The sequence below is a fragment of the Salvelinus namaycush genome, chromosome 8 (assembly GCF_016432855.1).
Source record: "Salvelinus namaycush isolate Seneca chromosome 8, SaNama_1.0, whole genome shotgun sequence".
NCBI classification, from domain to species: Eukaryota; Metazoa; Chordata; class Actinopteri; order Salmoniformes; family Salmonidae; genus Salvelinus; species Salvelinus namaycush.
Window position 1 is genome coordinate 7740271 of NC_052314.1, and position 264096 is coordinate 8004366.

At 43.1% G+C, this 264096-nt stretch overlaps 5 protein-coding genes across 6 annotated transcripts in view; 3 read left to right on the plus strand and 2 right to left on the minus strand.

The window, feature by feature from the left end:
- Positions 1 to 10704, minus strand: part of LOC120052349 (transcription factor SOX-6-like) — a 183676-nt gene extending 172972 nt beyond the window's left edge. The window contains exon 1 of the mRNA XM_038999204.1: positions 10383 to 10704. The gene's annotated coding sequence lies outside the window, so the exon portion shown is untranslated. The remainder of the gene's footprint in view (positions 1 to 10382) is intronic.
- An 11663-nt stretch (positions 10705 to 22367) lies between these two features.
- Positions 22368 to 26343, plus strand: LOC120052350. Its single transcript, XM_038999205.1, has 2 exons — positions 22368 to 23434; positions 23555 to 26343. Exons 1-2 carry the CDS (start codon positions 22451 to 22453, stop codon positions 24740 to 24742), a joined length of 2172 nt encoding a protein of 723 aa, XP_038855133.1. The 5' UTR covers positions 22368 to 22450; the 3' UTR covers positions 24743 to 26343.
- A 7077-nt stretch (positions 26344 to 33420) lies between these two features.
- On the plus strand, positions 33421 to 37434 carry LOC120052351 (oocyte zinc finger protein XlCOF6-like). The gene is made up of 4 exons (XM_038999206.1): positions 33421 to 35545; positions 35795 to 35848; positions 36019 to 36829; positions 37106 to 37434. Exon 1 carries the CDS (start codon positions 33504 to 33506, stop codon positions 34662 to 34664), a length of 1161 nt encoding a protein of 386 aa, XP_038855134.1. The 5' UTR covers positions 33421 to 33503; the 3' UTR covers positions 34665 to 35545; positions 35795 to 35848; positions 36019 to 36829; positions 37106 to 37434.
- A 2736-nt stretch (positions 37435 to 40170) lies between these two features.
- Positions 40171 to 43172, plus strand: LOC120052354 (small acidic protein-like). The gene is made up of 5 exons (XM_038999209.1): positions 40171 to 40359; positions 40903 to 40986; positions 41333 to 41393; positions 41602 to 41711; positions 42633 to 43172. The coding sequence occupies exons 1-5, from the start codon at positions 40306 to 40308 to the stop codon at positions 42819 to 42821; spliced, it is 498 nt and encodes a 165-aa protein (XP_038855137.1). The 5' UTR covers positions 40171 to 40305; the 3' UTR covers positions 42822 to 43172.
- Positions 43173 to 45231: 2059 nt separating this feature from the next.
- Positions 45232 to 220195, minus strand: LOC120052352 (pleckstrin homology domain-containing family A member 7-like). 2 transcript variants are annotated; one of them, XM_038999207.1, is made up of 27 exons: positions 220072 to 220195; positions 219890 to 219966; positions 219654 to 219711; positions 115903 to 115986; positions 106445 to 106541; positions 95916 to 96020; positions 94800 to 94872; positions 92226 to 92326; positions 81725 to 81906; positions 78197 to 78748; positions 77182 to 77764; positions 76986 to 77069; positions 74740 to 74793; positions 69899 to 69964; positions 66968 to 67048; positions 66549 to 66698; positions 65937 to 66038; positions 65662 to 65773; positions 65180 to 65307; positions 63422 to 63616; positions 57668 to 57764; positions 57425 to 57516; positions 54099 to 54332; positions 50795 to 51007; positions 48822 to 48955; positions 48151 to 48296; positions 45232 to 45830 (listed from the first exon to the last, which is right to left on the minus strand). In XM_038999207.1, exons 1-27 carry the CDS (start codon positions 220152 to 220154, stop codon positions 45805 to 45807), a joined length of 3909 nt encoding a protein of 1302 aa, XP_038855135.1. In that variant the 5' UTR covers positions 220155 to 220195; the 3' UTR covers positions 45232 to 45804. The 2 variants fall into 2 exon arrangements, with proteins under 2 accessions (XP_038855135.1, XP_038855136.1); XM_038999208.1 differs by lacking the exon at positions 74740 to 74793.
- Between the last annotated feature and the right edge of the window lie 43901 nt (positions 220196 to 264096).

Genomic DNA, 264096 nt, shown 5'->3' on the forward strand with positions numbered 1-264096 from the left:
TCCAAACAGAACCAGTCTTATTGTGGGCCCCATCCCTTTCCCCCTGGCCACTCCCCCTCCCAGGCCTCCAAACAGAGCCAGTCTTATTGTGGGCCCCATCCCTTTCCCCCTGGCCACTCCCCCTCTCAGGCCTCCAAACAGAGCCAGTCTTATTGTGGGCCCCATCCCTTTCCCCCTGGCCACTCCCCCTCCCAGGCCTCCAAACAGAGCCAGTCTTATTGTGGGCCCCATCCCTTTCCCCCTGGCCACTCCCCCTCTCAGGCCTCCAAACAGAGCCAGTCTTATTGTGGGCCCCATCCCTTTCCCCTGGCCACTCCCCCTCCCAGGCCTCCAAACAGAGCCAGTCTTACTGTGGGCCGCATCCCTTTCCCTCTGGCCACTCCCCCTCTCAGGCCTCCAAACAGAGCCACTGTTAATATGGGCCCCTCCCAGGCCTCCAAACAGAACCAGTCTTTCTGTGGGCCCCTCCCAGGCCTCCAAACAGAGCCATTCATACTGTGGGCCCCTCCCAGGCCTCCAAACAGAACCAGTCTTATTGTGGGCCCCATCCCTTTCCCCCTGGCCACTCCCCCTCTCAGGCCTCCAAACAGAGCCACTGTTAATATGGGCCCCTCCCAGGCCTCCAAACAGAACCAGTCTTTCTGTGGGCCCCTCCCAGGCCTCCAAACAGAGCCAGTCTTACTGTGGGCCCCTCCCAGGCCTCCAAACAGAGCCAGTCTTACTGTGGGCCCCTCACAGGCCTCCAAACAGAGCCCTTCTTACTGTGGGCCCCTCCCAGGCCTCCAAACAGAGCCCTTCTTACTGTGGGCCCCTCCCAGGCCTCCAAACATAGCAAGTCTTACTGTGGGCCCAGCTCTCACCACCACCTCATAATGACCACAGTTTGATTAAAGGCCTCTCTCCAAGCTGTAAACCACGGGAACAGCCTGCATTGACAGCTGGCCACCGACCAATCAGCGTCGGCTATAGGGGCATGCTGGGTGGAACCAGCATCCTTCCCCAGCCGTTCTGACCACATACCCGTTTGAGGCCTCACACCCTGAGCGGTGCCGCCACGCCCCATTAGTAGTGGCCACTGTGCGAGTGGTGAAGTGTGGGCTGGTAAAGCTGAAGGCTGGAGCTTTTCATTCAGGCACCAAAATATGTTGCACAACATCTTGACATGACCACACATACTATGGCACATATCAATACATATTCCATCTTTGTGGCGAGACCCCACCCACACAAGGCCCTGTCTCTACAAGACCTTGGAATACTTTTGTGTGTGTGTGTGCGCGTGTGCGCGTGTGCGCGTGTGCGTGTGTGCGCGTGTGCGCGTGTGCGCGTGTGCGCGTGTGCGCGTGTGCGCGTGTGTGGGTGTGCGTGTGTGTGTGTGTGTGTGTGTGTGTGTGTGTTTTATGCCAGTGTATCCGTCTGTGTGTATTATTCTCTGTGTGGTGTGTCCCAGCTTCAGCAGCCCTTTCAGATGGTCAGAGAGGCTCATGGTAACTGCATGGGAGGCCAAACCACAAACCCTCGCTACAACATTTCAGCACATTTCCCTTTTTCAACCACATCCAGAATAAGACTAACTCAAAATGTACAGTATGTTAATACCACAGAGAACAAATCACAGGATCTTGTAAAAGAGCCATTTGTCAATGGTGCACTGCTCAGGCTGGAGGTTCAAATCCAGCTCTGCCAATAGGATTCATGGAACACATTCATTTAAAAAAGCTCTTAACTCAACATCTAATTCTTGCAAACCATTGTTAACAGTATGTTCTTGAACACAAACTGTATTAACACTGGTAATAACATGATAATAAATAGGAATACCACTTAGACAGCCTTACGAGTGGTAACCACTGTGGTGTGCAATGATCGAGCCAAAAGCAGCGTTGCACCCAGCGACTCAAGAGAACTCTCGAGGTGACACACACATATCCACCCGGAGACGATGTGGCGCAGACAGACAAATATCAACACCTTCTCACCCTTTGTTAGCCACGTCTGGCGTCAGCCTTTTGACCATGTGTAGAGCACACAATGAAATGCGAGGGAGTGGAGCCTTACAAAAGCTAGTCTATGTTTTGTTATTTGATATGGTAACTTGTTCACAGCTTTCTTCTACAGCGCCTCTTTTGTTCCAGAAGGAAGTCCATTTTTCTTCGCCTGACACATGGGAAAGAAAGCCAGGCTTAGTTTCGTTATGATTTGTTTTCCATTTTGATCCAAGTCAAGTGTTCATATTTTCCTAGTTATCCCTTTCTGCATTCTGTCGGGCTGGTGTGCTCGTGGAAGACGGCGTCGGGGAATGTAAGCCTCCTGGTCTGGAGACCATTCATAGCCTGTTTATAGCCTGTTTACAACCTGTTCATAGCCGGTTCATGCTGCATATCTCATCATTCCTGGAGACCATTCATAGCCTGTTCATACCCTACTTATAACCTGTTCATAGCCATTTCCGGTTGCAGGTCTCATCATTTAGGATTGTTTTGACTGGAAGTTGAAGACGCAAAGCAACGTTCTCTGAACTAAATCTGCTGCCACCTTCTGTCTTCCAAACAGCTAATGAGGTATTATGACAATATACTAATTAAGACTTTTATGCTGCAGTGCAATAAGAGGGCTTTACGTTTGACTGATGGCCAGTCACTATTCAGTCACTACTCAGTCACTACTCGGCCATCTCACTCTGTCAACAATCCAAAAGTCAGCACGCCATTGGCTAAAACCAAGGAGACAAATTCAGCAGTTTTCTTCCAGAGGAATTTTTTTCCCAGAGCTCCTTGACAGATGCCTTTGTCTGTACCTCGCAAGTTAAGACGTCAGTGCCTTTGTCTGTACCTCGCAAGTTAAGACGTCAGTGCCTTTGTCTGTACCTCGCAAGTTAAGACGTCAGTGCCTTTGTCTGTACCTCGCAAGTTAAGACGTCAGTGCCTTTGTCTGTACCTCGCAAGTTAAGACGTCAGTGCCTTTGTCTGTACCTCGCAAGTTAAGACGTCAGTGCCTTTGTCTGTACCTCGCAAGTTAAGACGTCAGTGCCTTTGTCTGTACCTCGCAAGTTAAGATGTCAGTGCCTTTGTCTGTACCTCGCAAGTTAAGACGTCAGTGCCTTTGTCTGTACCTCGCAAGTTAAGACGTCAGTACCTTTGTCTGTACCTCGCAAGTTAAGACGTCAGTGCCTTTGTCTGTACCTCGCAAGTTAAGACGTCAGTGCCTTTGTCTGTACCTCGCAAGTTAAGACGTCAGTGCCTTTGTCTGTACCTCGCAAGTTAAGACGTCAGTGCCTTTGTCTGTACCTCGCAAGTTAAGACGTCAGTGCCTTTGTCTGTACCTCGCAAGTTAAGACGTCAGTGCTTTTGGCTTTACCTCGCAAGTTTAGACATCAGTCAATGACTGACTGAGAAAAAATTATGTATTTTCTCTTTTACAATGATTCCGTCTTTGAAAAATGCACTAATAAAAATGTACGATGACGGGAGTTCCAGGGGCCTCATTTATAAACTGTGCATACGTACAAAATATACCCCAAAATGTGTGTGAGACAGTTTTCCTGCAAATGTTGACGTGAGCATGTCCTTTCCTCCACACAGACTTTTAAACCATGCGTACGCACGCCTTCTAATCTAGTGGATGAAGTATTGTATTGTAAGTATTACACTACATACCAATGGGGGCTATGATGACACGCGTATTCATGAAATACATAATGCAGCCATTTGCCATTAGTGAGAAGAACGAAAATAAATCGAGGGTGTTATATTTTTTTATTTAAACTAATTAGACATTAGAATTTATTCTATTTTCATAACCATTGCAGAATATATTCCTCACATTTTCTGGTCGTGATAGGTTCATATTCCTGAAGTAGCCATATAACAAATCCCCATCGCGTCTCTTGTTTAATTGGGCCTATGTAAATAAATAGGCTATACATTGGCTGTATGTGATCTCATAGGCAGTGTGGTTTATGGCCTACAGACACATTTAACAGGTGAACATCAAGACAGTTGATATTCTACTTTGAAGTATGTATGCTACTACTGTGTCTAGCCTACTGAAAATTCAATTTGTTTAGAATAGCCTTAGACAATGTTTCAGAATTCGTGGGCAGTCCAGCCTATTTAGGTTGGGGGAAAAGTCAATGCAAAACATTGTTGAATTCAAAAGTTCTGCTGACAGGTCCACACCAATTTTGCCATCCTTTGTTTTCTCTTTCAGACACTGTCACGGTCCTTTGTCAGATACAGCATAAATTACTGCTTATATAAAATATTTGACAGTATGGGTAGGCTACAACACTGCTGTGCGATAGGAGTGTGACATCATAGCCTATTTCATCTCAGAGCCTATACCAGGAAACACAATAATCTATTGATAAACCAAATATTGAACAACATGTCATCCTTTGTATAGAAGTGTGAGCTGTAGCCAGGCGTTCTGGTCTCCAATATACAGTCGTGGCCAAAAGTTTTGAGAATGACACAAATATGAATTTTCACAAAGTCTGCTGCCTCAGTTTGTATGATGGCAATTTGCATATACTCCAGAATGTTATGAAGAGTGATCAGATTAATTGCAATTAATTGCAAAGACCCTCTTTGCCATGCAAATGAACTGAATCCCAAAAAACATTTCCACTGCATTTCAGCCCTGCCACAAAAGGACCAGCTGACATCCTGTAAGTGATTATCTCGTTAACACAGGTGTGAGTGTTGACGAGGACAAGGCTGGAGATCACTCTGTCATGCTGATTGTGTTCGAATAACAGACTGAAAGCTTCAAAAGGAGGGTGGTGCTTGGAATCATTGTTCTTCCTCTGTCAACCATGGTTACCTGCAAGGAAACACGTGCCGTCATCATTGCTTTGCACAAAAAGGTCTTCACAGGCAAGGATATTGCTACCAGTAAGATTGCACCTAAATCAACCATTTATCGGATCATCAAGAACTTCAAGGAGAGCGGTTCAATTGTTGTGAAGAAGGCTTCAGGGCGCCCAAGAAAGTCCAGCAAGCGCCAGGACCGTCTCCTAAAGTTGTTCAGCTGCGGGATCGGGGCACCACCAGTGCAGAGCTTGCTCAGGAATGGCAGCAGGCAGGTGTGAGTGCATCTGCATGCACAGTGAGGCAAATACTTTTGGAGGATGGCCTGGTGTCAAGAAGGGCAGCAAAGAAGCCACTTCTCTCCAGGAAAAACATCAGGGACAGACTAATATTCTGCAAAAGGTACAGGGATTGGACTGCTGAGGACTGGGGTAAAGTAATTTTCTCTGATGAATACCCTTTCCGATTGTTTTGGGTATCCGGAAAAAGCTTGTCCGGAGAAGACAAGGTAAGCGCTCCCATCAGTCCTGTGTCATGCCAACAGTAAAGCATCCTGAGACCATTCATGTGTGGGCTTGCTTCTCAGCCAAGGGAGTGGGCTCACTCACAATTTTGCCTAAGAACACAGCTATGAATAAAGAATGGAACCAACACATCCTCCGAGAGCAACTTCTCCCAACCATCCAGGAACAGTTTGGTGACGAACAATGCCTTTTCCAGCATGATGGAGCACCTTGCCATAAGGCAAAAGTGATAACTAAGTGGCTCAGGGGAACAAAACATCAATATTTTGGGTCCATGGCCAGGAAACTCCCCAGACCTTAATCCCATTGAGAACTTGTGGTCAATCCTCACAAACAAACAAAAACCCACAAATTCTGACAAACTCCAAGCATTGATTATGCAAGAATGGGCTGCCATCAGTCAGGATCTGGCCCAGAAGTTAATTGACAGCATGCCAGGGCGGATTGCAGAGGTCTAGAAAAAGAAGGGTCAACACTACAAATATTGATTGACTCTTTGCATCAACTTAATGTAATTGTCAATAAAAGCCTTTGACACTTATGAAATACTTGTAATTATACTTCAGTATTCCATAGTAACATCTGACAAAAATATCTAAAGACACTGAAGCAGCAAACTTTGTGGAAATTAATATTTGTGTCATTCTCAAAACTTTTGGCCACTACTGTACAATCAATCTTGCAGAATGCACAGACAGGCATTCGATATTGACAGCATGCATGTTTGTTTTAAAAAGTCACTGCAAATCATTTTTCCCACACCCTTCAGGAATGTGTTCAAATATGTAATTTCCCTTTCTTTTACAAACTGCCGTGGCCTAATTCCAAGAGTGCCAAAGTATACACCATAAAAGGTGAATGGAGGGAGTTATTGTCACCATAAAAGGTAAATGGAGGGAGTTATTGTCACCATAAAAGGTAAATGGAGGGAGTTATTGTCACCATAAAAGGTAAATGGAGGGCGTTATTGTCACCATAAAAGGTGAATGGAGGGAGTTATTGTCACCATAAAAGGTAAATGGAGGGCGTTATTGTCACCATAAAAGGTGAATGGAGGAGTTATTGTCACCATAAAAGGTGAATGGAGGGCGTTATTGTCACCATAAAAGGTAAATGGAGGGCGTTATTGTCACCATAAAAGGTGAATGGAGGGCGTTATTGTCACCATAAAAGGTGAATGGAGGGAGTTATTGTCACCATAAAAGGTGAATGGAGGGCGTTATTGTCACCATAAAAGGTAAATGGAGGGCGTTATTGTCACCATAAAAGGTGAATGGAGGGCATTATTGTCACCATAAAAGGTAAATGGAGGGCGTTATTGTCACCATAAAAGGTGAATGGAGGGCGTTATTGTCACCATAAAAGGTAAATGGAGGGCGTTATTGTCACCATAAAAGGTGAATGGAGGGCGTTATTGTCATCATAAAAGGTGAATGGAGGGCGTTATTGTCATCATAAAAGGTGATAGCTGGTTGTGATACAGCCTGGATTCAACGAACTTCTGGCTGTCTTTGAGTGGGTGAACAAAGGTTACAATCTCCAAGTTCAACGTCTCAACTAAATATGCCCCACATTTCCACGTTGAAATGACCTGGTGTGCCCAGTGGGAAGTAGCTCTTGCAGGACGAAGCCCAAGCACAGTTTGGGTTGTCATTATTGCTGGTTTGTCAGGTACGATCCCATTCAGGCTTATAATTGGATGGTTTTGGGAGCAGGTGTTACAGCAGCCTCCAAAAGGATAGGTCATCATCAGAACCATTGAGAGTATGCAGGAGAAAGAAAACTGGCAAAATGGGAAATCGGGCTCCAAGGTTATATGGTGGAGGGAAAATAGAAAGCAATACAATCCCCCCCCCCCCCCCCCCCCCGTAACTGGCATTGTGGTTGAAAACCTTACAGGCTGTATTTCAAGTGCTCATTCACTAGAGCTTCGACCTTTATTTTTCCGGAGCAAGACTGCAATTTGGGTGTGTCGTAGAGCCGCAGATAAGTATAGGCTGGCGAATATGTAGCCTACTTACGACATGAAGACAAATACTTACGGCTAAATGTTTAATGTCTGTTTGTACAACATGTCCAATTTAGGTGTCTTTTGAAGGAGCTCGACAAATAATTGTGACTTTCTGACTTTGACATCCTAGAATAAAGCTGTTTGTTTATTTCCAATTTCAAGGTGACTGACATACTTTATCTAAAAACAACATGCAGAAAAAATGTACTTGATTTATGTCATAGAAATAGAATACATGCATAGTGTTTCAAAGCAGCATGAGATTAATCTAATAAGGACAAGCCAAACAAAATGACAACAAAAGAACAGGGTCCGAATAATGAGGAAAAACAAGCAACATTAATAAATATGAATTCTTTAACAAATGTATATTAGTCATTATGAAGACTATTACGTGTCTCAGTGAAACATACTTGGTGTCCATTGCTATGTTATTACCATGGTAATAACCATCAAAGGCTGCAGGCAAGCTGCTAATGAGAGCAGCCAATTGTGCCAATCTAAGTCCATAACTTACATTCTCTCTCTCACAGCTGTTAAACACCCTCACCTGTAAATCGCCTGCAACTGTTTGCCCCTTTTCGTGTTGCTAAGAGAATGTCACTCGAGATGAAAGAGAAAGCCAACAGGTCCTTTCACTACATCTACTCTTTCACTCTGCTGCAAATGGAAACTCATTTGACGTCAGCGTTTATTTTCATTTTGTATTTCATTTTATTTTTATTTCACCTTTATTTAACTAGGCGAGACAGTTAAAGAACAAATTCGTATTTACAATGACGGGCCTTATCAGAGATTTCTGAAAAGAACTCTTCATCCTCATTCAAGTCACAGCAACTGTTTGAATGATTTTGAAGTTCTGATATCATCTGAGGAAAACAAGTTAAAAAAACAAAGTGTCTTGAAGGCCAACTGCAGTGAACCTAGAGAAAAAGACCAGAACCCTAGTTTTATAGCCTATTACATGTTCTACACAATCACAATGCAAAGCGCATCTTTCAGTTAGATTGGGGAAAACATTTTCTAACGCCACATTATTAAATAGAAGACTTATATAGGATCGCTGACTAAAACAACATGATTCTATCATTTTTATAATAGGAAAAATAAAATGGAAGTCAGAATCATAAGTAAAAATGACAGCTATTGGGTACAATATAGCTTAAAGGACAACATCTCTCTGGAATGTTCATGTGACAAGGGTCTATAGGAGAAGATCCTCTGGTGTTTCTCAAAATTGGTAAGGACCTGAACTCCTGTTATGCATATTGAACTACTGTGTATGTAATGTTAATACTTTATAAATGTTCAGTATCGACACAGTAGGCCTATCTTCAAATGAACTTCCAGATTGAATGCATCAAAATATCCCCAGTGAGCAGACAGCATTACACTGCTAGCGGTACATTTTAATTTGTTCACCAGCATAAAAACTCTGCACAACTCGAAAAGTATAAGTTTAACCAAAGATATCCAGAAATGGCTTTTGATATACATTTATCCACACAAAAAAAACACAATTGCTAATCATAGCCTAATTATGAGACAATGAGTCACAGTTCTCAATGCAAGGTGTATAGTGCCTTTTTAAATTACTTTAAAGTATGTATCATATTAGGTAGGCCTATGTGTGTTTTTTTATATAGACATAAATAGTTGGAGATAGCCTAATTTGGGGAAAGTTACAAGCGCTAAACCTATAAGCACTTGTATAATGGGACCAATTCAATAAAATACATTACATTTTAGGTTAATAGGCTACTGTAAAAGTTCAGTGCGAAAGGATGACGAATGCTTAATTTGTGGCAGATTATATTAGAATCGACTGCTGAATGAACGACAAATGAACGGTCAATATAATGCAACAGTAGGGTTGTTGCAAGTGCGCAGTGACTCTAAGGTTTCTCAGACAGTGGATAGCACAGCCCTTGTATAAATGCCGTCCCGGGACAATGTGCTGAATTGGCAGCCTATTTATAAATCTGCCATTTGGACGTGGACGGCACTCTAATGCCACTTTACCTTATGAGGGAACTTCAACCCACAGCACCTGCTCAAAACAAAATGCCATACGAGATCAACTTCAGCCCCGCGGTCCGTGGACGGTCCCGTCGTCAGATTGTTTTTCAAACAGACACTCTTTTACAACGGGAATGTGCTTCTCAATTGGTCAACCATGCATAAGTACAGACAATTAACCTTCGCCGAAGAGTATTGGCACCGTTTAAATCAGGATAAACGATCGAAATGTGTTGAAATGGCAATAAGGCTACTGCATTTCAATTGTAGGTTATTTAGAATAAAAATTGAGTGGAACGTTGTGCCCTTTATAGCCTAACTGGGTGTCACTCCCAGTGTCAACAAGTTTAAGGGACCAAAAAAATAAATCTTTATGGCAATTATCCGGATATTGCCACAATCAACTACATTTCCTTTTTAGTGGTTTTAAACATCACTTGCACGCGTCGTGCATTCATTTGGCGTCAGTGCATACGAGGGCTCTCTATAAAAACGTTATCACTGCGTGTGCAGCACTCTAGACGCGTTATCTGAGAACTTGAGTGCGTCTAAATTTGTGGAACACCCTAAAGTGATGACCTATCTCCCTTTTCCAGAAAGGCTACGGTGGTTATGTGCGCCTTGTCCTCCTATACCCTGACATGTATCATTTAGTTCACCCCATGAATCCTCACCGTGACTTTCACTCTCACCAATTAGGCTATTGTCAAGTGCAAGGCAAGATGTACACTTCTGACTTTTTGGGAAATTATGTATGGAGCGTGACTAAATTAACGCTGCTCTTTATAACATGCATAAGCTATGACATTAATGAATTACATTACATTTCGTAATTTGCTACTGTAGGCTTAATAGGTGTTGTATTGCTAGTAGGCTAGCCTAAGTCAAAAGCAAATTTAGAGAGAAAATGAATCTAGTCTATATGCTCCAGGCTGTTTTCAACTAAAACACGAAAAATACATTTACATGTAGGATATATAGCCTAGAGGCAATCAATTCCAATTGAAAACAACTTACTTAAATAAGTTCTCTTTTCGTCGCACGGTGTTCTCCGCTGGGACCAATGTCTTGTTTCTTCAGTATTGTCTCCCACTGGATCCGTTTTAGAACGAAGGGTTACGTCTATTTTAATTTATGACTCACAACGCATTATTTTAGGGTCCGTTTCTGTGACCCGAAAGAGTAAACTTGTGAGAGAGTAATGGTTTACTCCGCAGACAGCGTCAACAGTATTCCCATTTTCCAATTGATTAGAACTGTATCAAATTCATTCTGATTTGGACATGCCGCCGAAGCAAACCGGACTCGCGAGCGCACTGCGAATCAACTCTGAAAGGCATTTACACTTAAGGTGGTGGCAAGAAAAGCGCACGTCGTTTCCAATGAATAGTACCACTATGTGGCCGAACAGGAAACTACCTCCTACTAAAGTAGACGACAATAACTTACCAGCCATCTGCAAGCCACAGGGCTCGCTCGCAAAGCCGGAATGTCGAAAAAACTACTTTTATTAAACTGATTGTGGGCCTATTACACTAACGGGTTGACATAAACCCGACTGCAAGGAATTATATACGTTTACAGCCTAGTTCTTTAAACACTCAAGTTTAGCCAAGTAGTTCAGACTAAAACACTCAACTAACGTAGCTATATTCACAATATTGACAAAATATCGCTATATTTTGTCAATTCCATTCGCAATGAAAAAATCTATCTTGCAAAGATAAAAGCTGAACCTCTTAATAACCTATGATGCAGGGGCTTTCGACTGGGGGGGGGGGGGGGGGGGGGCGGGGGGGGGACAGACAGCCAGTCAAAGCATCATATTAATATAATTGTTGAGATATCACAACGACCAACAACATAGCCTATTGTTACCTTGGCTTGATGTAGGGCCCCATCCAGTCTGTGGGTATCCCGTTGTGTTATCAAAGGACAATCATATCACTGTTGTCTGTATCGGAGGAGAATGCAATAAAGTTAACTTGTGTGGCCATGGGCCACTGAATTAAATCTCCGGTGCGCAAAGTGAGTTTCGCTTGTCAGAATTGAGGCGCGTTGATAACTTAATTTATCCGTCTTCAGCTAGTCAATCTTGGCTATCAACTTGAGCGGCCATGTCATATACAGTAAACGCATTTCCCGTCGTGCAACAATCTCTCAAAGTGAGGCGAAGTGAGTGAGTGTTCAGTGTTGTCGGAACGGACAGGACTCCCTCTCCCCTATGGATGCAAAGAAATGAGAGAGAGAGAGAGAGAGAGAGAGAGAGAGAGAGAGAGAGAGAGAGAGAGAGAGAGAGAGAGAGAGAGAGAGAGAGAGAGAGAGAGAGAGAGAGAGAGAGAGGGAGAGAGAGAGAAAAAAAAAACGTTTTATAAATAGGTCCATTGGAATTTATATAATGATTAATTTGTGCTTCAACATACAATAACCACAGTGCATAACTGCGTTGGCTCTTTTGCTTTATCAGTAAAACAAGTTCTCCTTTTGGTTATTTATAATAGGCGAATTGTAAAATCTGGCTCTTATAATACACGATTTGATAAGGAAATCGAACTACCGCTAATTTAGCAATGCCAAAGCAACCAGACTTGCGTTGGTTGTTAAATGTCAATGTCATTCATGGCACACATTTGACAAAGTGGCCATCTAAAACAAATATTGTTTTGGCGGGTGACTTGTTTAATTCATTCGTTTGTATAAACACTTTTGGATACATTTCACTAAGAAGAATATCCTGATATGTTGACATTTTTGCATAAAATATTTGTCGAATAATTATATTTTAATATAATGACAGCGCTAATACGTAGTGAAATGATGTTTGGCTACTTTCTAAATGTTGGCTAGATAAACAGCCTACTCCAATATAATAGAAACGTTTCACAAAGGGTTTTAAGTCAGCCCATAGCCTATGAGCAATTCAAGAATTTTAATACATTTGTTATTCATCGACATTTTTTAAATTAATTGTAGTTTATTAAAACGGAAATGTAGGCTATTTGGTTGTCAACCCGTTGAATCAGCTGTTAAAATACGAGACGCTTCTGGAAAAGGTAAATCACGCCTATTTACACCCCTATTTACACCCCGCTGTTTCACCCCACTGGTTGAAACAGCTTTGTTCCAATGTCATTTCAATAAAATTACATTGAACCAATGTGGAATAGACGTTGCATTGATGTCTGTGCCCAGTGGGACTGTTCTGCAATTTCGACCCAATCACGGACGTTTTCGTTGATAGGCCTACTACTAAACTTGTATAAAAGTTACTGTTATCAGATGTTCACATGTTGTAAACATCACCTTCTCTAACTGATAGTCTATAGGTGGATCCATATGCAATGATAAAAATGTATTGAAAGAATAAAAATACAAAATCGGTTAGTCAAGACATGCCATTGTTTTCTAATGACTTCAAATTATGGTTATTACTAGTAGGCGTTCTTTATTGCCTTCAAAGATTATGAATTACTAGACTATTATAGCGCATATGGAGTTGAAACTTGAAATATGAGTTCCGTTTGAAGATATGCCTGGTAAAATTGTGGAACAATTCAGTTACTCTTACGCCACCATGTGGTAAAATTAGACAGCTCAGCTCAAATTTACCAGGGTGTCTATGAAATTAGGGCCCTGCGTTTTGGTTAATCATGTCACATGACCTGGATTTTGACGTTTATTTCAAGCTTTTTCATCGGCCTGTCCGCTTTTCTTTTTATGTCAGATGGTCCAGCAACATCCTCAGGCAATTGCTTGAATTTTTGGCCTAAAATAATGGTTAATGGTTCAAATCCAGGTCATGTGACACGATTAGCCAAAACACAGGGCCCTATGACCACTGCCCAGTAGCAAGCAAACTTTTGACCGATATATCAAAATGAGAATATGTAGTATGGAGAGCATTTTCCTTGGGCTGTAGGATAGTAGGCCTATAAGCATAGCCTCAATGGGTCAAATTCAAACAGTCCCATTACAAGTCAGAATGTTGAATAAACTTCATTCGAACTTACTCTACCTGGGCTGTAATCATTAGTCCAAACAGTACACAAGAGTTTCTATTGGACACATTCAGGTAGGACCCTCCGTTTTACTCCGTTTAAGAAAATGTTTTGCTACCGAATCTGTGTAAAAAATATGACCCTATTGTCCACTGATTGTCCTTATGTCATTGGACATTTTCGAAGAAAAAAACATATCCACAGGAAAGTATTATTAAACCGACTTCAAATCGCAGGTCTGTGTGTGGCTCTCACAATTTGTTTCTTCATCACCTGAGGCACGCGCACAAGACGTAACTACACGATGCATGCATACTAACCGAAGTCTTGAAGGTGTTAACATGATTTTGTGCATGTGCCAGGTGATGACAATCTCAACAGCAGTAGCAGAGTTTTGAAATTGGCTTTAATAGTACTTACCTGTGGATACACAAAGACCAACCATGCAGACAACCGGTAGAGTAAGTGAAAATGTAATTTTATTCAACATTCTGGCTTGTAAAGAAGCTTTCCAAATTTGTGCAGTGATTTGTTTCACACTGTGTAACCAGAAAGGTGTCACAGTCTGATGTATTAGGACATAGGATGGAGTGCTTCACAGTGGAGTGTCTAAGGACACCAAGACCTTTTTCAGTTCTCAGTTGACCTTTTATTTAGGTCATGGTTAAAATGACATTGGATGGCATCTGCAAATAAACAACATAGGAAAGAACTAGTATCAATATCAAGACTGTATATACTAGTATCAACATTAAGACTGTACTAACTAGTATCAACATTAAGACTGTACTAACTAGTATCAACATTAAGACTATAAACTAGTATCAACATTAAGACTATAAATTAGTATCAACATTAAGACTGTACTAACTAGTATCAACATTAAGACTGTACTAACTAGTATCAACATTAAGACTATAAACTAGTATCAACATTAAGACTATAAATTAGTATCAACATTAAGACTGTACTAACTAGTATCAACATTAAGACTGTACTAACTAGTATCAACATTAAGACTGTACTAACTAGTATCAACATTAAGACTATAAACTAGTATCAACATTAAGACTATAAATTAGTATCAACATTAAGACTGTACTAACTAGTATCAACATTAAGACTATAAACTAGTATCAACATTAAGACTATAAATTAGTATCAACATTAAGACTGTACTAACTAGTATCAACATTAAGACTATAAACTAGTATCAACATTAAGACTGTACTAACTAGTATCAACATTAAGACTATAAACTAGTATCAACATTAAGACTATAAATTAGTATCAACATTAAGACTGTACTAACTAGTATCAACATTAAGACTGTACTAACTAGTATCAACATTAAGACTATAAACTAGTATCAACATTAAGACTGTACTAACTAGTATCAACATTAAGACTGTACTAACTAGTATCAACATTAAGACTGTACTAACTAGTATCAACATTAAGACAGTACTAACTAGTATCAACATTAAAACTGTACTAACTAGTATCAACATTAAGACAATAAACTAGTATCAACATTAAGACAATAAACTAGTATCAACATTAAGACTGTACTAACTAGTATCAACATTAAGACTGTACTAACTAGTATCAACATTAAGACTGTACTAACTAGTATCAACATTAAGACCGTACTAACTAGTATCAACATTAAGACTGTACTAACTAGTATCAACATTAAGACTGTACTAACTAGTATCAACATTAAGACTGTACTAACTAGTATCAACATTAAGACAATAAACTAGTATCAACATTAAGACTGTACTAACTACTATCAACATTAAGACTGTACTAACTAGTATCAACATTAAGACTGTACTAACTAGTATAAACATTAAGACAATAAACTAGTATCAACATTAAGACTGTACTAACTAGTATCAACATTAAGACCGTACTAACTAGTATCAACATTAAGACTGTACTAACTAGTATCAACATTAAGACTGTACTAACCAGTATCAACATTAAGACCGTACTAACTAGTATCAACATTAAGACTGTACTAACTAGTATCAACATTAAGACTGTACTAACTAGTATCAACATTAAGACAATAAACTAGTATCAACATTAAGACTGTACTGTCACACCCTGGCCTTAGTTATCTTTGTTTTCATTATTATTTTAGTTAGGTCAGGGTGTGACATGGTGAAGTATGTGTTTTGGTTTGTCTAGGGGTTTGTAGGTTTAATGGGGCAATGTCTTGTCTAGGTGTTTGTATGTCGATGGCTGCCTAGATTGGGTCTCAATTAGAGACAGCTGTGGTTTATTGTCTCTAATTGGGAGCCATATTTAAGGCAGCCATGGGCATCATGTGTTTGTGGGTAATTGTCTATGTCTAGTCTATGTTGCATGTTTGCACTTAGTCATTTATAGCTTCACGTTGTTTGTTCTTCTTCAAAATAAAGAGAAGATGTATTTTGCACACGCTGCGCCTTGGTCCAATCTCTCTCAAGAAGACGATCGTGACATGTACTAACTAGTATCAACATTAAGACTGTACTAACTAGTATCAACATTAAGACTGTACTAACTAGTATCAACATTAAGACAGTACTAACTAGTATCAACATTAAAACTGTACTAACTAGTATCAACATGAAGACTGTATAAATTAGTATCAACATGAAGACTGTTTAAAATAGTATCAAAATGAAGACTGTATAAATTAGTATCAACATGAAGACTGTTTAAAATAGTATAAAAATGAAGACTGTATAAAATAGTATCTACATAAACTAGTATCAACATGAAGACAGTATAAAGTATGAATGAGATTACCTCAAATCAAACAAGGTTATTGAAGCAAATGGCAAACCATCATAAACAAAGGATAAATTAAGTCCAGCTGGGAAAGCACATGGAATGAACAAACATAGGAACATATATTGATAAACACAAGGAAATCTTCAACACCAAATGCATACGTATAAAGGAAAGAACAAATGGACTTAAATCAATAACTTCAAGGTCATAGGTCTAAACACATTCTTCAAAAATGACAAATTAATTTGTAAAAGCTTCCAGCCAATTAGGTAACCACCTTGATTAGGAGCAGGTGAGGCTACTTAAGGCTGTTGGAGAAGGAAGTCCCACCCCTGCAGGAAACTGGTAGGGATGACTGGTGATTGGTGGAAATCAGTATGTGAAGGGAAAATTCATTTTTTTCCTGTGTTTTGTATCATATTGTACAACAGCTGATTAAACTAACACTGTAAAAAAAACTAAAACATTTAATCAGTGTTATTTCCTGATAGTTGCTGGATGAAAATACAATCTACACAGGACCTTCTAATCAGCAGGTTTCGCATCGGTGGAGTTTAGCGTGCCTGGTGACATCACCAGGCGGTATAAGTTAATACAGATCAATGAGGGAGTTCTATTAACCTGAGCCGCGGTGCCCCGGTCAACATCATCCAGAAAAATACATATCTTTTCCATAAAATATGTTTGAATTTTCAAACTAGTTTTATTGGGAAGGCAAATAAAGCATTTTATAAGAGCAATCACTTTGCATGTGAAAACACAGACTCCTACTCATTACTCTACATTCTTAATCTAGCCTAGGCTACGTCACTTTTGTTTTGAGTCGACTTCGCCGTGGGCGTAGAATGGGGCACCTGTCTCACGCCCGGGAGGCAGCCCGGTTCCAAAACGAACGCAATCCCTTTTAACCTGGTGATCTCCTCACACCGGGGTAACCAACCCCAGATAATCGATTCCCCTCACTTACAAAGAGAGTTCCAAACCTCTCTGCCAATAACAGCTCGTTTTGAGATGACATATCCCTTCCACTCAGACCACTCCCAGACAGTCCTAGCAAAGAAACGGCTGCATACGGCCTTTTAAGAGCTAGAGCTTTAAAAAATAAAAAATAAACACGGGTTAGTGCAGCAGTGTTCTTGCTGAAGCAAGCACATTAATTAACAGAACAAAAGTAATTATCACAACACATTAAAAAAATATATATTTCACTCAATGGGTCGTTCCATGCACAACTAGAGTGCCTTTTATGTCCCTCAGACATTATATGTGTACATTTTGATAAAACATTCAACTTAACAGTTGGATCACATACATTTGAAGTTGGAAATTTACATACACCTTAGCCAAATTCATTTAAACTCAGTTTTTCACAATTCCTGACATTTCATCCTAGTAAAAAATCCCTGTCTTAGGTCATTTAGGATCACCACTTTATTTTAAGAATGTGAAATGTCAGAATAATAGTAGAGAGAATGATTTATTTCAGCTTTTATTTCTTTCATCACATTCTCAGTGGGTCAGAAGTTTACATACACTCAATTAGTATTTGGTAGCATTGCCTTTAAATTGTTTAACTTGGGTCAAATGTTTCGGGTAGCCTTCCACAAGCTTCCCACAATAAGTTGGGTTAATTTTGTCCCATTCCTCCTGACAGAGCTGGTGTAACTGAGTCAGGTCAGTAGGCCTCCTTGCTCACACACTTTTTCAGTTCTGCCCACAAATTCTCAATAGGATTGAAGTCAGGGCTTTGTGATGGCCACTCCAATACCTTAACTTTGTTATCCTTAAGCCATTTTGCCACAACTTTGGAAGTATGCTTGGGGTCATTGTCCATTTGGAAGACCCATTTGCGACCAAGCTTTAACTTCCTGACTGATGTCTTGAGATGTTGCTTCAATATAGCCACATAATTTTCCATCCTCATGAAGCCATCTATTTGTGAAGTGCACCAGTCCCTCCTGCAGCAAAGCACCCCCACAACATGATGCTGCCACCCCCATGCTTCACGGTTGGGATGGTGTTCTTTGGCTTGCAAGCCTCCCCCTTTTTCCTCCAAACATAACGATGTTCATTATGGCCAAACAGTTCTATTTTTGTTTCATCAGACCACAGGACATTTCTCCAAAAAGTACAATCTTTGTCCCCATGTGCAGTTGTAAACCGTAGTCTGGCTTTTTTTATGGCGGTTTTGGAGCAGTGGCTTCTTCCTTGCTGACCGGCCTTTCAGGTTATGTCAATATAGGACTCGTTTTACTGTGGATATAGATACTTTTATACCTGTTTCCTCCAGCATCTTCACAAGGTCCTTTGCTGTTGTTCTGTGATTGATTTGCACTTTTCGCACCAAAGTACGTTCATCTCTAGGAGACAGAACGCGTGTTTATACCTGCGTACTATTGTTTGTACAGATGAACATGGTACCGTCAGGTGTTTGGAAATTGCTCCCAAGGATGAACCAGACTTGTGGAGGTCTACAATTTTTTTTCTGAGGTCTTGGCTGATTTCTTTTGATTTTCCCATGATTTCAAGCAAAGAGGCACTGAGTTTGAAGGTAGGCCTTGAAATATATCCACAGGTACACTTCCAATTGATTCAGTGACGTCAATTAGCCTATCTGAAGCTTCTGAAGCCATGACATCATTTTCTGGAATTTTCCAAGCTGTTTAAAGGCACAGTCAACTTAGTATATGTAAACTTCTGACCCACTGGAATTGTGATACAGTGAATTATAATCTGTGAAATAATCTGTCTGTATACAATTGTTGGAAAAATTACTTGTCATGCACAAAGTAGATGTCCTTACCGACTTGCCAAAACTATAGTTTGTTAACAAGAAATTTGTTGAGTGGTTGAAAAACAAGTTTTAATGACTCCAACCTAAGTGTATGTAAACTTCTGACTTCAACTGTACATATTACCTCAAGTACCTTGACTAACCGGTGCCCCCGTACATTGACTCTGTACCGGTACCCCCCTGTATATAGTCTCACTATTGTTATTTTACTGCTGCTCTTCAATTACTTGTTACTTTTATTTCTAATTCATTTTTTTTCCTATACTGCATTGTTGGTTAGGGGCTAGTAGGTAAGCATTTCACTGTAAGGTCTACAGCTGTTGTATTCGGCGCATGTGACTAATACAACTTTATTTTATTTTTTTATTTTTATTTAGTAGTGTCGAGGTTAGACAGTTGTCACGTCCTGACCTTAGTTCCTTTTTTATGTCTCTATTTTGATTTGGTCAGGGCGTGAGTTGGGGTGGGCATTCTATGTTTTCTAGTTCTATGTGTTTGGCCTGGTATGGTTCCCAATCAGAGGCAGCTGTCTATCGTTGTCTCTGATTGAGAACCATACTTAGGTAGCCTGTTCCCACCTGTGTTTGTGGGTAGTTATTTTCTGTTTAGTGTTTGTATCACCTGTCAGAACTGTTTAGATTTTCGTTGTTTCACTTTTGTTATTTTGTTATTGCAGTGTTCAGTTTGTTTATTAAAATTAACATGGACACTTACCACGCTGCGTTTTGGTCCGATCCTTCCTATTCCTCATCTGAAGAAAACGACGATCGTTACAACAGTATATGAATGGCAGCAGCTGTAGTAGAAACATGCAGAGGTAAAAGGCTACAGTGCAACCGGCACATCAGATGTAACCTTGGCTTACCACAGCAGCCCTGCGTGCTTTCTTGTACACGCGTCCATAACAGGAGCGGACGATGATGACTGAAAGAGTCGAGATGAGGCTGGGAGGGCCCGAAGAACAGTACATTTTGCTCTGGAATAAAACAAATAGACCCTTCCACAATTCGAGGTTCAAGAACAGTCCTGCAGTGGCTTTGTTAACAGAACCTTGCCCCAGGTTGATCACTACCAACACTGACACTCAAAACCCAGCTTAGCCCCAAGGCAAACTGCAGATGCCTGGAAATTATTATGCTCAGGTAGTAGATGCTGTGGCAAATAAACACATATCTTTCTATTGCCATGAGGCCCAGAGTCATCTGAGAGCTCAGGAAGACAGCTGTCACACCACTGAAATGTGTTGTGCACCAACCCCCCAAAACTCACTGTGGGGGGAACAGAAAATAGTATGACACAGGGAATAAAGCTCTAATAAAGCTATGCAAAATATTACAGATCAATAAATGACTTAACAAGGTATAGGACGGCTGTCAGAAGCGTTCTCTAAGTCTCAACAGCCCAATGGGTAGTGTGAAAGGTCTAAGTGAACTTAACAGGTAGTCTAATGCAACCTTTGTTCCTGGGGTTAGGAATGAAAGTTTCATGATGACACTACAAAGAGCTGTTCATTGCCAGAGAAAATAGAAAAAGAATGACATGAGTCCAAAAAATGTATGTTTCCCCAGCTGTATGTCTCCCCGGCAACGATGTGCCAGAAAAAAACAGGCAGACGGATCAAACATGCCTTGCTCCTCTTTGACCATTTTCATGTTGAGAAGGAGTGAGATGGAGAGAGAACATGCGCTTCTGTTGAGTTTTGTGGAAACCGCGATGTAGACTGACTGAACAGTAATAGTATTAGAAGTAGTAGCATTAGTCGGTCCTAGGATCTTAGAGGGATAGTTCAGAGGGTCTGCTCTTTTGCACGGACTCATCAGATCTGATACATTGCTTCTGTCTTCTACTCAATGTGCAGCGATGTGTCTCAATCTTGTACTCAATGTATCATGTGAGGATACTCATCAACGGCTGAACTAAAACACAGTAAACAATTACCAAAATTCTTAGCCTCCTCAGAGGAATGTTGGAAACCCCAGTGAATGGCAATTCTGAAAAAGGGTAGAGGGCTGCGCTCTCAGGAAGACATTTGAAAATGCTAACGCTTTTACTGGAATTAACATGTGAATGGTGGCTGGTCTGTTGAAAATGCATGAACTGTATACTGAATGTACTTTCAAACTGTCTGAAGAAGTCCTTTAGAAGCTTTAAAGCAAGTGGTTGTTTTCCTGTAAGGATACCTTATCCTGGAGAGGAAAACAGCCACTATCTGCAATTAATAACACACAGGGAGGAGCCATTTATCCCAAAAATGTATAGGTAAGATAATGACTTATACCCACAGGGAAATGTTGTTTGCAAACACATAATCAAGCATAAGCAATGATATTTACAGAAAATAATATAGATATAACGTTCAGGTCATGAGAGATTCAATTGTACACTATATACAGTACACTATTCATATCAGTCAGGGCCACAACCAGTGTTTGTTCCGGAACTCAATAAAACTCATAGTCGCTTCCTCCTGCATGCATTGAAGCCTGCCTCAGTCTCACCACTGAGCGCCACATCACTGTCTTTCTCAGTAGCCTACTCTCTGTAAAGCAAAGCTATTATAGTAGCGTATTTTTTTATCCTGTTGAGGTAGGCACCTTTTCACATTAGGTTCATCCTTCTAGCTGGCTATGTAATACTAGCCAGAGCCCTTTGACATTACTGCAATAGAAGCTATAACCACCTGACTGACAGACATATCTATAAGGGACTATTTACCAGTTGTGCACTCATTCTCCGAGAGTCAGTTTTTGTTTGTTTGGGGGAAGTCTATAGACAAGGCAGTGGTCGCGAGATGGTTTAAAAATTGCCTTTTGCATCGGGCAAACACATTCATCAGAGCCGACCATGCTGGGGTAGTTCATTGTATGTCTCAGGCCCTTGGCCTGTGCTGCGAGAGGGCGGAGTTAGCCGTTTGACAGAGTGGTGAATGTGCTGCTAAAAAGATCAGGAGGCAAATCCCAAACAAACCATTGCCTGCTAGGGTCAGCTGGGCTGTACGGGTAGGCTAGTCTACATGATGAGATTATTATAGATTTTTATTTGTCAAACAGCAGTCAAGCATCGATCATCATGTCACCAGAATAAGACCCTCAATATTTATTGGAAAGGAGTAGGCTATCAAGATCACCGTACACTCACTACCCTGTGACGTTCATCATAACTTATATTATCTGTAGCCTAATCAACTGCATGGCTTCCCAAATTGTAGTGGGAGGACCACACACCATATCATTTTGGAATATTCGCATGAGCATCTGGATGGAAATTCAGCTACTGCCACTCGCCATGTCACACTATAAAAAAATAATTTTGTTATTCTATTCCAGTTTAGAACTCTATCAAGTTTGCGGCGCTGTTGTCCGTTTCGGGGCTTGACACCCGCTGATATACATAAAAGAAGAAGACAACACGGAAGTCGAATTGGAGGGAGGTTTGTTTTTATTTTGCAATATGCACATTCCCTGTGTGTATTTTAGACGCAGCTAACTTTCAGTCCACTAAAAATGGCTAAATTACAGTCTTTGGGTGTGTTTGTTAATAAGCGTTTAACATTGGCTGCCGTAGAGATTATGGGGGCAGTAGAGAAAGTCGTAGCGGAGTACCAGGAGGAGATTTCCCGATCGAAAGAGGAGAATGACCGGCTACGGAGACTGCTGCGGATCAGACCGGAGATAAAACTATATAGATTACACTCTCTCCCCTTGTGTCTTACTGTCTCCGAGGAGGAGGTTACCCCTGTGCAGCAGCAATGTGACCAGGAGAAATGGAACTCCAGTCTGGGGACAAAAGACCCAGAGCCCATGCAGATTAAAGAGGAGGAAGTCGGGACCACTCAGGAGGCAGGGCAGCTTCAAGGGCTGGAGGCTGACATCATAGAGTTCATATTCACTCCTCCCTGTGTGAAAAGTGATTGCGGTAAGGAGGACTCACTTTTAAGTCTTCCCCAAACTGAGACTATGGAGAAGAGAGAGCGTGACTCTAAACAATTGGATCTCAAACCTTTTGGCACTGTGACCCACCTTGACATTACCAGTGACTCTCCAGATAATCAAGACAATGTCTCCAGTTACAGCTCAGCCGTAATTAACGATCCAGTAGGATTTGACATAAGCCCACCATTGGATCCCAACTCACCATTAAGGAAACCCGGTACTAAAGCCAGCACCACGTATAAAAAACCTCATATACTCCCCATGCCCAGAGTTAGGGTCAGAACCACAGACAGAGGTCTGTTTCATCCAGAGACATTTGAGAGAGCCTCCCAAGATGTGCTGGTAGGGGGCCAGTCAGTCAGGAGTGCAGCGAAAGCACATGGCGTATGCCATGTTACTCTGTTTAGGTACTGTCGGAGGAAAAAGGATAGCGCCAATGCCCGACTGCCAGCATACAGAGCCCACAACAGAGTGTTTAGTCAGGAGCAGGAGAATCATCTGAAAGAGTATCTGTTGAGGGCTGCAGAAATATACTTTCGATTGAGTCCTAAAGAGGTAAGCTTACAATAGTGCTGGTGGTTGATTAGCATTAAAAAAAATGACTAACTATAAGATTTAAAAAGGTCATATAGAGATTCATGACAGTTCATAATTAATATTGCCTTTACTTTTCAGGTACGTAGACTTGCATACCAGCTTGCCCAACACTACCACTGCAAGTACCCTGAGACCTGGGTTACCAAGGAGATGGCAGGGAAAGACTGGTTCACCTCCTTCCTCAAAAGGCACCCCGGCCTCTCCATCCGCCAGCCTCAAGCCACCAGTCTGTTGAGGGCGACAAGTTTCAATGCAACGAACGTGTCTCAGTTCTTCAACAACCTTTCTACTATTCTGGGCCGCCACAACTTTGAGGCCAAAGATGTGTGGAACATGGATGAGACCAGCACCACAACAGTCCAAGTGCCGAACAAAATCATTGCCAACAGAGGGAGGAAGCAGGTCAGACCAACAACATCTGTAGAGAGAGGAACAATGGTTACTATGGCACTAGCGGTCAATGCTCAAGGAAACAGCATTCCACCTCACTTCATCTTTCCCCACAATAAGTACCTTGATCACTTCCTACGTGATGGGCCTACAGGATGCATGGGCACTGCTAGTGGTTCTGGTTGGATGCAGGAGAATGACTTCCTGGCCTTCTTGCAACATTTTGTGAAGTACACCAGGGCGTCCCCAGAGTCTCCACAGCTGCTGCTTCTGGATAATCAAGCCTCTCACCTCTCACTCCAGGGCATGGACTACTGCAAAGCCAATGGCGTCGTGCTGCTCTCCTTCCCTCCTCACTGCTCCCACAAGCTGCAGCCCCTGGATAGAAGTGTGTACGGCCCCCTGAGGAGATACATCAACAGTGCCATTGATTGCTGGATAAAGACGTACCCTGGCAAAACGGTCTCCATATATGACCTACCAGGAATTGTGGCAACAGCCCTACCATCTGCTGTGACACCAGCCAACATCATGGCTGGATTTCACTGTACCGGCATATGGCCATTAAACCCTACTGTCTTTACAGAAGCCGACTTCTCACCTGCTTTTGTAACAGGTCGTCCTGCCCCCACCACCACAGAGGAGGACAGAGGAGGACACCACAGAGGAGCACCAGGGGGCCGTGGTGGCTCTCCACAGGCCCAGCCTAGGGTGGAGGTCAACGTAAGTCCTGTGGGGCGGTCTGTCTCTCCTGGACAGGGGGAGGTCCAAGCCTATTCCACCTCTGGGGATCCCCTCCACACTGTCTCAGATCCATCTACACCTGAAGATCTCTTCTGTGATTCTGCACTGAGTCAATCCCATCCCCACAGATGACGTCAGCCTTGTCTAAACATCAGACTGTTTCTATGGTTACGCCATGGATCTCAGTCTGAAAGAAGTCACTGTAAAAAAGACGCAATAGTCTACAAGACAGAATGTTGAATACATTGATATTTAAATGTACTTTACCGGTTTTCCGTGCTGTTGGTCCTTTTGGTTGGTAGGAAGTGGAAATGGGGTATCCACGGGAAAGGGTTGTTTACCTGACTTATTACGGCGCCGGTAGGTTCTGTTGCTTGTATATTCCATCTCCTGATGCATTCCACGTGATGCACAATTTGTTAATAATAGCCCAATGTAACTGAATGTTGTTGACCAAAGCCCGTTCCCTCGCAGTCACGGTGCTTGGGAAATTTGCCAGCTGATTGCGTGGGACAACGTTGGGTCTGTTCTTCAGTTAAACTCTGCCATTGTTTACATATTGTGCATGCCGTGTGCAAATTGCGTCAGCATTGAAAATACAAACACTACACTGAATATTTCTTCTAAGATTACCTCCTATATAAGGACAAAATCAGCAGACAACGGGTAAAGTACGTTCAAATTAAGTTAATTCAACAGTCTGACTTGTGATGCGACTGTTCACAAAAAATGAGCCTACATGTTGGAGATGAGAGGAGTCTTCCACTCTCAGATTCGGAGAGGCTAACTTCAGCCCTGTAGCTGTCCGACCTTTTCCCGAAGGAGAAGAACGACCACCATTCTAACCGATACCCCTGTCAAGGTGCCCTGGAGGATGAGAAAACAGGTGATACCAAAAGCCAAGCGCAGCTTGCAGAAACAGTGTGGCAAGAGCGCTCAGAAGAGAGCAACTAATTAGAATGAACATGAAGTTGTACGGAAGATTTTGGCTCATCCATGCCAGGGCAGATCTGGGTGCAGTGCTTGTTCAGTCAAGGGTGGGCACACAAGGCCTACACTGAAGGAGAGGAGATCTACATCTGTCACTGATAGACAGAGTAAACAAATTACAGGTTTATGCACTTTTGTTTTGCACTATTTCATTTTAATTTCCTCAAACAATTGACTAGTTTACAACAAGTGTTTGTTTCACACTTGTGTTAACATTTTGTTTGTCTGAAGGTGTTACTTTTTGCACTCTTAGTTCAGAAAAACAGTTCTATATTTTTAAATGTTAAATGTTATACCTCTTCTATTGCCTGATTTATTTGTTTTACTTTAGGGGGGGGAAGGTGTCATTTAGAAGACGTTCTTATCCTGAGCGACTTACAGGAGCAGTTAGGGTTAAGGGCATGTCGACAGATGTTTCACCTAGTTGACTCGGATTCGAACCAGCAACCTTTCGGCTCTTAACCGCTAGGCTACCTGGGTGCTGTTTTAGACGACATTGTCTTTTGTGGATCTATTTCATTCTCTTCATTTAAGTCTTAAAGCTGCAATATGTAACTTTTTGGGCAACCCAACAAAATTCACATAGAAATGTTAGTTATAGATCTGTCATTCTCGTTGAAAGCAAGTATAAGACGTGGTAGATCTTTTCTAAGTGCGCTATTTCTATGCTTGCCATTCTTAAGTTTTGTTTTTGCGTCTTGTTTTTGGTTTTGTACACCAACTTCAAACTGCTGAAAATATAATATTTTTGGTAATTGAAAATATATACTGAACAAAAATATAAACGCAACAGGGATAGGCCCACCCTCTTGGGAGCCAGGCCCACCCACTAGGGAGCAAGGGCCAGCCAATTAGAATGAGTTTTTCACCATAAAAGGGCTTTATTACAGACAGAAATACTCCTTAGTTTCATCAGTTGTCCGAGTGGCTGGTCTCAGTCGATCCCGCAGGTGAAGAAGCCGGATGTGGATGTCCTGGGCTGGTGTGGTCTGCAGTTGTGAGGCCGGTTGGAGTTACTGCCAAATTCTCTAACACGACATTATGGTAGAGAAATTAACATAAAATTCTTTGGCAACAGCACTGGTGGACATTCCTGCAGTCAGCATGCCAATTGCACTCTCCCTCAACACTTGAGACATCTGTGGCATTGTGTTGTGTAACAAAACTGCACGTTTTAGTGGCCTTTAACTGTCCCCAGCACAAGGTGCACTTGTGTAATGATCATGCTGTTTAATCAGTTTTTTGATATGCCACACCTGTCAGGTGCATGTATTATTTTGGCAAAGGAGAAATGCTCACTAACAGGTATCTAAACAAATTCGTGCCCAAAATTTGAGAGAAATAAACTTTTTGTGCGTATGGAACATTTATGTGATCTTTTATATCAGCTCATGAAACATGGGACCAACATTTTACATGCTGCGTTCATATTTTTGTTCAGTATATTTCACAGTGGTTTAGATGGTACAATGATTCTCTACACTATACTTGCTTGTTTTTTCACAAATTTAAATCAGGCGAACGATTAGAATTTTAGCAACCAGGAAATGGCTAAGCGATTTCTGCATAGTGCACCTTTAACTGATGACCTGGAATAAAATTAAAAACATTTAAGCACAGCCCATTGTCTCCTCTAGTTCATATTCCTTTAATCAACAAGTGACTGAATGTTTGAAAAATACATTAGAATTATGCATTAATCAATTGACTTGATTGATTAGCTTTGAGTCCTCACAATAGGCTTTATTTTTGCATAAAACTGTATACTGAATGTACTTTCAAACTGCCGAAAGAAGTTCTGTAGAACCTTTAAAGTAACTGTCCAATGAAAATCTCCCTTTTAAAAGTGAATATTATTTTAACTCATACCCAAATAATGTTGTTGACTCATCCTATACAAAGCATAAATTAGAGAAGAATCACTTCAAAACCCCACCTCAATCAGTGGAGGCTGTTGAGGGGAGGACGGCTCATAATAATGGCTGGAATGGTGTGATTGGAACGGCAAACAAATGGAAACCATGTGTTTGATGGATTAGATACCATTCCAGCTATTCTGCTCGAGCCATTACCATGAGCCCGTTCTCCCCAATTAACATATATAATTACCATATTTTGAAAGGAAAACTATTTCACTCATATTGTAAATAATTATACAGTGCCTTTCGAAAGTATTCACATCCCTTGACTTTTTCCACATTTAGTTGTGATACAAAGTGGGATTAAAATTGATTTAATTGTCAGTTTTGGTCAACAATCTATACAAAATACTTGTAGTTTCTTTGGCATCTGTAATATTTATTACGTGATTAAACTAATCATGTAAATGTAATTAACTAGGTAGTCGGGGCACTAAGGAAAATCTTCAGTTTACATAGTTATAATTTTCCTAAAATAACTATTCAGATATTTTAATATCTGATCAGTTAGTCTTCTTATTAATGAATTATTATTTACCTCACGTCAGTCTCATTCCAAACATCGTACATTGTTGGTTATCTGCACTAACCCAGCCTTTACTATGAATCATCCATTCACCAATTGCCTTAATCATTTATTTATTTACTAACTAAATAATCACAGAAATGCATAAACAAACAACAGTAGTTATTAGTTACTAACACAGGATAGGAAAGATTCCCTAGTGGGCTAAGCCAATATGACGGCTTGGTGAACAAAGGGAAGTGGGTGTGGACTGAGCGAGAGCGGGAAAGACAAAAGGGATAGCTACACACACAGTTGATAATTATATTAATTGAAATGCTAATCCTTTGCACATCCAATCCTCACTCATTCGGGAATAATTGCAATCAATATACACTGCTCAAAAAAATAAAGGGAACACTTAAACAACACAATGTAACTCCAAGTCAATCACACTTCTGTGAAATCAAACTGTCTACTTAGGAAGCAACACTGATTGACAATAAATTTCACATGCTGTTGTGCAAATGGAATAGACAAAAGGTGGAAATTATAGGCAATTAGCAAGACACCCCCAAAAAAGGAGTGATTCTGCAGGTGGTGACCACAGACCACTTCTCAGTTCCTATGCTTCCTGGCTGATGTTTTGGTCACTTTTGAATGCTGGCGGTGCTCTCACTCTAGTGGTAGCATGAGACGGAGTCTACAACCCACACAAGTGGCTCAGGTAGTGCAGTTCATCCAGGATGGCACATCAATGCGAGCTGTGGCAAAAAGGTTTGCTGTGTCTGTCAGCGTAGTGTCCAGAGCATGGAGGCGCTACCAGGAGACAGGCCAGTACATCAGGAGACTGGAGGTCATTTTGCAGGGCGCTGGCAGTGCACCTCCTTGCACAAAGGCGGAGGTAGCGGTCCTGCTGCTGGGTTGTTGCCCTCCTACGGCCTCCTCCACGTCTCCTGATGTACTGGCCTGTCTCCTGGTAGGGCCTCCATGCTCTGGACACTACGCTGACAGACACAGCAAACCTTTTTGCCACAGCTCGCATTGATGTGCCATCCTGGATGAACTGCACTACCTGAGCCACTTGTGTGGGTTGTAGACTCCGTCTCATGCTACCACTAGAGTGAAAGCACCGCCAGCATTCAAAAGTGACCAAAACATCAGCCAGGAAGCATAGGAACTGAGAAGTGGTCTGTGGTCACCACCTGCAGAACCATTCCTTTTTTGGGGGTGTCTTACTAATTGCCTATAATTTCCACCTTTTGTCTATTCCATTTGCACAACAGCATGTGAAATTTATTGTCAATCAGTGTTGCTTCCTAAGTGGACAGTTTGATTTCACAGAAGTGTGATTGACTTGGAGTTACATTGTGTTGTTTAAGTGTTCCCTTTATTTTTTTGAGCAGTGTATATTTACGCCCAGGTGTCGTCGTGATCTCTATTGGCATCGTCAGTCCGTCTGCTGGAGAGTCAGTTCATCCGCGTTTCTCTCTCTCTGAAGATCAAAGTCTTTTGTGGTTAGAATGGTTACTTCAGAGTACCATTCAGAAATTTTTCATAGAATAGATGTTTCGGCGGTTGTCGGTAATCACATCCCAGGTTTGCATAATTTCTAGCTGCAGACTAGTAATTAGTATCTAAGATTTGCTCGTATTCTGTAGCGATCGATAGTCTCAGAGTTGAACCATTTCCAGCCGTGTAGCCAATGCTTCACGTGGTATGGTTAGGAATTCAATAACTATTCGCAATCACAGCTAACGCTGTGCGTTTGCTCAGTCTTGGTACTCAAACCTGTGCCACCTCAGCTGACACCGAGGTATGCGTGGTCTGAAGAGGATTTCCTCAGGAGGGGGCTTTATTCGTAACAGTAGAAAAGGCGGTTCTATGATGCCTGATCATGTCTGTGCTCACCGGGGCGGGCCAATGACTTAGTTAAACTTTAAAGGGAATACAATTCTCTCACATTAAAGGTTTGACATCACATTACATCATTTCACAAATAGTTTAATCTTTACTCATTCAGTTTATACAAGAATTAGATGCAAACTCCGTAATTGAGAAATATACACATTCAGAGATATAGTTATGTGTGTTTTCTGTCCTCTCTGAGGTCACCAAATGAAAGACACTCGTCATACCCGTCCCTTAAGTGTCCACTGACCATTCCCACCTTCTCACAAGTGGACCTTTTGTTTCAAATTCCCATTTTGGGGATTTAGGAGTTCGCGATGTGAAATCATTTGTTATTTCTGTGTCTCTCCTTCTGCATTGCCAGGGGGAGAGTCTCCGCCAGGAATTGATGGCCTGAGATAACAGAACCTGTGTGTAGGAGAGGGTGAGAGAGAGGGCGACGCCATGATCTATACCCAGAAAGGGCCACGTCATGACATACTCAAAGTGGAAGATGCATTCTAACGTTTAAAAAAAATGTATGAAAAATAAAACACTAACTTCACCATCTACCAATCAGTGCTATTCTTTGCGAGGTATTGAATAACCTCCCTGGTCTTTGTGGTTGAATCTGTGCTTGAAAATCATTACTCGATTGAAGACCTTACAGATAATTGTATGTGTGGGGTACAGAGATGGGGCAGTCATTCAAAAATCATGTTAACCACTATTATTAAACATAGAATGAGTCCGTGTAACTTATGTGACTTGTTAAGCAAATTTTTACTCTTGAATGTATTTAGGTTTGCCATAACAAATGGGGTTGAATTATTTATTTTTTATCCCCCCAAAAATGTCACTGACATTGTGGAGTATTGTGTGTAGATCAGTGACACGCAATCTCAATGTAATCAATTTTAAATGAAGCTGCTGTAACACAGCAAAACGTGGAAAGAGTCAAGGGGTGTGAATACTTTCTGAAAGCACTGTAGATGCCATGTCACAATACATTGGAAAATTACGTTGAAACAACCTTAATTGAACCACTTTGTGCCCTGTGGGTTTTGTGTGTTTGCGCCTCTCTCCCTAAATGTACTTCGCTATTAGACATCGTACACAAACATGCCCCTTAAATACTTTCTGAAGGCACTGTAAGTCATATTTAATAGAAATCGGGAAACACTGGACAGTTACCTTAAGGCAAGTGGTTGTTTTCCTGTAAGGATACCTTATCCTGGAGAGGTAAACAGCAACTATCAGCAATTAGTAACACACAAAGCATGACAAAGCATAAACAGGCTTTTAAAAACTGTAATATCACATTTACATAAGTATTCAGACCCTTTTACTCAGTACTTTGTTGAAGCACATTTGGCAGCGATTACAGCTTCGAGTCTTCTTGGGTATGACGCTACAAGCTTGGCACACCTGTATTTGGGGAGTTTCTCCCACTCTTCTCTGCAGATCCTCTCAAGCATTGTCAGATTGGATAGGGAGCATCGCTGCAGAGCTATTTTCAGGTCTTTCCAGGAATGTTCGATTGGGTTAAAGTTCGGTCTCTGGCTGGGCCACTCAAGAACAATAAGAGACTTGTCCCGAAGCCACTCCTGTGCTGTCCTGTTGGAAGGTGAACCTTCGCCCCAGTCTGAGGTCCGGAGCACTCTGGAGCAGGTTTTCATCAAGGATCTCTTGATGTACTTTGCTCCGTTCATCTTCCCTTAATCCTGACTTGTCAACCAGTCCCTGCTGCTGAAAAACATCCCCACCTCATGATGCTCACACCATCGTGCTTCACCGTAAGGATGGTGCCAGGTTTCCTCCAGACGTGACACTTGGCATTCAGGCCAAAGAGTTCAATATTGGTTTCTTTAGACCAGAGAATCTTGTTTATCATGGTCTGAGAGTCCGTTAGGTGCCTTTTGGCAAACTCCAAGCGAGCTGTCGTGCCTTTTACTGAGAAGTGGCTTTCGTCTGGCCACTCTACCTTAAAGGCCTGATTGGTGGAGTGCTGCAGAGATGGTTGTTCTTCTGGAAGATTCTCCCATCTCCACAGAGGAACTCTGGAGCTCTGTCAGAGAAACAATCGGGTTCTCGGTCACTTCCCTGACCAAGGCCCTTCTCCCCCCATTGCTCAGTTTGGCTGGACGATCAGCTCTAGGAAGAGTCTTGGTGGTTCTAAACTTCTTCAATTTAAGAATGATGAAGGCCACTGTGTTCTTGGGGACCTTCAATGCTGCAGAAACGTTTTGGTACCATTCCCCAGATCTGTGCCTTGACACAATCCCGTCTCTGCGCTCTACGGACAATTCCTTTGACTTCATGGCTTGGTTTTTGCTCTGACATTCACTGTCAACTGTGGGACCTTATATAGACAGGTGTGTGCCTTTCAAAAACATGTCGAATCAATTGAATTTACAGGTGGACTCCAATCAAGCTGTAAAAATATCTCAAGGATGATCAATGGAAACAGGACACACCTGAGCTCAATTTCCAGTTTCAGAGCAAAGGGTCTGAATACTTATGTAAACAAGGTATCTGTTTTTTTATTTTTAATAAATGTGCAAACAGTTTGAAAAACCTGATTTCGCTTTGTCATTATGGGTTATTGTATGTAGACTGATGCTGAAAATGTTTTATTTAATCCATTTTAGAATAAGGCTGTAACGTAACAAAATGTGGAAAAAGTCAAGGGGTCTGAATACTTTCCGAATGCACTGTATATGTAACAGCATAGCTTCCGTCCCTTTCCTCGCCCCTACCTGGGCTCGAACCAGGGACCCTCTGCACACATAGACAACAGCCACCCTCGAAGCATCGTTACCCATCGCTCCACAAAAGCCGCGGCCCTTGCAGAGCAAGGGGAACAACTATTTCAAGGTCTCAGAGCGAGTGACGTCACCGATTGAAACGCTATTAGCGCGCACCCCGCTAACTAGCTAGCCGTTTCACATCGGTTACATATGCATACATGACATTCTAGACGATTGTGTACTTCCAACTTTATTGCAACAGTTTGGGGAAGGCCCTTTCCTGTTTCTTCATGACAATGCCCCTGTGCACAAAGCGACGTCCATAACAGAAATCGAGATCGTTGTCTAAGAACTTGACTGGCCTGCACAGAGCCCTGACCTCAACCCTATCGAATACCTTTGGGATAAATTGGAACACTGACTGCGAGCCAGGCCTAATCACTCAACAACAGTGCCCGACCTCACTAATGCTCTTGTGGCTGAATGGAAGGAAGTCCCCACAGCAATGTTCCAACATCTGGTGGAAAGTCTTCCCAGAAGAGTGGAGGCTGTTATAGCAGCAAAGGGGGACCAACTCCATATTAATGCCCATGATTTTGGAATGAGATGTACGACGAGCGTTGTTCATATACTTTTGGACATGTAGTGTATCTATCACATATCAGAACTCTATCCAGCTAGCGGCGCTGTTGTCCGTTTCATGCTAGCTACCCGCTGACAAACACTAAAGAACAAGACAACAAGGAAGTAGAATGTTTGTTTTGAATTTGCAACGGGCACATTCCTTACGTGGATTTTAGACGCAGTTAACGGAATACCTAAATCTCAGTCCACTGAAAATGGCAATATTACAGTCTTTGAGTGTATTTGTTAATAAGCGTTTAACAGTGGCTACCGTAGAGATTATGGGGGCAGTAGAGAAAGTGGTAGCGGAGTACCAGGAGGAGATTTCCCGATCTAAAGTGGAGAATGACCGGCTACGCAGACTGCTGCGGATCAGACCGGAGATGAAACGATGTAGAACAGACTCCCTCCAGTTCTCGCTTACCGTCTCTGAGGAGGAGGTTAACCCAGTGCAGCAGCAATGTGACCAGGAGGAATGGAACTCCAGTCTGGAGACGGATGACCCAGAGCCCATGCAGATTAAAGAGGAAGATGAGGAAGTCGGGACCACTCAGGCGGCAGGGCAGCTTCAAGGGCTGGAGCCTGACATTGTAGAGTTTATGTTCACTCCTTCCTGTGTGAAAAGTGATTGTGATCAGGACGACCTACTTCAGTCCTTGACTCTTTCCCAAACCAAGACTGTGGAGAACAGAGAGAGTGACTCCAAAGAATTGGATCTCAAACCTTTTGGCACAGTGACCCACCTCGGCAATCCTTATGACCCTCGAGATAATCAAGACAATGTCTCCAGCCACAGCTCAGCTGCAAGCAGTGATCTAGTAGGATTTGACATAAGCCCACCATTGGATCCCAACCCATCATTGAGGAAACCCAGCACCACGCCTAAAAAACATGACTGCGGGAAAATATTAAATTGCAAGGGGACCCTGAACAGGCATATACAGACCTCCACAGGAGAAAAATCATTTAGCTGTGACAACTGCAGGAAAAGCTTCAGTCGCAAGGATACCCTTAACATGCATATACGGACTCACACAGGAGAGAAACCATTTGTCTGTGGTGACTGCGGGAAAAGCTTCAGACAGAAGGCTACCCTTAACAGGCATATACGGACTCACACAGGAGAAAAACCATTTAGCTGTGGTGCCTGCGGGAAAAGCTTCAACCATAAGGGAAACCTAACTGTTCATTTACTGACTCACACAGGAGAGACACCTTTTACCTGTGGGGACTGCGGGAAAAGCTTCAGACAGAAATATAGCCTTAAAAAGCATATATCGACTCACATAGGAGAGACATTTAACTGTGCTCACTGCGGGATAAGCTTCAGACACAAAGTGAACCTGGATAGTCATATACTTGCCTTCCACAAATAAACAAAACAGAATGAAAACAAAAAGAAGAAAATGTAACAAACATCTTCTGTCAGGAGTTGGTAATAAAAATGCAGGATATGGACTTCACTGTTAGGAAAGCAAAATTCTAGATCACTCATGTTGTAGGTTTAAGGTATTTACTTTTGTAAAATGTTCTATGTAAATAAAATGTTATTTGAATTACAATATTATGATCAAACAGTTAAAAAGGGCAATGGAAACACTTTAGGAAGTAAATCTCAGCAAAGAGATGTAATCAGTCAACTAATACCCTACAATACTTTAACATAAAAACATCTCTGTATTAAGTATTTTGATCGTCGACAAGGTTAATTTGAGCTATGGTCGGCGCCATTTTTAATTGCCATAGTAACGACTGACGCCAGTGCGTCACTGCCAGGAATCAGTAAATTGTCTGGTATTGAATTTTCGCGCGGAGAGTGAATCGAAGAGTACAAGGACATGATGTCAACAACAATTAGTAATTCAGACATGAACTGTATAGCGCCAGGCTGTACGAATTGGCTCCAAAAAATATATATCGGGTAGGTACCATCGGCTGTCCAAGGACCCACAACTTTTGAAGAAGTGTCTCCATGTCCTAAAGAAAGGAAGGACGTGTCAGCTCAAGCTAGCAAGATCTGTAGGCAGCACTTCGCGGAGAAATACTTTGCGATGAAGGGCACGTTCGATGCGGCAACCGGGAGTTTCAGAATGTAAAGGAGTCCTAAACCTACGTTGAAGCCCTCTGCTTGCCCCTCCATCTTCAATGTCGAGGGTTATGGTGTACAGTAGGGGTTACCGACCGACCATCATCAACATCGCTGACTTCCGAGTCAAGCTTAACGTCGGATTGAGGCGACGCGAGTCAATGGAGCCTGGTAACGTTAACCGATCATGAGTCATGATTGTTGTTGACTAGGCTACGGTTAGACCCTGGATAACTTTGTTGTAACTGAGTGGCGCAACTGAAGTTGACATAGCTAATGTTCGCTGAAAAATACATTTTCCTGTATTTGCTTTGCTGTGTGTGTGTGTTGACAGCATACATGACTGGTAGCTTGTTAACGCCAACTGATATATTTGGGTTCAGTTGTCTTAATCTTAATAAAACATTTGTTTGTTTTCAGGATGATATTTTCATCCCTGAAAAGGTTTTCATCCTGGAGATTGTGCAAGAGGAGGTACATGCAAATCCATGTTATTTCTAAGGCTATTGTTTGTTTATTTCAAGACACAATCTGTCATCACTGATGCCATTTTCAATATTTAAAATTGACAATATACAGTATATGCAGTGACTCTTGAACATAACTAAAGCTTAATAGATGCCTTAATATTTTTACACCAACAGGAAAGAACGGTTAGTACAGCATGCCAAACAAACCCCTGGTTGCCAGATTGTTGCTGTGCTGCGGTGGAAAAGAGCTACACCAGGACCATCACTAAAGAGCTCGAGGCCCAGCTAGATTGCTCTCACCACCATCAGTATACAACCGAGTCCTGCCCCTATTGGCCACAGAGCTGACAGAGAGTGAGATGAGTGAAGACCAGGAGTCGCTGTATGAACCTGAGAGCTCAGACACACAATCATCACAGTGTGAACCAAGAGATACAATCGAAGAGTGTGTGCAAGATCAGAAATACATAGTCTTTGATAGCAAGCTGAAGGAGTTGTTCAATGTCTGCCATGAGCCAGGATGTCGAGCTGGTGTCATCATCCCTGAAAATAAATGGTTTTGCCATCACCATGGAGACAGTGTTGTGGGCCACAGGAGGAAGTGGGAGTCCCAGACCAGAGTGGGAAAGGTGTTTGCAGGTAGTGCCATCAGCAGTCTGTCTTCCTTACTGGTGGCTCCCACTCCACATTTGTGGAAACATGTCACCTCCTCAGCCTGGTGCCCATGTCGCTGCGTCAGTTTGCAATCCAACAGCGCATCTACATTGTGCGAGAGGTTAAACCACATGTGGACCCACCACAAGTATGCCATTCTGGCTACAATTGGTGACAGTCCACTGATCGTATCTGGAGACGCATGGTGTGATTTCTCCAGGCCACTCTGCTTCCCACCTGTTCCTCCTCCAGGAGACTGCATGTTATCAAGGTGAAGAATAGTTACTGTTTGGAGACGGAGGGATTAGAGAGATGCCTGCAACACATTGAGGTAAGGTATAGCCTAACCTATCTTTTTTTAGCTGTAAGTGTGTATTTGGTGGATGTATGAAGAGGACGTAGGTACCTTTTTTAGGATAATAATAATAAAATCATTATTACTAACAGGCCCATGGATGCAGTATTGAAACTTTGGCCACTGATAGGCATCCAAGTGTGAGGGTGCACTTGAGAGGCTCATATCTGGCATGAGTATGACCTGTGGCACATTGCCAAAGGTATGTTCAAGTCAGTAACTCAGGGGTCTCATTTACTCCCTGTGTCTCAGGTACTGCCATGGGTGAGGGCAGTAACTCACCACTTGTGGTATTGTGCCACCACTGCTGGTTGGAGTGTCCAGGTGCTAAAAGAAAAGTGGATCACCGCAGTTCACCTCATCACCAATGAACACCAGTGGGTCACTGGAGGCACACTGAACTGCTGTGAGCACCCCCCTACACACCTGAAGAAGGAACAGGATGAACACATTGTCAGCAGCTTTTGAGGCAGTGAGGAAAAAAGTCCTTGAATCAAATGTTATTGGTCATACACACATATTTAACAGATGTTATTGCGGGTGTGGCTAAATGCTTGTGTTCCTAGCTCCAACAGTGCTGTAATATCTAACAATTCACAACAATACACACATCTAAAAGTAAAATAATGGAATTAAGAAATATATAAATATTAGGACAAGCAATGTAGGCGTGGCATTGACTAGAATACAGTAGAATACTATATTTATATATCACAGCTCTGGAAAAAATTAAGAGACCACTGCAAAATGATCAGTTTCTCTGGTTTTACTATTTATAGGTATGAGATTGGGTAAAATTTCATTTTTTGTTTCATTCTATAAACTACTGACAACATTTCTCCCAAATTCCAAATAGAAATATTGTCATTTAGAGCATTTATTTGCAGAAAATGACAACTGGCCAAAATAACAAAAAAGATGCAGTGTTGTCAGACCTTGAATAATGCAAAGAAAATAAGTTCATATTCATTTTTAAACAACACAATACTAATGTTTTAACTTAGGAAGAGTTCAGAAATCAATATTTGGTGGAATAACCCTGATTTTTCAATCACATCTTTCATGCGTCTTGGCATGCTCTCCACCAGTCTTTCACATTGATGTTGGGTGACTTTATGCCACTCCTGGCGCAACAATTCAAGCAGCTCGGCTTTGTTTGATGGCTTGTGACCATCCATCTTCCTCTTGATCACATTCCAGAGGTTTTCAATGGGGTTCAGGTCTGGAGATTCGGCTGGCCATGACGGTCTTGATCTGGTGGTCCTCCATCCACACCTTGATTGACCTGGCTGTGTGGCATGGAGCATTGTCCTGCTGGAAAAACCAATCCTCAGAGTTGGGGAACATTGTCCGAGTAGAAGGAAGCAGGTTTTCTTCCAGAACAACCTTGTACGTGGCTTGATTCATGCATCCTTCACAAAGACAAATCTGCCCGATTCCAGCCTTGCTGAAGCACCCCCAGATCATCATGTACATAGGGCATCAGCCTCTAAGGTGCAGGATAGAGTAACCGTAGCCAGCTAGTGACAGTGACTAAGTTTAGGGCAGGGTACTGGGTGGAGGCTGGCTAGTGATGGCTATTTAACAGTCTGATGGCCTTGAGATAGAAGCTGTTTTTCAGTCTCTCAGTCCCAGCTTTGATGCACCTGTACTGACCTCACCTTCTGGATGATAGCAGGGTTAACAGGCCGTGGCTCAGGTGGTTGATGTCCTTGATATTTTTGGCCTTCCTGTGACAATGGGTGCTGTAGGTATCCTGGAGGTTGTTGAAGGATCTCAAGAAGTTTTTTTAAAAAGTATCAACCATTTCTGTACATATGCTGCAACGTTCTGAGTAAATTAATGAGCACATTTTAACCCCTTTTTTTTTGCCTTCCTATGTGAATAACTACTACCAATTGATTTAATAAAATCAGTAATATAATAATTCTAGTAGCCTATTTATTAATCTCTAGTTAAATGAATTAGATATTTTATTTTCTAGGTGAGGAAGTGTGACTGGTGAACTCAAGTGTACATGCCCTGTACATTAAAATACATGCCCAATAGGAACATGTTCGGCCAGCAGGGGATGGTCGCAAAACTCCAAGTGCCTGCCTTGGACCTCAGTTATTTAGTGGACAGACAGCAGGTTACAATAAAGGAGGGAGTGCTCTGTTTAAAGCAAGAGTTATCCAAGGCTGCCAGGGCGTTAGTGGTGAAACCCATCAAGGAGGAGAAGACATGGTGTTTCCGGTCTGAGCTCCTTCCTAAACGGCATCGTTGACTGCTGTACCAATGGTAAGTTTACTATATTATGTCAGATGTAGACAGAGATAGAGAAATTACCTACAATTATTTGTGTAACTTATATCTGACTCTAGGACCATCCCAGCGGACTCTCCTGAGTGCCCAAAGATAGAGAGTGGCGGTCACTTTAGGGGAGCGGACTGGTGTTCCGAAAATTGAGAAGGAACAGGCCATTCGACAGCAAATTCAAAGATACACCCATCCATGGAGGGAATCGAAGTGGAATTGTTTTTCCAGATTTTTTTTTTTACCAGTTTCAACAGACATGCTACCTTGTCCCGGACCTGCGGTTTCGATTCTGGTTTTCAGTCTCTCGGTCCCAGCTTTGATGCAACTGTACTGACCTCGCCTTCTGGATGGTAGTGGGGTGAACAGGCCGTGGCTGTGTCAAGTATATGTAGACGGGAGGAGTATTATGTGCCAGCTGAGCCTAAATACTGCAATTGTGGTGGTGAACATGCACCCGAATTTCTGAAGTGTCCTGTTAGGGTGATGGAGGTGGTAAGAATAAGGGCTGTCCAGAATGCCACCTATCTGAAGTTGTTGAGCAGTGAAAGAAAAGAGTGAAGTTGAAGAAGTAATGGTAGTAGGAGTAGAGACACAAGATGATGTTCCTTGTCAACAGAGGGATCCTGACATGTTGTATGTTAAGAAGGTGGACGTTGTAGCGTTTATTAGTTTGGTTATCAACTGCACAGCACAAACGGAGAGGACATCTAAGAAAATAGGCATTGTGAGTGTGGCTGAGTGTTTTTGGGGACTCTGGAACTTTTCTACAGAAGCATTATAAGGAATCCTGTTGCTGAATGCTCCATCCTCACAGGCACCTGAGCCTGTGTAGGAATGCGATTTGAATGTAACTGAAGGAGTGGGATGGTTGTATGATATTTTTTATTTTTTATTATCCCTCTTCCTGCATTTGAATATATTATTTTTGTTTTGTTTCAAGACCCCGTACAGTAGGTGGCGGCAATATACCCATAGGTGTAGTCTACCATAACATTTTAAAGAAGAAGAAATCAACGCAACCGGAAGTTGGAATCGCTAGTTTCCGTTTGAGTTCACAACTGCAACTGTTTGTTGATGGTGGCATAGCTAGCCAGTCTACTGCTATGTCAATATTTTTGATTTAGCTAGCTAAAACAAACATTTTTACGAAGAAAATGAGTTCTGAAGGGAATCGACACGGGACGAAAAGACCTGGTTCTCCGAATGAAGTAGGTAAACTATAGCTAAATGCATTGAACGGGACAGGCCTTGCAGTTCAGCTAACCTTCGTTAGCGAACTGGCTAGCAAGGCCCGTATCTGGTTTGCTTTAGCAAAGAAGTATGCAGTCTATTTGCATCCTAACTAGCTATGCAGCCTGTAACATAATGCGTCCGAGCTCAACAAAGCCATAGAGTAAAACAGTTAACGTTAACTGTTTAATTAGCGTTAGCTAAAAATAACACTTGTGATTTGTTGACCAACTTATTCACCTTAAGGTGGCCAGTTTGACACATCATGATGAAGCTTGCCAGCAAGATAGTCAGCCAGTCAATTTAATAAACATTTATTTTGATATAAATGAACTCAAGGCTGTTACTACTAGGCATATGACGTGGCTAGTTAGTGTTATATTAAGATGTGTGACTTGAGCTAATCCAATTGGGAAGTTGTTTGTGAGCTTCGAGCCAAAGGTGCAATAATAGGCCTAGGCTACGTTTTGGTGGGATCCCATTCCTTGTGTACTGTAGGCAATTCTGTGTTGTTCTTGCAGGATGGACCTACTCCATGGGCAGCTGCAGATCTGGGGGACAACGAGAGGAAGCAGAAGTTTTTGAGGTTGATGGGCGCAGGGAAGGTTTGTTTGGTCATTCTATGTAGACTATTTTTCCCAACCCTCTCATCAGGGACCACTAGACGTTTCACATATTTATTGTGGCCCTTACTGGAACACCTGATTTCAAATGTAGCTAAGTCAACTAATCACCAAGCCCTTGACTAGTTGAATCAAGTGTGCCAGTCTGGTACTGGACTATTATTACTGTAACTCAGTTATTATTTAGTTATTGCAGTTACCTCTATTCCACTATTAGATTGAGCCACCATTTTATCGTAGGCTACAATTTATTATCCATATAGCATTGTCAAAGGAGGAACAGAACTGGTATTACAGAATGATATGTCTACTGTATTTGGTCCTGCAGAAAGAACACACTGGACGTCTAGTCATTGGAGATCACAAATCAACATCCCATGTCCGCAGCGGTGAGTAACCCTCTTTTGAATTATAGAAAAAGGGTTGTCAAGGTACTGGTATCTTGACAACCCTATTCTACACCCCTTTCAAATGCTTTACTCACAGATGTATCTATCTCATCTAATCTAACCTTTTCCCATATCAATACAGTACTATCTGGGACCAGATAGCACTGTATTTGGTATGATTGGTGTTTCACTAGTTTGTCCTCTGCAGGGGCGGAGGACCAGAGGATGAACTCTGAGCTGGAGTTGCAGTACCAGCAGGGGCTGGATGGGAAGCTGTCAGGCAGGAACAGGAGACACGTCGGACTGGGCTTTAGCGAGGTGAGAGATCAGACACAAGTTTTTTTATTTCACCTTTATTTAACCAGGTAGGCTAGTTGAGAACAAGTTCTCATTTACAACTGCGACCTGGCCAAGATAAAGCAAAGCAGTGCGACACAACAACACAGAGTTACACATGGAATAAACAAGCGTACAGTCAATAACACAATAGAAAAAAAGAAAGTCTATATAAAGTGTGTGTAAATGGCGTGAGGAGGTAAGGCAATAAATAGGCCATAGTAGCGAAGTAATTACAATTTAGCAGATTAACACTGGGGTGATAAATGAGCAGATGATGATGTGCAAGTAGAGATACTGGTGTGCAAAAGAGCAGAAAAGTAAATAAAAACAATATGGGGATGAGGTAGGTAGATTGGGTGGGCTAAGTTGAACATCGATCCTAGCAAAGATGGCTGACAAATTGTTCCATTCTGATGAATAGGGGTTCTATGACATCAGACAATCTGCTGTACTATTATCTATGGGGTTGAATGGCTGAAGCAATTTTGGGTACGCTTTCATTCTATTTAGCTGGGTTGTGTTCGTTAGGAACCAAACAGAAGAAAAATCTCCAAAGCCTGGAAGGTACTATCTGAATTTGTCTAATAAAAACTTGTTTTCTGTTGCAATGAACACAATCCTGGCCTGTTACATGACATGATTAGACCGTGATGTAATACTGATTGATTGATATAATCTTATTTTAAGATTCGAGTTACTGATGGTGCTTCTCATTAGACTTGTATGTTTGCATGGCTATGTAAGATAGCACAGCACATGGAAGCGCCACAACGTCTCTTTACTAAGACTGTTTGTGATTGGCTCAAGTCAGAGGCATAATTTATACAGCCAAAATGTCATGTACGTACTCGCATGTTTCTCCAGATCTTCATTTTGTGACTCTTCCATTCCACTCCACAGCCTGACCCAGCCCCACCTCCACCACCCGTAGAGGGCCAAAGCAAGGCAGAGCAACCAGCCAGTCCCAATGCCCCAGACAGCCCCTCAGAACCCCAGGGCTCACCAGACAAACCCCCCTCACCAAGCCCAGAGGACAGCACGAAAGACAAGAAACACACCTTCAAAATGGCCTTTGTGAAGTCATCCTAAGACTGGGTGAAAAACAGTCACACCACAGATTTGTACATAAGTCGTTCTTTTGTGTCTCTGCAGTACTCCCAAGCTGATACATGGTAACTTCGTGGTTTAAGATGTCTTTTATGTTTCAATGCTGAGCAGCAAACCAGTAGTGCACTACTGAAGGAGGTAACAATCATTGAGACAGATTTCCCCTGTTGTTTCCTAGTCAATTTTTGTTAGGAATTCCTAACTGAAAGAGGGACTGTACCGACGTGATGTAATGGTTCTGAGACGAAGCAAAAGCTTTAATTAAATTGTGTTGAATGTCTCATCATGTGTTATAAAATGTACTTAAACATCAATAAACTGAAGTACCACACAGTAGGGATGAATATTTTCTCAAATCTACCAAGGTGGCCATTTTAAAGCGTTTAAAATATGATCACTATAGCAGGGTTCTCCCTGAGCTACGTTGCCGGCTCGTCTGGGCCACTATGTGAAACTGATAGAGTAACTTTGATCAGCAATTACATTTTTGTGAATTGTGAAACAGGCCGTTCATAAATTCCGAGCTTTATCATGTTCCTCAATTAGTTCAGTGCATTTCAGTAGTCGGATATCTCAACACAGAGCAGGCTGTAGCATCATACAAACGACCAAAGATACTAAGCTTGCTAGAAAACCTCCAACGAATGACAAAATATCCTATTTGGCAATATTTGAGTTGATGATTAGCCTATACAGATAGCAGATCAGTGCATGAATAACGGAGAGATGAGAGGATATTGTTAAAATCCATATCTACTCTCATACAATTTGTTGATCACATTCTCTACTGAAGCTCTCAGATGGGCAGCAATACGAGACAGCGCAGAGTTATAGTGATATTTAGACATGCATAATGTAGAAGAGCTTTTAAAGACAGGACTGTCCAGCCAGCAATCCCAGTTAATTTGTGTCTATCAGAATAAACCCAAGGAAGCACATTAGATGGGCAGGACAACAGTATGTTGATGGCTGTAGATTTGTGTGTTAGCCCCATGCTAATGTGACCATTACAATTACATGGGGAGTCAGGATGTTGGGTTTCAGTGGGATTGGGATGATAGGAAAATAGCCTAGGCTCTATATAAGGCTACTACGTGAGTCAATAGATAAATAATACACTTGGTTTAGGCTACATTGCATGCTAGATGTTTCTGATCAGTGATAGATGAGCAAACGAATACATGAGCTACCACTTCCACCTGTCCGGCCAGAGATCAATTAACCAAATATACAGATGGAGATTCAGTGAAAAATCGCATTGATTATCAAACAAGTCACAGGCTTTTGTTCAGGAGTAGGACAGACTACTCACGCGAGTGAAGATCAAAATCCACTTATATACATGCTAGACACATTTTCTGATCAGCTAATATATGAGCAAACTAGAATAAAGATGATCAATATACCTAACATTTCCCTTAGCTTAAATAGTTACCAAATATCCAAACTGATTCTGTGAAAACAAAAATCTGACATTGATTGATATATCTAAACGAGTCCCACATGCTTGTCTCAAAGCAGCGCAAAGGCTCTGTCCCAATCAAAAAGGTGCTGAAATGATAATGTAGGTGACCACACAGGACTATTGCTTTAAATGTGTATAACGGTTGCATATGATTTAGGGATATACAGGATAAGCAAGAATTTGATACATGCCTTCAATTGCATTAGCCTATATTTTCATCATTCAGTTGATCATAACTAAGGTGAGTTTTTCTCTCTACGTTTTTTCTAGGCCCAATGGCTATTTCCTCGTCTCCTCACTGCTGCCACCCGCCTCGTTCTCAAAACCAATTTAAATCATTATACTTATTTTTCTAGACATCTGGCATTTTTTTTCTCGGGTTTGTGCTCATTTAATTTCTGTGATGTCAGACCAGGCCTGGGCTCGGGCTTCAAGCTTTACGGGCTTGGGTCGGGATCTAATTTTCAGTTCTGATGAGAACTCAAACTGCATTCGGGTCTGGTGTGCAGTCGAGCAGTGTCAGTTATGTGTGTTTTGAATTGATGGCCACTTTGTGTGAAGTAAATATGCTCAGCTAAAATGATTCCATGCTACAACCTGTATGCATAATGTGCTTTTTTGTTGTTGCCAAATCTGCTGCTGCGTATGTTGTGTATTTTGTAGAAATGCATTAGTGAGACAATGTTGTAATTTTCCATGTCTTGTCATAACATTTTTGGGGGAAATGTTAAGAGTGATCCCTTTAATTGTCAATCGCGCTATAAAGCCGATCTTCAGCACTATGGCTAGAATTGTGCCCAAAATAAACATGCTCGTGATTGAATCGTCTTGCATTTACTGTTTGAAGTGAGTTGATTTATGACACATTGACCGTATAAGAGTGTGTTCATGATTAAATAGTGAGAGAGAACTGGACATGAGGCAACATGTTTTGTTAAAACCTTTATTTCCATAAAACATCATTATGGTTTATTTCCCTTTTAAATGACACATAATACAATACAGTTGATTGGCAAAAGCGTTACATGGCAGTGCTGAGCTACAAAGGGTGCAATTTGGTGCAAGATTGTCTTTCATTAGTCAAAATAAAATAAATATATGATTCATGTCATAATTACGTTTCCATCTCAACGACCTATAAAACATTGCTTAGAACTTATTTATTTAGAAATATAGACCACACTTCAAAAACACAGCTAATGATTCTGTTGCAAAAACTAGTAGTGTTAACAATTACACACAACATTAAAGTGCAAAACACAACTCCAATTCAAACTTAACATTAAGTACACGCACAGTTTCAATGCTCTTGTTGAGATTCCAATAACTCCTTTTGGTTTTTAAAAGAAAACATTATTATCGTGTTTTAACTCCAATAAAAAGTATTATAAAACAACACTCTGGCATTAATTGCTGAAAATGATTAGTATTAGATCCTTTGCCCATCAACTATTTTCATTCACGGATGTCCTGTCGGTGCCTTGGCGTCCGTGTCAATGGTCAGTCAGCGTTCAGCTGAGCTTTGGCTAAAAGGGGGGGGGGAAACATGCTCATGACATTGAAAATACAGACTGTGATGTCTTCAATCTATAGTTCCACCCTCTTTCCAAAATGCCTAAGTAAGCAGTGCTTGTTTGTGTGGAAACAATAAGCCACAACCTTTTTACATTCTAATCATGACCCAACAACATCACCTGACCCAACAACATCACCTGACCCAACAACATCACCTGACCCAACAACATCACCATCACATGACCCAACAACATCACCATCACATGACCCAACACCATCACATGACCCAACACCATCACATGACCCAACACCATCACATGACCCAACACCATCACATGACCCAACAACACCATCACATGACCCAACAACATCACATGACCCAACAACATTACCATCACATGACCCAACAACATCACCATCACATGACCCAACAACATCACCTGACCCAACAACATCACCTGACCCAACAACATCACCATCACCTGACCCAACAACATCACCATCACATGACCCAACAACATTTGGACACCAAAAGCCACCATGCTTCAGAAAAGAAACCACCAAAGCACTCCAAGTTGTGAGAGCAGAAATTACACTTAAAGACTACAACTATCCCACTGGGCACAGACGTCAGTTCAACGTCTAGTTTTGATTTACATTTGGTTGAGTTGTCGTCTAACGTGAATTCAACAAAACATTGCACTATGTCATTGGATTTAGGTTAAAACTTGGTTGAAAAAAAAGATGAAATCGTCTTATGTTGTTTCAATGTCATCACATCGATTTGTTGGGGGGTTGAAATGAGGTGAAAACAAGGCTGATTCAACCTTGTGCCCCAGTGGGATGCCAACACAAACACACCACAGAGGCACCTTAAGGCCACGACACTCAAGAGAATATGCAGTGTACCTTCACTAGATCTGTTTATCAGAATCTCGCTGTCTGCACAACCAGGGGCAATGAAAGAGGGTCACATTACTGTGTTGTACAGTGAAGATGCCCCTACACGCTGATCTTGGGTCAGTTTTGGGCCAATTTTCTACACTAATGGTTAAGGTTATGATGAGGGAAAACTGATCCTTCACCCCGGAGTGTGCTGCATTTGTCTCCCTTTCTCTGTTCCGATTCTCTTCTTCCAGGAGTGTGCACTGGCATACTCCCCATCATAGATTTGATTCAAGCATTGGCTGGAGGAAGTTTCCACTATTGATAAATCCATACTTCTCACTTTGGGAGAAGGGTTGAGAATCAGGATACTAACTGGGTTGGCTTCTCTGAAGGGAGCACAGTGAAAGAATCAATGTCCTACTAGATACTCCATCTATAGCTATATTAAAGGAGTGTTTTATGAAGGAATGAATTAATGGTTATAAAGGGATCAAAGATACTGTAGGCAGTTCAGTGGGAAAAGGGTGTGTTTGTGTGTGTACAGCATGCATAGAGTAGCCTGTGTGTATAGACTGTGTGTGTACACTGTGTAGTATATATACTCAGTGTATTAGGTACACCCATCTAGTACTGGGTCGGACAACCCTTTGCCTCCAGAACAGCCTGAATTATTTGGGGTATGTAAACGTTGCTCAATTGGTATCTAGGGACCTAACGTGTGCCAGGAAATAATTCCCCACACCATTACACCACTGCCACCAGCCTGTACAGTTGACACCAGGCAGGATGGGGCCATGGACTCATGCTGCTTACGCCAAATCCTGACTCTGCCACGATCCCGTGTAGCTCAGTTGGTAGAGCATGGCGCTTGCAACGCCAGGGTTGTGGGTTCGATTCCCACGGGGGACCAGTACAAAAAAGTATGAATGTATGTACTTGTAAGTCGCTCTGGATAAGAGCGTCTGCTAAATGACTTAAATGTAAATGTAAAACATGATGCAACAGAAACCGGGATTTGTCGGACCATGCAATGTTTTACCACTCCTCATTTGTCCGGTGTTGGTGACCTCATTTGCCCACTAGAGCCGTTTCTTCTTGCTTTTAGCAGTGGAACCCGGTATGGTCGCCTGCTGCAATAGCCCATCCGTGACAAGGATCGATGAGTTGTGCGTTCCAAGATGCCGTTCTGCACACCACTGTTGTACTGTGACGTTATTTGCCTCAAAGTCGCTTAGGTCACTCGTTTTGCCCATTCTAACGTTCCATCGAACAGTAACTGAATGCCTTGATGCCTGTCTGCCTGCTTTATATAGGAAGCCACGGCCACATCTGTATGAGCGAACCATTTTCGTGAACGGGGTGGTGTACATATTAAACTGGCCACTGAGTGTATATGTGTTTACGTGTGTTTTTACACGCGTCCATGTGTGTGTATGAGCTGACCTGTGAACTGCTTGCTCTTGATGGAGGCTTCAGAGGCCAAGGCGTGAGACACATTCATAATCCTCTTCTGCTGCTGCATGGCTAGGTCCAGATCAGTGAAGTCCAGTGGGACAGCCACACCAGACGACGGATGTGTGTTCTGAACACTGACACACAGGTGGGAAGGGAATACAAACATGAGGAAAAAGAGAGGCCAAAACCCAAAGGAAATACAGTCTGTGTCCCAAATGGAACCTTTTTCCCTACCAATTCGGCCCTGGTCAAAAGTAGTGCACTATGTAGGGAATAGGCTCTGGTCAAAAGTAGTGCACTATGTAGGGAATATGGTGCCATTTGGGACGAAGACAATGTTCGCGATCACTTTTTTGTGTTATGATCTAAAGTTTTTAGCTAGGACCCAGTTTTAAGTCACAACTGGGATTGAATCAGCCACAACCCAACAGTGGATCCAGTGGACCCAGGATTAGGGACATTACGATGCTTATGATATGTTTTCTTCTCCCAATAAGAAGTACCCAGATTTCTCACAAAAAACGACTATTTCTTATCAAGAATCTGCCAGATCACTCTAAATTTGCCGTATTTTTTTTAAAAACTACTTTGAATTTCTTTTTGTAATAAAAAGTTCTATATAAAATAAATAGATTTTTATGAAACTAAGTCAGGAGTACTTGGATTTGGCCAGGATGTTTATGATGCGTTCTGCTCTGCGTTGACGCTCCTCCATCTGCTCCTGGCTCAGAGGCTCCCCGGGGTCTGACTCCACATAGCGCTCTGAGATAGGCACCTTCTGGGGCTTGGACAGCTACATACACCAATCATAGTGAAGACATCCAGTCAACCAACAAATCCATATTAAAGTGCAATTCCAACACTTTTCAACCTCATTTTCATAATCTCCAGCACAATACCAGTGTCTACATATGTGAAAACGGCGCATTCTACGTTTTTAGAAGAAGAAAAATTGAGTAAAATAATTCTACCCGATGACATCGTCAAAAGTTTAAACATTTTAAGAAACGTGATTTTCAAAACACAGATTCGTGGTGAAGTGGGGAGCAAGACAATACCCTGCCTCTGAATAGAAACTTTCAATCCTACCCTGTGATGTCATAGAGAAGCATTTTTTAGGGCTTTTCTTCTTCTCTTTTTAACCACAGATCATAGAAACGTACTTCTTTCAGTTAAGTAGACACTGGTTTGGTGCTGTAGATAACGAATATGAGGTTGAAAAGTGGCGGAATTGCAATTTAAGGCTTAGAACAATATTCAGAAATCATCTGTTTACAGTGCCTTCAGAAAGTATTCATACCCCTCGACTTATTCCACATTTTGTTGTTACAGCCTGAATTCAAAATGGATTACATGTATTTTTTTCCTCACCCATGTACACATAATATCCCATAATGACAAAGTGAAAACATATTTTTTGAAATGCTGGCAAATGTATAGAAAATGAACATTTAGGTTAGTATTGTGGAGTAACTACAATGTTATTGATCCATCCTCAGCTCTCTCCTATAACAGCCATTAAACTATGTAAATGTTTTTAAGTCACCATTGGCCTCATGGTGAAATCCCTGAGCAGTTTCCTTCCTCTCCAGCAACTGAGTTAGGAAGGACGCCTTTATCTTTGTAGTGACTGGATGGTGTGTCAATACACCCAAAGTGTAATTAATAACTTCACCATCCTCAAAGGGATATTCAATGTCAGTTATTTTCTTCTTCTACCAATAGTTGCCTTTCTTTGTGAGGCACTGGAAAACCTCCCTGGTCTTTGTGGTTGAATCTGTGTTTGAAAATCATTGCTCGACTGAGGGACATTACAGATAATAGCACGTGTGAGGTACAGTGATGAGGTAATCATTCAACAATCATGTTAAAGACTATTATTGCACACAGAGTGAGTCCATGCAACTTATTAACTCAAGACATTTCAGCTTTTCATTTTAAATTCATTTGTAAAGATTTCTACAAACATAATTCCACTTTGACATTATGGGGTATTGAATGTAGGCCAGTGACAACATCTACATTTGATCATGTTTTTATTCAGGCTTGTAACACAACAAAATGTAGAAAGAGTCAAGGGGTGTGAATACTTTCAGAAGGCGCTGCGATGCAGTGCCCTAGACCACTGCGCCACCCGGGAGGCCCCTGAACTTCCCCTTTTTAACCACTTATGTGTACAGGCATAATATTCATCAATAAGGGTGTTGATAGGAGAGAATTGATTGGCCATGGTCATATTGTTGGGGTCAGATAAATTCATACTTTGCGGTTCAGCATAGTTATAAGGTTCTACAAAAACAAGGTTATGTGATTGTAGTTGAAAGCATTAGTTCACTCTGCATTTTGTATGCTAATTGTGTATGTGTTGAATGGTAAGTAGTATGAGCTACAGGCTAGCCTCTAATTCAAAACCATCCACAACTGCATAGTAGTAAAGGGGATGTTCGGTATTATACAGTTTGTAGTGGCTGTTTAAAGAAGGATGGATTACAGTTTCTCCAGGCCCATAGACTACTTTCAAGGTGAGGTAAAATACTGAACTTACCCTTTTTAACCACTTATGTGTACAGGCATAATATTCATCAATAAGGGTGTTGATAGGAGAGAATTGATTGGCCATTCATGAACGTACCTCACGACTGAGGTCCAGGTCGTAGTCGAGGGGCTCCATGTCAGTCCCCCTCATGGGCGTGGCCATCACCGTGAGCCACTCATCTGATTGGATCCTCTCCCTTTCCTTCAGCTCTCTACGCCCCTCGTCGCTCTGGCCCTCGGCACCCTGTCGCTCCACCACCTGAGCTTTCTGCTCCTGCTGCAAATCAAAGTCCTGCTGCTCACGCCTCCACTAGGGGGAGACAAACAACAGTTACTTTATCTGACCACTAGAGAAGGGGTTCTGAAACGGTTTGGGGCCGGGGACCCCTTTTGTGATAGCAAATTCATCAGGGACCCCCTTCATAACGCACATCTCGAGTGAGATAAAATAAAAAATAATAGCATACAAGGAGTTTTACTATGACTTCCGCAGTGCATGGCCAGAAAAATCAAGTTTCGGGGCCCTAGGAAGGAACGTTTTAAAGGCACATTGTATCTGACCACTAAACCAGGGCAAAAAAATACCATGAATAACATTATTTTAGGGATTTTCTCAAACTTTAATCCTTAGAATGGTCCTTTGGAGGAAGGACTGTTGACATATACACTACCGTTCAAAGGTTTGGGGTCACTTAGAAATGTCCTTGTTTTTGAAAGAAAAGCACACTTTTTGTCCATTTAAAATGACATCAAATTGATCAGAAATACAGTGTAGACGTTGTTAATTTTGTAAATGACTGTTGTAGCTGGAAAGATTTATTTATGGAATATCTACATAGGCGTACAGAGGCCCATTATCAGCAACCATCACTCCTGTGTTCCAATGGCACGTTGTGTAAGCTAATCCAAGTTTAGCATTTTAAAAGGCTAACTGATCATTAGAAAACCCTTTTGCAATTATGTTAGCACAGCTGAAAAACTGTTGTGCGGATTAAAGAAGCAATAAAACTGGCCTTATTTGGACTTGTTGAGTATCTGGAGCATCAGCATTTGTGGGTTCGATTACAGGCTCAAAATGGCCAGAAACAAAGACCTTCTTCTTTTGAACGGTAGTGTATATCTAAAAGAAAAAATGGCTTTCCTGAAAATAAAAACTATCATTGTATTTTTTTTGTCCTGGTTTCATGAGGAAATTAGATGAATTACAGCATCATCAGAACCAACCACCAAACGATACTGATTAACCTGTGACCACAAACCCACACACTCTCCTTTGCTTTTCCAAACCCATAAACACATTTGTGTTTGGAGTAAATATCTGTTTGTATGACAGTGTGTGTACTGTATGAGTGTATTTGTTTGTGTGTCCAAGCTCTTAAACCCACGCGTGCATAATTCCCACTGCAGTGTGTGTAGGCCTCATCAGCATGTATTCCCATTCTGTGAGGAGAAAGTGCATCACATGTGCTATTGTGCTCGGAGGAAAATCACATCACAGGGAAAATGCATGCATACATATTCATCAAACCCCCGCCAAATGGAAAAACACAGCCAGAAAGATTTTTTAGAAGCAACGTTACTTTATTCTCGAGTGCAGATCTCTACATTAGAAAATAACAGGCGTGAAGGAGTTGTGATTCTTCGTTTTACAGATTCATTTAACATTAGCTGTCCATTATTTCCCTTCTTTTGTGCTATTTTCTCATCCTTGCTGATTTAAAACAAATTGGGATGGGTGAAAGAAATATGGTGGAATTTACACCTGCCTTGATGGTAGGCTTTCGGCAGCCATTTTGCTTATCCCTTTCCTGTCCTTTCATCGGCAGTAAATAAGATAAAATAGGCCAATTAAAGGTACTCAGACTGGAGTACTCTCTCACTATGACCTTGACCATGGAAGTGGACCGTTGTAGCGGTCAACCACAGCCAAGTAGAAACGTCTTAGTTGTGGTCTTAAAAAGGCTCTGCTAATGTTGATGTAGCAACAACTAAATGGTGTGAATAAGCGACTGTTTGGTGTGGCATGGTGTGGTATAAGATGAGCAGATTCAAATTACCTAAAATAGAGTCTAAAACGAGAAGTAGTGTAAGCTCTGGCTATTATGGTGAAGAACTACAAAATGAAACTCCGTAACCAGCAGAAGCTGATGAAGTAAGTATTGCCAACTGTAAGTAGAAGCTGGGAACACAAAGGCTGATCAGTAATGCTGTTAGGAGTTTGAAGCTATTATTTGTGAGCTCACAGCAATCTGGTTAAGATTGTGTGTTAGATAATATATTAGACTTTGTAATGTGATGTCCCTCGTCTTTTGACGATCATAGGCTCAATTAATCTGATTATGTGGTAGCCATAGCATGCCATAAAGACAACCAGGGTGGAAAAAGTGAGGTTGATGGGCAATTTTGTGAGAAGAAAATTATGATTCATCAGCAAAAAAAGGCACTTTCATTAGATTCATTCGTGTAATGCTAAAGATAGAGGGAGCAGGGATGTTTGGTAATGATTGAGGGAGCAGGGATGTTTGGTAATGATTGAGGGAGCAGGGATGTTTGGTAATGATTGAGGGAGCAGGGATGTTTGGTAATGATTGAGGGAGCAGGGATGTTTGGTAAAGATAGAGGGAGCAGGGATGTTTGGTAAAGATAGAGGGAGCAGGGATGTTTGGTAAAGATAGAGGGAGCAGGGATGTTTGGTAATGATTGAGGGAGCAGGGATGTTTGGTAATGATTGAGGGAGCAGGGATGTTTGGTAATGATTTGTACCACTTCCTCATTGATTTGTTCAAACATGGTACACATTTCCCCATCCCCATTTCATCAAATCTCTATAAAATATAATTTTACAAATGTATAGGCTACTGAAAATATCCTTCAGTAAATTAATAAAATGTATATGTACAGAAATGTAATTGTACATAGAATGGGCTTTTCTTCTCTTGTGACAGAGAGGGAGGGAAGGCAGAGATGCCCACCTCTTCTCCTTGATATACATTCAGTGTGTCAGTGAGGTACCACACGGGGGCACTAGTGATCGGGTATACTCAACCCCTACACCTTAATATGGGGAACAGCGCTGTCTTTCAGTCCATCTCTGACAGATATCCCCTCCCCTACTCCGCAAAGCACCCTCCACCACACACAGTCTGACTGCTCTGCAGCCCAGCCCAGCCTAGCTGGCCCCGGCTTAGCACCAGCCCCACCGGCCCTTAGCGTGATGCTAACTTTACTAATGTTACTGCCATTGGTTACACATGGGGAGAGCGTGGGAGAATGGTGTTAGCGTAAGCCGTTTAGCATGTAAGTGCTTGTGGCGGTGGCTCCTATGTGAGGGGTTCAGCAGGGGCATGACAGTGGCAGTGGTCCCTGCTTCTGCTGCGGGGTTTGGGAGGGGGGGAACGTACTGAGCCCAGGTCAGTGGAGGAGAGAGGCCTGGTAGAGGAGGAGGAACGATGGGTGGTGGAGTGACGTTCTCCCTGGCTGAGGTTCCTCTTGCGCTCGCGGACCAGGGCCCTCTGGTGTCTCTTCATACGCTCCAGCTGCTCCTCAGCACTCATGCGGCCCCGGGGGGCCTGGGCCAGAGACTGGGGCTGCTGGTCAGAAGAGTACAGCTGCTCCAAGGCACTCTTAGGTCTCTCCTGGGACAGATCGTGAGAGAGAGAGAGAGCGAGAGAATGATGTGAGGAGAGAGAGAAACATAGTGAAAGAGATATGAGATGGGTAGTGCCATAGAAATGTGATATGAAGAGGGGGAAAGGAAAGGAGAGGAGAAAGACAGGTAAGGAGAGGAGGAAGACAGGAAAAACAAAGGAAAAAACAGACATCTTCAACACTAATTCAGTATTTAGTCTTAGGACAAGATAGCCGAGTTTCTCAACTTCACAATGTACAAGTACAATGAAGTTGACTGGCGACGAGTGTGGGCAGACTGCACCTTAAACTATATTGAGATGCTGTCAATCGATACTTGTAAAAATGTCCTCGTACTTACACTAAATATAGAAAAGTATGTGGACACCACTTCAAATGAGTGGATTCTGCAATTTTTGCCACACCCGTTGCTGACAGGTGTATAAAATCGAGCACACAGCCATGCAATCTCCATAGACAAACATTGGCAGACGAATGGCCTTACAGAAGAGCTCAGTGACTTTCAACGTGGCACCGTCACAGGATGGCACCTTTCCAACAAGTCAGTTCGTCAAATTTCTGCCCTGCTAGAGCTGACCCCGTTCAACTGTAAGTGCTGTTATTGTGAAGTGGGAACGTCTATGAGCAACAACAGCTCAGTTGCAAAGTGGTAGGCCACACAAGCTTACAGAACGGGACTGCCGAGTGCTGAAGCACGTAGAAATTGTCTGTCCTCGGTTGCAACACTCACTACTGAGTTCCAATTATTTTTATGATTACTTCATTGACAAAGTAGACAAACTTGAAGGAAATGCCAACAGCGAACATGCATAAAAAAATAATAATGAAAGAAAAGCAGTGCAAGTTAGAATTTTGTAAAGTTAGTGTGGGAGAGGTGGGGAAATGATTATTATCAATCAATAATGACAAAACTCCTGGCATTGACAACTTAGATAGAAAGCTACTGAGGATGGTAGCTGACTCTATAGCCACTCCTATCTGTCATATCTTTAATGTGAGCCTAGAGGAAAGTTTGCAACAGCTAATGGAGATCCTAATAAAATACCAAAATACCAAACTGCCTCTGGAAGCAACGTCAGCATAAGAACGGTTCGTTGGGAGCTTCATCAAATGGGTTTCCATGGCCGAGCAGTCCACATGCACAAATCGAGGTCCATACATAAATGGTTTGTCGAGATCGGTGTGGAAGAACTTGACTGGTCTGCACAGAGCCCTGACCTCAACCCCATCGGACACCTTCTACATCTGCATTGCTTTGTGTTTGTGGTTTTAGGCTGGGTTTCTGTATAGCACTTTGTGACATCTGCTGCTGTAAAAAGGCCTTTATAAATACATTTGATTGATTGGAACACAGAGCGAGCCAGGCCTAATCGCTCAACATTAGTGCCCGACCTCACTAATGCGCTTGTGGCTGAATGGAAGCAACTGCCCGCAGAAATGTTCCAACATCTATTGGAAAGCCTCCCAGAAGAGTGGAAGCTGTTATAGCAGCAAAGGGGAGACTAACTAGATATTAATGCCCATGATTTTTGAATGAGATGTTCGACGAACAGGTGTCCACATACTTTTGGTCATGTAGTGTATGTTTGTCCTGTGTAAATGTGAGCTTTTTTTTCTTGCTGAAATTAACAACGGCTCCCTTAGCAGAGGTCGCATAAAATGCTACATTTATCAAAAACTACAGATTTCAGCACCAAAAGAAAAGCTTGCATTTACACAGGATAAATATGGTTACAAGGAAACATTAAAGCAGGGGTGTCAAACTGATTCCATTTTTTCCTTTCAATTAAGACCTAGAGAACCAGGTGAGGGGAGTTCCTTACTAATTAGCGACCTTAATTCATCAATCAAGTACAAGGGTGGAGTGAAAACCTGCAGACACTCGGCCCTCCGTGGAATGAGTTTGACACGTGCATTAAAGAATGGACATTTGGACGACAGAAAGTTGTGTCAAAAGTTGTGCACTATATAGAGAATATGTTGCCATTTGGAATGTAACTCATATCTCGTTCCATCCCCTGTGTGGTGCACTACTTTTGACCAGAACCTATTCCCTACATAGTGCACTACTAATGATATGTCATAATTATGTACAATTCTGGCAAATTAATTACGGCCTTTGTTAGGAATAAATGGACTTCACACAGTTCGCAATGAGCCAGGCGGCCCAAACTGCTGCATATACCCTGACTGCTTGCACGGAACGCAAGAGAAGTGACAATTTCCCTAGTTATAACAAATTCATGTTAGCAGGCAATATTAACTAAATATGCAGCTTTAAAAATATATACTTGTGTATTGATTTTAAAGAAAGGCATTGATGTTTATGGTTAGGTACATTGGTGCAACGACAATGCGCTTGTTAAATCATCACCCGTTTGGCGAAGTAGGCTGTGATTCGATGAGAAATTAACAGGCACCGCATCGATTATATGCAACGCAGGACACGCTAGATAAACTAGTAATATCATCAACCATGTGTAGTTAACTAGTGATTCTGTTAAGATTGATTGTTTTTTATAAGATAAGTTTAATGCTAGCTAGCAACTTACCTTGGCTTCTTGCTGCCCTCGCGTAACAGGTAGTCAGCCTGCCATGCAGGCTCCTCGTGGAGTGCAATGTAAGGCAGGTGGTTAGAGCGTTGGACTAGTAACCGAAAGGTTGCAAAAACGAATCCCCGAGCTGACAAGGTAAAAATCTGTCGTTCTGCCCCTGAACAAGGCAGTTAACCCACTGTTCCTAGGCCGTCATTGAAAATAAGAATGTGTTCTTAACTGACTTGCCTAGTTAAATAAAGGTGTAAAAAAATATATATATTTTTTTTAGCAAATCGATGTCCAAAAATACAGATTACCGATTGTTATGAAAACTTGAAATCGGCCCTAATTAATTGGCCATTGCGATTAATCGGTCGACCTCTACTACATAGTGCACTACTTTTGACCAGAGCCCTATTCCCAACACAGTGCACTACTTTTGACCAGAGCCCTATTCCCAACACAGTGCACTACTTTTGACCAGAGCCTATTCCCTAAATAGTGCACTACTTTTGGAACGCAGCCTTTGTGTGGTGACTCACCCTCCCTGCTGAGCCGGCCACTCCTCTCCTTAGGGTCACATAGGAGGAGATATTACTGGACTGATTCAGCCGCGACGATGAGCCTGACAGACCTGGGACGGACAGGAAACAGGAAACACTGTCAGAGTATGCTTGGGAGGAAACCCATTCTGACACAGCACCACTGCCCTGTAAAGACACAAAGTGGCAAGGAGTGGAACGTAAGCCTTAACCAGGTCTGGATTCCAGGCTAGCTGATGATACCTTTGTTTGGGAGGGTCTGGTAGCCCCCCTCAGACCCTGTGCTGCTCTGGCCCATCCCTGGCAGCTCTGGTTCACTGAGGTACGACCGCAGCTCCACCTGAAACGACAACAGAGATTAAAGCAACAATCACACTGCAGACGTCACACTAGATCAGTGAGGTTTGAGTCAACTTAATACTCAATACAATACATATTGTTCTTAATTAGGGCTGTGGTGGTCAAGACATTTTGTCAGCTGGTAACTGTCCTTCAAATAACTGCCGGTCTTACTGTAATTGACCGTTAATGAACATAAACACATTTAGCATCTCTGGGGTTCCACAAATAACCTACAAGCCACTGATCCTGACCTTTGGAACATCTACATTTTAATAAGTGTAATAAATCCGTTTAATATAGCCTAAACCAGGGGCAAACCTTTTCACTCGGGGCCCCGTTTCCAGCATTGGGGAACATCCCGCAGCCCCCATGTGCGCGGCACACGCGCCACATCTATTTCTATGGGCACAAGCAGTGTTCGTGACACAAACTGTTCACACCCCTCTTGTTGGTGGAGAGAATATGTTGCAGGTTTAAAGTTTATTTCCTGCAATTCTACACATTTTGCCATGTCTAATGTGTATTCATGTGATATTTGCGTGACAAAATTTACAACAATATCTATGGGCAAAAAAAACGAAAGAAAACGTGACATGGGCTAGTTGATCTGGACATTTCTGACCAGTTGTAAATAGCTCTCTAAGGTATGTAATGACTGACATGACAAGAGGAACTGATGATGCACTACCCACCTGGTGCATTTTACTATTACAACTTTCAAGAGTAAGTTTAAACCCTTAAACAACAAAAAAAACTTGCGCCCCCACAGTTTGGAAATGGAAACCCCTGGCCTACGATTTTTATATATAAGCAGGTCAAAAGAAACATTGTGATATGAAGAAAATGTAGTCAATTTCAGAAGAACATAATATCATATTCTGAGTCGTCCTTATGTTAGGCCCTGATGTGGCTATGCCAAATGGCTGTGGACTACACTAGTTCATTTAGCAGATAAGATTTGCTTATAATTCCTGTGGCATTATTTTATATTAATTTATAGTAAGAAGAATACAATTGAACATAGCTGTATGTAGAAAGGATATTTTTTTGTGACACAAACCTTAGGCTACATGTTTTGATTTCTAATACATTGTAAGGCTGCATGATGCAACTAATGATGTCCCATGAAAGGCATGCGTTCGGCTCTGTTTCTTTTGCCTGCTACACACCTCATCCGTCTCTCATTCACACCTCATCCGTCTCTCATTCACACCTCATCCGTCTCTCATTCACACCTCATCCGTCTCTCATTCACACCTCATCCGTCTCTCATTCACACGTCATCCGTCTCTCATTCACACGTCATCCGTCTCTCATTCACACGTCATCCGTCTCTCATTCACACGTCATCCGTCTCTCATTCACACGTCATCCGTCTCTCATTCACACGTCATCCGTCTCTCATTCACACGTCATCCGTCTCTCATTCACACGTCATCCGTCTCTCATTCACACGTCATCCGTCTCTCAAGCACACGTCATCCGTCTCTCATTCACACGTCATCCGTCTCTCATTCACACGTCATCCGTCTCTCATTCACACGTCATCCGTCTCTCATTCACACGTCATCCGTCTCTCATTCACACGTCATCCGTCTCTCATTCACACGTCAACCGTCTCTCATTCACACGTCATCCGTCTCTCATTCACACTTCATCCGTCTCTCATTCACACTTCATCCGTCTCTCATTCACACGTCATCCGTCTCTCATTCACACGTCACACTTCATCCGTCTCTCATTCACACGTCATCCGTCTCTCATTCACACGTCACACTTCATCCGTCTCTCATTCACACGTCATCCGTCTCTCATTCACACGTCAACCGTCTCTCATTCACACGTCATCCGTCTCTCATTCACACGTCATCCGTCTCTCATTCACACTTCATCCGTCTCTCATTCACACGTCATCCGTCTCTCATTCACACCTCATCCGTCTCTCATTCACACCTCATCCGTCTCTCATTCACACCTCATCCGTCTCTCATTCACACCTCATCCGTCTCTCATTCACACGTCAACCGTCTCTCATTCACACGTCATCCGTCTCTCATTCACACGTCAACCGTTTCTCATTCACACGTCATCCGTCTCTCATTCACACCTCATCCGTCTCTCATTCACACCTCATCCGTCTCTCATTCACACCTCATCCGTCTCTCATTCACACCTCATCCGTCTCTCATTCACACGTCAACCGTCTCTCATTCACACGTCATCCGTCTCTCATTCACACGTCATCCGTCTCTCATTCACACGTCAACCGTCTCTCATTCACACGTCAACCGTCTCTCATTCACACGTCAACCGTCTCTCATTCACACTTCATCCGTCTCTCATTCACACTTCATCCGTCTCTCATTCACACGTCATCCGTCTCTCATTCACACGTCATCCGTCTCTCATTCACACGTCATCCGTCTCTCATTCACACGTCATCCGTCTCTCAAGCACACGTCATCCGTCTCTCATTCACACGTCATCCGTCTCTCATTCACACGTCATCCGTCTCTCATTCACACGTCATCCGTCTCTCATTCACACGTCATCCGTCTCTCATTCACACGTCATCCGTCTCTCATTCACACGTCAACCGTCTCTCATTCACACGTCATCCGTCTCTCATTCACACTTCATCCGTCTCTCATTCACACGTCATCCGTCTCTCATTCACACGTCATCCGTCTCTCATTCACACGTCACACTTCATCCGTCTCTCATTCACACGTCATCCGTCTCTCATTCACACGTCACACTTCATCCGTCTCTCATTCACACGTCATCCGTCTCTCATTCACACGTCATCCGTCTCTCATTCACACGTCAACCGTCTCTCATTCACACGTCATCCGTCTCTCATTCACACGTCATCCGTCTCTCATTCACACGTCACACTTCATCCGTCTCTCATTCACACGTCATCCGTCTCTCATTCACACCTCATCCGTCTCTCATTCACACCTCATCCGTCTCTCATTCACACCTCATCCGTCTCTCATTCACACCTCATCCGTCTCTCATTCACACCTCATCCGTCTCTCATTCACACTTCATCCGTCTCTCATTCACACTTCATCCGTCTCTCATTCACACGTCATCCGTCTCTCATTCACACGTCACACTTCATCCGTCTCTCATTCACACGTCATCCGTCTCTCATTCACACGTCACACTTCATCCGTCTCTCATTCACACGTCATCCGTCTCTCATTCACACGTCATCCGTCTCTCATTCACACGTCAACCGTCTCTCATTCACACGTCATCCGTCTCTCATTCACACCTCATCCGTCTCTCATTCACACGTCAACCGTCTCTCATTCACACGTCATCCGTCTCTCATTCACACGTCATCCGTCTCTCATTCACACGTCATCCGTCTCTCATTCACACTTCATCCGTCTCTCATTCACACTTCATCCGTCTCTCATTCACACTTCATCCGTCTCTCATTCACACGTCATCCGTCTCTCATTCACACGTCATCCGTCTCTCATTCACACGTCACACTTCATCCGTCTCTCATTCACAGTTTGACAAGCACTTGATAACATTCTCACCCATCAGACTATTCTCAATTGTATCTGGTCTTTTGATTTATAATGGCCCACCCCCCAAAACATGTAACAGGTTTTTAATATGCCAGGTAGGCTACACCGGTTGTAAAGCGGATTAATGTGCTTAATGTTAAGAATAAATATAGCAGCATGAGAAAGCTGGGATCCTCTTTTAAATAGTGGCCAGTCAAAACTCTGTTTTCACAGGAGATTGAGCAATGACTGGTTTATAAGAACATATGTTTCACTAGGCTCTGTAGGCTATGGGCTCTCCAACCCTGTTCCAGGAGTCTTGTTTCACTAGGCTCTGTAGGCTATGGGCTCTCCAACCCTGTTCCAGGAGTCTTGTTTCACGAGGCTCTGTAGGCTATGGGCTCTCCAACCCTGTTCCAGGGGTCTTGGGCCTATAGGCTAGGCTTAGAGTTATTTGGCCACTTTAGTTGTGATACAAACCTTATCAAAACATATAGGCCCATGGGCTAGGCTACATGATGCTGGCGACTATGATATGAAAAAGTCACAAAAATGCATGCACTGTATCTTGCCTTACGCCTCGATCACACAGATAGTGTGTTGTGCAAAAGTAGTACGCATTATCATTTAGATATGTGTGCAACAAAAGTTCAACATTCACCTTCTGCTACCGTTTCTGTCAAGCCGTCTACACATACAGTTTGATGCATACGTTCGATAAATCCAACGTATGCACCACACAGAACGCACTGCAACTACTTCTGCAAGGCAAACGCAGCGTTCCATTGGAAACTAATGTACTTCTGGTGTACCACAATGCAATGACACTATCGGTGTGATCGAGGCATTAGACTGCACACGCTGGGCATCATTCACAAGTCATAATATTCTCACCCATCAGACTATAATCAATTTAATGTTGTCTTTACATATACTAAATAATATATCTGTGTCATTAGTTTTGATGTAGAATGGGACATTATCATGCAACTGTTGGAACAGGGGCAGGGGAAAAGACGGCATCCATATGCACTTGCATAGCGACTGGAGGACGTTTTTCCTGCGGCTCATTTTAATGCCAGCCAGGTAGGCTACTCCGGTTGCGAAGCAATGTGCTTAATATTAGGAAAGTTGAGAAATAAATATAGTAGGCCCATTCTATAGAAAGCTAATGGGATCCTCCTCTTTTTAATAGAGGCCATCAAAACTCTGTTTTCTCACGCAATTGCATAGCCTATAGCAATACATAGAAATATAGAAATACATGGGCATATAAGAACACTTATTTCATTCCATGCATCAACCAGCTACGAGGAGCTGGCTCTCGGTGGGCAACAGGTGATCCTATTCCGCTCAAACTCAATGCCAGGGCTCTCATGAAGTGTTTGATTTGATTTTTCAAATGCATTTTTGGAGAAGCCTAGTTACCATGACTCAACGGTCACGTGGTTTTTAACTGTGGTCATGACTTGTGACTGCTGGTGTAGCAGTAATATGGTCACCATAACAGACATACTCTCATTTTTACATTTTAGTCATTTAGCAGATGCTCTTATCCAGAGTGACATACAGGAGCAATTATGATTAAGTGCCTTGCTCAAGGGCACATCAACAGATTTTTCACCTAGTCTGCTGAGGGATTTGAACCGGCAAACTTTCGATTACTGGCACAACCCTCTTAAATTAACCGCTACCTCTCAGTGAGGTAAAGGATGCATTTCATTTCAAAACATTGTCGCCTTTTCCTCAACCCTCTCCTTCAGGAAAGGTGTGTTGGCAACTCATTTCCACCATATTGCCTATTCAGTTCTCTCAGATGCATAGAGATTAGTGCATGATAGAAGAGGAAAGATGACAGCTGTTTGGAATAGAATGGCTGTGTGACAGTATGATAGTCACTTAGCCATGACAATATTATTGTCCCGTGAAACTGGCTTCAATGGTGACAGCTGAAAACAGCAGTGATTTGATACAGTGCCGCAATTGACTGTTCCACTTCAGAAACGGCACCCGCTGAAGAACTGTTTTTACGTGCAGCATACACCTTAGAAGTACAAAAAAAGTCTAGTCTCAAAAAATAAATGACTTAATTAAATACATTTAAATAATGGCTTGTCCTGACCTTACAGTCTCCGTTGACACACCCTCCGACCTCACGGTCTCTCTTCCTCTCGTCTGACTGGCGTTTGAGCCCTCGAACCGACGTGTGTCTTACGACCGCTGCTGCCTCTTTGGGGAGGGGTGGGATGGTGGGGGGCGGGTCTTCATAGTCGTAGAGGCGGGGCAGGGGCGGCCTGGGAGGAGCCTCATCTTCTGCCTGTACCAGAGCCACACCCAGTCACAATTAGTACTTAGCGAGAATTTCAATTGCATTTCCTTGATTCCTCGCATCCTTTCTCCTCAAAACCGTTAGATGAGATGGTCAGAGGGGAGGGACCTCTGACTTTCTCATCCAATGGGTTTTGAGAAGGAGGCGAGAGGATGTGAGAAATCAAGGAAATACAATTGAGATTCTACCTTATTGGAAAGTACCACAAAGTTCATTGGAGGTAGAGGCCTGCGGGCAGGAACCTTGGAGCCTCTGCTCCAATGAGCATTGAGAGGGAGGGGAGAAACTGAAGAATCAAGGAAGGGAGGAATTAAAGATTTGTCAGCTAGTAATGCTTTCAGACACCACCACTGATTAGGAGTCATTCTACTAACTCAGGTCTATCTAGTTTCATATTCAGATTACTGTTTAATATACAGTGCCTTCAGAAAGTATTCACACCCCTTGACTTTTTCCACAATTTGTTGTGTTACAGCCTGAATAGAAAATGGGTTAAATTGAGATTTTTTTGTCACTGGCCTACACACAATACCCCATAACGGGGAGCTATGTTTTACAAACTAATAAAAAATGAAAAGCTGAAATGTCTTGAGTCAATAAGTATTCAACCCCTTTGTTATGGCGAGCCTAAATAAGTTCAGGAGTAAACATTTGCTTAACAAGTCACAATAAGTTGCATGGACTCACTGCGTGCAATAATATTGTTTAACATTATTTTTTAATGACTAACTTCTCTGTACGCCACACATACAATTATCTGTAATGTCCCTCAGTCGAGTTGTGAATTTCAAACACAGATTCAACCAATAAGGCAAGGGAGGTTTTCCAATGCCTCGCAAAGGGCACCTAAAAAAAAACAGACATTGAATATTCCTTTGAGGATGGTGAAGTTATTAATTACACATTAGATGGTGTGTCAATAAACCCAGTCACTACAAAAGATACAGGCGTCCTTCTTAACTCAGTTGCTTGAGAGGAAAGAAACCCATGGTGACTTAAAAAATACAGAGTTTAATGGCTGTGATAGGAGAAAACATACACATAACATGATGCAGCCACCACTATGCTTGAAAATATGGAGTGTGGTACTCAGTAATGTGTTCTATTGGATTTACGCCAAACATAACACTTTATATTCAGAACAAAAAGTGAATTACTTTGCCACATTTTTTGCAGTATTACTTAGTGTCTTGTTGCATGTTTTGGAATATTTGTATTCTTTACAGGCTTCCTTCTTTCTACTCTATTAATGAGGTTAGTATTGTGGAGTAGCTACAATACTAACAATATGATCAACAATACTAACATAATGTACAAGTATACCCCCTGGACAGGACGCTAGTATATCGCAGGGTCTTACCCCCAATCTATCTCCTTAATGCTGAGTGCCAAGCGGAGACGCATCAGGTCCCATTGTTTCAGTCTCGGCCAGGGATTGAACTCAAAACCTTCCAATCTCAGGGCGGACACTCTAACCACAACAGAGTTTGGTCCATGTACAGGTTCTAATCCCCCAGTAAACCCAGATTTACAAACTGAACTTCCACTCACCCACTTTGGCACAGGGTTGTGAGGCAGTATGTAGGAGCTGAGAGGAGGGGGCCTAACCTCCCCTAGTGGGGGTGTAGGGCACTGGGAAGGCACTGCAGGGTCCAACACCGAAGGCACTAGCTTCCTCTCTGGGGAAAGAAAATGCACAAGCAAATGAATAAGCGGGCATCCGTATCCGCATTCATATCCACACACAGGCCAAGAACGAACTTATGACTGACCTCTGTGCTTTTCTGTCTGTCATGGTAAGTGTTAGAATATGAAGGTATCGCTGTTTTTGTAACAGAAGCACATGGTACATGGAGACTAGATTTAGCTATTTGGTATGGAAAACTACTATGGTTGTTTGTCTCCCATGTAGTGTATTGTAGTTAGGAATTCCCCCAAGGGGACGAACAAAGTTGTTATATTTGAATTCAACTGAGTAAAATATGGTAAAACATAGTTGGCGGAAGTCTCTGGGCAGTTGATAATTCTCCCACCTGGGTTCTGCACTGAGTTGATGGTGATCCTGTAGTTGGCTTTGTTGGCGCTCAGCCCTGCCATCACGTCCTCCATTCTCCACAGCTCCCGCTTTATCTCCGATTTCTCCCGCTAGAATTTCGAACACATGCTTTAGCTGGTTGCTACTGTGCTATAAAACACAACAGTATTTTCACAGTAGATACACCCATCTACCGAACACTCTTCAAGACAGTGAATAACAACACTGTGTGCGCACTGAGCTGTGATGTTGAGGTGCAGTACCCATTCTGACCTGAGAGGTGGTGCTGTAGTTCATGGTGGTCTGTAGCGCGGTCCTCAGCTGTTCCACTGAGCTCTCTAGCCTGCTGTACTCCTCCCAGGCCCGGGACATCTCCTACACAAAACATAAGGCAGCGAGGTAAGAGTTTTCATGAACACATACCTCGGAATGTGTCAGTCAGAACGACACAGAAGACCATACACTAGGATCTGCATGTAACTAACACACACACACAAAGATGCCCGATTCACCATGTAGGGCTGATCCGAACCGTACGGTGCTGGCTCGGGTAGTTTCTTTTCATATTGTCATTTCCAGCACGGTGCTAGTAACTATGGTGGATACGTAACCAGGCCAGTACTTATAGCGTGAATCAGGGTACACACCCATGCACACAAGAGGAGGCTGGTGGGAGGAGCTATAGGAGGACGGCTCATTGTAATGGCTGAAAGGGAATATATGGAATAGTATCAAACACAAACACATGAAACCCCGTTTGACTCCGTTCTATTAACTCCATTCCAGCCATTACAATGAGCCGGCCCTCCTATAGCTCCTCCCACCAGCCTCCTCTGAGTGTCCCACACACACACACACACACTCACAGGTGTTTGATAATCTTACCGTGGACACTCTGGAGATCTGGGCCCTGATGTGCACCACGTCCTCCTGTAGGAGTCTCTGCTGGTAGGCTATCTTCTCCAGGTGGGCCGGCCGGTCTCTGTACTGCTCCATCTGTTGGCGGGACAGGTCCAGAACCGACTCCAGCTTGTCCTGATGGGTCAGAGGTTAGAGGTCAATATCAGAGACAGCAGGGTCGAGGTAAATTCCATTTCAACTCAGTACGGGAAACTCACACAATGTGGGTATTTCTGTCAAAGTGGAAGGAAAACCATACAAAATAATATCCTTTAACCTCAAATACTTTCCATGAGGATATTTTTTTAACAACTCATACATTGAATGGACATAGACTTCCTATAATTAAAATGGACCCCAATGCTGTGAGACTGTATGTGAGTATAGAGATGAAGATCCAGTACCTTATCGTCCTTCAGAGAGCTGATCCGGACCTCCAGTTCCTTCAGGTTCTTGTCCTGCTCACATAACCCACTGAGTTTCACCTGTAGGCCAGGGAGAGACAGAAAGGGCCGTTACTGTCCACAGTGGCTCTCAATCTTTCCTACAACCCCTATCACATCACCCAGTGAAGAGTGTGTGTCATTATCCTCTGTGTACTCATCTCACCGCCACTCTCACATTTAACCTGCTTGCATATGAATGTGTGTCTGTGTGTGTGTGTGTGTGTGTGTGTGTGTGTGTGTGTGTGTGTGTGTGTGTGTGTGTGTGTGTGTGTGTGTGTGCGCGCGTGCGTGTACGTACGTACATCCCTCTCTACTATCTCATTAGCTGATAATTATGCAGAGTGAATCCATTACGCAAATACGCCACATCCCACGTGGCCCTTCTGTCAACATTTCTAAGAACCTCTGAGCCCTCTTAATTAATCCCTGATTAAGACTGTGGCCCCAAATCGCACCCTAATCCTTATATAGTGCGCTACCATAGGGCCATGGTCAAAAGTAGTGCACTATATAGGGAATAGAGTACCATGTGGGATTCACACTAAGAAACCCAAACGTCATGACGAAGGTTCAACTCATCTTCCTCTCTCAATGTACCAAACGACTGTCATCTCACGAGGGCAGTAAGATCAAACACAGCTCTCCATCTGAACTACTCGTATTCAATCTTATTAAAGTCCTTGCATAAAGATGTTGCATAATAATTATTTGTAGTTTGAAAACGAGAGAAAATTGCTATATTAAGATGCATGGATTCTTTCGCAGACCCAAACATATGTTATAATGTTTCATCTTAATTTTCCATTCTGTTGAATACATCATTTATTTGTTGTTGTGTCTCGGTTCGCAGTAAGATTGCTGTATTGATGCCATGGAATATTCATTGTGGACAGAAGAATAACAGCATCCTTATAAATGGTTAAAGTGCAACCATGACAAGCTACAAAACCACAACTAACTCCTGTTGTGGTAGTTACACTCTGATAGGAGAAAAACTTTTTTTTAACTCATGCATCTTCCTCCTAAAGTTGAGGTAAATATCCCCCCCAAAAATAGGACATCTTAGTCGACTCTTATTTTCTTATTAGACTGCTCTCTCTAAGGGTCTATGGTAGTCCCTCCTCATCTTATCTACAGTAGACTGCTCTCTCTAAGGGTCTATGGTAGTCCCTCCTCATCTTATCTACAGTAGACTGCTCTCTCTAAGGGTCTATGGTAGTCCCTCCTCATCTTATCTACAGTAGACTGCTCTCTCTAAGGGTCTATGGTAGTCCCTCCTCATCTTATCTACAGTAGACTGTTCTCTCTAAGGGTCTATGGTAGTCCCTCCTCATCTTATCTACAGTAGACCGCTCTCTCTAAGGGTCTATGGTAGTCCCTCCTCATCTTATCTACAGTAGACCGCTCTCTCTAAGGGTCTATGGTAGTCCCTCCTCATCTTATCTACAGTAGACCGCTCTCTCTAAGGGTCTATGGTAGTCCCTCCTCATCTTATCTACAGTAGACCGCTCTCTCTAAGGGTCTATGGTAGTCCCTCCTCATCTTATCTACAGTAGACCGCTCTCTCTACGGGTCTATGGTAGTCTCTCCTCATCTTATCTAGACTGCTCTGTCTAAGGGTCTATGGTAGTCCCTCCTCATCTTATCTCGACTGCTCTCTCTACGGGTCTATGGTAGTCCCTCCTCATCTTATCTAGACTGCTCTCTCTACGGGTCTATGGTAGTCCCTCCTCATCTTATCTACAGTAGACCGCTCTCTCTAAGGGTCTATGGTAGTCCCTCCTCATCTTATCCAGACTGCTCTCTCTACGGGTCTATGGTAGTCCCTCCTCATCTTATCTAGACTGCTCTCTCTACGGGTCTATGGTAGTCCCTCCTCATCTTATCTAGACTGCTCTCTCTAAGGGTCTATGGTGTCTCTCCTCATGTTATCTAGACTGCTCTCTCTACGGGTCTATGGTAGTCCCTCATCTCATCTACTGTAGACTGTTCTCTCTAAGGGTCTATGGTAGTCCCGCCTCATCTTATCTAGACTGCTCTCTCTACGGGTCTATGGTAGTCCCTCCTCATGTTATCTAGACTGCTCTCTCTACGGGTCTATGGTGTCTCTCCTCATGTTATCTAGACTGCTCTCTCTAAGGGTCTATGGTAGTCCCGCCTCATCTTATCTAGACTGCTCTCTCTACGGATCTATGGTAGTCCCTCCTCATCTCATCTACAGTAGACCGCTCTCTCTAAGGATCTATGGTGTCTCTCCTCAAGGTTTCTTGGCTGCTCTCTCTACGGGTTTATGGTAGTCCCTCCTCATCTCGTCTACAGTAGACTGCTCTCTCTAAGGGTCTCTCCTCATCTTATCTAGACTGCTCTGTCTAAGGGTCTATGGTAGTCCCTCCTCATCTTATCTCGACTGCTCTCTCTACGGGTCTATGGTAGTCCCTCCTCATCTTATCTAGACCGCTCTCTCTACGGGTCTATGGTAGTCCCTTCTCATCTACTGTAGACTGAGCTCTCTAAGGGTCTATGGTAGTCCCTTCTCTTCTCATCTATTGTAGACTGAGCTCTCTAAGGGTCTATGGTAGTCCCTTCTCTTCTCATCTATTGTAGACTGAGCTCTCTAAGGGTCTATGGTAGTCCCTTCTCATCTCATCTACTGTAGACTGAGCTCTCTAAGGGTCTATGGTAGTCCCTTCTCATCTCATCTACTGTAGACTGAGCTCTCTAAGGGTCTATGGTAGTCAGTGTCTCCTCATCTCAGCTAAAGCTAAAACTCAATGTCCTTTTGCGAGAACAGTGGAAAATATTATTGAGGGTTGCGGGTGGGAGAGAGAGAGAGAGAAAGAGAGTGTGTGAGTGTGTGTGAGTGTAATGCGGAAAACTGCTCATACTTACATCGACGTCACTCTCAGCTATTTTGACAGGTTTTGTCGCTTCTTTCAACGACTGACTTCCAACCACCTTGGAACCAGAAAACAAAGACATTTTCAAATAGTGTTGCTCTGTGTTTATTGGCTGTTGAGGACACTGAACGGTTCCCCTGAAAGCACAACGAGGAGACCGTCAGAGTGAATGTGCCATGATGACTTAGAGTAGGAAAAGAGCCATTGACAGGTGTACAATATGACAGAGAGATAAAGAAGCTCTTTCCATGAACACTAATCATGATGACCATGACCATGCGTTTCCTTTCATTTAAGAAAATATATCATCACAGCTTTTCATGGCCCTGTATAGCAATAAGATGGACAACAAACCAATCATTTAAAAAAAAGAATGAGACACAGCTTATTCCTTAGAAAACTCTGAGCACTGGAAATACATGGATTTGTACAACCATTTAAATTGAATTCCTAGAGTATATTCTGACCCAACTGGGATGTTGGTAACCATGCTGTGTTTTGCTGTAGTGGGAATACATGAAGGAGACCAACACGATGGTGCAAGCTGCTAGCTTTTCAACCACCGAACCAACCACAGCAACCACAGCACATGCACTGCAGAGCCATCCCAGAACCACCAATCACGTTGCTGAGGAGTCACGGGTCAGGGGTTACAGAGGGGTCAATGCCAAGCCAGTGCCCACACACAGCGATGGACATAGGCACACAGTGTTAAGCGATGTGATGGTCTCTCTCATAAAAATGTATACACACACGCTCATACACTCAATCACACAAACTTGCGCTCGATCGCACACACATTTACACATTGCTATACACACACAGACGCCACACACAAACACAGACGCACGCACACACACAGACACACACAGAACACACAGATGCACATACAGTGTGTCCACAGTAGAGGTCGACCGATTAATCGGAATGGCCGAGTAATTAGGGCCGATTTCAAGTTTTCATAAAAATCGGAAATCGGTAATTTTGGACGCCGATTTTGCCATTTTTTTTTTACACCTTTATTTAACTAGGCAAGTCAGTTAAGAACACATTCTTATATTCAATGACGGCCTAGGAACGGTGGGTTAACTGCCTTGTTCAGGGGCAGAACGACAGATTTTTACCTTGTCAGCTCAGGGATTCAACTAGTCCAACGCTCTAACCACCTGCCTCACGAGGAGCCCGCCTGTTACGCGAATGCAGTAAGAAGCCAAGGTAAGTTGCTAGCTAGCATTAAACTTATCTTAGAAAAAACAATCAATCATAATCACTAGTTATAACTACACATGGTTGATGATATTACTAGTTTATCTAGCGTGTCCCGCGTTGCATATAATCGATGCAGTGCGCATTCGCGAAAAAGGACTGTCGTTGCTCCAACGTGTACCTAACCATAAACATCAATGCCTTTCTTAAAATCAAAACACAGAAGTATATTTTTTAAACCTGCATATTTAGCTAAAAGATATCCAGGTTAGCAGGCAATATTAACCAGGTGAAATTGTGTCACTTCTCTTGCATTCATTGCACGCAGAGTCAGGGTATATGCAACCGTTTGGGCCGCCTGGCTCATTGCGAACTAATTTGCCAGAATTTTACGTAATTATGACATAACATTGAAGGTTGTGCAATGTAACAGGAATATTTAGACTTAGGGATGCCACCCGTAAGATAAAATACGGAACGGTTCCGTATTTCACTGAAAGAATAAACGTTTTGTTTTCGAGATGATAGTTTCCGGATTCGACAATATTAATGACCTAAGGCTCGTATTTCTGTGTGTTATTATGTTATAATTAAGTCTATGATTTGATAGAGCAGTCTGACTGAGCGATGGTAGGCACCAGCAGGCTCGTAAGCATTCATTCAAACAGCACTTTCGTGCGTTTTGCCAGCAGCTCTTCGCAATGCTTCAAGCACTGCGCTGTTTATGACTTCAAGCCTATCAACTCCCGAGATTAGGCCGGTGTAACCGATGTGAAATGGCTAGCTAGTTAGCAGGGTGCGCGCTAATAGCGTTTCAAACGTCACTCGCTCTGAGACTTGGAGTAGTTGTTCCCCTTGCTCTGCATGGGTAACGCTGCTTCGAGGGTGGCTGTTGTCGATGTGTTCCTGGTTCGAGCCCAGGTAGCGGCGAGGAGAGGGACGGAAGCTATACTGTTACACTGGCAATACTAAAGTGCCTATAAGAACGTCAAAGGTATATGAAATACAAATCGTATAGGGAGAAATATTCCTATAATTCCTATAATAACTACAACCTAAAACTTCTTACCTGGGAATATTGAAGACTCGTGTTAAAAGGAACCACCAGCTTTCATATGTTCTCATGTTCTGAGCAAGGAACTTAAACGTTAGCTTTCTTACATGGCACATATTGCACTTTAACTTTCTTCTCCAACACTTTGTTTTTGCATTATTTAAACCAAATTGAACATGTTTCATTATTTATTTGAGGCTAAATTGATTTTATTGATGTATTATATAAAGTAAAAATAAGTGTTCATTCAGTATTGTTGTAATTGTCATTATTACAAATAAAAATAAAATAAAAATCGTCCGATTAATAGGTATCAGCTTATTTTGGTCCTCCAATAATCGGTATCGGTGTTGAAAAATCATAATCGGTCGACCTCTTGTCCACAGTGCTTACGTTCCATAGTGGCCCGAGAGGCCCGGCAGTGCAGTGCAGTAGCACACTGTGAGCCATGAGGATCAACGGCTCTAAACTTTTGATCTGCGTCAAATAGGAGATAGAGAGCCACTGTTACAAAATGGCTGCCGTTCACTATGAGCAAGATATCAATTTGACCATTCAATAGAATACATCAGTTTATATACCAACTGTTACGTCATATTTACAACAGTATGGAGTCAGCATTATGGTCGTCTAGTGGTTGTGAAACCCACCCGTAGCATGTTGGCTGGACGACATTAGTGACCTTCACCTTCTCTGTGATTTAAAGCCAACTGTAGTTCACAGATTGACAGACTCTATTGGTTAAGATGGTTGTATTTGAATGGTGTGTTGTTGTGCAGAAATTGGTGCTCTGGGCAGGGAAGAATGTATGTACTCTCTGGTACAATGGTGCTGTGACCCGGGTCACATAGTAAGGCTTGGTTGGTAACACCACCAGCGTTTTTCACACATCCAGCAACTCAACCATTTGTCCTTTGGTTGATAGAAAGGTTGTACTATCGCCACCCACGACACCAGGGCCGTGTTCATTAGGCTCTAAACCGAAGAAAACTTACTGAAAGAGGGACATTTTTGTTTTGCGTTGCAATTATTACAAAGGAGTAGAAAGAGAAGTAGTATTAGTAGTAGTAGTAGTAACAGTAGTAGTAGCAGTAGTGATAGTAGCGTAGTAGTAGTAACAGTCTTAATACAGGCAGCAGTATTATTATTATAGCAGTAATAACATTAGTAGTAGTAACAGTAGTTATGTGGTTGAAACCGGAGTTGAAACTGGCGAGCCAGAGCAGTTTGTCGAGCTTGTGACGAAGTCACACTCCTTAATTTGTGAAGACTCGGCCACCGACAACAATGTTAACAATGCATCCCATGACATGTTCCTATGCAGTTAAAACTTGATATATATGATACATCTGTAGTTCATAAGTAATGACTTAGTGGCGGCCAGCATGCAGGCTCCTTCAACATAATGGCAAATTCAGCACTCTGATTGGTGTGTGCCCACACCCATACAAGATGCTTCTTTCCATCAGAGGCATGTGCGCAGAGAAATGAAACACAAAAAAATGGAAAGTGTTAAAAATGTTTCTATTCTGAGAGATAAGGAAACAAAGGTTTAATAAAAAGGCAGAGCTAGATTACTAAAATATAAAGCAGCTGTATCTTCTGATTGCTGATTTGTAAAACCGAGAATTAGACTACGACTTCATACACTTTAAGATTGTCTAATTTAAGTGGTCAAACTTCCAGAGTTGAGAGAAAATGTTGGAAGTCTGGGAGTTTTAATAAATGGCACATTTGTTGAAGATACCCCATTAAAGTGGACAAGGTTTTTCAAGAGGACAAAAAGCTTAATAGGTAAAATAGTTATCAAACAGTTATAAATAAGCACACTGGTCATGATTAATCTACACGTTTTAAAGTTTGAATGTTGTTTCTAGCTTAATCGGTGTATGAAAAATAGCGTTCCAAAGAATAAGAAAAAGTCTGAAATAATTGATACAATATTTAAGATGGGACTTCTTTTTCATATTTTTTTTTCTTTCTGTAGGTGTGCCCTAATGAACACGACCCGGTTCATCCACATTTATGCCGTGTCATTCCCAGCTTCAGGGTGTTCGTCATCCACTCCGGGATGAAGTTTCCCCTAGATAAAGATCTAGGATCAGCATCCCCTACCCCAATCCTAAAATTAGCCATTTAATGGGGAAAATGCTAAACTGACGCAAGATTAGCGTCTCGGGGCAACTTCATCCTACACCGTGAGAAAGCAAGGTGAGTGTGTCAGAGAACTTTGGCCAGGTGTTAGGCCTAAGCAAGCCTACAGGGAAGGGGGAACACACAGAAGAGGAGAAAGAGACGGAAGGAGGAGAAAAAAGAGGGAAGAGGAGGAGAAAAAGAGGGAAGAGAAAGAGAGGGAAGAGAAAGAGGGAAGAGGAGGAGAGGGAAAAGAAGGAGAGAAGAAGAGGACAGGGAAAAGGTTGAGAAAAAGATGGAAACGGTTGAGAAAGAGATGGAAACGGTTGAGAAAGAAGGAAGAGGAGGAGAAAGAGATGGAAAAGTAGGAGAAAGAGGGAAGATAAGGAGTAAAAAAGGGAACAACAGGAGGAGAGCGACTCTCCATCGCCAGTTCCCACCTTCAAGTCTAGATACTCCAGGTCCTTCTTCAGTTGCATGTAAGTATCGTCAACCTTCAAGGTGGAGTGAAGAGAAAGAAGTGTCAAGTTTCCCGTATGTATCAAGAATGGTCCACCACCCAAAGGACATCCAGCCAACGTGACACAACTGTAGGAAGCATTGGAATCAACAGGGGCAGCATCCCTGTGAAATGCTTGAGACACCTTGTAGAGTCCATGCCCTATCGAATTGAGTCTGTTCTGAGGGCAAAAGGGGAAGATGTTCCTAATGTTTTTGTACACTCAGTGTATATAGCGCTACTCATTAACATCAAATCTACCATAATGGGTTATAGAATGCATAATAATGATTTGTACGTTCTTCTATAATCATTCATAATGGATTATGAATTAAGGGGGAGATGATTGTAAGCCTTGCTATAAGATGAGTAAAACATTCAATTGCGAAAAAGTCAAACAAAACCCTTATGTCATCCAAAGCACGCACACGCAAGCACGCACACACACAAGTCATCCATGAGCTTCTCTATGTTATGCCACCTGAGATGCAAGACGTGCAAATAAGAAATGGAAGCACGCTACAAGCAGCAGCTCCAACATCACAAGCCCAAATACGTCTCCTAGCAAAATCTCAGCCACACACTTCAAAAACACAATGTTTTTTTGCGAGAGACATCAAAGCCCAGGCAGATAAAAAATGTTTTAACTGCACCTAAAGCCAACCATACCGGGATGACAGTATGGAAGCTAACTAGCACAACATGCTAACACACAGTACACGACAGCCTAGCTGGGAGTACAAAAACCACAACATGTTGCCATGGCCTTCTAGAAAGACACTATGGGTGGCTAGGGGGTGGCAGCCAGCCAGGCCACACAAACAGCCATGCGCCCAGGTTGAGCTCACATCAGTGGGGTAAAGAAGGCCAGGTGTACTGGGGGCCCCCACCTGGCTGCTGCTGCCGCGGCCCATGGGGCCTGGGGGGCCTAGTAAGGACCCCAGAGAAGAAGGGCCGGAGGAGAAGAGGGGGTTGTTGTTGGCGGTGCGGAGGTGGGGGCCAGAGGGGCTGTAGTTGAAGTGCTGCATCTGGGTTACCGTGTGGTGGCGCGCGGAGGCCATCTTTGCCTGATGCCTCCGGAGCTGAATGAGCAGGAGGGTGAGTTCCTCCGGCTGCGTGTGTAATAGCGGTGTGTCCCACGGGGGTCAGAGGGAGGGAATGGGGGAGTTAATATCCCAACGCAGATAGACTGCCAAGATACTCAGAGCTGTATAGAATACAGTTAGGTTCAATTGCTCGGTCCTGTTAGCACCAAACGTTCCATGATAATTACATTTAGGGTTGGCACAATTTCCGAATAATAGTGTAATCGACAATTAGCGACAGTAACCGTGAACCCCCCCAAAAAAGAATAGCTTTCATACATTCAGTGTAGGAGGGGTGGGAATTCAACTTCCTTTTCAAGTAGATCTAGTTTACCCAATAGCAGTTTCACATTTTTACATGAAGAGGGTAAAGCTGTGTTGCATTCATTAGCTATTTTGTATGCATTATAATAAATTATAAACTCAAAATATTTGTTGGCTAAAATGACAATAACTGTGGTCATTTGCATGGAAATTAATTACTACAACAAATTCCATAATCGCCACAGCCCTAATTACATTCCAACTTTGCAATCTTACTGGAGACCTCACAAAAGTAAAAAAAATTGTAGGGGAGACACCTTACCAGTTTTGCAGGCAGTGTTATGTTTGATAGCAAAGAGATATAGCTAACTAATTAGCTAAGTTGTTTCACCCCACAGTTAGCCAAGTTAGCTAGCTAAAGTTATTAACAGTAAGTTAGCCACCGCTCCTACACTCTTTTGCTAGCTACAGTAACAATTTTGTGTCGATAACACGTCTTAAAAAATAACAAAGTGTCTCCGACTGTGTTTAAATTTTACCGATAAGGACGCAGTCCACTTTCCAAGTGTATTGCCTTGGAACTATTGATACAGCCATTCAAATATTTGAATGATGGCAGATTGATGGCAGCCATTCAAATATCTGTATCTACATCTGAAATCTGTATGAACCAGAATGTTGCTGGTTCACGTCCCATAGCTGTCCTTGTAAAGAAGTACTGTAAGTAAGTTAACCCGATGGTAAGGTGTCCACGTTATTCAAGAAACACTCGATCCCTGACTTCATGTTATTATCTAACACAACATGTTGGCTTGTGACTGGGTGTGTGAGGCCGTACCGTCTTCCCGTGAAGGCTGGGCGCGCTGACCGTGTGTGTGATGTAGCCGGAGGTAGGGATGGACCGTCTGTCGATGGTGGCAGCCTGGTGAACACACACACACACACTGCAGTTATACAGTCTATTAAGCTGCCGTTATTACACCTGCATAATACTGTCAGAAAAATGACAAACCTGTCATTATACAAATTCTTACGTTGAGCAGCTGAGACTTGGCTCTCCGGGGGGACCCAGCCACATGCACATCCAGCGCGGGCCTCTCTCCCAGGGGCATTACCACCACCCGGTCAGCAGGCGTATGGGGCCTCCGTGGTGGGGACAGGGCCCTGGAGCCCCGTGGGGGTCCCAGTGGGGGGATGTCAGAGGGATCAGGGGGAACCGACACACAGCGGGGCACCTCGGAGCTGGGCCGTGGGGCTGAGGGGGGGACCGTGGAGGGTGGCCGGTGCCCAAAGGGGTAGTCCGGGGCAGGTGTGTAGAGGGGGGTGGTGGGGCTGCCGTGGCGGTACTGGTGGCGCTGTTGCCACTCATACAGCTGCCACACGGTGCCAGGCCCACCGATGCCACTCCCGTCCCTGGCACCGGTACCCTGGGAGTTCGGGGGTCCGAGGCGGAAGTGGCTAAGGCGGTCCTGGGCGTATTTGTACTCCCCGTGGCGTGCAGCCGTGGGGGGGCTGTGGTTTGGGGTCTTTGGTAGTGTCTGGTAGGCCTCCAGGCCGATGAACGTGGGCTGGGTCGGAGGGGTGTGGCGGGGCAGGGTGCTCCCTCTAGAGGAAGGACTAAATGAGGGAGAACAGGTCAGACAAAGGCAAGATGGTGAACTTTGTGTCATCATGTTGCTGATCTACATTTTACTGGCTTAGCAGAGTCTGAGTACAGTAGTGAAACTAAGTGTTATGACGCCTTGACTGACACATGCTTGCATTATTGTCAGAGCCCCACTAGAGGGAGATGTTGGCTCTGGCTGTATACACTCCATGACGTACATAAATCAACCAAACCTAAACACTGAACACTTATCTAGTAGAATGATTTTGCGTACGTGCGTGCCTGCGTGTGTGCGTGTGTGTGTCCTGCGTGTGTGTGTGTGTGCGTGTGTGTATGAAAGTATTTGCTTGAATGCACCACAACATTTGTGAGTGTGCTGTGTAGGGTAGGCCAATGATAAACACTCATACGAGTGGTGGTGTGACGTGAACCGTGACCTTTACCCTTGGTGCTCGACCCTCTGCACCTTGACCCAGTGTTCCACCTGCTCCAGGGCACTCCTCCTCTGCACCTGCCTGTGAGTATCCACCACCTGGGGGGGCAGGGTGGCCCTCTGGTACGTCCCCGTCCCCATCCCGTTGGGCTCCAGGGTGGGTGTCCCATTCCTCAGACAGGCCCCGGGGGGTAGGGTTGAGGCGGTGTACGACGGGGCGCACATTTGAGCACTGGAGGGGGGCGCAGATGTAGTTGAGGAGGCTGAGTATGGCGGAAGGGGAGAGAGACTGCTAGGAGGGACGGCGTCCATTTCAATTTCCACATTCCCACCACCAAGGACAATTTCTGAAGCAATGGGGTTGGGAGTGTCGTTCCAGAAGCTACAGTGCTGCTCGGTTTCTCGGTGGATGTCAGCCGGTTGGAGGACCACCCCATCGCTATGGAGATGGACTAGGGGATGGGGGGCGGTCTCGGTGTAGTTGTTGACGTGGTTGGTTTGGGGTACTGCCTGGCGCTCCGACACGCTGGGCATTTCCGATATCTCCGATGTTTCCGAAGGTCTAGGAAGAGAACGAGAGAGCGAAGTTTTGGTTTGGCTCTCGACTCATAGCAACAACACAATTATTGACATTGCCATTGTATCAGGACAGTGTAACTGGGGTTGCACAATTCCAGTAACTTTCCCAAAACTCCTGTTTGGAGGGGAATTGTGCAACCCTAGTAAGAACACTGATTCTATCTCCACATGTTTCATACCTCTAACCTCTCACAGGAGTTCTGTTCAGAGCCAGACTGATATATTGGTTCACCAATATTGGCCTTTTACTGCGGACGATAATTCCACCAATAACCAATATTCAATAAATAAGATGAAAAAAGGCAATCTCATGCTGATCTGAACACTTGCTGCCATTCTCATGATGTGTCATTATTGTCACAATGTATGAAATCAACAATTGAAGCATAGTTATTGGACAATTGCTCTTTTGGATGGCAAATCATGATTACACTTTTTAATTTCCCTGCCGTAAAACAGTATATCGGCAGATATATCGGTATTGGTAAGTTTTGTCCCTCAAAAAACGAAATTGGTATCGGACCCAAAAAAACAATACGGTCAGCCTCAAGTTATTTATGTTAGATCTAACTTTCAGTAGTTTACTAGAGAATCATTCTTTGATCACTTCATATCTCCAATGACAACCAAGTGCAGTGTTAACATTAGCATAGCATTTAGCCCTGATTGACACTAGAATGAATGAAGGGCCCATCAAAGTAGGATATAGGGGCTCTAGCCTCCCAGCTACAGGGAAAACTGGGCTACTTAGCATTAGCATATTAGAGTTGCCTAGCCTGGGTCTCTCACGCTAGTTAAACTGACAGCCACTTGTGCTAAGGCAAACAGCTCAGCGTGGCTAAAGGACTGGCAGGGAATGAGCAGTCATATTTGCGCTGATAGACACAATCATTTCCCTCCACTGACACATGAATAATAGATATGAGCCTCTCATTAATCAAATACAGCGCTCCAGGATGGCTCATCAAATACAGCGCTCCAGCATGGCTCATCAAATACAGCGCTCCAGGATGGCTCATCAAATACAGCGCTCCAGCATGGCTCATCAAATACAGCGCTCCAGGATGGCTCATCAAATACAGCGCTCCAGGATGGCTCATCAAATACAGCGCTCCAGGATGGCTCATCAAATACAGCGCTCCAGGATGGCTCATCAAATACAGCGCTCCAGGATGGCTCATCAAATACAGCGCTCCAGGATGGCTCATCAAATACAGCGCTCCAGGATGGCTCATCAAATACAGCGCTCCAGGATGGCTCATCAAATACAGCGCTCCAGGATGGCTCATCAAATACAGCGCTCCAGGATGGCTCATCAAATACAGCGCTCCAGGATGGCTCATCAAATACAGCGCTCCAGGATGGCTCATCAAATACAGCGCTCCAGGATGGCTCATCAAATACAGCGCTCCAGGATGGCTCATCAAATACAGCGCTCCAGGATGCCTCATCAAATACAGCGCTCCAGGATGCCTCATCAAATACAGCGCTCCAGGATGCCTCATCAAATACAGCGCTCCAGGATGCCTCATCAAATACAGCGCTCCAGGATGCCTCATCAAATACAGCGCTCCAGGATGGCTCATCAAATACAGCGCTCCAGGATGGCTCATCAAAGATATATGTGTGTACACTGTGTACAACAACCGGACCGTTTCACCACTATAAATCAGGTTAAATACAAAATATAATAAAATACAACGACAGCCTGATGTTAACAATATACACAATGTTCATTACAAATACTATAGTATATAGCTACTTCACACGCTTACAAACATACCATCAGTATGTACAGTACTGCAAAATGTAATATAATGTATTTGCATTAATTATGTGTGAGCCCACATCCAGTTAACATGATACCCTAGACTAGACAGAGATACACTAGCCTAGACTAGACAGAGATACCCTAGCCTAGATGGAGATACCTAGACTATACAGAGATACCTAGACTAGACAGAGATACACTAGCCTAGACTAGACAGAGATACCCTAGCCTAGACAGAGATACCCTAGACTAGACAGAGATACCTAGACAGAAATACCTAGACAGAGATACCTAGACTAGACAGAGATACCCTAGACTAAACAGATACCCTAGACTAGACAGAGATACCCTAATCTAGACAGAGATACCCTAGACTAGACAGATACCCTAGACTAGACAGAGATACCCTAGACTAGAATTCTTTCCAATGTGTCAAGTAATTATATTTTTGTTTTCATGATTTGGTTGGGTCTAATTGCTGTCCTGGGGCTCTGTTTGTGGACCAGCTTGCTTAGGGGACTCTTCTCCAGGTGCATCTCTTTGTGATGGCTTTGTTATGGAAGGTTTGGAAATCGCTTCCTTTTAGGTGGTTGTAGAATTTAACGTCTCTTTTCTGGATTTTGAAAATTAGCGGGTCTCTGCCTAATTCTGCTCTGAATGCATTATTTGGTGTTTTACGTTGTACACAGAGGATATTTTTGCAGAATTCAACATGCAGAGTCTCAATTTACAGGCTGGCTGTCTGTCTGGCTCTCTCTCTCTCCAGCAGAGAGACAGAGCTGCAATCTCTTGGGCTCTGTGTGGGTGTTTGTTTGTGTACCAATGCAATCTGTGAGCATGGTGAATGCACTCTCTGCTGCAAAGGCATACACACACAGACACTCACAATCAATGAGACTGACAGACTGGCAAATAAATGTGTCTCTCTTTCCCCAGACAGACATATTCAGAGACACACGGAGTTAAGAATTGCCACGCACGCACCAGTCTCTCACTCACTCACTCAAAAAAAAGTGCAAATTCCCAGGCTGCGTACCTCTTGGCTCCATGGTGAACTTTCCCCTAGGTACAGATCTTAACCAGCTTCTTAATCAGCTTCCCCTCCCCAGATCTTAACCTTAACCATTGGTGGGGGAAAATGCTAAACTGACCCAGGATCTAAGCCAGGGCAACTTTAACTACAACTACCTCTTGAGGCTGGCGGTGTGGTTCTGCATCAGCGCCGCCTGGTTCATGGCCTTCACCCAGCCGTTCATGTCTTCTTGTGTGTCGGCGCTGAAGAAGTAGGTCCGCATGCCACTGTGCTCCGCCTGCGAGCCAATCACAGAGCTCCGGTTGTAAATGTATGAGCGCATGCCCGTGTGGCTGGCCTATGGGAGAGGAGAGAGGGTCAGAGTAAGGAAGAGTGATGGATGTGGGATCAGGCCAAAGGGGTAGATAGCAGGGTTGGGGTCAGATGAGTTTTGCCTACTATTTTTTCAATTCATGAACTGAATTGAGAACTGAATTGACCCCAACCCTGGTAGAGATGGATAAAGAAGTGTTGAACAATTAAAAGATACAGGGACATTAACCAATGTCTGCCCATGGAGACACAAATGCGTTCAAGTTAGCCAATAGAGAGAAAGAGAGACGTCAGCATCAGCCAATACAAACACAGACATATTAGACATATCCGTGTTGGCCAATACAGAAACTGAGATACTATAAGGACCAGCCAATAGACACAGAGACAAGAGGCCAGCCAATTGAGAATGGAGAAAGAGAGAGACATCCAGACTGACCAATGGACACAGAGCAGCATGAGTGACATAACAAAATAATATCAAGGTCCAATCCAACCCACAACAGAGGACACTGTAAGCCAATCAACAAGAAGTAAGCCTAGAAAGAGCCATTGTGACATGACCATTCCAACATGCTGCTGAATTGTTTGTACTTCTGTTTATACATACATGTCTTATGCTGGTCTTTATGGCTTGTTCTGATTCTCCACACGTTTCCTAAAGTGTGCACTTGAAGACTTCCCATTATGGATTTAACAATGGTGGGGAAACCACATACAGTCAACGCTGCCACCAATCCAATGTGTTTAAAATCCATGACAGGGAGTATGCAAGTGCACACTTTAGGAGAAGGATGACAAATCAGGACTCCAATCAGTTCACATCCCTATGGCTGAGTTCCAATTCTCTAAGCCTTCACCCAGAAGTGTGCACTCCCCCTCATGTCTTTACAAGCATTGGATTGGTGCAAGCATAGTTGGGAGGGAGTTTCTACCATATTACTTACACCAGTCCGTTCCTTTTAAATACATGAGGGGAAGTAGACCAATGTAGTGAGGGGGGAGTAAACCAGTCTAGTGAGGGTGAAGTAGACCGGTCTTAGTGAGGGGGGAGTAAACCAGTCTAGTGAGGGTGAAGTAGACCGGTCTTAGTGAGGGGGGAGTAGACCAGTCTAGTGAGGGGGGAGTAGAGCTGTCTAGTGAGGGTGAAGTAGACCGGTCTTAGTGAGGGGGGAGTAGACCAGTCTAGTGAGGGTGAAGTAGACCGGTCTTAGTGAGGGGGGAGTAGACCGGTCTTAGTGAGGGGGGAGTAGACCAGTCTAGTGAGGGTGAAGTAGACCGGTCTTAGTGAAGGGGGAGTAGACCAGTCTAGTGAGGGGGGAGTAGACCAGTCTAGTGAGGGTGAAGTAGACCGGTCTTAGTGAGGGGGGAGTAGACCTCTCTAGTGAGGGTGAAGTAGACCGATCTTAGTGAGGGGGGAGTAGACCAGTCTAGTGAGGGTGAAGTAGACCGGTCTTAGTGAGGGGGGAGTAGACCTCTCTAGTGAGGGTGAAGTAGACCGATCTTAGTGAGGGGGGAGTAAACCAGTCTAGTGAGGGTGAAGTAGACCGGTCTTAGTGAGGGGGGAGTAGACCATTCTAGTGAGGGGGGAGTAAACCAGTCTAGTGAGGGTGAAGTAGACCGATCTTAGTGAGGGGGGAGTAGACCAGTCTAGTGAGGGTGAAGTAGACCGGTCTTAGTGAGGGGGGAGTAGACCTCTCTAGTGAGGGTGAAGTAGACCGATCTTAGTGAGGGGGGAGTAAACCAGTCTAGTGAGGGTGAAGTAGACCGGTCTTAGTGAGGGGGGAGTAGACCAGTCTAGTGAGGGTGAAGTAGACCGGTCTAGTGAGGGGGGAGTAGACCAGTCTAGTGAGGGGGGAGTAGACCAGTCTAGTGAGGGGGGAGTAGACCAGTCTAGTGAGGGTGAAGTAGACCGTTCTAGTGAGGGGGGAGTAAACCAGTCTAGTGAGGGTGAAGTAGACCGGTCTAGTGAGGGGGGAGTAGACCAGTCTAGTGAGGGGGGAGTAAACCAGTCTAGTGAGGGTGAAGTAGACCGGTCTAGTGAGGGGGGAGTAAACCAGTCTAGTGAGGGTGAAGTAGACCGGTCTTAGTGAGGGGGGAGTAGACCAGTCTAGTGAGGGGGGAGTAGACCGGTCTAGTGAGGGTGAAGTAGACCGGTCTTAGTGAGGGGGGAGTAGACCAGTCTAGTGAGGGTGAAGTAGACCGGTCTAGTGAGGGGGGAGTAGACCAGTCTAGTGAGGGGGGAGTAGACCAGTCTAGTGAGGGGGGAGTAAACCAGTCTAGTGAGGGTGAAGTAGACCGGTCTAGTGAGGGGGGAGTAAACCAGTCTAGTGAGGGTGAAGTAGACCGGTCTAGTGAGGGGGGAGTAGACCAGTCTAGTGAGGGGGGAGTAAACCAGTCTAGTGAGGGTGAAGTAGACCGGTCTAGTGAGGGGGGAGTAAACCAGTCTAGTGAGGGTGAAGTAGACCGGTCTTAGTGAGGGGGGAGTAGACCAGTCTAGTGAGGGGGGAGTAGACCGGTCTAGTGAGGGTGAAGTAGACCAGTCTAGTGAGGGGGGAGTAGACCAGTCTAGTGAGGGGGGAGTAGACCAGTCTAGTGAGGGGGGAGTAGACCAGTCTAGTGAGGGGGGAGTAGACCAGTCTAGTGAGGGGGGAGTAGACCTGTCTAGTGAGGGTGAAGTAGACCAGTCTAGTGAGGGGGGAGTAGACCAGTCTAGTGAGGGGGAGTAGACCAGTCTAGTGAGGGGGGAGTAGACCAGTCTAGTGAGGGGGGAGTAGACCCGTCTAGTGAGGGGGAGTAGACCAGTCTAGTGAGGGGGGAGTAGACCCGTCTAGTGAGGGGGGAGTAGATCCGTCTAGTGAGGGGGGAGTAGACCCGTCTAGTGAGGGGGGAGTAGACCAGTCTCAGTGAGGGGGGAGTAGACCAGTCTAGTGAGGGTGGAGTAGACCCGTCTCAGTGAGGGGGAGTAGACCAGTCTAGTGAGGGTGAAGTAGACCAGTCTTAGTGAGGGGGGAGTAGACCAGTCTCAGTGAGGAAGGAGTAGACCAGTCTAGTGAGGGGGAGTAGACCCGTCTAGTGAGGGGGGAGTAGACCAGTCTTAGTGAGGGGGGAGTAGGCGAGTCCGCACTTTGGAAGATAAAGCCCTTTGGTGGTCAACTCTGTCTTGTTGTCTACGGAGAAGCAAATCTTCTGAGATGGTTTTAGTTAGAAGATGGCCATCACTGCAAAAGGCAATTAGTGAGGCAATCACTCATGTCCTCACCATTATGTAACAAATAAGAGCCAATCTATATGGGGTGTATTCACTAGGATTCAATTGGAGGCTAATGGGCTGATATGGGGAGGGACCAACCTAAATTTGTCCAATAAGTAACACTTGTTTTTTAGTTAATCAGTTGCAAAACATTTTGCTACGGATCCAACATTCGTCCTTTAGTCCAGGGCTCTTCAACTCTGACCCTATGAGGGCCGGAGCCTGTTGGGTTTCTGTTCTCCCTGATAATTAACCCTACGAGGGCCGGAGCCTGTTGGGTTTCTGTTCTACCTGATAATTAACCCTACGAGGGCCGGAGCCTGTTGGGTTTCTGTTCTACCTGATAATTAACCCTACGAGGGCCGGAGCCTGTTGGGTTTCTGTTCTACCTGATAATTAACCCTACGAGGGCCGGAGCCTATTGGGTTTCTGTTCTACCTGATAATTAACCCTACGAGGGCCGGAGCCTGTTGGGTTTCTGTTCTACCTGATAATTAACCCTACGAGGGCCGGAGCCTGTTGGGTTTCTGTTTTACCTGATAATTAACCCTACGAGGGCCGGAGCCTATTGGGTTTCTGTTCTACCTGATAATTAACCCTACGAGGGCCGGAGCCTGTTGGGTTTCTGTTCTACCTGATAATTAACCCTACGAGGGCCGGAGCCTGTTGGGTTTCTGTTCTACCTGATAATTAACCCTACGAGGGCCGGAGCCTGTTGGGTTTCTGTTCTACCTGATAATTAACCCTACGAGGGCCGGAGCCTATTGGGTTTCTGTTCTACCTGATAATTAACCCTACGAGGGCCGGAGCCTGTTGGGTTTCTGTTTTACCTGATAATTAACCCTACGAGGGCCGGAGCCTGTTGTGTTTCTGTTCTACCTGATAATTAACCCTACGAGGGCCGGAGCCTGTTGGGTTTCTGTTCTACCTGATAATTAACCCTACGAGGGCCGGAGCCTGTTGGGTTTCTGTTCTACCTGATAATTAACCCTACGAGGGCCGGAGCCTGTTGGGTTTCTGTTCTACCTGATAATTAACCCTATGAGGACCGGAGCCGGTTGGGTTTCTGTTCTACCTGATAATTAATTGAACACACCTGGTGTCCCAGGTCTAAGTCAGCCTCTGATTAGAGGGGAACAATGAAACTGTCTTGGAGGTCCAGAGTTGAGTTTGAGGGTCTATACAAGGGCTGCGTCTTAAATGGCACCCTATTCTCAATTACTGCACTTCTTTTGATAAGGGCCCTGGTGTGATTTGGAACTAGACAAAGCAAGGAAAAAGATGGCCAGACGGCAGCCCATGCAAATGCTTTGTAATGAACAGTAATTGCACACAAATGTCTTTCCCTCTTTGATTCATTCATTAAAAATGTATGCAGTTTAATTAACTTTGTGGAGAGGAAGTGGGAAGTGTCTCCGTAAAAGGAAGCAGAGGTGTAATGTAATTTGGGTGCCATTTCTTCATTTCAGTGTTAGAATCTTATTAATGTGGATTTTGCCTGACTCGATGTTTGATACAAACAGGGCTTTTTGAGTTGAGGGTGTTGTTAGTGACATGACAACACAAACAACAGCATACACACATATATTCACACTCACACACACTCCTGCAGATTGACAGTGTAATACTAAGGCTCTTAGCCCCAGGCAGTGGTTCTGGAAGGTCAGGCCAGAAGGCTGCCTCTACCCCCTGGGGAGGTCTTAAATCTGCTCCCTGGCTTGGCCCGGCCTAGTCTGGGTTAAGCCTATAGTGTACACTTCCCCTCTCCTAACCATTTGTGGGGGAAATGCAAAACTGACCTGAGATCAGCGTCTAGAGGCAACGTGCCCCTACTCCGTACAGTATAGCAGCAGAAGAGCTAACGTAGCTACTGGCCAGGCCACACAGTGTTAACCAGCTGTCTAATCCCCCCCTCACTCACCATCAGCATATTGCTAGCTTAAGGTAGCCTCTTCAGTTCTCTGGACAAGCTGCTAGCTGTTACTTAACTAGTTCAATAGCTAAGCTGCTAGTTGTTACTTAACTAGTTCAATAGCTGGACAAGCTGCTAGCTGTTAATTAACTAGTTCAATAGCTGGACAAGCAGCTAGTTGTTAATTAACTAGTTCAATAGCTAAGCTGCTAGTTGTTACTTAACTAGTTCAATAGCTAAGCTGCTAGTTGTTACTTAACTAGTTCAATAGCTAAGCTGCTAGTTGTTAATTAACTAGTTCAATAGCTGGACAAGCTGCTAGTTGTTAATTAACTAGTTCAATAGCTGGACAAGCTGCTAGCTGTTAATTAACTGGTTCAATAGCTGGACAAGCTGCTAGTTGTTAATTAACTAGTTCAATAGCTGGACAAGCAGCTAGTTGTTAATTAACTAGTTCAATAGCTGGACAAGCAGCTAGCTGTTAATTAACTGGTTCAATAGCTGGACAAGCTGCTAGTTGTTAATTAACTAGTTCAATAGCTGGACAAGCTGCTGGCTGTTAATTAACTAGTTCAATAGCTGGACAAGCTGCTAGCTGTTAATTAACTGGTTCAATAGCTGGACAAGCTGCTAGTTGTTAATTAACTAGTTCAATAGCTGGACAAGCTGCTGGCTGTTAATTAACTAGTTCAATAGCTGGACAAGCTGCTGGCTGTTAATTAACTAGTTCAATAGCTGGACAAGCTGCTAGTTGTTAATTAACTAGTTCAATAGCTGGACAAGCTGCTAGTTGTTAATTAACTAGTTCAATAGCTGGACAAGCTGCTGGCTGTTAATTAACTAGTTCAATAGCTGGACAAGCTGCTGGCTGTTAATTAACTAGTTCAATAGCTGGACAAGCTGCTAGCTGTTAATTAACTAGTTCAATAGCTGGACAAGCAGCTAGTTGTTAATTAACTAGTTCAATAGCTGGACAAGCTGCTAGTTGTTAATTAACTGGTTCAATAGCTGGACAAGCAGCTAGTTGTTAATTAACTGGTTCAATAGCTGGACAAGCTGCTAGTTGTTAATTAACTGGTTCAATAGCTGGACAAGCAGCTAGTTGTTACTTAACTAGTTCAATAGCTGGACAAGCTGCTGGCTGTTAATTAACTAGTTCAATAGCTGGACAAGCAGCTAGTTGTTAATTAACTAGTTCAATAGCTGGACAAGCAGCTAGTTGTTAATTAACTAGTTCAATAGCTGGACAAGCAGCTAGTTGTTAATTAACTGGTTCAATAGCTGGACAAGCAGCTAGCTGTTAATTAACTGGTTCAATAGCTGGACAAGCAGCTAGTTGTTAATTAACTAGTTCAATAGCTGCCCTGTTGTTCATAGGTGGATGAACAGCACATGCTCGCCTACACCCTCACACACACACACTGTCTTGTACAGATAACCTTCTGGGGACACAGAATTCAGTCCCATTCAAAATCGTATTTTCCCTAAACCTAACCCATACTCTTACTTTAACCCTAAAACTAACACTAGCTCCCAACCCTAACCCTTAACGTAATTCTAAACCTAACACTAATTCTAACCTTAACCATAAACCCCTTAGAAATAGCATTTGACCTCATGGGGACCAACAAAACGTCCCCAGTTGATCACATTTTTGTTTGTTTATTATTCTTGTGGGGGCTTCTGGTCCCCACAAGAATATTTAAATACTGACACACACACAATCTTTCTATACCATCTGCTACCCTGTAACTTTCCAATAACTGCTCTGTCTTTTCAGACCAATATAAGAATGTGCAGACACGGAAATACACAGAGCCTGGTCTCCAATAACAGCCCTAACCACAGCCTCTTCACTGTAGCAAGAATGCTGAGCTGGACATTCAGTGCACCGTGTGACCGTCACACCTCCACTGCTCACCCTGGGCAAGTCTCTCTCCCTCTCTCCTTCCTCCTCCTCCTCAAAAATAGCCTGTAGTCCCAGACAGGAAGGCTAACAATAGCAGCAGTCCTCTTCTTCCTCTCCCCAGCCCCTCTCAGACAAGCAGGCCTTTTTTTTGTCCCTTCTATTTAAATCCATTATATTCCAGATCAGCATGGGGCCTGGGTCACGTCCCAAATGGGAGCCTATTCCCTACATAGTGCACTACTTTTGACCAGAGCACTATCAAAAGTAGTGGACTATGTAGAGACTAAGGTGCCATTGGTACATAGCCCTGGTCTCTAAACTGAGAACAAAAACTCAAACTCTCACATAGAAATACGTTTACCTCCAATAAACACTGAGAATGAATACATGACTCGTTCAAATATGTTCCGGAATCCACCATGTTGAATGGTTTCTACTCGTCTGCATAATGGAAATGAAGATTGGAACTGTATAGGATGTGAATATTGTGTTTAATAAATGTTGCCTGGTCCCAATTCGGTTTGTGTTGCCTTGACACAAACATGGGATTCCAGAACAGCAGGCAGTTGAGGAGAACAAAAAGTTTATTCCACTGAAATAAAAATGTATCAAATAGTCAGTCAATCCTCCTCCATGAGTGGCATGTTGGATATGAGAGCAAACAGAGGAAATATGAAGGTTTAGCCAACACACATAACGAGGTATGAGCAATGAGATCATACAAGAAGGAGAGAACAGACTAAATGGAGTAACCAAGACACATCAGTCTCCAAACAAGCATGCTCCAAACAATAAGAGCCATATACACACTGTCGTGGTATATATTTCCTATTGTCTGGCAAATGACATGGCAAAAGCAGTAACTGTAGTACAAGTGGTTGAGAGGCCAGTACCTATTTATGAGTGGACGGTGCACTTGTGTTTCATTGGACGACCTCGCACACTCACAGGGGTCCCAGCGAGGCAGCCCACCAATAGGAACAAGAGAGGGAACAGTGTTCAGCAAATAGGGAACAGGGGGTCACCAGCCTCCTAGCTAGGTTGGTTGGCTCCACAGTGGAGGGGAGGGGTGGGAAAGGAAGGTTCTAACCATGGGGAAATATTTTTGGGATGAAATAGTAAAACTAACTCACTGTAGTGTTGAATGGTTGCAGCACAAACAAACTGACAAGAGAACAGAAAACAAACATACAGGCCTGTTCTACCTATAGGGTGGTCTCTAGCAGGGTAACTAGGGTAACAGGTATTGACGGGGGGAGGGGGCACTACTCCTGACATTCTCCCAACTCTTCTATGGCACCAACAGAATCTTGGAACAGAGAGTAGAAAACACAAGCAAGCCATTCACTATGGGACTCCGGCTATCTCCCTCACACACACACCCACACACACAGCAGTGTGACAGAATACATGAGTTCAGCAGCTCAATATAACCTGTCTTTGATAAGGGCTTGGAGCTAGAGCCATTCCAGGGTCAATTCCAACCCGGCCAGCCCAGATCTCCACTCCACATTCAACTGCATTTAGCCTGTTAGAGTGCAACTGCAAACTGGGTCATAAGAGTCTTTCTCACTGCAGCAGCTTGAGTCAACAGTGGAGTTAACAGTAAACAACAACCATCAGTCTACATCAAACAGCCATCAACAGTAAACAACAACCATAAACAACAACCATCGACAGTAAACAACAACCATCGACAGTAAACAACAACCATAAACAACAACCATCGACAGTAAACAACCATCGACAGTAAACAACAACCATCAGTCTACATCAAACAGCCATCAACAGTAAACAACAACCATCGACAGTAAACAACAACCATAAACAACAACCATAAACAACAACCATTGACAGTAAACAACAACCATAAACAGTAAACAACAACCATAAACAGTAAACAACAACCATCAACAGTAAACAACGACCATCGACAGTAAACAACAACCATAAACAGTAAACAACAACCATAAACAGTAAACAACAACCATAAACAGTAAACAACAACACCGCCAGATGATGAACCAACTATAACAGGACAACCGGATAGCAGTGCTCCTAGGGTCCCAAAATTCCCAGGTTTTCTCGAAATCCTGGTGGGAAGATTCCCAGAATCAGGAGGGAATAAGCAGTAAAATCGGCAAAGTTAGCAGAATTTTCCAACCCTACTGACAACAGTGTTCCTCAACTCTGGACTGTCCTTGGGTAACACCAAGACTGCACAATTGTGTTCCAGCCCAGCACAAGCACACCTCGTTCAAATAATGAAGGGTTAGATGATCAGGAATCAAATAGAATCAGGTGTTCCTGTGATGGGCTAGAGTTGAGGAACACAGCCTTGGGGACTCAACACAGGTTTGACCTGCGGGGGTCTGGGTCGGGAGGAAACATTGACTCAACATTGAATCAATGCCAACAGCCAGAGGGGCAGGAGAGACTGGGGGACATTACTAGGAGACACTGGCCTATATTATACGTGCCGTCTGGCACACAGTCAAGAGACTGAAACCTAAACCCCCACATTGACTCAGCATGACAAAAGAGGCAAGGCTGTATGTAGTGTGGAAAGAAAACGTCACAGAACCACACTGGCTTCCTGTGGGAATGAAACCACTAGCAGAGAATATTAGACAAATGTGCTTAATCTAGAACCAGATATACAGCTAGAAGCTCAGCCTCTGTCACCGATATAACTCTGTGTCATAGCGGGTAGGATGTCCTAAAATGTACACCGTGTTCTAGGTCTGTAGAGAAAACCTATGGTTGGAGTCAAGGCTTTGTGGAGAAAATAGCTTTCTTTTGTGGGAGTATTTTTTAAATAAATGTAGTGTCTTCATTTAATAGACAAGCATATTACAAAGTGATCAATATAGAAAATCATCAATAGCCAATGGGTTGGGAGGATGGATGCAGTTAAATATCTGATTGGAATATTATCCAGGAAACAGGATATTATCAATCCTTGATTGAGAGAATTCTTCTTGTGAGCATAGTGACCTCACGGTGATGCACTGCCTCTAAGCCAGCGGTTGGTCAAATAGCAGTCAATATGAAGCAGAGAACCAATCGTATTCAGTCCATTTGTGTCAGTCCACAAAATGCTAGTGTTAAGTAAATGCAAAAAAGTTGGCTGTATTTTTAACAGTAGGCATAAATATTAACCTGTGAAACATACAACATAAAGCCATAGAACATTTAATTAGATATAAAATAAAGAAAAAAATCATATAAAGATTGCCTAAAAGTGTTGAGGTAAACTCTGGGTCGTACCTTGAAGGCGTACTTGCGGATGATGTGGTCTTCAGGCTCCACGGCTGAGATGACATAGCTGGGCAGAGGAATACTACCCAGGACTGACTCCTCCCTGCTGTCTGTTAGCAGAGAGAGGGAGAGAAAGAGGTGGGCGATAGAGAGAGATGAAGGGCAGAGAAATGTCACTTACGGCCCACTAATAACATTTCCCTCCTCCACCACTATAGTCCCCCCCCCCACATGGCAGAAAACCCAGTCAATCACCCCTGTCCCTTTCATAGCACTCCTCCATACCACCAAACCACTAAATATCTCTCTGCCCATCCAGTTGGCATGGCCGGTTCATACCACAAAATATCTCTCTGCCCATCCAGTTGGCATGGCCGGTTCATACCACTAAATATCTCTCTGCCCATCCAGTTGGCATGGCCGGTTCATACCACTAAATATCTCTCTGCCCATCCAGTTGGCATGGCCGGTTCATACCACTAAATATCTCTCTGCCTATCCAGTTGGCATGGCCGGTTCATACCACTAAATATCTCTCTGCCCATCCAGTTGGCATGGCCGGTTCATACCACTAAATATCTCTCTGCCCATCCAGTTGGCATGGCCGGTTCATACCACTAAATATCTCTCTGCCCATCCAGTTGGCATGGCCGGTTCATACCACTAAATATCTCTCTGACCATCCAGTTGGCATGGCCGGTTCATACCACTAAATATCTCTCTGCCCATCCAGTTGGCATGGCCGGTTCATACCACTAAATATCTCTCTGACCATCCAGTTGGCATGGCCCGTTCATACCACTAAATCTCTCTCTGACCATCCAGTTGGCATGGCCGGTTCATACCACCAAATATCTCTCTGCCCATCCAGTTGGCATGGCCGGTTCATACCACTAAATATCTCTCTGCCCATCCAGTTGGCATGGCCGGTTCATACCACTAAATATCTCTCTGCCCATCCAGTTGGCATGGCCGGTTCATACCACTAAATATCTCTCTGCCCATCCAGTTGGCATGGCCCGTTCATACCACTAAATATCTCTCTGCCCATCCAGTTGGCATGGCCCGTTCATACCACTAAATATCTCTCTGCCCATCCAGTTGGCATGGCCCGTTCATACCACTAAATCTCTCTCTGCCCATCCAGTTGGCATGGCCCGTTCATACCACTAAATATCTCTCTGCCCATCCAGTTGGCATGGCCCGTTCATACCACTAAATATCTCCCTGCCCATCCAGTTGGCATGGCCCGTTCATACCACTAAATATCTCTCTGCCCATCCAGTTGGCATGGCCCGTTCATACCACTAAATATCTCTCTGCCCATCCAGTTGGCATGGCCCGTTCATACCACTAAATCTCTCTCTGACCATTCAGTTGGCATGGCCGGTTCATACCACTAAATCTCTCTCTGACCATCCAGTTGGCATGGCCCGTTCATACCACTAAATATCTCTCTGCCCATCCAGTTGGCATGGCCGGTTCATACCACTAAATATCTCTCTGCCCATCCAGTTGGCATGGCCGGTTCATACCACTAAATATCTCTGCCCATCCAGTTGGCATGGCCCGTTCATACCACTAAATATCTCTCTGCCCATCCAGTTGGCATGGCCCGTTCATACCACTAAATATCTCTCTGCCCATCCAGTTGGCATGGCCCGTTCATACCACTAAATCTCTCTCTGCCCATCCAGTTGGCATGGCCGGTTCATACCACTAAATATCTCTCTGCCCATCCAGTTGGCATGGCCGGTTCATACCACTAAATCTCTCTCTGCCCATCCAGTTGGCATGGCCGGTTCATACCACTAAATATCTCTCTGCCCTTCCAGTTGGCATGGCCGGTTCATACCACTAAATATCTCTCTGCCCATCCAGTTGGCATGGCTGGTTCATACCACTAAATCTCTGTGTGCGCGCGCGTTGCTGGATTAAAGAGTAATTGGTTAAAAATACATTCAAGGAGCTATGGAGGAGACATTCCCCATATGGGGCCTCCGGCCAGCTCTTTTATCTGCCCGTTACACAAATACACTGCAGAGGCTTTGCAGACCAGACCTGTCTGGGACAATGAGGATAGATTACATCCTAGCACGACACCAGGGGAGTGACACAACATCCTCACGTTTAACCCACCACGTGTGTGAGTGAGTGAGTGAGTGAGTGAGTGAGTGAGTGAGTGAGTGAGTGAGTGAGTGAGTGAGTGAGTGAGTGAGTGAGTGAGTGAGTGAGTGAGTGAGTGTGAGTGAGTGAGAGTGAGTGAGAGTGAGTGAGTGAGGGAGAGACAGAGAGAGAGAGACAGAGAGAGAGAGAGAATGGCAGAAGTATGGAGAGCAAGATTAATGAAGAAGGAGAGAGACTGTAAAGAACAGAAATAAACAGATGGAGCTGATGGTGACTGAAAGAGATGAGATGGGAGTGAGAGTGAGATGGGAGTGGGATGAAGATGGAGGGAGAGAGAGGGAGAGTCAAAGTGAGAGAAAGATTGAGACAGACCCCACTGAGCCCCAGGACAGCAACACAATTAGACCCAACCAAATCATGAGAACAGAAACTAGAGCACGCACACAATCATCTCACCTTTGTAGTAGAACAGGCAGTAGTCAGCCAACACAAACCACTTCCTCTTCCAAAGCCTCATCCCAGAGCTGTCCTGAAAAAAGAAAGAGAAAGAGAGTTTATTGGCCTGCTACGTCTGCCATTGCTGTTTTTTTTGTACACTTTTTCAAACTCTCACAGCCAGGGGAATGAGGGAAGCAGATGGAAGAGAAAACCCACTTCAAAACAGCTCTGGTCAAAAGTAGTGCACCACATAGGGAATAGGGCGCTATTTGGGAGGAAGACGGAGTGAGAACAGTCTACAAATAGACTTGTACAATGCGATCCATACACCCAGCTAAGGCTGCACGATATGGGCAAAAAAAAATCTAATTGCAATTTTATCACCAAATATTGCGATATTAATCAAAACACTTGGGTGACTGGAATCATAGAAATAGAATGATTTATATTAAGAAGCGAAGTTGAAAGTAGTTCTTGTTTGTAGCAATCTGTTGACTGCATTTTACCTAACAGAACAGCATGCAAACGTACAACCTTAGTGGCAAACAGAGAAGGAGGAGGAACTGTACTGCTTGAGTGACAGGGGGCAGAGCTTGGTGTGTGTGGGAAGAAGCCATAAGAGGAGAGAGGGAGAATCTCTTGCGATGAAATTTCAATGTGCATTCAATTAATTGTGCAGCCCTACACCCAGATATCAGTTTATCCAATCTCTGTTGTCTTACAAACACCCATCAACTAATGAGCTCTATCTTATATTTCCCACTATCAGCCAATCAGTGTTGTCCTACAAACCAATATCAACCAAAGAGCTCTATCCTGTGAGTCTATGTTTCTCAACAAATGTTTTGCACCACTTTGTGTCAACCAATGAGCTTTGTTACCTGTCTATCACCTTCACTGGCTTGATTACCTTGTATACATGTCCCACTATCAGCCAATCAGAATTGTCCTTCAGACACCTATCAACCAATGAGCTCTATTCTGCTTGTGTCAAGCAATCCAACGCATGCCCATGTGATGTGTCCATGACCCCTGTTGCCATGGCAGCCTATGATAGACAGCAACAAGTAAGTGGGTGTGTGTGTGTATGTACGTGTGTACAGGGGTATATGTGTACATGTGTGTGTTTCTCACCTGTTTGTAGAGCCATCCTCTCACCACCACTGGGACGTTGGGGTTCCTCTTGATGGACTGCTCTCGCTTCCCAAAATGTAGCACCCTCCCACTGGACCTGGAGCCCTACAGGACACACACATCCATAGTGGTTGGTTATCTCACCCTCCCACTGGACCTGGAGCCCTACAGGACACACACATCCATAGTGGTTGGTTATCTCACCCTCCCACTGGACCTGGAGCCCTACAGGACACACACATCCATAGTGGTTGGTTATCTGGACCTGGAGCCCTACAGGACACACACATCCATAGTGGTTGGTTATCTCACCCTCCCACTGGACCTGGAGCCCTACAGGACACACACATCCATAGTGGTTGGTTATCTGGACCAGGAGCACATCCAAGTGATTTTAATTTAGGAAATCTGTTCCCAAGTATTCCCACGCATAATAGAGACATGATAGTATACAAATGTAAGCAAGTTTTGAAATTATGTTTTAGTCAAATATTAGATATGTTTGGGCTTCTTGCGGTCAATTTGAAGTCTACAATTTATTTGCAATTATGTTCCCGCCCCCCGACCATCCGCTAAAGAAAAAAAATAGTCCAGTGGCTAAATCTAGTTGATGATCCCTGGTCTACAGCAATAATGAACATAGTTACAGCTGAACATGTTAGATCTAGCTGTCAATTTGACAGCTTTTGATGGCTGACTGGAGGCTCTCTCGGTATGTGTGTGTGTGTGTGTGCGTGTGTGATTCTGTCCACAGGTGAGGATCGATCTAACAGCCATTAGTGAGACACAGTTGCGAGGTAAGGGCCATGAACCAATCACACGCACGCACAGACACACACCGCATCGCCTGGACACGGTAGACACTACCAACCAACAGACCCAACGTATTCATGGAGACAATACCTGCACGCAGGCCTGTACACACTCACATTCTCCTACACACAAGCTCACACACGCACCAGCCGTAAGTTATACATACAACAACACAGACAGACAGCAAGTCACATAATTAAAGTTCTTACAATTAAGTCCGATACTGTCCAAAGTATTAATATGATGCTCTATTATCTCTCTGGGTCCACATGTATCATCTCTCTGGGTCCACCTGTATCATCTCTCTGGGTCCAACTGTATCATCTCTCTGGGTCCAACTGTATCATCTCTCTGGGACCACCTGTATCATCTCTCTGGGTCCACCTGTATCATTTCTCTGGGTCCACCTGTATCATCTCTCTGGGTCCACCTGTATCATATCTCTGGGTCCACCTGTATCATCTCTCTGGGTCCACATGTATCATCTCTCTGGGTCCAACTGTATCATCTCTCTGGGTCCAACTGTATCATCTCTCTGGGCCCAACTGTATCATCTCTCTGGGTCCAACTGTATCATCTCTCTGGGTCCAACTGTATCATCTCTCTGGTTCACCTGTATCATCTCTCTGGGTCCACCTGTATCATCTCTCTGGGTCCACCTGTATCATCTCTCTGGGTCCACATGTATCATCTCTCTGGGTCCAACTGTATCATCTCTCTGGGTCCAACTGTATCATCTCTCTGGGTCCACCTGTATCATCTCTCTGGGTCCACCTGTATCATCTCTCTGGGTCCACCTGTATCATCTCTCTGGGTCCACCTGTATCATCTCTCTGGGTCCACCTGTATCATCTCTCTGGGTCCACCTGTATCATCTCTCTGGGTCCAACTGTATCATCTCTCTGGGTCAACCTGTATCATCTCTCTGGGTCAACCTGTATCATCTCTCTGGGTCCACATGTATCATCTCTCTGGGTCCAACTGTATCATCTCTCTGGGTCCACCTGTATCATCTCTCTGGGTCCACCTGTATCATCTCTCTGGGTCCACCTGTATCATCTCTCTGGGTCCACCTGTATCATCTCTCTGGGTCAACCTGTATCATCTCTCTGGGTCCACCTGTATCATTTCTCTGGGTCCACCTGTATCATCTCTCTGGGTCCACCTGTATCATCTCTCTGGGTCCAACTGTATTATCTCTCTGGGTCCAACTGTATCATCTCTCTGGGTCCAACTGTATCATCTCTCTGGGTCCAACTGTATCATCTCTCTGGGTCCAACTGTATCATCTCTCTGGGTCCAACTGTATCATCTCTCTGGGTCCACATGTATCATCTCTCTGGGTCCACATGTATCATCTCTCTGGGTCCAACTGTATCATCTCTCTGGGTCCAACTGTATCATCTCTCTGGGTCCAACTGTATCATCTCTCTGGGTCCACCTGTATCATCTCTCTGGGTCCACCTGTATCATCTCTCTGGGTCCACCTGTATCATCTCTCTGGGTCCACCTGTATCATCTCTCTGGGTCCACCTGTATCATCTCTCTGGGTCCACCTGTATCATCTCTCTGGGTCCACCTGTATCATCTCTCTGGGTCCACCTGTATCATCTCTCTGGGTCCACCTGTATCATCTCTCTGGGTCCACCTGTATCATCTCTCTGGGTCCACCTGTATCATCTCTCTGGGTCTACCTGTATCATCTCTCTGGGTCCACCTGTATCATCTCTCTGGGTCAACCTGTATCATCTCTCTGGGTCAACCTGTATCATCTCTAGGGGTCCACCTGTTTATGGGGTGGACATGATTTACCTCTGTGGAGCCTACTGCCCAGTGCTGTAATGAAAGGCAACTAAAGGACTCTCAGACCATGAGAAACAAGATTCTCTGGTCTGATGAAACCGAGATTGAACTCTTTGGCCTGAATGCCAAGCATCACGTCTGGAGAAAACCTGGCACTATCCCTATGATGAAGCATGGTGGTGGCAGCATCATGCTGTGGGGATGTTTTCAGTGGCCGGGACTGGGAGACTAGTCAGGATCGAGGGAAAGATGAACGGAGCAAAGTACAGAGAGATCCTTGATGAAAACCTGCTCCAGAGCGCTCAGGACCTCAGACTGGGGTCAAGGTTCACCGTCCAACAGGACAACGACCCTAAGCACACAGCCAAGACAACGCAGGAGTGGCTTCGGGATAAGTCTCTGAATGTCCGTCCGGCCAAACCCTCCCCTAACCCGGACGACGCTGGGCCAATTGTGCGCCGCCTCATGTGTCTCCTGGTCACGGCTTGGGATCAAACCCGGGTCTGTAGTGACACCTCAAGCACTGCGATGCAGTGCCTTAGACCGCTGCGCCACTTGGGAGGCCGTAAGCAATTAAATGTAACGAGTAATATGTAATGTATGGCTATGAGGTCCCTGATGATTTTCTTGGCCTTCCTGTGACACCGGGTGCTGTAGATGTCCTGGAGGACAGGCAGTGTGCCCCCGGTGATGCTTTGGGAAGACCGCACCAACCTCTGGAGAGCCCTGCGGTTGCAGATGGTGCAGTTGCCTATACAGCGCTGTTGCGCCTTCTTCACCACACTGTGGATGGACCATTTCAGATTGTCAGTGATGTGTACGCTGAGGAACTTGAAGCTTTTCACCGTCACTGCAGCCCCGTCGATGCGGATGGGGGCGTGCTCCCTCGGTCTCCTGAAGTCCACGTTGAGGGAGAGGTTATTTTCCTGGCATCACTCCAACAGAGCCCTCAACTCGTCGTTGTTGGTAATCAGGCCTACCACTGTTGTGTCGTCTGCAAACTTGATGATTGTGTTGGGAGGCCTGCGTGGGCACGCAGTCATGGGTGAACAGGGAGTACAGGAGGGGGCTGAGTACGTACCCTTGTTGGGTCCCGTGTTGAGGATCAGCATAGTGGAGGTGTTGTTGCCTACCTTAAAGTAACTAATCCCAACACTGCCTCCCACACACACACACACACCATCACTCCCATCATCTCTGTTCCAAACCGGAGTGGGGCGTTACAGCAAAGGGGTTTGGTTTAACTGGCGGGGTGTGGCGGCTGCGTGTGCTTTAGCGCCGTTGTCGGTAGCTCAGGGACGCTGGCACTACAGCTCTACAGCTGGTGGGAAGGAAAACAGTGGCTAATTATAAAATGTAAATAACCGTGGCTGACCAAGCATGTTAGGTAGACACTACATGGCAGAAGCGCTGTCACAACAGACTCCCTTGTCTACGTGGTTTGTTGTAGTATATTTTCAGGACGAGTAAAATATGGATTGCTATTAGTGTCAAACATTTTATTTGAATTTGTTGGCACTAACATCACTCCATACAACAGGGTCTCTGATGTAAGATTCTGCTTTTGTCAGTGAAAGGCTATACAGTACACAAGATACATGCTCTACAGTACCCAGGCTACATGCTATACAGTACACAAGCTACATGCTATACAGTACACAAGCTACATGCTATACAGTACCCAAGCTACATGCTATACAGTACACAAAATACATGCTCTACAGTACCCAGGCTACATGCTATACACTACACAAGCTACATGCTATACAGTACACAAGCTACATGCTATACAGTACACAAGCTACGTGCTATACAGTACACAAGCTACGGGCTATACATTACACAAGCTACATGATATACAGTACACAAGCTACATGCTATACAGTACACAAGATACATGCTATACAGTACACAAGATACATGCTCTACAGTACCCAGGCTACATGCTATACAGTACACAAGCTACGTGCTATACACTACACAAGCTACATGATATACAGTACCCAGGCTACATGCTATACAGTACACAAGATACATGCTCTACAGTACCCAGGCTACATGCTATACAGTACACAAGCTACATGCTATACAGTACACAAGCTACATGCTATACAGTACACAAAATAAATGCTCTACAGTACCCAGGCTACATGCTATACAGTACACAAGCTACATGCTATACAGTACACAAGCTACATGCTATACAGTACACAAGCTACATGCTATACAGTACACAAGCTACATGCTATACAGTACACAAGCTACGTGCTATACAGTACACAAGCTACGGGCTATACACTACACAAGCTACATGATATACAGTACACAAGCTACATGCTATACAGTACACAAGATACATGCTCTACAGTACCCAGGCTACATGCTATACAGTACACAAGCTACGTGCTATACACTACACAAGCTACATGATATACAGTACCCAGGCTACATGCTATACAGTACACAAGATACATGCTCTACAGTACCCAGGCTACATGCTATACAGTACACAAGCTACATGCTATACAGTACACAAGCTACATGCTATACAGTACACAAGCTACATGCTATACAGTACACAAGCTACATGCTATACAGTACCCAAACTACGTGCTATACACTACACAAGCTACATGATATACAGTACACAAGCTACATGCTATACAGTACACAAGCTACATGCTATACAGTACACAAGCTACGTGCTATACAGTACCCAGGCTACATGCTATACAGTACACAAGCTACGTGCTATACAGTATACATGCTCTTGATTCTACCTTCCTGTTTCAGTATGTATTTGTCTGCTATTTACTGTGTGGTGACAATACTTTGAAGAGTTTGACAGGAATAGCATGACTCATGCCTCAGTAAACTGACACAGATGTTTAGTGCTGATGTTTGTCAGTAAAGCAAAGGATACTGTTTGATCCCTTATGGGCGCAGGCAGGGAGGGAGGGAATGGGTAGGATCACCTGCGCTGCGTCCCCAAATGGCACCCTATTCCCTACACAATGGGCTCTGGTCAAAAGTAGTGCCCTACATAGGGAATAGGGTGCCATTTAGGACACAACCCTGAGTTTACAGTGGTGAAAGGGTGTGGTGTCCCATGGTTACTGATCAGTTACAGTGAGATGGATTCCCTGTCGTCCGACGGTGTGTCACCTTCAATCACTGTCGGGCCACCTGTTGATGGGGCGGATGTGATTTACCTCTTTGGAGCTGTGCATGTCTGTGTGTGTCTGTGTGTGTGTGTGTGTGTGTGTGTGTGTGTGTGTGTGTGTGTGTGTGTGTGTGTGTGTGTGTGTGCATGTGCATGTGCATGTGAGTGAGTGAGAAAGAAGCACTGTGTGTGAGTGTGTGTGCTCTCCTGTTCTCTGCTAAAGAGAGGGATATATGGAGAGAAGGAAACAGAGTGAGGAATGGAAGAGAGCTCATATCATGCTGATGATACTGCCGTTTCAATAGCACCTGGCTTTAAACAATAGCCTGTTCACTATCACCTGGCTTTGAGCAGTAGCCTGTTCACCATCACCTGGCTTTAAACTGTAGCCTGTTCACTATCACCTGGCTTTAAACAATAGCCTGTTCACTAGCACCTGGCTTTGAGCAGTAGCCTGTTCACTATCACCTGGCTTTAAACAATAGCCTGTTCACTATCACCTGGCTTTAAACAATAGCCTGTTCACTATCACCTGGCTTTAAACAGTAGCCTGTTCACTATCACCTGGCTTTAAACAATAGCCTGTTCACTATCACCTGGCTTTAAACAGTAGCCTGTTCACTATCACCTGGCTTTAAACAGTAGCCTGTTCACTATCACCTGGCTTTGAGCAGTAGCCTGTTCACTATCACCTGGCTTTAAACTGTAGCCTGTTCACTATCACCTGGCTTTAAACAGTAGCCTGTTCACTATCACCTGGCTTTGAGCAGTAGCCTGTTCACTATCACCTGGCTTTGAGCAGTAGCCTGTTCACTATCACCTGGCTTTGAGCAGTAGCCTGTTCACTATCACCTGGCTTTGAGCAGTAGCCTGTTCACTATCACCTGGCTTTGAGCAGTAGCCTGTTCACTATCACCTGGCTTTGAGCAGTAGCCTGTTCACTATCACCTGGCTTTGAGCAGTAGCCTGTTCACCATCACCTGGCTTTGAGCAGTAGCCTGTTCACCATCACCTGGCTTTGAGCAGTAGCCTGTTCACTATCACCTGGCTTTGAGCAGTAGCCTGTTCACTATCACCTGCCTTTGAGCAGTAGCCTGTTCACTATCACATGGCTTTGAGCAGTAGCCTGTTCACCATCACCTGGCTTTGAGCAGTAGCCTGCTCACTATCACCTGGCTTTGAGCAGTAGCCTGTTCACTATCACCTGGCTTTGAGCAGTAGCCTGTTCACTATCACCTGGCTTTGAGCAGTAGCCTGTTCACTATCACCTGGCTTTGAGCAGTAGCCTGTTCACTATCACCTGGCTTTGAGCAGTAGCCTTAAAGGGATATGGAGAAGTCAGAGCAGCCACTTAGAGTAGGGGGGAGGGGGTGTTCTGTCATTGTCACAGTAGAGCCTGGAGAGAAGACCCTGAGCTTGTTATGTTGAGATACAGACGCAAGCACACACACACACACACCATGCACTTGACACACACACACCTTGCCTGTCACACTCAGCCCCACATGCACCATTCCATTAGACATGTGCAGTCCAAGTGTAACTATGTTAGATCCACACATCTGACTTTCCCCCTCCAGAGTCTGCAGCTTTAATTAAATAAGCCCCGTACAGGTAGACAGAAGCCCCCCCCTGCTCTCCACTCCCACCCCCTGTTCTCACCACTGTCTGGTAGCTTTTAATGGGGGCTTGGTGGGTGTGAGAGATCAGCCCCCCCCTAGTCATTCATCATCCCCTAATGTCAGTCAGTGAAAATTACTTTTCCCTCTCTTTTGACCAGAGCTGCTCAAAAGTAGTGCCACACATGCGGGAATCATCCGTTCACCTACTCTGCACCTCACAAAGACAAGGCGGTTGAAACCAAAAATCTCAAATTTGGACTCATCAGACCAAAAGCACAGATTTCTACCGGTCTAATGTTTGTTTGTTTGTGTTTCTTGGCCCAAGCAAGTCTCTTCTTCTTATTGGTGTCCTTTGGTAGTGGTTTCTTTGCAGCAATTCGACCATGAAGGCCTGATTCACGCAGTCTCCTCTGAACTGTTGATGTTGAGAGGAGTCTGTTACTTGAACTCTGTGAAGCATTTATTTGGGCTGCAATTTCTGAGGCTGGTAACTCTAATGTACTTATCCTCTGCAACAGAGGTAACTCTGGGTATTCCTTTCCTGTGGCGGTCCTCATGAGAGCAAGTTTCATCATAGCGCTTGATGGTTGCGACTGCACTTGAAGAAACGTTAAAAGTTTTTTTACATTTTCTGTATTGACTGACCTTCATGTCTTAAAGTAATAATGGACTGTCATTTCTTTTTATTATCTATGCATAGTCACTTTAACTCTACCTACATGTACATATTACCTCAATTACCTCGACTAACAAGTTCCCCCGCACATTGACTCTGTACCGGTACCCCCTGTATATAGCCTCGCTATTGTAATTTTACTGCTGCCGTTTAATTATTTGTTACTTTTATTTTACATTTTTTACTCATCTATTTTTTACTTAACACTTTTTCTTAAAACTTCTTAAAGCATTGTTGGTTAAGGGCTTGTAAGTAAGCATTTCACTGTAAGGTCTACACCTGTTCAGCTGTTTTTTCCATAATATGGACTTGGTCTTTTACCAAATAGGGCTATCTTCTGTACCCCTACCTTGTCACAACACAACTGATTGGCTCAAACTTTTAACAAGGCACACCTGTTATTTGAAACGCATTCCAGGTGACTACCTCATGAAGCTGGTTGAGAGAATGCCAAGAGTGTGCAAAGCTGTCATCAAGGCAAAGGGTGGCTACTTTGAAGAATCTCAAATATAAAATATATTTTGATTTCTTTAACACTTTTTTGGTTACTAAATGATTCCATGTGTGTTATTTCATAGTTTTGATGTCTTCACTATTACTCTATAATGTAGAAAATAGTGAATATAAAGAAAAACTCTTGAATGAGTAGGTGTGTCCAAACTTTTGACTGGTACTGTATAGAAGTACCAGTACTGGTACTGTATAGAAGTAGCCTGTTTCAGGTTTTCTACCCCACCTGTACACTGAACTAAACACTTTACTAACAGGTTTGTAACTTGAGGGGTATATTCCATTTACACTGAACAAAAATATAAACGTATCATGATTTTTTTTTTTCATGATTTTACTGAGTTACAGTTCCTTATAAGGAAATCAGTCAATTGAAATAAATTCATTAGGCCCCAATCTATGGATTTCACAACCAGGAATACAGATATGCATTTTTTGGTCACAGATATATAAAAAATTAAAAAAGAAGGTAGGGCCGTGGATCAGAAAACCAGTCAGTATCTGGTTTGACCACCATTTGCCTCGTGCAGCGCGACACATCTCCTTCACAGAGTTGATCGGGATGTTGATTGTGGCCTGTGGAAAACACTGTCGTACACGTTGATCCTGGAGAGTATGCAGGCCATGGAAGAACTGGGACATTTTCAGCTTCCAGGAATTGTGTACAGATCCTTGCGACATGGGGCCGTGCGTTATCATGCTGAAACATGAGGTGATGGCGGTGGATGAGTGGCACGACAATGGTCCTCAGCATCTCGTCACGGTATCTCTGTGCATTCAAATTGCCATCGATAAAATGCAATTATGTTCGTTTTCCGTAGCTTATGCCTGCCCATACCATAACACCACCGCCACCATGGGGCACTCTTTTCACAACGTTGACATCAGCAAACCGCTCACCCACATGATGCCATACACGCTGTCTGCCATCTGCACGGTACAGTTGAAACCGGGATTCATCTGTTAAGAGCGCACTTCTCCAGCATGCCAGTGGCCATCGAAGGTGAGCATTGCCCACTGAAGTTGGTTACGACGCCGAACTGCAGTCAGGTCAAGACCCTGGTGAAGATGACGAGCACACAGATGAGTATCCCTGAGACGGTTTCTGACAGTTTGTGCAGAAATTAGGTTGTGCAAACCCACAGTTTCATCAGCTGGGTGGCTGGTCTCAGATGATCCCGCAGGTTAAGAAGCCGGATGTGGAGTCCTGGGCTGGCCGGTTGGACGAACTGCCAAATTCTATAAAACAACGTTGGAGTGTGTGTGTCTTCTCTTACAGAAGAGAAATTAAAATTACATTCTCTGGCAACAGATCTGGTGGACATTCAAGCAGTCCGCATGCCAATTGCACACTCCCTCAAAACTTGAGACATCAGTGGCATTGTGTTGTGTGACAAAACTGCACATTTTAGAGTGGCTTTTTATTGTCACCAGCACAAGGTGCACCTGTGTAATGAGCATGCTGCTTAATCAGCTTCTTGATATGCCACACCTGTCAGGTGGCTGGATTATTTTAGCAAAGGAGAATTGCTCACTGACAGGGATGTAAACAAATTTGTGCACAACATTTCAGAGAAATTAGCTTTTTGTGCGTATGGAACATTTCTTGAATCTTTTATTTTAGCTCATGAAACATGGAACCAACACTTTACATGTTGCGTTTATATTTTTGTTCAATGTAGTTTTCACCCAGCACAGAAAGTGAAACAGATATGAGGGCAGGTAGCCTTGTGGTTAAGAATGTTGGGCTAGTAACTGAAAGGTCGCTGGTTCGAATCCCCAAGCCGACTAGGAAAAATCTATCGATGTGTCCTTGAGCAAGGCACAACCTTAATAGCTCTGGATAAGATGTCAAATGTTGTTCAAAAAGATAATGCAATTCACAACGTGTCAAATTGCAGAGGGCTGGGAGAAAATAAATGGATAAAGTTTTGGGACTGACCTTTGACCCCGAAGCGGTGTCCACAGTGGAAGCCTCGCTGATGGTGCTGGAAAGCCGCAAGTCGGCCTGCTGGGGGTTGGACATACGGCCACCTGGCCTGGTGAGAAAGAGACAGAAAGCAGCACAGGGTCACACAGAGTCACACAGAGCGTCATTGAGAGGATGCAACTCTACACACGGCTCTGTAGACCACACCCTGGAGGGCAAGGACAGACTGCTGTTGTTTGGAGATCAGCCCCTTTGTCTGGACTTCCAAAGGAACTTCTCTCTTTCAAGCCTCAGGGATGTATTAATGCTCTGGGATCCTCACACGTACTCTGAGACCCTTTGTGAATACAGGCCCAGGTTAGCAGTGGATAATATGATCCGTAACAAGCATGTGTATGGCACAATCCTTGCATTCAATATCATAACACATACAGGCATGCCTTGTATCATTATTGCTATGGTGTTATATGTTCCATATTGGTTTCATAATACTTGAGTGCAAGGATTGGGGCATACATACATACACATATATATATACAGTGCCTTCTGAAAATATTCACACCCCTTGACTTTTTGTTGTGTTACAAAGTGGGATTAAAATGGATTTAATTGTCATTTTCTGTCAACGATCTACAGAAAATACTCTGTAATGACAAAATGAAAGAAAAATGAGATGTGCATACAAAAAAAATAACAAATAAAAAACAAATATATCTTGATTAGATAAGTGCTCAGCCCCTTGAGTCAATACATTAGAATCACCTGGCAGCGATTACAGCTGTGAGTCTAAGAGCTTTCCACACCTGGATTGTGCAACATTTGCCCATTATTCTTCAAGCTCTGTCAAATTTGTTGTTGATCATTGCTAGACAACCATTTTCCAGTCTTGCCATAGATTTTCAAGCACATTTAAGTCAAAACTGTAACTTGAACATTCACTGACTTCTTTGTAAGCAACTCCATTGTAGATTTGGTCTTGTGTTTTAGGTTATTGTCCTGCTGAAAGGTGAATTCATCTTCCAGTGTCTGTTGGAAAGCAGACTGAACCAGGTTTAATTCTAGGATTTTGCCTATGCTTAGCTCTATTCAGTTTTTGTTTATCCTGAAGAACTTCCCAATCCTTAATGATTACAAGCATACCCATAACATGATGCAACCACCACTATCCTTGAAAAGCGTGAACGGTACTCAGTGATGTGTTTTATTGGATTGGCCCCAAACATAACACTTTTTTTAATGTATTTTTTTTTCAGTATTGCTTTAGTGCGTTGTTGCAAACAGGATGCATGTTTTTGAATATTTGTATTCTGTACAGGCTTCCTTCTTTTCACTCTGTCAATTAGGTTAGTATTATGGAGTAACTACAATGTTGTTGATCCATCCTTCGTTTTCTCTTATCACAGCATTTAAAAACTCTGTAAATGTTTTAAAGTCACAATTGGCCTCATTGTGAAATCCCTGAGAGGTTTACATCCTCTCTGGTAACTGAGTTAGGAAAGACGCCTGTATCTTTGTAGTGACTGGGTTTATTGATACACCATCCAAAGTGTAATTAATAACATCACCATCCTCAAAGGGATATTCAATGTCTGCTTTTTTTACCCCTCTACCAATAGGTGCCCTTCTTTGCGAGGCATTGGAAAACCTGCCATGTCTTTGTGTTTGAATCTGTGTTTGAAATGCACTGCTCGACTGAGGCACCATACAGATAATTGTATGTGTGGGGTAAAGGGATGAGGTAGGTAGTCATTAAAAAAATCATGATACGTATTAATTAACTTGTTAAGCAAATCTTTACTACTGAACTTATTTAGGCATCGCCATAACAACAGGGTTGAATACTTATTGACTCAAGACAATTCAGCTTTTTATTTGCAATTAATTTGTAAAAAATTCTAAAAACATGATTTGACTTTGACATTGTAGGGTATTGTGTGTAGGCCAGTGATGCAACATCTCAATTTAATCCATTTTAAATGTAGGCTGTAATACAACAAAATGTGGAAATAGTCAAGGGGTGTGAATACTTTCTGAAGGCACTGAACATATAAAAAATCAATTAAGTGTTTTTTCCCCCTCATCAATCTACACACAATACCCCAAAATGACAATGTGAAAACAGATTTTTAGATTTTTTGCAAATTTATTAAAAATAAAAAACAAAAATACATTACATAAGTATTCAGACCCTTTGCTATGAGACTCTAAGTTGAACTCAGGTGCATCCTGTTTCCATTGATCATCCTTGAGATGTTTCTACAACTTGGAGTCCACCTGTGGTAAATTCTATTGATTGGACATGATTTGGAAAGGCACACACCTGTCTATATAAGGCCCCACAGTTGACAGTGCATATCAGAGAAAAACCAAGCCATAAGGTTGAAGGAATTGTCCGTAGAGCTCCGAGACAGGATTGTTTCGAGGCCCAGATCTGGGGAATGGTACCAAAAAATGTCTGCAGCATTGAAGGTTCCCAAGAACACAGTGGCCTCCATCATCCTTTATTGGAAGAAGTTTGGAACCACAAAGACTCCACCTAGAGCTGGCCGCCCGGCCAAACTGAGCAATCGGGGGAGAAGGACCTTGGCCAGGGAGGTGACCAAGGACCCGATGGTCACTCTGACAAAGCTCCAGAGTTCCTCTGTGGAGATGGGAGAACCTTTCAGAAGGACAACCATCTCTGCAGCACTCCACCAATCAGGCCTTTATGGTTAAGTGGCAAGACTGAAGCCACTCCTCAGTAACAGGCATACGACAGCCAACTTGGATTTTGCCAAAAGGCACCTAAAGGATTCTAAGACCTCTGGTCTGATGAAACCAAGATTGAACTCTTTGGCCTTAATGCCAAGTGTCACGTCTGGAGGAAACCTGGCACCATCCCTAAGGGGCGGCAGGTAGCCTAGTGGTTAGAGCGTTGGACTAGTAACTGAAAGGTTGCGAGATCGAATCCCCGAGCTGACAAGGTAAAAATATGTCGTTCTGCCCCTGAACAAGGCAGTTAACCCACTGTTCCTAGGCCGTCATTGAAAATACGAATTTGTTCTTAACTGACTTGCCTAGTTAAATAAAGGTAAAATAAAAAAGCATGGTTGTAGCAGCATCATGCTGTGGGGATGTTTTCAGGGATTGGGAGACTAGTCAGGATCGAGGGAAAGATGAACGGAGCAAAGTACAGAGAGATCCTTGATGAAAACCTGCTCTATAGCGCTCAGAACCTCAGACTGGGGCCAAGGTTCACCTTCTAACAGGACAACGAGCCTAAGCACACAGTCAAGACAATGCAGGAGTGGCTTCATAAAAGTTTCTGAATGTCCTTGAGTGGCCCGGACTTGAACCTGATCTAACATCTCTGGAGAGACCTGAAAATAGCTGCGCAGCGACACTCTCCATCTAACCTGACAGAGCTTGAGAGGATCTGCAGAGAAGAATGGGAGAAACTCCCCAAATACAGATGTGCCAAGCTTGTAGCATCATACCCAAGAAGACTCAAAGCTGTAATCACTGCCAAAGGTGCTTCAACAAAGTAATGAGTAAAGGGTCTGAAAACTTATGTAAATGTGATATTTCAGTTTATTTTTTATATAAGTTTGCAAAAATGTCTAAAAACCTGTTGTTGCTTTGTCATTATGGGGTATGTGTGTAGATTGATGAGGGAAAAACAATTTAATCCATTTAAGAATAAGACAAACGTAGCAAAATGTAGAAAAAGTCAAGGAGTCCGAATACATACATATACACTGCTCAAAAAAATAAAGGGAACACTTAAACAACACAATGTAACTCCAAGTCAATCACACTTCTGTGAAATCAAACTGTCCACTTAGGAAGCAACACTGATTGACAATAAATGTCACATGCTGTTGTGCAAATGGAATAGACAAAAGGTGGAAATTATAGGCAATTAGCAAGACACCCCCAATAAAGGAATGGTTCTGCAGGTGGTGACCACAGACCACTTCTCAGTTCCTATGCTTCCTGGCTGATGTTTTGGTCACTTTTGAATGCTGGCGGTGCTTTCACTCTAGTGGTAGCATGAGACGGAGTCTACAACCCACACAAGTGGCTCAGGTAGTGCAGTTCATCCAGGATGGCACATCAATGCGAGCTGTGGCAAAAAGGTTTGCTGTGTCTGTCAGCGTAGTGTCCAGAGCATGGAGGCGCTACCAGGAGACAGGCCAGTACATCAGGAGATGTGGAGGAGGCCGTAGGAGGGCAACAACCCAGCAGCAGGACCGCTACCTCCGCCTTTGTGCAAGGAGGTGCACTGCCAGAGCCCTGCAAAAGGACCTCCAGCAGGCCACAAATGTGCATGTGTCAGCATATGGTCTCACAAGGGGTCTGAGGATCTCATCTCGGTACCTAATGGCAGTCAGGCTACCTCTGGCGAGCACATGTAGGGCTGTGCGGCCCCACAAAGAAATGCCCGTCAGTGGAAGATCCCCGTCAGAAAGTATATTATATTATATGAACAGACATGTACTGTACACACAGACATGTACTGTACACACAGACATGTACTGTACACACAGACATGTACTGTACACACAGACACTGGTGTTTCTCTCTCACAGGATATGTGTTGGGCAAACTCATCTGTCAGGAGGTGATGGGGGGTTGTGGGAGGCTAGCGAACTAGGCCATCACTTGAAATAAATAATCATCACCTCTCCCATAATGCACTGCCCACTGCGCCCCTCTTCACAAAGTGTCTCAGAGTAGGAGTGCTGATCTAGGATATGTTCATAGGATCAGCACTCCTACTCTGATAATCTGGTCTACCCTCCCTACTATTATAGCTTAGCCTTAGATGAACTAGAAGTGAAACCTTTGAAGCTACTAAACTAGAGAACAAACATGAAAAACGAGAGGCTCAAACAATACAAAGAGACTAAAAGGGGGGAAAAACTGAAATCTAATAGAATGAGAATACGACTATATTATCCGATGCAAAACAGAAATTCACGAAGCACTGAAACTAAACCTATGAATGTACAAGGAGATCCACATAAGATTTGTTTTTTATAAGCACTAGGAACAAACAGCGAAAACTTTACATCTGCACACATGCATAATTCCTCAGCGCTTCGCTGTACAGAACTCTGGCAATGCAGATCTCGCCTCCCCATCTCCGACTCGGACAATTACTCCGTCATTGTGAGAGAGGGAGAAAACACTTTCAAGGACTGGCACTTGTGAAGGGCACACTGCCAGGCAATTAAGGCTGTGACAGCCAGAAGTCAGGCTTTTTAGCACATTGGACATTATTATCGCTCTGGGTCTCCGGAGAGCTGCCACTCTGGAATAAAGGCCTTAAGGGGATAGTTCACTTTTCTACTTAGTCCCCCCCGACAAGTTCTAGCGTATTTTCAACTTCCCTGAGGTGTCTTCATTTCCTCCAAACCTTTTTTTGAATTTGTTAGCTTTTTATTCAGCAACGCCCAGAATCTCCTGGCTAACATTTTTGGACAACGTAGCAATTGTAGCAATTGTATGGTGTAGTGTAGAATAGTGTAGTTTAGTGTGGTGTGTAGCGTAGTGTGGTGTAGTGTAGTGTAATTGTATACTGGTGTCGTATGGTGTAGTGTGGTGTGTAGTGTTGTGTGGTGTAGTGTGATGTGTAGTGTAGTGTGGTGTGTAGTAGTTTACTGTAGTGTCATGTCGTGTAGTGTAGAGTAGTGTCATGTCATGTCGTGTCGTGCAGTGCCTCCAAACAGTGGCCATTTTCTTCCCTTTTCCGGTGTGTTTGGGGACATGACGTTAGGCCTAGATACTGTACATAGAGTAGTCTAGAAGGTTAGGCCTAGATACTGCACATAGAGTAGTCTAGAAGGTTAGGCCTAGATACTGCACATAGAGTAGTCTAGAAGGTTAGGCCTAGATACTGTACATAGAGTAGTCTAGAAGGTTAGGCCTAGATACTGCACATAGAGTAGTCTAGAAGGTTAGGCCTAGATACTGCACATAGTGTAGTCTAGAAGGTTAGGCCTAGATACTGCACATAGTGTAGTCTAGAAGGTTAGGCCTAGATACTGTACATAGAGTAGTCTAGAAGGTTAGGCCTAGATACTGCACATAGTGTAGTCTAGAAGGTTAGGCCTAGATACTGTACATAGAGTAGTCTAGAAGGTTAGGCCTAGATACTGCACATAGTGTAGTCTAGAAGGTTAGGCCTAGATACTGTACATAGAGTAGTCTAGAAGGTTAGGCCTAGATACTGCACATAGAGTAGTCTAGAAGGTTAGGCCTAGATACTGCACATAGTGTAGTCTAGAAGGTTAGGCCTAGATACTGTACATAGAGTAGTCTAGAAGGTTAGGCCTAGATACTGCACATAGAGTAGTCTAGAAGGTTAGGCCTAGATACTGCACATAGAGTAGTCTAGAAGGTTAGGCCTAGATACTGCACATAGTGTAGTCTAGAAGGTTAGGCCTAGATACTGTACATAGAGTAGTCTAGAAGGTTAGGCCTAGATACTGTACATAGAGTAGTCTGGAAGGTTAAGCCTAGATACTGCACATAGAGTAGTCTAGAAGGTTAGGCCTAGATACTGCACATAGAGTAGTCTAGAAGGTTAGGCCTAGATACTGCACATAGAGTAGTCTAGAAGGTTAGGCCTAGATACTGCACATAGAGTAGTTTATTAAAAGGTATAGAAGGAACACTGACAATGCTTCAGAATGCAGCTTTGGTTCTAGAATATTACAATAACACAACATAAATGTCACTCATGACCCCATTCCTGATCTTTTCAGAGAGTAAGTATAAATACTCAGGAGGAGGCCTTGTGGAGGTGGAAACATGCTCTTTGCACTCCCACCCCATTCCCCGTCGGTCTGTCCAGATTTGAATTTGTCTTATGTAATGATGTAATTTGCAGTTCATCAGGAGTCTCCTCATATTTAAATAAGCCTAGAATGTTGTGGGTCTGTGCCATCATCTTATAGGTCGTCATGACAACACATTTCAACATGACTAGCCCTAGTATAGATCTTGCCTGTTCACAGAGCAACACGTGTGATCTATGTGGGTGTTTTACCTCCTTTAGTTGACTGCACTGATTGTAAATGGCTCTGAATAATAATAACTTGGAGCAACACCAAACCACAGTACTGTTAGGTTACATTGTATTGTTGCCTTCTGAGGCACCAAAGCACAGTTTCCAATACTAGCCAGCAGCATACCACACTGCATCCCACTGCTGGCTTGGCTCTGAAGCTAAGTGGTGCTGCTGGAAGTGGTGTTGGAGGGCCAGTAGGAGACACTCTTTCCTTTGGTCTAAAACAATATCCCAATGCCCCAAGACAGTGACTGGGGACATTTCCCTGTGTAGGGTGCCGTCTTTCAGATGGGATGTTAAACGGGTGTCCTGACTCTCTGTGGTTACTAAAGATCCCATGGCACTTATAGTAAGAGTAGGAGTGTTAACCCCGGTGTCCTGGCTAAATTCACAACCTGACCATAATGACCACCTAATCATCCCCAGCTTCTAATTGGCTCATTCATCTCCCCTGTAACTATTCCCCAGGTCGTTGCTGTAAATGAGAATGTGTTCTCAGTCAACTTACCTGATAAAATAAAGGGAAAAATACAAAATCCCCAAAACATTTTGAAGGCTGCAACTGCATTGAGACATTACATAAGTATTGTGGTCAAAACAACTTGCTACACCAGATGTTATTTAATAGAAACTCCACGTTAGGTATACCACACACACCCCCTCTCTGGCCTGTTCCTCTGTATGCGGTAGTAGAGGTTGTGCAGGTTGAGCGGCTGAGCGGCTGTGACACATTATCTGCGTGGCTCATATAGCCCTCCACGCCCACAAAGCTGTTAATGAGACGGATCCATCAGAACATGGCAGGGGAATGTGCCCTCCTGTTCTCTGCCAGACACAGGAGGAGAACGAGAGAGGGGGATCGAGAGAGTATCAGAGAGAAAGAGAGAGATTGTGGAGAGATGTTGAGAGCTGAGCGCTAAGTTGGTGAGTCTCTGGTATCTCTTTTAAAACTGTATGCTGCTGTTGTCAGCTCCACGGCCATTTTGCTTTTTGTTTTTGGAAGGCAGTGCACATGCAATGAGATATTTAATAGATAAGAAAGTTCTGTATGAACTCATACTTGTCACAGTAGTTTTGTGGTGAGGTGGAATGACCCTTTGAGCTCAACCTTTAATATCTTTGTCATCTTGTGCGAAAGCGTTGGACCCTGACACAGGGGTGGGAAACTGGCACTTTGTTCTAAAGGTAGTCTAAATTCACTCATCTCTGGTCCCCCATGTAAGGTTAGGGCACAGGAAGTGACACTCAAAAGACTTCTGACAAGGTACTACCAACTACAAGGTTCTACAAACTAAGGTTCCACTTGTTCTGAGAACTTTGGCCATTTTTCCAGAATATCCTTGGACACAAATGCTGAGGGCAGAACCACGAAAAGAGATGAATGAATAAGGCAAAAAGAGAGAGAAGAGAGAAATGAGAGCAAGAGATAGAGGTGACATTTCACAGTCTGACTGTGAGGTCACTGTGTAGAGCAGGTTAGGTGGTAAATCCTAGTTGTACTGACACTCTGCCATCATTTTGGATCAAATAGTCAGGGTTAGGATGGCCTGGTAGAGGCCAGCTAAGGACGAGTGGATTCTGGAGATTTGATAGGGAACATTGCTAAGGATGGTGGTACAGCCTCCCGCCTTGATGATCCATAGAGAGACAAATAACATCCTATTTGAGTTAACGTCCCACTCTGTTCCATAATCTCAACAACATTGGCATTGCCCTTAACTTCACACCCAATGTGAAGTAAAGGTAGCCTAGTGGTTAGAGCGTTGGGCCAGTAATCGAAAGGTTGCTGGATCGAATCCCCGAGCTGACAAGATAAAAATATGTCCTTCTGCCCCTGAGCAAGGCACTTAACCCACTGTTCCCCGGGCGCCGAAAACGTGGATGTCGATTAAGGGAGCCCCCCGCACCTCTCTGATTCAGAGGGGTTGGGTTAAACGCGGAAGAAGCATTCAGTTGTACAACTGACTAGGTATCCCCTTTTCCCTTATACTCCAAATAACATCTCCTGATCTAGCCAACGTTCCCACATTTCAGCTTCCTCAACAGTACTGGCTTTAACCGCTATTCCATTACTCCAAAGCTGACTGTTACACTGATTCATATACCTCGACATATCTGGCCATCGCCACAATTTCTAAGGCTCCTATCTACGGTCTCAAATAATATAGATAGTTGGATTAACTTTGAAGATTGATATCTGTCTGAGACGCTGTATGAATACAAATTAATAGAGATACTTAAGTTCGGCACGGTGTTTGAGGTTTACACACTCGTAGTCCCAAATAGATGCGTTGACAATCCTGAGAGGCCACAGGTCTGTTTCTGACCATTACCAACTAGCATACCAGCGACATTCTGAGAACCAAAAGTTGTCATCGCATGAAGGACAGATAAGAGGAGATGAGTCACTCACTGTTCTTGGAGGATAAAATCCACGTTCTCTCGAGACACCTGTCCCGTCACGGGGTGCCGGAACGACGTGGTCCTCTGGTTATGGCTGTGAGAGGACCAGAGGATAAGAGAGGGAGGAGAAGTGGGGGATGGAGGGTGGAGGAGAGGTGGGGATGAAACAGAGTGGAACAAAATTAGCATCCCTGGCTGTCGAATCAATCTGTGGTCATCGCGATGGATTTTCACCCCCTTCCAAACTCACATGTAGACACAAGCTGATCATTCTCTAGGGGCGTAGCAGGTTACAAACGCCCCCTAACCCCACCCTCCTACCCCCCCAGAGTTTCCCAGGCGTGTGTAGAATGTGAAGGGTGGCAGTGGCCCCCACCCTGGACAGCTCCTATGATCTCCTCCTAAAGTGTCAGGCTCAGCACGAAACACCGGACACAGGGAGAGAGAGGGCAGTCAGGCCAGGCAGGGCCACCATCGATTCCCCCCTCAGCCAGTGACACAGGGAGAGAGAGGTCAGCCAGGCAGGGCCTCCATCGATTCCCCCCTCAGCCAGTGACACAGGGAGAGAGAGGTCAGCCAGGCAGGGCCTCCATCGATTCCCCCCTCAGCCAGTGACACAAGGAGAGAGAGGTCAGCCAGGTATGATAGCATCCCAAATGGGACTCTAATCCCTACATAGTGTACTACTTTTGACAAGCCCTGGTCAATGGTTGTGCATTATGTAGGGAATAGGGTGCTATTTGGCACGCAGTCAAGTGACAGGGGCACACTTGACAGGGGCACACTTGACAGGGGCACACTTGGCAACACAGCATCCTCCCAACAGATTCCCTCCATCAGATCCCTGTACAGGAGCTGCCCTGTCCTTGTTCCTGTCAGTTTCTGTTCCTGTAGGAGCTGATGTGGAGTGACAGCTGAGAGCTCACTTCCTAGTTTTAAGGAAGGAAAAAAGCCCTCTGGTCCAATACACACAGTGATGTGTGAAGAGGCTGCAGTGACACTATTTATCTTTATAGAGGTAGTATCCTATGTAGTGCACTACTTTCCACCAGAGCCCTATGTAGTGCACTACTTTCCACCAGAGCCCTATGCAGTGCATTACTTTCCACCAGAACCCTATGGACCATTGTCAAAAGTAGAGCACTCAATAGCGAACAGGGTTCTATTTGGGACGCAGACAGGCAAATAAGCACAATGCTCTAGATAGGAATATGTCTCAGAGAACATATCAAACTGCATCAAAGAAAATGATCTTTGAAAAGGTTGTACTGCTGTCTAGGTGGATAGAGGCCCGTGTATTAGCGATATAGGCTGAACCGAAATGAAAGCGCTGCCCAGGGGATGGCAGTGCCACTCACCTAAGATGGTGACGTGCTCACATATCCCCATCAAATTCAACAGCAAAATGGAATATTACACTGATGTCATCCAACATCATTGCTTGTAAACACCCAGTTCCAGGTCCTAAAGGCATTACACAATAGAGAAAAGCACTGGGGTTTTGCCTGCTCCTAACTTTTTTTTTTTTTTAAACATGGATTTTTTTATTTAACTAGGCAAGTCAGTTAAGAACAAATTCTTATTTACAATGACGACCTACACTGTCCAAACCTCAGACGACGCTGGGCTAATTATGCGCCGCCCTATGCGATTCCCAATCACAACCGGTTGTGATATAGCCTAGAATCGAACCAGGGTATCTGTAGTGACGCCTCAAGCACTGAGATGCAGTGCCTTAGACCGCTTTGCCACTCGGGAGCCAACAAAATCAGTCATGAAAAAGCCCATTGACAAATGGCTATTGGGAATGATATTATAGATAGGGTCTTCAGGATCACCAGCTGTCCCAGCCACCGACTAACATACAGAACCAGCTGTCCCAGCCACCGACTAACATGCAGAACCAGCTGTCCCAGCCACCGACTAACATACAGAACCAGCTGTCCCAGCCACCGACTAACATACAGAACCAGCTGTCCCAGCCACCGACTAACATACAGAACCAGCTGTCCCAGCCACCGACTAACATACAGAACCAGCTGTCCCAGCCACCGACTAACATACAGAACCAGCTGTCCCAGCCACCGACTAACATACAGAAACAAATCAATGCTCCAAATTCTTTTTCAATCTTCAATATAGAAATGCTACCAAAAAAAATGTATTAAAACTTGTTACAAATGATGGAGTCACGCATGATTCACCAAATGATATTTTGAAAGAGGAAGTAAAGTACTTTAAGAATATGTTTTCGTTTCAGGCTCCTCCATCTCCACTAACTGAAACTAATTGTATGGATTTTTTTCCTATTAATAATGTAAAATTAACATCTGTACAGAAAGACTCATGTGAAGGCCAAATTACAGAGGAGGAACTGCTTGATGCAATTGGGGCCTTTAAGGATGGGAAAACTCCAGGGCTGGATGGCATACCAGTGGAAGTATACAAAACTTTTTTTGATATACTCAAAGGACCATTATTAGCTTGTTTTAACCACTCCTATATAAATGGTAGATTATCAGACACGCAACAAGAAGGTCTGATATCGTTATTACTGAAACAGGACCCAAGTGGTATATATAAAGATCCAGTCCAATTAAAAAATTGGAGACCTCTTACACTTCAGTGTTGTGATGCAAAAATCCTAGCAAAATGCTTGGCGCATAGAATAAAAAAAGTTTTGTCAGATATTATTCATCCTAATCAGACAGGTTTTTTACATGGACGATACATTGGAGATAATATAAGGCAAGTACTGGAAACAATAGAACACTATGAAATATCGGGGACACCAGGTCTGGTTTTCATAGCTGATTTTGAAAAGGCTTTTGATAAAGTACGACTGGAGTTTATATATAAATGCCTAGAATATTTCAATTTTGGGGAATCTCTTATAAAATGGGTTAAAATTATGTATAGTAACCCTAGGTGTAAAATAGTAAATAATGGCTACATCTCAGAAAGTTTTAAACTATCTAGAGGAGTAAAACAAGGTTGTCCACTATCGGCATATCTATTTATTATTGCCATCGAAATGTTAGCTGTTAAAATTAGATCAAACATTAATATTAATGGATTAGAAATCCGTGGCTTAAAAACTAAGGTGTCATTGTACGCTGATGATTCATGTTTTCTTTTAAAACCACAACTAGAGTCTCTCCACGGCCTCATAGAGGATCTAGATACCTTTGCTATCCTCTCTGGATTAAAACCAAATTATGATAAATGTACCATATTACGTATTGGATCACTAAAAAATACACATTTTATATTGCCATGTAGTTTACCAATTAAATGGTCTGACGGAGATGTGGATATACTCGGTATAAAAATCCCAAAAGAAAGAAATGATCTCACTCCAATAAATTTTTATAGAAAGTTAGCAAAAATAGATAAGATCTTGCTACCATGGAAAGGAAAATACTTGTCTATTTGTGGAAAAATCACCCTGATTAACTCTTTAGTCATATCACAGTTTACCTATTTGCTTATGGTTTTGCCTACACCTAGTGACCTGCTTTTTAAATTATATGAACAAAAAATATTCCATTTTATTTGGAACGGCAAGCCAGATAAAATTAAAAGGGCCTATTTATATAACGAATATGAATTCGGAGGGCAGAAATTATTAAATATTAAAGCATTAGACCTCTCACTAAAGGCATCAGTCATACAAAAGTTATACTTAAATCCAAACTGGTTCTCTAGTAAATTGGTACGAATGTCTCATCCTATGTTCAAGAAGGGCCTTTTTCCCTTTATTCAGATTACACCTGCTCACTTTCGGTTGTTTGAAAAGGAAATAATCTCCAAAATATCCTTATTTTTTAAACAAGCCTTAGAAAGTTGGTTGCAATTTCAGTTTAATCCACCTGAAAGGACGGAACAAATAGTACAACAAATATTGTGGTTAAATTCAAATATAGTAATTGATAAAAAAACTGTATTTATCGAAGAAATGTTTAAAAAAGGTATAATTTTTGTGAATGATATCATAAATAGGACTGGTGGAGTTATGTCACACATGCAGCTCACACAGACATATGGAAATGTCTGCTCTACCCAAAATTACAACCAATTAATTGCAGCATTACCACAAAAATGGAAGAGGCAAGTAGAAGGGGAAAAAAGTAAGGAACTTGTATGTCGGCCCTGTATTAAAGAACATAAATGGTTAAAGAAAAGTGTGATAAATAAAAACATATACCAATTTCATTTAAGGACCAAAAAACTGACAGCTGTGCCATATAAATTGCAAAATAGTTGGGAAGAGATGTTCGATGTACCCATTCCATGGCACATGGTTTATGAATTGATACGCAAAACAACGCCGGATTCAAAACTTCGAATTTTTCAATTTAAATTATTGTACAAAATTCTTGCAACTAATAGAATGTTATATATATGGGGTATACAATCTTCCCAGCTCTGTAGATTCTGCTGTGAGGAGGCAGAGTCATTAGACCATTTATTTTGGTATTGTCCATATGTAGCTCGTTTTTGGTCACAGGTCCAGGAATGGCTGAAGAATTGCAACATTTGCCTAGAACTAACGCTACAGATAGCAATACTGGGGGATTTGAAAAGCCATAGTCAATCAATCAATAATATAATAATTATTTTAGCAAAAATGTTTATTTTTAATTTACAATCTGTAGAAGCTATGAGAATAGGAAGGTTCAAATCTTTTGTGAAGCATCACAGCACAGTTGAAAAATATATGGCAAATAAAAATCCGAAATGGATGATGTTGGAAGATAGATGGGAAGGGTTGAGTAGAACTGAAGGGTGGGACTAATAACAAGATAAACAATGTAGGGCATACGGGATCTGTGAAATGTGTATAGGTGCGGAGCTTTTGTGAAATAGCACAGTTACAAGTGGAAATAAAATTGGATGGACAACAGAAATAGAGGAAGGACTAAGAACAAACAAGAGAGAACTATTATAAAGTAGTCTGTGTCTGTAAAATAGGTATAAGATGTATAAATTGAAGGTAAAAGCAGAAGTGTTTATTAGTTTACTCCAATTGGGGGAGCGGTGGTAGGGTTGCGGGGAATAATAATAAAGGTATATTCTTTAAAAAAGTATGTATGTCTATATAGGTATGTGTATGTATATATGTATATATGTATGCATGCGTGTATGGATATATATATTTACCCAAAAAAATATGGGGGATTGGAAATGATGCAGACAATTACATTGGAAGCAACATTCTTTCCGCAATATTAAGCTGATCCACCCCAAAAAAAAACAAAAAAAAAACAAAACAAAAAAAACAAATCAATGCTCATTTAATTCGTAATCTGATATTTGATGCACCACTGTGGTTGAACCACTGTGATAAATCTGTGTCTGATTGCTCTGACTGACACCAAGTATGAATGGAATAGTATTGGTTTGATTGGAAGCCATTTTCCATAGTGCATGCATGGCAGCAATGTCACGCCAGTCAGAGGGTCGGAAATAGCCAGCGATATTGAGTTTTGTGGTGTCTTTTAAGAGCGTGGTAACAAAAGGCCTGGTTTGAGGACTGAGGAACATTAATGCAGTTCTATTTGGGGGTAGTTCCTGGTAGTTTCTTGGGGTAGATGTTTTGGGTATTTCCTGGTATTTGGGGGTTGTTTCTGGTAGTTTGGTATTTTGGGGTTGTTTGGGGGGTATAGGACCCCATAAATGTTAGCTCTCTATCTAGCTAGTTTTGAGAATTGTGTGGAAGTACCTGGATAAAGACACAGGTGGAGCAGACAACCACAGAAAACCCTAACAAGGAGAGGGTAGATCTCAGCAGTAATGCCAGTGGGTTATTTAGAGGGTAGATCTCAGCAGTAATGCCAGTGGGTTATTTAGAGGGTAGATCTCAGCAGTAATGCCAGTGGGTTATTTAGAGGGTAGAGCTCAGCAGTAATGCCAGTGGGTTATTTAGAGGGTAGAGCTCAGCAGTAATGCCAGTGGGTTATTTAGAGGGTAGATCTCAGCAGTAATGCCAGTGGGTTATTTAGAGGGTAGAGCTCAGCAACAATGCCAGTGGGTTATTTAGAGGGTAGATCTCAGCAGTAATGCCAGTGGGTTATTTATAGGGTAGATCTCGGCAGTAATGCCAGTGGGTTATTTAGAGGGTAGATCTCGGCAGTAATGCCCGTGGGTTATTTAGAGGGTAGATCTCGGCAGTAATGCCCGTGGGTTATTTAGAGGGTAGATCTCGGCAGTAATGCCCGTGGGTTATTTAGAGGGTAGATCTCGGCAGTAATGCCCGTGGGTTATTTAGAGGGTAGATCTCGGCAGTAATGCCCGTGGGTTATTTAGAGGGTAGATCTCGGCAGTAATGCCCGTGGGTTATTTAGAGGGTAGATCTCGGCAGTAATGCCCGTGGGTTATTTAGAGGGTAGATCTCGGCAGTAATGCCCGTGGGTTATTTAGAGGGTAGATCTCGGCAGTAATGCCCGTGGGTTATTTAGAGGGTAGATCTCAGCAGTAATGCCCGTGGGTTATTTAGAGGGTAGATCTCAGCAGTAATGCCCGTGGGTTATTTAGAGGGTAGATCTCAGCAGTAATGCCCGTGGGTTATTTAGAGGGTAGATCTCAGCAGTAATGCCCGTGGGTTATTTAGAGGGTAGATCTCAGCAGTAATGCCAGTGGGTTATTTAGAGGGTAGATCTCAGCAGTAATGCCAGTGGGTTATTTAGAGGGTAGATCTCAGCAGTAATGCCAGTGGGTTATTTAGAGGGTAGATCTCAGCAGTAATGCCAGTGGGTTATTTAGAGGGTAGATCTCAGCAGTAATGCCAGTGGGTTATTTAGAGGGTAGATCTCAGCAGTAATGCCAGTGGGTTATTTAGAGGGTAGATCTCAGCAGTAATGCCAGTGGGTTATTTAGAGGGTAGATCTCAGCAGTAATGCCAGTGGGTTATTTAGAGGGTAGATCTCAGCAGTAATGCCAGTGGGTTATTTAGAGGGTAGATCTCAGCAGTAATGCCAGTGGGTTATTTAGAGGGTAGATCTCAGCAGTAATGCCAGTGGGTTATTTAGAGGGTAGATCTCAGCAGTAATGCCAGTGGGTTATTTAGAGGGTAGATCTCAGCAGTAATGCCAGTGGGTTATTTAGAGGGTAGATCTCAGCAGTAATGCCAGTGGGTTATTTAGAGGGTAGATCTCAGCAGTAATGCCAGTGGGTTATTTAGAGGGTAGATCTCAGCAGTAATGCCAGTGGGTTATTTAGAGGGTAGATCTCAGCAGTAATGCCAGTGGGTTATTTAGAGGGTAGATCTCAGCAGTAATGCCAGTGGGTTATTTAGAGGGTAGATCTCAGCAGTAATGCCAGTGGGTTATTTAGAGGGTAGATCTCAGCAGTAATGCCAGTGGGTTATTTAGAGGGTAGATCTCAGCAGTAATGCCAGTGGGTTATTTAGAGGGTAGATCTCAGCAGTAATGCCAGTGGGTTATTTAGAGGGTAGATCTCAGCAGTAATGCCAGTGGGTTATTTAGAGGGTAGATCTCAGCAGTAATGCCAGTGTGTTATTTAGAGGGTAGATCTCAGCAGTAATGACAGTGTGTTATTTAGAGGGTAGATCTCAGCAGTAATGACAGTGGGTTATTTAGAGGGTAGATCTCAGCAGTAATGACAGTGGGTTATTTAGAGGGTAGATCTCAGCAGTAATGCCAGTGGGTTATTTAGAGGGTAGATCTCAGCAGTAATGCCAGTGGGTTATTTAGAGGGTAGATCTCAGCAGTAATGCCAGTGGGTTATTTAGAGGGTAGATCTCAGCAGTAATGCCAGTGGGTTATTTAGAGGGTAGATCTCAGCAGTAATGCCAGTGGGTTATTTAGAGGGTAGATCTCAGCAGTAATGCCAGTGGGTTAATTAGAGGGTAGATCTCAGCAGTAATGCCAGTGGGTTATTTAGAGGGTAGATCTCAGCAGTAATGCCCGTGGGTTATTTAGAGGGTAGAGCTCAGCAGTAATGCCAGTGGGTTATTTAGAGGGTAGATCTCAGCAGTAATGCCAGTGGGTTATTTAGAGGGTAGATCTCAGCAGTAATGCCAGTGGGTTATTTAGAGGGTAGATCTCAGCAGTAATGCCAGTGGGTTATTTAGAGGGTAGATCTCAGCAGTAATGCCAGTGGGTTATTTAGAGGGTAGATCTCAGCAGTAATGCCAGTGGGTTATTTAGAGGGTAGATCTCAGCAGTAATGCCAGTGGGTTATTTAGAGGGTAGATCTCAGCAGTAATGCCAGTGGGTTATTTAGAGGGTAGATCTCAGCAGTAATGCCAGTGGGTTATTTAGAGGGTAGATCTCAGCAGTAATGCCAGTGGGTTATTTAGAGGGTAGATCTCAGCAGTAATGCCAGTGGGTTATTTAGAGGGTAGATCTCAGCAGTAATGCCAGTGGGTTATTTCGATCAGCCTGCATGGTGTTTTTTAAGAGAAAGCAGACATTTCTTCTCAGAGGGTTGTTATGGGAAGGTATTTACCTAAAATTTGTTGTATTTTTTTTGTCATTTAGCAGCCTTACAAGAGCAATTGGGGCAATTAAGTGCCTTGCTCAAGGGCACATTGACAGAACCTTGTCGGCTCAGGAGTTCGAACAAGTAACCTTTCAGTTACTGGCCCAATGCTCTAACCACTAGGCTACCTGCTGCCCTAGAACGCCTGATGGGGTATGTGAGGACACTCCAGTCTGGATTAGTACAGCATTTATTTGCTTAATCTGCTCCCATTTCAGACTCAATTTAAGTTTCCAATGGGTGTGAAACGTGTGTGTGTGTGTGTGTGTGTGTACTTTACAAGCGCGTGTGTGTGTGTGTGTGTGTGTGTGTGTGTGTGTGTGTGTGTGTGTGTGTGTGTGTGTGTGTGGTGTGTGTGGACTGTAAAAGCAGGCTGCGTTTAGCAGGGCGATTGAAGTGCTGTGTTCCGTCAGAGGCTCTGTATCGAGATGCTGTGTTCCGTCAGAGGATCTGTATCGAGGTGCTGTGTTCCGTCAGAGGCTCTGTATCGAGGTGCTGTGTTCCGTCAGAGGATCTGTATCGAGGTGCTGTGTTCCGTCAGAGGCTCTGTATCGAGGTGCTGTGTTCCGTCAGAGGCTCTGTATCGAGGTGCTGTGTTCCGTCAGAGGCTCTGTATCGAGGTGCTGTGTTCCGTCAGAGGCTCTGTATCGAGGTGCTGTGTTCCGTCAGAGGCTCTGTATCGAGGTGCTGTGTTCCGTCAGAGGCTCTGTATCGAGGTGCTGTGTTCCGTCAGAGGCTCTGTATCGAGGTGCTGTGTTCCGTCAGAGGCTCTGTATCGAGGTGCTGTGTTCCGTCAGAGGATCTGTATCGAGGTGCTGTGTTCCGTCAGAGGCTCTGTATCGAGGTGCTGTGTTCCGTCAGAGGATCTGTATCGAGGTGCTGTGTTCCGTCAGAGGCTCTGTATCGAGGTGCTGTGTTCCGTCAGAGGCTCTGTATCGAGGTGCTGTGTTCCATCAGAGGCTCTGTATCGAGGTGCTGTGTTCCGTCAGAGGCTCTGTATCGAGGTGCTGTGTTCCGTCAGAGGATCTGTATCGAGGTGCTGTGTTCCGTCAGAGGCTCTGTATCGAGGTGCTGTGTTCCGTCAGAGGCTCTGTATCGAGGTGCTGTGTTCCGTCAGAGGCTCTGTATCGAGGTGCTGTGTTCCGTCAGAGGCTCTGTATCGAGGTGCTGTGTTCCGTCAGAGGCTCTGTATCGAGGTGCTGTGTTCCGTCAGAGGCTCTGTATCGAGGTGCTGTGTTCCGTCAGAGGCTCTGTATCGAGGTGCTGTGTTCCGTCAGAGGCTCTGTATCGAGGTGCTGTGTTCCGTCAGAGGATCTGTATCGAGGTGCTGTGTTCCGTCAGAGGCTCTGTATCGAGGTGCTGTGTTCCGTCAGAGGATCTGTATCGAGGTGCTGTGTTCCGTCAGAGGCTCTGTATCGAGGTGCTGTGTTCCGTCAGAGGCTCTGTATCGAGGTGCTGTGTTCCATCAGAGGCTCTGTATCGAGGTGCTGTGTTCCGTCAGAGGCTCTGTATCGAGGTGCTGTGTTCCGTCAGAGGATCTGTATCGAGGTGCTGTGTTCCGTCAGAGGATCTGTATCGAGGTGCTGTGTTCCGTCAGAGGCTCTGTATCGAGGTGCTGTGTTCCGTCAGAGGCTCTGTATCGAGGTGCTGTGTTCCGTCAGAGGCTCTGTATCGAGGTGCTGTGTTCCGTCAGAGGCTCTGTATCGAGGTGCTGTGTTCCGTCAGAGGCTCTGTATCGAGGTGCTGTGTTCCATCAGAGGCTCTGTAATGAGGCCTGTCAGGACACCGTCAGCAGCTAAGGGCTGTTTTTGATGCACACACAAACCTGTTAATGCACTGCCTCTCTGATCTCAACAGCAAACACACAACATTTCCCTTCAACTAAACCAGCCAGCGTTTGTACCACAAAGACATTGTCTGATTCACTGTCAGGAGCGTCAGCAAAACCAAACAGACTGTTCCTATAATAGGCCTACGCCTGTCAGTCAAACTTGGCTGAAAACTCTTTTCTCCTCACCCAGTACTGTCTGTATCTCCCTATCAGAAAGCAGACCACTATCACAGTGTGAGAGGCTGGAAGGTCATACGTGCTCTAGTGCATGTCTGTGTCCCTAATCACACCATATTCCCTATATAGTGCACTACTTTTGACTCTATGGGCCCTGGTCAAAAGCAGTGCACTACATGGGGAATTGGGTATCATTTGGGACGTAGCCCATGCTGCAGACTGCTCTCTGCTTCAAGAACCTACTGGTGCCATGTGACCCTCCATCTGACCTCGTCATAACGTTGGCGGTATCCAGATGACATGCATGAGTGACTACCGGCAGTCGCCAGGTTACACAAACACACGGGGTTATACAAACACACGGGGTTATACAAACACACTATTCACCATGACAGGAGTCACACGGCCAAACAAAGACTCTTTCTACACAGAGAAAGCGAGAGATAGAGACGGACGTCTGTCCATCTGTCCCCCCCACCCAAACAAACACTCACACACTAAAGTCTCTCCATTAGCTTAATAGCTATTAGCCTCTGAGAAGATTGACTAGACAACAGTGTGTAAACATCTCTTGATAAAGCCTTGATCTTTGTGCATTCTCCCTGTTTTCTCATGAAGAAACCACACAAAAAAGAACAAAGGCCCGTATTTACAAAGCTTATCAGAGTAGGAATGCCGATTTAGGATCAGGTCCCCCCTGTCCATATAAAATCTGAATATGGGCCAAGAATAAATTAAATCGCTGTCCATTTAGCTGTTGGCGCCACTTGTTTTATGGCACCTGTTTAACTAACGTTATTGGTGTTTCTCCGATGCATTTCTCACCTCAGACATTGAGACACACCCTCCCAAGTCACTGATATATCAAAGGCTGAATACGTTGGCTTTGAACACCGCCTCTCTCTGGTTATGTCCCAAACTGCACCTTATTCCCTATACACTTTTGACCAGGACCCATATGGACCCTGGTTAAAATGAGTGCACTAAATAGGGAATAGGGTGCGATTTGGGAAGCAACATCCCCTCTCTCTGACGTCTCACCCTACCCTAAGTAGAGGCATCTGTCTCCATATCTACTGACACGAGACCGCTGACAGGTTTGCGAGAGCCTCGCCCTGCGAAAGATGGATTGCTTTGAAACCTCTATTTGATGAGTGGGTGTGTGTTCAGTCAAAGTTCAGGTCAATTTAAAGGTGTCCAGATGAAATTTGTTTGAAATGCAAGGCAGAGGACAGACGAACATGTTGAGGACAGACAGAAGGAGGACGGACAGACAGAGAGAGAGGACAAAGGGGTGTGTGTGTGTGTCTGTCCATGCATCTGTCTGTGTGTACATGTATAAGTATATGTGTGTGTATGTACGTGTGCGGTGGCATAGACAGACATTTTAAGTAGCCCTTTGTATGGTATGTAGGCCGTCCATCATACAGCTAATAATTAGCCTTCCATCCCACACGCTGGCTTTTGTTAAATGGTTTATTTCAACTTTATTTATTTCAGTTGCGCTCAGTAAAGCCTCTCCCTCTAAATGAGAGCTCTAAATCTTGATCTCTTTAAATCTCAATCTAATCCCAGCTAAAACTAGTACGTGCACTGGACTGTACCATCATAACAGATTCATGGTTAGCTTTTGTAGCTGCACAACACAACACTCTGAAGATACACTGTACATAATACTGCATACAGTAGCGTGCCGTGGGCCTGGGGCCTGGGCCTTCAGTGAGGTCCTACACAGTCCCACCCGAATTAATCCACCTCTTATTACAGAAACGCAGTATAACCAGGCGTTGCGTCACCTTGAAATTGACATTTTTATTCAGAGAATTGCAGGGGAAGAGTACAATACAGTACAGTTCAACTAATAGGCAAGAACATAGTCGAGTGCAACAGAGTTATATTAATATTCTTCTTCTATCCATTTCTGGTCCACAAACTTTGAGCTTTAAGTCCCCAAAAAAACAAATACAGTGTGTTCACTAAACAGCGCATTGTCGCACCCAAAGCAGTTTCACCGTGATGATAAAGACACATAACTATTCACTGAAAATAAAAGAAAGAAAACAAATAATTTGCAACATAGGCTATTTGCCATTTTATTTTGTTAATATATAGGGTATTTAATATTAACGAAATAAAATGCGAAACATACATACACATTTAATAAAAAATAACATGCATTGTATGCCTACTCACCAAAGACTGATTATTTGAACACAAAATCCTTCCTCCTTTCTTTCCTCAAGAAGACTTCAATGACTCTGTTGTACAGTCTATCTGTGCGTTTTAGTTCCACCAATAAGTCCTTTTCTATCGACATGGAGGCTAATGCTGAAAGCCGAGTCTGTCCAGTAGCATTTCTGGAATACGTTTTGATTCGCTTTAAGGCCGAGAATGACCGCTCGACAGAAGCCGTGGACACAGGGATAGTCACTGTCACACATGCCAATGTGTAAAGTTGCCCCATGTCCTCATTCAGATTTTTCTGCTTAAGGAAATCAAGGAGATCAGAGGGACTTTTCCCTTCAAAATCAGTCATAGCATACATTACAGTCAGTTCTGTTTTTAGCTTGGATAGGTCGAACAGTGTTCCGTGACTCTCTGTTAAGCTGGAGAAGGCTGTTTGCGGGAATTTTTTCCGGTAGGTCTGAAAGTGCCGGGGGTCCAGGAGGGAGAGAAACATTAATTTTTCGTGGTCTTGAAACCTGTTTCGTATCTGGCAAAGAATGTTGTCCAGAATATTGCTGTGGAGTTGTTGATAGTATGTGCGAGGGTCTCCTTGTGGGCCTCTGCGTGCGCTGGGTAAACTTGAGATGCGCGCTGTGTCATCGTAGATTTGACTGAACCTGCACCTCTCTCGCTCAATTGTGTCACAAAACTCGTTCACCCTTGTCAGGCAGAATTGTACATCCAAAGTTTGTTTCTGTAGAATTCCAAAAAGCACATCCGAATAATTAAAAATCCCATTGAATGTTTCAAGCAAAAAACAAAACTCAAAATCATCCAAACGTGCATTAAATCCATCAGCCATAAGCACAGTATCCCCGTCATGGTCATCATGATGTTCCAGTAAGTGGTTAAACAGCTCCTTTAGGGCAACTCTCTTTTCAAAGACTGCATTGACCAATCTAGATGTATATTGCCACCTCGTTGGTGCAACCTTAGGAAGACGACGCTTGCAGATGTCATCCAGCAGTTGCGTGCGCTTAGGGGATCGTGAGAAAAATGCTGCAAGGCCATTGAGGTTGGCAAAGAAGACCTTGCATTCTTTAAGCTTTGAGGCTCCTTGAGTCAGTACTAAATTTAGTCGATGTGCATAGTAGTGAATGAATAAGGCCATCGGTGCCCTCTCCTTAACTTTAGCCTGCACCCCATTGAGTCCAGATGCCATGACTGCTGCGCCATCAAAACACTGTGCCACAACTTTATCCAGACTACATTCATTTTCCTCCAAGAAACGGAAAATAAGAGCGGCAATGTCATTAGCTCGCTTGCCGCTTGTCACATCTTCAAATCGGATAAATCGCTCCTTGACTCCTGTGTCCGTCACATAACGCAGAACGAGTGAGAGCTGTGCTGCATTTCCCACATCTGTTGTCTCGTCCACCATAACAGCAACAAAGGGAGCTTTTTTAATCTCCATTTTGATCTCTTCTCCCATCACTTCAGCAATAGCATAAATTAGGTCATTTTGTATTTTGCCGGACGTCCCAATGAACACTTTGTTAGTGGACAGGTGGTATTGTAAATCTGTGTTGCTTTCAGAAAGAAAAGAAAGAAGCTCCACGTAGTTCCCTTTGTTTGTGGAGTCAGCACTTTCATCGTGTCCCCTAAAAGAAAGTTCCTGTTTACCCAAAAACATGACACAATCAATGAGTCTTTTCAATATTTCCCTATTTTTCTTCACCTTTTCATTGTGCAGCTCCGTTGCCCTGCGCGATTGTTCATTGAGCTGTAGATCCACTCGGGTGTCCCCAAAAGTTTTCAAAAGCACCATTGCTTGTAAGTGCCCAGCCGTACTTTGGTGTCTCGTTGCTGCCTTGGTTAGACAACTCAAGTTTGCAAAGCCAGTGTGGCTCCAAACACCAAATCGATCACTTGCAAATAATAGGCATTCCCAGCAGTACAGTTTGCAGTGCTTCTCGGAGCCTGTGAGCCATTGATAGCGCTCGTAGTTGGAACTTTGAAAGTGGCAAACGAACCCCTTTCCCGCCTGTGACAGGCTTTGTAGCATCGGCGTCGGGCGACCTCTCCTTACAATGTCTAACTTTTCTTGAAAAGTTCGTCTTGAGAATGGCGTTATAATTATATCCTCGACCAAATCGATATCTTCTCCTCCTTCCGCCATTGTGGGTTGAAAAAACAGCTTAGTCGTACGCAAATTAATTTGTTTATCAAATTCAGTTTCCTAGTTCTGAGGATCTGCATAGACCTGCCCATAGGACCTGCTTCTCAATATTGGTAATCCAATCAAAAGACGTGCACGCACTACGCCTGCTAGCTGGCTCCTGTGTAACACTGGAGCCAGCCAGCAGGCGTACAATAGCCAACTCTAAAGCTGATTGGTTGACACTAAATTTTCATTTCCATTCACTTTAAGCTACAAGCGCCCGCACTGTTGATTCTGAAGGCCTGAGGGCAGATTTTAGACCCCTGGCAACACATGATGGCTGAATATGATTGGATAAAAGATCTAACATAAAGGCCAGCCCTCCAAATCTCAACCTGGGGCTGGAAGCAGTGCAACCAAGAGGAAAGCTATGAAATGAAGAGTATAATTCTTACTCTGGGGAATAATTTAATACATATTTGTGGGAAAATATATTTAAAAAAAAATATATATTCTGATGATGTTTAGGCCAGCAGAGAAGGCCTTGCTGGCCCTGACGGCCCACCACTGACTGCATAAGACTAGACTGTATATAATATCCAAGCCTCTCGCTCGTTCTTTCCCTCGATTGCTAGAATTTAGTGTGAGTGCCATCAAAACAGAGGTTTTTAAATGGTTAAATAAAAGGTTAAAGCTGTAATATATTTAACTTCTTGGGAAACCTGACCAAATTAACAGAAATGTGAGTTATAGATCTGTCATTCTCATTGAAAGCCAGTCTAAGGAGCGGTTGATCTGTTCTACTGTGTGTGTGTTACTTCTATGCTTCCCATTCTGAAAATACAATATTTTTCATTATTGAAAATATAATTTACAGCGGTCTAATGATTCTCCAATGATCCAATGATTCTCTAAACTGTACTTCCTTGTTTTGTCAAAAACTGAAATAGGCAAACTATTAGAATTTTAGCAACCAGGAAATGGCAGAGCGATTTCTGCACAGTGCATCTTTAAGGGTTCAATCAAGCTGGCCTATTTTACCTGCATGGTTACAGTTCTGTCTTTCACCCCGCTGCTCTGTAGTGGTGTGTCCCTGTCATAGGGAGAAATACTACCTGACCCGTACCTTACTCTCTCATGTCCTCTCTCCAGCCAATTGGCTTCCCAGTAGGACTGCACTGCAGCCTGGGATTTCATTCACAGTACAGTGAGAGGCAGTGACACAATGTAGCTTGGTTAGATGACCACTGAGGACGACCATTGTCTTATGTTCCCCGATATATACACACACACACACACACACACACCCACGCACACACACACAATGCCATAAAAGGAATCAGATCTATGGGGTAAACTAAAGTCTACAGACGCTTACCAGAACGGGGATGTCAGAGAAAGCTATGGCATTGTCCCAGAGAAAGTAGGCTCATTTATCAGTGTGGGCTGGCTGTGTGTGTAGAATCCTATTGGTGTGTCTGGCGGCACAAATCACTTTAACGAAGGTTATTAACCACACAGGATGACCACGGGACATTAAACTGATACACAGGCGCCATTAAAAACACCCATTTGACCATTGCCTCTCCTGTATCAGAGCGTAACAAGTCCCTTCTATTTTTTGGGATGTGTGTTTTGCAGAAAACTCAAAGTCCTCTCAGCCCTCGGAGAGACACTCTGTCTTCACCTCAAATAAATCAAATGTTGTTACATGTGCCGAATACAACAGGTGTAGACTTTACCGTGAAATGCTTACTTACGAACCCTTTCCCAACAATACAGAGTAAAAAAAAAAAGTTTCCAAAAAGTTAATAAGGAAATAGTAACACAAAATAACAAGGCTATATACAAGGTGTACCAGTACTGAGTCAATGTACTGAGGTAACAGGTAGTTGAGGTAACATGTACATGTAGGTAGGGGGTAAAAGTGACTAGGCAATCAGGATAGATAATAAATTAGAGTAGCAGCAGCGTATGTGAGGAGTGTGAAAGTGTGTCTATGTCTGAGTGTGTGGGTAGAGTCGAGGTAGTGTGTGGGTAGAGTCTAGGTAGTGTGTGGGTAGAGTCTAGGTAGTGTGTGGGTAGAGTCTAGGTAGTGTGTGGGTAGAGTCTAGGTAGTGTGTGGGTAGAGTCTAGGTAGTGTGTGGGTAGAGTGTGGGTAGAGTGTGGGTAGAGTGTGGGTAGAGTGTGGGTAGAGTGTGGGTAGAGTCTAGTGTGGGTAGAGTCTAGGTAGTGTGTGAGTGTGTGGGTAGAGTCTAGGTAGTGTGTGAGTGTGTGGGTAGAGTCTAGGTAGTGTGTGGGTAGAGTCTAGGTAGTGTGTGGGTAGAGTCTAGGTAGTGTGTGGGTAGAGTCTAGGTAGTGTGTGGGTAGAGTCTAGGTAGTGTGTGGGTAGAGTCTAGGTAGTGTGTGGGTAGAGTCTAGGTAGTGTGTGGGTAGAGTCTAGGTAGTGTGTGAGTAGAGTCTAGGTAGTGTGTGAGTGTGTGAGTAGAGTCTAGGTAGTGTGTGGGTAGAGTCTAGTGTGGGTAGAGTCTAGTGTGGGTAGAGTCTAGGTAGTGTGTGAGTGTGTGGGTAGAGTCTAGTGTGGGTAGAGTCTAGTGTGGGTAGAGTCTAGGTAGTGTGTGAGTGTGTGGGTAGAGTCTAGGTAGTGTGTGGGTAGAGTCTAGGTAGTGTGTGGGTAGAGTCTAGGTAGTGTGTGGGTAGAGTCTAGGTAGTGTGTGGGTAGAGTCTAGGTAGTGTGTGGGTAGAGTCTAGGTAGTGTGCATAGAGCTAGTACAAGAATGTCAGTGCAACAAAAAAAAGGTGTCAATGCAAAGAGTCCGAGTGGCCATTTGGTGAACTGTTCAGCAGTCTAATGGATTGGGGGTAGAAGCTGGTCCCAGACTTTTGATCCCAGACTTGGCGCTGTGATACCGCTTGCAGTGTGGTAGTAGAGAGAACAGTCTATTACTTAGGTGGCTGGAGTCTGACCATAATTAGGGCCTTCCTCTGACACCGCCTGGTATAGAGGTCTTCGATGGCAGGGAACTTTGCCCCAGTGATGTACTGGGCCGTATGCACTACCCTCTGTAGCGCCTTGCGGTCAGATACCAAGCAGTTGCCATGCCAACCGGTGATGTAGCCAGTAAAGATGCTCTCTCAATGGTGCAGCTGTATAACTTTTTGAGGATCTGAGGGCCCATGCCAAATCCTTTCAGCCTCCTGAGGGGGAAGAGGCGTTGTCGCACCCTCTTCACGACTGTGTTGGTGTGTTTGGACCATGATAGGTCCTTAGTGATGTAGACACAGAGGAACTTGAAGCTCTCGACCCGTACCACTACAGCCCCGTCGATGTGATGGGGGCGTGCTCGGCCCTTCGTTTCCTGTAGTCCACGATCAGCTCCTTTGTCTTGCTGACGTTGTGGGAGAGGTCTCTGACTTCCTCTCTATCGCATCGTCGTTGGTGATCAGGCCGTTGTATCGTCGGCAAACTTAATGATGATGTTGGAGTGCGGCCACGCACTGTCGGGCAGAAGGTAGCCTAGCAGTTAAGAGCGTTGGGCCAGTAAGCGAAAGTCACTGGTTCAAATCCCAGAGCCGGTTAGGTGAAAAATCTGTTGACGTGTCCTTGAGCAAGGCACTTAACCCTAATTGCTCATGTAAGTCGCTCTGGAAAATGACTAAAATGTAAAAAAATATATATAAATAATCTTTGACAGGGGGGGGGGGACAAGGGGGGGTACAGGGGGGGACAAAGCATGCACCCCTGTGGGGTCCCTGTGTTGAGGATCAGCGTGGCAGATGTTTGCCGACCCTCACCACCTCGGAGAGGGAGGAAGTGTGGCGGTGGTCTTGGCAGTTGCTTCAAAAAGCCTTTGTTACAGAGAACAGGAAAAGCTACAGCAAACGAACAGTCAGTGTGCTCCTTTCATACGAATCAACAGAGCAATCTTCAATAAAACTTAGTTTGTCCATCTGTTATAACGGGAATTTGTCTTCTGCTCCGCTATCAGCCCCCCCCCCCCCCCCCCCCCCCCACTCACACACACACAATACAAATGTGTGCGCGAGGAACACAGACACAGTATACCTTCATTCCCTCCCCCTTCTCTCTTCCATCTCCATTGTCCTTTCTCCTTTTGATAACTTCAGACAAGTGTGGGATTGCTTTCAGCCTAGGGCTTGACATCACACCCTAAACCAGCAGCAGGATGCAATGAAGTGGGGTTTGATATCGTGGCACACAGGGAAACTTGTTTGGCCAGATCGTAACCGGTGCCAGCTCCCCCCCCTCTCTCTCCAGTGTCACCCTGGCAGTGGCCCTGAACAACAAGGGCACCTCCAGCATGAGAGGGGTAAGGGGACATGGATGGCACTCAAAGCTACTGACAGCCTGTCATCGACGCCATACCAGTAATAACGGGCATAGTCTCGGGCAGGGCCGTGCACAGACCTTTCAGGAGGCTGGTGCTCAAAGTGGAAAACCTCCCCGTGCCCTTTTCATAACATAACAAAAAGGGCACCTCCCTATTCATAACATACCAAATGCCTCTGTAGTGGAAATGTTAACTTTTTTGAGCATAGGCCTTATATTTATTTCTGCAACAACACTCACTCATCGCCCGTCCACCATCACTACTCTTGACGGTTCTGGCTTAGAATATGTGGACAACTACAAATACCTAGATGTCTGGTTAGACTGTAAACTCTCCTTCCAGACTCACATTAAACATCCCCAATCCAAAATTAAATCTAGAAGAATCAGCTTCCAATTTCGCAACAAAGCATCCTTCACTCATTCTGCCAAACATACCCTCGCAAAACTGACTATTCTACCGATCCTTGACGTCGGCGATGTCATTTACAAAATAGCCTCCAACACTCCACTCAACAAATTGGATGCAGTATATCACAGTGCCATCCATTTTGTCACCAAAGCCCCATATACTACCCATCACTGCGACCTGTATGCTCTCGTTGGCTGGTCCTCACTTCATATTCGTCGCCAAACCCACTGGCCTCATGTCATCTACAGTTGAAGTCGGAGGTTTACATACACTTAGGTTGGAGTCATTAAAACTTGTTTTTCAACCACTCCACACATTTCTTGTTAAGTCGGTAAGGACATCTACTTTGTGCATGACACAAGTCATTTTTCCAACAATTGTTTACAGACAGATTATTTCACTTATAATTCACTGTATCACAATTCCAGTGGGTCAGAAGTTTACATACACTAAGTTGACTGTGCCTTTAAACAGCTTGGAAAATTCCAGAAAATTATGTCATGGCTTTTGAAGCTTCTGATAGGCTAATTGACATAATTTGAGTCAATTGGAGGTGTACCTGTGGATGTATTTCAAGGCCTACCTTGAAACTCAGTGCCTCTTTGCTTGACATCATGGGAAAATCAAAAGAAATCAGCCAAGACCTCTGAAAAAAATGGTGTACCTCCACAAGTCTGGTTCATCCTTGGGAGCAATTTCCAAACGCCTGAAGGTACCACGTTCATCAGTACAAACAATAGTACGCAAGTATAAACACCATGGGACCACGCAGCCGTCATACCGCTCAGGAAGGAGACGAGTTCTGTCTCCTAGAGATGAATGTACTTTGGTGCGAAAAGTGCAAATCAATCCCAGAACAACAGCAAAGGACCTTGTGAAGATGCTGGAGGAAACAGGTACAAAAGTATCTATATCCACAGTAAAACGAGTCCTATATTGACATAACCTGAAAGGCAGCTCAGCAAGGAAGAAGCCACTGCTCCAAACCTGACATAAAAAAGCCAGACTACGGTTTGCAACTGCACATGGAGACAAAGATCGTACTTTTTGGAGAAATGTCTTCTGGTCTGATGAAACAAAAATAGAACTGTTAGGCCATAATGACCATCGTTATGTTTGGAGGGAAAAGCGGGAGGCTTGCAAGCCGAAGAACACCATCCCAACCGTGAAGCACAAGAGTGGCAGCATCATGTTGTGGGGATGCTTTGCTGCAGGAGCGACTGGTGCACTTCACAAAATAGATGGCATCAGGAGGATGGAAAATGTTGTGGATATATTGAAGCAACATCTCAAGACATCAGTCAGGAAGTTGAAGCTTGGTCGCAAATGGGTCATCCAAATGGACAATGATCCCAAGCATACTTCCAAAGTTGTGGCAAAATGGCTTAAGGACAACAAAGTCAAGGTATTGGAGTGGCCATCACAAAGCCCTGACCTCAATCCTATAGAACATTTGTGGGCAGAACTCAAAAAGCGTGTGCGAGCAAGGAGGCCTGCAAACCTGACTCAGTTACACCAGCTCTGTCAGGAGGAATGGGCTAAAAATCACCCAACTTATTGTGGAAGACTACCCGAAACGTTTGACCCAAGTTAAACAATTTAAAGGCAATGCTACCAAATACTAATTGAGTATGTAAACTTCTGACCCATTGGGAATGTCATGAAAGAAATAAAAGCTGAAATAAATCATTCTCTCAACTATTATTCTGACATTTCACATTCTTAAAATAAAGTGGTGATCCTAACTGACCTAAGACAGGGAATTTTTACTAGGATTAAAATGTCAGGAATTGTGAAAAACTGAGTTTAAATGTATTTGGCTAAGGTGTATGTAAACTTCCAACTTCAACTGTATAAGTCTTTGCTAGGTAAAGCCCCACCTTATCTCAGCTCACGGGTCACCATAGCAGCACCCACTCGTACCACGCACTCCAGCAGGTATATTTCACTGGTCACCCCCAAATCCAACTCATCCTTTGGTCGCCTTTCCTTCCAGTTCTCTGCTGCTAATGACTGGAATGAACTGCAAAAATCACTGAAGCTGGAGACTCATATCTCCCTCACTAGCTTTAAGCACCAGCTATCAGAGCAGCTCACAGATCACTGCACCTGTACATAGCCCATCTGTAAACAGCCCATCTATCTACCTCATCCCCATACTGTATTTATTTATTTATCTTGCTCCTTTGCACCCCAGTATCTCTACTTGCACATTCATCATCTGACATCTACCATTCCAGTGTTTACTTCGCCACCATGGCCTATTTATTGCCTTACCTCCCTTATCTTACTACATTTGCACACACTGTATATATATTTTTTTCTGTTTCTATTGTGTTATTGACTGTATGTTTGTTTATCCCATGTGTAACTCTGTGTTGTTTGTGTCGCACTGCTTTGCCCTATCTTGGCCAGGTCGCAGTTGTAAATGAGAACTTGTTCTCAACTGACCTACCTGGTTAAATAAAGGTGAAATAAAAAATGGATATTTAAAAAAAAAAATCACAAATTGTAAGCAAGCTAGTTAGAATTCCTCCTAAAGACATGACTGATATAAGGAACAGAGTGTGGGCTATCTGCTGATCATTGATGTTGATGATTGATGTTAATCTGCTCAAAACTCAGCAAAAAAAAGAAACGTCCCTTTTTCAGGACCCTGTCTTTCAAAGATAATTCGTAAAAATCCAAATAACTTCAGATCTTCATTGTAAAACGTTTAAATTAAACACCGTTTTCCATGCTTGTTCAATGAACCATAAATAATTTATGAACATGCACCTGTGGAACAGTCGTTAAGACACTAACAGCTTACAGACAGTAGGCAATTAAGGTCAGTTATGAAAACGTAGGGCACTAAAGAGGCCTTTCTACTGACTCTGAAAAACACCAAAAGAAAGATGCCCAGGGTCCCTGCTCATCTGCGTGAACGTGCCTTAGGCATGCTGCAAGGAGGCATGAGGACTGCAGATGTGGCCAGGGCAATAAATTGCAATGTCCATACCTTGAGACGCCTAAGACAGCGCTACAGGAAGACAGGACAGACAGCTGATCGTCCTCGCAGTGACAGACCACATGTAACAACACCTGCACAAGATCGGTACATCCGAACACCTGTGGGACAGGTACAGGATGGCAACAACAACTGCCCGGGTTACACCGGGAACGCACAATCCCTCCATCAGTACTCAGACGGTCCGCAATAGGCTGAGAGAGGCTGGACTGAGGGCTTGTAGGCCTGCTGTAAGGCAGGTCCTCACCAGACATCACCGGCAACAATGTCGCCTATGGGCACAAACCCACCGTCGCGGGACCAGACATGACTGGCAAAAAGTGCTCTTCACTGACGAGTCGCGGTTTTGTCTCACCAAGGGTGATGGTCAGATTTGTGTTTATCGTCGAAGGAAGGATCGTTACACCGAGGCCTGTACTCTGGAGCGGGATCGATTTGGAGGGTCCATCATGGTCTGGGGCATTGTGTCACAGCATCATCAGACTGAGCTTGGTGTCATTGCAGGCAATCTCAACACTGTGCATTACAGGGAAGACATCCTCCTCCCTCATGTGATACCCTTCCTGCAGGCTCATTCTGACATGACCCTCCAGCATGACAATGCCACCAGCCATACTGCTCGTTCTGTGCAGCTGCTGTCATATGTCTGGCAACTGTCTGTTGATGCCACCAAAACAAACAAGAGATCTGAAGTTCAGGTGTCTTGTGACCCCAAAATGTTGTGGGTTACACACAGACTAACAGACCATATAAGTAGCCAGTCTGCAGGTCTAATGGCAGGTTGTCAATCAGTATCCACCTTCGTGAAATAGATGACGCAAGAGATCACAGACTAACATTAGGAATATGAAGCTAACTGAAGCCAGCCATCTTTAGAAAATCCCAAATATGTCTAACTGGCTCTGTGACATACCCCTCAGGTGTCTCGTCTCCAAAACATTGTGGACTCTGAGACGAAAGAAGCGGGAAGAAACTTTGCAGACCGATTAGAGTAGAGCAGACTGTGCACACGCTCTGGATTGAGACGTTTCAAGGACCTACAGCCCCTGGTCCATCTCCAGGCTTGTCAGCAGCTCGACAGAAATAGACAACAATAATCTCCTCCAATGAACAGGTTGGTCTGACCCTCCATTGAGCTTCGGCATCGTCTCAGAACACATGCACATTCCAAATGCATGTTGACACCACACAAAGATACTGTATCCTGTAGAAAAGGACCATAATGGACTTCTGTATGTGTCGGAGTCTGACGTAGGGGGAAACAGGTGGTTTTACGGCCCCAGTGCTAACATTAGAGGCGTGCTAACATTGAATGATTTATAGTTTACACTATACCACTACTCCCTTCTAGTTGTCCTTTCAATGAAGCCTTATTTTAACGCTAGTCAAGTTCACTTTCACACACAGTGTTGTTAGACATGGTCAAGGTCACTTTGAGCTGAGTGTCAGGGTGGGTCAAGTTAAAACAACAGTTTTGACAGTCATGGTGCGTTGATCTTGTTCACTCAATTGAGTTCACTTAACAAGAGAATTTCCCTTTGCCAAATGTTGGCAAGGTCTCCAAATCAAGCTTACGTGTTTGAACATGAGATTTTTCATGGGATGAAACTAACTAAAACCCGCAGTGAAGCGAACTTAAAATCTATCACTTAAACCAGCGTTTATCAATCAACCAAGTTAACTTCAACACTGGCAAGTTTACTTTAATAGGAGTTTCCCCTCACACACTAAAACTTCCATTAGATGGCCTCCCGAGTGGCGCAGTGGTCTAAGGCACTGCATCACAGTGCTAGCTGTGCCACTAGAGATCCTGGTTTGAGTCCAGGCTCTGTCACAGCCGGCCACGACTGGGAGACCCATGGGGCGGCGCACAATTGGCCCAGCGTCGTCCGGGTTAGGGGAGGGTTTGGCCGGCAGGGATGTCCTTGTCCCATCGCGCACTAGCGACTCGCACTAGCAAAAAACTAGAGTTGGTTGTTTGACCCTTGTCCACGCACCAATCAGTGCTGCCGTCAGCCTCTGTGCCTGATTAGCTTTCATTAAACCCACTCGGGGATAAAGGCCCGGGAACAGATTGCCTATTAAACATATATCATCGTCGAGATAATAAAAATATTTACATTAGCATAAACACTGATGGCAGAGAGACAGTGTTGTGGTGTTGTGTGATTAGGATGAGTGTGGTGCACGCCAGCTGTATTTACATTCATTAGAGAAGGGCCTAAGCCGACTCCAAAACCCAGTCTAGCCTACAAACGCCAAGTCATGCATTCACTGCAAATGAGCCTTTTCCCTCCCCCAACTGAAAGACTAGTGATGGAGAGAGGATTAGGGAAAGCTATTTGAAGAGTACAGTGAGTATGTGTGAGAGGATGAAGGTTTACATCCGGGCTGCCCAACCCTCTTCCTGGAGATCTACCGTGCTGTGGGTTTTCAATTCAACCCTTATTTAACACACCTGATTCTACTAATTAGCTGCTCAACAAGACCTTAACTAGCTGAATCAGATATGCTAAATTAGGGTTGGACTGAAAACCTAAAGGACAGTAGATCTCCAGGAAGAGGGTTGTGCAGCCCTGGTTTACATGAAGGACTATGGTTCTGTTAATCTTCCTCCTGCATAGCTTGATTCAGTTCTTCTACGTCTTTTCATAGTTTCATGGTCCAGGGAAGTGACAGGGAGAAACGGTGGGTTTGAGAAGGGAGAGAAAGAGTGTGATGGGAAGATGGAGAGAGGAGGTAGAGGGAGAGAAAAAAATATAAATAAAAGATGGACTGCATGGAAGAATGGAAAAATAGAATTAGAGAGACTAAGAAACTGAAAAACTACAAAAATGGATTGTGGAATATCTTGTGCGGTAACAAGGTGCGTTATCAAGAAGGGGTCAACAGCCAAAGATCAGAGGTCATGTGGACTGAAAAGGGCCATCAGGGCTGTATCTGAAGCAACACGATGCCCTCCAGCCTCAAAACAGCCATGTATCTAACCACACCGGGCCCTTCCGTTGACACGGAAAGCCACTTCACTTCAGTCCTCCACTGCTATACCGGACTGACACAACAACATACTGCCTCCTTCAATGGGTCCTCAGCAGTAGAGGAATTCATTGCTTCTGATTGGTCTGATCTACGAGTGTGAAAATTATGTTCTTGACTGAAAAGAACCCCCTGGTGAATGCAAGGCATGGAGTTGAATAGATGACTAGTTTATTTCTATGTGGATTTTATTGAGTGGCATTTCAGAGAGAGATCGAGATCATTTGACTGGTCTCTACTAGGATGCCTTATCACCAGTCATTTTACTGGTCTCTACTAGGATGCCTTATCACCAGTCATTTGACTGGTCTCAATGTCATGACGTGGCCCTCTTTGGGTATAGCGTGCCTTCCCCCTCTCTCGCTTGCCTACACCCAGGCTGCTGTTATCTCAGGTCGAAAGTTCTTCCTCATGGCCAGACAGTATAGAGAGAGAGAAGGTTTCACAGGAGAACAAAGGAACCTCTTCTCCAGCATAGAACTTGAGAACTGAACAATGTACATGTTTTGGAGAAGGTGTACACGGTCGGGGAAGAATCCAGCTACGACCGGTCCATTTCGTTTAATGTTTGTGAAACTCATGAGAGACAATACAGCCACATTACCATAACTCTGTTATACAAGAGTCTCAGTTATGAGGCTTGCATCTAATTGTTGTATAAAATGAATGAGTAAAGATTAAACTATTTGTGTAATTATGTAATGTGATTTTAAACTGTTTAATGAAAGGGAACACAATTCCCTTTAAAAGTTAACTAAGTCATTGGCCCGCCTCATGAGCACAGACATTGATCTGGCATCATGGGACAGCCTTTTTCTGCTCTTCCGAATAGAACCCCCACCTGGAGAATCATCTCCAGACCAGCTTACCTCGATAACCGAAAGGGGTAAGGTTTGAGACGAGGCCAGTACCTCATCACAGAAGGAGTTAAGGTTTGAGTAGATTGCTTAATTCTTAACCATACCACGTAGTTAAACTCTGAGACTATCGATACCGACAGAATAAGAACAAATCTTTGATACTAATTACTAGTCTGCAGCTAGGAATTCTGTACCATTGAACGCGAAGACCGACAACCGCCGAAACATCTACTCTACAAGAACATTTCTGAAATGGGACTCTGAAGTATCCATTCTAACCACGAGAGACGATCAGACGAACTCTCCAACAGAAAGACGGACGATTTCAACAGAGATCACGACGACACACTGAGCGTAAATATAAATTGATTGCAGATATTCCTGAATGAGTGAAACGTTCATGTACAAAGGATTAGCATTTCAATGAATATAATTATCAAGTGTGTAGTGACTCATTTGCGTAATTCCCGCCTTTCTCAGTCGACCCCCACTTCCCTTTTGTCCACCAAGCCGCGATACCGGTTTATCCCACTAGGGAAACTCTGCTATCATTTCCTTGTAACTATATCTACTGTTTGTTTGTGTGCCTTTCTGTGATTATTTAATTAGTAAATAAATGATTTAAGACAATTGATGTATGGATGATTCATAGTGAAGACTGGGTTCGTGCAGATAACCAACAATTTACGACGTTTGGAATGAGACTAACGTGAGGTAAATAATAAGTCATTAATTAGAAGACTAATTGATCAGATATTAAAAAATCTGAAAGTTATATTAGGAAAATTATAACTTTGTAATCTGAATATTTTCCTTGGTGCCCCGACTTCCTAGTTAATTACATTTACATGATTAAGTTAGTTTAATCACGTAATAATAATTACAGAGAATTTATTTGATAAAAATAAGTCTTCAGTTTAATGATGCCAAAGACACAACATCTACTAGGGGCAACACGAAAACTCACAACTACTATTTGAAGGCCACTATCACAATGCCAACACAGGATGACATCTTAACTTCAGACACTGTCCCTTATAATAGAACAGGACATCATAGAAATATTAAACTAATACACTGCTCAAAAAAATAAAGGGAACACTTAAACAACACAATGTAACTCCAAGTCAATCACACTTCTGTGAAATCAAACTGTCCACTTAGGAAGCAACACTGATTGACAATAAATTTCACATGCTGTTGTGCAAATGGAATAGACAAAAGGTGGAAATTATAGGCAATTAGTAAGACACCCCCAAAAAAGGAATGGTTCTGCAGGTGGTGACCACAGACCACTTCTCAGTTCCTATGCTTCCTGGCTGATGTTTTGGTCACTTTTGAATGCTGGCGGTGCTTTCACTCTAGTGGTAGCATGAGACGGAGTCTACAACCCACACAAGTGGCTCAGGTAGTGCAGTTCATCCAGGATGGCACATCAATGCGAGCTGTGGCAAAAAGGTTTGCTGTGTCTGTCAGCGTAGTGTCCAGAGCATGGAGGCCCTACCAGGAGACAGGCCAGTACATCAGGAGACGTGGAGGAGGCCGTAGGAGGGCAACAACCCAGCAGCAGGACCGCTACCTCCGCCTTTGTGCAAGGAGGTGCACTGCCAGAGCCCTGCAAAATGACCTCCAGCAGGCCACAAATGTGCATGTGTCTGCTCAAACGGTCAGAAACAGACTCCATGAGGGTGGTATGAGGGCCCGACGTCCACAGGTGGGGGTTGTGCTTACAGCCCAACACCGTGCAGGACGTTTGGCATTTGCCAGAGAACACCAAGATTGGCAAATTCGCCACTGGCGCCCTGTGCTCTTCACAGATGAAAGCAGGTTCACACTGAGCACATGAGCACATGTGACAGACGTGACAGAGTCTGGAGACGCCGTGGAGAACGTTCTGCTGCCTGCAACATCCTCCAGCATGACCGGTTTGGCGATGGGTCAGTCATGGTGTGGGGTGGCATTTCTTTGTGGGGCCGCACAGCCCTCCATGTGCTCGCCAGAGGTAGCCTGACTGCCATTAGGTACCGAGATGAGATCCTCAGACCCCTTGTGAGACCATATGCTGACACATGCACATTTGTGGCCTGCTGGAGGTCATTTTGCAGGGCTCTGGCAGTGCACCTCCTTGCACAAAGGCGGAGGTAGCGGTCCTGCTGCTGGGTTGTTGCCCTCCTACGGCCTCCTCCACGTCTCCTGATGTACTGGCCTGTCTCCTGGTAGCGCCTCCATGCTCTGGACACTACGCTGACAGACACAGCAAACCTTTTTGCCACAGCTCGCATTGATGTGCCATCCTGGATGAACTGCACTACCTGAGCCACTTGTGTGGGTTGTAGACTCCGTCTCATGCTACCACTAGAGTGAGAGCACCGCCAGCATTCAAAAGTGACCAAAACATCAGCCAGGAAGCATAGGAACTGAGAAGTGGTCTGTGGTCACCACCTGCAGAATCACTCCTTTTTTGGGGGTGTCTTGCTAATTGCCTATAATTTCCACCTTTTGTCTATTCCATTTGCACAACAGCATGTGAAATTTATTGTCAATCAGTGTTGCTTCCTAAGTGGACAGTTTGATTTCACAGAAGTGTGATTGACTTGGAGTTACATTGTGTTGTTTAAGTGTTCCCTTTATTTTTTTGAGCAGTGTATAATAATACTGAGACTAAAACTGACCTGGGCTCCACACATCGTCATTGATGCAAGGTATAAACATTAACAGCATCACCTAGTTTTTATCCACAAGTCAATCTCTCTCCGCTCCACTGGTAGAACTCACCTCTATCAACAAACAACCTCTATTTAACAGACTTACAGTATAAGGACGTGACCCTAACAGTAGACATTGATTTACATGGCTGTCAGACAGACATTGTACCTGTGTTCCAAATGGCACCCTATTCCCTATATAGTGCACTACCATAGGGCCCTGGTCAAAAGTAGAGCACTATATAGGGAATATGGTGCCATTTGGGACACAGTCACCATTTCTGTTCCCTCCTCAGGCAACGGTTGTGTTGCTTTCAGTCAGCGCTATCTTCCTTGTCATCTCTTATCTGATCTGCCCCTCCGAGGTGAAGTTTCCCATGGGTACAGATCTAGGATCAGCTTCCCTTCCCCTAATCCTAACCTTACTATTAGTGGTAAAAATGCTAAACTGACCCCAGATCAGCATCCGCCCCCGCAGGGGTGGTCATGGGAAATGCCTAGTCAAAACACCAGGGTGTAAGTGAAAACAGAATAGAGCTGAGGACACCGTATTATAATCAAGTGCAAACACCACAATAAGGTGAGAAAATGTAACTGGTTAACTGACTCAGGTCACAGTTCAGTGGGGAAAGGTTCAGTGTGACAATCCGATCATAGCGTTTACTCTGATTGTTTGAAAAGCTCACAAATTAGCTGACTTTTCTTCAACATGTCAGTGATGACCATCAGGTGAAGACATTCTGTTGTTAAGAAATGTTTTAGGCTACTCCTGCAGATGACAAACAATTACCCATCAAAGAGATTAATCAAATAGTGTATCCCAAAAATGGGGGCTCTCTTTCTCAATGGCTGTTCCTCCAGATAGACAGGGTAAACAACAAGCAGTCTGCTCCTCCAGATAGACAGGGTAAACAACAAGCAGGCTGTTCCTCCAGATAGACAGGGTAAACAACAAGCAGGCTGTTCCTCCAGATAGACAGGGTAAACAACAAGCAGTCTGTTCCTCCAGATAGACAGGGTAAACAACAAGCAGTCTGTTCCTCCAGATAGACAGGGTAAACAACAAGCAGTCTGTTCCTCCAGATAGACAGGGTAAACAACAAGCAGTCTGTTCCTCCAGATAGACAGGGTAAACAACAAGCAGTCTGTTCCTCCAGATAGACAGGGTAAACAACAAGCAGTCTGTTCCTCCAGATAGACAGGGTAAACAACAAGCAGTCTGTTCCTCCAGATAGACAGGGTAAACAACAAGCAGTCTGTTCCTCCAGATAGACAGGGTAAACAAGCAGTCTGTTCCTCCAGATAGACAGGGTAAACAACAAGCAGTCTGTTCCTCCAGATAGACAGGGTAAACAACAAGCAGTCTGTTCCTCCAGATAGACAGGGTAAACAACAAGGAGTCTGCTCCTCCAGAGACAGGGTAAACAACAAGCAGTCTGTTCCTCCAGATAGACAGGGTAAACAACAAGCAGTCTGCTCCTCCAGATAGACAGGGTAAACAACAAGCAGTCTGTTCCTCCAGATAGACAGGGTAAACAACAAGCAGGCTGTTCCTCCAGATAGACAGGGTAAACAACAAGCAGGCTGTTCCTCCAGATAGACAGGGTAAACAACAAGCAGTCTGTTCCTCCAGATAGACAGGGTAAACAACAAGCAGTCTGTTCCTCCAGATAGACAGGGTAAACAACAAGCAGTCTGTTCCTCCAGATAGACAGGGTAAACAACAAGCAGTCTGTTCCTCCAGATAGACAGGGTAAACAACAAGGAGTCTGCTCCTCCAGAGACAGGGTAAACAACAAGCAGTCTGTTCCTCCAGATAGACAGGGTAAACAACAAGGAGTCTGCTCCTCCAGAGACAGGGTAAACAACAAGCAGTCTGTTCCTCCAGATGGAGACAAGCTGTCAAAGACCACCCTTCTCCGACTCGCTCTCCCCCTACCTCTTATCCCTTGCGTTCCCTTCCCCCTTGATCTCCTCATCCCTCTATCCATTTGACTACCACTTGCTTTCCCTCTCCAACCCCTCCCTCCCTCTCTCTCTTCCTCTCTCCAACCCCTCCCTCTCTCTCTCTCTCTCTCTCTTCCTCTCTCCAACCCCTCCCTCCCTCTCTCTCTTCCTCTCTCCAACCCCTCCCTCCCTCTCTCTCTTCCTCTCTCCAACCCCTCCCTCCCTCTCTCTCTTCCTCTCTCCAACCCCTCCCTCCCTCTCTCTCTTCCTCTCTCCAACCCCTCCCTCTCTCCTTCTCCAACCCCTCCCTCTCTCCTTCTCCAACCCCTCCCTCCCTCTCTCTCTTCCTCTATCCAACCCCTCCCTCCCTCTCTCTCTTCCTATATCCATCCCCTCCCTCTCTCTCTTCAAACCCTCCCTCTCCAACCTCTTCCTCTATCTCTCTTCCTCTCCAACCCCTCCATCCCTCTCTCTCTTCCTCTCCAACCCTCTCTTCCTTCCTCTCCAACAGACAGGGTTATGAGGCAGTGTTCAGAATTCAATGCTGCTGTGCAGAGAGGCTGCAGAGAGGCTGGTGGATTGTGACACTCAAGCCCTGATGAGATGCTCAATCTGCGTCTCAAATAGCATACTATTACCTATATAGTGTAGTACTTTTGACCAGGGACCATAGGGCTCTGGTTAAAAGAAGTGCACTATATAGGGAATATGATGCCATTTGGGATGCAATCTCTGTCTTCACTGAGACTCGTTAAGGTGACATCAGGAAAAATATGATACAGCCGCTACCGCAAATAAAACCACAAAGCCTTTATCATCCCCCTATATACAACAACTGAACTGCATCTTACGTCTCAGCTGCCAATCAGCGACGCCACTGGGCCAGCTGGGGCTTTTTGTTTTCCTCCTCTCCAAAAGCTGCTCTGGGACATTTGTTGCCATGGCAATCGTCGATGTGGCCGTAAATACAGATGGATGGATGGTCCACTTTTTTACGTGACATAATTGATGTCTTCAATTACAATAAACAAGAGCCTTGGGGAGCAATGATATTGAAAAGTGCCATTTTAGTGAAAGAGGAGGTAGAAGTGCTTACTACTACATATACTCTGCTTCCTCCAAACAGGTCTAAGTCACAGTATAAACACGGTATAAACAGCCGACCGGCTGGGCCCGGCCTCCCGCTGACTGGAGAGCAGGGTTTCAGTCTGGAGAGACAGAACATGCTAATCACTGACAACTTTACCATCCCTTTCACATTCTCATAAGCTCCTCAGGTCCCTTGTTGGGCCCTGGAATGTGCCTGGAATGTGCGCCACTCGAGTCATGTGTGCCTGTGAGAATCTGACTAGCGGAGGCCCCCAGTGTCCGGTCTAGAGCGTGAAGTGACAAGCTCTGTCAAATCAAATCAAAGTTTATTTGTCACGTGCGCCGAATACACCAGGTGTAGTAGACCTTACAGTGAAATGCTTACTTACAGGCTCTAACCAATAGTGCAAAAAAGGTATTAGGTGAACAATAGGTAAGTAAAGAAATAAAACAACAGTAAAAAAGACAGGCTATATACAGTAGCAAGGCTATAAAAGTAGCGAGGCTACATACAGACACCGGTTAGTCAGGCTGATTGAGGTAGTATGTACATGCTGATATGGTTAAAGTGACTATGCATATATGATGAACATAGAGTAGCAGTAGCGTAAAAGAGGGGTTGGGGGGGCACACAATGCAAATAGTCCGGGTAGCCACTTGATTACCTGTTCAGGAGTCTTATGGCTTGGGGTAAAAACTGTTGAGAAGCCTTTTTGTCCTAGACTTGGCACTCCGGTACCGCTTGCCATGCGGTAGTAGAGAGAACAGTCTATGACTGGGGTGGCTGGGGTCTTTGACAATTTTTAGGGCCTTCCTCTGACACCGCCTGGTGTAGAGGTCCTGAATGGCAGGCAGCTTAGCCCCAGTAATGTACTGGGCCGTACGCACTACCCTCTGTAGTGCCTTGCGGTCAGAGGCAGAGCAGTTGCCGTACCAGGCAGTGATACAACCAGTCAGGACGTATCAAAACGACTACATCGACCATGAGCCTTTGCTAGTTAAGTCCACATTCACCATGAACCTTAGCTATTTTTTGGTGCCATTCAGCAATATAGTGCGCTTCAAATTGTTCTGGCTTAATGCCGGTAGTTTTCCAAAGGAATATGTGGATGACGTCAGCGCTATCCCCATCTATTGGTTTTAAATGGCCGACAACGTCTCCTCCCTTCGCTTCGCTAGCAGTGTAAGCAAACTCAAACATTGAAAAACAACCTAACTTGTGAACAAAACAATGTAAATATCCAAGAAACACAAGGATAAAGTCTCACTTTAGTAGTTAGACCAACTTTTGCCTGTGTGGATTGCTTCCAAAAACAAATCTTTCAACCCTTCATTCACAGTGCACACAGCCCCCCTGCCAGGCAGTGTTGACGTGAGAGGTGGGATAGCTATAATGTTAGGATACTTATTTGTTTTATTAATTTATTTAACTCGGCAAGTCAGTTAAGAACAAATTCTTATTTACAATGACGGCCTACCCCAGCCAAACCCTCCCCTAACCCGGACAATGCTGGGCCAAATGTGCACCACCCTATGGGACTCCCAATCACGGCCAGTTGTGATACAGCCCGGGACCGAACCCCCGTCTGTAGTGACACCTCTAGTGCCTTAGATCCCCTATTTCTTTATGCATTACCAGATATGAAGCAAAATGGCAGAAATACCTTAAAAACCGCTACTGCAACATTTATTTTGCTAGAAATTACTACTCACACATGCCCATACTTGACTTTTGTCTATTTTTATGAAATGATCGCACTATAGCAAAGATACCTTAATAGAAAATGACTCAAGTAAAAGTGAAAGACACCCAGTAAAATACTACTTGAGTAAAAGTCTAAAAGTATTTGGTTTTAAAATATACTTAAGTATCAAAGTAAAAGTATAAATCCTTTCACATTCCTTATATTAAGCAAACCAGACCGCACACTCCAACACTCAGACATAATTTACAAAACAAAGCATGTGTGTTTCGTGAGTCCGCCAGATCAGAGGCAGTAGGGATGTGTGAGAATGTGACTATTTTCTTGTCCTTCTAAGCATTCAAAATGTAAGTACTTTTGGGTGTCAGGGAAAATGTATGGAGTAAAAAGTACATTATTTTCCTTAGGAATGTAGTGAAGTAAAAGTTGTCAAAAATATTAATAGTAAAGTAAAGATACCCAAAAAAACGACTTTACATCACTGCATTAATCCGTACACACAAAGAGCCATTCAGTCCTTGCTGGTTGTTTAACTAACTTACTTAGTTGAACCCTTAGGTGGAGCTGGGGGAGACGTCAGGTGGCAAGGCATCTAAACTGACCCAGGACCAGCCAGTGGAGTTTGAACTGCCCTGAGCCAAGTGGAAAAGCACTAGTGATCAGCCCAGCAGAAGAGCACTTAGACTGACCTAGGATCTGTTATCGAGAAAGGCCTAGTGGAACATTGACTGTCCCAGGCCAGTACAAGTTGGAGTGAAAGTGTATAGCAAGATTTATAGCTACCTCTCCACTAGAGACTGAGGAAACAGAAGTAGGAAATAACATGCTGCATTGTGTTACGTGTGTTCAGCAGGGTCATGTACCATATTGCTCACCCCTTGATAAGAACAACACACCATATGCCATTGGCTATTAAAAAGAGAGCTATACTCAGCAATAACAGGCAGAGAGAATCTGGAGGGAGAGAGAGAGAGAGGGAGGGGTGTGTGTATGTGTGTGTGTGTGTGTGTGTGTGTGTGTGTGTGTGTGTGTGATACAGAAATAAAACCGTCTGAAAGAGAGAGAACCAAACACCTTCTTTGCACAGTGACCCAAACTGCCCCCATGAGACTAAAACTGAGCTATTGTCATGGTTGTGGACGTGGCAGAGGTGGGGATTTGTGGCAGGGAGTGGATGTGCACGCAGACAGAGACAGAGACAGAGACAGAGACAGAGACAGAGACGACAGACAGACAGACAGACAGACAGACAGACAGACAGACAGACAGACAGACAGACAGACAGACAGACAGACAGACAATGGGTCAGCAACAGGCCGGCCAAAACCGGGCTCCCCAACGTTTTTAGTAAAAAAACTAAAAAAATACTGTAAAATGACCAGGAATTCAGCAACAAATGTGTTTAAGTTATGAAATCTGTTCAGAAGTATTACAACAAATAAAAGAGACGTGATCATGTGTCAATGTAATGAAGGTATGAAATTATTGTTATTTTCCAATACAATCTCTTTTTGGGCTTAGTTATGGTCAATTTTCAGTATACAAATTTCTATATTTATATTCCGGTCCCCTGACCATTCACGCAAACATCGTACCCCGGCTGAATCTATATAGTTGCTTACCCCTGGCTTATAATGAGAAACAGCAGTCTCCTAAGGAGATGTGTGTGTGATCGATCTGTTAAGATCTACGCAGGTCACAAACACTGGTCACGTCACCTGGCAACACAACTGAGCTTGTGACTTCATCTCCAAAAAGGACATGCACACACACACACTCGCATACTAGAGATCGACTGATAACGGTGTAGCCAATTACACACACACACACACAAGCATAGCAGCACAGCACACTCACACACATGCACACCATGTGTCTATTAATCACAGGCTTGCTATTCTTTTAATGTAAAAAGCCATTTAAATGTCACCCTGTTAATAATCAAACCATGATCTACATTGTAGTCATTGAGCAGATGCTCTTATCCAGAACAACTTACAGGAGCAATAAGGGTTAAGTGCCTTGCTCAAGGGCACATCAACAGATGTTTCACCTAGCCGGCTCAGGGATTGGAACCGGCGATCTTTCGGGTTACTGGCCCAACGCTCTTAACCGCTAGGCTACCTGCCACCGATCTGATATACCATTACCCTGCAACATTTCTCCTCCCACTCTAACTGCAATACAAAAACACCAGATCAGGCTTTTAATGTAGGCAATATCAAAGTAATATCGACGCAAATCTTGAATAAGATTACAACAGCGTTCACCCCATCTTTGAATTTAACCAATCAGATCAGGGTGTGCTTATCGCTTCACTGTAATGACTTTGCTGGTTTGCTCCATAACTCCAATTCATCTGTATTAATAAAGAAAAGTAATTAGGACAAATCGCTAGTCGGACTGTGGAATATGTGAACAGAGACGAGCTGTTGTCATTGCAGCACAACCCATGGAGTATCAGAATGTGTGGATACAAAGACGCATTATGCCCAAAAATGCAAGAGGGGGAGCACTGGAGTCCGGGCTACCCACAGAGGCCGTGAGGACAATTGGTTTAGTTGCTGTTCCGGCCTACTCCTGATTCACTGTGTCTACTGGGTTGGGATAGAGAGAGTTTGTCTCGTCTCTACTGGGTTGGGATAGAGAGAGTTTGTCTCGTCTCTACTGGGTTGAGATAGAGAGTTTGTCTCGTCTCTACTGGGTTGGGATAGAGAGAGTTTGTCTCGTCTCTACTGGGTTGGGATAGAGAGAGTTTGTCTCGTCTCTACTGGGTTGGGATAGAGAGAGTTTGTCTCGTCTCTACTGGGTTGGGATAGAGAGAGTTTGTCTCGTCTCTACTGGGTTGGGATAGAGAGAGTTTGTCTCGTCTCTACTGGGTTGGGATAGAGAGAGTTTGTCTCGTCTCTACTGGGTTGGGATAGAGAGAGTTTGTCTCGTCTCTACTGGGTTGGAATAGAGAGAGTTTGTCTCGTCTCTACTGGGTTGGGATAGAGAGAGTTTGTCTCGTCTCTACTGGGTTGGGATAGAGAGAGTTTGTCTCGTCTCTACTGGGTTGGAATAGAGAGAGTTTGTCTCGTCTCTACTGGGTTGAGATAGAGAGAGTTTGTCTCGTCTCTACTGGGTTGGGATAGAGAGAGTTTGTCTCGTCTCTACTGGGTTGAGATAGAGAGAGTTTGTCTCGTCTCTACTGGGTTGAGATAGAGAGAGTTTGTCTCGTCTCTACTGGGTTGGGATAGAGAGAGTTTGTCTCGTCTCTACTGGGTTGAGATAGAGAGAGTTTGGTATAAGAAGCATTGAAGGGATTTGTTTAGGCTATCTCGTTTTAATTTTTTTTAAGGTTAGGACGGCGTTGTCGAACAGCACCATAGCCTGGGTGCCAGTGTTTCTGCTGCATTCAACAACTCACACACACACGTGCATGCAGTCATGTTGAAGCGGTCTGGCTCCCTCCCATCAGATCACATTGGTTTGTCCCACTCCTATTGACAAATACCAGTGTGCCCGGTCTATTTCCCAGTAGAGGGATTGGATTGAGTGGCGTTGGCTTTCACCTCTTAGAGATCCTATTGTGGATTCTTTGATTGCACACAAAGCCGTTACAGATTAGGCTGAGATTACAGAGGCGGTGCCCACGCGGTCCACGGACAGCGTCTGAAGTAATGTGAGACCTACAGCATTCCCTTACACAGAACTAAAGTCTTCACACACAGACACACACACACACACACACACAAGCAGATACAATGCCTGCAGAACTGCCTCAAAGACCCAGGCAACTTCCAAAAGTCACAGGAAAGCTCAGTTCAGAATTACTCCGTAGAGGGCATCAACCCTTTCTGCTTTAGACATAGTGACATAGTGTGCTGCTATCCTACATGCAATAGATTGACAGCTTGCTCAGGTGTGAAAAGACCACACACACAAGTCTTCTACACACTTTCATGGCTCAGCTTTCCATTTACAGACCTACCCACAACATTTCTAAACCCAAAAGGCGCACCATCGCGAGACTTGATTTCCGGGAACGCGCAAGCAGACCAGGCGGCGGTTTGGGATTTGAAAAGTGAACAATTCTTCCTTCGTTATTAATGTTCTCAAAATCTAAAAAGGCACATCCTACAGTAGTTGAGGCAATGTCTTAAGTATTTGAACATGTTATCATGCCAACCTCGTGAAGGGGACACGTTTTCATTTGTCAAAAACAACTTTATATATACTGAACAAAAATATGAACGCAACATGCAAAATGTTGGTCCAATGTTTCATGAGTTGAAATAAAAGATCGCAGAAATGTTCTATATGCACAAAAATCTTATTTCTCTCAAATTCTGTGCACAAATTTGGTTATATCCTTGTTAGTGAGCATTTCACCTTTGCCAAGATAATCCATCCACCTGACAATTGTGGCATATCAAGAAGCTGATTAAACAGCATGATCATTATTACACAGGTGCACCTTGTGCCGGGGACAAAAGGTCACTCTAAAAATGTGCCGTTTTGTCACACAATAAAATGTCACAGGTGTCTCACGTTTTGAGGGAGTGTGCAATTGGCATGCTGTATGCAGGAATGTCCAACAGAGCTGTTGCCAGAGAATTTAATGTTCATTTCTCTACCATAAGCCACCTGCAACGTAATTTTAGAGAATTTGGCAGTACGTCCAACTGGCCTCACAACCGCAGACCACGTGTAACCATGCCAGCCCAGAACCTCCCCATCGGGCTTCTTCACCTGCGGGATTGTCTGAAACCAGCCACCCGGACAGCTGATGAAACGGAGTTTGAACAACCAAAGAATGTCTGCACAAACCGTCTCAAGGAAGCTCATCTGTGTGCTCGTCGTCCTCACCTGGCCTTGACCTGACTGCAGTTTGGCCCATAGTGGTGGTGGGGTTATGGTATGGGGCAGGCATAAGCTACGGACAACGAACTCAATTGCATTTTATCGATGGCAAATTGAATGCACAGAGATACTGTGACGAGATCCTGAGGCCTACTGTGTTGCTATTCATCCACCGCCATCACCATGTCGCAAGGATTTCTACATAATTCCTGGAAGCTGAAAATGTCCAAGTTCTTCCATGGCCTGCATACTCACCAGACATATCATCCATTGAGCATGTTTGGGATGCTCTGGAAATACGTGTACGACAGCATGTTCCAGGTCCCGCCAATATCCTGCAATTGCGCACAACCACTGAAGAGGAGTGGGACAAAATTCCACAAGCCACAATCAACAGCCTGATTAACTCTTTGAAAAGGATATGGGTCGTGCTGCATGAGGCAAATGGTGGTCACACCAGATATTTACAGGTTTTCTATTGGAGTAGCAGTTTCCCATCTTCATACTGTACCGTCTTTGGATCTGTTGTCCAGTTCAAACTTTGGCAGGAAATGGCAGTATGATCTAACTGTCTGTTTCATGGCACACTATTGATTGAGAATGCCAAAAATAATACTACATTGTAAGCCTACATGCATTAGCTACACATAGCTCTCCCCACCCCCCAAAAAAAGGATGTTCGATTGTCACATACACCGGATAGGTGCAGTGAAATGTGTGGTTTTGCAGGGTCTGCCATAGTAGTACGGCGCCCCTGGAGCAAATTAGGGTTAAGTGCCTTGATCAAGGGCACGTCGAAAGGTTTTTCACCTTGTTGGCTCAGGTATTCAAACCAACAACCTTTCGGTTATGGGCCCAACGCTCTAACTGATAGGCTGCTTACCGCCCTGGAAGCCTCGAGAAAGCTCACAACAAATCTCTCGCTGACAGTGCAACTGGCCACACCGCACACCACAGCAACTGGTATTTGACTCAAACAACCACTATGAAAAGCTACATGGGCCATTCTCTAGTAGTTCCTACCTGCTGAGACCTACACAGGAGCGCATACTCTGCACACAGTTGGTTAGCATCTTAAATCCTCTCCTTTCGTAGCTACTGGAACAGATAACGGACTTCGGTCCTTTTTATACCAACGTTGTTCCTTCAATAGGTTTGCTGGTGCAGTAAAGTCCAAGCGAGAAGATACGGAGAAAGAAAATCCAGCAACTAGGGGATGATGTGGGCATCCAAGAACATAATGTCTAGAGAACATTGAGTCGAAGGACGAGGAACATTTCCAAACAGACTGAGATTGGAAGGAAAAGAGGGGATGGGGGAGGAGAGAAGAGAAGAGTCCACAGCTGGGTTAATGTAGTAGATCCTCTCTGATCATCGCTGATCCTCTCAATCCCAATGTAGCATGGCACAGACGTAATGAAACTGATGTCTGGTACCAAAGATTACATTCGTGGTAAGTCACAACAGCTTTCGGGACTTTTTTTTGGGGAGTTTCTTCTTCCTCTGCAAAATTGAGCAACCGCAGCATTGGTTAAGATGTAGGAGATTGAAATGCTAGTGGTGCCACACAGAATATGGTTGTTTGGTAGAAATGTCCTCAACAGTGTTTAGGATGACTATAACAAGACACCTAAGGTCTCATGGCTAGGATTGCTATACACTAGTTGATGTCAAATGAAGATTGCGTAGGTTACCACACAAATATTTGATTTTGTACCAGATGTATCCAGACAAGGAGAGAACAATGTCGTTTTTAAATCTGTATTACGTATCTTCAATTATTGTAGTATTGAGTCACACTTAAATACATTTTCCTAACTAACGGTCAGAGTCAGGAAGATATTCAGGCAATGGCAGCATGTCAAGTCAAAATAGTTAAGGCTATCACAGTTCAGGAGGAGCAACGAGGCGAGATTAGCAGGCTATCACAGTTCAGGAGGAGCAACGAGGCGAGATTAGCAGGCTATCACAGTTCAGGAGGAGCAACGAGGCGAGATTAGCAGGCTATCACAGTTCAGGAGGAGCAACGAGGCGAGATTAGCAGGCTATCACAGTTCAGGAGGAGCAACGAGGCGAGATTAGCAGGCTATCACAGTTCAGGAGGAGCAACGAGGCGAGATTAGCAGGCTATCACAGTTCAGGAGGAGCAACGAGGCGAGATTAGCAGGCTATCACAGTTCAGGAGGAGCAACGAGGCGAGATTAGCAGGCTATCACAGTTCAGGAGGAGCAACGAGGCGAGATTAGCAGGCTATCACAGTTCAGGAGGGGCAACGAGGCAAGATTAGCAGGCTATCACAGTTCAGGAGGGGCAACGAGGCAAGATTAGCAGGCTATCACAGTTCAGGAGGAGCAACGAGGCGAGATTATCAGGCTATCACAGTTCAGGAGGAGCAACGAGGCGAGATTAGCAGGCTATCACAGTGACTTTGTGGTTCAGACATGAGATAGTGAATGGATAGGGTGATCCCCTGGCTTTCTGGTTAATCGTGTTTTGCATCATATTGGATAGCAGGTCAGGAATATGCCATTGTTTTTAAGGTGTGTGTGTGTGTGTGTGTGTGTGTGTGTGTGTGTGTGTGTGTGTGTGTGTGTGTGTGTGTGTGTGTGTCAGAAGGATGAGCAGAGGCTCCCAGACAATCTGCTCCCTCCACATTCCTGCTGTGCTGTGACACCTAGCCCAACCCATTTACAGTGCTGAGACCATGGGCTGCTGACAGAGCGCGCACACACACACACACACACACTCCTAAAGAATACAAAACAAACACACACACACGCAATGAAACCAAATACTAAATTCTATACTGTGCTCTTAGTATCTTAGTCCAATGCCTCTCTGACATATATGTATGTATATTCTCAATCCATTCCTTACTAAGATATACCTGAATTTTGGGTATATGTTGTGAAACTGTTAGATATTACTTGTTAGATACTACTGCACTGTTGGAGCTAGAAGCACAAGCATTTCGCTACACCCGCAATAACATCTGCAAAACACATGTATGTGACCAATAAATTTGCTTTGATTTTCAACACACAATCAACATAGAGATAAATGTATACATAAGATACACTCACCTCATGTCTCCATGCGACTGGATTACCCACCCAAACAACTGAGACGTTTCCTCAAACAGCGAGTGACACTCTGTCATTTGAATGTAAACAGAGAGTGAGAAGGGGCGGAGTCTATCGGTGTCACCTTCCGCTTTATTGACAGGTGAGGAAATGATTAACCCGAGTCAGCCAGGTCCCGGCTCACATTACTTTCACTGAATATACAAAAGTGAACCAGAGATTTCTTCCGCCTGCATATCCCCATGAGATTATCTATAGTAAAGTGTTCAAGATGTGAGTCAGATTTCTACCAATGGGACCATAACCATAGGCTGTGTCCCAAATGGCATCCTATTCCCTATATAGGGCACTACTTGACAAAGCTAGGTGGTTGGATGGTGCTGTACTATTCATCCCAGCAATCTCAAGAGGTGAAATGACCTGGTAGTCTGAGCTCTGACAATAATACAGTTCTACAAACACTATATTCACTACACTTAAAGATACAGGGGCTACTGGGCAGGTTTTAGGGTTAATCCCACAAATAAAGATTGAATTAAAATACATAAATTGTCTCACTACATTTCTCTCAGAGCCAGACGGAATCTGGAGGACAAAAACTCCTTAAACTTCCAGACATTATTTGAGATTATTAATGCCTGTGGCATTAATTAAAATATAATTAAATACTGTTATTAGCTAGTTGTATTAAATATGGAACCAACAGCTGCGATTGTAAGGTATTAAAAGAAAAGTCCCTGCTATTACATAAATATAACGGTGGTGATATGAAATTCTCATGTCTACAGAGAAGATCTGACAAAAGAGTTGTGTGTTTCAAGTTACAAGTTCCAATGTCACGTGCACAAGTACAGTGAAATGCCTTTCTTGCAAACTCAAATCCCAACAATGCATTAATCAATAACAATGTAATACTAAAAATAAGACAAGGTAGAACAAAAACATAATAATTAAAAATAAGAGGCACACGAGTAGTAAGTAAGCATACTATATACAGGGTCCGTTAATACCATATTTACAATGTGCAGGGATACTGGAGTGATAGAGGTAGATACAGCGGCTTGCAAAAGTATTCACCCCCCTTGGCATTTTTCCTATTTTGTTGCTTTATAACCTGGAATTAAAATAGATTTTTAGGGGGGGTTGTATCATTTGCTTTACACAACATGCCTACCACTTTGAAGATGCAAAATATGTTTTATTGTGAAACAAACAAGAAATAAGACAAAAAAACAGAACATTTGAGTTTATTTTATTTCACCTTTGTTTAACCAGGTAGGCCAGTTGAGACAAGTTGAGAACAACTGCGACCTGGCCAAGATAAAGCATTGAGTGTGCATAACTATTCACACCCCCAAAGTCAAACCTTTGTAGGGCCACCTTTGCAGCAATTACAGCTGCAAGTCTCTTGGGGTATGTCTCTATAAGCTTGGCACATCTAGCCACTGGGATTTTTGCCCATTCTTCAAGGCAAAACTGCTCCAGCTCCTTCAAGTTGGATAGGTTCCGCTGGTGTATAGCAATCTTTAAGTCATACCACAGATTCTCAATTGGATTGAGGTATGGGCTTTGACTAGGCCATTCCAAGACATTTAAATGTTTCCCCTTAAACCACTCGAGTTTTGCTTTAGCAGTATGCTTAGGGCCATTGTCCTGCTGGAAGGTGAACCTCCGTCGCAGTCTCAAATCTCTGGAAGACTGAAACAGGTTTCCCTCAAGAATTTCTCTGTATTTAGTGCCATCCATCATTCCTTTTATTCTGAAAAGTTTCCCAGTCCCTGCCAATGGAAAAACATCCTCACAGCATGATGCTGCCACCCATGCTTCACTGTGGGGATGTTGTTCTCAGGGTGATGAGGTGTTGGATTTGCGCCAGACATAGCGTTTTCCTTGATGGCCAAAAAGCTACATTTTAGTCTCATCTGACCAGAGTACCTTCTTCCATAAGTTTGGGGAATCTCCCACATGCCTTTTGGCGAACTGTCTTAGGTCAGTTAGGATCACCACTATATTTTAAGAATGTGAAATGTCAGAATAATAGTAGAGAGAATGATTTATTTCAGCTTTTATTTCTTTCATCACATTCCCAGTGGGTCATAAGTTTACATACACTCAATTAGTATTTGGTAGCATTGCCTTTAAATTGCTTAACTTGGGTCAAAACGTTTCAGGTAGCCTTCCACAAGCTTCCCACAATAAGTTGGGTGAATTTTGGCCCATTCCTCTTGACAGAGCTGGTGTAACTGCGTCAGGTCAGTAGGCCTCCTTGCTCGCACACGCTTTTTCAGTTATTTTTCAGTACAAATTTTCTATAGGATTGAGGTCAGGGCTTTGTGATGGCCACTCCAATACCTTGACTTTGTTGTCCTTAAGCCATTTTGCCACAACTTTGGAAGTATGCTTGGGGTCATTGTCCATTTGGAAGACCCATTTGCGACCAAGCTTCAACTTCCTGATTGATGTCTTGAGATGTTGCTTCAATATATCCACAACATTTTCCATCCTCCTGATGCCATCTATTTTGTGAAGTGCACCAGTCGCTCCTGCAGCAAAGCACCCCCAGAACATGATGCCGCCACCCCCGTGCTTCACGGTTGGGATGGTGTTCTTCGGCTTGCAAGCCTCCCCCTTTTTCCTCCAAATATAACAATGGTCATTATGGCCAAACAGTTCCATTTTTGTTTCATCAGACCAGGACATTTCTCCAAAAATATGATCTTTGTCGCCATGTGCAGTTGCAAACCGTAGTCTGGCTTTTTTTAGGGCGGTTTTGGAGCAGTGGCTTCTTCCATGCTGAGCGGCCTTTCAGGTTATGTCGATATAGGACTCGTTTTACTGTGGATATAGATACTTTTGTACCTGTTTCCTCCAGCATCTTCACAGGGTCCTTTGCTGCTGTTCTGGGATTGATTTGCACTTTTCGCACCAAAGTACGTTCATCTCTAGGAGACAGAACTCGTCTCCTTCCTGAGCGGTATGACGGCTGCGTGGTCCCATGGTGTTTATACTCGCGTACTATTGTTTGTACAGAGAAACGTGGTACCTTCAGGTGTTTGGAAATTACTCCCAAGGATGAACCAGACTTGTGGAGGTCTACAATTGTTTTCTGAGGTCTTGGCTGATTTCTTTGCTTTTCCCATGATGTCAAGCAAAGAGGCACTGAGTTTGAAGGTAGGCCTTGAAATACATCCACAGGTACACCTCCAATTGACTCAAACAATGTCAATTAGCCTATCAGAAGCTTCTAAAGCCATGGCATAATTTTCTGGAATTTTCCAAGCTGTTTAAAGGCACAGTCAACTTAGTGTATGTAAACTTCTGACCCACTGGAATTTAGATACAGTGAATTATAAGTGAAATAATCTGTCTGTAAACAATTGTTGGAATAATTACTTGTGTCATGCACAAAGTAGATGTCCTAACCGACTTACCAAAACTATAGTTTGTTAACAAGAAATTTGTGGAGTGGTTGAAAAACAAGTCTTAATGACTCCAACCTAAGTGTATGTAAACTTCCGACTTCAACTGTATAGGAAGTAGTAAGGTGTCTAGGCATCAGGATATATGATAAACGGAGTAGCAGCAGTATATGATTATTGCGTGTGAGTGTTTGTGTGTGTGTGTGTGTAGAGTCAGTATAAATGTGTGTGCATTTTGTGTGTGTCAGCAATTTAAGTGTGTGTGTGTGTGTGTGTGAGCGTGTAGAGTCCTGTGAGTGTGCAAAGTCTAAGATCAAATACAAAGGTCAACTCAGATAGTCCGTGTAGCCATTTTATTAGCTATTCAGTTAGCTAGCCATTTTGTTAGCCATTTTGAGCTTAAGTTGAAAAATGTAGGCACACAAAGAAATTTAGGAGCACAATTAAAAATATTTAAGGTAATAAAGTTATAATCCTTAATTATTCTAGGCACACTGGTGCTTCTAAATTCGAATTCCAGGTCGCACAGTAAAATATTTAGGCACATATGCAAGTAAAATGGTCGCACTGTCGAGACCTGATCCACTGGTACCGCTTGCCGTGTGGAAGCAGGGAGAACATTCTACGGCTTGGGTGGCTGGAGTCTAACAATTGTCTGGGCCTTCCTTTCACACCGCATGACAGAGGTCCTGGATGGCAGGGAGCTTGGCCCCAGTGATGTACTAGGCTGTCCGCACCACCCTGTGTAGCGCCATGCGATCGAGCAGTGATGTACTAGGCTGTCCGCACCACCCTGTGTAGCGCCATGCGATCGAGCAGTGATGTACTAGGCTGTCCGCACCACCCTGTGTAGCGCCATGCGATCGAGCAGTGATGCAGCCAGTCAAGATGCTCTCAGCTGTAGAACTTTGTGAGGATTTGAGGGCCGATGCCAAGCATTTTCAACCTTCTGAGGGGAGGTTGTGTGTGTGTGTGTGTGTCTGTCTTTTGATGAAGTTCATTTGAGAGCAGGGCACATCTGCAACAGTGTGATAAATGTAATAATGTCATTACTGCTGAAGGGGGATGGAGCCACAGTGACGACATCTCAGCCTCTTTCACTGATACTTCTATTGGAAGAATAGAATATTTCACTAATACGAGGAGGAGACGTTCTCATTACCTCAAAAAGATTCCAATCTCTCCATCAAACCTGGGAATGGGTTTGTGCAATTATTCAGATCCTCTGTGGAGTGAAACTGTGCTAAAATGAGGAGGCAACAGTGATGCTATGAGAAAGCATTACATGTCATTTAGAGTACTAGCCATTCTGAACCACCAGCCTTAAACCAAAGAGCAAGCCTCTGTAACACTACCCTCAACCAGGATTCATTAACACATCATGGCATCTCCATGGGAATTCCAAATCAAGTGGGTGACAAAGATAAACCGCCATAAGTGTTACAAATATTAACACATTACTATAAACACTTACAAATTGTCCCAGCACACTATTTTAAAGACACCCCAGATTCAACATGTAATTTGAGCCCTTCCTAAACTAGTTCTTCCAGCCGTTCAATAACTAATTCCACAGCATTGAGACATTGACCAAACTAACCAGCCTGTTCACCTTGGGTGTATTCATTATGCAGATTCAGATTCTGAGAACGTCATGAAGTTGTAGTTCATTTGAATTGTATGCTTTCCGCGCATTGCCACTCCGACCTGGAAAGTCTGCAGTGTTTGGCACAAGCTGCACATCTAAATGATCAATTCTTCAGCGCTCTAAAGTCGAGTGAAAAGTTTTGCAACAGAAACCGTTTACTTCAAATGACGTTGAGTTCTGTTCTGAAATGTCCAGTTGCATCTCTCTTCAAAACAAATAACCGACTGGAAGAGTTGGAAGGAACCCCAGGGACTTATCAACTTTAGAGCCTGGAAGAATGTATCATTTAGATGTGCAGCTGAATACATCCCTGGTTCTATTCCACCACATACGCAAAACCTCCTAAACTTCAGTTAGCCAGGAACCCAATGTGCAGGGATATCAACCAGAGTGTTGTACTAGCATCATTGTTTCTTCCAAATGTTTTTAACCCTTAGGGGGGGAAAAGCATATTCAGAAAAAAATTGCAAAAAGCTAAACCACTCTGGTAAACTACAATTACATTGAGATTGCCTGGCGACCATGTCAGATCCCATAATGCAGCAGCGACAGTTCCGTCCAAATGCACATCGGCATTAACACGCTTCCCTGAAGAACACCTCTACTGTATTTCCAGGCCATAAACAGCATATCAATAGGAAGAGAGCAGGATGTAGTATAGTAGTAGTAGTAACAGTAGTAGTAACAGTAGTAGTAGTATCAGTAGTAGTAACAGTAGTAGTAACAGTAGTAGTAGTAACAGTAGTAGTAGTAGTATCAGTAGTAGTAACAGTAGTAGTAGTAGTAACAGTAGTAGTAACAGTAGTAGTAGTAACAGTAGTAGTAGTAGTATCAGTAGTAGTAACAGTAGTAGTAGTAACAGTAGTAGTAACAGTACTAGTAGTAACAGTAGTAGTAACAGTACTAGTAGTAACAGTAGTAGTAACAGTAGTAGTAGTAGTAACAGTAGTAGTAACAGTAGTAGTAGTAGTAACAGTAGTAGTAACAGTAGTAGTAGTAGTAACAGTAGTAGTAACAGTAGTAGTAGTAACAGTAGTAGTAACAGTAGTAGTAGTAACAGTAGTAGTAACAGTAGTAGTAGTATCAGTAGTAGTAACAGTAGTAGTAGTAGTAACAGTAGTAACAGTAGTAGTAGTAGTAGTAGTAATAGTATCAGTAGTAGTAGTAGTAGTAATAGTAACAGTAGTAGTAGTAGTAGTAATAGTATCAGTAGTAGTTGTAGTAGTAATAGTAACAGTAGTAGTAGTAGTAGTAATAGTAACAGTAGTAGTAGTAACAGTAGTAGTAACAGTAGTAGTAGTAACAGTAGTAGTAACAGTAGTAGTAGTAGTAACAGTAGTAGTAACAGTAGTAGTAGTAGTAACAGTAGTAGTAGTAGTAGTAGTAGTAACAGTAGTAGTAGTAACAGTAGTAGTAACAGTAGTAGTAGTAACAGTAGTAGTAACAGTAGTAACAGTAGTAGTAGTAGTAGTAACAGTAGTAGTAGTAGTAGTAGTAGTAACAGTAGTAGTAGTAACAGTAGTAGTAACAGTAGTAGTAACAGTAGTAGTAACAGTAGTAGTAGTAGTAACAGTAGTAGTAACAGTAGTAACAGTAGTAGTAGTAGTAACAGTAGTAACAGTAGTAGTAGTAGTAGTAGTAACAGTAGTAGTAGTAGTAGTAACAGTAGTAGTAGTAACAGTAGTAGTAGTAGTGGTAGTAACAGTAGTAGTAGTAGTAGTAGTAGTAGTAGTAGTAGTAACAGTAGTAGTAGTAACAGCAGTAGTAGTAACAGCAGTAGTAGTAACAGCAGTAGTAGTAGTAACAGCAGTAGTAGTAACAGCAGTAGTAGTAGTAACAGCAGTAGTAGTAACAGTAGTAGTAGTAGTAACAGCAGTAGTAGTAACAGTAGTAGTAGTAGTAACAGCAGTAGTAGTAACAGCAGTAGTAGTAACAGTAGTAGTAGTAGTAACAGTAGTAGTAGTAACAGTAGTAGTAACAGTAGTAACAGTAGTAGTAGTAGTAACAGTAGTAACAGTAGTAGTAGTAGTGGTAGTAACAGTAGTAGTAGTAGTAGTAACAGTAGTAGTAGTAACAGTAGTAGTAGTAGTGGTAGTAACAGTAGTAGTAGTAGTAGTAGTAGTAGTAGTAGTAGTAACAGTAGTAACAGCAGTAGTAGTAACAGCAGTAGTAGTAACAGCAGTAGTAGTAACAGCAGTAGTAGTAACAGTAGTAGTAGTAACAGTAGTAGTAGTAACAGTAGTAGTAGTAGTAGTAGTAGTAACAGTAGTAGTAGTAGTAGTAGTAGTAACAGTAGTAATAGTAGTAGTAGTAACAGTAGTAGTAGTAGTAGTAGTAGTAGTAGTAGTAGTAGTAACAGCAGTAGTAGTAACAGCAGTAGTAGTAACAGTAGTAGTAGTAGTAGTAGTAACAGTAGTAGTAGTAGTAGTAGTAACAGTAGTAGTAGTAGTAGTAGTAACAGTAGTAGTAGTAGTAGTAGTAGTAACAGTAGTAGTAGTAGTAGTAGTAACAGTAGTAGTAGTAGTAGTAGTAGTAGTAGTAACAGCAGTAGTAGTAACAGCAGTAGTAGTAACAGTAGTAGTAGTAGTAGTAGTAACAGTAGTAGTAGTAGTAGTAGTAGTAACAGTAGTAGTAGTAGTACAGTGCCTTCAGAAAGTATTCACACACCTTGACTTTATCCCCCAAAAATTGCATTACAGGCTGAATTGAAAAAGGATTACATTTAGATGTTGTGTCACTGGCCTACACACAATACCACATAATGTACATTTTTACAAACTAATTAAAAATGAAAAGCTGAAATGTCTTGAGTCAATAAGTATTCAACCCCTTTGTTATGGCGAGCCTAAATAAGTTCAGGAGTAAACATTTGCTTAACATGTAACATAATAAGTTGCATGGACTCACTGTGTACAATAATAGTTTAACATGATTTTTGAATGGCTAACTTATCTCTGTACCCCACACATACAATTATCTGTAATGTCCCTCAGTCGAGCTGTGAATTTCAAACACAGATTCAACCACAAAGACCAGGGAGGTTTTCCAATGCCTCGCAAAGAAGGGCACCTATTGGTAGATGGGTAAAAAAAGCAGACGTATAAAATGTCTTTGAGCATGGTGAAGTTATTAATTACACTTTGAATGGTGTATCAATACACCCAGTCACTACAAACATAGAGGCGTCCTTCCTAACTCAGTTGCTGGAGAAGAAGGAAACCGCTCAGGGATTTCATCACGAGGCCAATGGTGACTTTAAAACAGTTACAGAGTTTAATGGCTGTGATAGGATGGATCAACAACATTGTAGTTACTCCACAATGCTAACCTAAATGACAGAGTGAAAAGAAGGAAGCCTGTGCAGAATAAAAATATTCCAAAACATGCATACTGTTTGCAATAAGGCACTAAAGCAAAACTGCAAAGAAAGTGGCAAAGAACTTTTTGTCCTGAATACAAAGTGTTATGTTTGGGGCAAATCCAACACAATACATCACTGAGTACCACTATTCATATTTTCAAGCATGGTGGTGGCTGCATCATGTTATGGGTATGTTCGTCATCGGTAAGGACTAAGGAGTTTTGTGGGATGAAAATAAACTGAATAAAGCTAAGCACAGGCTAAATCCTAGAGGGAAACCTTGTTCAGTCTGCTTTTCAACAGACACTGGGAGACAAATTCACCATTCAGCAGGACAGTAACCTAAAACACAAGGCCAAATACATTGCCTACCAGGACGATATTGAATGTTCTTGAGTGGCCTAGTTACAGTTTTGACTTAAATCGTCTTGAAAATCTATGGCAAGACTTGAAAATGGCTATCTAGCAATGATCAACAAACAACTTGACAGAACTTGAATAATTTTTAAGAATAATGTGCAAATATTGTACAATCCAGGTGTGAAAAGCTCTCGGAGACTTACAGCTGTAATCGCTGCCAAAGGTAATTCTAACATATATTGACTCAGGGGGTTGAATACTTATCTAATCAAGATATATTTGTGTTTTATTGTTCATACATTTTTAAGAAATGTTAGAATTTTTCTTCCACTTTGACAGAGTATTTAGTGTAGATCATTGACAATTTCTAAAAAATTTAATCCATTTTAAATCGCACCTTGTAAGAACAAAATGTGGAAAAAGTCAAGGGGTGTGAATACTTTTTGAAGGCACTGTATATTAAACAGTAGTACACACCTGCAGGAGGGCGCATGGTAGAATGGATGTCCGGGGAAGTGATGGCAGTATCCTGACTGGGTCCACATGATGCGTCTGGTAATCCACTCAGTTTCTAAGCTTACTGGCTGTTGCTTCAGTTTCTATAGCTGCAGCAGTCCTACAGTCAGACTAATTGCGGTGGCTTTACCTTAAAACGGTGCTTCTGCTTTCGTTCTCTTTATTAACTTTCCCATGGGGGAGAGAGTGAGAGAGAAAAAGAGAGAGAAAGAGATCGAAAAAGAGAGAGAGAGAGACAGACACAAGGGGAGCGACAGAGACGGAGTAGATAAGCTGGAGCGACAGGAAAGCACTGGTGTGGTTAACACAATTGTGCTGTCATCCAGACACCCCAAAATCCAAGCCCCTTCCTCAGACCCACAACACTTTTTAGCAGGGAAGGACAGGGGTGTGTCTGACCCCACCTGACATCACTGGGGTGACGCCTTTATATCCAAGCATCTAACCCAAATATTCTGTATAGTCCGAGTCTCTAATTAACATCCCCATGCAGTGTCTCCAACTGGTCTCCCCAACAAGCTGATTATGTCTGAGGTCTTCAGCTTGTATCTCCAAATCTCTTCAACGCGTATCTCAGCGCAAGCAATATCCCCACGGTCTTTGAAAGGAATTGCCAAAGTCCCCCAGTCTCTAGCCTGTCTCTCTACAGCGGATCACCAAAGTCCCCCAGTCTCTAGCCTGTCTCTCTACAGCGGATCACCAAAGACCCCCAGTCTCTCCACAGCGGATCTCCAGCTGTATCGCTTCCGTCTTCAATGCGTTTCTCCTCAGGCTGTGGTGGGTACCGGTAGTCCACTCTCTCTCTATCCTGTATCTCCACTGTCCCTTATGTGTAGGTCCGAAGGGTTTTGTCAAATCTCTCTGGCGCTGTCTCTAATACATCTCTGAGGTAGTCACTACCCCCTAGCACCAGCACTCCATGGGCTCCCAAGCCTCATGACACAACAGCGCTGCGCGGCATTGAACGACTGAGCACACACACAGACCAGGAGAGGCGAGAGAGAGAGAACAAAAGGGAGAAATAGAGAGAGGAGGGAGAGAGCGGTAGACAGAGTGAAGCTGCTCTCCTTTCCCGCCTCATGCTCATTGGCAGGAGAGAGAGACAGAGAGAATGAATGAGAAAAACAGTGAGAGAGCGCAAAACAAGGAGGGGGACCGATAGTATCAGTCTGTATCTATCCCCAACAGAAACACAACACTACTCTACCTTGTCTTGGCAGCAGTGTTGGTGGTATGTCAGTAGCCTTCAGCAAATGAAGTCTGCAGGTGAGAGGTCACCTCAGTGTGCCTAAACAAAGATCTGCTGTCCCCAGGGAGAGAGACAGAGAGAGCAGTCTACTCTGGTGTCCTACTGAACAGAGATATTTTACTGCAAGAGGCAAGAGACTCTACTTTACCTGAGGTGTTACTTTACCTTAAGTGTTAATACTGCAATGACAACTACACTTCACCTAGGGCCACCACAGCCCAAATCTGCTAACTGTCACAGTAAAAGTCAAAGTCCCAACTTCTAACATGTAAAATGTAGATTTGTTTTCACTTAGAGGACTTATATATTTCGTGGTAAAAGTGGAACACATAATTTTATTTATACAATAGTAATTTATGTCCAAGAGTTTAAGCCCAACTATGGAGACATTGCAAGTCAGTCTGCTAGTCCAGTTGTGACATTTTTAGCACCATCGTTCATTAAGTCAAATGCTTTAGATGAGTAATGAACTTCAACTGGGTGGAACAGTGGACCTCTGACTCCACGTTCTAATGACTGTTGTTTTGTCTGTACAAAATGGCAGGGAAGGGACCTGTTCAGGAGGATGCAGCGTTACAGAACAGATCAGATAGAAATGTATTGTGTGTCAGATATAATAGGGACTTGTGTCAGCTCTATTCATTCTATTTCTATCGGCAACGTTCAGTGCCAAGAGCAAGAAAGGACATGAGCAAGAGGAAGTTATGTCCAGTAAAAGGACTTCCCATGATCTAACAGGGTAGTTATGGTGAACGTCCACTGGGGGTAGTAGGACCTCAAACTGAACAGAAACATGAATCCAAGGGTGTATTCATTAGTAGGAAAAATGAATGAAAGGGGGAATGACTAACCTTACTGTAACTTGTCCAATAAGAATTGTTATTTTTCCATTGCAAAAAGTTTTACTTGGGGTTTCCTACAGGGTGCACTAATGAATACACGCCAGGGGTCTCGTTGGGTTAACTTAGCACTACTACATAGTTCCTTGAATGACCCAACATCCATCTTTGTCTAAGTCAGTGTTTCCAAAACCCGGTCCTTGTGTCATACATGACAGTGTAGGTCAAACACAATATGGCAGACAGACAGATTGATATATACAGGTTATTTGTGTAGAGCAGAGAGCAGCACTCTCCCACGGCGGCAGTGTGATCCCTGGTGTAATTGTGTGGTTACGTCATGCTCCGGAGCTGTCGAGACTAGGGGGAGACAGGGAGGGAGGGAGGGAAGAGAGGAGACAGGAGGGAGGTGGGAGGTGGGTTTTGCGGTCTCCTGCTGTTTGTTTTTAGGAAACTAAATTCCAGCCCAATTTCATCAGGGAGAGGAAACAGTGCCAACTCGCTCCCTCCACTTTTCCTCTCTACCTCTGCCCCCCCACCCTCGCTCTCTCTCCCCCTCGCTCTTTCCCTCTCTCCGTGTTAGAAGCAGATGGACAGTCTTCACCTGTGCTCTTTCTCTGCCCACGCACAGAAAAAAGAGGGAAAAAAATACATGCAGGCACATGCACGGTTTCTCTCACACACAAAAATACATGTCCACAGGCGCACACACACACACACACCCACCCACACACACTGGGGGCTGGATTGAATCATCATGTCAGTGGGTGTGATGGGCCAGTGTGACTAGGCCTCTGACTCTGCTTATCAGTCTCCCACAGCTGCCCTTCTCCCCTCCCCTCCTCTCCCACCCACCCTACCCTTCTCCCCTACCTCCCCTCACTTTATCCCCTCCCCTATTCTCCTCTACACTACCCTAATCTCTCCTCCCCTACCCTTCTCCCCTCACTTTTTCCCCTCCCCTACCCTATTCTCCCCTACACTACCCTATTCTCCCCTACCCTTCATCCCCTCCCCTATTCTCCCCTCCACCCCACTACCCGATTCTCCCCTCCACCCCACTACCAGATTCTCCCCTCCCCTACACTACCCGATTCTCCCCTCCCCTACACTACCCGATTCTCCCCTCCCCTACACTACCCGATTCTCCCCTCCCCTTCTCCCCTCACTTTATCCCATCCCCTACACTACCCTATTCTCCCCTACACTACCCTATTCTCCCCTACACTACCCTATTCTCCCCTCACTTTATCCCCTCCCCTATTCTCCCCTCTCCTCCCCTCACTTTATCCCCTCCCCTACCCTATTCTCCCCTCACTTTATCCCCTCCCCTATTCTCCCCTCCCTTATTCTCCCCTCACTTTATCCCCTCCCCTCCCCTATTCTCCCCTCACTTTATCCCCTCCCCTACACTACCCTATTCTCCCCTCACCAGGATTTTTGGTGTAGCTGACACCTTTTAGTAACATGACATCCTGTCCAGTCCCATTCCTACTAACAGCGGTGCGATAGTAACTGTTTTTATTTTTATTTTGTGAAACCAAGAAAGAGTCGCCTTCCCTTGCTAGTAGTAGCTAGCTGGCAGCCTAGCTAGCTGGTGTTAGCCTGCTACAAACATAGCAAGCTAGCTAGCCTTTTAGCTTCCCACATCTCCATGTGAAATAATCAGATTTATAATTTTTTTTAAATATGCCCTGGCAAATATTATTCTACTTGCCGGTGAAACCTCAAACATTATCCCAGTTTGATATGCTGCTTGTGTATTCATTCCCATATCAGCTAAAAATAGAATATCATGTTTTGGTCATGATGAGGAAAAGCACCTGGCTAGCTATTTGGCTACAGCAGGTTCTACCATTTCACAATAGCCTGTAATAACTAGTCATTACTTCTAAACAAAATACGTTTTTAGGTGGATTCTTGTTTGTTTTCCTGTTTGAACAGTCACTGAGATTATATTTGATTATCAATGCAAAATAGGCTACTTGATGAATAGCCTATATATCAGATCAAGGAACCAAGCGACAACACTGCCTCCGCGGCGGCGGAAGGAATAATACGGAGTGTGTCAATTTTCAGGTAGTAAAAAAATATGGCGATGGCCGCAGCTAATTACAAGGAGCCACCCCTTTTGTGAGGAAAAATGACATTGCAACACTCCGAATGTTGCGTCTACGTAGAGCTTGTAGTAAGCTTCAGGTGCCCTTCCTCCCTCTCCTTCACAATCTCATGTTCCTTTCTCCATCCCATTCCTTCTCAAACTCTCCTGAGACTAGGACTTCAACAGCACCTTTTGCAGACCCACTTGATCAATTTCACAACTATGTGTTACACAGGATAGAGGGCAAACAAATAGCACAGTGACTGGTAAAGGTACAATAAGATGGATGTCATTGAGCAATGAGTACAATATCTTATTTTAGTATGGTAAAAAGTCTTCCATGTGACCTTCAATTAGTTACTTCTAGAGGTCGACCGATTATGATTTTTCAACGCCGATACCAATTATTGGAGGACCAAAATAAGCCGATACCGATTAATCGGCCGATATTTTTATTTATTTGTAATAATGACAATTACAGCAATACTGAATGAACACTTATTTTAACTTAATATAATACATCAATAAAATCAATTTAGCCTCAAATAAATAATGAAACATGTTCAATTTGGTTTAAATAATGCAAAAACAAAGTGTTGGAGAGGAAAGTAAAAGTGCAATATGTGCCATGTAAGAAAGCTAACATTTAAGTTCCTTGCTCAGAACATGAGAACATATGAAAGCTGGTGGTTCCTTTTAACATGAGTCTTCAATATTCCCAGGTAAGAAGTTTTAGGTTGTAGTTATTATAGGAATTATAGGAATATTTCTCTCTATACGATTCGTATTTCATATACCTTTGACTATTGGATGTTCTTATAGGCACTTTAGTATTGCCAGTGTAACAGTATAGCTTCCATCCCTCTCCTCGCCGCTACCTGGGCTCGAACCAGGAACACGTCGATAACAGCCACCCTCGAAGCAGCGTTACCCATGCAGAGCAAGGGGAACAACTACTCCAAGTCTCAGAGCGAGTGACGTTTGAAACGCTATTAGCGCGCACCCCGCTAACTAGCTAGCCATTTCACATCGGTTACACCGGCCTAATCTCGGGAGTTGATAGGCTTGAATTCATAAACAGCAGAGCCGCTGGCAAAACGCACGAAAGTGCTGTTTGAATGAATGCTTACGAGCCTGCTGGTGCCCACCATCGCTCAGTCAGACTGCTCTATCAAATCATAGACTTAATTATAACATAATAACACACAGAAATACAAGCCTTAGGTCATTAATATGGTCGAATCCGGAAACTATCATCATCTCGAAAACAAAACATTTATTATTCCAGTGAAATACGGAACCGTTCCGTATTTTATCTAACGGGTGGCATCCATCAGTCTAAATATTCCTGTTACATTGCACAACCTTCAATGTTATGTCATAATTACGTAAAATTCTGGCAAATTAGTTCGCAATGAGCCAGGCGGCCCAAACTGTTGCATATATCCTGACTCTGCGTGCAATGAACGCAAGAGAAGTAACACAATTTCACCTGGTTAATATTGCCTGCTAACCTGGATTTCTTTTAGCTAAATATGCAGGTTTAAAAATATATACTTCTGTGTATTGATTTTAAGAAAGGCATTGATGTTTATGGTTAGGTACACGTTGGAGCAACGACAGTCCTTTTTCGCGAATGAGCACTGCATCGATTATATGCAACGCAGGACACGCTAGATAAACTAGTAATATCATCAACTATGTGTAGTTATAACTAGTGATTATGATTGATTGATTGTTTTTTATAAGATAAGTTTAATGCTAGCTAGCAACTTACCTTGGCTTCTTACTGCATTCACGTAACAGGCGGGCTCCTCGTGAGGCAGGTGGTTAGAGCGTTGGACTAGTTAACCGTAAGGTTGCAAGATTGAATCCCTGAGCTGACAAGGTAAAAATCTGTCGTTCTGCCCATGAACAAGGCAGTTAACCCACCGTTCCTAAGCCGTCATTGAAAATAAAAATGTGTTCTTAACTGACTTGCCTAGTTAAATAAAGGTGTAAAAAAATATATATATATATTTTTTTTAACGGCAAAATCGGCGTCCAAAATTACCGATTTCCGATTGTTATGAAAACTTGAAAATCGGCCCTAATTAAATCGGCCATTCCGATTAATCGGTCGACGTCTAGTTACTTCACTATGTTCATGGCTGAAAGTGTGTGTGTGCGTGCGCGTGTGTGTACACAGTAATGTTGTCACGATGCCAGTATCCGTGATACTACGATACCAGATTTTCCCTGGCAAAAAAGAAAACACAAAGCAGACTAAACTTTGGTCCTAAAACCTACTTCTGTTGAAGATTATGTGCTATAGCTTGAAAAATAAACACGTGGCTCTGGGTGACAACATAAGGCAGTTTTTTTCCAACATTAGGACTGTTTTCCTCAAGACATTTAGGCCGCTTCATGTTTTGTTTCCTTTGCTTCCTTGCTTCCTGGTATCGTGATACTGGTATTGTGACAACACTAGTGCACAGACATACTCTCTTCTCCCCTAGGGTCTACTGATCCAGATACTTCTTCAGACCACACACACACAGCTCTACTATTAATACACCTCAGCTGCATCTTCTCTTTCTGCAGCAGTGCCCTGAGGCCCAGCACCCATCCATCTCACACCATCCATCTCACATGTTCGATGCAACTTGAGTACAGCAGGATGACATAACAAGAAAAAAATCCTCCAAAACTCTCTAGCGGTAAGTTTCTACTAGTAGATTGACATCTAAGATCAGCTCCCCATGCCCCAATCTCAATCTCAACCAGAGTGGGGGAAATGTAAAACTGAGACTTGGCACAAAACTACACCCATAAATTGCCCTTCTCATAATCAGAATGCTTCAAAGTGTCAAGGCACAATGCAATGTTGACATTACAATGTAGGGATTCTCAGCGCACTTGCTGTGGGAGAGTTTGAAATGACAGTTTCCTTCCATTGTCTCTATTGGAGGACTGCTGGGCCAATTGCCTTTGGTTGTGGTTCAGCCAATGAATGATGAAACTGAGATTGCATCATTCAGATTGGTTGACTGAATTCTGACTCAAATCAGTTCTTGACAAGAAAGTTCTCAATTGGCCACTTACCAAAGCAACAGTGTTCAATTAATTCAGTAGTCACGGTGCTACTATTAAAAAACCAAGCCGTTATACAGGTCTGGCTAGCTAACTAGCTAGCAGGCCAATGCTACCTAACTAAATTATAACGCAGTCCTTGGCTAACGATAACCTGTTATTGCTAGCGAGCTAACTAGTTAGCTAGGATTGCTAGCTATTCAATCCAGGCCACGGTGTGGAGTCAAATCCAGCGTGTCAGGCAATTGCAAGGAAGTCAAAAGTTCCTACAGCGTATTCTGAACCGAACCAATCAGTCGAGGAGCTGCATTGGGTCAGAAAGGAAACGGACACATGAAAGCTGCCTACTTCCTAGATCTCCATAATTAAGAGAAGACTATTGCTCTCTCTAGCCTTCCAGGTTTTCATTGGATGTGTCCAAAATGGCCCTATATTCTTTATATAGTGCACTACCAGAGCCCTATTGGCGCTGGCCATAAATAGTGCACTATGAAGGGAATATGGTGCCATTTGGGACTCAGACAATAAAACCTAGACAATGGAAATATTTGCATATCACCACCATCGATTCCTCCCTCAACACACTTGTCTGATGGTTATCATTTGAACTTAATGAATGTCATTTATCAGGGAGAGTTTATCATAATGTCGCATGAAGGACAGAAATAAATATAATCCAAAAGCATTCTTCATGTAATATTCTTATAATACTGTAAATGTTTGTGAAACAGCTCAGTTCAAAATATACAGCAAATAGAAATAAATACAAAATATCTGGGGGATTGGAAAAGATCTAGACAACTACATTGATGGAAGCTACAATCTATCTGCAATATCAAAGATGATCTACCTCCGTGAAAAAATAAATAAATAAATAACCTGGCTGCATCCCAAATGGCACCCTATCCACCATTTAGAGCAATACCTCTGACCCGGGCCCATTATCCACTATATAGAGCAATACTTCTGACCCGGGCCCATTATCCACTATATAGAGCAATACCTCTGACCCGGGCCCATTATCCACTATATAGAGCAATACTTCTGACCCGGGCCCATTATCCACTATATAGAGCAATACTTCTGACCCGGGCCCATTATCCACTATATAGAGCAATACCTCTGACCCGGGCCCATTATCCACTATATAGAGCAATACTTCTGACCCGGGCCCATTATCCACTATATAGAGCAATACCTCTGACCCGGGCCCATTATCCACTATATAGAGCAATACCTCTGACCCGGGCCCATTATCCACTATATAGAGCAATACCTCTGACCCGGGCCCATTATCCACTATATAGAGCAATACCTCTGACCCGGGCCCATTATCCACTATATAGAGCAATACCTCTGACCCGGGCCCATTATCCACTATATAGAGCAATACCTCTGACCCGGGCCCATTATCCACTATATAGAGCAATACTTCTGACCCAGGCCCATTATCCACTATATAGAGCAATACTTCTGACCCAGGCCCATTATCCACTATATAGAGCAATACTTCTGACCCGGGCCCATAGGCTGGTATACTGCGTTACATTGTCTTCTCTACTCCTTTAGGGAGCATGGGTTATCCTGGATTCTATTTTAGTCCCGGAATTGGATTCAAAGTAATGGCCTGACTGTTTGAATCAAATTTATATGGGGCCGAATTCATGGGACTTTTTATGATTGAATATTAAAATAACCATAATCTCTGCTAAGCTACTGAGCAGTTGGCTAACCCTAACCCATGAGCTGTCTATACAGTCCTCCAAGTGCTGGGATAAGAGTGAATAATGACTACCAGAAAAGGTAACCAATTGAGGGTGGTGATGATTATTATAATAATACACGAGTGAATTGAGTCATTCCAAATCAGGGTCATTCCATGTGAAATGGCAATAAAATTCACCATCTCAAAAGTAATTTAAGTCACAAATGCCAAATATAACATAACAATCCTTGTGTGCTAAATATGAAGAAATAACTTACTGATATTACCTGTTAGCTGGTTGGCTGACATAGTTGGCTAAGTAACTTGGCTTGCATACTGAAGTATGTTACAATGTACGACTGCTGTAAATGATACAAACGTAAATGATACAAAAATATTGTAACCCTTAATTCTTGTTGTAGATATTTAACACTACCTCCACCGGAGGACTTGTGGGTTCGGCAGTAATAACAAAACAGAAAACTATTACTTGTAGTTGAATGTCTCTGGACCAAGAGATCCAGCCAAGCAGTCACCAACATATTTTTCTCCACATTCTCCTGACATGCGTAGGTGCCTCTGAGAATACTATTGTTTTCAAAATAAAAGTCCCCTGGGTACAAACAATAACAGTGCCTAAATACATTACGCCAAAATAAAAGTAATAACAAACGTAAGACTACAATATGTTTCTGAATATGCGTACGTAAATGTCCGAAAATGATGGATGTTTTGATCAAAGATTGAAGTGAAGTGATCAAATCATTGCCACCTCCAATCAAGTCAGGAGTTTGAACCTATTGATGAGTCAAAGGACGTCTCTGAACTCAACAATGAATGACATTCTCATGCATGTCAATGGTGCATGTCAATTAGAGATCTTTGTTGAACAGAAAAAAGAGCGCCCACTTGGTTACATGAGTAAATGAGAGAAAAGTATTATCCTCACATGAAAGAGAGAAAGATAGCGAGAGGGAGAGAAAGAAATACACATTCTAATGTTCAGTCATGTTCCATCATTTCCCCTATTGCAGAAACTGAACCACACTAACAGCAATCAAATACTCATAAATAACAGTACAAGTATAAGCCTTTGGGGCAGCAGGTAGTCTAGTGGTTAGAGCATTGGACTAAGAATTTGTTCTTAACTGACTTGCCTAGTTAAATAAAGGTTAAATATATATATTTTTTTTTAAATACATTTTAAAATACATTTTAAAAAATCGCTGCACCTGCGATAACGTCTGCAAATATGTGTACGCGACCAATAAAATTCTACTTGATTTTATTTGACAAGCCCTCTGCGACGCCCAGATGAAGATATAATCTCCCTTCTCAACAGTCAAGCTGTGCTACAGCACAATTAGCCTATTTTGGGTTGCTATTGTAACATGGCTTTCGAAACCACAGTATCCCAAATCCAAGAGCATCAACTTGAGAATTTGGAGGGGGATTTGGGCTAGAACTCTCATTTGCATTGCTGTGGTTTCACAAATTCTCTACATCCTCATCTTTTTGTCAGAGCCTCCCTTTGTTCTAAATGTCACCACGTTTACAGTGAAAGGGCAATAGTTGCCTTTTAATCAGGTAATTTGGGTGAGCAGAACTGCTGAGTGAAGAAGTCTCGGTTGGCTGCTTCAAATTTCTCCTCGTTCAGCCAAATGACCCACTTGGTAGGATCAAAGTCACATGTGATCTCCTCTAAAAGGACACAGAAAGGATGCATTCATAAATAGCCTACTTTACATGTTCACAACTGTGACATATGAGAGGTCTGCACACTATTCTTCTGCATTGCATCTATAGACAAACCGTACTACAAAATAAATGCAGTAGCCGTTATTCAGTTTTTGTTTACAACACTAAAATATCCCCTTACCTGGCCTCAGGACTAAGAGCAACAACAGACAACGATGGATGAATGGGCAAAATGCACTGGGTATAGTTTTACCTCACACGACTGCTCTGTCTAACAATACACCCTGAGGACGAGGACAAACATGGGCCCTTTGCTAATGGACTGATTTTTTCTCTCCCTCTAACCTGATTTTGCCCAACACACAGAGCTTAGCTGTTACTGCACAGTCCCACTGTATGTCTGACTGACAGACTGGCCAACAGACAGAGGGTCATACAGACTGGCCGACAGACAGGCTGGCCGACAGACAGAGGGACAGACAGGCTGGCAGACAGACAGAGGGACAGACACTGGCCAATAGACAGAGACAGACAGACTGATATAGCAGTAGCTAATTACAGTAGCTAACTAGCCAGCTATCATCTGTAGCTAGCCAGCAAGCTAGCAAGCAACGCTAAAGGGATTGCAAACTTGTTAGATTAACTCTAGCTAAACAAACACATTTTTTCCTAAATATTAGCTAGCTGGCTAGCATTTATGGAGGCCAGCAAACACGTTCCTCACACGCTAGGAACTTATTTCCTCCAACGTTATAATGAAAAGGTGCCTCTCGGTCCCAAAACACATGTTTCTGAAGACTTGTGGGAGGAGTGCTAATGACGTCGCCCGATTGCGTCCAGAATGAGGAGAAAGCCGCCCTGTCCAACTCCTGAAGTGGTCAGACAGATCTGAACACAATCACACCACAAAACCCGTCTTTCAATGTGATCTTCGAATTCTGATAGCAGAAGTCGAATGTAAGTGTCAAGTGTAGACACAACCAAAGGGACAGACAGACTGGCCAACAGTCGAACATCACAATAATTCCCAGGCACCAAGTCACTGGCTCTGTCCGAATACCCATAGTAGCGTACAATACTTAAACTGCATCCTAATTTCAGCGTTTTATCTTGTAGAATTCACTCGTCTTTTCCGACTCGTGTTTGACAACAGCTGATAAGAGAAATTGACGCGCTGTACCAAAATGAACGAATGGCGGGAGTCAACGCAATCACGCATTAGATGATGGTTTTGGTGTACTATTTTCAAAAAGTTTACATACTATAAAGCGTTCTTTTTTGCATTCTATTTAGTAAGCTAGTATGGGTATTCGAACACGGCCACTCTCTTGATGACTTAACTCCTCTCTACACCATAACTGCCAGGCACCAAGTCACTCTCTTTTGTGCCAGATGCCAGTGGCCTTGAAGAACATTGAAAAACAGCCAATCAGATCCCACACATGAGACTACAGCGGATTACAGTGAGAGATTCATTTTGAGATACAAAGGAAACTGACGAACTAATGTGACATGTAACCAGTTTAAAGCCTGTCTGGGAATAAACTGAAAAACCATTCCTGTGACAAACTTAATGTTACATCTGGCAATCCAGACAGACATGTGGGGGTCATGAATGAATTACAACTCTTTCATGGTTAGACTTCACAAACATCTTTACAGTATAGTGTGAGCTAGGGGACCACTAACTCAATCCCCTCCTCTGAATTATTCACTGTTTCCAAATATATAAACTCTCCCATAGCCGATACAGATCTAAAGTGACAGAGAGAGGTGCCTCAAGAAAACCTGCCACGGGAGAAACACGTAGTCAGACGAAAGTGTTCCTGCATTAAACAATAAGAAAAAGAACAAGGTTATTCTTGGGGAAGTGTTTGGTGTTAAGATTCAATCCAATGCTGTAGTACTCAGTGAGTGTCGTGTTAAGATAAGACATTCAATCCAATGCTGTAGTACTCAGTGAGTGTCGTGTTAAGATAAGACATTCAATCCAATGCTGTAGTACTCAGTGAGTGTCGTGTTAAGATAAGACATTCAATCCAATGCTGTAGTACTCAGTGAGTGTCGTGTTAAGATAAGACATTCAATCCAATGCTGTAGTACTCAGTGAGTGTCGTGTTAAGATAAGACATTCAATCCAATGCTGTAGTACTCAGTGAGTGTCGTGTTAAGATAAGACATTCAATCCAATGCTGTAGTACTCAGTGAGTGTCGTGTTAAGATAAGACATTCAATCCAATGCTGTAGTACTCAGTGAGTGTCGTGTTAAGATAAGACATTCAATCCAATGCTGTAGTACTCAGTGAGTGTCGTGTTAAGATAAGACATTCAATCCAATGCTGTAGTACTCAGTGAGTGTCGTGTTAAGATAAGACATTCAATCCAATGCTGTAGTACTCAGTGAGTGTCGTGTTAAGATAAGACATTCAATCCAATGCTGTAGTACTCAGTGAGTGTCGTGTTAAGATAAGACATTCAATCCAATGCTGTAGTACTCAGTGAGTGTCGTGTTAAGATAAGACATTCAATCCAATGCTGTAGTATTCAGTGAGTGTCGTGTTAAGATAAGACATTCAATCCAATGCTGTAGTACTCAGTGAGTGTCGTGTTAAGATAAGACATTCAATCCAATGCTGTAGTACTCAGTGAGTGTCGTGTTAAGATAAGACATTCAATCCAATGCTGTAGTACTCAGTGAGTGTCGTGTTAAGATAAGACATTCAACCCAATGCTGTGGTACTTTTTTATTTATTATTTATTTTACCAGGTAAGTTGACTGAGAACACATTGTCATTTACATCAACGACCTCAGGAATAGTAACAGGGGAGAGGAGGGAGATGAATTAGCCAATTACAAGCTGGGGATGATGATGCAGCCATGATTCTATAAGGGTCAGATTGGGAATTTAGCCAGGACCTCAGGGTTAACACCCCGACTCTTATGATAAGTGACATGGGATCTTTAGTGACCACAGAGAGTCAGTACACTCGTTTAACCTCTTGAAGCTAGGGGGGAGAATTTCTATGTTTGGAAAAATAACGTTCCCAATGTAAGCTGCCCATTTCTCAAGTCCAGATACTAGAATATGCATATAATTGACAGAGTAGGATAGAAAACACTAAAGTTTCCAAAACAGTCAAAATATTGTCTGTGAGTATAACAGAACTGATTATGCGGGCGAAAACCTGAGGAAATCCAATCCGGAGTGACTCTTATTTTGAAAAATCACTGTTCCATTGCCTGCCTTTCGTCCATTTAAAGGGATATCAACCAGATTCCTGTGGCTTCCTCGGGGTGTGAACAGTCTTTAGACATAGTTTCAAGCTTTTGTTCTGAAAAATGAGCGAGATTTATCAAAACGCGTCAGTGGATAGACGGATGTCCTTATATTAGTTAATGCGCTCGACACTGGTTGCTCGACATTTTCTTTCTCTCCAGTATTGAATAGATTACAGTCCGGGTGAAATATTATTGATTATTGATGTTAAAAACAACCTGAGGATTGATTATTAAAAACGTTTGACATGTTTCTACGAACTTTACGGATACTATTTAGAATTTTCGTCAAGCCTTGATGACCTGCCTGTGGAGGGCTGTGGAAAACTGAACATAACGCGCCAAACAAATGGAGGTTTTTTGATATAAAAATAATCTTTATCGTACAAAAGGAACATTTATTGTGTAACTGGGAGTCTCGTGAGTGCAAACATCCGAAGATCATCAAAGGTAAGCGATTAATTTTATTGCTTTTCTGGCTTTCGTGACCAATATACATTGCTGCTAGGTGTTCTTAATGTTTTGTCTAGTGATCGATAAACTCACACAAACGCTTGGATTTCTTTCACTGTAAAGCATATTTTCAAAATCTGACACGACAGGTGGATTAACAACAAGCTAAGCTGTGTTTCGCTATATTGCACTTGTGATTTCATGAAAATAAAAAAAAAATGCAATTTTTTTTACATTTGGCGATCTGCAATTCAGCGGTTGTTTACAAAAATGATCCCGCTAAAGGGATCCGTGCGTCAAGAAGTATTAACGTCCCATCTGAAAGACAGCACCCTACACAGGGCAATGTCCCCAATCACTGCTCTGGGGCATTGGGATATTATTTTTTTTACCAGAGGAAAGAGTGCCTCCTACTGGCCCTCCAACACCACTTCCATCAGCATCTGGTCTCCCATCCTGGAACCGACCAAGGACCAACCCCGCTTAGCTTAGCTTGAGGCAAGCCAGCAGTGGGATGCAGAGTGGTATGCTGCTGGAAGTGGTGTTGGAGGGCCAGTAGGAGGCACTGTTTCCTCAGTGTAGTGTTAAGACATTCAACCCAATGCTGTAGTACTCAGTGTGGTGTAGAGAGAAGAAGAGAGAAGGCCCAGATTGATCTTACAAATGTTTTTATTTTAAATATTTAACCTTTATTTAACTAGGCAAGTCAGTTAAGAACAAATTCTTATTTACAATAACGGCCTACCTCGGACGACACTGGGCCAATTGTGCTCCACCCTATGGGACTCCCAATTCGAACCAGGGACTGCAGTGCCTTAGACCCCTGCGCCACTCGGGAGCCCGAAGACTAATGTTTCTCCTATATGTTGCTGTAAAGCAGCAATGTCAACAGCAGCTCCAGGTGGTGAGTCTGTGTGCAGCAGACCACAACAGATACAGGGACGCAAACTGGTGAGGGCCCAAAAAGGGGACACTTTTATTGCACTGAAACATGCAAAAACAAATCCCTGATAGGGGAAAATGCAGGTTTTAACTAATTAAACAGCAAAGAATATGATCAGTCTCTGTGTGTAAAATAAAAAGTGGTTCATGTGAACCTAACTCACAGCTAAAAAGATTGAAGAAAGCAACCCAAAGTTATTTGTTGCCTAGACTTCACTGCAAATAACTTGAGAATAAACAATACACTAATATTGCAGTTAGCCATGACAGCCTTTATAATAGAACACTTGTGACCATGACAGCCTTTATAATAGAACACTTGTGACCACGACAGCCTTTATAATAGAACGCTTGTGACCACGACAGCCTTTATAATAGAACGCTTGTGACCACGACAGCCTTTATAATAGAACACTTGTGACCACGACAGCCTTTATAATAGAACACTTGTGACCACGACAGCCTTTATAATAGAACGCTTGTGACCACGACAGCCTTTATAATAGAACGCTTGTGACCACGACAGCCTTTATAATAGAACGCTTGTGACCACGACAGCCTTTATAATAGAACGCTTGTGACCACGACAGCCTTTATAATAGAACGCTTGTGACCACGACAGCCTTTATAATAGAACGCTTGTGACCACGACAGCCTTTATAATAGAACGCTTGTGACCACGACAGCCTTTATAATAGAACGCTTGTGACCACGACAGCCTTTATAATAGAACGCTTGTGACCACGACAGCCTTTATAATAGAACGCTTGTGACCACGACAGCCTTTATAATAGAACGCTTGTGACCACGACAGCCTTTATAATAGAACGCTTGTGACCACGACAGCCTTTATAATAGAACGCTTGTGACCACGACAGCCTTTATAATAGAACGCTTGTGACCACGACAGCCTTTATAATAGAACGCTTGTGACCACGACAGCCTTTATAATAGAACGCTTGTGACCACGACAGCCTTTATAATGGAACGCTTGTGACCACGACAGCCTTTATAATAGAACGCTTGTGACCACGACAGCCTTTATAATAGAACGCTTGTGACCACGACAGCCTTTATAATAGAACGCTTGTGACCACGACAGCCTTTATAATAGAACGCTTGTGACCACGACAGCCTTTATAATAGAACGCTTGTGACCACGACAGCCTTTATAATAGAACGCTTGTGACCACGACAGCCTTTATAATAGAACGCTTGTGACCACGACAGCCTTTATAATAGAACGCTTGTGACCACGACAGCCTTTATAATAGAACGCTTGTGACCACGACAGCCTTTATAATAGAACGCTTGTGACCACGACAGCCTTTATAATAGAACGCTTGTGACCACGACAGCCTTTATAATAGAACACTTGTGACCACGACAGCCTTTATAATAGAACACTTGTGACCATGACAGCCTTTATAATAGAACGCTTGTGACCACGACAGCCTTTATAATAGAACGCTTGTGACCACGACAGCCTTTATAATAGAGCGCTTGTTACCATGACAGCCTTTATAATAGAACGCTTGTTACCATGACAGCCTTTATAATAGAACACTTGTGACCACGACAGCCTTTATAATAGAACGCTTGTGACCATGACAGCCTTTATAATAGAACGCTTGTGACCACGACAGCCTTTATAATAGAACACTTGTGACCACGACAGCCTTTATAATAGAACGCTTGTGACCACGACAGCCTTTATAATAGAACGCTTGTGACCACGACAGCCTTTATAATAGAACGCTTGTGACCACGACAGCCTTTATAATAGAACGCTTGTGACCACGACAGCCTTTATAATAGAACGCTTGTGACCACGACAGCCTTTATAATAGAACGCTTGTGACCACGACAGCCTTTATAATAGAACGCTTGTGACCACGACAGCCTTTATAATAGAACGCTTGTGACCACGACAGCCTTTATAATAGAACGCTTGTGACCACGACAGCCTTTATAATAGAACACTTGTGACCACGACAGCCTTTATAATAGAACACTTGTGACCATGACAGCCTTTATAATAGAACGCTTGTGACCACGACAGCCTTTATAATAGAACGCTTGTGACCACGACAGCCTTTATAATAGAGCGCTTGTTACCATGACAGCCTTTATAATAGAACGCTTGTTACCATGACAGCCTTTATAATAGAACACTTGTGACCACGACAGCCTTTATAATAGAACGCTTGTGACCATGACAGCCTTTATAATAGAACGCTTGTGACCACGACAGCCTTTATAATAGAACACTTGTGACCACGACAGCCTTTATAATAGAACGCTTGTGACCACGACAGCCTTTATAATAGAACGCTTGTGACCACGACAGCCTTTATAATAGAGCGCTTGTTACCATGACAGCCTTTATAATAGAACGCTTGTGACCACGACAGCCTTTATAATAGAACACTTGTGACCATGACAGCCTTTATAATAGAACGCTTGTGACCACGACAGCCTTTATAATAGAGCGCTTGTTACCATGACAGCCTTTATAATAGAACGCTTGTGACCACGACAGCCTTTATAATAGAACGCTTGTGACCACACACACATCTAAATATTGAACTTGAGAAAAAAACATCTTAAAGTAGAAATAGAATGAAACAAACAGGCATTCTATTTATGCTCTATTATAGTGGCCATTATAGTAGACATCGATCAAGTGTGGGCTACGTGTGCAAAAAAATAACGTTCACTGAGTAAAACATTTCTAATCCCCTCACTAACACACGTGTTACTGTCAAGTTCAACACAACAAAAACAATATATTTGGGCTACACTGCAGGTTATTACATTGTACACTTTCTGCCTGTGGACATCTGTCCTACAATGTGCCAGTAGAGCATGATACCCTTTGTTGGCATACTTGATCTCTTTCAGGCAGAGAGTACACCTGGCATACCCCTTTTTATCCCCTGTATTGAGAAAGAGAGAAAGAGGGAAAGTGTGTGGTGTTCCTTTCAACTCTACAGTGGCATCCAGTTTAAGCCATGCCCAGCTCCAGCTACACTTGATCCCTAAATCCACTTAACAAGCAACTCCTCATTTTCACCTAATTCTCTCATTCTGAAAATGAACCACATACTGTAGAGGGAAAACATTACTTAACAGATGTTAGTTAGTTAGCTAGCATTTCACAGATTACCAGGGTCCAGTAAGCAGCTAACACGTTATAACTTGAGGAACGGCAAGGAGTCGTATACCAGTTAACACTATACTGAATTGGTTAGGTTACTAACGTTAACTCATCTGATGTTGTAGTCTGACTTTATTAGGAAGCTAATTTTCACACCATAAACTCAATTATTTGATCAGTTAGGTGGGCTAATGTTGCTCAACATTTCTCTGGCTAGCTAACGGAGAATTCGATCCAGCTAGCAAGATATTTTATGATAACAATACTTGTTCCACCACACTTTCTTCCTCACCTCAAACTTTCCAAATGCCAGTTGTTTTTCGGTTACAGCTCATGAAGTACGCTTCATCACCTTCTCACCGTGGTCAGGCTTCTCACCTACTTGACCTCTTCATTATAGACACACTGCTGTAAATTAACTGGCAAACTGCCATTCCACTCTCCGCTCTTTTCAGAGCGGTTCTACATGAATCACGTAGGTCATTTATTTTGGATTCAAAACGGCAAATATCGCCAAAAGGTGACTAACCCTGCAGATAACATTGGGTTATGGTTCCTTAGTTATTACATTAAGGACGTACAGTAGGTATGTGACTTGGCACACTAAGACATAGCCATTCCACATCTGCTAGGCTATATCTCAGAGTTTCTCTAGTGCTGGAGCCAGCTCAGGCACCAGGGATGTTGCTGGCCAGTCCCTCAGAGCGTTGTCTATCTGGCACCTATTTAGTCCATTCTCAAGGTTTTTTTTGTAAGCTAAGCTGTCCTCTAAGGAGAACTATAGATTAGTCTGGTAGAAATAAGGTTTGTAAACACCATTTGTTCCAGACAGCATTCCACACAGACAGCAGTCATAGCACGTGATGCGTGCCCAGAGTAAACCTGAGGCAAAACAGACAGGTACATCCAGTTCTTATATGGCTAACCCCACCACTTCATTGATCTGTGCCATCCACAAGAAACATGGTAGACAACTTCACAACTTCAATGACTAAACACTGATGACACAGTCCTGTACTAATGACCTAAGTTCTGTGCTCCCTCGCTACACAAGTATTAAAAGGAAAGGATTAGCAGGAAAGTATTCAACCTCAGATACCTCGGACAATCCTCCTATTAAAACTGCCATAACACCTTGGATAATCTTCCTATTAAAACTGCCATAACACCTTGGATAATCCTCCTATTAAAACTGCCATAACACCTTGGATAATCCTCCTATTAAAACTGCCATAACACCTTGGATAATCTTCCTATTAAAACTGCCATAACACCTTGGATAATCTTCCTATTAAAACTGCCATAACACCTTGGATAATCTTCCTATTAAAACTGCCATAACACCTTGGATAATCTTCCTATTAAAACTGCCATAACACCTCGGATAATCTTCCTATTAAAACTGCCATAACACCTTGGATAATCCTCCTATTAAAACTGCCATAACACCTTGGATAATCCTCCTATTAAAACTGCCATAACACCTCGGATAATCCTCCTATTAAAACTGCCATAACACCTCGGATAATCCTCCTATTAAAACTGCCATAACACCTCGGATAATCTTCCTATTAAAACTGCCATAACACCTCGGATAATCCTCCTATTAAAACTGCCATAACACCTTGGATAATCCTCCTATTAAAACTGCCATAACACCTTGGATAATCTTCCTATTAAAACTGCCATAACACCTTGGATAATCTTCCTATTAAAACTGCCATAACACCTCGGATAATCTTCCTATTAAAACTGCCATAACACCTTGGATAATCTTCCTATTAAAACTGCCATAACACCTTGGATAATCCTCCTATTAAAACTGCCATAACACCTCGGATAATCTTCCTATTAAAACTGCCATAACACCTCGGATAATCTTCCTATTAAAACTGCCATAACACCTCGGATAATCTTCCTATTAAAACTGCCATAACACCTTGGATAATCCTCCTATTAAAACTGCCATAACACCTCGGATAATCCTCCTATTAAAACTGCCATAACACCTCGGATAATCCTCCTATTAAAACTGCCATAACACCTCGGATAATCTTCCTATTAAAACTGCCATAACACCTCGGATAATCTTCCTATAAAACTGCCATAACACCTTGGATAATCTTCCTATTAAAACTGCCATAACACCTTGGATAATCCTCCTATTAAAACTGCCATAACACCTCGGATAATCTTCCTATTAAAACTGCCATAACACCTTGGATAATCTTCCTATTAAAACTGCCATAACACCTTGGATAATCTTCCTATTAAAACTGCCATAACACCTTGGATAATCCTCCTATTAAAACTGCCATAACACCTTGGATAATCTTCCTATTAAAACTGCCATAACACCTTGGATAATCTTCCTATTAAAACTGCCATAACACCTTGGATAATCTTCCTATTAAAACTGCCATAACACCTTGGATAATCTTCCTATTAAAACTGCCATAACACCTTGGATAATCTTCCTATTAAAACTGCCATAACACCTTGGATAATCTTCCTATTAAAACTGCCATAACACCTTGGATAATCCTCCTATTAAAACTGCCATTACACCTTGGATAATCTTCCTATTAAAACTGCCATAACACCTCAGATAATCTTCCTATTAAAACTGCCATAACACACAGGAAAGTATTCAACCTCAGATACCTTGAATAATCTTCCTCTTGTTGAATAGCCACTTCGATTCCCATCTCTTATATCCGAATTAAAATGCATAAAAGGCAACATTTCCTCCTCCTGTTTGATGGTGAATAAATAACAGTACGTGGAAGCGAAGTTTAAAAATTAGCGCAAACGTCAGAATTTAGCTTGGTCGCCACTAGGGGCTGGCCGATCTACAGTGACGTTTTCTGTCACTAGCTTGGCAGTGATGTGAAGTCTGTTCACTAACAGCATTTTGGTTTGCTTGTGAATATCACATTTTGAATTTAAAATGCTTTCTGATGTTTTACAGGAATCTGGTCCTTGTCGTCATCACTGCTTTGCATGTTAAAGTTTTTGGTCAACACAAATATATGTCTATGACCTGTCAGACTCCTACGGTGAGAGGCTATCCACCTGTTGCATGGGCTGGCTTGGGTAAGAGGGACTGGGTAATTGCTGAGCGTGCTAGTAATGCTGTCATATGCCTCCAGTCAATCCAAATGGATCCAATGTTTGCTTTCTGCGGGTGCCGTTAGGGTGTGTATGTGTGTAAGTATATGTGCGCGGTTGACTGTATGTATGCGTGCGTGTGTGTGGTTGACTGCGTGCGTGTGTGTGTTTGTGTTCATATGCGCATGTGTATACGAGCGGTTAAAACAGTGTGATGCAGATGCCACACGCACTGCTGTCCTGTAGAGTGTGATGTATGACACGGGACGCGTCTTCACCAAAAAACAAATGTAACAAGCTGTAATGTAGCAGTTTATACGCCTCGCTGCTGCTGCGGATCAATATCAATACCACAACAATTTATTTATCTAACACAACTCCTGGGTTGTGTTCATTAGGGCATGCAACTGAAAATGTGTAAGAACTTTTTTGCAACGGAAAACAAAAACCAGCGTTTCTCTTCCTGTTTCAGTCCGTTTTCTTCCATTTGGTAATGAAAAAAAAGTGTTGTCAGGATTTGGCAAGACTGAATTAGGTGCCAACATAAGGGCCGTATAAAAAAGGTTAAGTAGGTATTAAGTATTCAATGTTTACCTGGGGTTGTAGGTCAGATCCCATGTTGTGGAGATGTAACTTCCTACGCTAGCGACAGCCTTGGTTCGTCTGGGCCATGTGGCGAGACGCTTGATGGGAACCAGTTGGTGACCTGAGTCTCTAGCGGGGTCAGAGCTAAAGCAGGTCCCCATCCTCAGAGGACTAACTGTAGCTAGTCTGTATATTTCTACCTCTATCTCAGGTAGTGTTTTGGCTTGTCACTATGTCCCATCTCTTTTTCCCCTCCTCCTCTCTTAGTCCCATGCAGTGTTAGTCTTCCCTCCCTTTGTTTCGCTCTCTCCTTCTGTCCTCTATTTCGGTATTCTCTGTCTCTTCCTCTCGGTCTCCTTCCTCTCCAGTGTTGCGCACAAGACACCCTTTCTCTCTCTCTCCACTCAACTCAGAATGCTAATGTTTTTGCACCCGAGCACTATTGACAGAATGCCTACTGTCTCCCGCGGTGCAACGTGGACACTGGACAGACGTTTGGGCCACAACACAATGTATCTGCCAACTCTCGCCATCCCTTCCTCAATTCCTCCTTTGTGAGTGTCCTCCTCCACATCTGTGTTCTGTATGGTCGGGCCCCCACACTGCAAAGACGAGCCCCTCTTGTTTGTCTATTAGAATCAATCATGTTGAGCAGAAGTCATATGCCTATGGGCCCTGGTAAAAAGTAGTGCACTAAATAGGGAATAGGGTGCCATTGGGGAAATAACCATTGAAATCCTATTATTATTAGTTGTTTTAATTAGACACATTTTCGGGATGGTAAAACGTTTTCAGTGTAAACTTAAACTACTAAAACCAGATATAAAGTATGTAGAAAAGATAAAGGAACTATATATATTTTTTTATATACACTACCGCTCAAAAGTTTGGGGTCACTTAGAAAAATGCTTGTTTTTGAAAGAAAAGCACATTTGTCCATTAAAATAACATCAAATTGATCAGAAATACAGTGTAGACATTGTTCATGTTGTAAATGACTTGCTGGAAATGGCAGATGAAAAGGCCAGCATCCCGGAGTCGCCTCTTCACTGCTGACATTTAGACTAGTGTTTTGCGGGTACTATTTAATGAAGCTGCCAGTTGAGGACTTGTGAGGCGTCTGTTTCTCAAATTTGACACTCTAATGTACTTGTCCTCTTGCTCAGTTGTGCACTGGGGCCTCCCACTCCTCTTTCTATTCTGGTTAGAGCCAGTTTGCGCTGTTCTGTGAAGGGAGTAGTACACAGCGTTGTACGAGATCTTCAGTTTCTTGCCAATTTCTAACATGGAATAGCCTTCATTTCTCAGAACAAGAACAGACTGACGAGTTTCAGGAGAAAGTAATCGAACCCACAAATGCTGATGCTCCAGATACACAACAAGTCTAAAGAAGGCCAGTTTAATTGCTTCTTTAAATCAGAACATTTTCAGCTGTGCTAACATAATTGCAAAATGGTTTTCTAATGATCAATTAGCCTTTTAAAATGATCAACTTGGATTAGGTAACAACGTGCCATTGGAACACAGGAGTGATGGTTGCTGATAATGGGCCTCTGTACGCCTATGTAGATATTCCATTAAAAATCTGCCGTTTCCAGCTACAATAGTCATTTACAACATTAACAATGTCTACACTGTATTTCTGATCAATTCAATGTTATTTTAATGGACCAAAAAAAAAGTGCTTTTCTTTCAAAGATAAGGACATTTCTCAGTAACCCCAAACTTTTGAACGGTAGTGTAGGTCCGTTAGTCAGGGATAATTGAAAATTCCAAAAACAATGAATTTAGCGTGATAGATTTTGTTATTATGTTTGAGCAAAATAATACAGAATTAGTAATGCTAATTATGCCTAGAATTGCAATATTTTCTCTCAGCACCATGGTAGAATATGTAGAATTGCAGCCCCTTTTTGAATTACTAGAAAAGGTATTTCTCCATTCAAGTGGTGTGAGTGAGGGGCTTTGTCCGCTCTAGTAATTCTATGCTTTCTCCCCTCGGTCAGGATTGTGGCCAACACAACAATCCTACACTGCACAACAGAGGTCCAAGCTGGTGGAAACTAGATTACCACTCAGAGAGCCCAAAACAGTGGGCGGGTATTATCCTTTCTTTTCAAGTGATGTCTTCATTTAATATATCCTTCAAGCTGTGTTTGCGTACATATTTCTCTACTAGAGAGAAAGAATGAGAGAAAAGGAAGAAAAAAAAGAGCGAGAGAGATTCCATCCCCGGAGGCCTGGACCTCACCTATAGCCCTCGTTTGATGTCCATCAACCTGTTCTGTCAGTATTCGTCCTTGGGAGTTTGTGCTCTTTGTATCCCTTTTGTCTGGCTGTACGAGTGGGAACCTTGTGTAGAAATAACAAGCTGAAGTAATAACATCCTCACAATCCAATATCCTATTCTAATGGGGAGGACTACTTCCAAAGGTTGTGTTAATAGAACATCTCTAGAGATGTCTGCTCTGGCCAGCACTGCTACTGACTGACTGAGCATGTTTTCATATTTTTTACAATAGCAAAGAGCGCTCTCCAATATAATGTGTTCTTCATTGTCTTTGGATGCTCTCTGTTGTCTAAATGATGATCTTCTCCCCCTGTGGTCTGACTGTCCACTTGAAGTTAAGTTATGCCCTTAGAACAGTGCAGTCTGTTTTTATTGTATGTGTGTATGCCTTAACCCCCACATGTCTTATATAATCCCATAACAAGACAAACCCCCCCCCCCCCCCCCCAACTTACTATTGTCTACTTCTGGCATTCTCTTAACTTAAGCCTAGGGACAACTTCCGGTGAAACTGGAGGGCGCGCAATTCAAATAAATAATCATAAAAAGTATGGTTATTAAACATTTAGGTACATATAAGTGTCTTATATCGGTTGAAAGCTAAAATTCTTGTTAATCTAACTGCACTGTCCGATTTACAGTAGTTATTACAGCGAAAACATGCCACGCTTTTGTTTGAGGACGGCTCCCCACATCAAAATATTTTTCCACCGGCACAGGTTTCATGAATTCAAATAGCAATTAAATATTCACTTACTTTTTTAAAATCTTCCTCTGATTTGTCATCCAAAGGGTCCCAGCTATCTTCTTTATATCCCAAAAAAGTCTGTTTAGTTGGCGCCATCGATTTGAGTAATCCACTCGTTCAACACGCAGAGAAAGGAATCCGAAAATCTACCCCTAAACTTTGTTTCAACAAGTCAAAATACGTTTCTATAAACTCCTCAGATAACCGAAAATGTAATCAAACTATAATATTTCTTACGGAAAGAAGTATGTTCAATAGGAATCCGATTTTAAACAGGTGCGTCCTGTCTTCATGGTGAGTGCGAATTTCCAAGACTGTGTCCCTGTACTAAAACTGATATTTCTTATTCGTTTTGGAAGTTACAAGCCTGAAACCTTGAACATAGACTGCTGACACCCTGTGGAAGCCATAGGAATTGCACCCTGGGCGCTAATTTTCAGTATGCCCTATACTTACCATTGTAAGAGCGTCTCAAAAAAACATTCAGGTTGGTTTTTCTTTGGATTTTCTCCTACCATATCTATTGTTTTATATTCTCCTACATTATTTTAACATTTCTACAAACTTCAACATTTTTTATTTCCAATGGTACCAATTATATGCATATCCTGGCTTCAGAGCCTGAGCAACAGGCAGTTTACTTTGGACACGTCATTCAGGCGGAAATTGAGAAAAAAAGGGGCCTAGCCCTAATTAAGAAACATGAATACCAAGACAACGTGGGAGAGTTCTGGTGAAATGCCCTCACAATGTTTCTCTCTCAGTAGTGTGGTCTTGCCTGGTCCCATATCTGTTTTTGCGGTCTTACCAACTCCTACAATCATTGTCACGCCATTTGGAGAAAAAAAACTGAGCTGGTGGAAACTACATTCCACTCAGAGAGCCCAAAACAGTGGGCGGGTATTATCCTTTCTTTTCAAGTGATGTTTTCATTTAATATACCCTTCAAGGTATGTTTGCGTACATCTTTCTCTACTAGAGAAAGAAAAAGAAAGAGAGAGACAGAGATATACAGAGACAGAAGGGTAGAGTAGCCGAGGGTGTGATAGCAGTCTACTAACAGTGTGTAAGACTCAGGGCTTTATACTACACTAAACACAAATATAAAAGATTTTACTGAGTTACAGTTCATATAAGGAAATCAGTCTATTGAAATAAATTCATTAGGCCCTAATCTATGGAGTTCACATGACTGGGAATACAGATATACATCTCTTGGTCACAGATACCTTAAAAAAGTAGGGCCGTGGATCAGAAAACCAGTCTATCTGTTTTGAATACCATTTACCTCATGCAGCGCAAGACATCTCCTTCGCTGATCAGGCTGTTGAATGTTGTCCCACTCCTCTTCAATGGCTGTGCGAAGTTGCTGGATATTGGCGAGAATTGTAACACACTGTCGTACCAATCGATCCAGAGCATCCCAAACATGCTCAATTGGTAACATGTCTGGTGAGTATGCAGGCCATGGAAGAACTGGGACATTTTTAGCTTCCAGGAATTGTGTACAGATCCTTGCGACATGGGGCTGTGCATTATCATGCTGAAACATAAATGGCACGACAATGGGCCTCAGGATCTCGTCACGGTATCTCTGTGCATTCAAATTGCCATTGATAAAATGCAATTGTGTTTGTTGTCCGTAGCCTATGCCTGTCCATTCCATTACCCAGTGGGGAAAAAGTACCCAATTGTCATACTTGAGTGAAAGTAAAAATACCTTAATAGAAAATGAGTCTGACTCAAGTAAAAGTCACCCAGTAAAATACTACTTGAGTAAAAGTCTAAAAGTATTAGGTTTTAAACATACTTAAGAATCAAAAGTAAATGTAATTGCTAAAATATACTTAAGTATCAAAAGTGAAAGTATGAAGAATTAAATTCCTTACATTAAGCAAATGGCACAATTGTATTGTTTTATTTATTTATGGAAAGCCAGGGGTAGGCTACAACACTCAAGACATAATTTACAAATGTAGCATTTGTGTTTAGTGAGTCAGATCAGAGGCAGTAGGAATGACTAGGGTTGTTCTCTTTAAGTGTGTGAATTGGACCATTTTCTGTCCTGATAAGCATTCAAAATGTAACAAGTACTTTTGGGTGTCAGGGAAAATGTATGGAGTACATATACATGATTTTCTTTAGGAATGTAGTGAAGTAAAAATATAAATAGTAAAGTAAAGTACAGATACCCCAAAAAACTACTTTAAAGTATTTTTCACTTAAGTACTTAACACCACTGCCATTACCCCACCGCCACTATGGGGAACTCTGTTCACAAAATTGACATCAGGAAAACGCTCGCCCACGGGACGCCATACACGTGGTCTGCGGTTGTGAGGCCGGTTGGACGTACTGCCAAATTCTCTAAAATGACATTGGAGGCGGCTTCTGGTAGAGAAATGAACATTCAATTATCTGGCAACATCTCTGGTGGACATTCCTTCAGTCTGCATGCCAATTCCATGCTCCCTCAAAATTTGAGACATCTGTGGCGTTGTGTGACAAAACTGCACATTTTAGAGTGGCCTTTTATTGTCCTCAGCACAAGGTGCACCTGTGTAATGATCATGCTGTTTATTCAGCTTCTTGATATGCCACAACCGTCAGGTGGATAGATTATCTTGGCAAAGGAGAAATGCTCACTAACAGGGATATAAACAAATTTGAGAGATAAGCTTTTTGTGCTTATGGAAAATTCATGGGATCTGTTATTTCAGCTCATGAAACATGGGACCAACACTTTACATGTTGCTTTGAAATTTTTGTTCAGTATATAAACAAGTGTTACTGATCAGAACACTAACTTCCCAGCAGAAATAAACACAGCCCTGATGTTAGAGCAACAGCACCACAGATAAAGAATGTATATTCTGGTAACCCTGGTTTCCAGTTAGGCCTCCACTCTCAGCACTCTATAGACTACTACACCAGGGGTCTACAACCTCCATTCTCAGCACTCTATAGACTACTACACCAGGGGTCTACAACCTCCACTCTCAGCACTCTATAGACTACTACACCAGGGGTCTATAACCTTTTCTTGCCCAGGGACCCCCTCCCAGGCAAACGGGCAACCCAGGGACCCCCATCATACATTTTAAAAAAAGATGGTCACGTCTTGTCTTATCAGGTGAATGATAAATGGCAAGGGGAAGTAATCAACATTTTAAAATGAATAGATTTGGTAGATCATTATTTCAACCTCCCCACATTTTAACTGAAAGAGGAAGTGTAAACTTTAGCTAGAAAGGTAAATCCAAACACATTTTCACTAAGAACAGCTGTTTAGCTGGTTAAACAAAGGTTAGCCGTGTTTTGGCAATAATGTATGTCCAATTCAAGAAAGCTCACCAGAAAGCTCACCAGCAGCTAGCGGTACTCGCCTCATGGTAGCCTATTTCCTTTTTCAAAGCCTGTCAGATTCTCCAGTGAGTGCAATTGTCTGCAATGAGTGTAGTTTTCTAAATTTTAGTAGTGGAGAAATCATTTGAAAAAAGATATTCTCCTATTTTCTACTGTAGGTATGTAATTCAAAATCAGTTTATTCTTGTTACGGATACAGGTATCCTGTGTGTGTGTGTATATCCTGTGTGTGTATTTCTTTTCTCTCCTTCTCCCCTCACAGGTGGCAATCACCAGTCACCAATCAGTCATCAATCAGAAGACACACCTCCTCCTGTTTCCATTACCCAATCACATCCCCTTTCCCTTGGTTTAAAAACCCATTCAGTTGTTTTCTCTGGAGCTCAATCTCTCAATGTCTCTCTTTGTATGCAGAGATCTCTTTTGTTTTTGCAACTACATTTCACTTTGTCGGGTATCCTGTGAGTATTGTTTTGTTATGGTGTTTGATGGTGGGAAAGGGGGTACCAAGACAAGTTGCCTATGGGCATACACTACCCGTAGGTAAACTTTGTCTAAATACACTAGTTAGAACTCGGCGGACCACCTGCTGTATTTTTGGTTAGTTAGTTGTATTGAAGTAGGCTAGTCTAGCTTAGGGGTGTTTTTGGATATTTGTTTCTTTCCTTGGGTCCAGCTCAGCCCCTTTTCCCGCCCCCCTTTACCGTGTGTTTAAAAATAAACCATGAGTGTTTGACGGTAATTTAGTTGTCTGTGGTTTTTGTTCTCACTGTTACTTTTTCACTAGTATACTTTGCATGAGTTATGTTACGGGTCTCGTTACCATCCCCCCTAGACGGCCGGGCCAAAGGGATTCGTAACAATTCTGTTGTTGCGAGCAAACATGTTTTATATACAGTGGGGCAAAAAAGTATTTAGTCAGCCACCAATTGTGCAAGTTCTCCCACTTAAAAAGATGAGAGAGGCCTGTCATTTTCATCATAGGTGCACTTCAACTATGACAGACAAAATGAGGGGAAAAAAATCCAGAAAATCACATTGTAGGATTTTTAATGAATTTATGGTGGAAAATAAGTATTTGGTCACCTACAAACAAGCAAGATTTCTGGCTCTCACAGACCTGTAACTTCTTCTTTAAGAGGCTCCTCTGTCCTCCACTCGTTACCTGTATTAATGGCACCTGTTTGAACTTGTTATCAGTATAAAAGACACCTGTCCACAACCTCAAACAGTCACACTCCAAACTCCACTATGGCCAAGACCAAAGAGCTGTCAAAGGACACCAGAAACAACAGGCTGGGAAGACTGAATCTGCAATAGGTAAGCAGCTTGCTTGGTTTGAAGAAATCAACTGTGGGAGCAATTATTAGGAAATGGAAGACATACAAGACCACTGATAATCTCCCTCGATCTGGGGCTCCACGCAAGATCTCACCCCGTGGGGTCAAAATGATCACAAGAACGGTGAGCAAAAATCCCAGAACCACACGGGGGGACCTAGTGAATGACCTGCAGAGAGCTGGGACCAAAGTAACAAAGCCTACCATCAGTAACACACTACGCCGCCAGGGACTCAAATCCTGCAGTGCCAGATGTGTCCCCCTGCTTAAGCCAGTACATGTCCAGGCCCGTCTGAAGTTTGCTAGAGAGCATTTAGATGATCCAGAAGAAGATTGGGAGAATGTCATATGGTCAGATGAAACCAAAATATAACTTTTTGGTAAAAACTCAACTTGTCGTGTTTGGAGGACAAAGAATGCTGAGTTGCATCCAAAGAACACCATACCTACTGTGAAGCATGGGGGTGGAAACATCATGCTTTGGGGCTGTTTTTCTGCAAAGGGACCAGGACGACTGATCCATGTAAAGGAAAGAATGAATGGGGCCATGTATCGTGAGATTTTGAGTGAAAACCTCCTTCCATCAGCAAGGGCATTGAAGATGAAACGTGGCTGGGTCTTTCAGCATGACAATGATCCCAAACACACTGCCCGGGCAACGAAGGAGTGGCTTCGTAAGAAGCATTTCAAGGTCCTGGAGTGGCCTAGCCAGTCTCCAGATCTCAACCCCATAGAAAATCTTTGGAGGGAGTTGAAAGTCCGTGTTGCCCAGCAACAGCCCCAAAACATCACTGCTCTAGAGGAGATCTGCATGGAGGAATGGGCCAAAATACCAGCAACAATATGTGAAAACCTTGTGAAGACTTACAGAAAACGTTTGACCTCTGTCATTGCCAACAAAGGGTATATAACAAAGTATTGAGAAACTTTTGTTATTGACCAAATACTTATTTTCCACCATAATTTGCAAATAAATTCATTAAAAATCCTACAATGTAATTTTCTGGATTTTTTTTTCTCATTTTGTCTGTCATAGTTGAAGTGCACCTATGATGAAAATGACAGGCCTCTCTCATCTTTTTAAGTGGGAGAACTTGCACAATTGGTGGCTGACTAAATACTTTTTTGCCCCACTGTATATTTGAGGACCCCCGGGTTGAATACCCCTGCACTACACAGTATATGCTATTGTAACAGAGTGCATAGATTTATCTTATCATGACCCCCAAGTTCTACACACAAACACGCAAATAATGTGAAAGCACATTTCAATTCACACTACAAATAGCAGCTCTGCTGGCTATTAAAATATTGATGGACTATCTGTGGATATGAGTTGCGATATAGTCTACAATCTACTAATAGATAAGAAATATAAGAGACAGCACCGGCTGAGGGTAGTTAGAGAAAGGGTTTCAATCCCAGTCTTACCTCTTGTACAGCTGGACACACACACGGCAATAGTCTATTATTCATTACCTTATCTTTATCAGAGGCACCAATGGCAAACTTATGCTTTAACTGAACTGGAAGACCAGGGGCCAGATTCACAAATCACTACTTCTGAAAAAACGTAAGAAGTTTTTAAAATTTTCACCTAAAATGACATACCCAAATCTAACTGCCTGCAGCTCAGGACCTGAAGCAAGGATATGCATATTATTGATACCATTTGAAAGGAAACACTTGGTAGTTTGAAATTAATGTTGGAGAATGACACATTAGATCTGGTAAGATAAACAAAAAAAACTTGCATTTTCTATTATTTACTTTTTTCCCCCCATCAAAAAATAAAGGCCATCATATAATATTGCAGTTTAGGCACAATTTAGATTTTGGCCACTAGATGGAAGCAGTGTGCAAAGTTTCAGATTGATCCAGTGAAGCATTACAATACTGGACAATATTTTGTATCAAGTCTGCCCAAATGTGCCGAATTGGTCAATTGAAACATTTAAATACATAACTATATGAGAACATACAAAAATAATATGGTAATACAAAATTTAAGTTTACACACTCCCAGGAATGTCATACATGATGGATCACTAACTTTCGAACTTCTAGATGGCCTGTGCGGGGTGGGTGTGGAGCCAGAGACAGCAGGGGTTCCTACATTTGAATATAAAAATTGACTAACAAAACTGTTATATTTAGTCTCTGGGACCCTCAGGATAACAAATCAGAGCAAGATTACTGAATGTATCAAACCAGTTGCCGTGATAAGTTTTTTGTTGTTGTGCACTCTCCTCAAACAAGGAACTTAATAAATAACTTCTGTGTCATTTACATTAGTGACGTGCTTGAAACAAATAAATAAGCCTATGTGACAGGGATGATAGGATTTGGTCCACTATAACAAAGTGTTGATATTTTATTACATTTATCTGCTTTGTCTCGAATATTTTTTTTTTAGTTGGCTCGCGAACCCTTTATACACAAAAACAAACTTTATTTTTCACACGTTATAGCCATCAGACTAGCTATATCAAAAACAAAAATGGATAACCAAGGAAAGTGCAATATAAACTTCAGCAAAGAAGACCTTGAAGTGATGGTGAAGGAAATAGGTTGCTGTTGGGGAGACTCGATAACTGCGGGGTCACTGCAGAGACCAAAAAGAAAAGATGGGCGAGAGTGGCTGAGTCTCTGCTGTCGGGGCGTATGGCAAGGGACAGTGACGCCGTAAAAAAAAAAAAAAAAGTGGTTTGACATCAAGTCGGCTGCTAAAAAGAAGGGAGCTGAGAGAAGCAGGGACTTGAAGACGTTAATCGAGTTCTTCTTTGCAAATTGACGAGCTAATGCTAGCTATTTAACACTTATAGAATATTGTAATATATTGTTAGTTACCAGCTAGATAGTTTTCTTGCTGTATTTAAATGTCCGGTAGCCAACTATGGCGCAAGAAAACATTCATGGTTACAAAAGTATCCATTCATCTCAAGACAAGAGTTTAACTGTCCTAAAGTTAAAGTACATTTCCAAGAAGAAATCCTAAAATATTTTTAAGAATCCCATTTCTTCTTCACTTTTTTCTTAGGAAGAAACATAGGGGGAAAAATTAACATTTCCAATAACTTTATTGAGGAATAGCAACTTTGCTTAACATTTACATTTTTTTATTTAACCATTATTTAACTAGGCAAGTCAGTTTAGAACAAATTCTTATTTACATTGACAGCTTACACCGGCCAAACCCGGACGACGCTGGGACAATTGTGCGCCGCCCTATGAGACTCCCAATCACGGCCGGTTGTGATACAGCCTGGATTCGAACTAGGGTGTCTGTTGTGACGCCTCAAGGAATGAGATGCAGTGCCTTAGACCGCTGTTCCACTCGGGAGCCCATAAGTCTATAGTTAAAGAAAAAATGTCAGTTAAGAAATTTCTTCTGAAGAAGGTCTTGTGAATCTGGGCCCAGGTGTGTTAATTTTAGTCAATCACTGAACTGACCAACTGAGCAAGTTGATCAGTTCAGTAATTGACTAAATTCAACACCTGGTCTTCCAGGTGGGTTAAAGCAAAATCCTGCATACAGTACCTAGGGCCCTATAAAATATTTGTAAATGTTTTGACTGATTCCGTTTAGTTTTTTTCCCCCAAATTCCGTTTTCTCCTTTTGTTTTTCCAAGTTTCTGTTTCCACAATTTTGTTTTTATTGAAAAATATCTAAATTGGATGTCCTAAGTCTACAACAATGCTTAAACCACATCAGATGACCACTTTTAAGGTCTGGGAAAATGTTGGTGTGCAGCTACCCTCTAAATCCAGTGCACCCCTAACAAGAGGCTGTTGTTTGGTGATTTTTTTGTAGCACACATGTGTTGGTAGAGTTTGATAAACACTGGATTGATGCAAATAATCATGAAATCATTGGCTACTTTGTAGTTAACATTTAATTGAGAAGGTTTTTGGGAAAGCCTTTCCATCTACCAGAAGATTTTTCATTAGCATCATCGCTAACGGCTACACAAAGTGGTAGCTGTGCACACCCCGCAAATACACAGACGGGGAATACACCTTGCCTCTTCAAGAAATACAAATCACTGATGCATTCTGTTCATGTCTTATGATAAACCTGGGCAAATTAATTTAATACATTTTAGTTGATTCCCTACTAATGAGTAAAATACACTTTTGAATATTGTTGAATTCTGTTTTGTCTGGATTCTGTGATTCTGTCTGCATTTTCCGTATTGCAGATTTTATAGTGCACTACATACCCTGCAGCTCTCCAGGAACAGGGTTGCCTACCCCTGGTCTAGATTGTTAGTTCTCAAATATGATCTTATTAAAAAATGTATAGTTCCATTATCTTTTCTACATATTTTATATATGGTTTTAGTTGTTTAAGTTTACACTGAAAACGTTTTACCATTCTGAAAATTATAGCAGTGGTCCGTCGCTGCTAAGTCGTTACCGACACTCCCGAAAATATGATAATTATTTATTTTTGATCATTTTCAGAATGCTAAAACGTTTTGACAACACACACACAGTGGTGGGATCAGTGACTATGCAGGGCCTCATAACTGACCATGCCCCCAACATGGCAAACATCAAAAGTGCCCAGCATGGAATCAATGTGCAAAGATCCCACACTAAGATCATGAGACAGGTGTAACCATGGCGATCTGATGTGCAGCGTGACAAGCACAGACAGGAGGGTGAACTGGAGAAATAAAGCTAATTCTACTCTGACATCTGGGTTTTGTTTAGTATGAGTCACATACATATACAAAAACACACACACACACACACACACACACGATTTCTGTATTCCCCTATCGAGCTCTGAAAGGCCTTAATACATACACACACTCACGCTTACACACACACTCACGCAAAATGCACAAGGAAGGCTTATCTTTAGATGCCATTCTCCAACTCAATGTGGACAGGAATAAAGAAAGTGGTTTTAACGTTACATTGACATTTGAGCCTTTTAGTCTTTTCTCTCTGCCCACCTAAGACATTGTCAGTCAGAGAACTGGAATAACACAGTCATTCTAATGTGACTCCCAAAAGGCACCCTTACTCCCTACATAGTGCATTACATTTGACCAGAGCCCTATGGGTCCGGGTCAAAAGTAGTGCACTATATAGGGAATAGGGGTGCCATTTGGGACACAGATTAAAATATTCCCATCCTAACATGAAGCCTACAATGCTGACAAGATACAAGGTACAGTACTAAAAACAGTCTTGGCCTTTACCATAGCACATACAATGTTATACAGAGTAGGCCTGAAGTGAAGAAAACACACAATAACTATGGAGTGATTATGAATTATTAGGAGATAAAAATCATAGGTTGTGGGAAGCAAAACCTGGCAGGCTTGTATTGTTTAATTACAACAGACAAATAGGGATTTTAATTTCAGTATAGACTTAATTTCATATTCACAAAAAAACTCAAAAGCCACTAGCCTGGTCTCTCAACAATAAATTGTCTATTAGCAAACAGATGTGAATAAACAATGTCTCTTTCGAATCTAATACATTCTTAAAGTGCCATTTAAAACAATGCGTCCATCACCCTCCCCAAGTAATAATTAGTCATTCAAGATATTTTACAAGATTAAAATGCTATCTTTGCAACAGGACAAAGTCAAAGATGGAAGCTGAGTTTATGAAGTACTCTATGGGCGCAAGTCAAACATATTACACTGTTTGGGTCAGGTTGGATTCTTACTTTTCAGCATCAAGAATCATATCTCATGAAGAAGCATCGGGAATCATATCTCATGAAGAAGCATCGGGAATCATATCTCATGAAGAAGCATCTGGAATCATATCTCATGAAGAAGCATCTGGAATCATATCTCATGAAGAAGCATCGGGAATCATATCTCATGAAGAACCATCGGGAATCATATCTCATGAAGAACCATCGGGAATCAAATCGCATGAAGAAGCATCGGGAATCATATCGCATGAAGAAGCATCGGGAATCATATCATGAAGAAGCATCGGGAATCATATCGCATGAAGAAGCATCGGGAATCATATCTCATGAAGAAGCATCGGGAATCATATCTCATGAATAAGCATCAGGAATCATATCTCATGAAGAAGCCTCAGGAACCATATCTAATGAAGAAGCATCAGGAACCATATCTAATGAAGAAGCATCAGGAATCATATCTCATGAAGAAGCATCAGGAATCATATCTCATGAAGAAGCATCAGGAATCATATCTCATGAAGAAGCATCAGGAACCATATCTAATGAAGAAGCATCAGGAATCATATCATGAAGAAGCATCAGGAATCATATCTCATGAAGAAGCATCAGGAATCATATCTCATGAAGAAGCATCAGGAACCATATCTAATGAAGAAGCATCAGGAATCATATCTCATGAAGAAGCATCAGGAATCATATCTCATGAAGAAGCATCAGGAATCATATCTCATGAAGAAGCTTTAGTACGAACATTACTCATTAGTCAACACACTCCTCCACACTCTGCACACGCACACCCAAACACCTGACACCCAAACACCTAACATAAATGTAGAAATCAGGCATTCCTCTGGCTCTGACCACCGGAGCTACCAGAGACGCCAGCCTCAACACGAACGTGTCCACCACCACCGGAGCTACCAGAGACGCCAGCCTCAACATGGACGTGTCCACCACCACCGGAGCTACCAGAGACGCCAGCCTCAACATGGACGTGTCCACCACCACCGGAGCTACCAGAGACGCCAGCCTCAACATGGACGTGTCCACCACCACCGGAGCTACCAGAGACCCCAGCCTCAACATGGACGTGTCCACCACCACCGGAGCTACCAGAGACCCTAGCCTCAACATGAACGTGTCCACCACCACCGGAGACGCCAGCCTCAACATGAACGTGTCCAGCACCACCGGAGTTACCAGAGACCCCAGCCTCAACATGGACGTGTCCACCACCACCGGAGCTACCATACACCCCAACATGAACCCCAGCAGACAACAAGCTGGCCTCTCACCACAACAGAGACACGAGGGATCCAGGGCAGTTGTCACGACAGCACACCTGGCTAGGTACAGTGGGGCAAAAAAGTATTTAGTCAGCCACCAATTGTGCAAGTTCTCCCACTTAAAAAGATGAGAGGCCTGTAATTTTCATCATATGTACACTTCAACGATGACAGACAAAATGAGGGAAAAAAAATCCAGAAAATCACATTGTAGGATTTTTAATGAATTTATGGTGGAAAATAAGTATTTGGTCACCTACAAACAAGCAAGAAATGGCTCTCACAGACCTGTAACTTCTTCTTTAAGAGGCTCCTCTGTCCTCCACTCGTTACCTGTATTAATGGCACCTGTTTGAACTTGTTATCAGTATAAAAGACACCTGTCCACAACCTCAAACAGTCACACTCCAAACTCCACTATGGCCAAGACCAAAGAGCTGTCAAAGGACACCAGAAACAACAGGCTGGGAAGACTGAATCTGCAATAGGTAAGCAGCTTGCTTGGTTTGAAGAAATCAACTGTGGGAGCAATTATTAGGAAATGGAAGACATACAAGACCACTGATAATCTCCCTCGATCTGGGGCTCCACGCAAGATCTCACCCCGTGGGGTCAAAATGATCACAAGAACGGTGAGCAAAAATCCCAGAACCACACGGGGGGACCTAGTGAATGACCTGCAGAGAGCTGGGACCAAAGTAACAAAGCCTACCATCAGTAACACACTACGCCGCCAGGGACTCAAATCCTGCAGTGCCAGATGTGTCCCCCTGCTTAAGCCAGTACATGTCCAGGCCCGTCTGAAGTTTGCTAGAGAGCATTTAGATGATCCAGAAGAAGATTGGGAGAATGTCATATGGTCAGATGAAACCAAAATATAACTTTTTGGTAAAAACTCAACTTGTCGTGTTTGGAGGACAAAGAATGCTGAGTTGCATCCAAAGAACACCATACCTACTGTGAAGCATGGGGGTGGAAACATCATGCTTTGGGGCTGTTTTTCTGCAAAGGGACCAGGACGACTGATCCATGTAAAGGAAAGAATGAATGGGGCCATGTATCGTGAGATTTTGAGTGAAAACCTCCTTCCATCAGCAAGGGCATTGAAGATGAAACGTGGCTGGGTCTTTCAGCATGACAATGATCCCAAACACACCGCCCGGGCAACGAAGGAGTGGCTTCGTAAGAAGCATTTCAAGGTCCTGGAGTGGCCTAGCCAGTCTCCAGATCTCAACCTCATAGAAAATCTTTGGAGGGAGTTGAAAGTCCGTGTTGCCCAGCAACAGCCCCAAAACATCACTGCTCTAGAGGAGATCTGCATGGAGGAATGGGCCAAAATACCAGCAACAATGTGTGAAAACCTTGTGAAGACTTACAGAAAACGTTTGACCTCTGTCATTGCCAACAAAGGGTATATAACAAAGTATTGAGAAACTTTTGTTATTGACCAAATACTTATTTTCCACCATAATTTGCAAATAAATTCATTAAAAATCCTACAATGTGATTTTCTGGATTTTTTTTTCTCATTTTGTCTGTCATAGTTGAAGTGTACCTATGATGAAAATTACAGGCCTCTCTCATCTTTTTAAGTGGGAGAGCTTGCACAATTGGTGGCTGACTAAATACTTTTTTGCCCCACTGTATATACAGAGAGCAGTACAAACACACACATAAGTGTCACTTACGCACACTGAGATATACTGAGACAAACAGCTTGAACACACACACGTTAATGCTCATATAGGAAAGAACTGTCGACCATAGCTATTCTAGAATTCACAGTCACTGTAGTGTGTGTGTGTAGAAACCTTGACCCATGCCTACGCACTGATTCAAACATAACGAACTTACACAAAATGACAGTCCAGCTCTCTTCATCTGAAACGAGAGAAAATCCCTTCAGCAGATCAACAAGTGTTAATATTAGTGAATGCTAGGATCCATGACATACTGGAGTCAAGTTTTGGCCCCGTTCCCTGTATAGTGCATAGGGTCCCTTTAGGGATATAACCCATCATACAACTATTGGGACATTAGAAGAATAGGCTTCTATGACAACATGAGAGGAGCATGTTTCAATTGCCTCATTGGTATGAATGGAATCACAGCTTCAAATACATTGAACAAACTAACTGCGAGGCAGCAAGGCTTTCTGTAAATATTTCAGTACATAGTATGGTAGTCCACTTGAAACACACAACACTCTTTTGAATGACAGTAGCGTTATTTGGCTTTACATGCTCCACATGCCTTTAGGGTCGGCCACAGCACTGACCCAACACACACACAAACAGTTGATCAATAATTAGCCAGCAGCTGAATAACTCCCTGAGCTCAGCACTAGAGTGCAAATCCGGTGAGTCGGGCAGCACAAACAGTGAGTCATTCCCCCCCTCCCCTCTTTTCATCTATCCTCTCCTCTCCTCTTTTCTCACTATCTCCCCAGGTCCTCATGCAACTCACCTATCCTCTCATCTACGATCTACCACAATGTCTCCTTTCCTTCACTTTTCAAATATCCTCTCGATTCTCTCCCAAGACAATATGGGACCAGTGATGCTCCATCAATGTCTCAACCTCTGGTAGAATACTAGTAACGATCCCAAAACTTTTCTGGTTCAAGATACGTTATGGAATGGACAGCACTCAGGTCGTGTTCTAGCTAAATGCACTGGACTGAATGAATCATCTCCGCAAATACTCACTTCTGTCCCAAATGGCATCCTATTCCCTATGGAGTGCACTACTTTTGAGCAGAACCCTGGTTTAAAGTAGTGCACTACAAAGGGAATAGGGTGCCATTTGGAGCAGAACCTTTGTAATGACTTGAATATTAGAAACAGATACTCCACTGGTTATTGTCCCTCTACTAATACCCTCTAATATAAAGATCAACCATGGAGTATTTTTATTTGTCAGAGAGCAGAGGCGGTGTAGAGGGTATGACCAAGACTCCTCTCCACAGGGTTGCTGTTAGCTCAGCTGTCCCTCTCTCCTCTCCTCCTGACTCTGGAAATACCTGGCTAAACCCCAGCAGAAACTCCCTGCATCCGTTATTTACTGACAGAAAAATGGAGGGAGGAGAGAGACAGGATGGAGGAAGGAGAGAGCGGTGTGCACGCGTGTGTATGACTGTATAGGAATGTGTGTGAGACAGTATTTTGGGGAGAGAGCAAGCAGCATCAACAGAACTAGCCAACTGGGAAGCTCTGATTCAGAGACATCCAAGGACATCCAACCCCTTCCTCCCTCCCTTTATGCATTCTCTCCTTCTGAACAGAACATCAAATATTCAAGTTGGCTCTAGTCTGTTCCAATTCAGACAGTCCTGTGGTGCGTGCCGATTCTTTTTGCTGAATGCACTGCAGACAGCAACTGAATACAAAATCACTCCTTCCAAAAATACAGCACATCACACTGAACAATGAGAGTCTTTTACAGGCTCCATGGTCATGTTTCATTTATAGAGCAACGTAGAGCTGTTAGTGTGGGGAGAGGGGGGAATGATTTACCTGTAACTCCTCTATGGGTTAATCATTCTCACACCAGCAGAGATGAACTTCCTGTCTCAGAGCTAACAGACAGGCAGATAGATGGTATACCACAGATAATATACAAAATGGCTGGTGCATAGGTTGCAGCGAAAAGTTGATCGTTATCAAAAGATCCACTTAAACAATTCAACATTCCACAACCGTGCATGGAGATTATCCTTGCATGTACATTTCCAAAGAACAAATAATGGTGCGGCGAGCAAACACAAACTCTGTTGGGCTGTTTTGAGCTGCCAGAAAACTGTTGCTCTTTGAAATAGCCATGGTATTATTCATCCCAAATGGCACCTATCCCTATAGAGTACACTACTGTTGACCAGAGCTCTATGGGCCTTGGTCCAATGTAATGCACTACATAGGGAATAGGGTGCCATTTGGGACGCCGCCTATGGTCTCCGAGACTCCTTTGTATCCTTGTCGTGACAAAGAAAGCCAGAGCAAGCTGACCCTATACTCTATGACTTTCCACAGGCCTACTAAATTCATCTTAGTCAGCACTTACTGGAGTTGAACCCTCCATCATAAGACCCACATATACACCATAATAATGATATAACATGTGACAGGCCTACATTGTAAGCCCATATGGGCTGGGAACCTAAAAAAAAGGTATATGACACTGAAATAAAACAGGACAATCAATCACACTCAAATTAGGCTACGCCTGTCATCACAACAGCGTCAAATCTCAATGAAGTGTTACCACATGGTTTTAGCCTGTTTTATATCACAAGGCTTCTACAGTAGTTGACCTGTCCTAGTCGTAAAAAGCCACAGCACCGATACAGAAGGTCAAACTCAACGGGGGCAGTCAGGTGTCATACTAATGCACTGTGGCTTTCTCCCTAGTCAAGGCCAGAGTGCCATAAAAAAGGAAGCTTTGTCTTTAGGAGTCATTTAAAGAGGAAGTCCAAGATATACAACTACTTACGCGAAGACAATACTGCAAATAACAATGTTTCATGTAGACTTTATCTATCAACGGCAGCCATCCAAGTGTGATGTTTTTCAAGCTAGGGTTGTTTCAAGCCGTGGAGGCTGATGAGAGGAGCTATAGGAGGATGGGCTCTGTGTAATGGCTGGCAAGGAATCTTTGGAATGGAGTTAAACGTGGTTTCCATATGTTTGATACCGTTCCATTGATTCCATTCCAGCCATTACAATGAGCCCGTCCTCCTATCGCTCCTCCCACCAGCCTCCACTGGCTTCAAGCTAGGGTTGTTTCTTTGGAATAAAGACAGGCAGTAACTGACTGAAAAATACCCTGCTGACCTTTCATTAACGTTGTGTGGTCTGATTTAATGTCATTTATTTAAGTCCATTACCAACAGATTCTGTTTTACAAAGATGACCCAGTTGTGTAGAGCATGATGCCCACTATCACGAACATTGTGGATTAATACCTGCAAGAGCCATATTACTGACTGTGTTTTTGTTCCTTGTAAGCAGCTTTAGGCTAAGCCCATCTGTGACATGGCCATGATATTATTACCATTGTGCTTCCACTGGCAAGCACATATACTATATGTATTACTACAGTAAGGACACATGGCCTCTAGCCCAAAAGCAACAATTGGGTATGTGTTACAGCCTCTGCTGTAGAAAAGATAATGGAGCTGTATATTCATAAAATAATCTTTGAGAACTACCAATACAAAAACTAGACAGTACCCACATTTCCAGCCAACCATTTCATGCGGATGAATTACCTGACGAATTTTTAAAAAGTCACGACCAGGCTGATGGAAACACTAAATGCGATACGATTTTATAGATGCTTACAGACAATTTGTTAGTTTGACGTTGGGATCTTTTTGTGTCTGTAAAATTATGCGCAAATGTAGATATAGTAACCTTGTAGTCACCCGATGATATGTTGTGTGGTTTATTAGGCTACAGATGAAATAAATTGATGAACTTTAAAGTGATGAGCTTGATGCTCCTTTCCAATAAATATTGAGGGTCTTATTCTGGTGACATTATGATTGATGCTTGGCTGCCGTTTGACAAATACAAATAATATTGTTCTTATCCATAATAATCTCATCATGTAGGTAGCCTACCTGCACTGTATCTACCAGCTGTTGGCTAGAGTGCATGTGCCAAGACCAGAGTGGGACCATTTGGTATATAATGCAACAGTTTGTGACAAAACCATCAGTAGAGTTGAAAATGCGATGGAACTTGTATTTTTCCATTCGGTACATGGGAATTTAACGGTAAAATAAATGTTTGTGTGTGCTACGTCATCACTCACAGCGTTTTATTCGCAAAAAGTCTGTTTGATGGAAATATCTCTGGTGAGAAAATAGGCAAACTGTTTTATGCAGATTTTAGAATATTTGCTGCTGTTACTGATATTTGTTATGCAAAAGGTTGTAGTTATAGTAGGATAGGAACAGTTGTACAAAGTTCTGAAGCAAAAAAGTTATATAAGTATCTTGCCTGCACAAAAAAATCATATAACCTTCCTTGAGACATTGAGACCAGGGTCATGTTCAATAGGCATGAAACTGAAGAAAGTGGTGCGAAACGGATGGTTCTATCTGAACTGGTCAAATAAAACGCTCATCTTATTTTTCGTTGCAAAACATTTTGGTACAGTATGACCTAACACACGACCCTGAAGTTGTTTCTGAACAGTAGAAGCTGAGCAGTGCTGCAGGTGGGATTTGCTAACGAGGCCTCTGGGTCAAGTGGGTTAGATCAGGAGAGCATCAGTCTCTCGTATGCTGCTTGTAATGTGAAGCCACACAACATTAGCAATAAATATTTATAATTTAAAAAAGTTACACCATTCTTAGTTATTGAACTAATATAGGCAAACATACACAGAACAAAAATATAAACGCAACATGTGAAGTGTTGGTCCCATGTTTCATGAGCTGAAATAACAGATCCCAGAAATGTTCTATACGCACAAAAATCGTATTTCTCTCTAAATTTTGAGCACAAATTTGTTTACATCCCTGTTATTGAGCATTTCTCCTTTGCCAAGATAATCTATCCACCTGACTGTTGTGGCATTTCAAGAAGCTGATTAAACAGCATGATCATTATACAGGTGAACCTTGGGCTAGGGACACTAAAAAGGCCACATTAAAATGTGCAGTTTTTCACACAACACAATGCTACAGATGTCTCAAGTTTGAGGCAGCGTGTAATTGGCATGCTGACTGCAGGAATGTCCGCCAGAGCTGTGGCCAGAAAATGTAATGTTCATTTCTCTACCATAAGCCACCTCCAACATCGTTTTTAAATAATTTGTCAGTACAGCCAATCGGGCTCACAACCGCAGACCACGTGTATGGCGTCATGTGGGCGAGCGGTTTGCTCGTGTCAACATTGTGAACAGAGTGCCACATGGTGGCAGTGGGGTTATAGTATGGGCAGGCATAAGCTACTGACAATGAACACAATTGCATTTTATTGATGGCAATTTGAATGATGAGATTCTGAGGCGCATTGTTGTGCCATTCATCCGCCATCATCACCTGATCAGCATGATAATGCACGGAACAATGTCACAAGGAACTGTACACAATTCCTGGAAACTGAAAAGGTCCCATTTCTTCTGTGGCCTGCATACTCACCAGACATGTCACCAATAAGCATGTTTGGGATGCTCTACAATAGATCGACGTGTACGACAGCGTCTTCCAGTTCCCGCCAACATCCAGCAACTTTGCACAGCCATTGAAGAGAAGTGGGACAACATTCCACAGGCCACAATCAACAGCCTGATCAACTCTATGCGAAGGAGATGTGTCGCATGCATGAGGCAAATGGTGTTCACATCAGATACTGACTGGTTTCCTGATCCACACTCCTACCTTTTTTTAAGGTACCTGTGACCAACCGATGCATATCTGTATTCCCAGTCGTGTGAAATCCATAAATTAGAGCCTAATGAATTTATTTCAATTGACCGATTTCCTTATATGAACTAACTCAGTAACATTTTAGAAATTGTTAGATGTTGCGTTTATATTTTTGTTCAGTATAGATCACATGACACACAGCTGAAGCCGTCCAATGCCTCTTGGAGGTCTAAGCCAAGCCATTACCATTCTGCTCCCATGTACCCAGTCCCTTCAGATCTTCTTCCATGTGCCCAGTCCCTTCAAATATGCTCCCATGTACCCAGACCCTTCAAATCTGCTCCCATGTACCCAGTCCCTTCAAATCTGCTCCCATGTACCCAGTCCCTTCAAATCTGCTCCCATGTACCCAGTCCCTTCAAATCTGCTCCCATGTACCCAGTCCCTTCAAATCTGCTCCCATGTACCCAGTCCCTTCAAATCTGCTCCCATGTACCCAGTCCCTTCAAATCTGCTCCCATGTACCCAGTCCCTTCAAATCTGCTCCCATGTACCCAGTCCCTTCAAATCTGCTCCCATGTACCCAGTCCCTTCAAATCTGCTCCCATGTACCCAGTCCCTTCAAATCTGCTCCCATGTACCCAGTCCCTTCAAATCTGCTCCCATGTACCCAGTCCCTTCAAATCTTCTCCCATGTACCCAGTCCCTTCAGATCTGCTCCCATGTACCCAGTCCCTTCAAATCTGCTCCCATGTACCCAGTCCCTTCAGATCTGCTCCCATGTACCCAGTCCCTTCAGATCTTCTCCCATGTAGCCAGTCCCTTCAAATCTACTCCCATGTACCATTGTTCTTTCAGAGCTGCTAACAAGCCAAATGAGGAGGTTAGGAGGAGGGGGCTAGAAGTGTCATCCTACATTAGAGATTGGCCCTGACAGCTGTCAGTCACTCCTGATTGGCCCTGACATCCACCACTCACTCCTGGCTGTGCCATCTGCAGCACTCCAGTCCCTCTATACCTCCTCTCGGCACAGCCGTAGTTACAGTGCATTCGGAAAGTATTCAGACCCCTTGACTTTTTCCGCATTGTTACCTTACAGCCTTATTCTAAAAAAAAATGTATTGTTTTTTTCCCTAATTAAATCTACACACAATACCCCATAATGAAAAAGCAAAAACAGTTTTTTAGAAAGTCATGCAAATTAATAAATAATAAAAAGCTGAAATATCAGACCCTTTACTAAGTGCTTGCATTTTTGAAGCACCTTTGGCAGCGATTACAGCCTCGAGTCTTCTTGGTTATGACGCTACAAGCTTGGCACACCTGAATTTCCTCCTGGTGGGATAATAAAGTTGATCTGAATCTGAGTATTTCGGGAGTTTCTCCCATACGTCTTTGCAGATCCTCTCAAGCTCTGTCGGGTTGGATGGGGAGCATCGCTGCATAGCTAGTTTCAGGTCTCTCCAGAGATGTTCGATAAAGGTTCAAGTCATGGCTCTGGCTGGAACACCCAAGGACATTCAGAGACTTGTCCCGAATTCACTCCTGCATTGTCTTCGCTGTGTGCTTAGGGTCGTTGTCCTGTTGGAAGGTGAACCTTCGCCCCAGTCTGAGGTCCTGAGTGCTCTGCAGCAGGTTTTCATCAAGGATCTCTCTATACTTTGCTCTGTTCATCTTTCCCTTGATCAGGACTAGTCTCCCAGTCCCTGCCACTGAAAAACAACCCCACAGCATGATGCTGCCACCACCATGCTTCACCGTAGGGATGGTGCCAGGTTTCATCCCGATGTGACGCTTGGCATTCAGGCCACAGAGTTCAATCTTGGTTTCATCACATCAGAGAATCTTGGTTCTCATAGTCAGAGTCCTTTAGGTGCCTTTTGGCAAACTCCAAGTGGGCGGTCACGTGCCTTTTACTGAAGAGTGGCTTTTGTCTGGCCACTCTACCAAGGCCTGATTGGTAGAGTGCTGCAGAGATGGTTGTCCTTCTGGAAGGTTCTCCCATCTCCACAGAGGAATTCTAGAGCTCTGTCAGATTGACCATCGGATTATTGGTCACCTCCCTGACCAAGGCTCTTCGCCCCAGATTGCTCAGTTTGGCCGGGCGGCCAGCTCTAGGAAGAGTCTTGGTGGTCCAAACTTTTTCCATTTAAGAACGATGGAGGCCACTGTGTTCTCAGGGACTTTCAATGCCGCATAAATGTTTTGGTCCCCTTCCCCAGATCTGTGCTTCGACACAATCGTATCTCGGACCTCTACGGACAATTCCTTCGACCTCATGGCTTGGTTTTTGCTCTGACATGCACTGTCAACTGTGGGACATTATATAGACAGGTGTGTGGCTTTCCAAATCATGTCCAATCAATTGAATTTACCATAGGTTGACTCCAATCAAGTTGTAGAAACATCAAGGATGATCAATAGAAACAGGATGCACCTGAGCTCAATTTCGATTCACATAGCAAAGGGTCTGAATACTTAAGGTATGACTTTTATTTTTCATATACTTTGGCAAAAATGTCTAAAAACCTGTTTTCACATTGTCATTATGGGGTATTGTGTGTAGATTGATGAGGAAAAATAATAATTGAATCCATTTTAGAACAAGGCTTTACTGTAACAAAATATGGAAAAAATCAAGGGGTCTGCATACTTTCCGAATGCACTGTAAGATTCCTCTGACACTCCTGCAAGAGATTTATCCACTGATTTTCATCCATCCCTGGGATTTGATCTTTTTTATTTATTTTTTATTTCACCTTTATTTAACCAGGTAAGCTAGTTGAGTACAAGTTCGCATTTACAACTGCGACCTGCCTAAGATAAAGAAAAGCAGTGCGACAGAAACAAGAGGACATGGAATAAATACACATGGAATAAACAACAGTACAGTCAATAGCACAATAGGGGGGAAAAAGAAAGTCTATATACATATGTAAATGGCATGAGGTGGTAAGGCAATAAATAGGCCATAGTAGCAAAGTAATTACAATTTAGCAGATTAACACTGGAGTGATAGATAAGCAGATGATGGTGTGTAAGTAGTGTTACTGGTATGCAAAAGAGCAGCAAAGTAAATAAAAACAATATGGGGATGAGGTAGGTAGATTGGGTGGGCAATTTACAGATGGACTATGTACAGCTGCAGCGATCGGCTAGCTGCTCAGATAGCTGATGTTTAAAGTTAGTGAGGGAAATGTAAGTCTCCAGCTTCAGCAATTTTTGCAATTCGTCCCAGCAGAGAACTGTAAGGAGAGGCGGCCAAAGGAGGTGTTGGCTTTGGGGATGACCAGTGAGATATACCTCCTGGAGCGCGTGCTACGGGTGGGTGTTGTAATCGTGACCAGTGAGCTGAGATAAGTCTATGCTAGGTAAAGCTCCGCCTTATAGATGAACTGGTGCCAGTGGGTCTGGCGACGAATATGTAGCAAGGGCCAGCCGACTAGATCATACATGTTGCAGTGGTGGGTGGTATAGGGTGCTTTGGTAACAAAATGGATGGCACTGTGATAGACTACATCCAATTTTCTGAGTAGAGTATTGGAAGCTATTTTGTAGATGACATCGCCAAAGTCGAGGATCAGTAGAATGGTCAGTTTTACTAGGGTAAGTTTGGCGGCGTGAGTGAAGGAGGCTTTGTTGCGAAATAGAAAGACGATTCTAGATTTGATTTTGGATTGGAGATGTTTGATATGAGTCTGGAAGGAGAGTTTACAGTCTAGCCAGACACCTAGGTATTTGTAGTTGTCCACTTATTCTAGGTCAGAACCGTCCAGAGTAGTGATGCTAGTCAGGCGGGCAGCGAATGGTTGAAAAGCATGCATTTGGTTTTACTAGCATTTAGGAGCAGTTGGAGGCCACGGAATAAGTGTTGTATGGCATTGAAGCTCGTTTGGAGGTTAGTTAACACAGTGTCCAAATAAGGGTCAGATGTATACAGAATGGTGTCGTCTGCGTAGAGGTGGATCAGGGAATCACCCACAGCAAGAGCGACATCGTTGATATGTACAGAGAAAAGAGTCGGCCCGAGAATTGAACCCTGTGGTACCCCCATAGAGACTGCCAGAGGTCCGGACAACAAGGCTATTGAGTATGCCGATAAGAATATGGTGATTGACAGAGTCGAAAGCCTTGGCCAGGTCGATGAAGACGGCTGCACAGTACTGTCTCTTATCGATGGCGGTTATGATATCGTTTAGTACCTTGAGCGTGGCTGAGGTGCACCCATGTCCAGCTCGGAAACCGGATTGCACAGCGGAGAAGGTATGGTGGGATTCGAAATGGTCAGTGATCTGTTTGTTAACTTGGCTTTCAAAGACTTTAGAAAGACAGAGCAGGATGGATATAGGTCTATAACAGTTTGGGTCTAGAGTGTCACCCCCTTTGAAGAGGGGGAAGACCGCGGCAGCTTTCCAATTTTAGGGATCTCGGACAATACGAAAGAGAGGTTGAACAGACTGGTAATAGGGGTTGCAAGAATGGTGGCGGATCATTTTAGAAAGAGGGTCCACATTGTCTAGCCCGGCTGATTTGTACAGGTCCAGGTTTTGCAGCTCTTTCAGAACATCTGCGATCTGGATTTGGGTGAAGGAGAAGCTGAGGAGGCTCGGGCAAGTAGCTGCGGGGGGTGCGGAGCTGTTGGCCGGGGTTGGGGTAGCCAGCGCCCGCTAGTGGCGCAGGGGACTCCTGGAGGAGCTACCCACGCATGTAACCCCCTCACTGACGTCCAAAGGGAGGAGGGGGTGTGTGTGTGATGTCATGTACACAAGTGTAAGGGTGTGTGTGTGTGCCCTCCCCTGGAGCGTAAAGGAGATTATTCGCCACAAGCCCAGGCAAATACGAGTCTGGAGGAAAAACAGCAAAGACGTGAATGTGGTCCAATGCAAACAGCCAAAGACACAGATAAGACCCAATCTGGCCTTCCCATCCCTGCAATGAGCTCATCCTGAACTATGTGCTCAGTCCATGTTCTGTTGATCTATAAGTAAGTAAAAGAATGGGGTTTGGGATGGATGTGTTTTGTTGGTACATGCTGTTTTCTTTGGGTGGGTTTGGGAGATGCGTTTTGATGGTCTAAAAGTGTGTACACTTGCAGTAGCCAGCTCCACTTAAAAGGGCACCTCAAGCCATTTATACTGAACAAAAATATTTCAACGATTTTACTAAATCAGATTTAATAGAAGGAAATCAGTCAATTTAAATAAATTCATGAGGCCCTAATCTATGGATTTCACATGACTGGGCAGGGGCTCAATCAGAATTAGTTTTTCCCCACAAAAGGGCTTTATTACAGACAGAAATGCTCTTCCATTTCATCAGCTGTCCGGCTGGCTTGTCTCAGACAATCCCGCAGGTGAAGAAGCCGGATGTGGAGGTCCTGGGCTGGCGTGGTTACACATGGTCTGCAGTTGTGAGGCCGGTTGGACGTACTGCCAAATTCTCTAAAGCTGTTGGAAGCGGCTTATAATAGAGAAATAAACATATAATTATCTGGCAACAGCTCTGATGGACATTCCTGTAGTTAGCATGCCAATTGCACGCTCCCTCGAGACATCTGTGACATTGTGTTGTGTGACAAAACTGCACATTGTAGAGCGGACTTTTATTGTCCCCAGCACAAGGTGTACCTGTGTAATGATCATGCTGTCGAATCAGCTTCTTGATATGCCACACGTCAGGTGGAGGGATTATCTTGGCAAAGGAGAAATGCTCACTAATAGGGATGTAACCAAATTTGTGCACAAAATTTGAGAGAAATAAGCATTTTGTGCGTGTGAAACTTTTCTGGGATCTTTTATTTCAACTCATGAAACATGGGACCAACACTTATATTTTTATTCAGTATAAGTAGTTGACTTACAAACAGGGAGTTGACAGACAAACAGAGCTGGCTTGACAAACTGGAGAGGCCAGACCAGGTACCTGGAGAAGGTACAGTAGCTATACTCTGGGCCGTGTTCATTTGGGCATGCAACAGAAACTGTTTTAAAATTAAAACAAGCAACTCCAAGTAGCCCATCACTGTTTCAGTCCCTTTTCTTTCCGGTTGGTGCCTAATGAACACAACCCTGGAATATATAGGCAAAGGTCTATGCCAATCCCACATTTAGAGCTGGTGTGGGCACCCTGAGGGAGATTATGGTGGCATTTAATCAAGCTACCAACATGCTATCAGATTGAGAAAGTTTGTGGTTTATTGGTCTGTAAATTATTAATCTTACACAGGCCACAATTAGCCTGGTCTCAGATTATTTATTTTCTCTCCAAATGGCGTGGCAATGATCATAGGAGTTGGTAAAACCGCACAAACAGATCTGGGATCAGGCAAGACCACACTACTCCTGAGAGAGAAATACTGAGGGCATTTCACCAGAACTCTTCCACGTTGTCTGTGGTATTCATGTCTCTTAAGAGAATTCCAGAAATAGACAATAGTAAATTGAAGGTGGAGGAATTGTCTTGTTATGGGATTATACAAGACATGTGGGGGTTAAGGCATACACACATACAATAAAAAGAGACTGCACTGTTCTAAGGGCATAACTTAACTTCAAGTGGACAGTCAGACCACATGGGGAGAAGATCATCATTTAGACAACAGAGAGCATCCAAAGACAATGAAGAACACATTATATTGGAGAGCGCTCTTTGCTATTGTAAAAAATATGAAAACATGCTCAGTCAGTCAGTAGCAGTGCTGGCTAGAGCAGACATCTCTAGAGATGTTCTATTAACACAACCTTTGGAAGTAGTCCTCCCCATTAGAATAGGATATTGGATTGTGAGGATGTTATTACTTCAGCTTGTTATTTCTACACAAGGTTCCCACTCGTACAGCCAGACAAAAGGGATACAAAGAGCACAAACTCCCAAGGACGAATACTGACAGAACAGGTTGATGGATGTCAAACGAGGGCTATAGGTGAGGTCCAGGCCTCCGAGGATGGAATCTCTCTCTCAAAAAGAACAACTATACTGAAGTCACTCACTATCATTCATTTCACCACAGGATCCCCTGAGAGTATTGATACTGCAGTATCCCTGAGTTGCATAATAACATTATGTCACCCACAGCAGACACTATGTCACAGTAGGGCTATTTGGCATCCTAGCATAACATTATATAATGGTAAGGAGCTGCAGGTGCCTGGTGGATAAGAGTGGAGACCAACACTGGAAAAGGAAGTGCAGTCACAGTCAAAATATAAATCAATTGTACACAGACATTAGCAAATAATATGCCTTAGTATGCAATGGCTTATTTGGTACATGGGAATTTAACCTCAAATGTTATTTTTATGTGCACTACATCAACATGCACAGCCTTTAATCTGCAACAAGTCAATTCGATTGGAAACATCTGTTGGGAAATGCACATACTGTTTTTAATGCTGATTTGAGAATAATCACATGAAAATCTGTCGCCAATTGGATGGAAACCTAGCTACGGACAGCACAAGACAAGCTTGCTGGGGTAACTCAATGTGAAATCTCAAATAGTGTGTAGATCTATAATGGACAGTAGCCTAATATACCTGATTGAAACGAATATCATGGAGGTACACAAATCAAGCCTCACATCAAGATTCAAGATCAGAAAGTGTCAGAAAACATTCTGAAACAGATTCTCTCTCACACACACACTTTTGCATCTTTGTGTGATATTGAACAACCAATTTTTTAAATAGTCAAACAATAGCCTCAACTGGGTTCAATGAACAACCAAGTCAACAAGAGATGGGGATGTTGTAAAACGACTGCAACTGGAGACTTTGATCCTATGAACACACCTCTGTCAGCAGTACCACAGAGGCATGGCATGCAATCCAATAAAGACAAAACGTAGTAGGCCTGTTATCCAACAGTAGGCTAGGCTACCAATCCAGTCCCTGGTGGGGTCATTAGCTGGTCATGGGGATAGCCCCATACCAGCGTTTTGTGCACGTTTTGGTTTTTGTCCTAGCACTACACAGCTGTAGATTCAAATAATCAAATCTTGATTATGATTTCGTTATTTTAAAATCAGCTGTGTAATACTAGGTTAAAAAACAAAACGTGCACCCCTTGTGATCCACTGGACCGAGTTTGGAAACGCTGCCCTATACCTTTAAATTCACACACACTACTCGAGTTAAGAAGTCTCCTGTGTTGACGAATTAGTAGGCTAGAGGGAGCCATATGTAGGTATCCTAAACGGCAGTACTGCACTCAGGTAATTCGCCACTCATTCGGCGAATCACGACAACCGCCCAACAGAATAAAGTCGACTTCAATTGCTTTCACTTACTTTATGAAGTAGCCGGCCCCTTCGTCCGTGAAACCCTCTTCCCATCCTCGAGGTAAATCTGCAATGGGCGAGTAGAAATAAGGTGCGTTACCTTGGAGAGTAGGCGCCTTCCGTGAAAGTTTTCTGCTTCATTGGGCTATATCAACAACGCACAAAAATCAACCCGTTTTATTCTGCAATGTAAACAGCACCAATAGTCTGCTGGTCAAATGCATTAGAGACGAATACATGCATACCTGACCGTATCATATGTCCGGAATTGACAGGTTCGCCCGTTCGCGGATGGAGCCAAGTAGTGGTGCTCGTTTCATCGCTGCCAGAAAGACAAAAACACCTGTTAGAGGCAAGAAACACTAGACAAGCGAACTCTCATTAAAGATACAAAAAGAACGACCACATTTGTATTTCGCCGACTCACTGAACAAAAAACACCCTGCCATCTCCGCAGACACCGAAAGACCATTGCTCAGGTAAGGTGTCGCGCCCAAACGGCGCCGCCATGATCCCGTTTTGAAGTCCTATTTCGTTCACTCTCCACTACATAGTCTCCAAGGAGCTCGAGCCCAATGTTCACCGCTAGGGCGAAGAGACTATTAAAGGGGACGCCTTTCGGCCAGTCAGTTGACGGATAAATGAGTACTTTCCTCCGCCGATATAAAATAGAATGATGCATGAATTAAAGTTATTCAATTGGAAACAAAGTTACAGCGTCTTTGCATAATCTAAGGTTTTGTAGGTATGGCCTACACGTGTAGTGCAAATATTTCAATGATTTAACAGGAATTGCGACTGTAGTATTAGGGTCTATTTCCATATTATTATCGAATTTAGAAATGGCCTAATTTGCTCGAAGTATTTTTAGAGGCATTTCTTAATTTATGATTTTCCCCATAATAATCTGTGCATGGGAATCTATGCAATTAGACATCAAAGACAGAACCAGTTCCAAACAAAAATTAAATAAATACAATCGGTTAAAATTAGGCTAAAACAAGGATTAAAAGTACAAAAATGTAACTAAAACAAATGCTCTCCTCTGTCCTTGCTTCCAACTAGCAACTAAATACTGCTGCTTCTTCTATTCGTTTTAATGGAGGTTGGCATCCAATAAATGTTGCATTACCGCAACCTAGACTGGTGTATACTTTGCTTGAAAATAAAACAAATACCCTACCATCTGACCCTACACACTAAAAACCTGGGGCACAACTTTGGTTTTAGAAGTGGAGGAGACAGAACCAGGTGGGTGTCTGAGGGTCCTCCCTCAGAATATCTTTGGGCATCAAAAGCTATTTCCTACATTTCTACACAATCTATTATGATCCCTTTGTGGTCACTTTTATTGTAAAAAATAATATATGTTCCTAACATTTCAACATGAATGTGGATGCTACCATGATTATGGATAATCCTGAATTAATTGTGAATAATGAGGTGACCAAGAACCCGATGGTCACTCTGACAGTGCTTGAGAGGATCTGCAGAGAAGAATAGGAGAAACTCCCCAAATACAGGTGTGCCAAGCTTGTAGCGTCATATCCAAGAAGACTCGGCTATAATCGAAGCCAAAGGTGCTTCAACAAAGTACTGAGTAAAGGGTCTGAATACATGTAAATATGATATTTCAGTTTTATTTTTAGGAAACATTTATAAAAATCTGTTTTTGCTTTGTCATTATGGGGTATTGTGTGTAGATTGAGGGGGGGGGACTATTTAATACATTTTTGAATAAGGCTGTAACCTAACAAAATGTGGAAAAAGTCAAGGGGTCTGAATACTTTCCGAAGGCCTTGTATATACTGAATAAAAATATAAATGCAAATGGAAAGTGTTGGTTTCATGAGCTGAAATAAAAGATCCAAGAAATGCCTCAACTTTTGTGCACAAATTTGTTTACATCCTTGTTAGTGAGAATTTCTCCTTTGCCAAAATAATCCATCCACCTGACAGGTGTGTCATTTCAAGAAAATTATTTAAACAGCATGATCATTACACATGATGCACCTTATGCTGGGTACAATAAAAGGCCACTCTAAAATGTGCACAACAAAATGCCACAGATGTGTCAAGTTTTGAGGGAGCGTGCAATTGGCATGCTAACCGCAGGAATGTTCATCAGAGCTGTTGCCAGAGAACTGAATGTTAATTTCTCTACCATAAGCCGCCTCCAACGTCACTTTAGAGAACTTGACAGTACGTTCACAACCGCAGAACATTTGTAACTACGCCAGCCCAGGACCTCCACATCTGGCTTCTTCACCTGTAGGATCGTCTGAGACCAGCCACCGGACAGCTGATGAAACTGTGGATTTGCACAACCTAATTTCTGCACAAACTGTCAGAAACCGTCTCAGGGAAGCTCATCTGTGTGCTCGTCGTCCTCAACAGGATCTTGACCTGACTGCGGTTCAGTGTTGTAACCGACTTCAGTGGGCAAATGCTCACCTTCGATGGCCACTGGCACGCTGGAGAAATGTGCTCTTCATGGATGTATCCCGGTTTCAACTGTACCAGACAGATGTCTGACAGCGTGGACGGCGTTGTGTAGGGGCAAGCGGTTTGCTTATGTCAATGTTGTGAACAGAGTGCCCCATGGTGGGGTTATGGTATGGGCAGGCATAAGCTATGAACACAATTGCATTCTATCGATGGAAATTTGAATGCACGGGGATACCGTGAGGAGATCCTGAGGCCCATTGTTGCGCCATTCATCCGCTGCCATCACCTCATGTTTCAGCATGATCATGCACGGCCCCATGTCGCAAGGGGCCTGGAAGCTGAAAATGTCCCAGTTCTTCCAAGGCCTGCATACTCACCAGACATGTCATCCACTGAGCATGTTTGGGATGCTCTGGATCGACATGTTCAAGTTCCCACCAATATCCAGTACCTTCGCACAGCCATTGAAGACGAGTGAGTCAACATTCCACAGGCCACAATCAACAAGCTGCTCAACTAGGGCTGGGCGGTATACCGTAATCCGGTATTGATGCATTGACCGGTTTGGGTTTTAACTTTACCTTCTATAACAGTATTTGAATGTTTGGTTTATTAAATGTCAAATGCTGTGTTTAACGTCCATTTTATTGTTTACTTTGCTACTTGAGTCATTCTCTCTCTCCATGCCGCTTTCCATCTAGCCCCATTCCCTCGACTACAAGACACTAGCGTTCAGCCTGCATGGTGAATGCAACAATGTTGATGACAACGATAATGTTTTCACTTTGCTTCTCAATATAAGTCCACTAACGTTCTATAATTACACTCAGTTTGTGTTTCTTACATCTGTAAAAAGAAAGTTTGTCTTTTTTTAGCTAGTTGGGCCCAAATCTTGTTAGACGCTAATCCTAATCGCTAACTAGCTAATAATTGTACTGAGTCAGAGCAAACCTAATTAGCTATACAGCCTGATAATACCAGTGATGGTGTCGACTGAAATCAGCATGTTTGTGCAACAATATATTCTAAATCAAAGAGGAATACGCAAAACAAGAATGTTAGCTACATGAAGTAGCTAAGAGAACATTCAATGTAGCCAAAGATTATAGGGTCCCCTAGGAAACACTTATCAACACTTTGGTTCCTACCCTGCCACAATTACTCCTCCCTGGCATTTGTTGTCGTGTCAAACACTGTATTCAGTGCCATCTTTTATATTTGAACTATAGAATTTGAATAATCATTCTATTTCCATGATTCCAACAGTTCACCCAAGTGTTTTGCTCTAAATCGCTAGTCAAATCGCAATTGCAACATTTGGTTAATAAGGCCTAGATTGTTTGCCCATATCGTGCAGTCCTATATGGAAATTATCTTAAATATATGCAGAATTGTAACAGTATAAAGCAAACAGAATGAAGAAAGACACATTGAAATCAGTTAGAATGTACAGTTGAAGTCGGAAGTTTACATACACCTTAGCCAAATACATTTAAACTCAGTTTTTCACAATTCCTGACATTTAATCTTAGTAAAAATTCCATCTCAGGTCAGTTAGGATCACCACTTTATTTTAAGAATGTGAAATGTCAGAATAATAGTAGAGAATGATTTATTTCAGCTTTTTATTTCTTTCATCACATTCCCAGTGGGTCAGAAGTTTACATACACTCAATTAGTATTTGGTAGCATTGCCTTTTTAAATTGATCAAACATTTCCGGTAGCCTTCCACAAGCTTCCCACAATAAGTTAGGTGAATTTTGGCCCATTCCTCCTGACAGAGCTGGTGTAACTGAGTCAGGTTTGTAGGCCTTCTTGCTCGCACACGCTTTTTCAGTTCTACCCACAAATGTTCTATAGGATTGAGGTCAGGGCTTTGTGATGGCCACTCCAATACCTTGACTTTGTTGTCCTTAAGCCATTTTGCCACAACTTTGGAAGTATGCTTGGGGTCATTGTCCATTTGGAAGACCCATTTGCGACCAAGCTTCAACTTCCTGACTTGTCTTGAGATGTTGCTTCAATATATCCGCTTAATTTTCCATCCTCATGATGCCATCTATTTTGTGAAGTGCACCAGTCCCTCCTGCAGCAAAGCACCCCCACAACATGATGCTGCCACCCCCGTGCTTCACGGTTGGGATGGTGTTCTTCAGCTTGCAAGCATTCCCCTTTTTCCTCCAAACATAACGATGGTCATTATGGTCAAACAGTTCTATTTTTGTTTCATCAGACCAGAGGACATTTCTCCAAAAAGTACGATCTTCGTCCCCATGTGCAGTTGCAAACCTTAGGCTGGCTTTTTTATGGCGGTTTTGGAGCAATGGCTTCTTCCTTGCTGAGCGGCCTTTCAGGTTATGTCGATATAGGACTAGTTTTACTGTGGATATAGATACTTTGTACCTGTTTCCTCTAGCATCTTCACAATGTCCTTTGCTATTGTTCTGGGATTGATTTGCACTTTTCGCACCAAAGTACGTTCATCTCTAGGAGACAGAACACGTCTCCTTCCTGAGCGGTATGACGGCTGCGTGGTCCCATGGTGTTTATACGTGCGTACTATTGTTTGTACAGATGAACGTGGTACCTTCAGGTGTATGGAAATTGCTCCCAAGGATGAACCAGACTTGTGGAGGTCTACAATTTCTTTTTCTGAGGTCTTCGCCGATTTATTTTTTATTTTTCCCATGATATCAAGCAAAGAGGCACTGAGTTTCAAGGTAGGCCTTGAAATACTTCTACAGGTACACCTCCAATTGACGTCAATTAGCCTATCAGAAGCTTCTAAAGCCACGACATCATTTTCTGGAATTTTTCAAGCTGTTTAAAGGCACAATCAATTTAGTGTATGTAAACTTCTGACCCATTGGAATTGTGATACAGTGACATAATCCGTCTGTAAACAATTGTTGGAAAAATTACTTGTCATGCACAAAGTAGATGTCCTAACCGACTTGCCAAAACTATAGTTTGTTAACAAGAAATGTGTGGAGTGGTTGAAAAATTTGTTTTAATGTCTCCAACCTAAGTGTCTGTAAACTTCCGAATTCAACTGTATGTGTTGCCACCCAAGCGTCACGCACTACTCAAAAAACAAATTCTGATCTTTTATTATTCAAAAAAATACCATCCATAACATCCTTATTTATTTCAAAAAAAAGATTATAATAATTTCAAAACGGGATATGATATTTTGGCCATATCGCACAGCAATATGGAAAATATACAGTATTTCACATCGGTTTAGATGGTACAATAATTCTCCACACAATACTTGTTTTGCCACATAAACTGAAATTAGACCAACTATTAGAATTTTTGCAACCAAGAAATGGCAGTGATTTCTGCACAGTGCACCTTTTTTAAATGGTTGCTTATGTTCACATTTAAGAGAGTGTCCCTAGCACACTCTCTCACATTTTACACACAATAGGGAATGTTTTAGTGAGAATGTGCCATGCTCCTCAATTGTATTATCATCCAATGGCACAATGGTTACTATTAGTTTTTACAAATATCTCAAGCACAATGAAAGGGTACTGAATTAGCCAACTGCATAGCAGTAACATGAAGAGCTGCACAAAGATATTTCGGAGTCTCTTGAGAGGATCTTTGGAAAAATGGAATGAGGCCTTCTTTTTAAAACCCTGGGTCGTTAGTTACACACTAGACACCCACCAGCTCCTCTGTGCATGAACTTTCAGAGGGGTTGTGTCTGAATACCCATACTTGCATCCTAAATAGTAGGCCGTTTGAGTATGCAAAAAAGTTTAATATGTGACATTTCAAAAATGTTGTATTTAACTAGACAAGTACGTTAAGAACAAATTCTTATTTACAATGACAGCCAAACCCTAACCCGGCCAATTGTGCACCGCCCTATGGGACTCCCAATCACGGCCGGTTGTGACAGCCTGGAATCGAACCAGGGTCTGTAGTGAGGTCTCTGGCACAGATGTAAGTGCCTTAGACCACTGCGCCACTCAGGAGCCCGGATGTCATACTCATTTCGGTTTTGATCAATTAGAAATGGGGATGCCCTCAAAATCAACGCATTCGCGCATGACTCATTATCAGTATGAGAAAATAGAAAGTGTTATGTGAATTTTCTAAAATAAAGTACAAATGCCAGGATGTTATACTCATTTCAGCAACAAACAAAAAATATAAATATATATGTAAAATCCAAGTTTTGGACTGCACTGCCCCTTTTTAAAATAATATTGTGTTAATTTGTTTGATTCAAGTTCTATTTAGAACATGCTTCGACTGGGAAAAATCTTTTGGATGGTCATCCAGCTTGGAATTACAACTCAAACTCGAGAATCATCCTAGAGCTCTGACTTATCTGACCTGAAGATCACTGACATCATGATTTTTCCCAGTCTGAGCTCATTTTGTGTCCGAATTCCCAGTTGTCTTGAACGCACCAAAAATAGTATGTTTTTGGCTGAGGGCATACTTTTTACTTAACAGCAGTGGAGGCTGGTGGGAGGAGCTATAGGAGGACGGGCTCATTGTAATGGTTGGAATGGAATCAATGGAACGGTATCAAACACCTCAACCATATGGAAACCACATGTTTGACTGTTCCATTTATTCAATTCCAGCCATTACAATGAGCCGTCCTCCTATAGCTCCTCCCACGAGCCTCCACTGATAAACAGTGTGCTAAAATAGTATGATTAGTAAACAGTATGCAGTTTAGTAGGCAAGCCAGATTTCGGAAATGACCACAAACTTGAATAATGTATAATTATTATAGCCTACCGTGTTCCACCTGAAATAAGCAGTGGGTGAGATGATAGATCTGCATCACCAGACAGTTTGAGACATCGGCTGCATCCCAAATGGCACCCTATTCCCTACATATGGCTCTGGTCAAAAGTAGTGCACTATGGGCCCTGGTCAAAAGTTGTGCATTATATATAGGGAATCGGGTGCCATTTTGGACGCACCCATTCTTTGATTCATGGTCGCCGTAGGACCCCTCATGTTAACCCTGTCTGTTGGCCCCCACGTGACATAATTAATGGATATGTCTGCTTCTTTACAAACAGATAACAGTAGGCTACATGCCCCCCAGACATGCCATAAGCATTTTATTGCCTTGCTTTCCATACAACCACCGCACAATGATTGTCACCTATGTGAATGTTATATAAGAGTTTAAATAAAGTCAGTGGTATTCTATACATTTCCCATGCGTTAGAATACGCACACGTGGTACATGTATTTCATACCTTCAATTGGCCATATACAGAACATAAAGCCCCCAGAACACAGCATAGAAAGACAAACATGTTTTGAGCCTTGTCAGGAAACGTGCGGTCATATGACAAGAGTGAGAGATGTGAGGGCCTTTGTCAGCTTGTTCCTGAGGACAAGGTAACTTGTTTTTTTTTCCATCATACTGTTTGTGACATAACAACCTTATGAAACGTAGTGTTTTGGAATTCCAAGTCTGGAAACGAAAAGGTCCACCTGCCCTATTTTTGTCTTTGTGAACGCATTGTGACTTTGGACCTCTTGAGATAATTGGAACAAAATCATTATCATCCCAAGTAACTTTTTCCTCCGTTGACATTCTCTGATTCTCACAGCCGAGGTAATATCTTAGCAACAGCTCACTGGTGAATCATGGACTCTACTTGACTGAATCAAAGAGTACAAAAACTCCTTCAGCCTTTAATAATCATTTATTACATTTATATAGTGCTTTTCATAACAATCTGACAGCACTTTTAAAAAAAATATCAAACTAGCAATACATGTGTAGCCTAGCTATAGTTAGCTTTTATTCTGTGGGTCTCTGCGGCTCCTTACCCGGGGGTGGTGTTGTGCCTTATGTTGTGGTTTGTGTGAGGGGAGAAGACTGGAGGCATTCAGTGGCTTTGATTTCCTCTCCTCTCCCCTATTGGGTTGCAGTGGGCAGCAGTGTTCACACAGGCACCTCAACAACAACAAAAGAAAACGCCTGACACTGCAAGATGGGATCAAGGGCAGAGAGAGGTTATGGTAGCTGCAGAACGCAAAGTCTTATAAAGTGTGTGTTCTACATCGTTGTTGTTGTGGCTCAACTAAGGGACAGAGGACTCCCCTCATCCATGACACCGTACAGTGCACATTAGAACGCTTAGCTCAACAGTGACGGCTCTAACCCTCAAAGTCACACGCGCGCGCGCGCACACACACACACACACACACACACACACACACACACACACACACACACACACACACACACCGAATTCAGGTAAAGAGTCGTTTGTATTTACCCTCGTCTCCACATCCTATCATCTGGGACAATAAAGCATTTGGCTAAACTCATGTCTTTTTAGTCCATGGCCTAGTTTGATGCAGCAATTTCTGATTGGGAAATTAGCATGCAGTTAAAGTGCACCATAAATGCAGATTGTTCAGTTTGGTATGATGGTGTTTGCAGGACACATTGTATATAATGTCTCATATTACTTTGGAGTTGTTCCATCCAGTCTAGTTTGACGCCTTATCCTTATCTTTGGAAAACGAACAACTCGGAGGTGAATGCAAAGTTCGTTGCATACTATCCGGTTCCATTCCGATAGCCTACTGCTGAAATTCCATGGTATTTCAAGGTGAGTCCCTGCTGTTCCCGAGGTAGAGCAGCAGCAGTATTAGTGTTGCCTCGGGATCTCTCATTCTGGGAGAGGTCAGGTGCTGAAAGACAACATCGTGAAGGCAAAGGTTTCTCTGAGGGTAAACACACATGCCACCTGACAAGGAACAGGATCAGGAAACAAGATTAACTAAGAGTTACTTACTGAACAGACAAATATCCTGAAGGAGTGATTTGTATACTGTATGTTCCTGACCATAACTTAGTGCAACTCTAGGGACAAGGTTTTTGTAGATATCCTTAGAAATAAATCCAAAAAGAGGGGGGAAAATACAGTATGTACAGCATGTATTTTTACAGTATAAAATACAATATTTATTGTACAGTATGCATTTTTACAGTATAAAATGCAACATGTGATGAGGTAGCCTGAGTCCCAGTTGTCATTGTCATGCCATAGGAGTTGGCAAGAGAGCACAACCAGATCAGGGATTCAGGCGAGGGATCATAGATAAAATCCCTGTGGTAGGGATAAGCTAGGATTGCTAAGAAACAGAGCACTCTATCGTTTAGCTCCTTAGGAACGGTATTCCAGGACATTATTGATTCTTGTAAATCCCTTCAAGCTTTGTAACAACAGACAGGTGAGTATTGTCTGGCTTCTGCCTTGATTCCATTACAGGGTGTCCATCCAATTAGAAAGAAGAGCGGGAGAGTGTGTGTGTGTGTGTGTGTGTGTGAGAGGGTGAAAATAGTCATTTAATTAGACTAAAAGCAGTACTTGTAGAGCAGGGGTGTCAAAGTCAAATGGACGGAGGGCCAAATAAAAAATTTAGCTACAAGCCGAGGGCCGGACTGTTCGAATGTTCATTGAAAAATTTTTAAATGACGCATATAGTCTAGTGAACCTAATTGAACCTACTGAAAACCTAACAAATATATTCCAATATGATCAGATAAATAAAGCAATATTTTCTTATGGCTCTGTCAGTAATCTTTAATTTTCAACAGACACAAAAGACAAATTTCCTTTATATAAAAATCCCCATAACATGAACATTAAATGAAAGAAACCGGTATTCAAGGCACCATCAGTAGCCTATATTTTCTATTTTAGCAAAAGTGGGCTAAATTTACTTCAAAGAAAAAAACAATAATAGCAATTTTCTATCATCCACTCAACTGAAATATTTTTAAAATATAATTGGATTGAAATACAATAAAATAAAGTGCAAAAATCTAGCCTTTTGTAGCCTTTGTTCCATGTCCATATTCTTGTTTTTGTCCGCGTGTTTCGTTTCATAATGTCGTCTCAGATTATACTCTTTCAGTACCGCCACACTTTCTCCACACAGAAGACACACAGGTTTTCCAGCTACCTCCGTGAACATATACTCCGACTCCCACCTTGTTTGAAACCCCCGGTTCTCAGTGTCCACCTTCCGTTTTGCCATTTTTGATGGGTATCTGAAAGTTAATTTTACTGTGATGCTGACGACTGCTGTGCCAATAAATATTGAAATGAAGCAGCCTACTGCTCGGTGCGTCACCGTTGCATTGTGGGAAATGTAGTATTGGTGCGTGTAAAAGATCTGCGGGCTGCCGGCTTGCTGCGGTCTGCGGGCCGGTTCTAATAATAAATCAAGATCATCCCAGGGGCCGTAAAAAACCTTCTCGCGGGCCGGATGTGGCCCGCGGGCCTTGACTCTGACATATGTGTTGTAGAGTGAGGCTGTGCCTCCACAACATCACACATCCAAGACAATTTAAAGCCAAGTCCATTTGTGGGCTTCATCAAATGGACCGCTCACAGTAGATAGAGTGCGCCCTTATGCTGGAAGTGAATTACTTTTCCATGTTGCTCTTTCACCTTCTAATCACTCATTGTAGTGTCTTTTACCTTGTCTGTCTGGAACTTGTTTATCGATTTAGATGGGGCAGTTGGAGTGCAGTCCTTTGTTTGAAACAGTCAGTCGATTGGTTGGGCCAGAGGTCTATCACTTAAAGTATAAGGAAGTACTGTACATTTGTCAGGCAAGTATTTATCAATAGAGCACTAATGATTTACATAGTTATCGCCTGCTGCAATGATATGATGTCCAATAAAATCTGATCAAATCAGTAGGGAAAGTATGATACAATTCTTGTGAGGCAACTTTCCAAACCAGCAGTGTTGGAGTAGTGAACTACATGTAGTTCAACTAGTAATTGAATTACATTTTGCAGCCAAGAGACCAGAGGTGGTGGAATGAAGTGCTCTGGTTCGGGTGTAAATTTCAGTATAACCTGAAGGTAGGGAGGGGCAGTTCTCCTTAGGCTCCGTAGGCAAGCACTATGGTCTTGTAGCGGATGTGAGCTTCGACTAGAAACCAATTGAGTGTACGGAGGAGCGGGGAGACATGGGAGAACTTGGGAAGGTTGAACACCAGATGGGCTGCGGTGTTGTGGATAAATTGCAGGGGTTCGATGGCACAACCACGGAGCCCAGCCAACAGAGTTGCGGTAGTCCAGACGGAATATGACGAGTGCCTGGATTAGGACCTGCGCAGCTTCCTGTGTGAGAAGTTTGTTGTTGAGCATGAACCTGCAGGAGCGAGTCACTATTTTGATGTTTGCAGAGAACGGCAGGATGTTGTCCAGGGTCAAGCCAGGATTCTTTGCACTCTGGGAGGGGGAGACCGTGATGGAGAGGTCTTTTCAGAATGTAATTACTTTTTTTGCTATGTAGCGGTGTAGCTAACTACTGGAACTGCACACTACTGTTTTTTCAAAAAGAAGTAAGCAATTTCCTTTCTTCTTCGGCATCAGACCTGCCTCATTCTCCCTTGAAACAACATACTTTTTGTGTTTATAAGTCTAAATGACACATTCTGTTAACATCTGACTCCAGAGTGATCTGTCTTGCAATGTGTAGTGTGATGTTTCAGATGTAGAAATTATAATGTATCACAAAGTAGTTATCTAAAGTTACTTTGAAAAAGTAGTTAAGTAAACTATATTTTTCTGAAGGGTAGCTTTAGTTTAGCTTAACTTGTAGTGTATAGTAATTGGTAGCTTGGTAAACTATATTTTCAGAGTAGCTTCCCCAACACTTCAATCCAGTGCATTCCGTAAAATTAAAGGATATGAAGCATGAGTTTTTACTCAACAAAGTAGCACACTGTGGTCAAAGACTTTAACTTAGTTGTCGTCACATACTGATTACCTATAACTACAAACATGATTTTTATTTTATATTAATTAACTTCTGGATATCTTCTAAACTACCCACAATGCACTATTTCTCAATGTCATATGGAGAATTTACTCTGCGTTAGCTAGCTTGAGCTGGCTAATGTTAGCCACTACCCATGCATACGAGTGTTGGCAGTGGTGAGCTACAATCCATCAATCGTGAGGTGTGACGTAAACAACCAATCAGATTCCCCACGCGTGGGGGCCGTGTGATTCTGCTCGGCTGCTCCAGTCTAGGCAGCTCTGACCTCTCCTGCACGACCAGCAGGCTTGCCTCTGGCTCAAAAGGAAAGTGGAAAATCATTCCTGCTCTAATTGTTTAGTACCTTGTCTCTTCTTTGTATCTTCCGTTCTCCAATATGTTTGGTCAACTTTTTTGACCAGTTCTCCACAAAGTAGGTTACCAAAGGTTATCAAACTTGGCTTAGTACTAGTGCGCTACAATAGCTGACTCACTGCTGTTGTGATCATTTCTATCTCCTGGAGCCTTACTCCGATCGCAGTCTTATTGTTGATTCTTCCCCTTGTCTCCTGTGCCCAATGCCGCCTCTGGAATCTATCTACATTGGATTTACCTCAGTATATCGCTATTGGATTAGCGGACTCTCCCTAGGCTGGTGAAACAGCCTCTCACTCTGAAATGCCTTTTCTTGGCTCTTCTTTGGTAGCTAACTCGGCCGTCAATCGGTAAGACTCTGCTCTCTCTATTTTATATCCGCTGGCTTTTTGTTGTGTGCTATGGGTTCCTGTCTGTGCTAGACTAGTTTTGTGTTGTTCTCTGGCTTACTACTTAGCTATGTCCACCGTGATAGTTGGCATATATCGGTAACATTATTTTGATAACCGGTTAGATGATGTATTTTAAAAACCTTGGTTTACTTTAATGTAGCTGTAATCTAGGTGTTGGTAGCAACTGGCTGACTCATGTAGTAACGTTAGCAGGCTGGCAGTGGTGTAAAGTACTTAAGTTGTGGGGTATCTGTACTTTACCATTTATATTTTTAACTACTTTTACTCCACTACATTCCTAAAGAAAATAATGTACTTTCTACTCCATACATTTTCCCTGACACCCAAAAGTGTTTGCGTTCTTAGGAAACTATGCAGTATTTAGTTTTTTTATGTATTATTTCTTACACTGTTACCCCAGGAAATCTTAAGTCTTAATACATACAGCCGGAAAGAACTATTGGATATAAGAGCAACGTCAACTTACCAACATTACGACCGGGAATACAACTTTCCCGAAGCGGATCCTCTGTTTGGACCACCACCCAGGACAATGGATCGGATCGCAGTAGGAGACCCAAAACAATGGCGCCGCAGAAGGGGCAGATGGAGCGGGGTTCTGGTCAGGCTCCGTAGACTGGCACATCGCTCACGAGTATACTACTCGCCAATGTTCAGTCTCTTGACAACAAGGTAGACGAAATTCGAGCAAGGGTTGCCTTCCAGAGAGACATCAGAGATAGTAACATTCTCTGTTTCACGGAAACATGGCTCACTCGGGATATGTTAGTCGGTACAGCCACCCGGTTTCTTCATGCATCGCGCCGACAGAAACAAACATCTCTCTGGTAAGAAGAAGGGCAGAGGTGTATGCCTTATGATTAACGAGTCGTGGTGTGATCATAACATACAGTAACTCAAGTCCTTTTGTTCACCTGACCTAGAATTCCTTACAATCAAAAGCCGACCGCATTATCTACCAAGAGAATTCTCTTCGATCATAATCACAGCCGTGTATATACCCCCCCCCCCAAGCAGACACCTCGATGGCCCTGAAAGAACTTCATTGGACTATGTAAACTGGAAACCACATATCCTGAGGCTGCATTTATTGTAGCTGGGGATTTTAACAAGGCTAATTTGAAAACAAGGCTCCCTAAATTTTATCAGCATAACCAATGCGCGACCCGGGTTGGCAAAATTCCCTCCCTCGCCCTCCTTTCGGCAAATCTGACCACGACTCCATTTTGTTGCTCCCAGCCTATAGACAGAAACTAAAACAGGAAACGCCCGTGCTCAGGTCTGTTCAACACTGGTCCGACCAATCTGATTCCACGCTTCAAGATTGCTTCGATCACGTGGACTGTGATATGTTCCGGATAGCCTCAGACAACAACATTGATGTATACGCTGATTCGGTGAGCGAGTTTATTAGCAAGTGCATCGGTGATGTTGTACCCATGGTGACTATTAAAACCTCCCCCAACCAGAAACCGTGGATTGATGGCAGCATTCGCACAAAACTGAAAGCGCAAACCACTGCTTTTAATCAGGGCAAGGCGACCGGAAACATGACCGAAATTCAAACAGTGTAGCTATTCCCTCCACAAGGCAATCAAACAAGCTAAGCGTCAGTATAGAGACAAAGTAGAGTCGCAATTCAACGGCTCAGACATGAGAGGTATGTGGCAGGGTCTACAGTCAATCACAGATTACAAAAAGAAAACCAGCCCCGTCGTGGACACCGATGTCTTGCTCCCAGACAAACTAAACAACTTCTTTGCTCGCTTTGAGGACAATACAGTGCCACTGACACGGCCCGCTACCAAAACCTGTGGGCTCTCCTTCACCGCAGCCAACGTGAGTAAAACATTTAAACGTGTTAACCATCGCAAGGCTGCCAGCCCAGACGGCATCCCTAGCCGCCTCCTCGGAGCATGCGCAGACCAGCTGCCTGGTGTGTTTACGGACATATTCATTCAATCCCTATCCCAGTCTGCTGTTCCCACATGCTTCAAGAGGGCCACCACTGTTCCTGTTTCCAAGAAAGCTAAGGTAACTGAGCTAAACGACTATCGCCCCATAGCACTCACTTCTGTCATCACGAAGTGCTTTGAGAGACTAGTCAAGGATCATATCACCTCCCCCCTCCCTGACACCCTAGACCCACTCCAATTTGCTTACCGCCCCAATAGGTCCACAGACGACGCAATCGCAATCACACTGCACACTGCCCTAACCCATCTGGACAAGAGAAATACCTATGTAAGAATGCTGTTCATCGATTACAGCTCAGCATTTAACACCACAGTACCCTCCAAACTCGTCATTAAGCTCGAGACCCTGGGTCACGCCCTGACCATAGATTGCTTTGTATGTTTCTATGTTTTGTTTGGTCAGGGTGTGATGTGGGTGGGCATTCTATGTTGTATGTCTAGGTTGTCTTATTTCTATGTGTTTGGCCTAGTCTGGTTCCCAATCAGAGGCAGGTGTCAGTCGTTGTCTCTGATTGGGAGCCATTTAGGTAGCCTGTTTTCCTTTGGGTTTTGGTGGGTGGTTGTATCCTGTGTTAGTGTTTTCACCATACGGGACTGTTTCGGGTTTGTTTGTACTTTTGTTACTTCGTTCAGTGTTCTGTTTGATTTATTAAAAATATCAATATGGACACTTACCACGCTGCGTATTGGTCCGATCCTTGCTACTCCTCGTCAGACGAAGAGGACGAAACCCGTTACACCCTGGGTCTCGACCCCGCCCTCTGCAACTGGGTCCTGGACTTCCTGACGGGCCGCCCCAGGTGGTGAGGGTAGGTAACAACATCTCCACTCCGCTACACTACAGTGGTAGGCTTGATTACCAACAACGACAAGACGGCCTACAGGGAGGAGGTGAGCAGCCTCGGAGTGTGGTGTCAGGAAAATAACCTCAAAGTCAACAAAACAAAGAAGATGATCGTGGACTTCAGGAAACAGCAGAGGGAGCACCCCCCCTATCCACATCGACGGGACAATAGTGGAGAAGGTGTAAAGTTTTTTTTAAGTTCCTCGGCGTACACATCACGGACAAACTGAAATGGTCCACCCACACAGACAGCGTGGTGAAGAAGCCTCAGGACGCTGAAGAAATTTGCCTTGTCACCGAAAACACTCAAACTTTAACAGGTGCACAATCGAGAGCATCATGTCGGGCTGTATCACCGCCTGGCACGGCAACTGCTCCTCCCACAACCGTAAGGCTCTCCAGAGGGTAGTGAGGTCTGCACAACGCATCACCGGGGGCAAACTACCTGCCCTCCAGGACACCTAAAGCACCCGATGTCACAGGAAGTTCAAAAAGATCATCAAGGACAACAACCACCCGAGCCACTGCCTGTTCACCCCGCTATCATCCAGAAGGTGAGGTCAGTACAGGTGCATCAAAGCAGGGACCGAGAGACTGAAAAACAGCTTCTATTGCAAGGCCATCAGACTGTTAAACAGCCACCACTAACATTGAGTGGCTGCTGCCAACATACTGACTCAAATCTCTAGCCACTTTAATAATAAAAACATGGATGTAATAAATGCATCACTAGTCACTTTAAACAATGTTTACACACCCTACATTACTCATCTCATATGTATATACTGTACTCTATACCATCTACTGCATCTTGCCTATGCCGTTCGGCCATCGCTCATCCATATATTTATATGTACATATTCTTATTCATTCCTTTACACGTGTGTGTATAAGGTAGTTGTTGTGAAATTGTTAGATTACTTGTTAGATATTACTGCATGGTCGTCACTAGAAGCACAAGCATTTTGCTACACTCGCATTAACATCTTCTAACCATGTGTATGTGACCAATAAAATTTGATTTGAAGAACTCGTTACATTTTGAAGGAAAATTGTCTAATTCACGCACTTAGAGAAAATCCCTTGTCATCCCTACTGCATCTGATCTGGCGGACTCACTAAACACAAATGCTTTGTTTGTAAATTATGTTGGAGTGTGCCCCTGGCTATCCCGTAAATTTAAAAAACAAGAAAATCGTGCTGTCTGGTTTGCTTAATATAAGGAATTTGAAATGATTTATACATTTACTTTTTGTAATTACATTTACTTTTGATACTTAAGTATATTTAAAACCAAATACTTCTACTTCAGTAGAATTTTACTGTGACTTTTACTTTAGTATTTTTCTATGAAGGTAAATGTACTTTTACTCAAGTATGACAATTGGGTACTTTTTCCACCACTGCAGGCTGGTAGGGCTAACATTTGCAGGCTAGTAGGGCTAACGTTAGCAGGCTAAAAACCTTTGCAAGCCGATTTGTAACAACAATAGTTACACCACCGTTCTCTTAGTCTGGGGTCACTTAGAAATGTCCTTGTTTTCCATGAAAACATAGATGAAATTAGTTGCAAAAATGAATAGGAAATATAGTCAAGATGTTTACAAGGTTATAAATAATGATTTTTAATTGAAATAATAATTGTGTCCTTCGAACTTTGCTTTCGTCAAAGAATCATCCATTTGCAGCAATTATAGCCTTGCAGACCTTTGGCATTCTAGTTGTCAATTTGTTGAGGTAATCTGAAGAGATTTCATCCCATGCTTCCTGAAGAACCTCCCACATCTTGGATTGGCTTGATGGGCACTTCTTGGGTACCATACGGTCAAGCTGCTCTCACAACAGCTCAATAGGTTTGAGATCCGGTGACTGTGCTGGCCACTCCCCATTATAGACAGAATACCAGCTGACTGCTTCTTCCCTAAATAGTTATTGCGTAGTTTTGAGCTGCACTTTGTCATTGTCCTGTTGTAGGAGGAAATTGGCTCCAATTAAGCTCCGTCCACAGGGTATGGCATTGCAAAATGGAGTAATAGCCTTCCTTCATCTTTTCATTTTTTCTGCGTCTTACAAATGTTCTTCTTTGTGATCAGAACACCTCAAACTTAGATTTCTGTCCATAACACTTTTTTCCAATCTTCCTCTGTCCAGTGTCTGTTCTTTTGCCCATCTTAATCTTTTCTTTTTATTGGCCAGTCTGAGATATGTCTTTTTCTTTGCAACTCTGCCTAGAAGGCCAGCATCCCGGAGTCGCCTCCTCACTGTTGACGTTGAGACTAGTGTTTTGCGGGTACTATTTAATGAAGCTGCCAGTTGAGGATTTGTGAGGCGTATGTTTCTCAAACTAGACACTCAAATGTACTTGTCCTCTTGCTCAGTTGTGCACTGGGGCCTCCCACTCCTCTTTCTATTCTGGTTAGAGCCAGTTTGCACTGTTCTGTGAAGGGAGTAGCACACAGCGTTGCACGAGATCTTCAGTTTCTTGGCAATTTCTCGCATGGAATAGCCTTCCTTTCTCAGAACAAGAATAGAGTGACAAGTTTCAGAAGAAAGTTCTTTGTTTCTGGCCATTTTGAGCCTGTAATCGAACCCACAAATGCTGATGCTCCAGATACTCATCTAGTCTAAAGAAGGCCGGTTTTATTGCTTCTTTAATCAGAACAACAGTTTTCAGCTGTGCTAACATAATTGCAAAAGGGTTTTCTAATGATCAATTCGCCCTTTAAAATGATAAACTTGGATTAACTAACACAACGGCCTCTGTACGCCTATGTAGGTTTCCAGCTACAATAGTAATTTACAACATTAACAATGTCTACACTGTATTTCTGATCAATTGGATATTTTAATGGACAAAAAATGTGCTTTTCAAAAACAAGGACATTTCTAAGTGACCCCAAACTTTTGAACGGTAGTGTATATAGGATGAGCATTGACTAGAATATGTTATATACATATAAAGTGGGTAAAACGGTATGTTAACAGAGTGGTGCAGCGGTCTAAGTCACTGCATCGCAGTGTTGCGGCGTCACTACAGCCTGGGGTTTGATCCCAGGCTGTGTCACAACCGGCCGTCACGAGATTCCCATAGGGCGGTGCACAATTGGCCCAGCGTCGTCCGGGTTAGGGGAGGGTTTGGCTGGGGGGACTCTTTAATAGTCTGATGGCCTAGAGATGGAAGCCGTTTCAGTCTCTCGGTCCCAGCTTTGATGGACCTGTACTCTCTTCCTTCTAGATTCTAGCGGGGTGAATAGGCCGTGGCTCAGGTGGCTGAGGTCCTTGATGATATTTTAGGCATTCCTGTGACACCGGGTGCTGTAGATGTCCTGGAGGACAGGCAGTGTGCGCCCAATGATGCTTTGGACTGACCGCACCACCCTCTAGAAAGCCCTGCGGTTGCGGACGGTGCAGTTTCCATACCAGGCGGTGATACAGCCCGACGCTCTCAGGGGAAGCTTGTTGCCTGCTAAAGTAATCCAGAACTAATCCGCTACTAATCCAGCCACTGTTTGTTTAATGAAACCTCAGTCTGCCATTGCTTGGACAAGCTTCAACATGGACCTCCCTGACAGACAGGATCCAAATAAGTGTGTGTGTGTGTGTGTGTGTGTGTGTGTGTGTGTGTGTGTGTGTGTGTGTGTGTGTGTGTGTGTGTGTGTGTGTGTGTGTGTGTGACAAAAAATGGATGAAAATGTGAGCATGAGAGAAAGAGACAAGCATAATAAATAATGTGATGGAGACAGACTGACCCGTTTGGTATACATGAATTCTCTATTGTTTAATCTTTGATTCTCCCCCCCCCCCCCTCCAGCTTGGTAGGAGACCATGATGTCTGGGGGCATTTGCCCACCTCCACAACTTCGCATCAACAAAACCGTTGGCAGTATTTATTTTGAGATGCTCGGAAGGTAAAGCATTTCAAAGAATTTAACAGCCACACAAACATGCTCGCGCACACACTTTCGGTACAAATTTCCCTATTGTCTCTTATGTAAATGTAGTGTGAATAATGCATGCACTTGCAACTTACGTAACAGTGAAATCTCCAAGCAGCCCTGAAGGAACCTTTTCCTGTCTTGTGCATCACAATACAAATATACAGTGCGTACCACATTACTAACACAGATAGTTTGATGCTAAACTTTATCTCTAGAAAACAACACCTCGCCAATTGTTTTAAATAAAAACTCTTTATTAGCCATTAGCAAAGACCTAGGGGACATTACTGCTATGTACTTCTTTATCGCTTCACTTGTTGGATTGAAAGTGAAGCAACCCCTTTGTGTTACTCGGGCCCCCTCTGCTGGCTGTTATGTTATGCCAGTCACTCTGTACATGATGTACAGTAAATGCTGGGTTACGGAGTAGGGTGAAGTTTCCCCTAACATTTTCAGCCAACTTACAAGCAAATACTTTTATGAATTGGTTACAAATCAACTTGCAAGGTTGCTAGCCAACTAACGGTAGCCCTACCAGCCTGCTAACGTTATGTTAGCACTGCATGAGTCAGCCAGTTGCTATCAACACCTAGCTTACAGCTACTTTAAACTGAACCAAAGTCTTGGAAATACAGAACGCCATCTAACCAGTTATCAAAGATTGTTAGCTATATGCAGTTCTTAGCCAGACAGCTAACATTAGCTATTTAGCCAACTAGCTATTAGCCTAGCCAGCCTAGCCAACCACCATGGTTATGGTGGGCAAGCCAGAGCCCAACAACTGGAGACTAGCTAGAACACTAACACAACTAAAACAACCGCAAATCAAAAGCAAAGAAAGAGCAGAGACTTACAAATTGATGGCTGGGGCCCATCTGATGGTAAAACGTGTAGCTCTTTCCTGCAGTCAATGACCAAAAGTGCACTCTTTGGCCTCATGCGTGGATTGCTATTAATATTTCTCATAATTAATAAAGATTATTACAAAAAAAGACATCTGGTGTTTCTATTTCAGTCTTCTGTGATGTATAGAAAGTTTTTAATATTCAAATGCAAACTCAATTGAATAAATTGAAACTCTATCGGACATAGTACAGGTGTCTTCTTTTTTCTAAGCCCATAACCATGTGTGTGAGGTGTATACTTCTGTTTCAAAGTAGATTTTGTTTAAGACTGACAAGAATCACTCTGTGTGACCCTGATTTAGCCCACTGTAGTAAAAGGTTAGGAGTGCAGGCTGAGTTAGCTACCAATGCCGGGGGAGGCGGGCGCTTCATAGGGCGAGGGAGAGTCAATAACTAACTATAGAGCGAGGAAAAAAATGTATTCCAGATGTCAGTCATCTCATGCGCAACACTAGAGGTGGAAAAAGTACCCAATTGTCATACTTAAGTAAAAGTAAAGATTCCTTAATAGAAAATGACTCAAGTGAAAGTCACCCAGTAAAATACTACAAGAGTAAAAGTCTAAAACTATTTGGTTTTAAATTTGTTTTTTAAATTTGTTTTTTAAATCCAACCCGCATCCGGGTTGGATGCGCGCTGTGTCAAGAAGCAGTGCGGCTAGGTTGGGTTGTGTTTCGGAGGACGCATGGCTTTCGACCTTCGTCTCTCGTAGGGATGAGACAAGATAGTAACTACTAACAATTGGATACTACGAAATTGGGGAGAAAAGGGGGTAAAATAAAATAAAAAGAATTGATTTGCGTAAATGCTTATATTTTTCGGTGAATGCATTGCTATCTTAATACCAATATGCATGTCAATATGTTAGTGTCACGGTTCAGTAGGAAGTTAGCTAGCACGACCGCTTAGGTAGCTAGCAACAATATTAGTAGTTTTGACTACAAAACGTAACTTTTGCAGATGGATACCCTTCCCCTACCCGTGGTGTTGGATGAGGCTGTATTGGGAGAAGGATGCATCAACACCCTGGACATATGATTGGGGTGCACTCACTCAACACTCTTTTTGCAGTGATAAATGAGTGTATTGTCTTCAAGATTGTTAAGGTAAGTAAATGCATGTATTATTCTCATAAATGTAGCCCATACATTCATTATTTGTAACGTTTAGATCTTTAATTTATTTAAACTAGTAGCTAGCTTATCTTGATCATGTGTTGTTCCTTGTCTCTTTTTAGAAGCCAGTTACAAGGCAAAAATACAGATTGAGGCCTTCAATCAAACTGAGGACAGAGAAATGTGTGCACCAGACAGGTCAAGGCTTCTTGCATGCAAGAAACATTTTTGGGTTGTTTGGATGACCCAATTGCTGGTTTGCAGGCATTTGGTCAATAGTTGGATTGTTTTCTGTAAATACAGCAAGGTTGGGTTGTTAGTGCTGTGTTATTAAGGTTGGGGTATGGATATTTGACCCAGCCAGTGGGTTAATTCTATCGCCACCAGCGCGTGAAGTCCACCAGAATACTTGCAAGTATTCTAGTTCAGGTTTGTGTGACTGATGAGTGGAAAACTGCTAACATTATTTCGACAGACTAAGGGTGTTTTGGCTGCCTGTAAACCGCGAAGACTGTAAGTAACAAATGTTAGGAATTTGATGGTCATTCAGGTTAAATAGGACAACCTATCATAATTAGGTTGCTAGCTAACGTTAGCTTGAGCCTTAGCTAGCTACATCTTTACATAACAAGCATCTACATCTTCCACATTGTTATCTATAATCAATAGTACAACCTTAATGGAAACTTGAAAGACTTTACTTCACCAGAGCCTCTTAGAACCATGCAGCCACTTTGGGACTAGATACATTACATGCACAGCTACCATAGATAGTCTGGCCATTTTACCATACTTGCTTTATTGGTCATTTGCACAAATATTCTGTCAAAATCTAATTTAATTAGTCACATGCGCCGAATACAACAGGTATATAGACCTTACAGTGAAATGCTTACTTATGAGCCACTAACCAACAATGCAGTTTCAAGAAATACATATAAGAGTAAGAAGTAATTAAGGAGCAGCAGTGAAATAACAATAGCGAGACTATACAGGGGGGTACGGATAGAGTCAATGTGCAGGGGGCGGGGGCACCGGTTAATTGAGGTAGTGTGTACATGTAGGTGGAGTTATTAAAGTGACTATGCATAGATGACAACAGAGTAGCAGTGGTGTAAGGGGGGGGGGGGGGGGGGGCTGCAAATAGTCTGGGTATTCATTTGACTAGATGTTCAGGAGTCTTATGGCTTGGGGGTAGAAGCTGTTTAGAAGCCTCTTGGACCTAGACTTGGCGCTCCGGTACCGCTTGCCATATGGTAGCAGAGAGAACAGTCTATGATTAGGGTGGCTGGAGTCTGACAATTTTTAGGGCCTTCCTCTGACACCGCCTGGTATCGAGGTCCTGGATGGCAGGAAGCTTGGCCCCAGTGATATACTGGGCCGTTCACACTACCCTCTGTAGTGCCTTGCGGTCGGATGCCGAGCAGTTGCCATACCAGGCAGTGATGCAACCAGTCAGGATGCTCTTGATGGTGCAGCTGTAGAACCTTTTTGAGGATCTGAGGACCCATGCCAAATCTTTTCAGTCTCCTGAGGGGGAATATGTTTTGTCGTGCCCTCGTCACGACTGTCTTGGTGTGCTCGGACCATGTTAGTTTGTTGGTGATGTGGACACCAAGGAACTTGAAGCTCTCAACCTGCTCCACTGCAGCCCTGTCGATGAGAATGGGGATGTGCTCGGTCCTCTTTGTACTGTAGTCCACAATCATCTCCTTTGTCTTGATCACGTTGAGGGAGAGATTGTTGTCCTAGCACCACACGGCCAGGGTCTGACCTCCTCCCTATAGGCTGTCTCACGTTGTCGGTGATCAGGCCTACCACTGTAGTGTCATCTGCAAATTTAATGATGGTGTTGGAGTCGTGCCTGGCCGTGCAGTCATGAGTGAACAGGGAGTACAGGAGGGGACTGAGCACGCACTGAGGGGCCTCTGTGTTAAGGATCAGCGTGGCAGATGTGTTGTTACCTACCCTTACCACCTGGGAGCGGCCCGTCAGGAAGTCCAGGATCCAGTTGCAGAGGGAGATGTTTAGTCCCAGGGTCCTTAGCTTAGTGATCAACCTGACACAACACACACATCACAGGCTGGGAGCAGCTCATGGGCACTTAGGGGTACAGTACCTTGCTCAAGGGCACAACCGCAGTGGGTAGTATACAGAAATATTGTAGCTGGTAACCCTTTGGCAGCTCGGGGTTTGAATATCGGCCTGCCTTTCTAACCTCGAAGCTACTGCCTATTCATTTGTATCTTTCCTCAGTTCCTTGCCTTTGTTCAACCATTTGACCTGGCTTATCAACCCTTACATCAAAGTATTTATTTTAGAAATGTGGGTGAAGCTATCCCTTAATCTCCCCCCTAGCAGTTAAGAGCGTTGGACCAGTAACTGATAGGTTGCTGGTTCGAATCCCTGAGCCATCAAGGTGGAATCTGCCGTTCTGTCTTTGAGCAAGGCAGTTAACCACTAACAACTGCTCCCTGGGCGGCAAAGATGTGGCTGTTAAAAAATAGACATCTTTACCTGCCAATGCCAAAATCTTACCGCATTTGGTGGGTGGCAGATGTTAATTTTAAGCCCTTCATAGGACTGTGGACACACCAAGCGACACGACAAAGCTTGAGCAGTAGCCGGGTCTTGCCAGGCACATGAAGGAGACCGCGATCCAGTGGTCCAGACAGAATAGGGCCAAGACAGTCGATAGTCCAAGAGTATCCATGTCTGCTGGATACTTCAGGCACGGTGGGTAAATGTATTTATTTTTACAAAACATTAGATTTCAAATGTATTCGATTTTCTGTGATTAACTAGCCTGGCTGACGAGACCCACATGACTCACAGTGCAGGGAGAGCTGTGACCACACTGGTCTGGAAAGGAGGCTGATTGTCAATGCAATATTCGCTAATAAATTGTTGCGACAGGATTTGATTGGTTCTCATAAATGTTTTTTGAGACATTGTTTGGATTTCAAAATCCAACCATTGTAATAGAAAGGGGCGGCATTGTGGGTGTTCGAGTGAGAAAGAGAGGCGGCAGGGTAGCCTAGTGGTTAGAGCGTTGGACTAGTAACCGAAAGGTTGCAAGTTCAAATCCCCGAGCTGACAAGGTACAAATCTGTCGTTCTGCCCCTGAACAGGCAGTTAACCCACTGTTCCTAGGCCGTCATTGAAAATAAGAATTTGTTCTTAACTGACTTGCCTAGTTAAATAAAGGTACTTTTTTTTTGACACAGAGGAGAGCCAACCAGTAAAAGCACAGCCCACTTCATTAGCAACACATTGTGCTGACAACATCGAAGAGACATTCCAGATTGAGGTCAGGAGGGCTTTGAGAGTTAGGTGTTAAACTGTTAGCCAGATTAATGATTAAATGCAATGGAAAAGTTGTCTGTCTAGATACAACATAACAGAATCTTAAGTCATTTGCGGCAGTCTCACAATGCTTAGAAGCAGCATTGGGTGTGGATACGGGGGGAAGATGTGGATCTTAGCAAGTGTCATACATTTTTGTGGATATGTATGTAAATGTTGTCTGTTTTTGTCAATGTATGCTTTTGTTTGTAAAAACAAAATATTACAAAGAAAGTAATTGTCTGCTTTACTACAGATTTCTCAGGACTTCTACATTTTAAACCCGGACTGCTCAGGGAAACTTGGTCTTCAAGGACAAACTTTGTTTTGCAGGCCCAAGGTCTTCTCTTGGAAGTGCAGGAATAGTTAGAAGTGACCCTGCTGGTGGTACCTCAGATTGTTTCAGGTTAAAACTGAATGACTATCAAGTTATTCACTAAACATTCTTCTCTCCAGATACACAAGATGACATCGCTTTAACATTTCTACCAATGGGCCTCCCAACACCAGTCTACAGGATAGGCAGGTAGACATTCCGACCCAGCTTCAATGAGACCAGAAAGTCCTTCATTGACTTGCAGCCTGTACATTTACAGTGGATTGGCATTGGGAGATTGATGGGGAAATTAGATGTCATTTTGTAAACCTTGAATGAAGGGAACAGCATTCCAAAATCTGTTACGCATAACTGCACACTCCAACACATGAGGTAGGTTTCCATCCAATCTGCGACAGATTTATGTGAATATTCAAAAATCTGCAAAACACAATATGAGCATTTTCCCGCCAGAGATGTTTCAACAAACGGACTTTTTGTGGATTCAAGGCTGTGCGTGATGACGTAGTGCACATAACTTTTGCAGTGAAATTCCCATGTGCCAAATAAAAAAAATGCAAGTAAAATGGGTTTCCATCGCATTTTCAATTCTGCTGATGGTTTTGTCATAACTGTTGCATTATATAGAAAATGTGCCCACTCTGGTCTTGTCACATGCACTCTAGCCAACAGCTAGCAGATACAGTGCAGGTAGGCTACCTACATGAGATTATTATGGATAAGAACAATATTTGTCAAACTGCAGCCAAGCATCAATCATAATGTCACCAGAATAATTTATTGGAAAGGAGCATCAAGCTCATCACCTTGTGAAGTTCATCATAATTTATTTAATCTGTAGTCTAATAAACTGCACACTTTCCCGAGTCGTAGTGGGAGGACCACACAACATATGATCACATGACTCCCAAGTTTACTTCGATATGATGGTTATATCAATATTTACGCATAAAGGAGTTTCCACCGCCATTTCTCCCACAAGTAATTTTAATGACACAAAAAGATCCCACCATGCCGATCAAACAAATTGTAAGCATTTATAAAATTGTACCGGCATTTAGTGTTACCATCAGCCTGGTCGTGATTTCATGCGTCAGGTAATTCATCCATATGAAATGGTTGGATGGAAACGTGGTTAGTGTTGTGTAAATGAACCTATGAGCCCCAAATAAATGGTAGATGTAGACATCAAACAGGGAGTGGGTGTTGATTCATGTAAAAGGCTATAAAATATACCAAATAAATTGTATGTGATGGCATTGTCAGTGTGCCTCCAGACTTTGCATAAATCCTCATATTCTAAAATCAAATGATTTCTCTAAACAGATTGGGACAAACATGGTTGAGTACCTGCACCAGGCGGAGGTGACGAGACACCACCCATTTGTGTTGACTCTTGGGGAATGCTGACATTTTGTTTACAGTAATTAGTAGACAGCCATTGGAGCAAGGTACACTGGATGTGTGATTCAAGTCCTATTATGTGTTATCAACTTTCCCACTGTGCCCCAGCATGGGAACTCCTAAACACCACAGTGTATCAGCTGCCAGGAATATCATTTTTCACTGAACAATAGTGGATAAGTATCTGCTCTTGTATGTACTGTGAGAAGTGACCGGAGGAAGCCCCCCTCCCCGATGTGTTCCTGTGAATTAATAGATCAATGGATGGATGAGCCATGAGTGTCTCATTCCAATGCTAATATGTTCTTAAGGCACTTTATATCTCTGTTAAATTGACTTTTAGTTTTTTAATGCATTTGTGCCTGCTTTTTGCTACAGTATGGTATGTGGCTCGTTTGCCGTTAGTTCAACTACTGAAGTGTGTTCTGGTACACTTTTATTCTATCACAACAATTGATTTGAAAAACAAATGTTACATTTTGGGGATTGTAAAAGTGCTTTTATGAATGAAATAGTTATTAAGTAATGAGTCATTAGTCCATGTCTTTAGTAGAGTGACCTTCAAATGTTTTGTGTAACAATGTTTTAACTCGACCCAAATTTAGACCATTATTGTATGGCAAAACAGCATGGTGTGTGTGCTGTCACCTAAGATAGTCGACGTGTGTCAGTGAATGTGAATATCTATTGATTGGCACTGTCTGAGACAGACCTGTGTTAGTACCATTTTAAGACAGACAGTGTCACACACACACTTTGTTTTCTCAGAATGCAATCTGAGTGTGCACATCAATTTCAACTGAGGCTTTAGTCTGTTTGGACTGTTTGGGTCATGAAATAATATACATGAATTCTAATAATCAATCCCATCTTATGAAATCGTATCTTGTGAAATAATACATACAGTTGAAGTTGGAAGTTTACATACACCTTAGCCAAATACATTTAAACTCAGTTTTTACTCAATTCCTGACATTTAATTCCGAGAAGAAAATCCCTGTCTTAGGTCAGTTAGGATCACCACTTTATTTTGAGAATGTGAAATGTCAGAATAATAGTAGAGAATGATTTATTTCAGCTTTTATTTCTTTCATCACATTCCCAGTGGGTCAGAAGTTTACATACACTCAATTAGTATTTGGTAGCATTGCCTTTAAATTGTTTAACTTGGGTCAAACGTTTCAGGTAGCCTTCCACAAGCTTCCCACAATAAGTTGGGTGAATTTTGGCCCATTCCTCCTGACAGAGCTGGTGTAACTGAGTCAGGTTTGTAGGCCTCCTTCCTCGCACACGCTTTTTCAGTTCTGCCCACAAATGTTCTATAGGATTGAGGTCAGGGCTTTGTAATGGCCACTCCATTACCTTGACTTTGTTGTCCTTGTGGCAAAATGGCTTAAGGACAACTTTGGAAGTGTGCTTGGGGTCATTGTCCATTTGGAAGACCCATTTGCGACCAAGATATAACTTCCTGACTACTGTCACTTCATTATATCCACACAATTTTCCATCCCCATGATGCCATCTATTTTGTGAAGTGCACCAGTCCCTCCTGCAGCAAAGCACCCCCACAACATGATGCTGCCACCCCTGGGCTTCACAGTTGGGATGGTGTTCTTCGGCTTGCAAGCATCCCCCCTTTTCCTTCTAACACAACGATGGTCATCATGGCCAAACAGTTCTATTTTTGTTTCATCAGACCAGAGGACATTTCTCCAAAAAGTACGATCTTTGTCCCCATGTGCAGTTCCAAACCGTAGTCCTGCTTTTTATGGCGGTTTTGGAGCAGTGGCTTCTTCCTTGCTGAGCGGCCTTTCAGGTTATGTCAATATAGGACTCATTTTACTGTGGATATAGATACTTTTGTACCCGTTTCCTCCAGCATCTTCACAAGGTCCTTTGCTGTTGTTCTGGGATTGATTTGCTGTTTTTGCACCAAAATACGTTAATCTCTAGGCGACGGAACGCGTCTCCTTCCTGAGCGGTATGAAGGCTGCATGGTCCCATGGTGTTTATACTTGCGTACTATTGTTTGTACAGATGAACGTGGTACCTTCAGGTGTTTGGAAATTGCTCCCAAGGATGAACCAGACTTGTGGAGGTCTACAATTTATTTTTCTGAGGTCTTCGCTGATTTATTTTTATTTTTTCCCATGATATCAAGCAAAGAGGCACTGAGTTTCAAGGTAGGCCTTGAAATACTTCTACAGGTACACCTCCAATTGACGTCAATTAGACTATCAGAAGCTTCTAAAGCCATGACATCATTTTCTGGCATTTTCCAAGCTGTTTAAAGGCACAGTCAACTTAGTATATGTAAACTTCTGACCCACTGGAATTGTGATACAGTGAAATAATCTGTCTGTAAGCAAGTGTTAGAAAAATTACTTGTCATGCACAAAGTAGATGTCCTAACCGACTTTCCAAATCTATAGTTTGTTAACAAGAAATTTGTTGAGTGGTTGAAAAACAAGTTATAATGACTCCAACCTAAGTGTATGTAAACTTCCAACTTGAAATATAGGGCTTTGTTCAATGTGCTATTTAAAATGTTTTATATATTCTTGTACATTCTCTCACGTGATGTATGTTCTGAAATGCAGGCAATAAAAAATATATATATATATATTTGAAATTCAACATTGTGTGTGGGGGGGTGGTAGTGAAGGCAAAAATATGCAAAGAAGTTAAATTAGGACGACACTGAAAATAAGCCAAGGATTACATAACCCAGTAATATAGTATTATTTACCCAGCAGTTGGGTCAACCGCTCAACCCAAGGCGCTGGATAAGAATCAAAATCCAACCTCACTGGTTTGATGCTGCCACCACCATGCTTCACTGTAGGGATGTTGCCAGGTTTCCTCCAGATGTGACACTTGGCATTCAGGCCTGAGTTCAATCTTGGTTTCATCAGGCCAGAGAATCTTGTTTCTCATCATCTGCGAGTCCTTTAGGTGCCTTTTGGAAAACTCCAAGCGGTCTGTCTTGTGCCTTTTACTGAGGAGTGGCTTCCGTCTGGCCACTCTACCATAAAGGCCTGATTGGTGGAGTACTGCAGAGATGGTTGTCCTTCTGGAAGGAGGAACTCTGGAGCTCTGTCAAAGTGACCATCGCGTTCTTGGTCACCTCCCTGAACAAGGCCCTTCTCCCCCGATTGCTCAGTTTGACCGGGCCACCAGCTCCAGGAAGAGTCTTGGTGGTTCCAAACTTCTTCCATTTAAGAATGATGGAGGCTACTGTGTTCTTGGGACCTTACATTTTTTTTGGTACCCTTCCCTAGATCTGTGCCTCAACACAATCTTGTCTCGGAGCTCTACGGACAATTCCTTCGACCACATGGCTTGGTTCTTGCTCTGTAATGCACTGTCAACTGTGGGACCTTATATAGACAGGTGTGTGCCTTTCCAAATCATGTCCAATCAATTGAATTTACCACAGGTGGACTCCAAGTTGTAGAAACATCTCAAGGATGATCAATGGAAACAGGTTGCACCTGAGCTCAATTTCGAGTCTCATAGGAAAGCGTCTGCATATTTATGTGATTAAAGTGTTTCTGTTTTATATTTTTTATAAATTAACTCAGATTTTTAGAACTGTTTGCTAAAGGAACATAAATTAGGTTACTCACAATAACCATAGTGCCATTTCTATAGGAGTTGTACAACTGAATTGGTATCCCCCTTTCCTTTACACATTTTCAAGCATAGTGGTGGCTGCATCATGTTATAGGTATGCTTGTAATTGTTAAGGACTGGGGAGATTTTCAGAATAAAAAAGAAACGTAATGGAGCTAAGCACAGGAACAATAATGCTTTTCACACTAGGAGATGGATTCACCTTTCAGCAGAACGATAAAATAAAACACAAAGCCAAATCTACACTGGAGTTGCTTAGCAAGGAAAAAAAAAAAAATGTTCCTGAGTGACTGAGTTACAGTTTTTACTTAAATCTGCTTGAAAATCTATGGCAAGACCTGAACATGGTTGCTTAGCAATGATCAACAACCAATTTTACAGAGCTTTAAGAATTGTGAAAACAATAAGGGCCAAATGTTGCACAATCCAGTGGTGGGAAGCTGTTAGAGACTTACCCATAAAAACTTCCAAAGGTGATTCTACAAAGTATTGACTCGGGGTCTGAATACATACAGTACCAGTCAAACGTTTGGACACACCTACTCATTCAAGGGTTTGTCTTTATTTTGACAATTTTCTACAATATAGAATAATAGTGACGACATCAAAACTATGAAATACACATGTGGGATCATGTAGCAAACAAAAGTGTTAAATCAAAATATATTTTAGATTCTTCAAAGTAGCTACCCTTTGCCTTGACAGCTTTGCACACTCTTGGCATTCTCTCAACCAGCTTCACCTGGAATGCTTTTCCAACAGTTTTGAAGGAGTTCGTTCCAACATATGCTGAGCACTTGTTGGCTACTTTTGCTTCACTCTGCATTCCAACTCATCTCAAAGCATCTCCATTGGGTTGAGGTCGGGTGATTGTGGAGGCCAGGTCATCTGATGCAGCACTCCATCACTCTCCTTCTTTGTCAACTATTTCATTATTCTACAATGTAGAAAATAGTAAAAAAAATTAAGATAACCCCTTGAATGAGTAGGTGTGTCCAAACTTTTGACTGGTACTGTATGTCAATTAGATAATCCTGTACTTCATTTTCAATAAATGTGCAAACATTTCTAAACACGTTTTCACTTTGTTATTATGGGGTATTGTGTGTCCATTCTTGGGCTAGCTTCCACCTAGCCGAGTTCTGTTAGGAACAAACAGATCCAAGTCTGCGGAAGCCTTTACTGAATTGGCACAGCACAGGCCCAAATACATCCTAAAAATCTGTTTTTTTCCCTATAAAAACCTTGTATCAAATAAAACATTATATAAATGATTAATATAATTATTCACCCTTAGAATGCTTTACAAATATTGTTTCAAACAGAGGGTTCATGACATGAAGGATTATTTGTCTTATACTGTTCAAATGTATTGGGAAGCTATGCGTAATTGTAAAAAAATAAAATAATAATCTCATTCCCATAAATTCTCAAAACACTAGCGTTGGCTCCCTCTGACCGACACGGACAAACAATATACCATACAACTCACAAGGCCCAGGCGCTTCTCTTGGTACAACTTGTGTCCATAGGATATTTATTGAAAATGTTCTTGTATTTTAGATTTTAAGAGGTCTAGGTGGCGGATGTCAAGTCCTACAGAGACGATCCCCACCTGCTTCAAGATGTCCACGATCTTCCCCGTGCCAAGAAACGGAAAGTAACTGAACTGAATGACTACCGACCCGAAGTACTCACGTCAATCATCATGAAGTGATTCAAGAGGCTAGTCAAAGACTACATCACCTCCTCCCTTCCTGACACACTCAACCCTCTCCAATTCGCCTACCGCCCTGACAGATCCTCGGATGATGCAATCACCATTGCACTACACACTGCCCTCACCCACCTGGACAAAGGGAATGCATATGTGAGGATGCTGTTCATCAACTACAGCTTGGACTTCATTACCATAGTGCCCTCTAAGCTCGCCACAAAGCTCAAGGCCCTGGGACTGAACTCCTCCCTATGCAACTGGATCCTGGACTTCCTGAAGGGCCGCCCCCAGGTGGTGAAGGTAGACAACATTACCTCCTCAACACTGATTCTCAACACGGAGAGGTAGGCAGCCAGGTAAACAACCTCTCCCTCTACGTCAGCAAAACAAAGGTGCTGATTGTGGACTTCAGGAGGATCCAGGCTGGGTACGCCCCCATCCTCATCAACGGGCTGCTGTGGAGATGGTCAAAAACGTAAAGTTCCTCTGTGTACACACCTCCGAGGAGCTTAAACCGTTTATCATTGCCAGAGTTGTTAATATGTATCTTATTCTTAAAAAATATATATATATATATTATAAATGTTTTTATTTTACTGTATTGTTGGAGCTCGGAGCTCAAGAATTTCACTGTACCCTGTAATTACATCTGCAACCTTGTACATGTGACTATTAAACTAATCTATATAATAAAAACAAAATGTTTTTGGATTCCCCCGGTCGAGACGCATTTAATTCTACCAGTTCAATTTACTACTTCTTCTGTGGATTTTTTTAATGGCGGTTGGCAACCAACTTTAATGTGCATTACTTCCACCAAATAGACTGGAGTGTGGACCAGAGACAGGGAAGGTCTAAATCCTACCCAATATTCTCGTCTCCCTAAGGAAACAAAATACATAATTAAATACTACATCCCCTGAAGATTTCCGCAGCAGGTCACTTAATCTTGGCTCTTCAACCACATTACTCCTCAAATCTAATAACAATCGCTCCCTTTCTCTTACATATTTCTGGCACTGAAATAGAACGTGTTCCACTGTCTCCATCTCCTCCTGACAATGATCACACCTCCCAGTTGGATCTTTCCCACCAATTTCAATGTACTATTGAGCCTTGTGATTACAATTTCCTCCCTTCTCTCTCGGCCTGACCACCTCCCTGCCCACACCTTTCCCTGAATCTTATACAGGTGCCTTCCCTTTCCCACAACTCTTGCCATTTGTTTTTAACGACTGTTTTTATAAACCCCTTGGCTTCTGCTTTACTGATTGACAATTCCATATCAACATTAGGACATTTAAGAGCCTGCTCGGCGAATAACATCCACCTCCTCATTCCCCTCTACTCCCACATGAGCTGATACTCAGGGGAACCTCACAAATACCCCATCTATCACCAAATACAAACACTGCAAAACCTCATACAATACATCCTGTCTGCTCCAAGACACAAATGAATTTAAGCTCATCAGTGCTGCATAGGAGTCAGAGCAGATGACTACTCTGTCTGGCCTCACCTCCTCCACCTACTCTGCAGCCAAGAGTTTGACCATCAACGCCATTGTGTAAACAGATAAATTATCCGTTGCTCTTTTTGCCACTGCCACCTTAAACTCAGCAACACTATGAGCTGCTCCTGTCCTCCCTGTTTTAGGGTCCTTAGATCCATCTGTGAATATACTCAAGAAAGCATAGTATTATTGTGTTCTTAAATGTTCACTTACAACTGTCTCTAGGCCTTCTTCAACAGCTCGTACCCTCTCAAGCAACCCTAGATCTATTACTGGCTGAGGGAGCAACCAAGGTGGGATAACAGAAAGCAGTTCACCTTATCTCGCATGAAAGTTTGCTGTCGACATCACATGAGCCTCTCTGAGCCAATGGAAATTTAGCAGGCACGCTTATGAAACTAGGCCGTGTAGTACCACTTATATCCACTGGATGGCAGTATAATGCACACCATTGGAAGAACAGCAGCGAGCTGAAACCAGCCATATGTCAAATGTATGGTTTCTAGTAACAAAAAAAAGTACAGTGTAGTTTTTTTAATCGATAAAACAAAGTTTAAACAGCCTAGTGCCCGCCATACATTTTGTCAGCTCGATACTGACTAGTAACTCAAACTCATGTATTAACAGTGACTCGCCTTTGTGATGTTCTGTGTTTTCATTTCAACAAGCTCACCAGTGTTTTTCTATACACATTAGCATATATCTATTTATGGTCAAAGATGATCTACTTGATATGTTGGCATATTGATGTTATTATTTTATTTTTGACCAAGTCTTTTTCCATGTTTTCCACATCTTCCCAACCCCCTAGCAACAAGGGTTTCTTGTCAGTCCCCTTTTTTGCGACAGTTATCATCTGATTTATAAATAGATTCAAGGAGCTATCATCGTTAAGTAACATAGTAGATGGGAAGCATTGAATATTTTACATTCATGTCATTCTACATTAATTTTGTAACTTAGTCCCAAAAGCATTTAACTGCAGGGCACTCCCACATCATATGAAGGAATGTGCTTATCTGATTTGGAGGACACAGTGAACAGTTGGGAGTTGGGGACAATTTCATCGGAAAATATTTCCTTGGTGTTAAATACAGTCTGTGAACAAATGTCCAATGTATAACTTGATGGTTCGGATTATGGGATGTCAAGGTAATGTTTTTTACCTTGGTATCCCATAATCTGTTCAAGTTAAAGGTTTGTTCATATTCGCTTAGATTTGTGGACCATACTATTTTAATGTCTAGCTCAGAATATGAGCTTTCCAATAGTTGTTTACGTATTATAGAGATCAGTCCTGTTGGGAGCCCAGATAAGTTATTTATAAATCTCACCATTGGATGGGTCTGGAGTTGGGTTTCCCAGCATAGATAAATTGTAAATATATAAAAAGGAGTTGCCTGGTAATGTGTCTTTCAAATCTTGGAATATTCTCGAACCATTAGTCCATGATACTGGCAAGGGTACAGATTCCACATTTGGACCATTGGAGGGATGCAAAAGACCGCCCTTCAGATCACAAGACATTATTGGTAAATATTGGAGTATGGGTATGTCATTTTGATTCCCAGTTACATTGGTTATCAATTTTGCACCAAATAGAGATTGTGTGAACAATAATTGAACCAAAGCATAGTGAGCAATAAGAGGACCAAAACATAATGTATATATCAGTGAAGACCACCTCTTCCAGGGCAATAGGAGACACTATATTTCTCTCTATACTCCGCCAGTGGGGCGGAAGAATCACGTCTAAACCAATTTAGGATGGGACTCCTACGTCTTTCCCTCTTTATAAGTTTGTTAATTTTATTCAGAATCGCTTATTTGCCATATTAATTTTGAAACCGCAGTGTATTTCACCCAAATAGCCAGAAGGGGGAGACAAGGGAAGCATTGAACTACAGAAATTCAGCCGTGGCAATATATTCATTTTGACAATAGATAAACTACCAGATAAATATTATTTGTCAATAATAAATGTGTAGCTATATGCTTTATCAATACTTAGTAAGTTCATAGGATTTTGTTGATTAATACATTGTTGTTGGTTGTGGTGCAGAAGAGCAGCACAAAAATGTTCCCTCTACAGGTGGCTAAGGATTTGGCCACCTCCATGTAGATGCAATTTAGATGCAATTTGTCTTTTTCCCCTGCCCCGCTACAAAGTTTCTCCCTGCAGGCGGTCACTGAGGTCACTGAGTCCGAGGTGCTAAAGGAGCTCCTGAAACTTACCCCAAAAACCATCTGGGTCAGATGGTTTAGATCCTTTCTTCTTTAAGGTTGCTGCCCCTATCATCGCCATGCCTATTCTCTGACGTTTTTAACCTGTCTTTCCTTTCTGGGGTGGTTCCGATTGCATGGAAGGCAGCCACGGTCTGTCCTTTATTTAAAGGGGGAGATCAAGCTGATCCTAACTGTTATAGGCCTATTTCTATTTTACCCTGTTTATCAAAAGTGTTGGAAAAACTTGTCAATAATCAACTGACTGGCTTTCTTGATGTCTATAGTATTTTCTCTGGTATGCAATCTGGTTTCCGCTCAGGTTATGGATGTGTCAGTGCAACCTTAAAGGTCCTCAATGATGTCACCATTGCCCTTAATAGTAGCACAATGTTGTGCTACTATTTTTATTGACTTGGTGAAAGCTTTTGATACGGTAGACCATTCCATTCTTGTGGGCCGGCTAAGGAGTATTGGTGTCTCTGAGGAGTCTTTGGCCTGGTTTGCTAACTACCTCTCTCAAAGAGTGCACTGTATGAAGTCAGAACATCTGCTGTCTTAGCCACTGCCTGTCACCAAGGGAGTACCCCAAGGCTCAATCCGAGGCCCCACACTCTTCTCAATTTACATCAACAACATAGCTCAGGCAGTAGGAAGCTCACTCATCCATGTATATGCAGATGATACAGTCTTATACTCAGCTGGTCCTTCCCTGGATTTTGTGTCAAACGCTCTACAACAAAGCTTTCTTAGTGTCCAACAAGCTTTCTCCACCCTTAACCTTGTTCTGAACACCTCCAAAACAAAGGTCATATGGTTTGGCAAGAAGAATGCCACTCTCCCCACAGGTGTGATTACTACCTCTGAGGGTTTAGAGCTTGAGGTAGTCACCTCATATAAGTACTTGGGAGTATGGCTAGACGGTACACTGTCCTTCTCTCAGCACATATCAAAGCTGCAGGCTAAAGGTAAATCTAGACTTGGTTTCCTCCATCATAATCGCTCCTCTTTCAACCCAGTTGCCAAACTAACCTTGATTCAGATGACCATCCTAACCATGCTAGATTTCGGAGACGTTATTTATAGATCGACAGATAAGGGTGCTCTCGAGCGTCTAGATAGGACACATCACTGCACTCTATACTTCTCTGTAAACTGGTCATCTCTGTATACCCATCGCAAGACCCACTGGTTGATGCTTATTTATAAAAACCCTCTTAGGCCTCACTCCCCCCTATCTGATATATCTACTGCAGCCCTCATCCTCCACATACAACACCCGTTCTGCCAGTCACATTCTGTTAAAGGTCCCCAAAGCACACACATCCCTGGGTCGCTCCTCTTATCAGTCCCCGCAGGAGGCCTTTTGGTAGGCCGTCATTGGAAATAAGAATTTGTTCTTAACCGACTTGCCTAGTTAAATAAAGGTAAACCATTTTTTCATAATATTATTATATCAAAGTGGCAATAAATACACATTCTAAAGGCTTTACATCATAGCATCATCTAACAATAGATTTCAGTGGAATTAAAATCTGTCAGATGAGGAAATCAAATGCATCTTATCAAACGTTTCATTTATAAAGTCAACATTTGCCAGAAAACATGCTGTGCGACTCCCAATGGAAATATGAGCCTGAATTTTTGTGATGGAACTGTGTGAGAACAAGGTTGATGTCTGTAAGAAACTCAAAGTGATTGAGACACAAGAAACAGCTTTGAGATATGGACTGACTCTGGATAATGCCTCTGTACTGTCAATGTAAAAACAACCAATTTAGAACATACATTTAATCTTATAATGAAGGTTATACCATGTTATGTCTCTTGATGTACCGTACCAGTCAAAAGTTTGAACACACCTACTCATTCCATTCTGGAATTAAATCTTCAAAGTAGCCACCTTGACGACAGCTTTGCACACTCTTGGCATTCTCTCAACCAGCTTTGTGAGGTAGTCACCTGGAATGCATTTCAATTAACAGGTGTGCCTTGTTAAAAGTTAATTTGTGGAATTTCATTCCTCTTAATGTGTTTGAGCCAAGCAGTTGTGTTGTGACAAGGTAGGGGTGGTATACAGAAGATAGCCCTATTTGGTAAAATACCAAGTCCATATTATGGCAAGAACAGCTCAAATAATCAAAGAGAAACGACAGTCCATCATTACTTTAAGACATGAAGGTCAGCCAATCCGGAAAATTTCAAGAACTTTGAAAGTTTCTTCAAGTGCAGTTGCAAAAACCATAAAGTGCTATGATGAAACTGACTCTCATGAGGACCGCCACAGGAAAGGAAGACCCAGAGTTACCTGCTGCAGAGGATAAGTTCATTAGAGTTACCAGCCTCAGAAATGGTCAATTAACTGCCCCTCAGATTGCACCTCACAGAGTTCAAGTAACGAACACATCTCAACATCAACTGTTCAGAGGAGGCTGCATGAATCAGGCCTTCATGGTCGAATCGCTTCAAAGAAACAACTACTAAAGGACAGCAACAAGAAGAAGAGACTTGCTTGGGCCAAGAAACACTAGCAATGGACATTAGACCGGTGGAAATCTGTCCTTTGATCTAATGAGTCCAAATGTTCGATTTTTGGTTTCCAACCGCCGTGTCATCCGTTCATGCAGAGTAGGTCAACGGATGATCTCTGCATGTGTGGCTCCCACCATGAAGCATGGAGGAGGAGGTGTGGGCGTGTTTTGCTGGTGACACTGTCAGTGATTTATTTTGAATTCAAGGCACACTTAACCAGCATGGCTACCACAGGATTCTGCAGCGATACGCCATCCCATCTGGGTTGTGCTTAGTGGGACTATCATTTGTTTTTCAACAGGACAATGACCCAAAACACACCTCCAGGCTGTGTAAGGGCTATTTGACCAAGAAGGAGAGTGATGGGGTGCTGCATCAGATGACCTGGCCTCCACAATCACCCGCGCCAATTGAGATGGTTTGGGATGAGTTGGACCGCAGAGTGAAGAAAAAGCAGCCAACAAGTGCTCAGCATATGTGAGAATTCCTTCAAGACTGTTTGAAAAGTATTCCAGGTGACTACCTCATGAATATATTTTGATTTGTTTAACACTTTTTTGGTTACTACATGATTCCATATGTGTTATTTCATAGTTTTGATGTCTTCACTATTATTCTACAATGTAGAAAATAGTACAAATTAAGAAAAATCTTGAATGAGTAGTGTCCAAACTTTTGACTGGTACTGTATCTAAATGTCAACTGACTGGTATTTAGTGAGGGTCGCTATGAGATGATTGCAAAACATTATGATGGTAACTGCGTCATAATTGATCAAAACAATGATTATCTTTGTAAAAATGAAAGGTGCATGTCAGTCACTGAGCTAAAACAGACACCTCATGTAACACTGTAACAACATACATTGATGTTTATTACATTAAAACACCATGAGGCTCACCTGCCCATGCCTCTGTCTGTGTATCTGTCTGTATCAGACACAATAGCTTCTGCTGTGTTGCGTCAGGCATGGGAGGTAGGAGGATAATTAGGACCCCAGAGATGCCTCTCTACCACGCAAGAAGCGATAGCAGCAGACATGCTGCAATCCCCTGCAATCCTTTCACCACTCCGCCATGCGCCACCGTTGCCTAGAAACAGGGGTCAAAGACCACCATGGCTACAGATACCCTGAAAGAGTGATGCATGGGAGGTAGGAGGATAAGAGCGAGAGATGCTGAGGAAAAGAGAGAGATGCTGAGGAAAAGAGCGAGAGATGCTGAGGAAAGAGAGAGTGGTGCTGATTGAGAAACAACAAGAGAGGGAGAGAGAATGAAAGAGCGGGACAATGTCATTATCTGTCATTCTCTCTCTCACTCTTGTTGTTTCTCACTCAGCATCACTCTCTCTCTTTTCCTCAGCATCACTCACATGAGAATGACAGCGGGGGACTACATTTCTTCATCACGATCTGCTACCCAAAACAACACCTCTACTGCAACAGTAGATAAAAGGTTCATTAAAGTGACTAGTTGACTTAAGGTAGGATAGAATAGAATTGAGCATTCGTTAGTGACATACAAGGTAGCCTATCCTCTAATCTGATGGATCTGTAGCTCCTTAAAAGCTTCTCAGCAGAACTGCGTCTAAGAGCAACAGGGGGTAACATTAGGCAGTACGACTGGGTTTGGTGTGGTGCTGACTGAGTGCAACACATCAAAACACTCAACAGGAAAACATTTCACCGAAGCATCGGTCACATGAGTCACCTGCTGGGAAGCATTGCAAAGTCATGTCAGCAATTGCACACCTTTACACCATCCTGCTGGTGGCTTCATGTAGTGTGAGTGTGTGTGTCAAGGGGACATGCTAATTGATTTCTTCTCCAGGGAAGTAATTTCATCATACTTTTGTTTTTAACTTTTGTCTTACACAATGCTTGCAGTACAGTCTCTCTGTGGATGGATGCCGTCTCGAAGGGATCTTCCCTGGAAATGAGAGTGAGTAAATCTAGTAGCGAGTGGGCAGGAGGGGGAAATGTGTGTAAATAAAATAAAGTGAATAAAGGTGTGATTGAGAGGGAAAGGTGAAAATACACTAAATATACTAAAGTATGTGGACAAATCTTCAAATTAGCGGATTTGGCTATTTCAGCCCAGCCGTTGATGGCATGTGTATAAAATCGAACACAGAAGCCATGCAATCTCCATAGACAAACTTTGGCAATAGAATGGCCTTACTGAGGAGATCAGTGACTTTCAGTGTGGCACCATCATAGGACCTTTCCAACAAGTCAGTTCGTCAAATTTCTACCCTGCTAGAGCTGCCCCGGTCAACTGTGCTGTTATTGTTATTTTGATGTGGAAATGTCTCGGAGCAAAAATGGCTCAGCTGCGAAGTGGTAGGCCACACAAGCTCACAGAACGGGACCACCGAGTGCTGAAGTGGGTAGCGCGTAAAAATCGGCTGTCCTGGGTTGCAACACTTACTACTGAGTTCCAACTGCCTCTGGAAGCAATGTCAGCACAATTACTGTTCGTTGGGACCTTCATGAAATGGGTTTCCATGGCTGAGCAGCCGTACACAAGCCTAAGATCACCATGCGCATTGCCAAGCGTCGGCTGGAGTGGTGTAAAGCTCGCCGCCAGTGGAAATGCGTTCTCTGGAGTGATGAATCACTCTTGACCATCTGGCAGTCCAACGGACAAATCTGGGTTTGGCGGATGCCAGGAGAAAGCTACCTGCCCGAATGCATAGTGCCAAATGTAAGGTTAGGTGGAGGAGGAATAATGGTCTAGGGCTGTTTTTCATGGTTCGGGCTCCTTAGTTCCAGTGAACGGAAATCTTAACGCTACAGTATACAATGACATTCTAGATGATTCTGTGCTTCTAACTTTGTGGCAACAGTTTGGGGAAGGCCCTTTCATGTTTCAGCATGACAATGCCCCTGTGCACAAAGCGAGGTCCATACAGAAATGGTTTGTCGAGATTGGTGTGGAACAAACTTGACTGGCCTGCACAGAGCCCTGAGCTCAACCCCATCGAACACCTTTGGGATGAAATGAAATGTCGATTGCAAGCCAGGCCTAATTGCCAAACATCAGTGCCCGACCTCAATAATGCTCGAGGCTGAATGGAAGCAAGTGCCCGCAGCAATGTTCCAACATCGTGTGGAAAGCCTTCCCAAAAGAGTGGAGGCTGTTATAGCAGAAAAGGGTAGACCAACTCCATATTAATGCCCTGATTTTGGAATGAGATGTTCGACAAGCAGGTGTCCACATACTTTTGGTCATGTAGTGTAGATAGGTGACTAGGTTTATGATGTGAATTGTGGAGAATTTTTAAGGGAGTACAACCCCCCTTGGGTTGTGCCATGGCGGAGATCTTTGTGGGCTATACTTGGCCTTGTCTCAGGATGGTAAGTTGGTGGTTGAAGATATCCCTCTAGTGGTGTGGGGGCTGTGCTTTGGCAAAGTGGGTGGGGTTATATCCTGCCTATTTGGCCCTGTCCGGGGGTATCATCGGATGTGGCCACAGTGTCTCCTGACCCCTCCTGTCGCAGCCTCCAGTATTTATGCTGCAGTAGTTTATGTGTCGGGGGGCTAGGGTCAGTCTGTTATATCTGGAGTACTTCTCCTGTCTTATCCGGTGTCCTGTGTGAATTTAAGTATGCTCTCTCTAATTCTCTCTTTCTTTCTCTCTCTCGGAGGACCTGAGCCCTAGGACCATGCCTCAGGACTACCTGGCATGATGACTCCTTGCTGTCACCAGTCCACCTGGCCGTGCTGCTGCTCCAGTTTCAACTGATCTGCCTGCGGCTATGGAACCCTGACCTGTTCACCGGACGTGCTACCTGTCCCAGACCTGCTGTTTTCAACTCTCTAGAGACCGCAGGAGTGGTAGAGATACTCTCAATGATCGGCTATGAAAAGCCAACTGACATTTACACCTGAGGTTCTGACTTGTTGCACCCTCGACAACTACTGTGATTATTATTATTTGACCATGCTAGTCATTTATGAACATTTGAACATCTTGGCCATGTTCTGTTATAATCTCCACCCGGCACAGCCAGAAGAGGACTGGCCACCCCTCATAGCCTGGTTCCTCTCTAGGTTTCTTCCTAGATTTTGGCCTTTCTAGGGAGTTTTTCCTAGCCACTGTGCTTCTACACCTGCATTGCTTGCTGTTTGGGGTTTTAGGCTGGGTTTCTGTACAGCACTTTGAGATATCAGCTGATGTAAGAAGGGCTATAAAAATACATTTGATTTGATTTACAGTGAGTTATTCAGGAAGGTGCAACATTATACAGAAAATACAGACATCCTGGTATGGTGTAGGTTAAAACTGACATGATTCTCTGTCACTGACTCATGCGAGTTCTATAAATTAAATTTTTATCTCCAGCGTTGTGAACTTTCACTCCACTGAACACACCCCAGGTGACCACACCGTGCCTGCTTTGTAAGCACTTCAACACAATGCTAATGGTAGACAGAAAGCCTAATGGTTTTACATGTAATGGCTGTGCCGACAAAAGGCATTGAATCTAAATGTGACAAAGGGCTGGACTCAATCTGTATCGCTGAAGTGTTATAGATTGCATGGTGGAAATGTAAAAGTCATTTCTGATTGAGCCGACATGTGCAGCGTTTACCGTGAATGCAGTCTCCGCTAACAGAGGAACGTTGCCTTTAAATTTCAATCACGCTTTAACGCTGAACTTCAGCGACACAGATTGAATCCAACCCAAAGTCCATATCATTAGTCATTGAAGTTATTGACATGAACTGACTTCTGTGTAATATAATGACAGGCATATAGGTTTGGATGACCCCACACAAGAGAGTCAAAGTATATACTCCTAATATTGTAGCTACACAGCAAATTGGCCAGTGTTACCTAGTGTTGATTTTCAGTGTTACATTTCTAGTGTTGATTCAGGTGTTAAATGAACACAGTGGTAAATTAACCCCATTGTTGGTGTTAATAACCAGAGTTGAACCAAAACCACGCCCAACATTAACATATTTCCCAGCATGCTCTATTGCCGGTTGATTTTTAGAGTTTGTTTCATTATCTATGTTTTTGCATGTACATTGTTTGATGAATTAATCCTGTACAACTCAAATATAAATAACATACATTTTTCTAAACTAATCCAATCTGTTACTTGGACTTATTGCACCCGTTACTGAAATGGTTGTACCAGTTTAGATGGTTTAGGTAGTCTCATAACATATTCTTCCCGAATGTTTATCAATGTGCATTTTTTAAGTATTTTGGATGTGTTGCATCATTTGACTCGGCTCATCATTAACCACCTAGAACCATAGAATACATAAACAGTAATAGGATCTAACTCAGAATTCTATGACAAGATCCATGACAAACTTGAAAAGCTCTAATGTAATGCCCAGAAAGTAAGCTACCATTGTGTCAGATCATGACATGTACGATCAAATACATTTTTACCTTGTCAAATGATTAGATTGCCTGCAAAAAAAAATTAAGATTGTTTTTTTACGTACTGCAAAAATGAGCGTGGACCAGAATGAAGCGCTCTCCCCTCTATTTACTGTTTATGCAGTGAGGATTCACAATCTTCAGATAATTCATTTGTAACTTATTTGCAGATAAGTGTTGTTGAAACTCAAAAAGCAATAGTAGCAGTATGGAAATCAGGGATCCAAATGAACGGCTCTTTTACCGATGCGATTCGGTTCCCAACGTTCACCAAAAAGAACCCCTCAGTCTCATTCGTTCGCGAACAATCCATCACTGCTTCCCAACCCGGCAGTCACAGTCGTCCTAAATCCAGGTTGCTGGTGAATAAAATAAAAAATATATTGGATATCCCCACTCGGGCTGGATTCCAACAGGAATTACACAATTTTGCAAGCCATCATAATGCAACTTGTATGCCTGAAAACCATCAGTTTCAGGCCACTGTATAAGGGCAAAACTATGCTCTCAAATAAGGCCATATTACTTGT

Bases quoted from the DNA above. Each gene is read 5' to 3' on its own strand.
- LOC120052350 (XM_038999205.1), top strand. From the start codon at position 22,451: ATGGCTAAATTACAGTCTTTGGGTGTGTTTGTTAATAAGCGTTTAACA. The intron at 23,435-23,554 runs GTAAGCTTACAA...TTTACTTTTCAG, and splicing joins TTCGATTGAGTCCTAAAGAG to GTACGTAGACTTGCATACCA.
- LOC120052351 (XM_038999206.1), top strand. From the start codon at position 33,504: ATGGCAATATTACAGTCTTTGAGTGTATTTGTTAATAAGCGTTTAACA.
- LOC120052354 (XM_038999209.1), top strand. From the start codon at position 40,306: ATGAGTTCTGAAGGGAATCGACACGGGACGAAAAGACCTGGTTCTCCG. The intron at 40,360-40,902 runs GTAGGTAAACTA...TTGTTCTTGCAG, and splicing joins GACCTGGTTCTCCGAATGAA to GATGGACCTACTCCATGGGC. The intron at 41,394-41,601 runs GTGAGTAACCCT...TGTCCTCTGCAG, and splicing joins AACATCCCATGTCCGCAGCG to GGGCGGAGGACCAGAGGATG.
- LOC120052352 (XM_038999207.1), bottom strand. From the start codon at position 220,154: ATGGCGGCGCCGTTTGGGCGCGACACCTTACCTGAGCAATGGTCTTTC. The intron at 57,765-63,421 runs GTCAGGACAAGC...TTGTCGTTTCAG, and splicing joins GTGTCAACGGAGACTGTAAG to GTGGAGCTGCGGTCGTACCT. The intron at 48,297-48,821 runs GTACTCCTGACT...CCTGTGTGTCAG, and splicing joins AACATCCTGGCCAAATCCAA to TGTTCAGAACACACATCCGT.